General features: G+C 45.6%; 1 protein-coding gene across 2 annotated transcripts; it reads right to left on the reverse strand.

Moving 5' to 3' along the window:
• Positions 1 to 2888: 2888 nt before the first annotated feature.
• On the reverse strand, positions 2889 to 235591 carry TSEN54 (tRNA splicing endonuclease subunit 54). Of its 2 annotated transcripts, XM_086930756.1 has the most exons (11): positions 235365 to 235591; positions 189674 to 189838; positions 189526 to 189589; positions 172389 to 172472; positions 168008 to 168106; positions 159896 to 159948; positions 112999 to 113097; positions 108704 to 109326; positions 61958 to 62018; positions 61560 to 61676; positions 2889 to 6594 (listed from the first exon to the last, which is right to left on the reverse strand). In XM_086930756.1, the coding sequence occupies exons 1-11, from the start codon at positions 235448 to 235450 to the stop codon at positions 6444 to 6446; spliced, it is 1602 nt and encodes a 533-aa protein (XP_086786882.1). In that variant the 5' UTR covers positions 235451 to 235591; the 3' UTR covers positions 2889 to 6443. The 2 variants fall into 2 exon arrangements, with proteins under 2 accessions (XP_086786882.1, XP_086786883.1); XM_086930757.1 differs by lacking the exons at positions 189526 to 189589; positions 189674 to 189838; positions 235365 to 235591 and adding an exon at positions 180765 to 180874 and having other exon boundaries at positions 6302 to 6594.
• Positions 235592 to 288358: the final 52767 nt, after the last annotated feature.

Below are 288358 nucleotides of genomic sequence, written 5' to 3' on the forward strand. Positions count from 1 at the left end.
AACTCGATATTAGCTTCCTGGAAATGAGTATTAAAGTTTGATTCGTCGACTAGTCTCCATGCTCGGTTGGAAATCTGGTGAGCCACTTTGGGTTTCGATGGTTTAAAGGGTAGATTTAAAGTAAAAGTTAATAGAAAATGGTCCGACCAGAGTAATGGCAGGACCTCACAGATTTTACTGGCTTCAATGTTGGTGAAAAGTAGATCTAGTGTGTGGCCCGCTATGTGAGTAGGGCCCACTATCCACTGTTTAAGATTGAGGATCTCCATATCACCCTCCAGTTGGGAAACCACTGGAGCGTCCTTTTTCTTGTAATGGATGTTCAAGTCACCAACTACTAGATAGTTTTTATGTTTCAAGCAAAGTGGCAGAAGTTGGGTGAGCAATTTGGCACCTAGATTGTCTTGTTGTCCTGGCGGGTTATATATTACTGCTCCAGCTATGACGGTGAAACCATCGCGAAGTACTTGGAAAGGTAGGGTTTGGTGTTCCTTGTATCCGATTACCGGCTCCGGGAGGCAGGTCAGATGATCTCTGAATATGACAGCGACCCCCCCTGCCCTGCTTCCAGATCTGTCTTGGTTAATAATTTTATAGTTGTTGGGAAGCGCATTAGCTAAGTCTGGGGCATTAGTATCTGTCAGCCAGGTTTCAGTAATAAGGACCAGGTCGGGGTTCTTGGTTTTAAGTAACTCCCAGATGTCCAAGGCATGCCAAGGTAGGGATCTAGCATTTAGGTATAGACAAAGGAGTTTGGAGTGGTCATGAATGGTCTGATAGCCTAATAGTGATTGACCCATACTTGACCATCTGAATGCAAGGCAGGAAATTGGTCCATAAGATAAGCATGGGCCGTTCGAATGCATGGCCCTTCATAATAGCCCATTTTATTGGCGTAAAGTAACAGCTCATTGCGGGAGTATCGAATGGGGGTGAGTGAATTTCGGGTAACTCCGGCAGGGGTTGTGGCCCCCGGTCCCGCCGGGCGCAGGCGGGCTTACCTTAGGCGCGCCATTGTCGCGCCTGCTGCACCCGTCCGCTGCGCCTCGGCCAGCACATAGAGGTAACTAGGGAGGGGGAAGCGCGGGCTTGTGGCTCCGCCTTCTGGCTCACAGTGGATGGCCCCTGATTGGTCTGCCTACCTCCCCTTAGGCTCTCCACTCTACCGGCACTCAGCCGTGGTGGAACGGAGCCCGGGATTTGGCAGCCAAAACTACTGGGGTGAGAGGAGCAGCCTGACTCGCTGTCGTCCTCACAGTGCAAAATAGGCAATTTTAAAAATGACGAGGAGCAGCCTAACTCGCTGCCGTCCTCACAGTGCAAAATAGGCAATTTTTAAAAAATGACGAGGAGCAGCCTGACTCGCTGTTGTCCTCACAGGATCAGTGCAAATAACAAATAGCAGTTTTAAAAATGCGAGCGCTTTGTACAATTATTAAAAATCTAAACACAGCGCTAAGGCTACAGCGGCAGTTTCAACAAGGTATGCTACGCGACTGTCAAAACAATGGATTAAATAGGGGGAAGCGCGGGCTCGTGGCTCCGCCCTCTGGCTCGCAGTGGATGGCCCCTGATTGGTCTGCCTACCTCCCCTTAGGCTCTCCACGCTATCGGCACTCAGCCGTTGTGGAACAGAGCCCGGGATTTGACAGCCAAAACTACTGGGGTGAGAGGAGCAGCCTGACTCGCTGTCGTCCTCACAGTGCAAAATAGGCAATTTTAAAAATGACGAGGAGCAGCCTGACTCGCTGTTGTCCTAGGATCAGTGCAAATAACAAATAGCAGTTTTAAAAATGCGAGCGATTTGTACAATTGTTAAAAATCTAAACACAGCGCTAAGGCTACAGCGGCAGTTTCAACAAGGTATGCTCCATTTTTATTAACTCGCCTGACCTCCTCTCGTAGCTTACAGCAGTGGTTTGGATTGCTTGATCAAACCGACTAAAGAGATGCATGTATGTCCCCACGGGGGCTGGTTATTTCAAGGCTCTCACTTATCCAGCTCAAATACCTACATATGACTTATTTCACACCCGAGGTTGTGGAGGGCAAACAAGCAACTTTAACCCACATGCTTCGACTGTAGAGAGGGGAAAGGAGATTTTTTTCATATGGTGTGGGGATGTCCTGTTATTACAACATATTGGCAGAGGATCTTTGACAAGCTCTCGAGGGTTCTTGGAGGTGTGCTACAAACCTGTCCCCATATTGTATTGTTGAGTATTCTGGACGATTAGGAGGAGGCTGTGATAATTGTACTGTGGTTGGGATCAGAACCATGCTTGCTTAAAGATACATTGACAAACACTGGAACTCAACGGCCTACCCACCCCTGGCCGAATGGTTGACTGGAATGGACTGGTCAAGAAGAGCTGTTATATGTATCCAATGGTTGTCTTCAGAAACACAGAAATGTTTGGGAGAAGTAGTGGGCGCATTATGGGTTGAGAGAATGCATAACTGGACTTTCGCTATGTTTATAATATTAAAATATATAAAATATTAATCTTTGATAGAAGTGTCATTTTGAAATAAGTGTTTTGTAAAAGATCTCGCAAATTGTCGAACTTTTAATCTACCAATTTAAATAAGAATTTCATGATGGATAAATATTACTATAGGGAAGTACCCTTTCCTTTCTTTCGCACATTAACTTTCCTATAAATATTTTGTTTACTTCAAAACTGACAAACTAGATTTTCCATTTGAAATGCTAAAATAAATGCCCCTGAACAAATAGTTGAACTAAAAACGACATCCTGGTGCAAAGCACACCGAAGAGAAACTGGTCATTACATCTTCACTGGGCAATATTTGTAGGATTACTTACAACATTACATACCAACTCCTTCAAACCTTAAGAAGGAAAAAACTGTTCACAGTCCAGAGGAGATCAGGAAGGTTTTATTGCTCTGTTTTTCCAAAAAGTCTTCTAAAATGTTAGGAAAGACCGTATTAAATTTTACAAATAATTTTAAAAATATACTTCCTTTGATTACAAGTCACACCATTCACACATGCTCCCCACCACCAGACACTCAGGGGAGGTAAAGTCAGGAGCCACACATGCGCACACATTTAGTGACCCACAATACGAACCACTTCTACCAAACATGACATACTTCAGCGAGTACAAATGTTCATATCTTAGCTTTTGGCAGGCAAGCTTATATAAATACAAACTGTTATCCATATTAATTTGAGATCCTGATGGACTTCTTTTCCAAGACTGTTACTCTGGTCGAAGGTCATGAAGGTCAACAAACTTCAATAAAATCTCTCAGAAATATGTAATCATGTTCCGCTCCAAAAAAAGACCCCAAGCGATGATCTCAAAGCTGCGTCCCAGCCCTCATTTAATTTTGTAGTAAACAATAGAAATCAGACTGGAGAGAGAGGTCATTAGGCAAGGTGTGACAAAATGCTTACACACTCCAGAGGTTGGGTATTGTTCCTGGTAAACACCACCTGTCAATCTACTTGCATTTTATGATGGTCTCAACTTTAGGATATAGAACACTCCTAAAATGTTAGGCATACCAGCAGAGTCTGTTTTAGCACTCTGCAACACCTCATGCTTGGGCATAGCAATGTTTACCGCACTTTGTTCGAAGCACATCTTTGAACCTCACACACCTAATCCAACATTTTCTATATGAACCAAAATACATTCAAACCAGTAAACAACAATGGGATTAGGAATAAGCCTGTGGGGAGTAAAAAAAAACAAAAAACTCAGCCACGCTACGCGGAGCTCTGCAAGTGGCGGAGTTTCTTTAGCTAAATGCCGTTCGCAGTGATTTTCAGTGCCAGGTGCTTGTACTCACTGTGCAATCATCGCGAACTGCACCTTGCACAGCACAAGCGGGTGCTGCTTCCTTTCTGCCGCTCGAGTAGATTTTTACTCGAGCTGCAGCTTTCTCAAAGCAAACAGACGGTTTCTCAACGCGAATGGTTGCGAGCATACCCGACCACTCGCAATAGGCAAACTGACTGCCCGCTTTGAGAAATCTGGCCGGGAGGTTGATTTTCCATGCGTGTGCTCGCCAACTTGATGATGATGTTGACGATCGCGAACGAGGAAAATTCTCACCGGGAGGTGGATTTTCCTCGCTTGCCAACTTGACTGTGATAAACGCGAGCGAAAAAACTCTACTCCAGTTTTTTGGAACCCCGCAAAAGTGGAGTGCGGAAAATTCTGCAAACTCCACGAGCAGAGCAGAGTTCACCGCCCAGACTTAATTAGGAGGGGCGCTAGGAACAAAATACAAATCAGATAGCTTACTCAGTAGTATGAAATCCTACATAAATGCTAAACACAATGTATCTTAACCCCTTCCATGCTCATGACGAGCTCAGCTCGTCATGGGGCACAGTTGAGCTGTGCTGATGACGAGCTGAGCTCGTCATGACACCAGCAAAATGGCAATTTCCAGCACAGGGCAAAAATTACCACAGCAGCGATGTGGTTAAAACTCAGTAATTTTGGGGCTCCTCCTCCAGTACCAATGGAGCTGTGGTTTTAAGGGCAACTCCCAACTCTACCTTGTATTGTTGTATGTATGTGAACCTGTATAGAGTACATCTTACAACAATACAAGTTGTGCTCTACACAAATACAAAAAATGGAAACAATGCAGAAGAAATCTGTGAAATGAAGGGGAAACAGTGGGGGGGGGGGGTGGGGGGGGGGGGAAAGAAAAAAAGTAGCAAGAGGGAAATAAGATATTAGATGGCGAGTATGTCATGGGAAGTACCTACAGTAAGGGCTGCCAGGTGACACTAGACACAGGGAGCGGAGTTGGTAGCAGGAAAAGTGGCTAGCTGCCGGGGCAATTGGTAAGTAGTGGTGAGCAGAGTACATATTTTGCTCCCCTGCCAAGTAAGGAGTGAGGAGGCAGCGTAGGTTCAGAGTAAAAGTTTTAAGGTGTTCAAGGAGAAAACTCTTCAGGTAAGTTCAGTAAATTAAATGCTGCACAGCAATAATGTGCTGCTTTAAGTCTAGGATGTTGCGGTATTTTCTCAAAGAGTGAAATGATGCTGCCATATCGGTCGAGCAGAACTTCCAAGATTCAGGACTCGTTTTTGGAGGAGGTCTCCTAAAAGACTTTCTGTAGGCTTCTAACCCTCCGTACTTAATCATTTAAACTATTTCACAATGTATATATATAGTTAGACTGGTGAAGTGGGATCATTTATCCATCTTGAGAAAACCTCTTCACTGGACCTTATTTCCTGTAAGAAATACAATTAAGACGAAATATCTCTTAAGTGTATTTGGGAGATGAGGTCTTTCTCACCTACAAGCTGAAACCACGTGGTATAACTCAACCCACTGTCTGTAGATCTGCTAATAAACTATTTGAAATACCTGAATTCAGATATCTCACCATGTGATTTTAGTGAGCAGTCACACATGCAATGAAAAAAAATTGTTTATAGCAAGAATGGAAGCAGTACTTTAGAAAATTCCTGATAAACTGTTTGATAAGACCACTCTATCTTCATACTTCGTGGTTATTTTTCCTCTCACTGCTTATTTATCTGCAACTCACAACTGTGAGACACGTAATGCCGCTTTTAAAATCTACTCATCGGTTCACTCATTTGTATTTCATGAAGGTCAGGGATCCCACATCCTCCTCAGATAAGCTGGGGACAAATGGGCCACATCCAACCTCTCCAGGGACGTTAGTGGTCCCAGGCAATCCACCAAGATCAGGGTCTGGAGTCAGATGGCTGGAGACCACACCACATCTATCTTTACGAGAACTGGCCATTAGCGTCAAAGAAATGTGTACTTATTTTGTAACATCATGTTCCCTGGGATACTGTAGTATGTCACTAATTAAATCTTTGTGTGCTAGCCGTTTTTTTCTTCTCCTACGACGTGACCATAAAATACTTAGAAACACCTTGGGGATCGATCGCTATAGTGTACTGTTTTCAACACATAGTTGTGGTCTGGCATAGTTAGATGCACGCCCGCATCTATCCTGTCAAGCAGATTTACTCTCTCACCAATACAGAAAAATCTAAGGAGCTTAATATCTTGAGAAGGTTGGGGACACACTTTATGGAGGAATTAGAAGTGTGCAGGCATATCTCAAAGAGACCAAGGATCAAACAAACCCAGATCAACACATCAGCACACGTCACAGGGAAGACAAGACTCACACATGTTCTGTCTTACACACATTCGAGGGACGTTGGTGGCCTTAATCCTATATACACATACTTATGTCAGGCCTAACAGGCCTTAAAGTAGTTTAGAGGGTGCTCGCTCATTTCAAGGAGGGAAGACCGCATACAGGCCCACCTTGAATTTGTCAGTGGACAGACATGCACACACATGCGTATATAACCCATAGAAATGATATAATTAATCTCGCAGGACTTCGGTGGAACTGTGTGTGTGCAAGCACGCCCACACCACACTATAGTTAGGGGTATACATCAACTGGGAGATAAAAGTCTTTGAAGGAGTAAAAAGCAATGTCTCCACTGTCTACAAGTGCGAAGACGACAGGCACATCCCCGCTCCGCCGACTGAGCTGTTTCAGTGCCCGCAGATCTGGGACCTCTTCGTCAAACCTGCAAAGGAGAAAAGGCCATTCGTGAGGAGGAGACACAAACATCTCAGGCAAGGCACAATTAAATACAATTCAAGCACTTACACTGTGAGCACTGAGATTGCCAGAGGGGCGTGACCAATGCGAGTTAGCAGAGCTACACGTCAGTCAGGGCCCTAATACTGGATCACCAGGAGGTGCTGCAGGACGGGAATACTTCCGGTACGCAGTGTTTACTGGCAGCTAAGCCGTAGGCATACTTTTCTGAAAGTGGTGAGAAAGCAGCTTACTTGAAACATGGCTCCTGCTCCCGCCTGCATTCTTTAAGCCATTACAAGCCAGTATAAATGAAGACCAGAATATTGAAGGGAACTGGCAAACAGCCAGCAGGCAGCATGCCAACGAAGCACTCTTCGTTTTGCCTGCAACATCCGACCTAACGAACAAGTTACTTACCTTCGGTAACGATATATCTGTAAGAAACAGTAGTTAGTATTAGATCCCTTACCTTAGAATATCCCCAGGCGTCAGACTGGATCCGGAATTTTTTGCGTAGCAGTACCCTTGCGCGTCGGTAGGCGTCGTCCGAGGCTTCGCGTCCGTCGTTGGCGTCGTGGGCACCGTGATGATGTCGTCGGAGTACTTAGACACCGCCTCCGCGGGCTGACGTCAGTTCTTAGACACAGCTTTTCCGCGCCAGAAAACGCAGAGCAATGTTAAAAACCAACACAGGTGCCATTGAAACTAGGGCCCTGAAATGGGGTGACGTTAACCCTAGATATCGGTTCGCAGAACGGGGAGGATGGGTGGGGCGGTAAGGAATTTAATACTAACTACTGTTTCTTAAAGATATATCGTTACCGAAGGTAAGTAACTTGTTCATCTGAAAGAAACAGGTTAGTATTAGATTCCTTACCTTAGAATAGATACCCCAGCAATACCAACCCCGGTGGTGGGTCTGCGAACCAATAATCACAACAGAAAGTCCGGGAGGATGGAACGGCCAAAGAAGCCATCCCTCCGGACTTGGCTGTCCAGGCAGTAGTGTCTTGCAAACGTGTGCAGCGATGCCCACGTAGATGCCTGACAGATGTCCTGCAAGGGGACTCCCCGGCCCAGGGCAGTGGTAGCCGCCGTGGCCAGAGTGGAATGGGCCCTTAGCCCAACAGGAGGCTTATTCTTCGCCAAGGAGTAACATGCCTTGATACACAAGACAACCCACCGAGAGATGGTCCGCTTGTGCACCGCCCGTCCCTTCTTAGCGCCCACGTAACCAACAAAGAGTTGGTCATCCACCCGGAACTGGCGTGTGCGATCTAGATAGAACGAAAGCGCACGTTTTGGGTCCAGACGGTGGAGCCGCTCTTCCTCTTTCGAGGGGTGCGGTGGCGGAAAGAAGGTGGGCAAGGTGATAGACTGCCCGATGTGGAAGGCCGTGACAACCTTGGGCAGGAAAGAGGGTCTAGTCCGCAACACAACCTTGTCCGGATGGACAGAAACAAAAGGAGGTTTGGATGAAAGAGCCTGGAGCTAACTCACTCTCCTGGCAGAGGTGATAGCAACCAGGAAAGCAATCTTCAGAGTAAGAAGGCGGAGAGGACAGTTGTGAAGTGACTCAAAGGGAACGCACATCAGATAGATAAGAACAAGGTTCAAGTCCCACTGAGGCATCACAAACGGAACAGGGGGAAACATGTGTGATGCCTTTCAGAAAACGAGTTACAATAGGGGACTTGAACAAAGATGGTTGTTCAGGCAGCCTTAGAAAGACTGAAAGAGCAGAAAGGTAGCCCTTGATAGTGCCCAGAGCAGAGCCCTGCTGGGCAAGAGAAAGAAGGAAGAGAAAAACCTCAGAAAGAGGGGCAGAGAGAGGATCCATAGCCTTTGATGTGCACCATGCCACAAATCTGTTCCACCTGCAGGCGTATACCGAATTTGTGGAGGGACGCCTGGCAGCCAGAATAACATTACAGACTTCAGGAGGCAAGTCAAATGGCCTCAACTGTCGCCGCTCAATCTCCAAGCGTGGAGGCTGGACAGGTACAGGTGGAGGACCGTCCCCTGCTGCTGCGATAGAAGGTCCTCCAGAAGAGGCAGACGAACCGGGGGATCGACAGACATACTGAGTAGCTCGGGATACCAGTACCTTCGTGCCCTGTCCGAAACCACAAAGATGACTTGGGCCCGGTTGCATTTGATCTTGTTCAGCACTCTGGGCAGAAGTGGTGTAGGCGGAAAGGCGTACAATAGACCGCAACTCCACTTGCGACAAAAAACGTCTCAGAGCAAGTGCCGCCTTGGAAATTCCAACGCGCAAAACTGATGACATTGCTCGTTCTCTTCGGTGGCGAATAGATCTAACCAAGGCTCTCCCCACTGCAGAAAGAGACCTTGCGCCACGTCCGAGTTCAGACGCCATTCGTGATCCATCATGCACTGGCGGCTGAGTTCGTCCGCCCTGGCGTTAAGAGAACCTGCCAGGTGTTGAACCACCAAGGTCACGCACTGATGTTCCAGCCACTGCCATAGGCGCAGAGCCTCCTGGCAGAGGGTCCACAACCCCACCCTGCCCTGCTTGTTGCAGTACCACATGGCGGTGGTGTTGTCCGTGAACACCTGCACTACACTCCCCCGGACAGAGGGGAGGAATGCCTTCAGTGCTAGACGAATCGCCCGCAGCTCCAAAAGGTTGATATGGAGCCGGGACTCCGCCGGAGACCAGAGGCCTCTGATCTCCGCCTCTCCCATGTGGCCTCCCCAGCCCTGGAGGGACGCGTCCGTCACAACTACGTGCTCCGGTTGGGGAAAGGAGAGGGATCTGCCGCTGACCAAATCGCGGTCCGTGAGCCACCACTGCAGCTGTCTCTCAGTGCCCTCCGAGATCAGGACATGGTCGGACAGGTTGCCCTGATGCTGGGCCGACTGAAACTTCAGGTCCCACTGCAGAGCCCGCATCCGCCATCGGGCGTGATGCACCGGAAGGCCATCAGCCCCAGAAGCCGCAGTGTCAACCTGACCAAGACTCGGGATAAAGGCTGAAAGATCGGAATCAGAGCCTGAATATCCCGAACCCGCGGTTCGGGAGGATAAACCCGAAACTGCGCAGAGTCGAGAACCGCTCCGATGAAGAGGAGCTTCTGGGAGGGGCACAGGTGTGACTTCGGCACATTGATGGAGAACCCCAGCTGGTGCAGGAGGTCTGCCGTCGTCTGGAGGTGGCTGACGACTGTCTGGGGCGAGCCCGCCTTCAACAACCAGTCGTCGAGGTAGGGGGAAGACTGAAACCCCTAACCTGCGCAGATGAGCTGCGACCACCGCCATCACCATCGTGAACACCCGTGGGGCGCTGGTAAGGCCGAAGGGGAGCACAGTAAACTGAAAGTGCTCGTGGCCTACCGTGAACCGCAGGTAGCGCTGGTGGGCCGGCAGGACGGGAATGTGGAAATAAGCGTCCTGCAAGTCCAACGCTACCATCCAGTCTCCTGGGTCCAGGGCAGCTAAAACCTGAGCCAGGGTCAGCATTTTGAACTCCTCCTTTGGGAGAAAGCCGTTGACGTTCTGTAGGCCCCCTTTGCCCTTCTTGGGTACCAGAAAGTAGTGGGAGTAGCAACCACTCCCTACTTCTGGCCCAGGAACGCGCTCGATGGCCCCCTTGGCCTAGAGGGCCGTAACTTCCTCCTGCAGAAGGCGCAAGTGATCCCCCGACACGCAGTGGTATTGCGGTGGCATGGCTGGAGGGGTCGCCTCGAAGGGGAGGGAGTAGCCCCTTCGGACGATTTGCAGCACACACCTGTCCCATGTGACAGTGTGCCAGTGGAGGAGGTGATGGCAAACCCTGCCCCCCACTGGTGTCACATGGGCCTGAAAGCACGGACTAGGAGGGTTTTGAGGCGGATGCTGCAGGGGTAGGTGTGGACTGACCTCGCCATTGTCCCCGACCGCCGCCGCGGCGGTTTCCACGGCCGCCACCGCGTTGGAAATTAGTCTGCGGTGCGTGGCTCGCAGCACGTGTGGGGGCGACCCTTCCTTGGCCACGAAAGGAGCGAAAGGCACCTGTTTGCTGGCGCGGGGCCGAGAGGCCCAAGGACTTGGCCGTAGCCCTGGAGTCCTTAAAGCGCTCAAGCGCATGGTCTGCCTTGTCGCCAAAAAGGCGACGGCCATCAAACGGCATGTCGATAAGTGTATTCTGGACATTGGCCGAATAGTTGGCGGACCTCAACCAGGCGTGGCGACGAATCGCCACTGTCGTTGCCATCGCCCTGCCCAGTGAGTCGGTGGTATGCAGCCCACACCTGAATGAAAAACGCGCCACATCTCGACCCTCCGCAAGGGTTTGGGCGAGTTTAGCCTTGACCTTCGCTGGGCATTCTGGCACCACGTTTGTGACCGCGTCCCACAGAGAGTGGTGTTGGAAGACCGCAGTCCCAAACTCAGGGAGGAGAATACCTTTTTGCCGCATTGCTCGTACCTCTTGGATTCCCGATCGGGCGAGCCGTCGGGAATGCGGTCTGGGAGTTGGAGGCCTGGATGACCAGGCTCTCGAGGGTGGAAAGGGTGGACAGGAAACTAGGGTCGCGCGGCGCCAGGCGGTTGGCGTCTGGCCACGTTCCTATCTACAGGCAGACCTGTAGCGGGCCTGGACCAAGTGCCCAAAAGAATGTCAGTCAAGGCCTCATTAAACGGCAGCAGAGGCTCAGCCGAGCTTGACTGCGGTTTAAGGACCTCAGTGAGGAGGTTAGTCCCCACGGCCGCGACGGGGAGCTCAAGGCCCAAAGCCCTGGCCGCCCGCGTCAACACCACACTGTAGGTTGCCCCCTCCTCCACAGCCAGGTTGGGGGTGAGACAAAACCAGTGTCTGGAGAAGTGTCCAGACCACTGGCATCCCCAAATTCGCCTGTCCAGTACTGCTGGGACTGACAATCACGTGTCAGAGGGTCCTCAGACCCCTCCCAATACGCCTCATCACCCATCTCCTGATAATCAGGGTTGTCAAGGGATGGGGCCGGTTCGGTGAAGTAGAACTCTCCAAGCAGCGTCGAGAGCGGCGCCCAGCGGCGCCATTCCGATGCCGGAACCGGATAGAGGGAGGCATCGGGGACGGCGTCGCCCGTAGGCGGCAACGGAGGTGACACCCAAGGGACCGGCGCCGGTGAGGTCGTCAGGTCAACCGGCAACGACCCGGATCCGGAAGCGGATCCAGCGGGGCCCTGCGGTGCCGGGCCCGAAAAGCGTTGGCGGTGTCGGGTGGGGCCGAAGCACCCGACCCGCTGGGACCCCCATACGGGTCCGCTGGGCCCGAAGGCGCAGCGGAGCCCGTCGGAGGAGAGAGGGACCTCATGGCCATGAGGAAGCGCTCAATCTCCTCCGGCGTCGCTTGCTGCCCAGGGACCGGAGGGTATGAAGCAGGCTGCGATGCCTTCGACTCAGACGGAGCCGCGTGGGCGGTGTCACCCGAACCCCCGGCCACGTCGCACGAGCATCGGGGGGAGTCGGAAGAGCGATGAAGTCTCTTCGACTTCTTGTGCTTACCCGACGACTTCGAGCCCGAAGACGGATGGTGACTCCTGGAGCTATGATGGCTCTGACCCCGCGACCAGTCCCTCGACCTCCGTCCGGACTGGGACCTCTCGCAGTGCGGGGCCGACTGCCGGAGCTCGAGCCGCTTGCGGGACTGCTCCCGCCTAGCTTTCGACGTCAGGGCTTGGCAGTCGGGACAGGCCTTGTCGTCGATGCCGAGACAGTGAAGGCACCGGCAGTGAGGGTCTGTAACCGACATCAGTCGGTCGCAGTCCTCACAGGGTTTAAATCCAGGCATCCCTACCGGCACAGTTCGGAGTCGAAAGACTTCAAAAATGATTAAAAGGAATCGTAAAAAGTTAGTCAAAAATTTACTGAGGTACCACGTTTTCCAGATCTGCGCTGCTGGCGCGGAAAAAAGAACTGACGTCAGCGCGCGGAGGCGGTGTCTAAGTACTCCGACGAAGTCATCACGGCGCTCACAACGCCGCCGACGCGTAAGGGTACTGCTACGCAAAATTTCCAGATTCAGTCTGACGCCTGGGGAAATTCTAAGGTAAGGAATCTAATACTATCCTGTTTCTTTCAGATTTACTCGTCCCTAGATCTACTCGCCCCTATTTTACAAGTATCTCGTGCCACAGGACTCCCCAGAGGTCACAGTAAACGCATATCAGATCAACTGTGAAAAATAACGTCGCCAGCCAAAATCTTTTTATTACAGTCTACTTGGGATGTCAAAGGATGGGCAATACTTTTGTTGAGACATATTTTTTTAGCCGTGCATGCCTTCTTCACGGCCTCATATTCTTGTGTTCTACGCCCATTATCCACATGAGCATGCAGTACTTCTGATCGTATTCATTTTTCTCTATAGAAAGATCCTATTTCTGGTTACTGTAGGAGATACTGAGGTATTAAGTTCATGAGCTCCTTTTCACTTATCTCTATATCTAAGGGTTTGCCTTCGATTTAATTAATACACGTCTTGTAAATGCACTATTTTGTCTACTCAGGTTTTAGGGGTGAAGTGGAAGAAGGTGGTGGTGGTGGTGGTGGTGGTGGTGGTGGTGAGGGCTGCCTTCCAAATCGATGTTTCGAAGGGTCTACTTGTTTGATGAATCCCAGCTGTCCATAGCCCCATAATGGATGAAAGAGCATCTAACTATATTTTTAGGTTGAAGCCTACCAGACTGACAAGCGCAACTGTCTGATTTGCGAAAAACGTCTTGTGGGCATTCTGAAAGTTTCCCTGGTAATGCATTCCGCTCATTTCTTACCACTGGCTTTGTAGCGCTCAGTTTCTTGCTTTGTATCTGAATTTATTTATTTGCTTTAGGCTGTTCTTGAGTTTGTACCTCCCTAGAGCATAACCTGTTTACTGTATCCTCCAGAGTACTCGCTTTCTGTAAACAAACCTTTAAATTGTGTTCTTGAAACATTTGCTGTGCAGTGCATTAAAAGACAAAGTTCAAAAAGCAGGCTCAGTCTTCTGAGGGAGCTTGGCGTCTACTTTTCTGTTTCGGACTTCAAAGTGAGAGGATTTATGTGACAATCCTGCTGAGCAGCCATGTGAGAGGAGAGGGTGTAGGATATAATTTTATTGAGCACATAAAAAAAAACAAATGAATTGTGCTAATATTTCAGAATATATCAAAATTATAAAAGTACAAATGAAACACTTTTTTTTGTAATTCTGAAGTGTGGTGGACACAAATATTTGAATACGACCAAAACACATCAATACACTAGGTGATGACATTTCCACACATTATCATTGGTGCGCGATAAAACTGTATGTCTCTGAAATGCAATGGTCATTTCATTTGAAAATATGTTGTCTGTAATGGCAGTGCACTACCACACCATGCATCCTCAACACTACTCCACTCTACAACACTCAACTCCACTCTATCCTTCCACTCTACTCCGATACATGCCACTCCACGTGCCCCATCTAAAACACGCTACAACACACCACAACACAACATGCCACTATAGTCTCCACCACGCCAACCTACACCCCTTGACTCTACCCTACTCCACTCCAATCTACCCCACTCCAATCTACAACAATCTACCCCAATCTACTACAATGTACCCCACTCTAAACTCCAATCTACCCTACTCCATTCCAAGCTACGCCACACCACTCCAATTTACTGCACCCCACTCCACCCTAATCTACCCTACACCACCTAATCAATCCCATGCCAATCTACACCTATCCACTCTGATCTATCCAACTCCAATCTAGCGTGTTCTACCCCACTCCAGTGTACCACAATCTACCCCACTCCAATGTATCACAACCTACCCCACTCTAATGTACCACAATGTACCCCACTCTAATGTACCACAATGTACCCCACTCTTATGTACCACAATCTACCCCACTACAATGTACCACAAGCTACCCAATTCCAATGTACCACAAGCTACCCCATTCCAATGTACCACAATCTACCCCATTCCAATGTACCACAATCGACTCCACTGCAATCCATTACAGTTTATCCCACTACACTCTAAACTACTGCACTCCAATCTACCCCACTTCACTCTAATTCCAATCTAGCCCACTCCAATGTACCCCAATCCATTCCATTACAATCCAACCTACCCCACTCCATTGTAATCTACCCCAATGTATCCCACTCCGATCTACCCAACTCCATTTCAAACTACCAAACTCAACTCTACCCCACTCCACTCCACTCTATTCCTCTCCAATCTACCCCACTCTACTCACTCTAACTCAATTAATCAACCTCACCCAATCCAATCGACCCACTCTATCCCAATTTACCCGAAGCCTTCCCAATCTACACCACTCTTCTCTATCCCACTCTGATCTACACCAATCTACCCCACTCCTCTCCAATCTACCGCGATCTACCCCACTCAAAACTACCCTGCTCCAATTACCCCAATCTGCTCCACTTCAATCTACCCCACTCTACTCCACACCAATCTAACCCTCGACACTCCAATGTACCCCACACCAATCTACCATGGTCTATTCCACTCCAAACTACACCACTCCCATATACCCAATCTCAACACCACCCCAATCGAACCCCACTCCCCTCAACACAAATCTATTCCACTCCAATCTACCACAACCCACTCCACCTAATCTACCCCACTGCACTCCAGTCTACACAGAAATTTACTCCACTCCAATTTACCACAGTCAAACCTACCCCACTCCGGCGCATGGCCGGGCAAGCCGTAATGGCGGACGTGTGTTAGGCGGCTAGCTCCGTCCAGCCTAGGCTAATATCCTTTACCTATTCTGCCTCTCCGATCTGTGTCGTCTTCCTCGATTGGGTCCCGGGTGGGGCGCATGTGGGGGCTGTAACTTTTGCCCCGTTTTGGCTGTGGAGCACTGCACGACGGAACGAGGTGGCGTTAGCCCGGAGCGCAGCTTGCAGGCGCATGTGCTACGCAATACCCGGGCGGTCTGGAGTGGAGGCTGGTTGCCGGAGTGCTGTTTCTGGGGTCCTCGGCGGGGAGCGGTGATGGCATCAGTGAGCCGCTGGTGGCAGACTGTGCGGTGAAAACCTTGAGAGGCAGTTTAGCGGTTGCACTCCTCCAGCGTTTGTTCCGCCAGCCTGCGCTTCTGCAGTGTTCTGATTCACTTTTGGCGCCGGCTCAGCTCGTTGCCTAGCAGCCAAACTCTCAGAGCCTTCGCCGTCAGTTACGTCCTCGAGGACGTTTCCTGAAGCCAGAGTGACAGCGTCTGCTTCGCGGAGGGAATCCGGCATCTCTGATGTTTTGGGGAACTTTGCTGTCAGGATCTTCGTCATGGTAGGTTGCCGCATTCCCGTTTCACGAATCTTGTGTTCGTCTCCTTTCACGGGATTGCCTTTGTTCGTGCTGCGGACCTCCACTGAAATCATACTCTGTTTCCGCATGTCTCCTTTCTTTACTTTCTCCGGCAGAGGGAGGGGAAATACTTTTTTGATCGCGCCGGAATTCTTCCCTGCCGGAGTGTCTACTTTCAAACTAGCAGCTGTCCCTGTCTTCACTGCTGCTGCTGGAGGGTCAGGTTGAACAAAAACGGAGGTAAAGGGGAAAGCGGAGGGGATCTGGATACTGGTATGGGGAATATGGGAGGCTCAACTGCTGATATGCTTGGAGCCCTAATGCTCGTGGAAGAAGAGATGAATGCCTCCAAGAAAATGACTGGCTCCTGGGGCAGCAGGGATAGCTTAGTAAATCAGAATCTCTTAGGGGAACTAAACAGTGGCAAACACCCCCGGGGGGAGGAGACTGTACCTCTCTAGAAGGGGAAGGAGAATTCTACTCAGTAAATGAAGATTCGGAGTCAGCACTCTCATCAGAGTCTAACACAGAGGAGGATGATCAGGAAGGTAACTGTGTCAGGCATTAGTACATCGGGGAAAGAATCCACAATGAAGAAAAGACATGCAAAATTAGAGAAACGGCTCTTGTGGGATTATTCAGCGACCTCACAAATATACCAGGAGGAAGATAAACCTGGCAACATGGCGGAGGGAGCAACAGCTGGCTCTATCCCTCCCCAACGGGACCCCTTTCACACTCTGTTTGTTACTCTTAAGCAGATGCAAAGTGAAGCAAGGGCAGAAAGCCGCAGAGCGAGACAGGCATCAAAGAAAATCCAGAACAGCCTAAGGAAGGTCAATAAACTATATGATGAACTGGTGGATCGGGTAACAGTGGTTGAGTAGCGCACAGGCAAACTTGAAGACGATGTTGGGAGCTGCCAGTCATTTAAGACAGAGCAGGAAAAAATGGCGGAGGATATGCGCTGGAAGATGGAGGATTTTGAAAATAGACAGAGGAGGAATAACGTTCGATTGCTGGGTGTGGCGGAAGGGTCAGAAGGGCAGGACATTAGGCAATTTGTGATAAATCTTTTGAAGGGGGCCTTTCCAGAATCCCAGTGGAAGTGGGAAACAGAAATACAGAGGGCGCACAGGTTCCCATTCACAGTAAAGAAAGCTGGGGCTACAGGAGGAGCAGGGAGGGACGGCCAGAAAAACCACCCTAGGGCAATATTAGTGTACATTGGGAACTTCCTGCTCAGAGAGGAGATTTTGAGTAAAGCAAGGCCAGAGAGCAGGAGGACTTTCGAAGGCAGCACCTTTTTTGCCAGGCCTGACTTCTGTCATTTTACCGTAGAGAGGAGGTGGAAGTTAAGGCAGATGATCGCTCCCTTTCAAGCCCTTGGCGTGGAAGCATATTTACTGTACCCTGCCAGACTCAAAGTGATTGTGAGGGGGAAAACTTGGATGTTCACCTCTGAGATCAAAGCTGAGCTTTTTTTGGAAGAAATGAGGAAGCAGAAGGGGGGCTAAGAGATATGGGTACCTACATTTGAATATAGATAAGAGAGAAAGGGGTCTAAGGGGAGCACAGCAAAGTAAATGCACTTAGCGGGAGAGGGATGCGGCTTGCACAACCTAAGGCGGGCACACATAGGTCAGTTGACCTATTTGCCTGTAAAGGGGAGGGGGGGTTAGGGGGGGGCAGAGCAGGGGAGGAGAGGGAGGGGGTGGCTGCGGGGGGGGGGGTGGAACAGCAACATTTTTTTTAAGATTTGGCACATTGTTATGTACTCAGGAAACACTGGATGTATACAAACTGGTTTGATGATGGTAAATGTTCATCTTTTGTTGTATTTATCAATGTTAGTGCAATGGCGTGTAGGATAGCATCAATTAATGTATGTGGTCTAAATGAGCTGAATAAGAGGATGAGAGTTGCAGCGTACTTAAAAACTATGCGATTGGATTTGATATGCCTACAAGAGACCCATGTAGAATTAAGCAAGACATATCTTTTGGAGCAGCTAGGGTTTAAGGTGTTGGCAAGTTCTAAACAGGAGACTAGGACCAGAGGGGTAGCAGTTTTGGGTAGGCAAAGGGATGTGGTCATAGGGAAGAAGAAGGAAGATAAATGGGGTAGATGGGTTATTTTAGAAATATGTTTTAGGGGTCAAAAAACTTACAATTTATGGATCTACGGAAGATGACCCAGATGTATTTCAGTTCCTTGACACGGAGTTAGCCCAGTGGCCTGAACCCATAGTATGCTGTGGAGATTTTAATATTCATGACCTAGAGAGCTCATTTACACGATCAGATGCGACCTACCGGGGTAGGAAGAGGAAAGTATTTAGGGCATTAGCGGACATGGTCACACACAATGCCCTGGTTGATCCATGGGTAAAGTTACATCCCCATCTTGATGGAAGTACCTTCTTCTCCGCCCCACATAAAGTAATGGTCAGGCTTGATTACTTCTTGATAACTAATTGTCTACTACCTGGGTCACAAGTGGAGAAGCTACCTAGGGTGATCTCAGACCACAGTCCGGTGATTCTCACCATTAAAATTAGACAAACACCAAGAACACCCTCACAGTGGACTTTCGAGAGAGGCCTGTTAAAGGAACCTGTATATAGGGAGCATTTGACAGTCTGGATCAAATGGTTTTGGTATATCAACAGGGGGACAGCAGCTCCAGGAGTGGTCTGGGACACTTTTAAGGCGGGAATACGGGGAGAAACAATTAGCTTCGTCTTGGGAAGACAAAAGAGAGAAAGGGATAAGAGAGAGGAGGTAGGTCAGAGATTACTAAGAGAGGAAGGAAATCTAAGTAGGGCTAGAACACAAAATCTACCCTTAGAGGAATACCTGCTCAAAATCATAGCTCTAAAAGCTGAAGCGGTGGAAGGGCTCGCTAGGCAGGCTGTAGATAATTTCCTGACAAAAAAGGAAAAGACGTATGAACTCAGTGAGAAGGTGGGGCGTGTGTTGGCAATTAGAACTAGGCAGAGAGCGGCTGAAGCGGGAATAAAAGAAGTTAGGGATGCGCAGGGGAACATGGTTATGGAGCCTAATCTAATAAGGGAAGTGTTTAGAAAGTTTTATGCAGACTTATTCACCCCAGAAGACCCAGCGAACTTATTGGAGATTGATAAATATCTGAGAAATATCTCTCCACCGATAATGTCCGAAGAAGATAGGGAAATATTAGATGGACCCCTACAGTTAGAAGAACTCAAGGAAGCTCTTGGTAGTTTACCACCAGGAAAAGCGGCAGGGCCAGACCAAATTCCGCTCGAATTTTACCAAATATTTAAAAACGTGCTTTTGGCAGATATGTTCCTGATAATGCAACTAGCACAACTACGGGAATCCAGCCCGGAGTCATGGGGAGGGGCTGATATAATTGTAATTTTGAAAAAAGGGAAGCCACCAGAAACACCAGGGTCATACAGACCAATTACATTAATGAACTCTGTTATTAAAATATATTCCAAAATCTTAGCAAAAAGGCTGGCTGGGATCATCGAGCAGTTGGTAACCCCCATACAGCATGGATTTATTCCTGGAAAAGGGACAACGCAGCATGTTAGGACTGTTGTTACTATGTTTGACTCAGAAGATATCCTAGGGGACCCTGTCGAAGCACTCTTCCTAGACGCTGAGAAGGCATTCAACAGGGTCTCCTGGGACTATCTTTGGCAGGTTATGAGGTGGTGCGGGATGGGGGAACCTTTTATAAAAGCTATACGGGTACTATACAGCACCCCAACAGCAAGAATTAGAGTGAATGGAGGGTTTTCCAATACGGTAAAAATTGCTAGGGGACTAGGCAGGGATGTCCCTCCTCTCCCCTCCTTTTTGCGCTATATCTCGAACCGCTACTGCGACGGCTTGAAGCTAATCAAGAGGTACCACCAATGAGGATAAATAGTTGCACGGTGAAGACCCTAGCCTACGCAGACGATGTAGCAATTTTAACCCCTAACCCCACCTTAGCTATAAAAGAGGTGGAGACAGAGGCCCAGGTGTTTGGACAGATATCAGGGTATAGCTTAAATAGACTAAAAACGCAGATTATAAAAAATAGGTACACTATATGTAATGATGACAGGGTGGTTAATTCAGCAGTATACTTAGGGGTGTTATTAACGGCGAACCTGGATAAGGTAGTAGAGTTGAATTTGACCCCTCTGATCGACAAAGTTAAAAAAGATCTGGAGAGGATGAACAACTTACACCTTTCTCTTATGGGGTGTCCTAATGTGATTAAAATGTTAATTTTGCCCAAATTTTTATATTTTTTTTGCTCTATCCCTTTAGTTTTTGAGGCTAGGTGGTTTAATTTGTTAGAGAGAGTACTGAACAGGTTTATTTGGGCACATGGGAAAACCAGACGGGCCTACAGGTATATGACTCTCCCAAGAGAAAGAGGGGGATGGGGGGCCCCTGATTTTAGGATGTACCAAATGGCTGCAGCACTACAGTACATGCTAATTGGGGGTGGAGGACGCGACACCGGGGTTACGACCATGTCCACGGAAGTCTACTCTATAGCATTGGGGGTAGAGGCAGAAAATAACTTTTTAAACAGAGTTGAGGTTGGATACCATAAAAGGACTAGATTCAAGACTGTAGTGGCAGCATCCAGAATTTGGAATGCATTCCTAAAAAAAAATGGGATTGGGAAGATATAATAGATATGTCAGGCTTTATAAGAATAAATCCTTCCCTGCAGAAGTATTTGCTGATTCGACAATGTCGGGTTGGACTCAAAAAGGGATAGTACAGATTGGAGATCTAATGGATGAGGAGGGGATAGTCCAGTTTGTAGACCTTACCCTCAAGTATGAGATTGAGAGAAAGGACTTCTTCAAATACCTACAGGTAAGGAGCTTCCTTTGTCGTAAGCAGGGTGGCAGTGTGGGGTTAAACAGTAATGAAGTACTGGAGAAAATAAAAATAGGAGGGGACTGCACAATCAGATCCTTTTATGCATGTTTAGCAAAAGGAAAGATAGATGATTTAGAGAAAGTTAGTAACAAGTGGGTTGAAAAATTGGGTGGGGAGTCTGGAAGCTTTCAAGAATCCTTGGACATGGGATGTAATATTCTGTGTTCGGGTCCCCTGCAATCGCAGCATTATAAGACTCTATTTTCATTGTATCATACCCCCGCTAGAATAGCTAAGTGGGGAGGCTCCACTGGCACCACCTGTCCACGTTGTAACGCAGGGGACGCAGATATAATTCATATGTTTTGCTACCTGCCCACAGCTCTATACCTTGATTAAAAATGTAGAAGATTTTCTTGGTAATACACTTGGCATACTAATAAAATTGACACCTATGATGATACTGTTTGGGAGAGATAATCAGGATGGATCTGGACCATAAGGAATTTATGTTTATGGCTACCGCAGTCCTGAGACTGACAATAGCAAGAGTATGGTTAGATAAGATATCCGCTGGCCACGATTTGCTTTTGGCCATACCTGAAGGATACACCTTCCTAAGGTTAGATAGAGAACGTTGTAGAGGTGGTGGAATAGCCATTCTTTTTAAATCTACTCTTTCTTGCACCATAAAACCCTTATCGGTCTCTACGGATCCCTTTGAGGCGCTATACTTTTGTATTGTGCACACCCCGGTGAGTTCCTTTTCCGGCATTTTACTCTATAGGCCCCCTGGGTCCAGAGTCAACTTCTGCCCAGAACTCTTCAGAATTTTGGAACCTTATTTTGGTAGACCTCACTTCACCATTCTGGGCGATATTAATTTCCATTTAGAGGATTCTGCTTCGAAAGATACTTCCTCTCTGCTTAATTCCCTGGAGGCATGCGATTTTGTCCAACTAGTTCTCCACCCGACCCACAAGGCGGGGCATATCCTTGACGGGATTTTTTCTAACGATTCCAGACTAGAGGTCGGTATACCGGTACCAATTACCTGGTCTGACCATCTAGCAGTCCCGCTGTCTTTAGACATTCCCTGCCCTGATGTTACGGTGGGCACTGGCAAAAAACAATCTAAAAGGAGCTTCAAAAACTTCACTAAGGAGGCTCTTGCCCCTTTTATTCGTAACATCAGTATTTCAACTCAGCGGAAGGTGGATGAATCGGCCCAAGAACTCACTGATGCCATTACCAGAGCCGTTGACGAACTAGCCCCCCCCTCCTTGAAATCTGCAGCTAGACAGAAGCCATCTGCCCCCTGGTTTTCTGCCGATCTGAGGCTTCTCAGACAAAAATGCAGACAGAAGGAACGTGGCTGGCGTAAATCCTGGGATCACAAAGATAGAGAAGGCTATAAGAGCCTACTACGAGAGTATAAAAAGAGAGTCATCAAGGAAAAACAGGACTATTTTTCCAACCTAACCTGTTCTCTAACATCCTCCAAAGAGCTTTTCAAAATTGTAGACTCCCTTTGCTCTCTTCAGGTTCCTGACCCAGTAGTTGCTTCCCAGGAGCTATGTGATGACATATCAAACTTTTTCTACAAAAAGATAGACGATATTTACATAGCCCTAAAGTCGCAGAGGAACTTGCTTAGTTCGGAGGACTCCTCGCAAATTACACGACTGGAAGCTTGGAATAAAGACTCCCCTCAGTCCCTTGAACACTTCCCTGCTCTCTCTCTAGAAGATCTTAATAGCCTGTTGGATAAAACAAAATCTTCATCCCCACTTGATCCAGTTCCTCTGAAAGTACTTAAGAACTGCAGAGAGATCATTCTTCCCCCGATGCTGGAAGTAATGAATGGAGCCTTGGAACAGGGTATCTTTCCGTCACTCTGGAAGAGAGCCATCGTAAAGCCGCTTCTGAAAAAGACCACCTTAGACCCTGGAGTGCTGAAGAACTTTAGACCCATCTCTCTGCTGCCGGCCCCTGCTAAGATGTTGGAGACCCATTTGAATTTCCATCTTTCAAACTTCCTTGACACCTCAGGCTTCCTGGACGGGTCCCAACATGGCTTCAGAAAGCTGCATAGCACGGAGTCTGCCTTGACGAAAGTCATGGATAACATCCGCAGAAAAGTAGATTTGGGTCTCACCACCGTACTGGTGCTGCTAGATCTTTCAGCAGCATTCGACACCCTGTCTCCCCTGACTTTAACATCTAGGTTAAGGGAGGCAGGGGTAGATGGACCGGCGCTCAGCCTCCTGAGCTCCTTTTTACATCGAGAGCAGCGTGTCATGCTAGGTGAATACCTCTCCCCTGCTAAGTCTTTGCAATGTGGGGTGCCACAGGGGTCGGCATTGAGTCCGACCCTGTTCAACATCTACGTGGCCCCCCTTGCAAGACTAGTAAGATCTCAGGGGATGGAGGTAGTGTCGTATGCTGACGACACGCAGATTATGGTATCCCTGACCCACTCTGTAAGTGAAACTGCTTCTAACTTTAGGGCCTGCATGCAACTTGTTGCAGAGTGGATGGTCTCTAACTCCCTAAAGTTGAACGGGGACAAGACAGAGGTCCTGGTCTTTGGCAAGGACCAGGACATGTGGTCAGGTGATTGGTGGCCTCCTTCTTTAGGTAGCTGCCCTATACCTACACAATCTGCCAGGAACCTAGGCGTCATCTTTGACACCCAGCTCTCCATGGAGCTTCAGGTTAACAGAACGGTGGCTACCTGTTGGGGTGTCATCAAGACCCTGAAAAGGATCGTGCACTATCTGTCCCCACAGGCACGGAAACAGGTGGTGATTGCCCTTGTTGGCTCAAGGCTTGACTACTGCAACTCAGTATACGCCGGGGCCAACAAGGGCCTGCTTCAGCGTTTGCAGGTCATACAGAACGCTGCAGCGCGGTTTGCTCTCGCTTTGCCCTGGTTGGCATCTATGACCCTAGCGAGGAAGAACCTCCACTGGCTCCCCATTCCTTCAAGGATCACTTTTAAACTCCTTTGCCTTACATATAAGGCTCTAACTGCAGGCTCGGCTGATGCCCTTGGTTCATTACTCACCAGATATGTTCCGAGCAGATGTTTACGATCCAGCGAGCTTAATCAACTGGTAATTCCCAGAGCCAAGAAGGCTAGATGGGGGAGCAAAGCTTTCTCCATACTGGCACCTCTGATGTGGAATTCACTCCCCCTTGAACTCAAACTACTTCCTTCCCTCGACCTCTTTAGGAAGTCACTAAAAACTTGGCTCTTTATTAAGGCATACCAGTAGGCTCTGTTTCTGTCTGCTAACAGCTTTTTATTTGGCTTAGGCGCCTTGACGCCCATTGGGCATAGTTGCGCATTACAAATGATATTTCATTCATTCATTCATTCATTCATTCATTCATTCAGATACCTCAGGGAATGCAAATATGGCTGGCAAATCTATTAGCTAGTTACAATCTTGAGAAAGCAATATATGCACGTAAGGGGAAAAGGGGAAGAAGGCTTGGGTTGAAAATATGGGAACTAATAGCCAAATGGAAAGAGAGGATGGTACTACAAGATGATGTAACATAATAGGAAATATAGGTTCTTAAACTGTGATTTATGGTATGTTTATATTGTTTAAATTTCAAACCAGAGAAATGTAAAATTATGGATGTGAAAAAATTGGTAGGAAAAATGTTAAAATGTAAATTGTAAAATGTACAAATGTATGATGTGTAATACAATGTGTATATTAAGAAAAAGAAGGGGGAAAAAAAATAAAAAAGAGGGGCAGTTTAGCGGGCCTGAGCAGCAGATGCCCGGTGAGTGATCGTCTCCCTCCTCGCTCCCCCTCTTGGGCGGCGGTCGGCTTATTGGCCGCCAAATCGGGCCACGAGTGACGTGGGGGGAGGCGGAGTGGTGTGCTGGGGCCAGCTGCCACATCCCTGTTGCTGGGCAGATGTTTGACCCGATGTATCCTTGGCTCTCCCGCGTCTCTGTGATTGCCGACAGTTTCGCTATGTATTACGCGGAGTTGTACGCCCCTAGAGAGTGTCTCCCCGACGATATGATAGGCCGGTTTCTCGACGACCTCCCGCCTAGGGCTCTGTCAGATGAGGCGATTGGGGAATTGGACCTCCACCTTACAGGGGAAGAATTGGGTGCCACCCTAGGGGACCTTAATTCGGGGAAGGCCCCAGGGCTGAATGAATTTTCCTTTGAATTTTTAAAGAAATTATTTTTGCAGCCGGGGCCCGCTACCTCAGGGCGGTAGAAAAGTCCCGCGAGTGGGGATGCCTCCTTCGTGACTGTAGACATGCAAAGGTGGTGGGTTTTTATAAACCTGGCCGATCCCCTGATCAAATAACAACGAACTAGTAAAAGGAGGATCCCAGGGAATATTCAATGACCACGCAGCTATAACCCCTGAACAGAAGTACAGCTAAACAAAAAATAATAACTGTGGGTCAAACCAAATGTGTCTATTTATGAGGTGTGTCGAGGTGCCTAGGTGTGTGTTGAAAGATGTGTTAGAACAGCACACAACCAAGTATCGCACTCGGAGGGAAGATGTCCATCAGTTTATCGTCCTTTACCGCCCAATCATCATTTGAAAACCTTTCCCAAGGTGTGTAAACCAAGTTGTTGCCACTTCAAAGAGGAAAGGGAAGTGTGCGGTGAAGGAAGGAGTCGTTACTGGGTAACTGACGAGCAGTGCAAGGAAAAGTTGGTGGAAAACAAAAGAGAGAGAAGTGCTCTAAGTTAAAATTGGATAACGAACGCTGGTTAACTTTATTCTGGTGTCGTTCATTTCCAAGGTTAAAAGACAAAAAGGCAAGTAAGTGCAACACAACCAGTAAGTAACTTTACTAGTCACTGGTTAATCATGATGGTCAACATGTTTCTGCGGTTTATAGACCACTAGGTATCACCCGTTTCATCAGGACCTATACTGTGTGCTACTGCTCAATGTATGATAAAATAAAGTATTTGATACAGATACCGATATCACCTGATCAAAACTTGGAAGTCCTCCTAGGTATGTGGGGGAGGTCCAGATTAGGCGTCATCAAGACATAACAACACAAATAAAAAGACACATACAAAGATAAAAATGACATTAACGCAATTAATGTAAGTCATTTATCATTGTCAAATCATGATATGGCATTCTTGTTGAGTCAATTACCACACACTCTTCAACTCTAATCCTCTCGCTCACCTTTAGGGTAAGAGGAACGTGCCACTCCTCGCCTGGCTACAGCTCAGGAAGATTGTGCACCGCTCTAAAAATTTAGAGGAAAAAATGGGATGTAGAGACATAAAAACCAACTGCGAGTGCCTGACATGAAGGCGCCACCATTAGTTAAAAATAGAGATATACCAGCCAAGCTTACATTAATCTGGTTTCAAGAGCATGAGGTCTATCACCAATACTCATTGGAGTAGAGAGGTGAAAGACCACAATTTTTTTGCAGCTTATATCATTTAGCAGACTCGGTTATTTGCACTCCAATAAATGTGTGTATAGTATTGAGAATGCAAGACACCGAGAAAACTCTCTTACATTCTGACAGATTAGTATTAGAAGCTCGATCCCTCTTCGAGTCTATTTCTCTCTCCCTATCTATTGTTGTAATTTGTATAGCATGGGTAACAAGGTACCCCGCCATGCTATATGTTCCCTGACATGGACTTAGTTTCTGTCACACGATCTTGGTTATATAGAGAACCTGAAGCCAGACTCGCTATCGGTTTAGACCTGCAGGTCCCGACCCGGATGAACTAATTCTGTGTACATAAGCCGCGCTCGTGGTTAAATGAACGGGCAAGCCGCGATCGTTATTAAATGAGCGGGCAAAGCAAATCCGAAGTCATAGGCTTACCTATCCGTCGGTACACACGGCAGTCATCTGTGCTGCTCGGGGAGGTAACGGGCAGCATTGATCGCCGGTATTAGTTTGTTTGAGGAAGTCGCGATCCTGTGACGTAGGTGCCGCGTCACGTGTAGGCGACTAGATATGCCGGGAAACGTAGTTTGAAACCCCCGGTACAATGTAGAAATGTTCCTATTGCGGAAACGCTTTTAATTTAACTACGATGCACTCCAGGAAAATACAAATTCAATGTATGTATATGCAAATGTCTGGGAGAGAATACATAGTCGCTTGCTTATAAAGTATTATGGAGCAGAGGCCAGTCGATTCAGTTTTTAAAGGCTCGTGTGGGATGTAGGTTTGTAATCTATACAAGTTACTGGTCATAGTTTTAAATACATGCACTAGGACCATTGGGCATGTTATGTAGCGATGAGACAGATAACACATCATTAGGGATCAAACAGGAAGTGTATCCTGAATAACTTTGACAAAGTGATTTCACCAGAGATTGTAGGCTGTCATAGGAAGGAACGCTGTAAATTACAGGGACATCCAAGGAATGTCCTCATTAAGGCCATCCTTATCCGTATTGAGTTTATAAACCCATTTCTGTTCGATCCTGAAAAGGTATTTGGAAACATCTGTGATTTGAGTGGGAATATGAGGTTGCTCCAATACTGTCCATTGGAAATCTGTGTGTTTGTGATTGACTTCTATGAAGTGATTGGTGAGCCGAGTTGCCTGTTTTTTACAGCGGATAGTACTCTTATGCTCGGAAATCCTCGCTTTTTATTTTCCTATTTGTCATTCCCACGTACCTACGGGAACAAGGGCAGGTGATTAAGTAAATCAAGTTACTACTGTTGCAGTTCGTGAAGCGCCTTTGTTCCCATGGTCTGTTTGTACCGATATCAATACTGGTGGATTTTTGGGTTTGAGGACATGCAGCACAGTTACCACAGGGGTGGTGTCCTGTCACTGCAGGCATGTCCCAATTTGCCGGGTGTTCTCAGTCCTTGGCCGTGTATGGACTAGTTGGTCTCTAATGCTGGTGCCTCTCTTAAAGGCAAAAAGAGGTTGTTCCAACTGATCCCGGCCTGTATTTAGGATCTTCCAATGTTTGCGGATGATCTGTTGGATGGCATTAGATCTTGTGCTGAATGTGTTCACACATGTTATCCTGTCACTCTGCTCTTTGGGGAAGGCTGGTTCCAGTAGGGCTTCCCGGTTGTTGTTGGCAGCCCTCTTTCTTGAGGTACGGATCAGTTTCCACGGGTATTTCCTTTCAAGCAATTTCTCTTCAAGTTCCTTGGCATGCTTGTTGAAGGTCTCCTTGGTTGAACAGTTTCGTTGAACACGTAAAAATTGTCCAAACGGGAGATTGTCCCGGAGAGATTTGGAATGACAGCTCCCATATTCTAAGAGCGAATTGCGAGCCATTTGTTTTTTGTATAGCTCAGATCTCAGTCCTCCGGGACATCCAGTTATTAATAAGTCCAGAAAAGCCAGTGAATGGTGGTCATATTCAATGGTGAACTTAAGGAAATTATTACAGTTGTTCAACCAGCTATGGAACTCCATGAGATCATGCACATTGCCACGCCATATAACCAAGATATCATCTATATATCTTTTCCAAACCCGTACACCTAAGTCATGGGATCGCGACTTCCTGAAACAAACTAATACCGGCGATCAATGCTGCCCGTTACCTCCCCAAGCAGCACAGATGACTGCCGTGTGTACCTACGGATAGGTAAGCCTATGACTTCGGATTTGCTTTGCCCGCTCATTTAATAACGAGCGCGGCTTGCCCGTTCATTTAACCACGAGCACGGCTTATGTACACAGAATTAGTTCATCCGGGTCGGGACCTGCAGGTCTAAACCGATAGCGAGTCTGGCTCCAGGTTCTCTATATAACCGAGATCGTGTGACAGAAACTAAGTCCATGTCAGGGAACATATAGCATGGCGGGGTACCTTGTTACAGATGCTATACAAATTACAACAATAGATAGGGAGAGAGAAATAGACTCGAAGAGGGATCGAGCTTCAAATACTAATCGGTCAGAATGTAAGAGAGTTTTCTCGGTGTCTTGCATTCTCAATACTATACACGCATTTATTGGAGTGCAAATAAACGAGTCTGCTAAATGATATAAGCTGCAAAAAAATTGTGGTCTTTCACCTCTCTACTCCAATGAGTATTGGTGATAGACCTCATGCTCTTGAAACCAGATTAATGTAAGCTTGGCTGGTATATCTCTATTTTTAACTAATCGTGGCGCCTTCATGTCAGGCACTCGCAGTTGGTTTTTATGTCTCTACATCCCATTTTTTCCTCTAAATTTTTAGAGCGGTGCACAATCTTCTTGAGCTGTAGCCAGGCGAGGAGTGGCACGTTCCCCTTACCCTAAAGGTGAGCGAGAGGATTAGAGTTGAAGAGTGTGTGGTAATTGACTCAACAAGAATGCCATATCATGATTTGACAATGATAAATGGCTTACATTAATTGCGTTAATGTCATTTTTATCTTTGTATGTGTCTTTTTATTTGTGTTGTTGTGTCTTGATGACGCCTAATCTGGACCTCCCCCACATACCTAGGAGGACTTCCAAGTTTTGATCAGGTGATATCGGTATCTGTATCAAATACTTTATTTTATCATACATTGAGCAGTAGCACACAGTATCGGTCCTGATGAAGCGGGTGATACCTAGTGGTCTATAAACCGCAGAAACATGTCGACCATCATGATTAACCAGTGACTAGTAAAGTTACTCACTGGTTGTGTTGCACTTACTTCCCTTTTTGTCTTTTAACCTTGGAAATGAACGACACCAGAATAAAGTTAACCAGCGTTCGTTATCCAATTTTAACTTAGAGCACTTCTCTCTCTTTTGTTTTCCACCAACTTTTCCTTGCACTGCTCGTCAGTTACCCAGTAACGACTCCTTCCTTCACCGCACACTTCCCTTTCCTCTTTGAAGTGGCAACAACTTGGTTTACACACCTTGGGAAAGGTTTTCAAATGATGATTGGGCGGTAAAGGACGATAAACTGATGGACATCTTCCCTCCGAGTGCGATACTTGGTTGTGTGCTGTTCTAACACATCTTTCAACACACACCTAGGCACCTCGACACACCTCATAAATAGACACATTTGGTTTGACCCACAGTTATTATTTTTTGTTTAGCCGATCCCCTGATCAACACGCTTCTTACCATCCTATTTCCCTTCTGAACCGAATGGCCAAAATTATGGCCAAGGCACTTGCCAATCACCTGCGGTCCCATATTACTACTTTAGTGCACCCAGATCAGGCAGGGTTTATGCCCCAGAGGGCGACTCGACACAATATTCGACAGGCGCATATTGCGGTTGAGACTATTCGAGGATTGGGCGAATGAGCGGCACTATTATTGGCGGATATGGACGGGGGAATTTGATTCCCCTAGTTGGGTGTATTTATTTGCGTTTCTTAACCATCTGAATTTTGGCCCACGCTTCTTGTCCTACCCGACTTTGCTTTACACTGATCTCACCGCATCAGTGCGCGCTGCCGGCTCGATCTCCTTTACCTTTTCCATTGGACGGGGAACCCGGCAGGGCAGCGCTTTGTCTCCATACCTGTTCGTATTGGCCATGGAACCCCTGGCCACTTTGGTGTGTATTGATGCGCAGGTGTCTGGTTTTGAATGGGCGCACGGACTATCAGATCGTATAGCATTATATGCAGACGACAATTTGTTTTTCCTTACCGATGTTGATAAGACAGGGCCAAGATTACTCCGCATCATGCAGATTTTGGGGGAATCGTCTGGTCTCTACATGAACCCCCGCAAGTCCACTTTGTGGGTTCTAGTAGAAGCTTCGGGACTCGTCTCCTGGTCCTCGTCGGTTCGAGTGGTCACTGGGGGCATGAATTATTTGGGAGTGTTCCTGTCAGACCCGCTCATCGTGGCTTGGGAAAGGAACCTGGTCCAGTTTTGGGAACACGTGCGGATCTTAAGACCCGGTCCCATATGCCACGGTCAATTTATGGTAGATCGGCCATATTCAAGATGGTCTTGCTCCCCAGCCTATTATATCAACTGCAGAATCACCCCTATCTGATTTCCCCTAGGTGGTTTCGACAGGTTAATGCTGCTCTGGGTCAGTTTCTATGGGCAGGAGGAGCGGTGCTAGGTGCCCTATGGACGTTTCCTCTCCACGTACTGTGGGGGGCTGGCAACTTCAGATATTCTTTCCTACCAATTGGCCTTGCAACTCCTGGTCTTTAACGAGTGGTGGTATGGGGATAGGGACGACCCGGCCTATGCCGTTGAGAGGTGCATTATGGGGGATCTCTCCCTGCACACAATACTGTACTCTGCACCAATACGAAATTCGCTGCAGTCTGAGACGAAGGTCGTCTTCCACATTTGGCAGCAGGCCCTATGGAGGATGGGGTGGTGGAATAAACTAACGCGGGAGAACCCTCTGTGGAACAACAGGCGCGCCTGCCTCAATTAGCCACTTTGTCGGGGTTTCGTGGTTGGGATAGCATTGTTATCTCTACCCTGGGGCATGTGATGCGGGGCCGGTCCTAAAATCCTTTCAGGATCTACAGAAGGACTTCCACATGCCGAAAACCCAATTCTATAGATAGCTCCAGTTTCGGCATGCACTTTCCCTTAGCCTGGAGGGTCTGGAGTCCCTGGCGGAGTTTAGCTCCATAGAAGCGAATGTGTTTATGGGGGATCTTCAGGATCACAAGATCTCTAAAATGTACCAATCCCCGGTTACTCACTGCTCTCCCACACTGCAGAGGCTTAGAGGGGCCTGGGAGGGAGACGTCGGCCCTCTTGATTAGGAAGACTGTAAGGAGGCCTTAGCTGCCCCGCGGGGGCGGCTATAGCGAAACGACTGCGCCTGGTCCAGTTTAAATATCTACATCGGGTGTATTTCACAAGGTCTCGGTTGTGGGCAGCGGGACTAGTAGCTTCCCCGGTGTGTCTCAGGTGTGAACGGGAGGAGGGCACCCTGATGCATACAATTAGGGACTGTTCTTCCTTGACACGATTCTGGAGGGGAGCGATGGCCTACCTTTCTGAGGTACTGGGTTGGGACCTTCCCACTTGCCGAAGCTGGTGCTCTTACATGTTATGGATGGGATCGGGGGCAACATATACAAACGCCATCTCATGTTGCTTGGGTTTGTTCTGGCAAAGAGAGACATTGCTAGGGCCTGGAAGAGTCCTGTGGCACCCTCAGAGTCCGCATGGAAGAATGGCCTAGACTTTTGCATGGGCTTGGAGCTTCCCATTTTTATTGCAAGAGGGTTCCCGCACAAACATTTTAAAATTTGGAAGTGATAGGCGGACTATCGAGGCTTGGTGCTGGAGCCTGTGTCTGCAACGGGCCCCTCAATCCAGTTTAGATTTCACTTAGTAGGTGCAAACGGTAGCTTATTGTGTTTTTGTGTGCGGACATCACTTATTGTGAGGAATGTTTTATTGCTGTGCTGCTCTTGGGAGGTTGTTAGTGTGATTAGGGGGCTTGTTTGGAAGGGGTTTTTAATATTGTTTTTTTTCATCTGCATTGCTCTTGATTTTTCCTTGATCTTATGAAAAATGTCACCGTCAAAATGCATTACGTTTATTATACAGAAGTATCTGGGTTACAGAGCTCTGACACAAATGTGCTATTTGAGGAATAAAATCTGTTTAAAAAAAAACAAACTACCCCACTCCATTTCAATTTACCCCACTCCACGCCAATTCCTCCTCCACTTCAATCTATCCCACTCCACTCCAATCTACTCCACGCCACTCTAATCTACCTCAGTCTACCTCACTCCAATCTACCACAATCTACTCCACTCCAATCTACTTCACTCTTCTCCATTCTACCACACTCCACTCTACCTCAGTCTAATCCACTCCAATCTACCCCATTTCTCTTGTCTAAAACTCTCCACCCCACTCCAATCTACTGCAATCCACTCCACCCTAATACACCCCACTCTACTCTTCCCCCTCTACCCCACTAGACTCCAATCTAGCCAACCCTACTTCAATCTGCCCAGCTCCACCCCAATCTACCTTAATCCATTTCACTCCAATCGACCCCACTCCAATCTACCACACTCCAACCCACCCCAATCTACCCCATTCCACTCTATCCCAATCTACTTCACGCCATGCCACTAACTTTTAGCCATGCTGAACAGTGAACCACACTGGTGTACAACATGACAAACACATTGCCAAAGCCAATAGCTCTCTCATAGGCGAGACCTATTGGCTTTGCCATTGCATGTTGTAGTTTGTGACTGCTCTAGACTTCCATTCCCTACATTAATGTGCAATCTAGTCTTTGGGCCTGCTAGAGTGTCGCATTAACAGGAATTCAATGTTTTGGGTGACTACAACAGACAAGGTTACAGAGACATACCTGATAGACACATGTGTCAATAAAGACATAGAGGGTCCTCCATGTGAATACTAAACTATTTCTGGTGGCCCTTACTTCTCGTAATATGACTTTCATGCAAACTTGGATTACACTAAAAAAAATATACGGTGATCCCTCAACCCACCAGACTATTTAGCATGCTTCATCACTGGGATCCCACATACGCCTCACATACACTAAAAAAGTACTCCTTGAACCTAGGGAGCCCAGTAGTCACTGCAATAATTTCAGATGAATGAGGCAATCCAATGATGAAGCATACCACCTATGTTTGTGGGTTGTGACCTTTTTCACCAGCCGCTTGTACAAAGATGTTTGCCGGTGGTTGCATTAGATTATTTTTCCATCAGTCACAAAGTTGGAAGTCGGTGGCCTCACTTTGAACTCTGCAGCATTGTCCCCGGTGCCTCATTGGTGCTGCTTTGCTCTCCCTTGCTGACCTACGCCACCGAACAACACCAGTGTCTTGTGCATTTCCCCATCTACCCGCAGAGTCAAGCGGAAAGTGGGTGACGACTGGGACCGGGGCTAGGTGCAGGGGGAGCGTGGCGATGTTGTAGTTCAGCTGATTAGAACTGGGCGGGACAGTGTGGCTTGGTCCCGAAAGTAATTCCTCATGACGAGGTTTACACTGATGAAATATCAGGTAATAACAATTTACTGGAATGTGCCTCCGTTAGCCATGGCACCTGCGTACCTAGCTCTTTGTCACCCTCCTTTGCCAAGGATGTGGCCACGAGTAAACTAAATTTACAAGCCTTCTAACTGCCAACAGTAATCTAGTAACTGCCTAAATTCATTAGGTTCATGTGGAGGCGGCTACATTATGTAGTAAACAAAGCTCAATCGCTCACTGAATATCTTATGAGTTCTTTTAATCAGCCTGCTACGATGTGTCATCCACTATGGAATCCATGCTCTGGCTGTTTGACAGATGTATCCTGTCGTCCCATCGAGCCATTCGTTGATCCCACTTGTCCTCCAGATCCTGCTGTAAAGAACACGTCCTTAGCCTGGCGTTGGGGACGAGAAAAATGCAGGATGCCTGGTGCCGCAGAGCAGCAGCTACTACTGCCATGCATTTTGTAAACACTCGGGGAGCCGACCAACCCGAAGGCAGGACTTTGAACTGATAATGGGTCGATCCCACCAGAAAACGCAGGAACTTTCGGTGATATGGACTGACTGGGACGTGAAAGTATGCAACCTGCAGATCAAACAAACACATCCATCCCCTTGTTGGAGATGGGGATATATTTGATAGAGAGCCAACATGCGAAACCTATCCTTCGGGATGGATTTGTTGGGGGCGTGAAGATCCAGGATAGGTCTGAATTCTGATTTGCGACCTTTCTTCCTCACTAGGAAGTATCATGAGTATACCAGGGGTGTGGAATTTATTAAAATATCTACTTGTCCATGGGGCAGGTTGCTTCATAAATCTACTTGTCCTGTAACAAAATCCACTTGTACCTTTGGTGCCATGTAGTGCGGTGACAAATTATGGCAGCAATCTCATTATATAAGAGCTCTTATATAGCCTCTCTGATTATACCAGGGCTCATACCATGGTAGTGTTTGAATACTAGCAATCCCTTTATGTTGCCATGTTTCGGCAGATCTACATACTGGGACTGGAGGTAGTGGTAAGCAATAGTTTCAGGGTTGGAATGCCCTTTCGAGTCTGTGCAAACCTACTAACCTGCATGTTTGAGGGTTTTCAACAACTCTTCTCTAATCTTGTCCCATACTGAGAAATGTTGGAAATGTACTCCTGATAATGGCAGACACAAACCTTCTTCCAGAGTTAGGAAAAAAGTGGTTGGAGGGAAAATGAACTTGCAAACACTCAGGTTTTCGCATGAGCAAATCTACACATGCACATATTGCTCATGCTAAAATGCAGTTCACAAATATTTTCTAGGATTACAATTTCTTTTCCTACTTCTGTAAATTCTTGTGAATTCGCAAAAACTATGTAGATAAACTTAACGCAAGTACATATACCAAGGGTGCACTTTTGAGACTTTCTTTAATAATTGGACCCCTAATTTTGTCTGGCCTTAAGCATGACCTTTTGGGTGTATTTAATTGCTCTCTCTCTCTCTCTGTATTGGCTGGCTTTACTATGAGTGACAGCTTTCTGCTCTTTCACAAGGAGCATATCGGCACACAACATAGTTTTGTTCAGTGCCAATAACTAATTTGGCAGTGTCTGTTTTTTAAGACCAAAAACAATTTTTGCTTTTGACAATGTTTGTTGTAATGGTGAGGGCCCGGCAGCTCTCACATCAATAAGGTTTTACAAAAACAATGCCAAAACAAGTCACGTATTTCTAAAACTAAAACACTGACCAGAAATTTCAGACTCACTGGTTTTGCCAATGCTTGTTTTATTTTTTTGTTTTCCATAATCTCATTGATACTGGTTACTCTGATTTTCCAATATGAATATCTTTGGGAAATACTAGCATGCATCAACACATTTTACAAAATGATGCTGCAAAGAAATGGTACCTGAAATTTGACAGTAGTTTAGCAAAATGTTTTTTTTCTCTACTTTAATTTAGGAACATTTTATATTGAAAGCTAAGAATCATTAATCTTGCTTTCAAGCTTCTGAAAATATTTGCATCTAATCATAGAGCATTCTGGGAGCACTATGCATAGCCTCATATTGCTAAACTTTGAAACCGTGTGTATACATTTTTATACTGGAACCACTGTCAGTAGTGCAGTCAGAATTTACATTTATTTAGAGCGTTCACCCTAATAATAAAGGCTTTAAATTAATGAACTATTAATACAAATTTGAACAGCATTAACATATGCACACACATATTGACTTAACTGCAGGCAGTGCCCTTCCCTGACCTTTAATGTGGTACTGCAAACTGGCAACCAACAGGTTTGTGCTGCAGGGGGTTGGGCCTACTTGTCCCAAGGACAAAATACACATTAAAACGTGTTGCCCTTGACCCCAAACAATATGTCCTGGGCGTCGGGCTATAGGAATTCCACATCCCTGGTATACACCTCGACCTCGCTGCGATATAGGAACTTCCTCGATGGCTGATTTTTGGAGGAGGATGGATACTTCCTGCTGCAGGACCTGCAGCTGGTGGCACGCAGTTTTTACTGGAGGGATCGTAGGAGGCCGATGTCGGAAATGTAAAGAGTACCCATTCTGCAGCGTACTTAACACCCATTGGTCTTTTGTGATGCTGTGCCACTCTTCCAGGTGGTTGGCTATATGAGTGGGAAACGGCGATGGGGGAAGTGAGCATTCGATGCTTTGATGGAGTTTTTGCTGAGGCAGCAGATTGACGAGGAGCTCCTCTCCCTCTGGGAGCGCGACATCCCTGATAGTGGGATTTTGATTGGAACAGCTGGTGTTGGTGCCTCTGCCACTGACGGGCTTGAACCCTCTATTGGAAGGGCTGCAGATCGGCACGTGAACTCCTTTTTTCTGTCAAGCCCTAACTTTCGCAGCCGTACTTATCACAGAGTCAGGAGGTGGGTCAGATCTAAGAAACAATGGATTCTCTTCCAGAAGCCTGTATTTCTTCAAGATCCTCACTGGTGCGGTCTTGAGCGATGCTGGTGTAAGGAACGTTTTCATAACAGGATGTAGAAGCCCCAGTACCAAGGGTAACAACGGTCTGGCTGCTGATATGTGATGCAAGGTTTCAAAAATCCCTGAGGATGAACTTGCGGCACCCCTGGTCAGAACGTCCTGTAAAGTACTGACATCATCCACCGTAGAGACCCTCGAAGGAGGACTGTCTGTAATGGTCGGAGAATAGTCCCTCTTTGAAGATTGGGAAGAAGAGGATGAACGTGTCGGTGACCTGTGCCTTCTCGGATGCCCCCGAGACATAGATCTTCTTCTTGAGGAGGCTACCGGCGTAAGCGTTTGATCTTGGCCCCTTGAGAGAGTGGTTGGAGAGAGATCTACTGCCTGTACCAGTCGAGCCAATGGAGACCTGCGAAGAAGACTGGAGTAGTCCTGTGGACCTCTTGCCTGCGCCGTTTCAGATTTCTGCCGGTAATGCAGAGGTAACATCCATTCAAGAGAGAGGTGCACAGATGGAGATTTCTGCCTCACTTCTTGTGCAGGAGTCACAGAGCATGAAAGGGGGCATACAGGTGAAGATGCAGGTCTGCTCAACGTCGAAATAATCACTTTCGGTCACCTTGAGGTTGATGACGACGTGTCTCTTGAACTTGATCATGCGTGATGGGTCGACTTCAACTGATGCAAGTGTCTCGACTTTGAACGCGGAGTCACTGTGTCCTCCATCACCATCCCCTCGACGGGGATGGTGATGGAGGGCTGCTCACTGGACGTGAGACCGACGGAGGCTTATGTCTCGACGTCAAACGTTGTGTCAGTGACATTGACCGTCTTCTGGGTATATAAAACTTTATAAATAAATAGATCTGTGCCTCGACGTTGATCGTCGCGGGGTTGATGACGATGAAGGCGTTCGTCTCGACGTAGAATGTCCTTGACATGATGCGGACGGAATCCACTGTCTCGACGTTGAGTGCCCTTGAGATGGTGCTGGAGTCTTGTGCCTTGATGTTGAACGCCTGTGTGATGACGTTGACGGAGTCTTGTGACTCAACGTCGAACAACTGAGAAATGATGCAGACGAAGTCTCATGCCTCTACGTCGAACGCGGAGCCAACGCCGACGGAACTGCTCCTCGACGTTGAGCGTCGCCGCCAATGGAGGGTCCGTTACCTGATGACTCGACGTCGAAACTGCAGTCTTTGATCTCGGCATCGTTTGATGCACGGGCACCGTCAACTGTGGAGGTCTCGACGACTACATCCATTTTTTTTGCCGCTGGTGGTAAATTCGACCCCGTCCTCGAGGCCGATGGGGAACAGATTGGGATTTTAATTCTAGACGTTGATCGGGACCTCTTTTTCTACCGTCTCACCAGAGATCTTCCTCTGGATGTAGATTTCTTCCTCTCAGAAAGTCCACAGAGATGTATCCTTTCTCTCTCCTTGAGAGTACGCCTAGACAGCTTTTTGCAATGCTGGCAAGTCTCTGACGAATGAGAGTCAGGAAGGCAGAGAATAAACACACAATGTGTTTCAGATTTGGCCTTCTTCTTGCCACAGGAGGGGCAAGGATCAAAAAGAGATGGCATTGTGACAGAAAAATAACCAATTTCTGTAAAAAAAACTTGTAGTACTTCACTCTAAGACCTAAAGGACATCGAGTGAAAAGTAAAAAAACATAATTACATGTTAGAATATTTGACAAAAATGTCAAAAAGTTAGAGCTGTGAATTCCAGGGTCTTGACTGAAGGAGCCGGAAAGAACTGACCTAACTGTCACCCCTGAGGCATGATGGGGGTCATGGCAGCCTTAAAGACACTGTGCCAGTTTTTGTGTTTGCAATTGCTTTCATTGTGTATGCTATTGGGTTTCAATGCAGCCTATAGGCTAACAATGCTTGCTCTTTTGCAGATTGGTTTTGATTCTACACATTAAAAAGAGTTCAAGTAATGCTTGCCCTCCTGTTGTCTATTTTCTGTAGTATGTAATCGCAAAAGCAGTTGCTTATTATTACATTGATTAACCTCTTTTATAGGGGCTGCATTGATGTGTGAAAAAATTATTGTGACAGAAAAATAACCAATTTCTGTGAAAAAAATTGTAGTACTTCACTCTAAGACCTGAAAGACATCGACATGATTAACCTCTTTTAAAGGGGCTGCAGTGTGAAAAAATTATATATACATAGCTCAAATTCCTTAAGAATCCATCAGGAAAACGGTACTCGTAGACTTACTGATGCTCACACTCGTGTTTATTTTTCACAGAGTCAACAGACGCGTTTCGGCTTCAAGCCTTCGTCAGTGTCAGTTACACTGCGCCGGCCAGCCATAGATTTTAAGTGCTGTCATGTGTCAAACATCAAAAGCGGACTTACAACATTAATGCATGCAGGCACGCCATCTTTAAATGAGCAAATCTACCCAATTTAGACAGCGTAATATTATTTACACAATTCTCGCTGTGTGCGTACTTTGCAATTCTGTGGAGCTCAAGTGTATTGCCGTGTATCTGCATATCACCCCGGATAAGGGCTTACATCGGGGGTTTACAGCATTTTGAAGTCTCGCGTGTGCTTGTAGGGTTCCAAATTTAGCATGAAGCAATTTTCGCATTTAAGGTAACCAACGATGCTAATAACAGGGTGACTTTCCCATATAGTACGTGCTGTGCTATGTGTTCTGATACTTTCATCACACACAGTTCATGCTGTTTTATGGAACCCAGGTGTATTGCCGTGGATCGGCATGTGGCCCCCGCCTAGAACCTCCATCGAGGGCATATCACCGCGAGACCCCGCCCATCTCTATACATATTCCATTGTTGTAAAGCCATAAATTGGCCTCTGTCCCTTGTTTCATGTACAGACTCAAATTGACACATTGTCCTACACTCAAAAATTGCTCTGTTCTTTTAGCATAATTATGGTTTCTTTTCGTTTGAAAACAGTGCAGCACTTGTTATGCGAGTTTACACTCTATTCCATACAGTTTCACAAAGCCAGATTGTCTCCTAGAGAAGACTAGAGAGTTCACGAGCCCATAAACTCTTCAAATTCAACTAATTCAGGTATTCTCCATAAATTACGAAAATTTCAGATCTCAAATTATTCAAAATTCATCAAAACCAGCAGGTAAGCACAGTATATATAGTGATATAACAAACCACATTCGCAAATCAGTAGTTAATATTGTCATTAAGGCACACATTCCTCCAAATTGCACTGTCTCGAGCAGCAACTTCGGATATATATATATATATATATATATATATATATATATATATATATATGAGGTACGTACAGTTCCCAGTGCAACACAGCGCAGCGCAGTAAGCCACACCGTCAGTCAGGAACAGGCAAGACCGACCCAAACGTGGTGCAAATAGATTTATTTAGTTGTCAGCCCAGCACCAATCCGCCATGACGCGTTTCGGCTAGAGATAGCCTTGATCACATGACAACGTCACGGGGGATGACCACCCCTTTTAAAGTGCAATACGTGTCATCACATGTGATAGAAAGCGAAAACATACTCAACTTTCTAGTATAATACAAAAGCCACTGTGCATGCTGCTGTGAATAAAGCACTGACCTGGCAACCTCCGTGAGTGTGGTGCGTTCTTTGAACGAGGAGCCTCCATGTTTCAACGGACCCACCGCCGTTTCACCGCACCCGCCCTGAAGAGTGCAGAAGGCGCCTTGGTGGACCCTGGAGCCTAGCAGCAGAACTGCATACGCCTAGCACCGCCATTGAGACACCCTGACACGGAGCCGTGAAACGGCAGCCATCCAGGCTGTTAAGAATGCGCGAATAGTCCGCACCTTACTCCGATGAACAGGATGCCTCATGGTTGGCGAGGAGGTGCCCTGTGAGTGCCTGAAGACAGCGGCTTAGGGCATCAACGGGAGACACCACTTGCAAATTATTGTGGGACTACAACTTCCATGAGACACTGCGGCATCAGCCTAGCCTGAAAAGAGGCGTGTCATATAAAATGGACTTGTTTGCTTCACTCAAAGCACTGCTCGTCTTTTCCCTGAAGAAGAAGGCAAGACCTTCGAAACGCGTCGGACTACAAACAAGACGAACCTTGGTCGCTGAATTCATCAGAGACTCTCTCCTGTGCCTGAAGCCACTGTGCATGCTGCTGTGAATAAAGCACTGACCTGGCAACCTCCGTGAGTGTGGTGCGTTCTTTGAACGAGGAGCCTCCATGTTTCAACGGACCCACCGCCGTTTCACCGCACCCGCCCTGAAGAGTGCAGAAGGCGCCTTGGTGGACCCTGGAGCCTAGCAGCAGAACTGCATACGCCTAGCACCGCCATTGAGACACCCTGACACGGAGCCGTGAAACGGCAGCCATCCAGGCTGTTAAGAATGCGCGAATAGTCCGCACCTTACTCCGATGAACAGGATGCCTCATGGTTGGCGAGGAGGTGCCCTGTGAGTGCCTGAAGACAGCGGCTTAGGGCATCAACGGGAGACACCACTTGCAAATTATTGTGGGACTACAACTTCCATGAGACACTGCGGCATCAGCCTAGCCTGAAAAGAGGCGTGTCATATAAAATGGACTTGTTTGCTTCACTCAAAGCACTGCTCGTCTTTTCCCTGAAGAAGAAGGCAAGACCTTCGAAACGCGTCGGACTACAAACAAGACGAACCTTGGTCGCTGAATTCATCAGAGACTCTCTCCTGTGCCTGAAGCCACTGTGCATGCTGCTGTGAATAAAGCACTGACCTGGCAACCTCCGTGAGTGTGGTGCGTTCTTTGAACGAGGAGCCTCCATGTTTCAACGGACCCACCGCCGTTTCACCGCACCCGCCCTGAAGAGTGCAGAAGGCGCCTTGGTGGACCCTGGAGCCTAGCAGCAGAACTGCATACGCCTAGCACCGCCATTGAGACACCCTGACACGGAGCCGTGAAACGGCAGCCATCCAGGCTGTTAAGAATGAGCGAATAGTCCGCACCTTACTCCGATGAACAGGATGCCTCATGGTTGGCGAGGAGGTGCCCTGTGAGTGCCTGAAGACAGCGGCTTAGGGCATCAACGGGAGACACGACTTGCAAATTATTGTGGGACTACAACTTCCATGAGACACTGCGGCATCAGCCTAGCCTGAAAAGAGGCGTGTCATATAAAATGGACTTGTTTGCTTCACTCAAAGCACTGCTCGTCTTTTCCCTGAAGAAGAAGGCAAGACCTTCGAAACGCGTCGGACTACAAACAAGACGAACCTTGGTCGCTGAATTCATCAGAGACTCTCTCCTGTGCCTGAAGCCACTGTGCATGCTGCTGTGAATAAAGCACTGACCTGGCAACCTCCGTGAGTGTGGTGCGTTCTTTGAACGAGGAGCCTCTATATATATATATATATATATATATATATATATATATATATATATATATATATATATATATATATATATATATATATATATATATATATATATATATGAGGTACGTACAGTTCCCAGTGCAACACAGCGCAGCGCAGTAAGCCACACCGTCAGTCAGGAACAGGCAAGACCCAAACATGGTGCAAATAGATTTATTTAGTTGTCAGCCCAGCACCAATCCGCCATGACGCGTTTCGGCTAGAGATAGCCTTGATCACATGACAACGTCACGGGGGATGACCACCCCTTTTAAAGTGCAATACGTGTCATCACATGTGATAGAAAGCGAAAACATACTCAACTTTCTAGTATAATACAAAATAATTGTACAATAACTGCATAAATGCATACGTCGCACAAAAGGCAATATCAACATTCATTTGATTTATATTATTGGGATTCATGGCATGGCCAATACACAAATAAATAAATAAACTTATTGATAGTGCAAAAAGTTAAAAGCCTATAAATAATTTTAAATAATTATGTTGCCATTAAAACTGTCCCTCTGCAAATTATGTACTTGTCGGGAGAACTGTTTTCACCATTAATTATTAACAAGTACTACAGTATACATAGTACATGCCACAAATCGTATTGTACTAGGGTATCAAACAAACGGATAATTCAAGTAGCAATACTGCCCATGTGGGCTGCTACAAGATAAAAGTTTTTTAACCGCCTTTCAATCAATTGTGCAACATAGCTTTTTCAGAACTGTCACATGACACGATGACAAAAGTGCTACCATAAAGTGAAAATGTGCATAGAGTAATGGTAATTCATTAATTTTTCAGAAAGTTAGGTTAAAAGCATAGGTCAAACAGTGTGAGGGTCCAGGGCTCATGTTAAATAATAGCCTCAATACTTATTCCATCTTAGATTCATATTACAGGACACAAAATTGATTCAGGTTAAACTAGAAAACATTGACAGCATGGGTATAAACATGTTATAGATGTGTGTAGCAATCCTCTCCCATATTGAGACCCTGAGGTGTCTTGGTGTCGAGGGAGATAATATAGCGGGTCTCCAGCTTTCTTAATTGGGCCTCCCTATCACCACCCCTCCTTTGTGGGGGGATGCAGTCTATAACAAAATAGCGCAACATTGATGCATCTTTACCGTGCGTTAGTTCAAAATGCCTGGCTACTGGGTATGTAGGATCAGCATGTGCAATTGCACGAAGATGTTGTAATATACGCTTGTGGACCTGAGGTCGAGTGCTGCCTACATACCGAAGCCCACATGGGCATTCTAAAACATAGATGGCAAACTCTGTTTTGCAATTTAGTTTTTGTTGGATCTTAATTGGTGTGGGAGATAGAGGTGTAACTACCTCGGTTTTACTCACACCGTGCTTACATGCTTTGCAGCTAGAACATCGTAAGAACCCTTTACTGTCGTCTAACCAGGAGCCAGTTACGACTTCTGGGCTACTTGATACCAGACTATCTTTCATTGCTCTTGCTTTTCGGTATGTGATGCTAGGATATTTGGGCAATGTAGTGCCTAGTATAGGATCCGTTGAGATTAAAGACCAATTGTTTCTGATTATTTTTTCAATTGATCTGTGCTGGCTACTGTACCCAACGATAAATCTAGTTTCATTGTCACACACACTAGCAGGGACAGTTGGCTGGCTATCACCTCCTAAACCAAGGAGTTCTAACCTATTCGCCCTAGTCATGGCATCATCTAAGATAGCTGGTTTGTAGCCACGCTGCAAAAAACGCTCCCTACACTGTAATTGTGCTGCGCGGCACTGATTCTCACTGCTGCAAATTCGTCTGACACGCAGCATCTCCCCTTATGGGATGCTGCGAATTAAGTGGGCGGGATGATGGCTGTCCGCATGCAGCAGCGTGTTACCAGCCGTGGGCTTTCGGTACAACTTAGTTTGGAGGGTGCCTTCCTGAACATAGATTTCGACGTCAAGGAACACAACAGACTGGGAACTGATAGTACTGGTTAGTTGGATATTGAGATTGTTGACATTGAGTTTATCAATGAATTCTCTCACTTCTATCTCAGTCCCCTCCCAAACAAAGAACAAATCATCTATATAACGAGACCAGAGTTTCACCTTTGTATCCATAGTGACAGAATGTTCTACCATCAGGACCTGCTCCTCCCAGAACCCCATGTGCAGACATGCGTAACTCGGAGAGAAGCAGGCCCCCATAGCTACTCCTCTGGTCTGTAAGAACAGCTGTTTTGCAAACAAAAACATATTGTTATCCAAACACATCGATATCATCTCTACCACCATTTTAGAATGTTCATTAAAGCATTCATCCCTCTTCCCTAGGAAGTGTTTAGTGGCTCTTAGTCCATCTTGATGGAATATGCTGGTGTAGAGAGAGGTGACGTCCATAGACACCAGCATATAGGTGGGTTTTCATCTGAAATCGATGAGTTTTTTCAACAGGTCAGTTGTGTCCAAGACAAACGAGGGTAAGCTTCTTACATGTTCTTGGAGGAAGAAGTCGATATATTTGCTCACATTTTCTAAAAGACTGTTGCATGCGGAGATAATAGGTCTGCCCGGTGGTTGTTCTTGGTTTTTATGGACCTTGGGAATGAAGTATATTACTGGAGTTACAGGATGTTCGTTTTTTAAAAACTTGTACTCCTCCATGGTCAACAGTCCTTTACTACGCCAGGCAGACAACTTCAAGTAAATACCATTCTTTGCTGTATTTGCATCTTGCAAAGTTATCCGCTTATAACAGTCTTTATCATTCAATTGCTTGTGAGCTTCTTCTAGATACATTTTCCTTGGCCACAAGACAACATTGCCCCCCTTGTCTGATTGCCTTATGACTAGTTGTTTGTTTGCTTTTAATTTCTTTACCAGCTTGTGATATTCACCATCTCTGTAGTTGTACCGTTTGGTAGAGTGTGCGATTTTAATTTGCAGCTCCTTTAATTGGAAGTTCACTCGCTCATGGAAAATGTCAATGTTGTCCTTGATCATCAGGGGACAATACTTTGATTTGGGTCTGAAAGGGGTCTGGCAAATTTTAGGAAGAGGTTCACCACCCAATGCAGTTTGAGTCTCCGTAGGAATTGTTCTTTCCTCTTCTTGAATGGCAAATAACTCCTGTGTTAATGCTGCCCCTAGAACAACAGGATCATTGGACCCCTGATCACCTGTGAGGTCTGAAATCGACTCTTGTATGCCCACGTTATTACTAGGGGCATCCAAGGAACGTGTTGCAAAGTGTTTGCGCAACTTCAGTTTACGTGTGTATTTGAACATGTCGATTCTAGTTATGGCATAGTCAAAATTTCCTCTGGGACTGTAAGACAGACCCAAAGATAAAATTGAGGTTTCTTTAGGAGTTAACACAGTATCCGATAAATTAATTACCGATTGTGAGTTGTGCTGGGAGATATTAGTTTCAATTACTGCTGTGGTTGAGGTGCCCGATTCTTGTTCCACCTGGATCGTGGTTTCCTGGGCCTGCCTCTTATTGAAGCGGCGTTTGTGGCACTTGCGCCTTTCTGCTCGCTTCCTGTTGGCGCGCCTGCGCTGGCAGCCGCTGTCCCAGATCGCAAAGTTGACTTGCGGTCTTGTTGTACCACCTCCATTTCTTCCCCCGGGGTATATTTGCGAAACCCCGACCGTAGTTGTCTTCTTGTATCATTATCGGACTCACTCTCTGGCTGAGAGCTGTCACCCGAGACCGAGGACACTTCTACCTGTCCCGTAACAGTTGATGTGCTCTGTGTGGCGTGTGCGATATTCTCAGTGATATTACGTCGTTGCTTGATGGAGTCATACTTTTTCGCAAACGTAAATATCTGCCCATTTTCGTAGTCAAGTCTATCGCGTTGGAACTTATACGCCTTCCTTTTCTTGATGATATCCTCCTCACGTTTTAAACGTATATTCATCTCCTCTCTGTACTTGGTGATTTCCGGAGAGGGAGGAAGCTTATCAATCTCCGTATTTAGTTGTGTAATCTCATCCAACAGTTTCAGCCGGTCACTTTCAGCATATTGGATGAGTATGCTCATAAGGCGTTTAGAGTTGTCTAGGTTGCATTGCGCCCAGTCAGTCATCATTTGGGGGTCCGGTTTTTCATAGGACGGAGCGAGTAAAATGCGCAAACCACGCGGTACCCGTCCCACCTCCAGATATCCTGTTAAAGAGGTGTGCTCCCACCACTTTAACTGTTCGCTTTTACTAGCCTTTTCTAGTTTCTTAAACAACTCTCTCACACCATCAGATTTTCCTGGCACAGGGATGGAAGTAATAACTGGTGCGGACCCCCCAGCCGGGGGATCCGTGAACATTCCCCTGGACGCCTCAACACGCCCCCTCAATGTGTCCGCGGACATGGTGCGTTACAATGGGCAAAATTAGTCACAGTGCACAACAAGGCGAACTCCTACCCGGCAATGCTCCTCGGAGTCGCTCTTGTACTCTCCACACAGGGTTGCTGCAGTTAGTCTTGGCTCCGCTCGCTGGTACTTGATCGTAGACTCTCGGATCCCCGACCAGCCACCGCTGGTCCGGTATTCACGAAAATCACTTCCGGTCTTTCCGCTGCAAGCCGCCAAACAATTCCGCGTTCCCTGGGGCGTGGCGGCGTCTCCTTCCAGAGATTCGAATTTTGTTTCAACAGAAACGCTGCTCCTTGCCGCAAACTTGCCCAAACTTGTGGAGGGTCTCGCCAAATCGGGGGAAGCAATCCCGAATGTCGAAATGAGGTACGTACAGTTCCCAGTGCAACACAGCGAAGCGCAGTAAGCCACACCTCAGTCAGTCAGGAACAGGCAAGACCCAAACGTGGTGCAAATAGATTTATTTAGTTGTCAGCCCAGCACCAATCCGCCATGACGCGTTTCGGCTAGAGATAGCCTTGATCACATGACAACGTCACGGGGGATGACCACCCCTTTTAAAGTGCAATACGTGTCATCACATGTGATAGAAAGCGAAAACATACTCAACTTTCTAGTATAATACAAAATAATTGTACAATAACTGCATAAATGCATACGTCGCACAAAAGGCAATATCAACATTCATTTGATTTATATTATTGGGATTCATGGCATGACCAATACACAAATAAATAAATAAACTTATTGATAGTGCAAAAAGTTAAAAGCCTATAAATAATTTTAAATAATTATGTTGCCATTAAAACTGTCCCTCTGCAAATTATGTACTTGTCGGGAGAACTGTTTTCACCATTAATTATTAACAAGTACTACAGTATACATAGTACATGCCACAAATCGTATTGTACTAGGGTATCAAACAAACGGATAATTCAAGTAGAAAGGCCACACACGGGGTGTTAGTACCTCCATCGTGAGGACAGCAGCGGAGCCAGCCTCTACCTCCCAGCCCTCGCCAAACATGTTTCGGAATAACTTCCTTGATCACTGGCAACAGAAGGACGAACACCTGCAATGAGTAAGGAACGCCTCTTTATTCAGGTAAGTTCCGCCCCAGTGGGCGTAGAGGTCTCGCCGAGTAGGCGTGTGCACTGTTGTATCATGGTCTTTGTGGTTCCGCTCATTAAAAACCAAGTGGGTGCCGCTGGACGCCTCCCATCAAGTCAATGTTAACCCCAGTGGGTTTGTTGAGGGGTAAATTCATGGCACCCCCACCAATACAAATGTCACTCACAGTTGTGTGTCCCCCGGTCCACAAAGGTCTCAAAATAAAAGACCAAGGATCCACAAAGGTCTCAAAATAAAAGACCAAGGATCAGTTTTAAGTGAGGGCAGCTGTTGATACATCATCCCACACTACAAAGATACTTATTACTAGTCAAAAGACACAGGCCATTTCATCTATACCGTGGAGTAAAGACTGCGTACCTGATCTCACCAGTGGAAGGTCTGTCTAGTCCCATACTTGGGTCCCTTGCCTTCCTCATACATGGGACATTTGAGAAACCTGCATATGTCATGCAAGCAATGTGGGTACACTTGTTTTACTTGGCAAGTACTATTGGCAGTATCTGTTTGTAAACAACCTTCAGTTAGTGTTTATATTTGTTTTCTCCTTGCATCAGTGACACCAACCCACCCGTCCTTGTTGCTGGTGCGCACCAAGAAATATTGTGGTTTTATGAGACCCTGAATACACAATATTACCTTAAACTAGTCTGATTTGTGGCTTCTTGCACAGATACATTGAGCCGGATGGCCATCCCTACCGCTTCCGCTATTTACTTTTTTGCGTTTGCTTTATTTCTTCCATCAGTTAGGAGTCCGAGTGGGATAGTCAGATACAAACTTTAACAATTCCCCTTAGACTGCAGTAATTTTGAGACTACAGAAATCCTGGAAGTAGTTTGCAAATACTTCCACCACCTCTAGGTGCCATTTCTTTTATGTGATACAATCCCTTTTCTCCACTGCCAAGAGTTTTCCAGTTTGTTTCCTACGGCTTACAGTTTCCTTTGTTTTCCCAAGTTTTAGAGAATATGGATTTCTATTAGTCTTTCGATGCTAGTAGCTGCCTCATAAGCCTGTCCATGGACTGGAGTATGTTCTACCTCTAATTGTAGTATCTCTTGCTCCAGTGTGGTAGCCTGCATTTCCCTCTCTTTAGAGTCTGCTACCTTCTCTTTAGATCAGCCTCCCCCTCATCACAGCCATGTAGGCCTCCCTTATTGTTTTAGTGCTGATCCTTTGTATCGGAGAGATAATCTTCTGTTGCCATTATTAGTTTATCCATCACTTTCGGTTTCGTAAGGTGCCAGGACACCATTTGCTAGTGCCCAAATTTTTCTCTTTGTTAGTGTGGCGCTTGTGGCACTAGGGTAGAGTTGTCAGTTGTGCTTCTTGCCAAGTACCTCACTTTTGCGAGCCTGTTAGTTGCTCAAAACAAGGCAAATAAGTAATCGGTCCTTCAGTAGGAATTATAGGGCCTTGACCAGTCCCACCTCTTGTGGTAAACCAAAGACCAGCTTTTCACTAACAAAGTGAAGATTGGTGTTGTATACTTTTGTGGTGCTAGGACCAGAGCTAGGTTCGGAGATGACTGACCAAGAGAAGGGGATGCTGACACAGGTGTTTATACTTCAATCAATATAACAAATGTTCTGCTTCACTGTAGATCCAGATCCTGTACCCTGCCGACTTCCAGGGTGATCTGTTGCAAGATGGGGGCATAGGACCTGGAGGGATAATGTTCTCCCTTCCTCTTCAGACCCATAGCCAGCCAGGTTCACCAAGTGGGTGTCACATAGTGGGGTTGTCTATAAGGCTTCTGACAAATTAAGTAGAGAATGGAAGGTGTTCAGGTGTTAAGTTAGGTTGGGGTGGTTATCTGGGTTCAGTGGTGAATTCATTCTTTTAACTTATTTTGATGATGTACATTCTGGATGACACATCTGTGGTAGAAGTGGGGAGATGAGTTGTTTGATAGGCAGATTGTTTTTAAGTTTAAATCTCCCGATTTCCTACTAAGAACACAAACAATAGGCTGATGATAATTCTGAGACATGTCACTTCCTGGTGATGTCCTGAAAAGTTAATGGGTTGAACAACAGGATTAAAAGGAAGGTAGTTGTGTAATTTGCAGAAGAAAACTCTTGCAGTGGTGATGCTTTAGGAGGCTCACCTTTTGGGTACCAAGTGCAGTTTTCTAGAGCAATTTGGATACACAAGTGTCTAACATGCAGAGATTACTGGGGAGGATCTAGAGGAGTTGTCATTCTTGTTAAAAAAAAAAAAATCCGCTTCACTATGGTTTTGAGAGTGCTGAAGGGGGTGGGCAGCCATGAACTTTCATATGGATCTATATTCCTAACCATGGCTCACTCTCCTGTACAGACTAGTTGATCTTAATGGAGGTCCCAATGGGAGCCACAGTAATTTTAATGCAGCCATGGATCGAGATAGGACCTTTGCAGCAAAAGGTTGTCTTTTGTGCACAGAGCTTCTCCCCTTTCTGCCTGGGCAGACTCACTGGAGCAGATTTGGTACACTTTCAAAAATAACTATCTGCTGTCCGCCTCAGACAGCAATTACCCGCAGGCCCTAAAGGACATGCAACAGGCATTTCTTTACCTATCAGACTTGACGTGCCCGAATATAACAGAGTGTATGTGACGGCACTCATTTACCTTACCAGAATATGGGACACTCCATAGCCCTCCTGCGACAGAACAAATAATGATTCTTTTCTTGAATAAGTGAAGTGAGCCGTGTGTTTTCGTGCATTATTGCTTGTACCAGTGTGCGTATCGGGTGTTTACAATGAAAGCGTACAGAGTGTGCATGTAACACGGCTTGATATCACATTGTGTTGCTCAGTTTTTATAAGAGATCTATATTGAATTTTCTGTTCTTGTGTATCCGCAGTGAATCAACCAAGTTGCCCAGTTTACGCTGAGAACAGGCAGATTACTCCCGCCATTTTGCTATCATTCTGCAATCCTTTCACAGTAAGGAAAACATGAATTACGACAGGCGCATACAATGGTAGAAATCCCGATGAACGCCCCTGACGTTTTGGGCACTTAGGGGAGGGAAGAAGCATGTTGACACATAACAGAGACAACAGAGTCTGCTGTTGATTAACTTTCCTTTACTAGGGAGGCAACAAATAAAGAATTTCACAGCATACAACTACACAAATATCAACCACCTGGTGACCCCACCACCTCACAGTAAAAACCATTTACCTGGTACATAAGTAACACTGTCAATTATTCGCATTCCAACAACTAAAAACAATCTGATGATGCCAGCCAGTGGTGTTATGTAGATTATGAACAGGGTTGGGCTAAGAGACGAGCCTTGGGGTACTTTACAGATGAGATTTCTGGCTTTCGACATATAGGGTGTCATGATGACTTTGTGTGTTCTTCCCTTGAGGAAGCAGCAAATCCAGTTGAGGGAGCAGCCTTGGATGCCAGACTCAGAGTCTTTTGATCACGGTGGAGTGGGAGATCACATCGAAAGCGGCTGAAAGGTCGAGCAGGACAAGGGCGGTTGTTTCTCCTCAGTCGAGCAGCATCCTGATGTCATCTATGGCTATGGTGAGTGTGATTTCTGTGCTGTGATTTCTTCACAATCTGGATTGCAAGATGTCCAGAATTTAGGTCGTTCAAGGTGGTTGTGAGTTGTCCGTTTATGGCTTTCTCCTTGATCTTTTCTGAATACGGTAGAAGGGAAATTGGTCTTTAGTTTGATAGTTGAGTGGGGTCTGCTGAAGGTTGCTTAAGCAGAGCCTTTACTGTGGCATGTTTCCAGGCATCTGAGAAGGTGGAGATGGAGGTGTTCAGGACATGGGCGAGTGCTCTGCAGATAGTGCGGGCAACCATATTGTGGAAGTGGGGAGGGGATGAGTCCATAGGTGATCCGGAGTGGATGAGTCTTGTGATGCTGGTTGTTTCTGCCGTGGTGATGGTCTTCTAGGCGGACAGGGTGTTTCCAGTGTGATAGCTTGGTAGGCTTGTGGCGAGGATGTGAGGGTCTGGTTGAGGATCAAAGTTATTGTAAATGGTTTGTATTTTGTTGCTGATGTGGTCTGATGGTCTGTCACACAGCTCTTGCGAGGGGGTGATGTTACTTGAGGAGGCGGAGGGTGAGGTGAAGTCTTTGACGATCACGAAGATCTCATTGTTGCTGTTAGAATTGTTCTCAATGTGCTGAACTAGGACCTTTTTGCTGTCCCTGCTCTGGCGGCTGTGTTGTCCCTGGGGTGCTCTGAAGGTATGTCCAACTAGCCTCTATTTAGCATATTTCTCAATTTCCTCTCTAATTGTTTGCAGTGTTGTTTGGTTGCTCAGCCTTTATCTGAGTATCAGTTGGCCTTCTTTTTGGCTCGTTTGTGGAGGCTGTGTTTGACAGGTGCCAGGTAGCTTGTGCAGTTGGATAACCAATTGTTGAGTTGCTGTGTCCGCGTCCGGTATAGACGCGTAGTCTCCATAGGACATGGGCCCAGTCTGCTTCTGTTCTACTGTTTCAGTTGTGGCTAGGCTGGCTGATGTTGGTGTATGTGTTTAGGAGGGTTGGGGTGAGAGGGGATTTGATTATCTGGAAGTGGACGATGAAGTCGTCAGTCCAAGTGAGAGGTGTTGTGGCAGTGAACTTGGCTCTGTTAAAGGTAGCGGAGACAGGGGTTGAGGGTGTGTCTGGCGACATGGGTAGGTTCAGTGATGTGCTGGGTGAGTTTGAAGATGCTCTTGGGGATTACTGTGGAGCTGGGGTCTGTGGAAGTTGAGGTCTCCTAGGCAACAAAGGCTTTGGAGTCCAAGTCGAGGGGAGCGACGAAGTCTGTGATGTCTATAGTGAATGTCATTGTCTGGGTGAGCAGCTGACGATGGTTCCGTTCTGGGTGTAGTTGATTGTAATTTGGAGCTTGAAGTGAAGGCGCTGCATGAAGGGGATTGTGTTTCCTAAGGCAGTGATGCAGTCAAGTGAGTGTTCAAAATGCCACTTGTATGGAATAATATACTATTACGAGGGGAGGGCTATTTGGCTCTTTCATGGTGTTTTTGGGAGAGGGCACCAATAAGCTCTATATCACCTTTGGCTCACTTCTTTTGGGTTGCAATGTTCAAGCTCGGGTCTAAACCTACTTGTCAGCATCACATCATTCCATCTCTTACCTTGATTATTGTGTAATTTCCACCCAGCATGTACCTTGCATATTTGGTGCCCGTACCCTGTCTCAGGAATTATGTGACCATACCCAGACAAAATGTGGTCTGAAACACAACAGTCAGGTATTCTGTGGTTTTTAACTTCATAACTAATGGCTGGATACTTGTCTCAACATCTCATGGACGAAACAAGGGCCCTACATGAAGCAAGATGCTGATACTTCCCAATCCACTTACATGCTTTGGAAGGCCTTTACGGTCATTATTTGAGGGACAGCGATGACTAGACTTGAGGTCAAACTAGACAACTAGAAAAAGATTGTGCATCCACCCGAGAAGGCTGCTATCTTCACAAGTTGGTAATTACCTACTGGTCCTACAACAGAGTGCACCGTGAGGCTGGACTCACAAAGCAGGGTTCACAAGTTTGGAGTGAAACTGGAAAATTACTATACTAACTGGATCAAAGACAAACCCACTAGGTTGGTTCCCGAGCGGAGTACTGATTCCTGGGAGAGGGTCTCCGGCCAATGCCTAGTGTTAATGAGTCATGGAATACTATGGCCGATTATATGTTTTGGGGGCTCCAAAGGTACCTGCAGAATGCGCTGGGTTACAGTCCCACATCTGGACGAAGCAATACAAGCGTTTTTAGACCACCCTCTGACTGTAGTGGTGCCGAAAACTGGTGCAGAAATTAAGACACCCACTGGATAAGTGTGGATTTTACCATTCAATTTATCCTATTAACCTCAAAGCAAAGTCTTTTCTAAAGCCCTGGCAAACGGAATCGTGAAGACCATCCCAAAATTGATCCATCCAGACCAAAACAGTTTTATAATGCTGATGATAGCGATCACACAATGTGAGGAAGCAACATCTTGCACTGTCACAAGCAAATGACTGGACGGATCCATCCACTGTTATATACTGGTAACATTTGAGAAGGCTTTTGATTCCTTGAACTGAACGTAACTTTTTGAGGGGATGAACCTGGGACTTCGGAACATGCATATATCAAAATCCTATGTACTAACCCAATGGCATGATATATTTAAACGGACTACCATCAACCCTCTTTTACTAAATGTGGCATGCAACAAGGGTGTCCGCTTTCCATATTTCATTTGGGATTGCCACTAAAACCGTGGATCAGAAAAAACCTGGACATCGAGAGCCAAATCTAATGGCAATAACTAGAGAAAAATATAAGTACCTGGGACGGTATGCCACCTAGGAGTCGTTGTGGGCTTGGGAACTAATTTGGCACCCCTATTAGTCTCCCTACATGACAACCTCCTCCACTGCAACTAACTTGGGGGTACAATGTCCCTTTTCGAGATGGTCACTCTTCCACACCTATTATATGTTCTGCAAAATGAACCCTTTGAAATATCCCTGGTGTTATTCTAGAAACTTTACAAATATACCAGAGCCTTCCTTTTGACATCAAGCTGGCAGAGCATCTTTATGTAAATGTGTTCAATGCTGTTATAATGGAGAGCTCCCCATTGTGTATACACATCTTTATCACTATGCCACTCATGCGCCTTCTTTTGCATTATTGCGCCATACAATTACTCTGAATTTACCATTAGTTTGGATTACCTTTAAAGTGGACAACTCCAGTCATAAACTGGATGGTTAAGTTTATAAAACTATGTAACTTAACATAAAAGTATATTTTTGGGGGGGTTTAGGGGTAGATTGGTATTTTTAGGGTTTTGATATGGGTATTGCACAGGAGTAGTGTGAGGAAATCGGCTGTATTATATACTGTGGTAGTGCAACCTCACCATGTAATACACTTATCAACCCGTTTAGGACCCATGGGTTTCATCTGTCAAACCCATCGCTCAATTCTAGGTAGCAGTGACACTGAGCAGCAAGGCTTAAACAGAGGAGCAAGTGTTAAGCTTTTAAACAGCACCAGAACAATTGAAGAAATCAACATGATACTCAATTAATTAGACACCAATTTATAGAAATAGGTGGATTTTATAAGAATTTAGACAGTAGAACGAAAAAGAGCCACCAGGAGGTTCTGGAGATAAAGATTTTACAATCAATAAGAAATCAGTGCAATTTCGATCCACTTAGAACAAGCCTTGGCAAAGTCAATGAACTGGACACTTAGAAACCTTTTCAAAGAAAACGTAGGTAAGTGTCAGGGAGCTAGTCAGAGGGACCAGCAAGGTCCTCAAGAATAGTTATTTTCACAGGAGAAGCAGTCATTCAAAAGTTCCAGGGACCTTTTCCGCAGAGCAAGGTATTCCTATAGAGTGGTCCTGATGTGAGGGATGAAAGATACTCAAAGAATGCTGTGGATGGGATGCAGCGACGGGGGTTTTCCTGCAGGGATACCTTGGTCCACGAAGAAATGAGGGGGTCCTGGTTGCAGGGTTGACATACCACGAAGTCCGGTCACCACTAGATTACCACTCGCCCATTGTCGCAGTCACAAACCAATCCTTCTTAAGTCGATAACTAGACTACCACTCACCCGTTGTCGCAGTCAGACAAAAATCCTTCTTGAGTCAATAACTAGCCTTCTGAGGGTCCCAGCAACTCCCAGACAACACTCCCTGGCTCAGCTAACCTGGGTGCAACCCTGGGCATCAGGTCTTGGTCCTTTGTGCTGCACAGCGGCAGTGGTAGCGGCTTGAAGACACTGGGCTACCAACTTGCCCGAGCAAGCTTCTTCAGCTGTTGTGACCCTGTGCTGCAAACAGAAGGCCTGTCAGCTGGACATTGGAGTTCTCTTGCTTGACTGGGCTCTGGAAATAGTGTCACCTTGAGCAGGCCACAGCAGGCACAGTCTCTCGCTTTGCTAGCCACCAGGTGCAGCAAGTGCAGTCCTAGGCAGTGCAGCCTCTCCTTCTGGCCCCTCAGTGCTGCAGGGCAGCTCTTCTTCTGAGTTGGTCTTGATCGGGGGTCTGGGTGCCCTCATAATGCTCAGATGATTCAGCTGGTAGCCAATAGGCAACCAGGTTTCCTCCCACCTGATGACCACTTCCTGTGGAGTGTGGCATCTAGCTATTCTAGAATGCATCATTCTGCCCACTCCCACGATGGCAAGATCCTTCTCCGGGTGTACAGACCTTCTTAGCCCACACCTCGGATGCGGCTACCTTAGGGCTTCATGCCCCTGGGGAAACTGGTTTGGTAACCTGTTTCCCTTCACCACTTCTTGTGCCAGTCTGTCTACATCAACAATAGAGCAGTCCACCCCCTGGTGTTACACATATGCCCTTCAAAGGCAGCTTCACCTTTGAAGCCTGCTTTTTGGGGCATCCTGCTGGAGCGAGGTGACACCTCCCTAGCCTATAATCCCTCATTGTTCTCTTTCTTGGGAGTCGTTAGCACATTTCGTGGAGCAGGCTCCATGTGTCCCTGGGAAGGGACAGGAGTTTTAAAGGCACCACAGTGCCAATTTCGACTTGAGATGCAAGTTGGACTTAATGTAACAAGTTGTTTGATGCCTTGGAGTGCTCACTTTGGTTGCACTGTTCAGGAGTTAACACTGTTGAGGTGGTCAGCGTGGAACCCTGTGCTCGCCAACTGGTGACCAAGACTTTCCACAGTAAAACAGTAGTTTTGCATGTTTTACTGCCAGGACATGTAAAGCACACGTCCTTCCAGTGTCATATGTTGCACTCTGTCTTTAGGGCTCGGTAGGCCTGCCAGACAGGGTAACTTCACATGTCCTGGGGAAGTTGAGGCTTTGCCATTACTTTCAATGGCAAAGGCGTGCTAGCAGAGTATGGCTGCTCTACCAGTCTGCAGTGGTGGACTGGGTGACTTGTTTTACTTGGGGGATCTCCAGGGTGGCACAATCTGTGCTGCAAGCCTTGGGGTACCCTCTAACTTACATGCCCGGGGTGCCATATACTGGGGACTTACAGGTACGTTAGCTGTTTCTAATTGTGTACATCAAATTCGACATACACTTTAGGGTCAAGGCACTGGCACCAAGGTTTTATTAGCAGCCCTCTGTGCACTCTCAGTCAAAAGACCAGCATTATGAGTCGAAAAACTTGGGAGTGACCATACAAAAAGAGGCATTTCCTTACAATTAGTATAGGTAGTGTATAAGAGTGGGAAGGAATTTGTAGGTTTCAGGTATGGGTTGTCTATGAGGATAGTAAGTATTTTTTAGGCTTCAGAGTCTGGTAGTTTATAGGGATTGTAAGGGATTTTTAGGGTTGATTGTTGGGTATGTTGGACGTCGCCATTTCTGCAGGGTAATTTCCAAACCTTTTGCCTTCACTCTCCTGTTTTCTGAACCTGTTTTTTGGCTTTTAGGACTCTGTCCACTTTACCACTGCTAGCTAGTACTAAAGTGTTCATGCTCGGTCATTTAAAAATGGTAAAATTTGCTTACATCCAATTGGCACATTTACTTTACTTGTAAGTCCCCAGTGAAATGGTACTACATGTGCACAGGGCCTGCAAATTAAATGTTACTAGGGGGTCTGAAGCTCTTATTGTGCCACCCACTTAAGTAGCCTTTTAAATATGTCTCAAGCCTGGGGGTATGAGGCTTGATGCCCAAGGAAGATGGTGGCGTGCCAACAGTTCTCTACAGAGCAACAGGAGAACCTTTGGTTACAAAGGTGGTTTTCTCTACTGCCGCCTTGCACTTTCTACATTGCGGACGATGTGAGGAATCTGACCACCACCGGACTGAATTTAGTGGCCGTTTCAGGTCATGTTAAACTATTTTTCTTTTTTAAGTCTTGCCTCTTTCACAGCGCCCGTCATTAGCAAGAAAGGCTGCAATGGAATACTTATGAGTGAACAGTTCATGCATTCAATATGCTCACAATGGAGAATTAAAATTGTATTTTTCTGTTTTTTCAAGTTTGTTTACCTCCTCAGCACCTCCTCTCACATTGTTCCAGGATTTTCTTATCATAAACAGTATTATACCTGAAGTCCAACCTACGTGCCATTAATTTTTCAGAAGCTGTACTCTGAAGCCTTGGCGTTCTCTACAGTCGACGCTTCATTGTGCATTGCTTGTCATCTTATGACTAGATTGACAAAAACTACAATTTCACTCTAAAACACAATCTGGCTTCTCAGATTTATCCGATACTTCACTCTCCCCTCTTTTATCACAATTTGAAATGGAAAACTCCACCTCCTTGATCACTCTTGAGTTCTTCTTCAGCTGTGCCCACAGGCGACGTCATTCCTCCCCATACAGTGGGAAAAGCTTAAACTAAAAGGCTAATAACAGTCCGACCCCCCCACCCCTAAATCTACTTCTTAAGTCTTCATGGATCTTATTTTAAAAGAAAGTAGGGCATTATGCCCTTAGGTAGAAGAGGCTAATGTGGAACTTGATAAGTGGTCCATATTGGAGGAGAGGATGGTGACAGCTGAACAACGCATCTCTGATCTCACTAATGCAGTTCATACAGTCCCTCATCTTCAATGTCTGATCTCCTTGCTTCAAAAACAAGTTGAAGGTTTAGAACATTGACATTTCCAGAATAACTTGCGTATTTATGGTCTGCCGGAAGGAACGTACGGCTCGGACGCTCTCTGATTTTTTCAAATCATTTCTTCCTAATTTGCTATGTCAGAATCATATCCTTTAAACATACAATGCGCTTGAAGACTTGGCCAGTATCAACATCCAAAATACCTCGAGGTTTTATACTCTATTTTCTTGAATACACAGACCTACTTAAAGTTTAGTCAGCGGTTCATTCCAGGAAATAAATTTCATGATCTGGCAACAACATCTACTTTTTCCAGGATTACGTCAAAAATACTGCGAACAGACAAAGAATTTCTTTCTATGAGACCTGCTCTTCCATCCCTTGGAGCCCGTTTTGGTCTGTTCCATCCATGTCTGTTCAAAGTCACCACCAACAACAAAACTTTCATCTATGATGATCTAGCCCATCTGAGGACATTTCTTCATGAGTGCAACATTGAGTTTATGGACACTTCCAAATCTGCCAAGACTTAATATGTTATCGATTCCACTATTGTTGTAGTTTGTTCTCCTTTCTTGAGGCGCTTTTCATGTTCATTACACTAATGATGCTACGATAGTCTTTTCTATTTTTACTATTTCTTGTTTTACTATTATTCACTTCAAATTTGTTATTTTATACTTAACTTACATTTCTCTTTGCAGGTATCCATTTCCCAGTATTATCTTATGACTTTCCCAGTGCATCTACCTCAAGCATCAATCTTCTTCCTTCTGTAGTGTCACTGGAGCTTGGATGTATCATTCTTTTCATGTGGTCTCAACACCTCTCCCTCCCCCATCCCATCTTCTTTGAAAATATCTTTAGGTATGCTCGCTGTCACACATACCTTTTATGTCACTTTTCTATTCTTTTGCCTTTCTGAGATCCTCAGCTTATTCGTTACCCTAATTTCTCATTGCCTACTTCCTTAATAGTTTTTGAGATATTTTTTCCTATCTCATCCTCTTGTCTATCCTTTTTTGTAATTTGTGGTTTCTTACTTGGTCCAGCTTTTTATGTTCTTTCTTTATGCTAAGATTACATTTTTCAATGTTTTATTATATGTCATTAAAAATGGTATCCTGGAAGGTCAAGGGTTTTGGTTCACCAATTAAACGTCAGTGGGTTTTGACCCATTTATCACATTTTAATGCTCATATTACCCTTATCCAGGAAACGCACCTTATAGAAATCAAATCTATGGAATTGAAGAGAAGGTGGATGGGAAGTGTCTTCTTATCGCCAAGTAAAGGTAAGAAAAATGGTTTTATCACGTGTATTTAATTTCACAGGAGGCTGGTTATGAAGGGAGATGGTTACTCACTTGTGTTTTGATTAATAATGTCCCAGTCGCTATTGTTAATCTTTATGGCCCTACCAGCCCAGATAGTCAATTTTGGTACATTACTCAAACAATTTCACAATGCCCTGATGACCATTATGTTTTCGCAGGTGATTGTAATCCTATTATCAACAAATTTTCTTCTTCTACTTATGTACCTGCCAAATATCAGAAATTGGTTACTCATGCAATTTCACAATGTGCTTTAACAGACATTTGGAGTCTCTCCAATTCTAATTACTTGATTTCACTTACTATTCTCCTACACACCATACTAAATCGAGAATCGATTATAAATTTATTTCACATTCTTCAACACAAAATTTGCATTCTGCTGATATAGGCTGTATTCCACATTCTGATCATGCCCTTGTTTCTGTTTATTTGGATATCTTATTTAATAATGTTAGGTCTAATAGGTGGCGATTCAATAATGCATTACTTCTAGACATATCTGTCACTACTGCCTTTTCTTTTTTTCTCAAGAACCCTTTAAATTTAACTACACAGATGTACTTTATTTTCACTGTATTTGGGATGCCTTTAAGACCTCCGCCTGTGATTTTATCAGATGTCTCAGTAAAGAAAAAAAAAACTTTCCCTTAATAAAACTAATGAGATCCTTCATCAAATCAAACAATTAGAACACTCCTATCACACTTCTAAATCTAAAATCTGCCTACAAGAACTCATCAATGTCAAACTTCAATTAAATAAACTCTCCATTGATGTCCCATCTTCCTTTCTTTGCTAATCCAGTGCTAAGTATAATGGCGGCCAAAACAAATCTGACAAACAGTTAGCCAATTATCTTACAATTAAAAAGAATAGGAACAAAACGGATTCCACGGAAGACACCTACTCCAAGTTATTACATAAAGATATGGAAATATTTGAACAGTTTGTACAATAATATCTTGTATATATTTGATTATCATTAGCACGTAAAAGGAATCACAATACTTGCTTCTTCCATAAGGATTAAGTGGCTTCACAATCCGTTTGAACAGCCTGGATGGTATTGGCCCTTTTAGAGTTCCACATCTGATTGTGATGTAGCCAGAGGAGGTACTACCCGAGACTACGACCCCCCCTCCCCCCACCCCCACATCTTGCTCTACGGATTTTAGGGGTATGGATGAGGCCCGTGTTTGTGGATCTAAGAGTTCTGGTTGGAGAGTACCATGAAAACAGCTTCTGGAGCTCCACGACCCTCCTCCATAAAGAGCCAGGTTCACCAACTGAAAACCTAATCTTTAAAGCAGAGTCAGATTCGTAGCCTTTGGTGATCAAAAGCCACTTATAAAGCGAGAATGACAAGATGGTAAATGTCACCTCTGTCCAACATTTCATTGAAATTCAGTATTTTGTTCGTAGCAGTTTCAGTACTGCAACCTTTGTGAAAGCCTGTTTGTAAGGTGGTACTGTATTGTCATTATGAATGTATAAAGAATGTTGGTCAGCCAGAAAGTTCTAAACGACTTTACCGAGGTAAGAGAAGTTGTGCAAGGTCTGCAGATAGCACATTGCTTGAGAGCAGACTAAAGTACTATACCAATGACATCCTATGACCTGTTTATAGAGTATCAGTTAAGATGTGTTAGTTAAAATATGGGTATAACATGGAGCAGCACGTCAAGCCTGACTTGCAGTGACAGAAATGTGTTTGTGTCCCAGACCTGAAACAAGTGGAGGTGAAAGCCAGAATGGTTGTACTCGGATAGAGTCATGGGAAGGACTCAGGGAACAAATAGGGATTATGCAGGTCAAAGTTGAAACCTGTGGGCAGAAATGAGCAGAAAAATGATGTTGTTTCCTTTGCTTGATTTCTGAATGGGTGGCATCAGAAGCAGATGATGAAACTGCTGCTGCCTCTCTGCTTGAATGCTTTTTCAAACCCGCACAAAGAGAAGGTTTCGAGTGAATGAGGAATAAAGTACTCCTATTCATGCAGCAGACAGCTCAACTTAAATAGACAATATGAACAAAAAAGTAGAAATTACACTGAAGCTATTTTACCTACGAACACACATCCGGGCATAAGGTTTACCAGGACTGGATTTCTTAAAGTCTGCTACAGCATCTGCTTGGTAGACATCAAAATCAATCCGGATCTCCTCTGCTTCGTCCTGCATCCTTCAGAGCAAAGAGAAAATGAAAGTTATGCAGATAGCAGCATTGTGGATATGCCTCATGAGTGTCAGACAGCAAAACCAAGATCTGCTTCTCTAGTCCAGGATTAGAACACCAGAGGTTAGTCTAATACAGATCCTGGACTGGAGCGAGGATTGAACCCTGCTCCTACCAGTTCTGCAGCCTCCGGCAAGTCAATCCAGGTCACTTAATTTACTGTAGCAGTAAAGGCCTCAAAAAGGATAAGCAGAAGGTTTGCTTTTGACCACGACCAAAATACTCACTGTGATGTTCCGTCCAGAATCTGAGAGGTCTGCAGAATGCCAATCCGCTCCAGAAGGGAAGCTGTGAAAAATAAACACAAAGGTTTTCATAAACAATAATGTCTATTATACACTGCAAAGTGCACACAGTGGAACAGAGTGAAGTTTTAACCTCAGTTCTTCATCAAGATAAGCCCATTGATATTTTAAAAAATGTGGAATTGCTCCACATTAGGTCTGAGTTTCTGGAAGTATTTTATGCCCAAAGTTGAAACATTAAGTGTCTTCAGATCAGAATTGAGGTCGCAACTCAAGAAGATAACATTCCTTGACCATAGGGCTCCAGTTGGATTGCATTACATCCATTGATAGGACTCATTCGAGGCAGTAGGTCTTCTATCATAAGACCTTCTTGACCGAGAATATTCAATCAAACATTCAAGACAGTTGCAGGGCTCACACAAATCAACAGTCCATCAAAATCAGGACACTTAGTTAGCAAAGCTGATCTTCATTCACAGCATGCAGGCAAAACGCCCGGCTCAAACTACAGGATGTGCTCAACACACCATTGCTCCAAATATAGGACTTTCTAGAAAAAGCACGCATTTAATCACAGTGTGCATTCTGTGCTGTCTCAGTCACAGGATTTACGCAACACCCTAGTTCCCCAATTGCAAGATTAATTTAACACAGCAATAATCTAGTCAGAGTTCACTAGATGCAGTATTATTCTGATCACATGACTTGCTCAACATATCAAAAAAATAAATAGTCAAAACTTTTTTTACTGAATTTTACACATATCCTGTGATAGCAGTATATTCAAAAGTTTCTCGTTCAGTGTTAACAAAGAAGCTTATGAATTTAACAGTGTCAATCGGATGAGGGAGCAATGTCAAAATAGCCAAGAAGCTAATATAAGTTGCTATCTTGTCTAAACAGATCCTGCAAAATACTTTCCCCAGAATCTCCCATTTCCCCCTTATACCGCTGAACCCATCAAGTATCACAATGAGAAAAGAAAAAAGAAACCTAAAGAACCAAAGTGTAAATAAAAAATTAGGGTGCATGGAGGTTACATAAGTTGGCCTGTATAAGTGGTGATTATCGTTGTGGCATCGTATAAGAGATATGACTGGAGGATGCATGCGTAGCCGAGTAGGACCTTAATCCTTCCTTTCAGAATTGGAAGAGATGAAGCACCCTTACGCGGGAAGAGCAGGCGATCAACAGTAGGCCCCTGGAGAGACAGGACACCAAGGGTCCCTAAGTAAATTCGACGTTTTTAAAATCGTCCCAAAAGATGTCTGCCATTCATTCCATTGGTAGGGCCAGCCACAAACGAGCATGCCATTGCTTCAACGCTGTAGCCTCTTTCTTTTTCCAGGCTGCAGCCACTGCCAGTTTAGCTGCACCCAAAAAGGACAGTGCCACCACATGTGATGAAAGTCACACAGTAGACTGCACCCCCCTCTCCAGCATAAATCAGAAGTATCAGAGAATATTTGTTTCAACTTAGTGGAATAGTTACCAGTCATAGAGTAACTTGTAGTGTACCTCCCTCTTTCCTAAAGAGTTATTGCATTTCGGAATGTCCCTCCAGAGTTTCCTCTATCCTACTTCAGGAATGTACCCAGAGAGAGCGCTCCCAGAAAGTCATGTCGGGATTGCGGGGTGCAAAGAGTGGTTAGCAATAAAGAGAATAAAAAGGAGATTATTACCCTAGATGAAACCGCTCTTTTAACTAAGTGTTCGATATGGGTGACCTCTCTTGTGGTGGTCTGTCTAACGTCCGAGTGGAGTGATGAGTGTTTCAATTGTTTATAACGATAATGCTCTGATTCTGAAAGGATGAAGTCTCGTTGGCAGGCTCCGAAGGTTAAAATGTCCCAATTATGGAAGAGATCGGAGAGAGTAAGACAACCCCCCGCCCTCCAAGCATCGAAAGGGCCCGGTGCAATGGCGTATTATCGGGAATCAGTGTAAAAGGGGAGGGGAAGGTAGTCCACTCTGCAGTTTTATTCACCTTGTCCGAAACCCTGAGAGATGTTCTTGTGGGGGTGCTCAACTAGACATTTGGAGGGCGGTCTGCTTTCGGTTAGAATAGGATGTCCCATATGATGCTGCCCACTGTGGCTCTGCCCACGTGTGGCAACACAATAAGATGATGGACGGAGTGCTGAAACTTTTCAAACCCTCACCCCCATTCACAGATCTTGGTTTAAGCCATCTTTCTTTTGCTCACCCTACCACCCCAGTAAGGACCCAGCCACATGCAAATCCGTCCAGCCCTAACTGCTAAGCCAGCTCTTCCCTGGACCGGAAACAAGCATTGTAAGAATGGTTTCAGGGTATCACCCCTCATCGGCCAGGCTAGCTTGACTTCAGTGGCACAGTGAGCAAAGGACCCACGTGTGGGCATACCCTGGCCACTTAGGGCAAGCATAGCAACACAACAAGATGATAGACAGAGTGCTGAACTTTTCACACAATCACCCCCAGTCACAGATGTGGGTTTAAGCCATTGTTCTTTTGTTCACCACGCCAGCCAAGTTTGGACCCAGCCATATGCAAATTAGTCCAGCCCGAACTGCTAAGCCAATTCCTCCCTGGACGGTAAACAAGCATCTTGAGAAGAAGTCCTCCACAATGAGCAGCAGAATCCGGTCGAACATAGAACCCTCCCGTGCTGGACCTTGGAACGAGGGTTGTCCTGGCGTCCGACTACCTTGACCATCAGTCCTTACTAAACCAACCAAACCAAGCAGGGGCTCATTGCCACCTATATGCTGATGACACAAATATACTACAAAATCAAATCGCCCAGTGACGTCCGACACCTCAATGTCACGCTAACCAAGATCTAAACCTGGTTTAACTCAAACCACTTAAAACTGAACCCAGACAAACATAATTAATACTGTTCTCTCCGAAAAGTAACCACCAACCAATTCAAGTCTGGCTCAAGGAGCTTAATGCTCTAAACTGCTCCCTCGTCCAATCTGACTCAGTAAAGTCACTAGGCATTACCCTAGACAAGAACGTGTCAATGAAGGGCCACATCAAGAACTCTGCAAAAAGTGCGCTTTACTCTCTAAAACTCCTCAAGAAAATTAAACTTTTCTTTCCTCAAGATGATCTCAAGACAATTGTACAATCCCTAGTCCTTTCTAAACTGGACTATGGAAATGCCATCCTTACAGCATCACCAAAAACTCACCCTGCCCCACTAAGGTCAGTCCTTAACATGGCAGCCTGACTCATAAGTGGTGTAAAAATATTTGAACACATCTCACCAACCCTCAACGCACTCAACTGGCTTCCCATGGAAGGTAAATTTATTTACAACCAGGCCTGCATCCCACACAAGACCCTTCACACCCAATCCCCAAACTAACTAAACAGCAAACTAGTAAAAGCAGGACAATCCAGAACTCTGAGAAGCACCAACTCTCTTCTTCTCATCCCTCCAAAACGGAAGAAGAAAACTACCCAGTGCCGGTCCTTCTCTGGCAACCTACCCAGGATATGGAAAGCACTCTCTATTGACCTCAGATGCAACCCTTCCTTCTCTTGCTTTAAAAAGGACCTTGAACTCTTTCTCTTCAATTAATACTTTACTGACCAAGGCAACCATCCGAGGCATCAATAACCTAAGGGACTCCCCACTCACTCTGACCTTCAAGGCTGGTGGTTTTCTGACTGTGTCAGCCACCTGCGTCCTTCTTCCCTCACTGGATACATACGTATTATGTCTTTGCTTTTAATCTTTATGCATCTTCATGTCCTGTGATGTTATGCAATCTTTTCTTTTCCTTTGTGTATGTAATATGTAAAGCGCTCTGATGCCCACAGCTCTAGCTAGCACTATATAAAACTTTATAAATAAAATAAAAAAATCTTAGGACAGGTTTCAAGGTATCACCCCATATCAGCAAGGCTAGCTTGAATCCAGAGGCACAGTGATCGAGGGACCCATGTCTGGGCGTGATAGACACAACAATGGATCACACCCAGGTCTGTTATTGGAGGTGAGTGTTTGAAAAGTTTCAACACTCTGTCCATCATTTAATTTTGTGATGTTGCTATGTGTGCTCTAAGTGGGTAAGGGACGCCCAGACCTGGGTCCCTTGCTTGCTGCGCCACTGGATTTAAGCAGGCCTGGCAGATGAGGGGTGGTACCCTGAAACCAGTCCTAGGATGCTTGTTTGCTTTCCAGGAATGACCTGGCTTGGCAGTTCGGGATGGACTGTTCCCATGAGGAGCAGGGTCAAGACTGATTTGCATACGGCTGGGTCCAAACTATGGTGATGTGGAGAGCAAAATAACGATGGATTAAACCCAGATCTGTGACTGGGGTGAGTTTTTGAAAAGTTTCAACACTCCGACCATCATTTTATTTTGTGATGTTGCTCTGTAACCAGTGCTTGTCTGTCTCACTTAATGACCATTCAGAGAAAACCCGTAGCTGTACCGCTCTGTAATAAAGTTGAAAGACAGGGAGGGCTAGTCCACCAGCGTCTTTTGGGAGTCGGAGCAGTTTAAACGGCAAGTGGGCTCAACGGTTCTGCCAATTAAAGCACATGATTAGTGTACCAAGCCGGTAGGAAATCTCTGTCTAGTTCAATGGGCAGGCCTTGGAAAAGATATAATACCCAAGACACAAAAGTCAACTTAATAGCATGTATACGTCCAAGTCAAGAGATATACGTAGGTTCCCACCCTTTGATGTCCACCTTCAGCTACTGTAGAAGCAGTGGATGATTGGCATGATACAGATCTGACAGCCTGGGGGTAATTTTAATGCAGAGATAAGTGATTTATTTTTTAGCCCAATTGGAAAGGGGTGGAGGCCACCAGGGTCTCCATGGCAGGGCCAAGTAGTGTCAGGTTGAGGAGGAAGGGCTTAGTTTGATTAATACAGAAGCCCGCCACTTCTACATAGTGGCGTTAATAGCCTTGTACGGATGTTAGTGAGGACTGGGGGAAGGTGAGAGTTAAAAGCACGTTATCTGCAAATAATGACATTTTATGCTCTATGGAGCCAAAAGTGTGGGCTCTGATGGATGGTGTTGCACGTTTCATGGCTTCTAGGGGCTCGTTACAGAGAGCAAATAAAAATGGCGAGAGGTTGCAACCCTGCCTCGCCCACCTCCCCAGATGAAAGAGCTCCAAACGTACCCCATTAATCAGGACTCTAGACTGCGGAGTTGCGTAATTAGCTCGGATCGTTGCTATGAAGGAGTCCCAGAACCCAAAGCGCTTTAGTGTGTGAAATAAAAAGGACCATCCTCCTGATCAAATGCCTTCTCGGCGTCGAGACCTAACAGTACTGCAGGTAATGATTTATTGGTGGCTTGGTCGATTAGGTGAAGCACCCTCCTTACATGGTCATGCATTTGTCTACCCCTAATGAAACCAGACTGATCTGGGTGGATCAGGTCCAGCATCACATCATCCAGTCTTGAGGTCAGGATTTTAGAGTAGAGCTTGGCATCCAGAGTAAGCAGAGCAATGGGCCTGTATGAGCCACAGAAGTGCTTCGCTCATGGGGGGTGTAACTGTCCCAGCCTCAGCTATGTGTTTAAACAGAAAATTGGGCTGTAAGACCATCTGGCCCTGGTGATTTGTGAAGTTTCAGGGATGTGATCACCCTCTGGACCTCTTCTTCGTTAATGGGGTCACCTAGTATCTCATTTTGGAGGGTAGTCACCCGTGGGAGCTCTACGCCCCCTGAGGTAGTCGATTAAGGTTGCAATGCGGACAAGGCCAGCCGTGTAAAACTTTCATAAAAACTGCCGAAGGTTCAGGCCTTCCAGGCATCCGAACGCTCTAGTTTGCCCAAATCTCAAAGAATATCTCCAATGTATTCTTTTTTCTGCTTGACCCCAAGTTGCCCAGCTAAGTGCGAGCCCACCTTATTGCCCTTCTCATAGGACGTGCGCTTAAGGCATAGGAGAGTATGTTCAGCCCAATTAGTACAAATTGAGTTTAATTGTCCCCCTAGCGCAGCGACTTTCCGCTGCAGGGCAAAGGTCTGGCCGCTTTGTGGGTTTGTTCTAGCTCCAGAGCCAGGCGATCTGCAGCCCTTCATTTTAAGTGTTGAGCCTAGGGCAATGCATTGCTCTTGCAGAACCGACTTGAATGCATCCCAATTGTTAGAGGGAGTAGTGTTGTTGGGGTCATTTAGTTTTCCGCAGATTATTCCTAAAGAGGCGATTCGTTGTCAGGGAGTGAGGAAAAAACATTGGCGGTCCCCCAAGTCCAGCGTCACTGACACAGGTGCATGGTCAGATATGGAAACGGGGTGAATTGAGGCTACCTTCATCTCTTGGCTAAGGGCTTGATTATCAAACACAATCTAATCAGGAATATGTACGGTGTGTAAGAAAAAGGTATAGTCATGGGAGTTGGGGTGAAGCGACCTCCAGGCATCCTTCAGCCCAAATCTTTTAACAGCTCATTTGAGTGTTTTGGGAAAGCTTCCTGTGGGTGACCTGTGGGGGGTGTGTACTATCTATTCCATGAATTCCACACAAGGTTAAAATATCCCATCAAGAAGATCTCGCCCTCTGCGAAACCCCCTAGTAAGAATAATAGCGCTTGTACAAATGGGACTTGGTTTGAGTTTGGGGCGTAACTACAGGCAAAGGTGCACATTCTAGCTCCAAGTCGGCTCTCCACCAAAACAATTCTGCCCTCATTGTCTGTTTTGTAACCCTTTGGTTGCAATTTTAGGGAGGAATGGAATGCAAGTGCCATGCCATTATGTTTAGATGTGGGCGAGAATTTATACTTCATGGGGTAAACTTTATGCTTCAATCTGTGGTCTTCATCATGTTTGAGATGGGTCTCCTGTAGTGCCACTACATCATGATGTTTAATAAGATGCAATTTCCACAGTTTGTGGCACTTGGCTGGTGAATTTAGGCCTTTAATGTTCCATGTAGGTATAGTGATCACCATAGTGTAGATAGTTTATGGAATGTCTGCCAGTGCTTCCATAAGAAACTTCCCATCAGATCCTCCGCTCCAGCTTGTCCAGCGTGGCCAGCCCATCCACCCCTCCTGCTTTTGTGCCCCTTGTAGTCTCTACCATCTCAAGCTCCACCTCCAGTCCTCTCAAAAAACTGCCATCCATGTATCAAAAATAATAAAAAACAAAAGCAAAACAAAATCCAATAACATTAACAAGTGGGACAACAGGTCCCCAAATGCAAACATCATGTGAATAGTAATCTATTATAGCAGGCGAAATCGTCCGAAACGGTTAATGCCGCTTTAGACCCGCCTATTTAGTGAAGGCATTATGCAAACATTTGAAAAAAAAAACCTAAATAGAATAGCTCTTGCTTTGTGCAGCTCATAGGTCAATACCACTGCAGTGTCCATCACTCCACCCACGAGGGGACTATTCTAGAAAGATGTTATGCATCGCACAGGTCCCATAGAGTCAGCTACCCGCCATCTGTGGTCTTATGACGCCACTTAGAGGGAGGCAATCTCAAAATGCGGATGTTGAATAAAAGTGGCTCAAAGTTTCCTGTGCATGCAGGGTTGACGTTGGGTAAGCCAGAGGTTCATGGTTTACGAGCCAGTGGTGCTGCCTCATAGGGAACCGGGGTCATCCTCGGATGCTAGAGTCTCGGAGGTAGGAATATCCAAAAGAGTCATCACTACAGCTTGTTCTGTGAAATGGTGTGATTTGTTGAGCAAATGAAAAGCCAGTCCGAAGGTAGGTCCAACAATACTTGATGTTATCTGGTCTTGGTTTATCAGTCATGGGACAGAACTGCTAATGTTGGGCCAACGTTGACAGAGCAACATCTTGGAAGAGAGAGCAAGTGGGCCCTTGAAATGTGATTGTGCCTGTCTTCTGAGCAGCTTGTAGGATGGCCTTCTCATCTTTGAAGGAATGTAGCTTAGCCAGAACATCTCTCATGTGCCTCCTCTCGCAAGGCGGTTGTGGGCCCACATAATTGACCGTTTCCAATTTAACTTTCAGTGGTGCACGTCCAATAATGAGCCTGTTGTAAAGGCTTTCAAGTCAGGGCCCTCCACTCCCTCTTCCAGCCCCCGGATTCATATGTTCTAGCGTCGTGATCTTTTTTCACGGTCTCCACACTTTAGAAGAGACGCCTGTAGGTGGGGACATGGGGAGTGAGTGAGGCCTTCCATCTGGCCGGCGCATTCATCTAGTTCCAGCTATTTTGTGTCACGATCCACTAACTGGGTGCCCACAGAATCTACATCCTGTTGTAGAGAGGTAAGCTAACTGTTGAGATGAGATTTAAGAGTCTCCAGGGAGGAGCCCAGGTCCGCTTTAAGCTTCTCCCAGAGTTCTGTTTAAAATCTTGCGCAGAAGTGAGGTCTTCTTTAGCGAGAGACATGGTGTCACCTATGGGTGTCAAAAGCAAACAGTTTCATGTCCCTGCTGGGGTGAAAAAGCTGGAAATTCTGTTGGCCCTTGCTTCTTCAGAGGCATAATGACAGCAGGTTCATCCAGGTGATACAGCCCATATGGTATTGTAGTGAGGGTGAAAAGGAAGCATCAGCTGTATATGGTATAAAGCTTCACCACGAGCACAGGGATGGCATGAGTAAAGTGCCAACCCTAGACCCCTGCAGCAAGCCTTTTTAGGTGAAGCACAATGGCAGGATGAGGCCAAGGATACTTGTCCATGCACCAAGTAAGAGCACAGTGAACGGGGTGAGCACTCCGCACTGCTACAAGTGTGTCATTTAATGAGTGATCCGTGGGCACTGTAGGTAGATAGGCTGGGTTGCAAATGAGTGTCCCTGTGGAGCCCTAGCACTTCCATGCCTGATATGGAGTGTCTTTTGAAACTCCAGCAAGGTGATTAGAACTTCGAGGTCAGACCTCAACCCCTTATTGCAGGGTATCTTCTGGGAAAATGCCCATGGGCGAGGTACAGTTCATATTCCAGGAGATATTCCACTTCCCTCAGTCCGCCATGGTAGGGTCAGTCAAGAGGGGTAGCTTTATTGTCATATTGTCAAGTACTGGCACTCACATAGTCAAGGGTTAGCAAAATGGACCCAAAGGGCCTGCTCCGATGTGTGGGCCTGGCATAAGGGGGACTTTCAGGGCTCTGGCATGTGGGCCAGAAGTTACTCAATTGGGGCCCCTGCAGACCACCGCACCAACCTCCTCCACAGGCTGCAAAATCCATGATATTTTACAGGCGTCGGACCCTCCAGATATGTGGACCCCCGTGGAAGGGATCGCGAGGTGTCCGGGACACCGAGCCTGACTTACCAGGGTTTTCCAGGTCCCACAAATGCTCCCCTCATCAGCAGATCAATGCAGCAGGCTGTATGTATGTATGTATAGGCATTTATATAGCGCACTACTTACCCGGAGGGTCCCAAGGCGCTTCGACCGCTGCGAAACCCTTCCAAGCTTCCCTGAGAGATGGTCCCTTAATGGGTATCTCCAGGGTGAGACCAGGCATCCCCGGCGGTCTGGTGGGGCCGTTAGTGAAGATGAGGCAAGCTAATGCCCAGAGTTGCCGAGTGTGATCGCTGATCAGAGTGGGCACCGAGGCGAGAGAATTATCGAGTCCACTGACCCTGGTCCAGAAACCTGCCGCGCCGGGAATCGAACCCTGGTCCCGGGCCGTCCTCTGCTCTCGGGTCTGCCGCCTCTAACCAGTGAGCCACACTACTATTAGGTGATTTCCCCTAGCATCTATTAGGTGATTTCCCCCTCGTTGTGGCACATGGCCTCTTGTCGAACATCAAGAAAAGCTCACTAGTTGATCATTACTGCGTCATGTTGTCACAATGGGCTCGCTTAGCATCAGTTGCCATCCAGCAGCCCTGGAAATCCTCCCTGGTGTGTTACAGTCATTTCATGCAATTTTTGACTGCCTTTTGGGTACAAATGAGGCTGTTAGATAGGGTAATGCCTTAACTTCTAGTCACTGAGCATCATAGCCGTCGTGGATCATGTCCACTCTGCCATCTTAAATGAAGTGGCCCAGCCCCTAAATAGGCGGCTAGGACTCCAACATGCAACAACTCGAACAGAAATGTTTGTATGATATTTTCAAATTTAATGCAACTAGATCAATATATTTGTTACATAGTTTATACTCTGTACATAAACACAAAATCAAACAGTAATGCAAATATACAACATGTTACTAAAGCATTCTCAGGATTGGTTATAAATACATGATTAACACATTTCAAGATTCCAACCCTATGCATTTCGAGACATTGTCTTTTCTTCATGGGTCTATCTGTGGAAAACAAAAAGATCATAATGTAACCAGATCGTTTGATGCAGAAGCCATATGTTAGTATTAATAAAGCACTCTCAGCTCTTTACACTCCACTTTTGTGACCCAACAACCATCACCAAAGTGTCAAAAACCAGGATTCAAACTTACACGGAATCACTGACGACAACGGAAAAATCAACTGAAACCAAAATCCAGAAATAAATCGTAAGTCAATGTGTTCGCAAAAACGCTATGACCTACTGGAATATAAAATGATGATCCTATAGTATTCATACCTTAAAATAAGGGTCCAATATTGATTGTAAAACAAATGTAGAATGCAGCTCTGTTAGTCAATTACGTCCTTAGATCAGTACGAGCTGAAATGGAAATGATGCATTTTGTAAAATATGGTCAAATGTCACTCACAGGATGCTTAAGAATATAGCGTAATTCTCACCTTTAAAAGCGGTCTGGTAGTAGACCCAATACAAGTATCTCTGAATCTGCAAGATATCCGTTGCAGTTTAGATAATCAGTCACCTCTGAAGCGAGGAAAGGCAAATGAAGTTCGTGATCTGCAATGTCACGGAAACAAAATAGTTTGTAGCTTACTGAAAAGTTTCTCTCGTAAACAGAATCGTCGCTACACTGCAGTACTCTAAAGATATCGTGCTTCGCTTACCGCAGTCTCTTCCTTCAGTCCCAACATCTATTAGCGCCGATAGTCCATTCCCATTGCATTCCGTGCGAACATCACGGAGTTTTGAAAATAAAGTACTACTTCCGGGCGTCACGTGATCACATCACGATTAACATAAAAAACAGACTATATACGTCCCCTCCAAAATAGCGTCATCAATACTGATTAATAATATTGCACTAATAGAAAAGATCATATGAGTGCGCACTCATCAACACGATGTGTTACTTATTAAAAACGAACGAAATCGAACGCTGAATAATTACGGAAGTCGAGGCAAAATAAACATAAAAAAAGCACTTCCTAATGATTGAAAATCAACAACGTACTTCATTATAATCAATGTCCAAACTTCACCTGATCTAACAATAAACCGAGCAGCCTATCTTTTAAGACAGCAAGATCTTAACAACTGAATTCTAGCTAATAAAAACATTTTTTCACAATCAATGACCAGTGACCACAGTATTTCAAACAGAAAATTGGTGACAGTAATCTTGCATATTAAAGTTTGTATGTCATTATGCATCACAATTTTAATGATCAAAAAATACATAACAGAACAATAATTGAACCAAAGTGCATGATAAGGTATTTTATGCATATGAACCTAGTTATTGTGTATAACACGTGTATGGTGTGTATCTGTAATCAGAAGAATAAGTGGATATTTAGAGAGGCTTACTTAGAGAAAACACAACATATCCAATTTGTCATTTAATCCTGCCATTTATAGGGTTCTTAACTTTTTTATCCAGTACACCTCTCTCTGGAGAAGTTTTTTTGAGTTATTTGCCGCAGGCTGTTTAGGAACCTGTTCTATGATCTGAAATTTCAGCTGAGCAATCTTGTGCCGTTGGTCATTCCAATGAGTTGCTAATAGGGAAGTCAAATTGCCCGTTCATATCCTGCTTTTGTGTTCTGAAAGACGTGTTTTCATTTTTCTCTCCGTCTTTCCCACATATAAAAGCCCACAAGGGCATTTAATGGTGTATATTACATGCTCCGAATCACAGGTTGTGTAATTTTGTAGTGGGATTTTACTTCCTGAATGAGGATACAAAAGAGTCTCACCTAAAATAGCATTATTACAATGTACACAGTTCCAACATTTGAATGTTCCAGGTTTTTGCAATGTTTTTTCTGTTTTGGTGCTCATCTTGTTGGATAAAATTTCTTTAAGATTCTTAGCCCAGGTGTAAGCAAACAGTGGTTTGTTTTTGAATAACTGTTGGAAATCCTCTTCTGTTTCTAATAGTTCCCAGCGTTTCATAATGATTTGTTTTATGTCTCTTGATGCCGTAGAATATTTCGAAACAAACAGTTCTTTCTGTGGGTAATCTTTCAGTCTTTTTCAGTAATTTTTGTCTCGGTATCAAGCGTGCTTTTACCATTTGATTGTGTACTAAAGTCTCCGGGTATCCTCTGTCGAGATAGTTTTGCTGTAAACACGTGTCCTCACAAGATTTGGTATCTGATGAAATACGACAGATGCGTAGAAATTACAAAAATGGTAGATTGTTGACAAGCGATGGAGGATGAAAACTGCAGTATAATAAAGCATTTTTATCTGTAGCTTTTTTATACACTCGTGTGTATTGCTCCATCTTTCAACTCAATTTGAACATCTAAAAAAGACACTGTCTTCTTGTCAATCAGGTATGTAAACTGGATTCTCGGGTCAACTAGATTCAATGTGCAGATATTATTGAGTAGTGTGTCTTCTGGACCCTTCCAAATTAAGAATATGTCGTCAATACATCTTCGAAAGAAAATAAGAACTTCTTTCCATGTGACATCGGATAAAATGAAATCATTCTCAAACTTCGCCATAAAGGTATTGGCATAAGCAGGCGCTCTGGGAAAACCCATGCACGTTCCATTCAATTGAATAAAAAATGTGTCCTGCCAAGTAAAGTAACTGTTTTGTAAACAGAATTTGAGAAGTTGGAGAATAAACATTTGGGTGCATCCAGATTTTCTAGATTAAGTAGTACCCATTCTACAACTTCTATTCCACCTGCATGGGGAATCGAAGTATATAAGGCAACTACATCAATCGTACATAAAATCCACTCCTCCGTGACAGGGTCCTTAATGCTGTCTAGACATCTGAAAAAATCAGTTGTGTCCTCAATGTATGTGGTCCATTTCTGGACGAATGGCTGCAGATAATGATCTATAAATCTTCCCAGATTTTCATATATCGATTCACATCCTGCTACGATAGGTCTAAAAGGTGGATCAGTATGGCTTTTATGTATTTTAGGTAGGAAGTAAATTCTTGGTCTTTTTGGAAATGAATTTGTTAGGTACTTCTTAGTCGTTGCATTAATCCAGTGCAATTCTTCTGCTCTCTCAAGGATTTTATTGAGATTGTCAACAATTTCAATGGTGGGGGTCTGAGTTTAGATTTCCATAAGTATTTGTGTCATTCACATGTTCTATGGCTTTTCTGTTGTAATATTCTGTATCCATGATAACGAGTCCTCCTCCTTTATCCGCTTTTTGGATTGTAATCTCTGTTTTTTGCCAATTTATTCAGTGCACTGTATTCGGCCCTACTTAAGTTTCTTTGTCTTCTCTTGTAATTTATTTTCTTCAAGTCTTGTTTAATCAATAGCTCAAAGGTATCTAAAGTTTTATGAGAAACCGGTGCCATAAAAGCACTTTTAACTTTGAATGTAGAAGTTTCTTTAGTTGAATCTTGTGGACAAACATTTGTAAAGAAGTTCCTAAGTCTGAGAGTTCTCATAAACCTAAAAACCGCAATCTCTGTTTCAAGTTCTGATGTGTTGTAGGTACTCACAAATAATATTCCTTTATTAAGAACTTCGGTTTCAAATTTTGAAAGTTGTAATTGAGACATGTTCACTACCAAACTCATTTCTGTGTTTGACTCCGCAATCCTTTCTTGAGTTTTCTTTCTCTTTCTCTTTTTCCTTTTCCTCTCCTTGTTTTTTGTCTAATGGTTTGCTTGTGAGTGCTCCTGTCGATTCTTCTGGAGGTTGCACAGTATCTATAGCCCTTCCTAAAAAAAAGACACATTTGATGATGATCCTGATGTTAATTGCGATGACTCTTTGCCTTTTGAGTTTGATTTGAGTTAACCGTTATATGTTCAAAACCTAACAGACATAAATAGTCACCACCCACAACAGATATTCAACATTTTCCTATTTTTGCTCATAAATCATGTATATGAGGGGTGTCCTCTGAGAGAGACGAGGCAAGTGTAACTCCCTGCAGCCATCAGGCTGCAATTGCCGATACACGGCAAGATAATAATATGGACGATACCATTTAAGCTGACATGGTTTATAAACCATGTTTGTCATTTTTGACATGTAAACAATCAGTTTCACTGCTGACCCCAATCGAGAGAACATCCCATAACAAAGACAATATATGAGGAAATAGTGCAATGGGCGGTCTAAGCCGATACACGGCTAAAAATGTTTTATTACAATTTTTAAAGAACAAATTGTAATCGTGTCTGAATAAAGCACGTAATCATTGACTTGACACCGTTTTGGACATTCCAAGATGGCGCTACCTCATTGAAACTGTAATGAGTCAGTTTTTCATTTTTGTAACCTACTGTGGTTTTAAAAAATGGCGCGGCGTGATTTTCACTGTTGAACCACTGACGAAGGGACGCTGTCCCGAAACGCGTTTGCTTGAAAAATAAAAAATCTTTGCTGCACTATCTGAGCCCGTGAGTGCTGTTTCTTCGCTCCCAACCCAGCCGGGGATGGGTAAAGGAGATTTGAGCTGTAATTAATATATATATATATTCATTTATATGGCATAAATCTGCGTTAACAGAATAAAGAAGCACTAACTGCTGGTCCGTGCCCGAGAGATTTCTTGCAGCGGGTGGGAGCTGCTTTCCTCTGCTGAGACGCGGTGTTGGAATATAAATGTATATGTGTGTGTGTATATATATATAATTCAATTGCAGATTATATATATATATATATATACACATATATATTTATACTGAAAAAAGCAAAGGTTGCAGGGAGGTTTATAGTTAGGAAATGAAATTAAAAAACCTTAGAAATCACTGAAACCAACCCAAAGGTTTAAGAACGGTATAGTTAGGTTTATATTTGACACACATAAAACCATCGAAATTCGGCAGTTCTAGCCTGAGCCGCGATGCAAAGCCCAGGGGCTGTTTACAGCCGATTTCAGGTTGACAATTGAAACAGCATGGTCTGAGCGCCGCTGCAGAACCCACTGGGGTGTGAACTATTTAATTGGGACTAGCACGATAGCGCACTTGTGAAAAAAGACTGGCACCACAAGTACCATCGGGCCACTGGGTTGGTCACGCCCATATGGGCGGAGTTTCGTCATTGTGGAACTGCCAAATCATCGTGCATTTTCCTGTGAATGTCCGGTGCCTTTGAGGAAGTGCTTGGTGCACGAAACGCGCCAGGCAGGACTTGCACTTTGCTGTATGCTGTGTTTCTCGCATGTTTCTTCCCTCCTGAAATAAACGTGGCGGAAGTTTATCTTCGTGTGTGGCTTGCATCTGTTCAACAGGCAACTCTTGTGGAATATATATATATTCATTCATATGGCATAAATCTGCGTTAACAGAATAAAGAAGCACTAACTGTTGGTCCGTGTCCGAGAGATTTCTTGCAGCGGGTGGGAGCTGCTTTCCTCTGCTGAGACGCGGTGTTGGAATATAAATGTATATGTGTGTGTATATATATATATATATATATATATATAAAATTCAATTGCAGATTATATATAGTTTATCTTCGTGTGTGGCTTGCATCTGTTCAACAGGCAACTCTTGTGATATATATATATATATATATATATATATATCACAAGAGTTGCCTGTTGAACAGATGCAAGCCACACACGAAGATAAACTATATATAATCTGCAATTGAATTATATATATATATATATATATATATATATATATACACATACACATATACATTTATATTCCAACACCGCGTCTCATATATATATATATATACACACCACTAGAGTTGCCTGTTGAACAGATGCAAGCCACACACGAAGATAAACTATATATAATCTGCAATTGAATTATATATATATATATATATATATATATACACACACACATATACATTTATATTCCAACACCGCGTCTCAGCAGAGGAAAGCAGCTCCCACCCGCTGCAAGAAATCTCTCGGACACGGACAAACAGTTGAATATATATATATATATATATATATATATATATATATATATATATATATATATATATATATATATATAGCATAAATCTGCGTTAACAGAATAAAGAAGCACTAACTGTTGGTCCGTGTCCGAGAGATTTCTTGCAGCGGGTGGGAGCTGCTTTCCTCTGCTGAGACGCGGTGTTGGAATATAAATGTATATGTGTGTGTATATATATATAATTCAATTGCAGATTATATATATATATATATATATATATATATATATATATATATATATATATATATATATACACATATATATTTATACTGAAAAAAGCAAAGGTTGCAGGGAGGTTTATAGTTAGGAAATGGAATTAAAAAACCTTAGAAATCACTGAAACCAACCCAAAGGTTTAAGAACGGTATAGTTAGGTTTATATTTGACACACATAAAACCATCGAAATTCGGCAGTTCTAGGAATAGTCATTTCAAGAAAATATAACTTGTGCCTCAAGGTAACAATAACCTGCAGCTCCACCATGCATAGTTTTCTCATCAATAATTTTCTTACAAATGTTGAGATGATATTATTAATGATGTCATGACTGATGTAATATGTGGGGTAATTCGCAGGGCATGGAACAGATTTCTATGGTTTTATGTGTAGAAAATTTGAACCTAACTATAATGTCCCTGCAACCTTTGTTTTTTTTAGTGAACTTCACAGGTTTATATAATTCCATTACCTAACTAGAATGTCCCTGTAACCTTTGTTTTTTTCAGTAAATTTCTAGGCCTCCGTAACCTTTGTTTTTTTCCCCAAGGAATTCCTAGTTTTTTTTTTAATATAAAGTAATATTTAATTACCATATGGTAAAGCAAATGCTGCCGCACACGACCAAAGGCCACTTTGGCCCTGCGGACCCCTTCACACTTTTAGGGGGTGAGGAACACAAGAACCCCCTTCCTAAGCCACTTTGAGATCCGGGGACCACATCCCCCCGGGACCCAGCAACATAATTCAGGGGAAGGGCGATTTCGGCCCCAGGGCCAGGCACCATATAAAATGGGGCTGAGGGGAATGTGTCCCCTCTCCCCATGTGCCGATTTAGGCCCCGGGACCCCATTCCCTGTCGGCAGGCACATTTTGTTGGGGAAGGGCGCATGTGACTCCTGATTCTGAGGACCTCATCTCCTGGGATCCATTTATAGGGGAGGAGGCATGGTCACCTCCCCGGTCTGATTATGGCCCTGGGGACCCCCTCCCGCAGGGCCTGGCTCTGTTGCAAAAAAGGGGGGTGTGCGTGCCCTCCTTCACCCGGGGCCCAGCCAACAAAGATGGGTGCCCTGGTACCCACCCAGGTCATCCTCCAGACTATAGTTGGAGGCCTCAGCCAGCTCAGTGCTTCCAGCGGGAGCCGGCATTGCTCCCGTCAACATGGAGCAGCTAAATATTCTGCTCCCTGCGGGCAGGTGCAATTGTTTCATCTTTATCCCTGCCAGCTTGAGAGTGCGCAGGGAACCAGATGAAAAATCTGCGGCCAGGAACATTTCTCATGCTCGCACCCACTGAGAGCGGACTTGGTATTTACTCCCGCTTGGCGGATGTTTTGACATTTCTCCAGCCACGTGAGAGCAATACAGGTTTCCCTGCCCACACTAGTGTGCTCCCCGAAACAAAGCCTGAGCTGGCCCTAGGGGATGGGGTCCCCAGTGCCATTAATGGCTCAGGGAGGGAAGCAAAGTGGTTCCCCTCCCCTTTGTAGCTGTGGCCAGTCCCTGGGGAAGGGGCTGAGTGCCCCCCCCTCCCTTTTTTCGGAGAAACTGTTTGACAAATCACACCGAAACGTCCATACAGCAGCTGAAGTGAGAAGCAAACCAGTATTTTAAATTCTGTGAAGATTAGTAATCTGGCGCCAGATATTAGCAAAACAAAAATTGCTTTTCCCATGGAAACTAGGGTCTAACTATAACTACCTACTGATGAACTCTATATATATGACCCTCCCACCCCTCCCGAGCGTCTTTGGGCCCGAGGATCCCATCGCCAAATGCCCTTTTTCTTTCTTAATGGGGAGCTGGGGGGGCCTTCCCCAGCCATTATATGCCCCAAAGAGCCCACAACAGGAGCCAAAACCTACAAAATGGGGAGGGGCAGTTTTCTTTTTTAGGACAGGATTACCCCAAACCCCACCCCTTAATTTTTTTTACTTACTCCTAACCTGCCTTTACCACTACCCACTCCTAAATCCAAAATTTACCCTTACTTCCCTCTTCCACTACCTTCCCTAAAATGACTCTTACCACCCTTACCGTTATCGGTCTGTATATGTATATGCACTGAACTTATCAACCCTACCATGCATGGTAAAACACATATAATTACCAGTGTGGTAATGGCTATATGATAAAGATATTGCTTAGTTAAGGCATCATTGTTAAGGTGGTTTCCAGCATCAGTTGCATCTAAAGAGCACCGTATGCTGGCATCTGTTCTTGGCATGTAGAGCTGCAGATTCTTACACTGTGCATTAGATCATCACCTGGTGTTGGGCTCGAATGATTGCATGTTGTTGTCGTCTTGGAAGAAGTCTTTGTAGCCATGAGCTGGGTGACTCCTCCCTTGGACGATAGTGAGCATGGGCATCGGCTCCATCCTTAGGTTGTTTTTCGCCATGATGGGAAATGATGGAGTTTGTAGAAATAAAGAAGGGATGTCCATGCGTGAATATCTAATTAAGATAGAACTGGAACAGATACAGGCCGTGGGGAGGCAGGAGGGCGTGTAAGAATCTGCAGCTCTACATGCAGAGAACAGATGCATACTGGTAAGTAGCATTTTCCGTTCGAGGCATATGAGCTCAGATCTTACACTGTGCATTGAGATTGTACAGCAGTGTGTCCCCTAGCGGTGGTCACCTGTATCTGTTGCAGTAGTTTGAAAGAGAGTTTTGAGGACAGCTTGGCCTATTGCAGCCTGCTGCTTAGCTTGCACAATCAAAACAATAGTGTTTAGTGAATGTGCGTGTTGTAGACCATGTTGCTGCCTTGCAGATGTCTTCTAGGGGAATGTTCCCTAAGAAAGCCATGGAGGCTCCTAGTTTTCAAGTGGAGTGCACACTGGGAGGAACTGTTAATGTGCATTTTGCCTTGTGATAGCATATTTGTATACATTTTACAATCCACCTTGCAATTCCTGCTTTAGAGATGGGGTTGCCTTTATGTGGTGCAGAGAGAGCTACAAACAGTTGCTTTGTTTTACGAAAGGATTTGGTCCTATCAATGTAATAGAGAACAGCTATTTTTACATCTAGTGTATGTAGAGCTCTTTCTGCTACAGAGTCTGGGTTTTGAAAAAACACTGGTAACTCTATTGATTGATTTAGATGAAAAGGAGTAATTACTTTAGGAAGGATTTAGGATTAGTTCGTAGAACCACCTTGTTACGGCGTAATTGTAAAAATTGTTCTTGTATAGTGAAAGCTTGAATCTCACTAACTCTTCTAAGAGAGGTAATAGCAATAAGGAAAGCTGTTTTCCATGTGAGAAATTGCAGTTCACACTTATGTAAAGGTTTAAAAGGGGACCCCATGAGCCTTGTAAGCACAATGTTTAGGTTCCACACTGGAGATGGTGGTAACCTAAGAGGAATGGTTCTTTTTTTTAATGCTTCCATAAAAGCTTTGATTGCAGGTACTCTAAATAACAACATATGTTGTCTGTTTTGTAGATATGCTGCAATGGCTGCGAGATGTAAACGTATAGATGAATATGCTAGATTGCATATTTGTAAATGGATAAGGTAACAGATGATATTTTGGATGGAAGCATCCAGAGGATCAGTTTGATAGTTAGTGCAGTAAATGGCAAATCTCTTCTATTTTGCAGCATAGCAAGCTCCAGTAGTAGGTCTTCTGGCTTCTTTAATGATATTCATACAGTCTGGTGGCAGGTTAAGGTAACCAAACTCTAAGACTTCAGGAGCCAGATCGCCAGATTCAGTTGACTTGGATCTGGAAGCCTGATGTCCCCATGGTTCTGCGATAGCATTGACGGTGTCAGATACAGTCTTTGGTGTGGAACTGGAGAGAGAACCATGGTTGGCGTGCCCATGTGGGAGCTACCAGGATCAGTTTGAAAGACTGTTGTCTGAGCGTGCGTACCACTAGTGGTATTAGTTGGGTTGGCGGAAAAGCGTATACAAATCTGCCCGACCAGTTCATCCATATCGCATTGCCCTTGGACAGCAGGTGTGGAAACCTGGCGGCGAAGGTTGGGCATTTTACGTTTTTGTTTGCGACAAACACGTCTATGTCTGCAGATGTCTGAAGATGTCTGAAGATGTGCTCCCCATCCTGTCAGGGATGCGTCTGTTGTCAGTACTATTTGTGGAATAGGCTCTAGGAACGGCCGCTCTCTGGACAGGTTTTTGGCGTTCCACCACTGCGGAGAGCGATGTGTGCGGCTGTCCACCAACTCTAGGTCTGTCAGTTGTCTGTGTACCCGATTCCACTGATGTGCTAGACATTCCTGCAATGGACGCATTTGCAATCTTGCATATGGTACAATAAAAATGCAAGATGCCATCATGCCTATTAGTTGCATGAACACTCTCGCTGGGAGAGAGTGTTGGTTTTGAAACCTTGTGATTAAGGCTTGAATGCTCTGTATCCTGGCTGGACTGGGATACGCTAGAGCTGTATTGGTGTTTATGGTAGCCCCTAGGTATTGATGTACATGAGAGGGCTGTAGATGTGACTTGATGTAGTTTATTGTAAACCCCAAGTTGTGCAGTGTCTGAATTGTGTGAGATGTGGGTTAAACACACTGATTGAATTACTTGGCCTTTATGAGCCAATCGTCTAAGTATGGGACGACATGGATCGGTTATCTTCTGAGATGAGCTGCTACTACTGCTAAGCACTTTGTGAACACTCTGGGTGCTGTTGTTACTCAGAATGGAAGGACTTTGAATTGATAGTGTTGTCCTAGCACAAACCTGAGATACTTCCTGTGAGAAGGATGGCTGGGAATGGGAAAGTAGGCGTCTTTGAGGTCTAGTGTAGTGAGGAAATCGCCTTGTTGCAAAAATGGGAGCACTTGTTAAAAAGTAATCATGTGAAAATGATCTGAGTGTATATAGAGATGGAGAGGCCTCAAATCTAGAATTGGTCTTACTGTCCCATCCTTTTTGGGCATTAGGAAGCAGAGTGAATAGACCACTGTTCCTTGATGTTGCAATAGAACTAGCTCTATTGTATCTTTTTGTGGCAATGAGAGAACCTCTTGTTGGAGCAGCGTTAGATGTTCTGTGGACATTGGACGCTGTCTGGGTGGTATATTTGGAGGGGTAGCTGTAAGCTCTAGGCAGTAACCATACTGGATAATATGTCTTACCCACTTGTCTGTTGTGATGGAATTCCAGACAGGTAGGAACTGTGTTAATCTACCCCCTACAGGAGTGGTATGCTGTGGGGGAGTTGAAGGAAGTCACTGTTTAGAGGTGGAAGAGGATCGATTGTTGTTGTTACCTCGACCTCTTCCCTTATTGTTATTACCTCTGTAGCCTCCTCTAAAATATCCTTTATTAGAGGATGCTTGTGTATTAGTTTTAAAGGAAGCTGAATTGTCTGCTCCAGGTTGTTTGGAGCCTCCTCTGTAAATGAGCGACAAAAGGACCCTCTTGCTTGGGTGGACTGCAAAGCTCCCATAGGCTTGGCTGTATCAGTGTCTTTTTTCATTTTTTCCAGAGCTGTGTCTACTTCTGGACCAAACAACTGTTGTTGGTTGAATGGTTGATTTCAGATAGTAGTCTGTACCTCTTGCTTAAATCCTGAAATGCGTAGCCACGCGTGATGTCTAAGAAGGACACTGGTGTTTATTGACCTGGATGCCGTGTCTGCTACATCTAGTGCGCATTTAATGGAGGCATTAGCTATAAGCTTACCCTCTTGTATGAGGTCATCTGTTTGTGCCTTATATTGATCAGGTAGATGTTGTAAGAGCTTCTCTAGCTGATCATAGTGAGCCCTGTCATATCTTGCTAGGAGTGCTTGTGTGTTAGCAATGCGCCATGCATTACTAGCTTGGGCAGCTATTAGTTTTCCTGAAGCATCTATGATTTTGGATTCTTTAACAGGAGGTGGTGCATCTCCTGATGTTTGTGAGTTTGCTCTTTTCCTAGCGTTTGAAACTACTAGGGAGTTTAAGGGTAGCTGTCCCTTAATATAAGCAGGATCCCCAGGAGCTGGTCTGTACTTTTTTTCTATCCTTGGGGTTATGATTCTAGCCTGTACAGGATCTTTAAACACCTCTGGGGCATGTTTAATAACTCCTTTAATCTTTTACTGTGCAGTATTTGCACAGATTTTTGGGAATGTTCAAAAGTGTCTAGTAAAAAATCCTCTTCTTCCTCATCTGAATGCATGGTGACATTGTGATAGATGGCAGCCCTATTAATTAAGTGTCCAAACCCAATATTGTCTTCTGGAAGAGAAGGTTTATATAGATATATATGTGGGTCAGGAATATCTGGTATATCCTGTGGGTTTGGATACTCCCAGTCTGGTTAACCTGTTGGGTAGGGGAAAGGGTCATCTGGGTCTTTCCCTCCCCCCCATGCTATACTGATCATCATTAGCATCCTGAGGAGGTGTACTTTGTGGAGAATGAAGAGGAGAATGTTGAGGTGAAATGTTTAAAGGGAGAGCAGGAGAGGGAAATACAGTAGAAGAAGGGTGCATAGGAGATGTGGCAGAGTCCTTCTTCTTGACAGGCACTGGAGGTGTAGGTGCTGTATCTGACTTCCTCTTCCTATGTGGTGTTGTGGAAATATGGCCTGTTTCTGGGTCTATGTATATCCTCTTTTGCAGAGGATCAGGTCTAAAAAGCTCTCCTTCTTCAGAAATTGCTTTCGGTGCCAATGTTTTCAGCTCCGGGCCTGGTTTTTGTTTGTCTTTAGCCTTAGGAGTTGTTGTATAGTCCTGTGGCGTACTTTTCGGCACCGAAGGTATTGTTTTCAGGGTCGAGGCCTGGTTCGAGGGCTTGGAGGCATCGGGAACAGGCTTTGTGGATTTCGGCAACGAAGATTTCAGGGTGGAAGTAGGTTTCATTGTTTTCGGTGCCGTATTGTCTTTAGGAGTCAACGGTTTCTGGGTCTTTTTCGGAACCGGGACTTCTTTCGGTTTCGGTGCCGAGGGAGCTGATCGTATTGGCACGTGCCGTTTGCTCGGTATGGAGCTACCGGAAGGCTTTAATATCGTCTTCGGAGCCAGGCTCGATGGCGGGGCTTTTGAAGCAATATCCCGGTCTCGACTGGGCCCCAAAGGCGGAGTTTTGACCTTAGCCTTTGGTTTAGGTGGTTGGGCTGGGGTAGGGGCAGTCATACTCACGCGTTGAACTAATGGTATGGAGTCATCGGAGTCGTCTGCCTCAGATACGATCTGGAGATCATCGGAATCTTCCTCGGGGACACATGGACCTTCGTCGAAGATAGCCACCGGTTCCGGAGCTGATCTCTGCATGTCGCATCGACGGGCCCTCCGCTCTCGAATGGTATTCTTGGATCGAAAGGACGCACAAGCTGTGCAGTTCGACTTGTCGTGTTCAGGTGATAACAGGTTACACACTTTGTGATGGTCGCTATGTGGAAATTTTGCTCCACACCCGGGGCATTTTTTGAATGGTGTCCTTTCCATGAGTTGTAGGCCTCACTGAGTGGGTAGGCCCGACGGCCCGCGTCGACGACGGGAATCGAAGTAATGAGGTCGAGTCTATGTATATTGAAGTTAAAGTTTGTTTTTGAAAGTTTTGCGCGTCAAAGTCTTCGAAAAGTCGATTTTCCAACCGGAGCGGAAAAGTTGCATCCGAACCCAGTGGCGGAAAAAACACAATCTAAGGATGGAGCCAATGCCCATGCGCACTATCGTCCAAGGGAGGAGTCACCTATCTCGTGTCTACAAAGACTTCTTCCAAGACAACAACAACATTCAATCATCCGAGCCCAACACCATTTGGCGATCTAATGCACAGTGTAAGGCAGTGGTCTTCAAACATTTTGATGTCGAGACCCCCTTGTCAAACCTTTTTAGACGTAAGGACCCCCTCGGACAAAATTTTCTGAAACTGGTTCTCCTCATCATCAGCATCTATCGACAACCATAAATGCCCCTGTTAGACCTGGCATCCTTTGGCACGTTTCCCTTGTTTTTTTCCTTTCTGAACTTCTTTTGAAATACGGCGTATTCCAGTCCTTCACAAGTTGCTGCCTAGCACCAACGTAGCAGGATTATTTTTGTACGGGAAGAGGCACCTTCCTTCACCAAAACAATCCTGAGGGGCGTTTTCCTATTTCTATGTGAGTTGCTGAATGCAGCAAACATGGAAAGATGAAAAAACGAGGAGAAATTAAAACATTTCTCCTCGTTTCGCTTCTGCTAGAGAAGCATCATTTTTTGCAGCTGCCCCAGGTTTACGTGATTTCGTAAATAGGGGGTAGCATCAAAATCCATGGGCGTTGCATGAGAACCCCACGCAAAGCCCATGGAACCCCTCCTGATCAGACCCCCCAGGATATTATGGCATAGATTTGAAAATTTAGCCGCACAAAATTTTTAATTTAGCCGCACAAAAATTGAAATTTTGCGGCATTAATGCTGCACTTTATTTTACTTGTAATCATTCCTGTAATCATTCCTTTCCAGTCTTATATCATTGAAACTGTTTTAGCAGAGCATTCCAATCCGAAATAGACATATTTAAAGTGTATGAGTGTTTGTGTGCCTTATTCTCCTTTTTGGTAACATTCTGGATCATAGGTTAAGCCAAGCACAATAGCCCAGGGTTGCTAGTCCTCCTGTTTTCTGTGGCACTGTGCTGACTTGGGGCTAACGGTTCCAAGCCCCTAAGGGAAAGAGGTGGCCTGTGGTCGCTTGGTGATGTAGAGCACGTCTGCAGACTCCTCGGAGGGAAGCCTGGCTTCGGACCTGGGTGACTGAGGGTGTAAGTGGTGCAGAAGGAAGGGACCCTTGACTTGGGAAGGAATGGCTGGACTAAGAACGACTGGAACATGCAGAGCACATCTAAATGCCCCTCAGAGGGCAGTCTGGCAACGGGTGAGTGATTGAAGGCAGAAGTGGGACAGATGGAAGGGACCTTTGACTTGGGAATTAAGGGCCTATCAATGTCTGGTGCATGCAGAGCATGTCTACAGACTCCTCGGAGCATGTCTAGAGACTCCTTGGAGGCCAGCCTGGCATAGGGTATGGGCTGTTGATGGTGGCAGTAGGTGCCCTATGGTGGCAATGGTACTGTCACTGGGAGGGAAGGGCCCTTGACTTGTAATTGCGTTGATATAGTGCTTACTACCCTGACAAGGCGTCAAGGCGCTTTTCGGTGAGTACACGCTATTCCGGAACCCAAAAAGGATTAGTGGTGAATTAGTATAGGGAAATACTAAATTAATTTGAGCTGTGGACGTGTGAGTCTCAGTTGGATTGAAAAGGATAGTGGCGGAATAGAAGAGGAAAGGGTCTAAAAAGTGTGTATTTGGAGATCATAACTTTAGCAGGTTTGGGGTGAGTAAAGAAGAGATGGAGGAGCAAGAGTCTAGAAGTGGATTAGGGACAAAGATGAGGTATCGCATGAGTCTAGGAGGGATACATGAGGGAAAGGAGTAGAAAGGCTTGTATTTATGGAATTATGTGCATAGCAGAACTTAAAAATAAGCTCAGCACAACACAGTACCAGGAGAGCTTGAAATACATTAGTTTTGTTTTGGTGAAAGACACAGGCACGCTCCTAACAACTTACCCATGTAACTCATCTTGCAAATGTGCCATCCTTAACTGGTCATATTTTGCCTCTACAAACTCCTGCAACAAGTGAACATTTGCGGCAAATAAGCATCCTTCCCCTAAATATTACATGGCATCCTGTAAGGACGCGCAGGATTCACAGTTCGCATTTAAAAATGGGACGCCCAAAAACAAACATAATAGAACGTCCAAAAAAGATTGGCAGCCACCTTTGGAAAAAGTCTAATAACCTTATTGAACAGGATTAATATTGCAATTTGAGCAAATGATACCCTTCTAACAGCTACTTACAAACTGCTAATTTATCTCACACAAACCAGCTCAACAACAGAATAAATAGAACAATGGCAAGCAAAAGAATGGAACCACAGTAGTCAACCTTAAATCGTGGCAAAGTCACAATTACTGTGCTGCTCTGTACACAATTGAAGTGGCCTTGCACGTACACAAATGAGAAACACAAATACTGTGCTGGAAAAGCAAACTTTTAAAATTCCAAAATAGAAAGATGGATTTCCAACCCGATAAGTCCTACACAGGAAAGAGATAAACCACTTTCACTGGAAAAATTGTTATTTTGACTAAAGCCTTGCTTGCTCCTTACTAAAATCACGGAACACAACTCTCCCTCTTCTGCCCCAAAATCTCACACCTAAATGTGTACCCATCCATCCTTCAGTCCCACAGCTTCATCTCTAGTTGACCTACAGCTCTCAGCTAAAATGACTTGTAAAGTTACTAACGTATTTTAGTGCTAGCTTTAGGTCTGCCCATATCAACCAATTGAAATGCAGCTGTATTATCGACCTTGGAAGGATGAAAGAGTGAGTTGTAACAGCTCACAGTAGAATCTTGCCACATACAGACCTGTTTTTCCTGTACTGGCTGAACCTGTGACCTGCTCAGCCCCAATATACACATCAGATGTCAAGAGTAAGGTCAGGCTGCCTCGATCTTAGAGGACACAGTTCCAATTATACTCTGTTTTACACATTTACAGGGATGTTTGTGCCGCCTTTGAAGACATGTTTTGCGTACAGAAGAGAAGCTTTCTTGGATGCTGGGGGTTTGTATTGTTGGTGTGAAGCATTTGTTTTAGCTATGCTGGCTGTGTGGTATTTTTACCAGCTATTATGGTATGTCAGGAGAGAGATGGACGCCCCAAAGTGTAGAAAGACTGACAGATTAGTGGAGCACAAGGATCTCATTGAAACCGGAATGAGTGGAGTTAAAAGCGATTCTCGCTTTGCACAGAGGGGAGATCCGCCTGCCTTTCATTCAGGCAAGCAGCTGATAACGATCTCAATTAGTGATCCCAGCTGTCTTTTTGCAGGGACAAGTAAAGCCAGGGAATCTGCGACCCCCCTCCTAGAACTCCACGACCCCCCTGGGGGTCGCGCCCCACAGTTTGAAGACGTCTGGTGTAAGGTCTGCAGCTCATATGCCTCGAACATGTTTTCTCTCCTCTACTAATTCCCCCCTTTTCCTGTACTTGTCAGGGAGATTCTGCAGTAGGGCTTCCATCACCTCCCACTGGGCCCTATCACAGCATGACAAGAAGCCCACAGAATTGTGATGTACCAATGTGCAGTTCGACTTGTCGTGTTCAGGTGATAACAGGTTACACACTTTGTGATGGTCGCTATGTGGAAATTTTGCTCCACACCCGGGGCATTTTTTGAATGGTGTCCTTTCCATGAGTTGTAGGCCTCACTGAGTGGGTAGGCCCGACGGCCCGCGTCGACGACGGGAATCGAAGTAATGAGGTCGAGTCTATGTATATTGAAGTTAAAGTTTGTTTTTGAAAGTTTTGCGCGTCAAAGTCTTCGAAAAGTCGATTTTCCAACCGGAGCGGAAAAGTTGCATCCGAACCCAGTGGCGGAAAAAACACAATCTAAGGATGGAGCCAATGCCCATGCGCACTATCGTCCAAGGGAGGAGTCACCTATCTCGTGTCTACAAAGACTTCTTCCAAGACAACAACAACATTCAATCATCCGAGCCCAACACCATTTGGCGATCTAATGCACAGTGTAAGGTCTGCAGCTCATATGCCTCGAACATGTTTTCTCTCCTCTACTAATTCCCCCCTTTTCTTGTACTTGTCAGGGAGATTCTGCAGTAGGGCTTCCATCACCTCCCACTGGGCCCTATCACAGCATGACAAGAAGCCCACAGAATTGTGATGTACCAATATGTGGTGACACCAACTGCCACCCTTTTGCCATCTGTTTTAATGTGTTTGCTCTCCTTGTCAGGAGGGGGAGAAGAGTTGCCTTGGGCTGCAGTTCGCTTACGTGCAGTGGAGACCGCCAAGAAGTCTGATAAGCCGTGTCTACTGATGAGGAGAATGGGGAAGTAGTGCAGGTGAAGGAAGAGGCGGAGTAGATGTAGGAGGAATTGGAGAGTGGTAGCCTTATCCTTGAGCTTTTTAGTGGTCACAAGAAAGCGGAAGGGCATCCTGGTGTGGAGTGTCCTCGAAGGTGAGCCTCCTCTTCTTAGGTAAAGTCTGTATGGGGTAGCAGAGATCTTGCAGGTGTGGGGGTGATTGTGAAACTTCTCAATAGTAGGACTCTTGAAAATGTTCCTTGCTGGCCGTGTGCAGCAGTGTCAGGCCTAATGCTGGGTTTGGTGTCTGTAGTGAAAGAGGCACTCTAGTGGTTTGGCACCCTATGATGACCTTCGACTACCACAATTTCAACTGACTTTAGTGTGTTATTTTACCCTACGGTCCTGCATATGCCTGCTTCTCTTCTTTCTTGTAATCTTGTTGTCTTTCAGTGGGAGCTGTCACGGAGTAGACTAGTCTTGTCAAGAATAGAAGGTGTGGGATGTGATTTTGAAAGCGTGAGAGGGAGAGAGGTGTGGAATGTGTTTTTTGGTTTTGAAGTGCAGTGTTGTGAGCGGTGATACATACATGTGCGCGGTGTTGTACATTGAAAGATAAAGTATGTGATGCTATAAGAGGATGTGCAGAAATGTGTATTCTGTTGTACAGTTATGAGAATTATGAGTTCTTACTATTGGCTTTGACATGGCCTCATGTCATCTTGTTTTCTGACTTTGCCTTGCTTCTGCAAGCACAGCAGTTCTTGCAAGTTGTTTGGGTTATGATAATTATAAGTGCGTACTTTTGGCGTTGACATGGCCTCATGTCATCTTGTTTTCTGACTTTGCCTTGCTGCTCGCACATAGCTGCAAAGTGGGGAGGGCATGTTTCTGCTCCTCACTTGTTTTTCACTCTTCACTGACCAGAGTGAACTGGATATTATCTGTATAATGTGCAACTCCGCCTCGAAGTCAAAATAAGGGAGTTTGGCCAGCCTCCATCTTGGCCCTGAAGCAGACTGGTACAGCCAGCTCAGTTATTTCTCATGAGTAGGGGGCGAGGTTTTGTAGGAGCTTTGTCTTATGTTAAGCAATGGTATTTAAGATGGGAACCTTCGGGGGCCAGGTGGAAGTTCACCACAGGATAGACGTTTTGCTGTGGCGGTGCCGGAACTTGAGTCCTGATTGAACGCCTTCCTGGGCTGTTGACGGGCTTCCCCAGCTTGAGTTGGCAAGGATGATGCAAATTCAAATGGTTAGGTGTTTCTAACCATTTTTGTATAAATGTTCTACTTTTTGCTACTTATATATACTGCATTTTATTCTAATTGTACATTTTAGTCACTTGACATTTGGGAATCTGCATTTACTGATATATTTGGCCTACCGTTCTAAACTGTTGCATTATTAAACGTGTGTGTGTTATTTTAAATGCACCTGGATTTTGTTTTCTTACCTCGCCTTAAGAGGGGTGCTGGGTCTTTGCCTCGCCTAAAGGTAGTGCTGATCAAAGTTTTTTATTTAAAGGGGCAGTGGTATATTTGCCTCCATAGTGGGAGTGTAGTGTTTGAGCATGTCCTTTTAGAGAAAAGCACATTCATTACATCGTCAAAGGGGAGGAGGCACCAATGGTGCCTTCAGCATCGACAAGTGCATGGGCACCTCAGAGCTGGGTTGTCTCTTCAGACCGCTGAGAGTCGAGACTCTTAGCTGTATCCCACCTTGACCCAACAGAGCCAGTGTGGTGGCAGACCTGGAAGCTGTGGAAGTTTACGCATGTGGCTTGATGCCAGACCCCCTCATTACGGTGCTCAACCTCAGGATGCAGTCATTTGTGTTTCTAGTGAGCTTGGGTTTTGACTGTACTCCAGACTCTCTGTATGGTACGAGGAAAAGTGTTGAATGAGATGGAAGGAGCGCCTTTGCCCGCTTCTTTTTTTTCCTGCTCCTCCAGAATGGAAGAGCCAGAGCCGATAACCTCTGCGCCGGGCTGATGAGCTCGAATGTCTGAAGACTAGGTGTCCACTTCACCGAAGAGGTCTGATGTGTGCTTCGACAATCAGAGCATTTTGGGGCGTGCCCAATGTCTGTCTCTCTAGTGACAAAGAGTCTTCTTACACTTAATGGCTAAACAGACGGTGCTACAGGTATTGTGATTTGGTGAGAAGCAGAGATTACAGACTTCGTGGAGTATTGCACAGGGATATTTTGTAGGACACCGAGGGCATTTCCTGAAGGGTGTTGGTTCCATCATCCTCTATGTCTCTTCATACTCCTTAACTAGTGTCAAGGAGAAATGGGAGGGAGACCTGGAAACTCTGATTCCGGAGGTAGATTGGGCAAAGATTCTGGAAACAACCATGAGAGCGTCTAAAATGCCAGATTTAAATTATTCAACTCCTACTTCCTCAACAAAGTTTATCTTACACCCGGCAGGGTGAATAGATTCTATAGCACTGATGGAGCCACGCGCTCTAGGTGAAGAGAAGTGCTTGCAGTAATGTATCACATGGTTGGACATACCCTTCCCAGACAGACTATTGGAAGGAAGCACTCACTGGAGTTCATGAGATTACCATGTGGAATATTCCCTTCTCTCGTAGTCCGCTTACTGGTATCCATGCCCGACCAAACAAAGTTACCAACAGTTTCATTGATTTGACTGTAGTCCTTGCAAAGCAATAGATTATGCTCAACTGGAAGGAAGTTAGAGGGCCCAGAATAGAGAACTGGCATAGAGAGGTGGTAAAATTTGCGGGCTTTGAGAGTGATGTACTGTTTAGAGAAGCGATGAGAGGTTGTGTGCCCCTCGATGGGCCGCGAACATGATAGGCCCTGGTGTAATGGCTAAAAGAGCCAAATCAGCTATCACCAGCAAGTTCCCCAGGGAGTGCTGCCCCACAGGAGAAGGAGGGGGCAGGCACAAACTGACCGAGATGCGAATGAGCATGAACTTGTGGGGATCACATGCCCAGGGTAAGAGGGGGGACTAAGGCTAACAGCAGGTTGCTTCTGGATCCTACATGTTGGACGATACGGACTGACACTGGCGCAGCTGGGATGGGGGAGTAGGGGTAATGTTGGGGTGTTTTATGTGTTAGTTTGTTGCCACAAAAGCTAGGTGGATGTTCTTGGAGTAATCCGATGGTTTGTGTTCCCAGATTGGGAGCGGCCTTGAAATACATATTGGACATTGTTAAAAATAAATTGTTGTAAAAATAATAAAAAAGTTGTGACTACAAGCATAAAGGTTCCAGGCTCCCATGGCAGGAGATGCGGATCAAAGTATTCTTGATTTAAAGTCTTTCCTATAGGTCCACCACAATGAGACTCAGCTAAGATGAGGATGGGCCACCCTGCCTGTGTGGGGCCATTCTCAAGAACAATTCGATTTTAGCAGTAATTTAGAAATTTTCCAGTGGCAGGCTGATGAGGATTTTATACCAAACTACTTCTGTTTTATGAGAGCGGACTGAGAAAGAAAGCTGGATAGTGCACATGTTAAGAGGGCTCCTTTTAATAATCCAAGGAAAACCACACTTCCATCCACTAATCTGCTCTACATATAGATGCCACAAATATAGATGAAGTTGGGGCTATAGACAGAGTACTCTCCAGAATTTACTTTAAAGAAATGTCAAATTGATTCTGCCAGAAGCAAGTCACAGAGTAGCATATGATGATGCACATCACAGACTCACTAAAGACCCTTCTTTAGCCCCTTCGAGGCTAATGACGAGCTGGGCTTGTCATGGCGCTTACCTGTCGTGCGCGGATGACAAGGCCAGCTCGTCATCAGCCCCACCCTCGGGGGAAGCGCTGGCGCTCCCCCCGAGGGTCTGCGATCTTGGTTGTGCTGCTGGGGGCGGCAGCGGAAGAGCTTCCGCTGCCCCCCCCCCCGCCCCCCCCCTGGGAATCCCTGATGACGTCAGCGCGCACAGCGCGCGCTGACATCATCAGGGATTCCCTGCGCTCGGGAAGCCATTTGCTTCCTGAGCGCCGTGCAGCAAGGTAGGATTTTTGAACTCCGGCGGGGGTTTGGGGCAGTGAAGAGGCATCAGGGGAGAGGAAAGAGATTTTCCTTTCCCCTGATGTCTCTTTGCAGGGCATTTCTGCCTCACGATCGCGCACAGCGTCGCGATTGTGCGGCGGAAATGCCCCCACTAGCACCAGGGATTGTTTATTTAGCTTTTCGGAAGCGACCCCTTGGGCAAGGGTCGCTTCCAGGTGGGCAGCCAATTAATTTTCAATTTTCTGCCCCCCCTGGGGGCAAATCGGCCCGTTTTTTCGGCCGTTTTGCCCCCAGGGGGGGCAGAAATTTCCCACTAGCACCAGGGTTGTTTTGTTAAGCCAAGATGGTGGCGATTGTTTTTGTTTACGTTTTTCTGTCCCCCCCTGGGGGCAAATCGGCCCGTTTTTTTTGCCGTTTTGCCCCCAGGGGGGGACAGAAAATGCCCACTAGCACCAGGGATTTTGTTTTTAGCTTTTAGGAAGCGACCCCTTGGGCAAGGGTCACTTCCAGGTGGCCTCATATTTAACTTTTTGTTTTTCTGCCCCCCCCTGGGGGCAAATCGGCCTGTTTTTCGGCCGTTTTGCCCCCAGGGGGGGCAGAAATTTCCCACTAGCACCAGGGTTTTTTGTTGGGGCAATGTGTTTGTTTTGGGAAGCGACCCCTTGGGTAAGGGTCGCTTCCAGGTGGCCATGATGGTTTTTTTGTTTTTCTGTCCACCCTGGGGGCAGTTTTGCACCCAGGGGGGGGGGGGGGGGGGGGGGGCAGAAAATGCCCACTAGCACCAGGGAATTAAAATTTTGTTTTTAGGTAGCGACCCCTTGGGCAAGGAGTAGTGCTTGGCTGGCGGTGTGTGCGGAGTGGCGCTTGGCTTGCAGTGTGCGTGGAGTGGTGTTTGGCTGGCGGTGCGTGTGGAGTGGCGCTTGGCTGGATGTGCGTGCAGTGGTACTTGGCTGTCTGTGCACGGAGTGGTGTTTGGCTGGTGGTGTGTGTGGAGTGGTACTTGGCTGGATGTGTGCGTGGAGCGGTGTTTGGCTGGTGGTGAGTGGCGCTTGGCTTGCCGTGTGCGTGGAGTGGTGCTTGGCTGGCGGTGTGTGTGGAGTGGTACTTGGCTGTCGGTGTGCGCTGAGTGGTTTGTGGCTGGCGGTGTACGTGGAGGGGTACTTGGCTATCTATGCACAGAGTGGTGCTTGGCTGGCAGTGTGTGTGGAGTGGTACTTGGCTGTCTGTGCACGGAGTGGTGTTTGGCTGGTGGTGTGCACGGAGTGGTGTTTGGCTGGTGGTGTGTGGCGCTTGGCTTGCGGTGTGCGTGGAGTGGTGCTTGGCTGGCGGTGTGCGTGCAGTGGTACTTGGCTGTCTGTGCACGGAGTGGTGTTTGGCTGGTGGTGTGTGTGGAGTGGTGTTTGGCTGGCGGTGTGTGTGGAGTGGTACTTGGCTGGATGTGTGCGTGGAGCGGTGTTTGGCTGGTGGTGAGTGGCGCTTGGCTTGCCGTGTGCGTGGAGTGGTGCTTGGCTGGCGGTGTGTGTGGAGTGGTACTTGGCTGTCGGTGTGCGCTGAGTGGTGTTTGGCTGGCGGTGTGCGTGGAGTGGTACTTGGCTATCTATGCACGGAGTGGTGCTTGGCTGGCGGTGTGTGTGGAGTGGCGCTTGGCTGGTGGTGTGTGTGTCGAGTGGTCATTTGCTGTCTGTGCATGGAGTGCTGCTTGGCTGGCGGTGTGTGTGGAGTGGCGCTTGGCTGGTGGTGTGCGTGGAGTGATACTTTGCTGTCTGTGCACGGAGTGGTGCTTGGCTGACGGTGTGTGTGGAGTGGCGCAAGGCTGGTGGTGTGCGAGGAGTGCTACTTTGCTGTCTGTGCACGGAGTGCTGCTTGGCTGGCGGTGTGTGTGGAGTGGCGCTTGGCTGGTGGTGTGTGTGGAGTGGTACTTGGTTGTCTGTGCACGGAGTGGTGTTTGGCTGGTGGTGTGTGTGGAGTGGTGTTTGGCTGGCGGTGTGTGTGGAGTGGTACTTGGCTGGATGGTGTGCGTGGAGCGGTGTTTGGCTGGCGGTGAGTGGCGCTTGGCTTGCGGTGTGCGTGGAGTGGTGCTTGGCTGGCGGTGTGTGTGGAGTGGTACTTGGCTGTCGGTGTGCGCTGAGTGGTGTTTGGCTGGCAGTGTGCGTGGAGGGGTACTTGGCTATCTATACATGCAGTGGTGCTTGGCTGGCGGTGTGTGTGGAGTGGCGCTTGGCTGGTGGTGTGTGTGGAGTGGTCATTTGCTGTCTGTGCACGGAGTGCTGCTTGGCTGGCGATGTGTGTGGAGTGGCGCTTGGCTGGTGGTGTGCGTGGAGTGATACTTTGCTGTCTGTGCACTTAGTGGTGCTTGGCTGGCGGTATGCGTGGAGTGGCGCTTGGCTGGTGGTGTGTGAGTAGTTACTTTCTGTTGGTCACTACACACATTGCTAGTTGAGTGACACTCTACGCAGTCCATCTTTTTCTGTAGTTGCTGTGTCAGATATGTGGGCGTGTGAAAGTGATGGGCCCTTGAATGGCGCTGGCGGTGTAAATGTTTTGTATGTGTCAAACGTACAAAAGGTATATGAATGTCCTTACTGCCCCTGTGTGATGGGGGTACTGTTAGGAGCAAAAGACTGACTGGCACCAAAGGGGTCTGGCAGTAAAAAAAATTCAAAAAATTAACCAGTGTCTTGATGTTAAACCTCATCTAATCCCAATTGGTCTAAGCCCTATTTGGTGGCCCATCTTGCTGAATTTAAATTTGGGGGGCAAGTTTGTGTGTTGTTTTTAGAATTGTTATATTGTTTGTGAAATGTGGTAGTTATTTTTTTTTTCTTCTCTATTTTTGTCTTGTTTCAGGCTTTTGCTGTTTGGATTGTTGTAGGTTGCGTGTCTGTTTGCAGCTTGTGTAGTTGCTTGTGCTTGGTAAGTGAATGTATTTTGTACTACTTTCCCTTGATGTTTGTCTTATTGAAAAAGGTTGTACTTCTACCAGTTTGTGTGGCTCTGATTTTTTTTGTTTTCAGTATTAGTGCTTGATGTGCACTTTGTTTTCTAATCTGTCATTTCTTTTTTTCTTTCTAGTGGGATATCATTTCTTTTTGCTGTGTCTCAACAGAGTAGGTGCTGGTGAGTGTAGCTATATTTGGTTAGAGTGAAATAGTTTTGGATTGTATTTATCTGTTTGTGAAAGCCTTACCTTGTTTACTTCTTACTTTGCAAAGTGTAGGTTGTTGTTCACTTGTGTGTGCAGTCTTCTTGCTTTTGAAGGATAATGGCTAGTCGCAGGATTACTGCTCAGCAGGTTCTTGGTTTGCTTTTTGAGTCTTCCTCTGACCATGGTTCAGAGTCTGACTCCGATTTGGACTCCCAGGTGGGGGCAGAAGATTCAGGCAGTGAGTTTTCTCTTCGCATGGTATCATCATCGGAAGATGAATCTTCTTCTAGTGCTGATGAAGGGCCTATGTTAGAGGAGGACATTGTGATGCCGGTAGTGGGCCAAGAGGCATCTGTGCTGCTGCCTAGGGCCGCAAGGTTTCCTTTCTTTTTACGTCGGCAAGAGGTAAGTGGGCTGGAGCCTGCGCCCAAAAGGCTTCACATTGCTGTGGTGCGCAAAGAGGCATCTGGTGCTTTTCGTCTTCCTGCTGGTGTAGTGCAGCAAAAGGCATCTGTGACTGTTAGGCTTCCCGGTGGTGTAGTGCAGCAAGTAGCATCTCAGGCTGCTGGGCTTCCTGTTGGTGTAGTGCATGATGCGCCCTCTGGGGATGCTATGTCTTCTGTTGGTGTTGTGCAGCCTGAAGTATCTGTGGCAGTTAGGCTTCCCATTGGTGTAGAGGGGCAAGAGGCATCTGGGTCTGCTTGATTTCCCGGTGGTGTAGTGCAGCAAGAAGCATCTCAGGCTGCTGGGCTTCCCGTTGTTGTAGTGCAGGAAGAGCCCTCTGGGGATGCTATGTCTTCTGTTGATGTTGTGCAGCCAGAAGTATCTGTGGCTGTTAGGCCTCCCGTTGGTGAACAGCAGCAAGATGTTTTGGTGCTGCAGGCTGGGGCGGCTGCTCCCCCCGTTGATATGGATGGCCTCTGGGTTCCCCCTGGCATGGTGCAGCCGGCATTGCCAGAGTTCACTGGTGTTCCTTGGTGTAGAGTGAATACTGAGAATTTTCTGCCAATAAATTTTTTTGAGTTGTTTTTTGACAATGTGTTTTTGCAAGAGATTGTTGATCAAACCAATTTGTATGCCGAACAATATTTGAGGGCCAACAGTGCCAGCCTTAAGCCCCATTCTAGAGCAATCCGGTGGACTCCCACAAATGTTGAAGAGTTGAAAAAGTTTTTGGGATTAACTTTTTTGATGGGCTTGCTAAGGAAGCCATCAATTACTTCATATTGGTCCACTAGTCCCTTGATGGCAACAGCTATATTTCCAGCAATCATAAGTCGTGATCGGTATACGCTTCTTCTTCGGATGTTGCATTTTGTTGATAATAGTTTAGCGTTGTCACGCGATCACCCTGATTGTGACCGTTTGTTTAAAATTCGACCTGTCCTGGATCACTTTGTTGATCGTTTTTCTGAGATCTTTGTCCCTGGTAAAGAAATTGCAGTGGATGAGTCTTTGCTGTTGTTCAAGGGCCGCTTGGTTTTTAGGAAATACATTCCTAGTAAGAGGGCACGCTATGGAATCAAACTGTATATGCTGTGTGACAGTGAGACTGGATATGTCTACAATTTCAGGGTGTACACTGGTAAGGAGTCCAGCATTAACCCTCCTGGTTGTCCTTCTACTTTTGGAGTGACTGAGAAAATTGTGTGGGAACTAGGTAGAGGATTATTTTACAAAGGCCATCATTTATATGTAGATAACTTCTACACTGGTGTGCGGTTGTTCAAGGAGTTGGGCAAAGTGGGCACTGTTGCTTGTGGCACAATGCGCAGTAACCGGAAAGGTTTCCCAAAGGAACTTGTTTGCAAAAGGCTTGTGCGGGGACAGTCTACGGCTTTGCGATGTGGGGAGCTTCTAGCTGTGAAGTTTTCAGACAAGAGAGATGTGTACATGCTGACTACTATCCACAATGAAAGAACAGAACCTGTGCCTGTTTGGGGTCAGGGTGCTGAAGTGCGCAAACCTGTGTGCATTTTAGATTACAATAAGTTCATGGGAGGTGTTGACAGAGTAGATCAGAGGTTGGAACCTTATGCTGTTCTTCGAAAGGCTTACGTTTGGTACAAGAAGTTGGCTATCCATCTGTTCCACTTGGCAATTTTTAATGCTTTTGTTGTGTATCAGAAGTCTTGTCCTCAGAATAAGATGCCTTTTGTTAAGTTTCAGGAGTCTATAATAGGCAGGCTTGTACTTTTGGAGGAGGCAAGTGTTCCTAGATTTGGAGTGGTGGAGGAAGTGGCTAGATTGAAAGATCGCCACTTTCTTGAATCTATTCCTTCCACTCCCGCAAGAGACTTTCCGACTAGAAGATGCAGAGTCTGTTGGCGAAGAGGCGTGCGGAAGGAGTCTCGTTTATACTGTCCTGACTGTCCTAAGCCTGCATTGTGTCTGTCAGCTTGTTTTAAATTGTACCACACGCAAAAGAAGTTTTGGGAGTTTTAATGAGCTCTAAATTGAATTGCCTGGTCTGCATTCTGTAAGAAATTTTTAGTTTGTTTCAAGGATTGGCATTAGTGCAAAGTGTTTAGTTTAAGAATTTGTGTTAGCTGTTTTGTAGGTATTTCCATTTGTTTAGTGTTTTTGTCAAAAAAAGAATTCTCAATGTGTTTGTGGTGTGTGCCGGCTGGTGCTTGGCTGGCGGTGTGTGTGGAGTTGCGCTTTGCTGGTGGTGTGCATGGAGTGGTACTTGGCTGTTGGTGCACGGAGTGGTGCTTGGCTGGCGGTGTGTGTGGAGTGGCTCTTGGTTGGTGGTGTTCGTGGAGTGGTACTTGGCTGTCTGTGCATGGAGTGGTGTTTGGCTGGTGGTGTGTGTGGAGTGGTGCTTGGCTGGTGGTGTGCGTGGAGTGGTACTTGGCTATCTATGCACGGAGTGGTGCTTGGCTGGCGGTGTGTGTGGAGTGGCGCTTGGCTGGTGGTGTGTGTGTGGAGTGGTCATTTGCTGTCTGTGCATGGAGTGCTGCTTGGCTGGCGGTGTGTGTGGAGTGGCGCTTGGCTGGTGGTGTGCGTGGAGTGCTACTTTGCTGTCTGTGCACGGAGTGCTGCTTGGCTGGCGGTGTGTGTGGAGTGGCGCTTGGCTGGTGGTGTGTGTGGAGTGGTACTTGGCTGTCTGTGCATGGAGTGGTGTTTGGCTGGTGGTGTGTGTGGAGTGGTGCTTGGCTGGTGGTGTGCGTGGAGTGGTGCTTGGCTGTCTGTGCATGGAGTTGGGTTTGGCTGGTGGAGTGTGTGGTTTGGTGTATGGCTGGTGGTGTGTGTGGAGTGGTACTTGGCTGGATGGTGTGCGTGGAGTGGTGCTTAGCTGTTTGCATGGAGTGGTGCTTGGCTGGCGGTGTGTGTGGAGTGGTGCTTGGCTGGCGGTGTGTGTGGAGTGGCGCTTGGCTGGTGGTGTGTGTGGAGTGGTACTTGGCTGGTGGTGTGTGTGGAGTGGTTCTTGGCTGTCTGTGCACGGAGTTGTGCTTGGCTGTCGTTGTGTGCTGAGTGGGGTTTGGCTGGCGGTGTGCATGGTCTGGTGCTTGGATGGTGGTGTGGGTGGACTGGCGCTTGGCTGGCAGTGTGTGAGTAGTTACTTTCTGTTGGTCACTACACACACTGCTAGTTGAGTGACACTCCACGCAGTCCATCATTTTGTGTAGTTGCAGTGTCAGAAATGTGGGCGTGTGAAAGTGATGGGCCCTTGAATGGCGCTGTCTGCTGGTGTGAGTGTTGAAATGTGATGGGTCCGCGGCTGGCGGTGTGAATGTTTTGTATGTGTCACACGTACGAAAGGTGTATGAATGGCCTGTAAAGAGGTTGGTGCCTTGACGTGGCTTTACAGCTCACGAGCTGTGAGTCAGTGGTTCAGTTTATCATACTTTCAATTATACGCAGTGTATTTCATTTTTTTGAAATTACTTGCGAATACAATTGTATGTACTGAATCATCACTCACCCTCGTGCCAAATCCAACCAGAATGTGTGTGTGCTTGCGGATTAGATGGCTGTGCAGTAATGTTTGTCTTTTATCTCTTTCTGAAGTAGGGTGTACCTTGTCTCTTATTGTGATTGTTGTAGTGTGTTGCTGTTCTTTCTTGATGGTGTCAATGGTCTGGTTTGTATCAGGTATGAAAGGCGCGTGAATGGCCTGTAAAATGGTTGGTGCCTTGTCGTGGCTTTACAGCTCACGAGTTGCGAGTCACTGGTTCGGTTTTTATGCATTTTTTTATTGACAGAGCATTTCATTTTTTGAAATATCTTGTTAATAAAATTTTATGTACTGAACCATCACTCGCCCTCGTGCCAAATCCAACCTGTATGTGTGTGTCTTTCAGGAATAGTTAGCCGTGCCTTGAATGTTTGACTTTTGAGTAACTCTGTTACGGTGAACATTATAGCTATAAATATATTACTAAATTTAGTTATTATTGTTAAACCATGGAAGTATATGGTCATATCTTTCTGGTGAATTCTATTGTGGATTTTTATCCAGAATCTCCTGCAAACTTGAAATTGTCTGTCACAATTTCCTTGAATCACACGCTCTCAAATTGAAAACTTATTTTTCCACTGTACGATTTGGACCGCTTCCTGTTGCTGCCACTATGCCTACCCACGCAAGTGAGGTACCATTTTTATCGGGAGACCTGGGGGAACGCTGGGTGGGAGGAAATTTGTGTGAGCCCAGTGATGCCACGCTTTCCCATGCAAAAAAGTGTGAAAAAACCGATTTTTTTTTTAGCTAACATTGAGGTTTGCAAGGGATTCTGGGTAAAGGAACGTTGGAGGATCCACGCAAGCCATACCTCCTTGGAAGCCCCCGGGTGTCTACTTTTCAGAAATGTATGGGTTTGGTAGGTTTCCCTAGATGGCCGTCTAGCACGGGGCCAAAAACCCAGGTAACCCCTCTTGCAAAAGCTGGTTGTATTGAATGTCAATACCGCCTGCTTTTGCAAGAGGGGTTACCTGGGTTTTTGGCCCCGTGCTAGACGGCCATCTAGGGAAACCTACCAAACCCATACATTTCTGAAAAGTAGACACCCGGGGGCTTCCAAGGAGGTATGGCTTGCGTGGATCCTCCAACGTTCCTTTACCCAGAATCCCTTGCAAACCTCAATTTTTGCTGGAAAAATCAGTTTTTTCACACTTTTTATGCGTGGGAAAGCGTGGCGTCACTGGGCTCACACAAATTTCCTCCCACCCAGCGTTCCCCCAGGTCTCCCGATAAAAATGGTACCTCACTTGCGTGGGTAGGCATAGTGGCTGCAACAGGAAACGGTCCAAATCGTACGGTGGAGACATTACAATAACCAATAGCAAGATTACCTTCTTTTTTGGGGGGGGGGGGACTGAGTTTTTGGACCGGGGCTCGGCGGGCATCTTTGGAAACTACCAAACCCAAACAGTTCTGAAAACTAGACACCCGGGGGAGTCCAGGGAGGTATGGCATGCGTGGGTCCCCCAATGTTTTCCTACCCAGAAATCCCTGCAAACCACAAATTTAGGTTAAAAAAACAGTTTTCCATACATTTTTCCGTGGGATCGCCGTGTCGGCACAAATGTCCTACCACCCTGCGTTCCCCTTGTTTTTCCGAGTAAAATGATACCTCACTTGTGTGGGTGGGCCAAATGCCTGTGACTAAGGCAGGGGGGCTTAATTTGTTACACTGAAATACTACTTTTTTCAACATTCGTTTTTGGCCTGTTCTGCTTTGGGGCACCCACACAAGTGAGGTATCCTTTTACTCGGGAGAACAAGGGGAGCGCTGGGTGGTAGGACATTTTTGCCGGCACGGTGATTCCACGCAAAAAAGTTTGAAAAAGTGATTATTTTACCTAATTTTAAGGTTTGCAAGGTGTTCTGGGTAGGAAAACGTTCGGGGACCCACGCATGCCATACCTCCCTGGACTCCCCCAGGGGTCTACTTTTCAGAACTGTTTGGGTTTTGTACTTTCCAAAGAATACCACCGAGCCCCGGGCCAAAAACTCAGGTGCCCCCCCCCCCCCAAAATCAAGGTTGTTTTGCAATTTGGTATTGTAAATTCACCACCGTACAATTTGAACCATTTCCTTTCGCAGCCACTATGCCTACCCAGGCAAGTGAGGTACCATTTTTCTCGGGAGACCTGGGGGAACGCTGGGTGGGTGGAAATTTGTTGATCCACGCAGATTCCGGAACTTTCCACCACAGAAATGTGAGGAAAATGCGTTTTTTTTCCAATTTCTTAGCTTTGCAAGGGATTCTGGGTAAGAGAACCTGGGGGTAGGCAGTCGAGTGACCCCATCCTGAATTCCCCTGGGTGTCTACTTTTCAAAAATGTATAGGTTTGCTAGGTTTCCCTAGGTGCCGGCAGAGCTAGGGTTCAAAAACAAAAGGTAGTCTCTTTGCCCAAAACGTGCACAATTTCACTGAAAAATTGAGTTGTGACCACATTACGTTTTGCACTGTTTCCTGTCGCAGCCACTATGCCTACCCAGGCAAGTGAGGTACCATTTTTCTCGGGAGACCTGGGGGAACGCTGGGTGGGTGGAAATTTGTTGATCCACGCAGATTCCGGAACTTTCCACCACAGAAATGTGAGGAAAATGCGTTTTTTTTCCCAATTTCTTAGCTTTGCAAGGGATTCTGGGTAAGAGAACCTGGGGGTAGGCAGTCGAGTGACCCCATCCTGAATTCCCCTGGGTGTCTACTTTTCAAAAATGTATAGGTTTGCTAGGTTTCCCTAGGTGCCGGCAGAGCTAGGGTTCAAAAACAAAAGGTAGTCTCTTTGCCCAAAACGTGCACAATTTCACTGAAAAATCGAGTTGTGACCACGTTGCGTTTTGCACTGTTTCCTGTCGCAGCCACTATGCCTACCCAGGCAAGTGAGGTACCATTTTTCTCGGGAGACCTGGGGGAACGCTGGGTGGGTGGAAATTTGTTGATCCACGCAGATTCCGGAACTTTCCACCACAGAAATGTGAGGAAAATGCGTTTTTTTTCTCCAATTTCTTAGCTTTGCAAGGGATTCTGGGTAAGAGAACCTGGGGGTAGGCAGTCGAGTGACCCCATCCTGAATTCCCCTGGGTGTCTACTTTTCAAAAATGTATAGGTTTGCTAGGTTTCCCTAGGTGCCGGCAGAGCTAGGGTTCAAAAACAAAAGGTAGTCTCTTTGCCCAAAACGTGCACAATTTCACTGAAAAATTGAGTTGTGACCACGTTGCGTTTTGCACTGTTTCCTGTCGCAGCCACTATGCCTACCCAGGCAAGTGAGGTACCATTTTTCTTGGGAGACCTGGGGGAACGCTGGGTGGGTGGAAATTTGTTGATCCACGCAGATTCCGGAACTTTCCACCACAGAAATGTGAGGAAAATGCGTTTTTTTTTCCAATTTCTTAGCTTTGCAAGGGATTCTGGGTAAGAGAACCTGGGGGTAGGCAGTCGAGTGACCCCATCCTGAATTCCCCTGGGTGTCTACTTTTCAAAAATGTATAGGTTTGCTAGGTTTCCCTAGGTGCCGGCAGAGCTAGGGTTCAAAAACAAAAGGTAGTCTCTTTGCCCAAAACGTGCACAATTTCACTGAAAAATTGAGTTGTGACCACGTTGCGTTTTGCACTGTTTCCTGTCGCAGCCACTATGCCTACCCAGGCAAGTGAGGTACCATTTTTCTCGGGAGACCTGGGGGAACGCTGGGTGGGTGGAAATTTGTTGATCCACGCAGATTCCGGAACTTTCCACCACAGAAATGTGAGGAAAATGCGTTTTTTTTCCCAATTTCTTAGCTTTGCAAGGGATTCTGGGTAAGAGAACCTGGGGGTAGGCAGTCGAGTGACCCCATCCTGAATTCCCCTAGGTGTCTACTTTTCAAAAATGTATAGGTTTGCTAGGTTTCCCTAGGTGCCGGCAGAGCTAGGGTTCAAAAACAAAAGGTAGTCTCTTTGCCCAAAACGTGCACAATTTCACTGAAAAATTGAGTTGTGACCACGTTGCGTTTTGCACTGTTTCCTGTCGCAGCCACTATGCCTACCCAGGCAAGTGAGGTACCATTTTTCTTGGGAGACCTGGGGGAACGCTGGGTGGGTGGAAATTTGTTGATCCACGCAGATTCCGGAACTTTCCACCACAGAAATGTGAGGAAAATGCGTTTTTTTTCCCAATTTCTTAGCTTTGCAAGGGATTCTGGGTAAGAGAACCTGGGGGTAGGCAGTCGAGTGACCCCATCCTGAATTCCCCTGGGTGTCTACTTTTAAAAAATGTATAGGTTTGCTAGGTTTCCCTAGGTGCCGGCAGAGCTAGGGTTCAAAAACAAAAGGTAGTCTCTTTGCCCAAAACGTGCACAATTTCACTGAAAAATTGAGTTGTGACCACGTTGCGTTTTGCACTGTTTCCTGTCGCAGCCACTATGCCTACCCAGGCAAGTGAGGTACCATTTTTCTCGGGAGACCTGGGGGAACGCTGGGTGGGTGGAAATTTGTTGATCCACGCAGATTCCGGAACTTTCCACCACAGAAATGTGAGGAAAATGCGTTTTTTTTCTCCAATTTCTTAGCTTTGCAAGGGATTCTGGGTAAGAGAACCTGGGGGTAGGCAGTCGAGTGACCCCATCCTGAATTCCCCTGGGTGTCTACTTTTCAAAAATGTATAGGTTTGCTAGGTTTCCCTAGGTGCCGGCAGAGCTAGGGTTCAAAAACAAAAGGTAGTCTCTTTGCCCAAAACGTGCACAATTTCACTGAAAAATTGAGTTGTGACCACGTTGCGTTTTGCACTGTTTCCTGTCGCAGCCACTATGCCTACCCAGGCAAGTGAGGTACCATTTTTCTCGGGAGACCTGGGGGAACGCTGGGTGGGTGGAAATTTGTTGATCCACGCAGATTCCGGAACTTTCCACCACAGAAATGTGAGGAAAATGTGTTTTGTTTTCCAATTTCTTAGCTTTGCAAGGGATTCTGGGTAAGAGAACCTGGGGGTAGGCAGTCGAGTGACCCCATCCTGAATTCCCCTGGGTGTCTACTTTTCAAAAATGTATAGGTTTGCTAGGTTGCCCTAGGTGCCGGCAGAGCTAGGGTTCAAAAACAAAAGGTAGTCTCTTTGCCCAAAACGTGCACAATTTCACTGAAAAATTGAGTTGTGACCACGTTGCATTTTGCACTGTTTCCTGTCGCAGCCACTATGCCTACCCAGGCAAATGAGATACCATTTTTCTCGGGAGACCTGGGGGAACGCTGGGTGGGTGGAAATTTGTTAATCCACGCAGATTCCGGAACTTTCCACCACAGAAATGTGAGGAAAATGCGTTTTTTTTTTCAATTTCTTAGCTTTGCAAGGGATTCTGGGTAAGAGAACCTGGGGGTAGGTAGTCGAGTGACCCCATCCTGAATTCCCCTGGGTGTCTACTTTTCAAAAATGTATAGGTTTGCTAGGTTTCCCTAGGTGCTGGCAGAGCTAGGGCTCAAAAACAAAAGGTAGTCTCTTTGTCTAAAGAGCGCAAGATTTCACTGGGAAATTGAGGTGCGACCATGTTGCGTTTTGCGCTGTTTCGTGTCGCAGCCACTATGCCTACCCACGCAAGTGAGGTACCATTGTTTTCGGGAGACCTGGGGGAACACTGGGTGGGTGGAAATTTGTTGATCCAAGCAGATTCCAGAACTTTCCTCCACAGAAATGTGAGGAAAATGTGTTTTTTTTGTCAAATTCGTAGGTTTGCAAGGGATTCTGGGTAACAAGACCTGGTGGTAGGCAGTCAAGTCACCCCATCCTGAATTCCCCTGGGTGTCTACTTTTCAAAAATGTATAGGTTTGCTAGGTTTCCCTAGGTGCCGGCAGAGCTAGGGTGCAAAAACTACAGGTAGGCACTTTGCTAAAAAAGGGTCAATTTGTAACTGCAAAATTTAGGTGTCACCACTTTGCATTTTGCGCCGTTTCCTGTCGCAGGCACAAGGGCGACCCACACAAGTGAGGTACCGTTTTTATCGGGAGACTTGGGGTAATTCAGATTTGTAAATCAACTGTTATTACCAATTGAGCTTTTGCGCATTTCTCCCTTTCAATGAAAGACATTGTGTAAAAAAAAAAAAATTTTGAAAAATGACTAATAATTCTCATGCTAGTATGAGTATTCCCAATTTTGAAAATTAGCAATAATATACTGTTTATGAACTCTATATTTTGTACCCAATTCAGAAATACATAGGTGTCTTTCATACAGATTTTTCCATGTATACATTTTCCAAGACAAAGTGCTCTATACCCAGTAAATGAAAAAATACCATTGCAAGTTGCTGCTCAGTTTTTGGATCTGGGTTCGTCGGGTTCTTGGTGAAACTACAAGTCCTATATATCCCCACAACCAGGAAGGTCTAACGGATGTAACGGTATATTGCTTTCTAAGAGCTGTCAAAACTAGAAAAAGTTATAGGTGAAAACGTTGAGACAAAAGGCTGTTTTTTTCAACAAATTTTCAATTATTCCAATATTTAACTGTTAGTTTCTATAAAGAAACCTTCATGGATGTAGACAAATGACCCCTTTCTGAATTCAGAATTTTGTCTACTTTTTGAAAATGTACAGCTTTCTAGGATCCATTATTGCTTTCAAACTCATTTCTACCATTAACTGGAAGGAGGTGGAAAGCTCTAAAAATAGCAAAAATAGGCTATGTCCCAGAAAAATGCCAAAACTGTGTGAAAAATGTCGGTTCTCTGACAAAAGACTGTCATTTCCTAAAAGCTGAGAAAATGGAGATTTCAGCCCCACAAACCCTTTTTTGATAACATTTTCAGGGAAAATCCCAGAGGCTTTCATTTGCAGCCCATTTTTCCCATTTTTCTGAAAAAAACAAAAAAATCACTATATTTTGGTTAATTTCTGGGACCCCTCCAAGGTAATCCACAAACCCTGGGCACCTTTAGAATCCACATGATGTTGGAAGAAAAGGACGCAAATTTGGCGTGGATACCTTATGTGGTCAAAAAGTTACAAGGGCCTAAGCGCGCACTACCCCAAATCGCCAAAAAAGGGCTTAGCACAGGAGGGGAAAAGGCCTAGCAGCGAAGGGGTTAATAAAACTCGCTTAAAATGCAGCGTATGCCCAACAATAGCACAAACACAACATTCATACTAAGAGCTCACTTAAGAAGACACAAAAGCATTACAATTTGTTTAGGGACTCACTTATGATCTAATGCCCTTAAATGATAAAACACAGCCAAGTTATTATCCTCTAATCATAAGACATATGTACTTGCTTAAAAAATATAACCTTTGAAGGGTCACTGAGCAATGGGAACTGGACTAATTTAATATTCTCTCCGATGCAATTAAAGTTCTCAAATAAGGACACTTTAAAATCCTTTCAGTGTAATGGAGATCATTACCTGTTGATGGAGCCTGGTTGGGTTCTAGCAGGGGTGTGACGGCTTGATTCCAAAGGTGGGGTGGCCGCTGCCTGGCTCCCTGCTGCGCCCTCCTCTTCAGAAGATCCTTGTACTCCCTCCAGCTGCGACAATGTTTCACTTCCACGTCTGCATTGATGCTGTTCTTGTAGCGGCTCTCCCACTCCATCTGCTCCTGCTCTCTCCTGGATATTCTCTCTCTAGTTTGGTTCAGTTTACTGCGCCACTCAGACAAGTCCAATTCCCGCCCAACAATGTTCTCTGGCATGAGCACCACATCGGGCGGAGGAAGGTGGTTCTGCACGCAGTCTGATCCAAGATTGGGAAACGTGATTTCTGTAAAATCCCATTTGGGACTGCAGATGACGTTTGTACCCTGTGTGGTGGTAGGTTCAGAAATGGGGCAGGAGCCTTCATCTGAAATGCACCCATTGGCTGCACCAGTGGGATTTTGGGTTGTTGATGTACTGTCGCTAGGCCATGGCTCATTGATGCTGTTTACTGCTGGTATTCTGTGGCTGACATGTGCACTTTCAGACGTCCCCTCTTGGGTCCCCTCTCCACAAGGCACGTTTTCATCAATTTTTCCTCTTTTGTCTTGAGACCTGCAATGATACTTTTTTCACTCTCAAACAATAATGAAGCAGATAGAAATAATAGAAATGGGCAGACGTTGTCAAGGACTGTAGGAAGGTGGCTACCTGACTATGGTTACCCCAGATTTTCTGCCTTGTGTTTAGCTGGTTTTCGACTTAGTTGGCCTGGTTCCCTGCTAATCAGGGCCCCAGGCTATCTGCTCTCTCTGTAAAATGGATTCCATGTACCCTAGGTGCATAACTAGATTGGCTTGGGTCACCTTATCAGCCCCTGTACAGAGCACTATAGGTGCCAAGGGCATAGGTGCATCCAAGGCCTACCAGGGGCTGCAGCATATCTTTTGCCACCCCTGGCTGGCTATCTAAAATTGACACAACTGGCTGATCACTCAGCTGGGGCAAGGTGGTGTAATCACCCCTTGCTTAGATATAGTATGCCTATATCTAAACCTATCTGGACACATATAAACCTGTGAGCCACTCCTATGGCAGGCCTTAACAATCCTGAAGGCAGAGTGCGTGGTTTAATGTGAGATGGTGCTCTAGCATGAGCTGAGCCTGTCTGCAGCTGTCGGGACCAATTCCCTTAGCTGTTCCGGGATAATGCCAAACCATATACTATTAAGTGCATTATAATCCTCGCGGTTATATGTCAACTTTGGTTTGGCTTTATCAAAACATGTCGTGTAAGGTGTCATACAAATTGGAATACTACCCCCTCGCCAGTCCTGGCGACGGGGGTAGCATTCCACCCCTCTAGAGGGGACGACATGTTACTTTTGCTAAAACGCGGTTGATTTTTAAAAGAGCCTCAGATCCACAAAATGGATGCTTCTGCCACAGACACATGTCTGACCTCCTGCTGCTGACCGAATCTCAGCAGAGGAGGCCTGGACAAAGGCTTTCCTGTCACAGGGAGGTATCACACCACCCCAGACAGGAGATAGTGGATTGTAGCAGGGAGGTTTGAAAGAAACCAGACAGTGCCTGGGGAGCACAAGGCTTCCCCTTGCATAATCCGGTCAAACCGGTTCTGGGGCAGCCCAGCCCCAGCTCCAGTGAGACCTGGACAAAGGAAAGGGGGTGTAACCACCCCCCTTCCTGGTCCCACCCATAGGGGAGGGACCTAGCAGGAGATCCACCCCTCAGATTGGAATAAGAGGGGGAGCAGTGCCAATGCAACTCAGATCATCCTGAAGAAACATAAGAAACGAATTCTGGACCCTTCGACTTTCTACACGACGTTAGAAGACTGAAGAATCTCCCTTGTGGTCAAGGAGTGACCACCCTGTGCAAACAGGCACCATCCAGCCCTCGACCCTTGCTTTGTTGCAGTTCCCGCCGGAACTCGAGCGACAGAGATCGACGAGATCAAGCTTGCCTGCCTTCTACCTGCCCGATCCACAGTCCCTGCAGAGCTGAGACCAGTGGAGGCGACCGGAAGCGGGGGGCACGCCATCTTGAAAAGGCCACGAGACGCTGACCGTGCAGCCCACGAGTGATCCTCGAAGCTGTGCACCGGGGTTTGAGAAGCCCCAGCCCCGAGCTCCACTTGCACCAAAGCTCACCCCTCCACACTCGACGAGTGCTGCGTGGGGCCCTTCTGCTTGTGTGGGCTCGACGCGTTGGCCCGGTCACTTGCCAGCTGGCTTGTGGCCCCTGTGCCGACGAAACTTGAAATACGACTTGCTTTTCTGGTTGCTCCAGATCTGCACCAGCTCCTGTGAAAAGGAGCCCCCACTCTGACCCTCCTGGTTCGAGTGATAAGCAATCTCCCGGTTCCGCGTGGATTGCTTTTGCCAAGTGCTGTTTGCTGCAATCTTGAAGCCGACGGTGCTGACGGCGAGAGCCTACGTGGGACAGATCGTGACCCGCTCCTGGACGTCGCAGATGCCCCAGAGCCCACGTGACAGCGGAGAGAAGCCTATCGACAACCACCTGATTGCGCCCGACATTGCCTGGTTCCGTCCTGGTTCCACCCTGGTCACTGCTGAGTGACCCAGACTCTGTCCCCTCTGCTTTCAGGTACTTTTCTACTTCGATCCACCCTTGGATCGCACCGGACACTTCTGCTTCACATTGCCTGCAGCTGCAACAGCTCCAAGCACCAAGAACCTGCGTGTCAAGACCCGACGCCACTTCGACCCTGTGCACCCACGGCCTGTGGGTGAGGTAACATTGCAACGCCGGTGTACATACACTGGTACACACCTCTAGGGTCTGTGTCTAAAGTTTTGTTCATCTAGGTTCAGCGGAAGTATCTTTTAATTCACTTTATCTAACTTTTACGCACCATTGACATTACATTGGTGCGCGCCGCACTTTCCGTGCTGCACCCGTCTCCTGTGGGCTACTCCCGACTTCAGCATTGCTAGTCCTGACTGCTCCCAGCGAATCTCTAGGCCCTAGGCCTAACCACTGTTCGATAAGTGTTCCTTATACCACTTTTTTAGTATATGGTCTGAGTGGCCACCCGCCCTCATCCATAATTGTGCAACTTTATATGTTTTACTGTGCTTTTGATTTAACGCTTGTGCCCCTTTCCTCATAAAGAGTACTGGGGAGTAATTTAGAAATAAATACATATATTTTTATAATATATACTTGTGTGGTGTCCTTTCATTTGATTACAGGATTGTATGTGGTAAAACAGCTCGCTTAACACGACCTCTTAAGTTAAGCCTTTAAGGCTGCTTAGTCCATGCTACCACTAGGATAGCTTGTCTAACAAGGTTGACTTACAACCAGACATCTTTGGGGTTTGTTTGGACTGATACCCAGTGGTTCCAGAATTGGAAACACTACATATACACAACACTTCTCTTTCCCCCGCACAGAACAGGGCTGTGGTAAGGAATGTTCGAAGAGTGTCCCCTCCATAGAAGGTTGGGACTATACCCCTTTTCTGAATATTAGAGCTTGTATTCTGTTTGCTCCTCACTGTACCCAAGCCATGGGCAACAAGCAGGATGTGCATTTATGATTGTCTCTGAAGTTACAAGTGGTTAGTAGCCCTCCCTCCACCTCAAGTTCAATGAAAAGGAGCATTGTACCAGGTTTCAATATGGCAGGTCGAAAAAATTCGGCAGTGGAACGGACATGTGATCTGGACGCTTGATCGCCGACACAGGGTCTTCAGGATAGCATCTTTTCACCTTTCAATCCAATTTAAGGATTTTGGAGATGCGGCGTGTAGGATAAGTGCATCGGGAAAAAACCTTGCGTTTACTCTTAGGTGTATGTGCAGAGGGCAGGATTTGGGAAGTGTACGGCTTAGTGCACTGGGATTTGAAGAAAGAGGGGGTCTCTTTGTCTCATAAGCATTAACGAGGCAGGGACACATGTAAGATTACACATTACCTACTGGTAATCAACGACCAGCTATATGAACTTGACTGATTATAGCGATGGTGGGGGAAGGGGATCGGGGGAGGATATATCTCCCTCTCTCCATGGTGGGGAAGGAGGAAGGAGGAGAGAGGAGAGAGGAGAGTGAGAGCGAGAGGAGGGAGGGGGAGGGAGGGAGGGGGAAGGGGAGAGAGAGAGAGAGGGAGAGAGAGAGAGAGATTTTCTGTCGTTTCACCCTAGTTGTGTCGTCCTGGAGGAAGTAGTTGGCCATTTCCTTATTCTAGGAGCTGAAATGTCTCCTAAAGTGTCATTATCCACTGGAGCCAGTCTCACCTGGGGCTGGGACTGCATTTTCTTTTGCGGCGGTTTCGACTGGACTTGCGGTTGCTGCTCTCCATATTTAGTTGTCTCTCGTAGGGAGAAAGGACAGTGCTGCAGACATTGAGGCAAGGCAGCAATTACATGAATGAAAGGAGACAATCGAAAAATATGCAAAGCACAAAAATCAGGCAAAGACATGACAATATCATAAGAAAACGGGGTGAGACAATCATGGTAAGCATGCAAAGAATTAAAAGACAAATACAAGGTAACAATGTGAGGTCAAGAAAATCATGAATATACAGTCATAGCAGTCGAAAAAGACATTAGCAGAAGGTAAGGTGATAACTTAAGGTAAACTGAGTAACAAAACACAACAAAGTGAACATCAAGGGACTTTTGTTTGCACTTGAAACACGGAGGAATTTTGAGCTACTTGTGTGTTCTGAACATGAATGGAGCAGAGTCCCAACATCCAGGTTTTGCCAGACTACTGTTGATCATATTACACTTGTCTGAGCAGTGCTGTCAGTGCAGTGTTTTAGCAGGGAATCCGGAGTGGAGCAGACTCGGTGCTTGATGGTTCCCATTTCATAACTCATAGTCGGATCGGTTCTTAGCGGTCTTCTTAAGGGCTGGAGACTTGTTTCTACTCTCCAGGGTTGGGTAGGAGCATTTCCAACCCGGGCCAAGAAATCCAAAGAAGCAGCTCTAATTAACCTGTTGCTTTAACTTCAATTGACAATTTATATCTGCTGGCCAACTGGAGATTTTCAGAAAGGGCAAGCCTTTACAGAGTGTTTGGTTTGATGTACCAGAGAAGGCCTTGTGTATGGTGCTACAGACACTAGAGTGAATACCTTTACAACAGATCTCATGTATTTACACTTCATGAAAATGGCTGTTGGGCTGTTTGATAATGCACTTGTTGCACCCAGTTAATTACTTCATATGGAGGCCAATGTAATTTGGGTTATATTGGATGTCAACTGAGTGCATCAAAATGGTGGTGTTAAACATGTACTGATGCCTAAGAGTTTGATATTATCAGCACCTCTAAAAATACGCAGCAAGACAGTGTCGACCACATTAAACTCTACAACACTTTGATGGTGGTGAAAGGAAACGCAAACAGTGAAAAAGTGTGTTTCTAGCTGAAGACCTGTCACAGAAAAGTGCTGATTGTAGAATTCCCTCAGGGATAATTTTTCTAATTGAGAGCAGCACCGCCACATGTTTCTCCCATCTTTTGAGAACTGCCACTTCAACAAAAGGTTCAGTCTTTATTACTAAAGGTATTACTAGACAAGCATTTGCAATGTAATGGGTCTCTCATTTGTGAAAGTTCGAGTTTTTGGCAAAGCAAATGTTAATGTTTTTAACCTATGCTTTTTTTTGTTGCTCAAACATCTCTAGGTGCTTGTAAATTTCCAGAATACGAGCAAGGGGTAGAAACTGCTACTACCGACCTTGGATATCTGCAAGAAACTCCCTTCCATTCAGCCATTTAACAGAAAAATTCTCTACTGTGCTGAAGAACTACACAGGCTTGTACCCAGAGTCCCACGCAACGAACACATCTCTGGTCACCTCAAAGACCTCCACTGGCTACCCGTCAATAAGAGGATTACTTTCCGTCTGCTTACCCACGCACACAAATCACTCTACGACATCGGACCAGATTGCCTCAACTCTCGACTGTCCTTCTACACCCCCTCCCGCCAACTTCGCTCTTCCAGCCAAGCCCTCGCCACTGTACCTCGCATCAACAAGACCACCATGGGAGGCAGATCCTTTTCATACCTGGCTGCCAGAACATGGAACTCACTCCCCGCTTACCTTCGCCTCACCCAGAATCACCTAGCGTTCAGAAAACAGCTTAAAACGTGGATTTTTGACAAATAATCCTCCTCCCCTTCCTAAGCGCCTTGAAACCCTCTGGGTATGTAGTGCGTTATATAAATTTTATGACTTGACTTGACTTGACATATAAAGCAGATAAGTAAGTGAACTGATTACAGTGATCCATTCAGAGGTTCTCTGTGCAATGGGATTCAACACATAGCGATGCACCCTAAAGACACACAGTAATCACTTTACTATCATATTATCCGTCCTTTATTACTAGAGTCATTCACGTGTATTACGTCCCTCGGAAATACAGTCAGATATGGTTAAAATGACTCCGCAATTGCTACAGCTGTGCCATCTGTTCAGCCACTCTGGCTCCGGGCACCAGGCCCGGGCTCCTGCTGGTATTGGGGCTGTTGAGAGGAAAAAAAGTCTAATGTGGCGTGCTGTTATGTGGCTATATAATGATGGCATTTTGCAGTAAGACGGTCATTATTTTCACTTCACATAATTTACTGTCATTTTTAGTGGACTGGAGAGGCATTGAAATGCGATGATCTAAAGCAATTTACATTTAAAATAAGTTCTTGTTGGAAAAATCACTGCTATGAAAGGGAAAAGATTCAAGCAATGGAAAAGCAAATCTCTCCACTGATTCTCCAAGGTTCCAACTGGAATCCTCGCAGCTGTCCATCGCGCATACGCACTAGAGTCCGCTGCTTGAGAGCAGTGCAGAAGTATCACTCACCTTACTACAGAGTCTCGAGTTTGTCATTTTATTCTGAAATAAGCATACATTCCCTGTAAACACGCAGCTCTTGCGATTACACTGAGTGCAGAGATGTTTCTTAAATCTCAAGAATCAGCCTTGAATGTCTCACATACAACCTGGAGAATTGTCTGCGTGTGGTCAATGCACAAGAGATTCTGGAATGCGCACGCACACTTATGGTTTCTGATTTTACAATGATTAAGAACAAAGATAATTCCGGAAATACCCATTTAAAGCAAGGTAATCTAACGAAAAATATATCTGTGTATTGTGAACCATACAAAAAATAAAAAATAGATTTTTTTTATTCAGAACTTTCCATTTGCAGTCATCATTCTTTTGACTGGAGACAAGATTTTGTATGCACGCTCTCAAGTGTTGAGAATGCACTGTCACACACTCCCAAATGTGCACAATTTACATATTTCGTTGTGAAATAGAGGTCATAGGGGCAGAGGAGGTAATGTGAAAAAATTTACTTTGAGAGCACCCGAACCACCCCCATCTCAGAAATAACAAACATTTACAATGCAATAGGTCTTGCATTTGTGAAAGTACGAGCTATTGGCATTGTAAATGTTAAGACATGTCCGGGTGCTTGCAATTTGCAAGAAGGCAGTGTGTATATGGAAAAGCAATGAACACCTCATATTTATTCGGAAAGTGCAGCTCCTGGCAGATTCTATACAATAGAAAAATGGTATAAAGGAAACAATACTAAACACTTTTCGGAGTAGAGCACATTTAATTACCGTCCCAGCAATAATCATTATTCATAGCGAATATATCAAAATCAGTATATCACACACACAGGCAGTGACGCCTATTCAAGGCGAAACAATTGACGTCAATCACAATATGTTTTACATTACGATACATAACAAACATGAAACAAATACCAATAACCCTAATAAAATTATTCACAAAAGTGCCCCACTATCCTTCTAGGCGAACCACTTAGAGGTAGTCTAAAAGGTGAAACACTAAATGGCTATTACACTGGTTAGCCTAACTCTAGTGTAACACAACACAGTTCCAAGAATCACTGTTGATCTCAAGACTCCTGGCAGATTCAACAAGCAGTACCACAGACTGTCACTAGATATCCAGTGGACCTCTTTTGGCCTCATATAGTACATCACCCTGCAACATGACCAAGAAAAGGATATGGCGCAGCGGTGAGAGCGTCTCACTAGAGAGCTGGGGATCCCGGTGCGAGTCTGGTGTCAAACAATCAGGCTAACTTCCCCAAAGCACAACATAAGAATTCAATGCTCCAAGTAGGAAAGCAGTGTCATGAGCAAAACAGCAGTGGCCTTGGAGGGGTGGTGAGGGCTTGGAGCAGTGTTGTAGAAGGGATGAGGAGGAAGCACGGAGAGATTAAGGGACAAACAGCATGCAAATGATTCAACAGCGACCGACCACAAGCAAATAAAGCCACAGAAGTTTCATTGCTCAAGTAAACAGAACACCCAAAGAGCAAAGACGCAGCACAAGTAAAACAAGCATTAGAAATGCAATAGGTCTCGCAGCATTAGAGTTAGTGCTTTTAGAATTGTTTATGGGTTTTTTTGTAAATCTTTAGCATGAGGTTGAGGGTGAGTGAGGGTGAGGGGTTGAGGGTGAGTGAGGGTGAGGCTGAGGGGTTGAGGGTGAGGGTGAGTGAGGGGTTGAGGGTGAGTGAGGGTGAGGGGTTGAGGGTGAGTGAGGGTGAGGGGTTGAGGGTGAGTGAGGGTGAGTGAGGGTGAGGGGTTGAGGGTGAGTGAGGGTGAGGGGTTGAGGGTGAGTGAGGGTGAGGGTGAGTGAGGGTGAGGGGTTGAGGGTGAGTGAGGGTGAGGGGTTGAGGGTGAGTGAGGGTGAGTGAGGGTGAGGGGGTGAGTGAGGGTGAGGGGTTGAGGGTGAGGGTGGGTGAGGGTGAGTGAGGGGTTGAGGGTGAGTGAGGGTGAGTGAGGGTGAGGGGTTGAGGGTGAGGGGGTGAGGGGTTGAGGGTGAGTGAGGGTGAGGGGTTGAGGGTGAGTGAGGGTGAGGGTGAGTGAGGGTGAGTGAGGGTGAGTGAGAGTGAGGGTGAGTGAGGGTGAGTGAGGGGTTGAGGGTTAGGGGTTGAGGGTGAGTGAGGGTGAGGGGTTGAGGGTGAGGGTGGGTGAGGGTGAGTGAGGGTGAGGGGTTGAGGGTGAGTGAGGGTGAGTGAGGGTGAGGGGGTGAGGGTGAGTGAGGGTGAGGGTGAGTGAGGGTGAGTGAGGGTGAGGGGTTGAGGGTGAGGGGTTGAGGGTGAGTGAGGGTGAGTGAGGGTGAGGGGTTGAGGGTGAGTGAGGGTGAGGGGTTGAGGGTGAGTGAGGGTGAGTGAGGGTGAGGGGTTGAGGGTGAGTGAGGGTGAGGGTGAGTGAGGGTGAGGGGTTGAGGGTGAGGGGTTGAGGGTGAGTGAGGGTGAGTGAGGGTGAGGGGTTGAGGGTGAGTGAGGGTGAGGGGTTGAGGGTGAGTGAGGGTGAGGGTGAGGGTACATGCTTTTCATTTTCTTCAAAGGTTGTCCGTGCATCAAGGGTAGTTGACTGAACTTTAAGTATAATAATTGTACGTACTCTTCGGTGGCATTGAGCTCACACCCTCGAATGGTCTTCGGTAGTATTGTTTCCTGTAGAATTCTATTTCCTGCTTATAAAGCAGTGGTATGTGCATGTGAAAGTCAGGAGAGGGAGGAGGGGGAACTGCTTGCGAAATGAAATTAAAAGCGGCCGGGCGGGAAATGCTCTCGGTAGCATTTGTGTGAAGCAGGGGGCGGGAGCAGCCTTTGATGTGCGGATAATTAGGGGAGGAGTAGCCAGGAGATCCAAGCTGGGGAACAGATGGCTGGCGCGATGAGACTGACACATCCATGAAAGTAATTGTATGCGTGTCTCGCTGTAGCCCTGGAGAGGTTCCATGAGAAGGAAACACTTTGGCTTTAAGCAATTGTACAACTGGCTATAAGCAAATGTATTTTATGGAACAATAAAGAATAGTTTTTAAGTCGTTAAATGGAATTATTTGTATTTGCCTGAGGAAATTATAACTGCCATTGTTTGAACTTTAGATCAACATACCTGTGAGGCTCCTGGGTCTCTGTTATTGAACCTTGTCTAGGAAGACCCTCTCTAGGTGCCTCCAATAAGGGGGGGGGTTGGGGTGATTGATCTCTGGTTATCTACCACAGCTCGAGTCAGTCACTCGTTTGATCATGCCGTGTTAAAACAGTGATACATGCGGTATTCAGCTAATTTCCCAATCACCATTTGTAAATCATGTGTAACGAGTCAGACTGGGCTTTACTAGATGATAGTACGGAAAGAAGGGGGAGAGGAAGGGGGGAGAGTAAAGAGAGGGCAAAAGACCAAGAGTGAAAGAGGGAGGGCGGGTCAGAGAACTTGAGTTTATAATAGTGTTTCGGACTAAACTGCAGTTGTTTCTAAGCGCTATAAATATTACAATTAATAATACTCAAAACAGAGCTTCAGGAGCGGAATGCAGTGGAAGGGACAGGGCACGAGCGTAATTTATAGCAAGAGTGATGTGTCGATGTGAAACGGGCTGGGGAGAAGGAGGGAAGGGGAGAAAATTGACAAGAGCAAGACCAAAGGGAGAGTGGCAGGGCTGAGTATGCAAGCACACGGAGACTGTAGAGTGAAATGATGCGCTATGAGAAGTGAGCGTGGAGAAAACGAGACAGGTGAGAGGACACGAGCTAATGGGGGCGCGTGGATTAGATGAGTTGAACATTATGGGCGCCAACGACCTGGAGAAGCAGCTGCAACTCAGAAAGGAGGACGCGCGTCTGCATCGGTCGGTTTTTGGCACCACTGTCCTGTGCATTGTTCAAAAGCTGCAGTTTGGAGCCCCAAGTGTCCACACTAAAATTGTGCTTCCACAACCAGGAAAGCGTTAACTGGGAAAACTAATGATAAAAGGGGACAGTAATAAATCGCAGTACCTTGCAAAACTGCGTCTCGATTCCAGGAAATGTACTAAGCAGCCAAGCGCTTTAGTTAGAGTTCCGAGATAAACCAGGCGCTAGAATCTACCAGTACAAATGCACTTGCAGGGAGGGGAGGAGGCGGCAATGTGGCAGGAGACTTTAGAAACCAACTCAGCCCTGTGCTTTACCTCATAGTAAAGCAAAAAGCAAACAGCAAAAAATGCGTGAGCAAACGCAGTTCAACCTCAAATCCGAACAAGAAAGGGTGGAGGGGGCAGGGGAGGAGGGGTCCGGGGAGGAGGGAAGGGCCAGAGGGACTTGATGGGAGTGGTGGGGAGGAGGGGGAGGGTATAGAGAGAGAGAGGAGGAGAGACAGGACAGGGGGAAGCAGCAGAGACACGGCGGGTAAAATAAACAAATAACACGGCGGGCAGGGGAGGGGGCGGAGCGGGGAGGGGGCGGAGAGGGGAGAGGTGCGACACGGCGTTAGACGGAAGGAAGAGAGGGGAGGGGGAGGAGAAAGAGAAATGCGACACGGCGGGAGGGGGCGGAGCGGGGGAGAGGGTGTGTGTGTGTTGTTAGGAGACGGACGTGCACGCGCACGCGCTTTTAAGGTCAATGCGCATGCGCATAAGCTCAATGCGCATGCGCATTGACCTTAAAAGTCACGGGCACTGCAAGGAATCGCCACGATTCCTTGCAGTGTGGATAAAGAGTGGATAACTCGCAATAGTCTCGCTTGCTCGATGCGCATGCGCATCGACAGGCGAGACCTAAAAAAGAGTTCTCTGTACGTATAAATAACCTGAACAGTAAGAACACATGTAAGAGGGCCAGTACTCATGGAGGATACAAAATTCCAAATGGAGGGACTAATGAAAAAGATGGGTGTTTTTGCAAGCCCATACCTAAATACAGCATGTTTCGAAAAGCCAGCGCAAGCACTGCCTAGGCAAGACCTAAAAAGGGTCAAATCAAAGAACAATGCATACTTGCCTTAGATGTTCTTTTAGTAGAGACCAAAAAAGGTTGGATGAGGTCGGCTTAATGGAGATTTAAGGTGATGTTTCTGACACACTGAAACACCAAGATTAAAAGTGCCTTTCTAGGGAGGGAACAAAACATATTCCAGAAGAATTATCTGTAGGTGCTGACCTGATAGGTGCAGCAAACACAAAAGAGATAATCAAAGCAAGCAGCCTTGAAAAAAAGGAAATGTGTCTGAAAGTAGAGTTGCCGAGACATTCAAATAATACAGTAATCAAGAATTATTCTGCCTACTCAAGTATCTGTTTTTTAAAGCAATAACTCAAAATAAACTGAATGCTACAAATTAGTCCAGCTGGAAATGGTGCTGGTGTTATTGAAACCAGGAAAAAAAGTAAGATATAATATGTGCCTCAGTCACATTTTATTTAAAAAGGAAAAAAGGTGGGTGGGTGTGCGAGTGAATCTGTGTGCCTGCGTGCAGAACTTGGCTTGGTATGACCTTTAAGTTGCAGAGTGGTGAAACTCATGGTGCTGGGTATACCTTAGCAGGTGAGCACTCTTCCATTTCACACTCTGGAGAATAAATATACTAAACATATTGCGCAGGAGAAAAAGGACTTCTCACACACACTATGAAATGATGCACATGGACTGGTAGGTAAGCAGTGTGAGTTGGTTTGGGCAGGGAGTAGGAATGTGGGGCGTGAGAGTCAATGAAGTATCGGTAATTGGGGGAGTGTGAATAACAAGGTGAGTGACTGCTAGTAAGAGGAGAGTTAATTTGCCTGGCTTCCATCACAACCTCTTTCGGTGATTCTGTGTCATACCAACCTTACTCATTGGACATTGACTATATCATTTCTAAACCATGCCATATTCATTCCGATTGATTTCTCTCTCACAGGCAAGTAATGTTGAGTCTAAAAGTGGCCGGACTGATTGCAGTGCTTACCTTGCACCCCTCCTACAGAAAAGACTACTCATCCTTCACTACACAAAAATGACTTCAAACAGTGGCCAATTCCTCTCTATCCCACAAAACAGTAAATAACCCATCAGGCCATTAAATAGATCCCTACAGCAAACAGCAAGCATCTAAGTAAGAATCTCACTGGTAGGTCTACCAAAGAGCAAAACAGTGGGAGGATCACATGGGTCAAAAATAGCCCAATTCGGAACAACCACACTACCACAGTGATGAGAGAATGACAACCAGGACTTGGGAGACTCAGAGGAAATTTGGGCAATTGAAATTTTATTTATATAAGGCTTACAACCCCATACGAGGTGTCAAAGCGCTTTTTGGTGAGTAGCCTGCTACTCCAGAACCCAGAAGGATTAGGGGTGGATTAGTATAGGAAATATGTGTTAATTTGTGCGATGGACACAGGGGTCTGTCAGTTGGATTGAATAGGATAATAGAGGGATAGAAGAGGAAAGAGTAAAAAAAAGTGTTATTTGGGAGATCATAGTAGTAAGATGAGGTTTAGGATGAATAATGAGCGACCCTTGACCCTACTCCAGGCAGGTCGCTCCCCACGCTGCAACAGCATCACCTGTTGTGTCTGTTTCCCTGCTCGCTGCTGCTGCCACTGCTGCAAGTTTGAGACCCTCCTCCACCCGCAGGCTACCACGTGTGCCTCATCCCTGGTGGCCAGTGGCTGGCCGTAGGTCTGCTTGCACTGATTTCTTCTGTTTTATTGTTTAGTTTTTTCCTCCTTCTGTTTTTATTATTTAATTCTGTGCCCTGTGCCCTCTTTTGCCTTCTATCACCTCGCCACTCCTGCCCCTGTCTTTCACGCCGCTGCATCCCCTGTGGCCCTGCCCCCCTGCTTTGTACTGTATTGCTTCTGTTTTTTCTTGTTTAAATTGTTAGTTTTTCTTCCTTCCCCTTTGTATTATGTGCCCTGTGCCCTCTTTTGCCTTCTTTTCCCTCGCCGTTCCTGCCCAGTTTATCCCGCCGCTGCGTCCCCTGCAGCCCCGCACCCTTGCTCGCCCATTCGTCCACTCCCTCCTCCCAGCTGCTCCTCCCTCCCACCTCCCCGCAGCGGATGCGCGCCGAAGGTGCGCCTAAGGCAAGCTCGTCTGCTCCTGGACCGAGCCCAGCGCCAAAAACCCTGGCCCCCGTGAACCCCATGACGCCCGTCTCCGCTACGATGCCAGCACCTTCCATGTACTCAACACCGGACAATCACACACTTGCTTCCTGACTGCCCTGAAGCGCACCCAAGAACCCTTCTCCTGCAGGCACTGTAGCTTCACCAGCATCTGATCCGCCAAGCCACCCACCGTGAAAGAACGCAACCACCTCAGAAAAATCTCTCTCAACACCCGCAAACACGATGTTGAACTCTGGGACCTACTCGACTCAAACCTCCCCAGATGTCATCATCCTGACTGAGACCTGGATGAACCCCTCCTCGGCACCAGATATCGCCATAGCCATCCCAGACAGCTACAAGATCCCCCGAAGGGACGGCACCAACGGAACAGGAGGAGGAATCGACATCGTCCACAGGAACACTCTCAGAGTCTCGACCAACACCAACGACACCCTCAGCACCGCCAAACACCAGCACTTCCAGATCCACACCGATCCCAACACCACCCTCAAAGGAACTCATCTACAGACCCCCGGGTCCCGGCCACAGTTCAGCGACTCCATCGCGGACTTAGTCAGTACACACACCCTCGCCTCCACAGACTACATCCTCCTCGGGGACACGAACTTCCACCTCGAGAACAACAACACCAACTCCACCACCTTGATCGCCAACCTCTGATTCAGACAGATCGTCACAACACCCGCCCATTCTGCCGGCCACACGCTTGACCCCATCTTCTCTGCAAGCTCCCACGTCTCCTTCAGCCACTCAACCGAACTCCATTGGACCGACTATCGCTGCATCCACTTTACCTTCCGGAAACCCACCAAGCACCACGGCACCCAACAGATCCCTCGCCGCTGCTGGAGCAAAGTCACTGAAGACCAGCTAACAACCACCCTCGCCCAGAGCCCACCCGCCAACTCGACCGACCCCCACACCGCCGCCCGCAACCTCAGACAGTGGATCGACGACTGCGCCAACATCCTCGCCCCAATCAAGAAACCCTCCAACAGACACTCCAGCAAGAAAGCCAGCTGGTTCACCGAGGACCTCCAAGCTTCCAAGCAAACTTGCAGAAAAATAGAGAAGACTTGGCACCGTGAACAGACACCAGACAACTACGCAGCCCACAAGAACGCCATGCGCCAACACCATCACCTCATCAGATCCGCCAAAAAAGCCTCCTTCAAAGACCGCCTAGACGACAACACACACAACAGAAAAGAGCTCTTCAACATCATGAAGGAACTCTCCAACCCCAGTTCCAACACCAACAACATCCCACCTTTGCAAGACCTGCGCGACTCCATTGCCACCTTCTTCCATCGCAAGATCGCAGACATCCATGACAGCGTCAACGTCATGACCGCCCCAACAGCCACAGAGACCCCCACCCCCACGGCCACCATCCGCACCGAACCCCTGCTCTCCTGGACCAACATAAGCAACAACACCACCATCAAAATCATGAACACCATCCACTCCGGATCGCCGTCAGACCCATGCCCACACCACATCTTCAACAAAGCCAGCACCACCATCGCACCCCATCTCCGGAAAACCGTCAACATCTCATTCGAGACAGCGACCTTCCCAGAGAGCTGGAAGCACACAGACATCAACGCCCTATTCAAACAAGCATTGGAAATGCAATAGGTCTCGCATTAGAAAATTTTGAACTATTGGTCTTAGAAATGACATTTATTTATTTATGTGTTGTTTTTTAAATTAATAGCATTGTCATTTACAATGTCAATAGTTATAACTTTTGCAAATGTGACACCTATAGCATTTGTAATGCAACATGCAAGAGTGACACAAAAGGAAGAGTGACGGAGAGCGAGAGAGACGGACGATAGAAACAGAGGGGAGAAAGTGAAGGAAACGAGAGGAGAGGGAAGACGGAAGAAGGCAGACAGTGAGGGAAGCAGGGAGCGAGATACAATGAAGGGAGATTGAATGAGAATAAAATACAGACCGGCCAGGCAACATCAAGTTCCGCTTCATTAGACTCAGAGGTATTCTATTATGGCTAAAACACGAAACATATCCACCTACAACAGACTAAGGATAATGTTCACCAGCTGGGGACGCGACAATGGGACACAGACAACTCTCTATAGTATGGTTCTTTTTAGGTTCTCATTGCAGCTTGTTCATGGTTATGTTGACAACATACTATATTGTTTAATTAGGCAAAGTCTGCTTGTACCTATATACTATGGCTTATGCAGCACGATTTTGACAAAAAACAATCAAAAATGATATTTACATTTTTTTTTTTAAAGCCATACAGTGCTGTAAAACTAGGTGGAAATCCCAGCTACAGAATTAGAGCAAAATGAATTGCTACAAACTACAAGACAGGGGCCATATGCAAACACACTATCACCCCAGGTGAGAAATCTCAGAAGCAACTAACAATAAAGTGCAAGGTCAGAGTTCAGAGGAAGGCCCTGTCTGCTAACAATGTTAACTGTTTCACATAGATTGTGAGATTCATTTAAAAATACACTGCCTCCAACGAGAGTAAAGAAAAAAGTACTACTGTGTGGAACCGCCCACTGAGTCCCTGACTTCAGAAAGATTGTTTACAAACCCCAAACCAGTCTCCTGCTCGGTAATCACTCAACAGTGGTGGGAAGAGGCTAAATACCTTCCAACTTGAAGCGCCATCAAAGGAAAATCAGATGCGAAGTATGTCCTTATTTGTGATTTTGAAAAGCTCAGGCAATGTCAATATAGCATTCTCAAATTGAATTGCATGGGAGAAAAAAAATGGAAGAGAGCGGTAGTAATTATAGCAAAGAGTGTTTTCCAGAAAACTGAAGAGAGTGCATGCCTACTCTACAGTAGATGATGTGTTACCCAGGACTGCCGACTTTAAAACAGGAAAGCTAGGTTCGAATCTCGGCGTCGGATCAGCATCCTGTGATTCGGGACAAATCACGTAAGCTTCCCGTGGCTAAAAAACTAACAAAAAAAGATAAATGTGTCCTTTGGTGATGTAACTGGAGCTAATGTAAAGCGCTCTAGTGCCTTCTGGTCAAGTTCGACATAAAACTACGAAAAATAGAAAAGAGAATGTAGGATCGGACTATAGGTTTGATTAAAAAAAGCAACGCATCAGGGGTTGGAGTGCAGTGCACACCTTCATTGAACACGTGTAACTGCATTTCTGTCATTTTTGTGACTAATCATCAAATCGTACACAATATAAGCGCTTTTGCGTTGATCACAACAAAAAGCCACTGTGTAAACTGAAAGATGGTTTACAAACCCCAAACCAGTTTCCTGCTCGGTATTCACTCAACAGTAGTGGGAAGAGGCAATTTACCTTCCAACTTAAAGCGCCAAAAAGGGCTGTTACAATCAGATGAGATGTATGTCCTATGTGTGATAAAGCATTCTCAAATTGAATTGCATGAGAGAAAAAAGAGTGTTTTCAAGAAAACTGAAGAGAGTGCATGCCTACTCTACAGTAAATTATGCGCTCTTGCATAAGAGGAGGAGAAGATGTGCTACCCAGGGCTGCCGACTTTGAAACAGGAAAGCTAGGTTTGAATCTCGGCGTCGGATCAACATCCTGTGATTCGGGGCAAATCACGTAATCTTCCCGTGGCTAAAAAACGTGCAAAAAAAGATAAATGTGTCCTTTGGTGATGTAACTGGAGCTAATGTAAAGCGCTCTAGTGCCTTCTGGTCAAGTATGACATAAAACTAAGAAAAATAAAAAAGAGAATATCGGCTTGGACCATAGGTTTGAATAACAAGACGGAGGGCATTGCTGTGGGGAGAGGAGAAGAGAAATGCGACACGGCAGGCAGAGGAGGGGGCGGAGCGGCGATGAGGGTGTGAAGCAGCAGGGGCCTTTGAAGTGAAGCTAAGCTTCACTTCAAAGGTGTGGGAGGAGTGCGGCTGAGGGAACAGACGGCGATTTGATGATGTGCAAGCGCATTTTAGGTCAATGCGCTTGCGCATTGACCTAAAAGCACACGGGCACAGCACCAAATCGCCAGTTGGGTAAAGTCTGTTTAAAGCCCTATAGTCTCGCTCTGCTCAATGCGCATGCGCATTGAGAGGCGAGACCTAAAAAACCAAGGCTTACCCTAAGGATCTCAAGAACTTCCGGCCAATCTCCCTGCTCCCTTTCCCATCGAGAAGACCGGCAACAGACAACTGACACGCTATCTCGGGTAGAACAGCATCCTGGACCCGTCCCAGTCCGGGTTCCGCAGCAACCAAAGCACCGAAACTGCCCCCATCGCCGCCACCGACGACATCAGGACCCTGCTGGACAAAGGCGAAACCGCTGCCCTCATCTTCCTGGACCTGTCAGCCGCCTTCGACACTGTCTGCCACTGCACCCTACGCACACGCCTCCACGACACAGGGTTCCGAGACAAGGCTCTGTACTGGACCACATCCTTCCTCACCGGCAGAACCCAGAGCGTCTGCCTCTCCCTTTCCGCTCCGTAGCCACCGAGATCATCTGCGGAGTAGCCCACGGCTCATCCCTCAGCCCGACATTGTTTAACATCTACATGGCACCACTCGCCCACGACGCCCGACTGCATGACCACAACATCATCTCCTACGCCTTTTTTTTTGTCCTGAATGAAAAAGCACCGCTAAAAGGGTGGGTCTCCTCCGATCATAGGAGACTTTTAAATCTTTCAAATATCCTCTTATATAGACGCTGAGTCGTGATGTACAAAATTCAATGTTTTTTTAATGATCCACTTATAGACAAGACACCAGCCAACGCGTTTCGTTCTGTGACCAGAACTTCTTCAGGGCGCAATCAATATATCAAGGCGTGTTGTGTTCCAAAATGATATTTAGTATTTTCCCATATATAAATTTTCTCTGTATTCGGTTTTCCTTCTGCGGTAAGCCCAGCGATCAGGGTTCTCATTAATTCCCAGATTTAGGTCTATGTTTTTTGTAAGTATATGTTGGACAAGGCTTAACCTTGTACAATTGAAGTTCGTTCTACGCAGTCAGTATATTCCACCTCATATTTGTGGGGGAAAACCATGCATATATCTCCTTTCGGCAGTTGCCTGTGGTGTTGATCCGGATATGTCAACCTCGGAGACCTCCAATGGAGACGACAGCGCGCTAGGATACCGAGACGCCGAGGTTGACATATCCGGATCAGCTAATTTATTCTTCAGCCACCTCTCTTGGTTACCAAGTACTAGGGAGTGAATTCAACGAGTTAACATTTTTGAACTAGCAGCCTAGTCTGCAAAAAATCAAACACTTGGACGTGTTTCAATAATAATTCATCCCCAAATACGCTCGTAAAACTGACTGGTGAAGACTGAAGGGCGAACTTGGAACACACCCCAAAAAGGAAATGGAAATAAAAGCGCCCAGTTATGAGAAAGCAACTGGACTAGAAAGTACTGGCAGAGCCGAAGAAGGATTGCTTTTTACGAGACTACCAGGAGGCTAACGCTCCCGTCCCCACCCTGTAGGAGCGCTACGACTTTTATGGCAGCCGTGCTGGACATTGCCACTTTAAGGGGCTCTTTCAGAGCGTTTTACGGCCATTCGCATTTGTCATTACAAAGGGTCATCTACAGCTAGTTGGTGGAGACGGTTTACACAGACTCTCTCCAAGCTGCATTTCTAGGAGCCACAGGGTGGAGGCAGGGGAATTTTGGGCATTTTAAGACTGAATGCAGTAGCTTTAGTATGGAAGAAAGAAAACTATTTTTAGAATGTCGTCTGCTATTGGCCAGGCTGTGTTTGCTAATGTGATTAATGCAGGTGGAGGCAATGGGGGAAATACAGCATGACACTTCCCCGACTATCCCAGAGCCCACTTGCTACCTACCCTGCCCCCTAGTAGCCCACAGCCACTTAACGACGCCAGCAATTGTGCACAAACTTGCTGTATCTTCGAATCCCGGTCACCAAGAATTATAGAGAACACTAGTGAGGTGCCAGTTCTCCTCACCACTGAAATATAAATCGGTCAAAAATTCAGAAGATTTGATTATATAATAATATTTCAAGAATAATGGGACCTGGCGAAAGGGTTAAAGATCCTGGCTGAAGTGCAACGCATTGAACCTCGGAGGACTGGAAAATGTAAAGATCTACTATAGTGTGGTGGCAGAGAAAGTACAGAGAGATTGCCAAGTAGTCAAACAAGCACCAAGGCTCCTGGATACGTGTGTGATCTGCTGCAAACCTCCCATATTTACCACTTTAAGTGGGAGAGTGCCTAATTAGAGCCTGTGGTTTCCTGCCCTCGGCACAGGCACTTAATTGTCACCCGTCTTTAGTGACAGTCCACTTTTTAAGTTTAGGATGAGCACAAGTGTTTTTAATACGCCAAAATACATTAACCCTTTGGACGCTGATGACGGAACCGCTCCGTCATCAGCTGCGGGTGCGCTGTGCTGATGACGGAGCGGTTCCGTCATGGCCCGCTCGGTGCGCCTGCGCGGCGCGAATTCCGCGCCTGCGCTGAGCGTTCCATTGAGCGGGGCGGGCCATGACGGAACCACTCCGTCATAAGCACAGCGCAACCGACGCTGGTGACGGAGCGGTTCCGTCACCAGCCTGCGGCCGCCCCGCCCCCTTAGCACTGCGGCGGAATAGCCGCCGCAGTGAAGGGGTTAAAAAAGGGCTTAAAACGGGCCGGGACAGAGTACCAGCACTTTTTTATTTTGAGAGGGAGAGTACCGACACTTCTCAAGAGCAACGTAATACTTATAATTGGAGTGTACCGACATTTCTCAGAAACAAGCAGTTACTCTGCTAAAGAGTGCATGTACTTCAATTTTTCCATTTCAAGCACTGCATAAAAATTGTCTGAATTGTGTCACTTGGAGGAATGCGGTGGTGTGTTGGTTCAACACTTACATTTTTTTACAAATGAAGCACTGGGGGAGGTACAGATATGGATATTTATGTTAATATGACCTTTAAATACAGAACAATTTGTTACACATCATTTAAACTCCGGCCTCTCATTCTGGTTTGCACACTAAGTAACTAAGCACTGGTGTTCGGGAAGACGGAAGCTGTCGACGTCTACTCTAGTGTCGGCAGAGCAGGTACCCCGAGGCTGGGAACATATGAGGGTAGAGGCAGCGCCGGCAGTCGCTATACAAAGTGAAGCCCGCTGTACAACACCCCGAGGTGGGGGACACAAGGGGTGGGGGTGACAGCTGTTGCCAATGATGCCTCCTCAGGTCGGTTCACGCACAGTGGAGCCAGCAGCTACCCCTACTGACAATAGCTGTGCAGACACTCTGGTGTGGGTAGCACAGGGAGAGGGGATGATTGTGCTGCCTGCAGGTATGCTGAACTGAGTAACAAAATAACGGTGAGGTAATACCTGCAGTGGCGTAGCAAGGCTCTCACTGGCCCCAGTAAAAGCTAGTAAAGCAGGCCCCTTATTACGTCTTTAGGTTGTTAAAAAATGCAATAATTAGGGTTCAGATCCCTCCCCCCAGCACTGGGCCCGGTGCCAATGCACATGCTGCACCAAACATTGATAGTTCCGCCACTGGGTACCTGTCTACTCTCCAGTGCTGTCCGCTGCATAGGAACCAAGGAGAGGAAGAGGTGCATCCAGTCCATAGTGTTGTATGCTGTGCACCAGCTAACACGAGCAGACCTGTTCGCGCCTCAGGGGATCTCCTCACCTGTAGTCTGGGTGTCCGGTGTGTCGTTGCCTTGTGGGGGTGAGCGTTGCAGGTGACCACGAGCGAGCACAGAGGTCAGACTCCGATCGGGTCGAGAGCGGGCGCGCACGGCCCCCGCCCGTGGTGCCAAATCACGACATGTCAAATTTTAGAAGGCGCTACCCAATGCACTTTCGAGGTCGAAGGCCGTTCACTCAAGGGGCAGGGCGATTTCTACCATTAGGCAAGACTAGCCAGCCGTTCACTCAAGGGGATTCCCAAACTCATGTTTTTTGTCACCCTTCCCCTTCTGCCGCCCTAGGCAGTTGCCTAGTCTTGCCTAATGGTAACAATTCGGCACTGCGTAGAATATTATATGCACGTGTGTGTATATATTTAACCACAAGTGCTATGTAAATTATTACGCATACCTTAAGAATATACATATATTTTAAAAGCCATAGGGTTTGAGTATAGTTATCCATGGCTCCTATGTTTGGTGGTAATGAATTCCTTAGTTTGGCTGCTTGAACAGAGAAAGATGTTCCACCTATGGTCTTTTTCTTGTATGATGGAGTTTTGAGGCGAGGTACCAATCTTGAGTGGAGGTTCCTTTGTTGAATGCATTTGGTGATTTTACTCCTAATGAAAAGTGGTCCTGTTTCTATGTATTACTTTGTGGGTGATACAAAGGAGCTTGAAAGTGGGTCTTTTGGTGACTTGTAACCAATGTAGGACCCTCAAAGCAGGAGAGATGTGGGCTTGTAGCTTTAGATGTAGGAATAGTCTGGCAGCAGAGTTCTGAATCCGTTGTAGTCTTTCTGTAGTTGATAAAGATGATCCGTGGTAAAGGCCATTGCCGTAATCCAGTTTAGATAATACACAAGAGATAGTAACCTCGAGCTTGTGTGGAAATCCCAGGTAGGGGAAGATGTGCTGCAGAGATAGTAATGAAGCTTGATCTTGCTAATTTGTCCCCTTGGGCATTCATTGATAATTTGACGTCCATGGTAATTCCATGGTTTTAGTTTCCAGGGTACAGAGAAACATGGGTACCTAGAACAGTGGACTAGATGGAATACTGTTCAAAACCCAGGAATGATTACTGTATCCCAAAAGATCTAGACAGCACAGTGAATCGTGTATATAAAGAAAAGAATGGGCCACTCTCGTGATATGCCTGCTCTAGTCACACCTCAAGAACAACCCGACAACTCACATCACCATCGCTAACATCATCACCCACCAATGCATTGGAAAGGCATTAACAAGCTGGTGCAATATGGGTCCAGCAGGAAGCCAAAGCGACAGACATTAAAATGCAATACATTACAGTACAAACGATTCACTTCCATTGACTAACAATTTCCACAAAAAAGTGGCTGAGTCCCACATGGGATCAGCTGTAGAACAACCAGATAAGGGCTATCAGCACCTAACACCACCTCTCCAATTTAACACCATGACCAACCAACATACAGGAAAGCTAGTAACCAGCTAGAGAAGAATAGGTCTGGTAATATACTCACTTCCATGGAGTACCAGGACATGTACTAATCCGAATAGACCTTGTAGATTTTGATAAAAAATGAGGTATAGTGAAGCTTGACCACAAATCCTAATAAAAGTGGGCTCTAACACAGAGTAAAGATTGTTTTAGGGAGACTCTGTGCTTTGTGTGGTGCAGGACTTGATAGTGCTCAGCAAAGGCAGTAAACAAAAACATTATGGACACTGAAGCTTGTCCCAGGACCCATCACAGAGCAAGGAAAGCAACTGCAATCAGCAAGCAAGCCTGCAGCTTTGACTCTGTGTCACTTGAGCAGTCGTATACAGCCTTTCTTTACAAGGCACCAGTGAGAGACATACTGCAGCACAACTGCTGTCCAAGACGCAGCAACTGAAAATAAGGGCTTCTAATGCGTTCTCACTCACCAGTGCCCTGTAAGGAATCCAGTTACTGACGCATGGGAAATAGTAGATGTGAAGAAAAAACACAATACTACACTACATCATTGACCTTATTTCTCCAGGCCTTGCTGTTTGTAGGTTTGGGTAGGTAAAGTTGAATACCTAGAGTGAAGAGGATGCCGGGAGGGTAGAGTCGGGGAAGATGGGTGCTCTTGAAATATGAACTATAAATATTGGATTTAGGAGTCCCTGAGAATGCTGGTGCGTTATGTACCTGGGTACACTATCTCCGTTTATTCACGGGCAATGTTACATGTACTTTGCTTGTGGTTAATCAATCCTTACTAGATACCTTGTGGCATGCAGATATTATTTGTTAGTAGTCTAGTAAAACTATTACTTTGTCAAACAGAGATCTAGCTCACATGTATCAGGCAATCCAATTATATTCTTAATCTTTACCCGATTATACACATATAACAATAAAAGAAGACAAATACACATAAATAGTATCATAAAAGCATAAAATCCATGTTCCAAGTCGCATTACTTACTACTGCTTCTTGGTATGGTTCCATACCCATACTGGTTTGAATAATGACCAGATCCCTCACAGTTCCCTTGCTCAACTCTCTATTTTCTCTATTGGCAGCTGCAAACCTCATTTAGAGCTTCTAAGCTCTAGTGCCCCCTCATCTTCTAATGGACGGTGGTCAGGTAAGTAGATCTGGTCTACTCAAGGCTTCTGTGGTTTTCTTGACATAATTTAGCCATGGGATCCTAAGCCTAGAGGCGTAAGCAAGACAGTCGGCTACAACTTTACGGTTATAAGTTGCTTTCTCATTACTGCACACAGAAATCCAGAGGAGCAACAGGGCAAGAATCACCTGAACTAGAACACAGGTCAAGTCAAGCTCCTCATGAAGAAAATACTGTGAGCTCCTGGGTCCTAATCCCAGTAGGCACCTGCAAAAGCAATTTTCCTCCTGCTGCAGCTTAGTCCAATCACGAAAACACCATATTCCAGCACGGTAGGTCAAAACCGGCAACATTTCAGTTTGTAAATTTCTAAAAGGAATAGGAAAGGTTTGCCACTGACATTAAGACACAGCAAAAAAGTCCCTTACACTGATTAAAACGAAGACAGTGGCTGGCAAAACAGGGCAAAAAACTACTGCTGGAATCAAAGGTCACCCAGAGATAGAAAAATTTAGAACCCCTTGAGATGTTTTTGTCCTTTGTGGAAATGGGTCTAACTTTTGTGTTTTTACTCCCACACACCATATAGCGGGTTTAGATATATTAACATAGAGGTCAAAATTATCCATAAAAAGCACAAGAGTCACGATGAGGCCCCACAAACCAATAGGCGTGCAGGCTAACAAAACTGCATAATATGCGTGGAGCAGAGCTGGAATGCTCACTGAGTTTACCTTAGATAAATCCTACCCTGTTATTGAAAGAAATAAGTTCCGCCATTTATATATAAAATAAACAAAATTGGTGCCAGAACACACCCCTGACGTACACCTCTGTGCAACCTACAAGTCTCTGAATAACCCCCCTTCGAACCATACCGGACCATAGCTGAACCCTCACATTATAATGCACATAAAAAGTCAACCAAAGACAAAGGTAAACCGATCTCAATAAGGATGTGCCCAAGTTTAGAGCGGCTCATGCAATCAAATGAGCTACTTAGGTCCATAAATGCAAGATAGAGAGAGCTCTTCTTGGCAATTTTATATTTGCCAATCAATACGAAAAAGTTTAGACACTGTTCCTGTGTTCATAGCCCTTCTCTAAATCCATATTGGACCTTACTGATAGTCCCAGTCTGTTGTCTATTCTATTTGATATGATTCAACCCACCAATTTAATCACAGAGTCCAGCAATGATATTGGACGGTAGCAGCAAAGATCTGTTATGCTATCTTTCTTGAATATAGGAACAATAATGGCTGTCTGCCAGGAAGCAGAAATCTTAAAAATTGCCACAGCATTCACAATTTGGTGATAATCGGTGCCCATAAGGCAATATTTTCCTTGTAAAGGTCTATAGGGATCCCATTCATGCCAGATCCCTTTTTTGGATGGGTCTGATGGATATGGCTGCGATCACCTCAACAAGATCAAAACTAATATCAATAGGGAATGAGGGAGATACCTCAGCAGTGGCTTCATCTGTAATACACACAAAGGAGTATATACGTTTGAAGTTAGCGGTCCACCTTTCTGCGCTAATATTTGCAACCTGCCAATTGCTGTTAACACCAGTAAGCTGTTTTCCATTTACAATGTCCCAGAAACCCTTAGAGTCATTGTCCTTGAAGGTTCTAATTAGTTTTTCCCATGCTTCCTCTATCAGTACCTGCTTTCTTTTTTAATAGACGTTTTATAAATATGCCTTACCACGGCTATAGCGGCTTTATCTCCAGGGCTACGATGAAGAGCAAACTGCAGCAAACGACTGGCAGTTCTACAATCCGTATAGAACCAACCAGGTTGAACAAACTGTAATTTTTTGACAGGGCCAGTTAAGGGGATCTTAATAGAGGAGTTTAACATTTCAGAAGCCTTAGTCATACAGAACTAATTCATTTGGGTTATGATCACTGAAGCCGCTTTCCACCGTTCCCCATGAGTACAGATGATCAACCAAACCCCTGGAGGTAAAGATGTAATCAGTAACGTTTCCATGACCCGATCAACAAACGTTGGTACTTGTCCCTCGGAATCATCTACAATTTCAGCCAGATTGTGAAGGTTAAAGGACAATAGATTAGGTAACAATACCACAACTCTAAGGTCTGCCTTCTGCCGGATGGAGAGGATACCATTTACACGAAAATGATCACTACAAGTTGCATTGTTATCCAGCTTGCCGTTAAAGTTCATTCCAATAATCAAAATGGAACTTGTTCAAAATATGATCAGTCCTCTTTCTTAAAATGTCCATGGCATGAAACAAAATCTGAATTTGACAACCTGCCTCTGCAACAGGATAACAGAAATTGATTAAAACAAAATTAAACCTGCTAGGAAGGACTAGTCAGAACAGTTGGATGCTCAGGTGAAGACAAGAGACAAGAATATCTGTCCCATACAATATTCCTAGAGTGCCAAGTTTCCTGTAGCATCATACTACCAAAACTCGACATGTAATTAGCCCAGATTGGATCCAACCATCTTGTACTCAGGCCAGCCACATTCCAGCAAGTCAGATTAGTACATGAGTCCTTAAGTTGCGACCTACAAAGAAATTGCCTTGTGTCTATCCCCTGCCAAGTCAGTCCTATCTTCAGCGTGGCTTCAGGTTTCCATAGGCGGGCAGCGATCACTTGAAAGTCAGTCAATATCCTCAGGACCAATTAATGGAGTAAATTGATGGCATGTAGGGATAGTGGTGTAACTGAAATAGTCAGGGCAAGAAAAGGGCAAAGCCGGCTTGGCAGTCTGATCACCTGATAAATGCCAGTAAGAATAACTAAAGGAGAATGGTGATATGTTTTTTCTGAAAGTTCCTGGGGGCGTGTGGGGTATTGTGCAGGATCAGTTGACCCACTGATTTAGGATTCCTACAGCTAATTATTGCACAGTCTTCACTAGAGTGCCTGGGTAGAGGGCCAATCTACGCAATTCTCTAGACCAGCAAAGTATCTTGATACTCTGCCATGCAGAATTTAGTGTTACTAGTTAGCCAGTGACAGACCTTATTTTGTAAATTGCTCTGCGTTTCAGTCTTGTCTATAGGTAAACATGGGACATTAACTAAAACTGCCATATAAAGTCAGCAGTCAGGTGGGAGTTTAAGATGGGCATAATTAACCAATTATGCCCATCGATACCACCAGGCTCTATCCCAGTTGCCAACCTCCCAGGCTTTATACCCATTCCGTAGATTACTACTCTCAGTAGCCGGAACCCTACCAACAATGGAAATGGTAAAATAAAGTCACCAGATGGAGCAAAAATGATGTGCATACAGGCCCATGCATATCGGCTAGGACAGGTTCTACTGATTCAAGACCAGGATTATCTTCCTCCAACTCCTCCACCCTAATGGAGTTTTGAGACTGAGTGTCAAGAGTGGTTAACTTAATAATTTCACTCTCCAAGCTTAATATGTTTTTCATCAAAGGGCAACACACACCTCAATCAGTCTTAAACTTAGTAGAGGAATCCCGTTTTGATTTATTATAACCCAATTGGGTTCCATAGCTGTCTGATTCAAACTGCGAATGCCCATGATTTTTAGATGGGTTCTGAGCAATCTCTGCCTTGTTATGGAAGGGGCTATTGTTATATATTGCTTACTCTTGACAGATGGACCCTACTCCCCAGCAGGCGATGTATCCTTATTAATGCCTTCCACGACCAAGGTCACTGCTATCAAGGATCTTCAACAGTGATTTGGGCAATGTTCGCATGGCATTGGGGCATCAGCATTTAATACATCATCAACATTTGAGAGATGTATAGTAGGTGGTGGTATGATTGAAAGGTCACAGAGCTCCAAAGATAGCTGCCTTTCAGTCAAATCAATTTCTTTAGCAATAACCCCAACAGCTCTGGCCAAACAAAACAAAACAAACTAAAAAAGAGTCTAATGTAGAGCTTGTGGTAGCTACTGATGCTTTAGCTCTGTCCCACTACCTTGTAGTTACCACTTCCTCATGGGCATGATGCATACAACAGACAGCTAATGAGTACCTAATAGCAGCCACATGATTCAGCAGCACAAATGATCTTTAAGAACAGTACCAGACAGATGAGCACTGCATAGGGAAAAATAAATATTGATAAGTCAAGAATCACTAAGTAGTACCTTCTTTAATAAAAGAATCCTGGGAGCAGCTATTGCTGTCCACAAGACTTAATACAACTTAATCCTTGGTCTAAGAAGGGTGGCCCAGCCCACTCTACTCCGGGCGATGACGGGAGTAGACGGACCTAGGCTTGGCATGGGTACGTCTGACCTGCTTTGCCCTCCCAAATAATAGAAATACAGCACTCCAATCCGAAGGCACACAAATGGCAAAGCAAGAAAACCCCTTGAAAGGGGTTTCACTCTCATAAAACGAGGCACATCAAAAGACAGTTTTCATAAAGCGCAGGGTTTTATTTGTGCAACACTCTAACAGAAAGACTTTCCTCAATGTCAAATTAAAAACATTCCCCAAAAGTACAGAAAACAATCTTGAATGTGAATAACCTAAATAACGTGCGTAATCTGGGGGCCTGCTTGTGTGTGGAAAGCTCAAGCTAGACAGAGTCAGAAGTCAAGATGGCATGAGGGCATGTCAAAGGCAATAGTATAAACGTTATAACACTTCCCAATGTACAACATAATGCACTTTTGGGCACCACCGCAAATAACACTAAACTTCGAGACAGAGAAGTACATTCCACACCTTTCTCTCCCTCATGCCTTCAAATGCAGACCCCACACCTTCTGTTCCTGGCAAGGCTGTAAAAAGCAAACACTCCAACTCTGAAGCTACAAGGAGACCCGAAATGCAAGTGTAAAGTGGATTAAAACACATAAAATCAATTAAAACAAAGGTAGTCAAAGGTTATCACGTTGTCCCAATACAGAAAGTGCCTCTGGCACTATAGCGTCCTGCACCACAGGGATCAAAATTGCACTATAAAGTGCTCAAGGGCACTACTCCTTCAGCAGCGTGGCCTTATGGACTCTGCAGTTCCCCCCACACCTCTGGCCGACAGCAAAGTGTATCAAGGGTTTTAGGTAATACCCCTAGGTACATAGGCCATGGCTCTTGTAAAGTTACGATTCTTCTCGCACACCCCTTTGAGAGATCTCCTACCATCTTTTTCATTATACTTAAAGCACTGGTGTCTCATCAGTGTAAGTCTTAACCACTTGAACCTTTTCTCTGTGAAATCTGCTTGCAATCCCTTTTCATGCCAGATTTAATTCTTCATTTGAGATGTCTCCCTGGTATTAGGACAAAGTCAGCTCCCAAGGGGCTACCAGACATTTGCAGACAAAAACGGGACTCGATCTATGGGTTAACATAGGGGTTTCCCTCTCTCACCTGTGAGTGAAGTTGCCTACAATGAATGTGGAAGCCAGCCGCAATAGACAGAAAACTTCAGTAACTATTAATCCCTGTGAAGCCAGCACCAACCAAAAACATGGGTAGAGGCTGCCCCACATACTGAAACTCCCTCAAATAGCTGATAGCACTATACGGTGGTCTGGAAGTATGATCAATCTTCTGCCTTTCTTCCCAGATCTAACATCTGTACAGCTAAAATAGTCAAATAGTCTGTGGCCACCCTAGACCTACAAACGTGGATGAACGCTAGGCTTTCCTCCAGCTTGTGGATAATAGAAACCTAATGTTCACTTATCATACAGTCTGAATCATGTCCCAACCCTGACGCGTGAGTCCATGTAGAGGATCACCCTGATGCAGGAGTATCTGTCCTTTGTTACTCGTTTCCAGTTTACTTCAGAAGCCTCTGTGGGTTAAATCATCAAACTAAAATACCAATCCAAGCAGGCTTTTAACCTCTGCCTGTCACCGAAGAGACCAACAGGAAATATGCACCTAAGATGCACACAGCCTACAGAGTTAACCACAGGTTTCTTTAAGCCTATGTAGCAAAATGGGTTCTGCCCATTTACCCCCTGTATATTTTGCTTTGCTTTGGACTACCTGATTTTTCAGCTTTTACTGTGAACAAGTCTCACTCAGTAAATGGACAAAGGGCTAATGTTTGCCTTTAAGATAAGGTCAATGCGGTGCAGTTAGGCTAAGAGGCACTGGGATGTTAATACGTGAGAACATACGTATGCAAGCTGTGTGTGTGTGAGAAGAAAGTCTTGCCCACCCCGGTATTGGCGCACAGGTAGCCTGTCACAGAGGGAACCCTTAAAGGATTGGTACTGACCTGGGGTAGGCCTTATAATGTGAGTGGGGATTAATAGTGTAGGTCTGCAGTGCTTTCCGAAGATCTGTGGTGCTTCAAGTGTATTACATATTATGGGCAAAACATGCACTACAGTAAAGGTTTGAGCCACTTAGGCCTACAGGGTCTAGTGAGGTATTAATCTAGGGGTAAACATACATCCAGAGAGTACATTTAAAGTCCCTTTCGTCATATCTACACCCCTTATGGAACTTTAAGAATTGTCATATTTCTCTGGCTCAGCTAATAATCTGATTCCAGGCCTTTGTTTCCCTACTAGGCCAAGTTAATTACTCTGCTGTGAAGCAGGAGGGTCAAAGGCCTCCCCACACAATAAAGTCATTAACAGTGTGTGACCCAGTTACTTGTGGGGAGGAAATCTGCAGCTGTTAATTGTAACACTGCACATAAGCTGGGACAAACCAGGTCCTCAGAAACAAAGGAGGAGAGTCAGACCCCTTAAGCCAAACACAAGAGGGCTTACCTTTGGAAAATTGGTGGGAATGGCTCAGGCAACTGGGGCAGCTAAGGGCAGAGTTGAGGCTCTCAGGGACGCACTTTCCACAAACAACTTGACGTCACCATATTGGAATGTCCTAGAATTCGCAACAAGAGTGTTGGGACAGGGGTGGAGTGATGATGTGGTACCCCAAGATTGTTCTGAATTCTAGAACATTATAACCCAGCTTAAAACCCCCAGCACAAGAGAAAGACTGATGAGAAGACACTAACATGGAAGTGACTGCAGCGGAAAAATACCCAGCTGGGCGGAGAAGTCACCCGATGCCCCTGCAAGGATGGGCTGAAAGACTTTGCCTGTAGCTGGCTCCCAAGACTTGGATGGGTCTATACCGATTCCAGTGGCGCATGCCCTTTTTAAGCCCCCTGAAGTACATTTTGGGTAATATGCTGGTTGGGGAACCTAGCGGGTTCTCTTGGGACTTCTGTGGACCGGTACGGCAGTTGACACCCATCAAGTTACCCCGGACTCTACTAACTCTCAGGTGCCCTACAAGATGGCCAAAGTCGTGGAGCCTGGGGAGTGCGGCAGGGAGGGAATTCCGCTTGTTGGCTGTGGAGGGGCAGCACAAAATGTCCAAAAAAGTAGGAGAGAGGCTGAGGACACGTCTGGTGCAGGAAGCCATAAAAATGAGCTTGCAACAACAAGTGCCCTTCAGAAGCCAGGAGGCCTTTAGAAATGTTACTGCAGGCTAGGGCTGTCTGCAGGAAGTAAAACGAGCAAAAAAGTATCAAAATCAACCCTATGGGGCAAGATCTATTGTAATTTAAAGCTCTTGATTTACAGCTCGGTCTCGGAGGAGACTAGGCAGCGAATGAAGCGATTGCACTTCAATGATTTCCCCTAAAATTCCCCCCATGGGTTGCTGCAACTATCATTAATTTGACCAGGGGGGGGGGGGGGGGGGGGCAGGGGGGTTCTAGGGCTCCCCCTGCCCAAATTCACTCTTGGCCTTGGAGGCACCATCAACTGGGGTGCCGCACGTTTAACATTGTCCTGTGGAAGCTCACCACTCCCCTGGACTAAAGGCATGGAGGTTCCTGGGGCAGTCCTCATGTGCCGTGTCTGGGGGGAGGGGATTACACTGGTCAGCAGTTATCTCCTGCATGGAGTGTGGCCTTGAGATGAACAAAGGTCCCTTGCTGGCTTCCTGGAGGCTGCGTAATGGCGAGGGGAATGACAAGACATCCCCCTCCCAGGCCAGAACACAGTGGGCGCAGGAAATCAGTTTGGAAAAAGAAAAAGTAGCAAAACCTGCCCCCAAAAAAGGCATTTATATAAACAGTGAAGCTTCTAATCTAATGTGCATGCCACGTGGAGGACTGTTGCCCCATATGCCCCCACAAGTGCAAAACATTTGCATATTTGTCCGTAGTGGTGCTCCAGGTAAGGAAAGGATACTATCATCGTTGTTTCAAATGTGTTTGGGAGCAGGTAGAAAGGAGTACAGTAGCCCCTCAGAATATGCTTCCAGGCACCTCACCCATTATCTCCCACAGGGTTGTATTTATGCCCCGGAAGAGGCTTTGCCCTAATACAAAACGTTTGCACGTGGGCTTGGGAGAGGAAGAACTTCTACTGGTGGGTCCTGGAGCTCCAGCAGCAACTTAGTAAAAGCAATGCAAGGTTTTACAATACAATACATGCTATTGAATGTTGGTATTAGACATGCTTCTGCTTTTATTGATGTGGTGACACTCTGACAACATCAGCAGGCCTGTCTAATTGATACGGGCACCCCCTTATATTGTTATTTTGCACTTAGTAAGTCGGAAGGGGAGGGATTCAAGACCTACTGGGGTCTTACATATCATGAGGGTGTCACCAATGTTATAGCCATTTATCTACTTATGTATATTCGTAATTATGTGCACCATTTATTACTGTGTGTGTAATAGACGTACTTTTCATTTCTTTTTTGGAAAAAGCACTTACAATGATTTATGGAGTGGTGTTGTTGCGTACCACCGAGCTGGGCTTACTAATTCACACCAATTCATTCAGTAGGGCTTGGGTGCTCAGCTCCTCTACCCTGAGAAATTTAAGTGCTACAATATGGTTCTTAGTTCCCAGTAAAAAGAAACATGCAGAATTATTACTTGTGAGGACTTGTATCTCTCACAATAATCAAACTTCTGACAGCCGCCAACGTTCTGCGTAAAACGTTCTGCTTGGCAAGAGTTTCTCACAAAGATTTTAACTTGATCAACCAAATTTAAAAATCCAGCTGCAATATAAAAGGTTAGATCCCATGAAAACTGCAAACTGATGGAGCACTGGAAAATGACAACAGCAGTAGTCTCCACTTTAAAAAATTTAATTCAAGAACTAAGGTCCAGAAAAAAATACATTCTTCCCTGTACCTACAGTTCTCGAGTCTGTCATATGTGTAGAGATAGAGAGAAGGCCACCTTGGGCTGATTTAACAATAAGTATACAAAATAATTTTGAATCTAAAGACCACAATCAGGATATTCTTCATGAGGTCACACAACTCAGCATCTTCATTTTTAAGTGTCACCAGTTTATCCCTTCACTTGCCTGAGAAAAGCTCCCTGAGTAGATAGCCCCAGTATTTTTGGTTGCGCTTTCTCATTTTACAAGCCCTCTCAAAGGCTGTAAACCATTTTGTGATCTCATCACCCTCAACATATTTAGAGGCAATCCCTTTGGGGATTTTGGATCAGAACAGTTTCTTCCCTCTCTCCCTATACACCTTGCCGCTGCCACAATTTATGGGTGTTAGGACCCTCTCAACCTTTTCTCTATGGCTAGGATTTTGGCCTCAAGGGCTACTCTTCTGACTAGTCTCTTCAGCTCTTTGTCTGCACCCTCTAGTTATTCTAGGGGCTTGGCTAACTCCAGGTACACTTTTAATGAAGAGGTTCCTATTGTTTTCCTCTTCCTCTGGGGTATTTGAAGGGGCGCCACCCTGATGTGTACTTTAGTCAATCTCCCCTTCACCAACTAGGTCATCTTTAATATTGTCATGTGTTTTCTTCTCTTGCCTGGGCTCTCTTAACCTCAGCAAGCAACTCCTGGAGTTGTGCCTGGATTGGTTTAGGCCTAGCCCTAATATTCCAAGCCTTACAGAGGTTCTTTAATGACTTCAAATTAACTTGCAGGTAAGGAGTCAGGTTGAGTTCCTCAACTCTCACCTCTGAGGTGGACAGGTTTATGGTAGTTCGGACCTTTCTAGAAAAATTCGCCAAAAAACCCTAAACAGATTATTAAGCCTAACTAGTTGTATACTTTTTACATTTCTAATACAGTTTTGGACAGAGGGACTTATTACAAGGCCCTATCAGTTCAGATTAAAAATAAAACCCAAACAAAACACAATCCGCAAAAATATTTTTGACTAAAGTCAGTTGTGGATTTCTTAGTGGAATCATTTATTAAGTTTAAGTTTTATTAAAAATTAGATCTTACAATGAGATCTATACTATACAAAATTACATTCCTCAATACAAATTTAGAAGGAACTAAAAAAAAAAAAATCATTAATTGGGCAATTTATCATCTCCATTGCAGCACTTGCCAAAAAAAGTGGTTAAAAAACCTCTGTGATACATTTTTAACCCCTCCCATGCTTGTGACGGAACCGCTCCGTCACAAGCCACGGGTGAGCTGTGCTTGTGACGGAACGGTTCCGTCACGGCCCGCTCGCCGCGCCTGCGCGGCGCTGATTTCGCGCCTGCGCTGACACTTTGATGGGCGGGCGGGTTCGTGACGGAACCGTTCCGTCACAAGCACAGCTCGCCCGCGAGCCGTGACGGAGCGGTTCCGTCATTAGTATGGAGCCGCCGCGCGGGTGCCCCACCCCCTTAGCGCTGCAGCGGAATAGCCGCCGCAGCGAAGGGGTTAAAGCAGGACGGGCAAATATGACATGTTCAATAGTGTGTACATCATTATAACATAAGGTGCATATTTCTTCAAGATTACATTCTGCCATCCATCCGTCACAGTTTTTAACCGTAAACAAGTCAGTCTACATAACATTATACACCTTCTCACTTTGAATTTCAAATTCCAGGTAAGCTACATTTGAGCAACTGCTGTCCGACATGATTGAATTATGTTTTTAAGTCGACATTTTGCTTTACATAGCTCTAGATCTTTTTTCATGGAGCAATTTTTCAGACATGCTTTCACCTGCATGTGTACCCGGTCTTTTACTCCGGCATTCACCGCGTTGTACGCACCTTTCTTTTATCGAGCGCATGTTCACGAGTGGATTTTTTTTGAGCACGGATTTATTGTCTTACCTGTTTCCATATTTCTTCTTTGGGAACCTTGTTCGGTTATCTACATATTATCACGTTATTTTTTCAGTCTTCCCCACAAGGGGTCTCACCTGGTTTTCATTTCTTCTGCTCCACTTGGATGTATATTTTTCATGTAATACCATTGTTCGCTTTATTACTGCATATTCAAGCCATTACAACCTGGTCTTTTGCTTTTGTTTGTAGAGTAATCCCCTGACGATGGGCTCCGCCCGAAATGCATAGGGATGTGTGAGAATGAACATATCTTAAATTCCATGAACTTTATGTGGATTACATTCACTGTTACTTGCAAACAGAGATACTTCTTCAGCATGTTCAAATAAATACGGAAAGCTGGATATTTCCTATCTGAATACGAACTACAGACTACTTGATGTTTATTGAATCAGACCTTTTGGTCCTCTTTACGTTGTGCTCAGGGGTGTTCTCTCCCCAGGCGGGAGAGCTATCTTGTAGTTCTGGGCATAGACTCAGGGGTCCCCCAGTGTCAGGTAGGTACAGTTGGTTCACCCTCAGCGGCACAGGGGCGGCCGGGTGCAGAGGTAGTTAGGCCCAATGTTATCCAATGGGGGACAGGGGGCCTCCGGTTGGTGGCTGCTGGCTAGCAGGCCACGCGGCAGTGGGAGCTGGACTCCTGGTCACTTGCTTTGGACAAAGGGGGAAGCAGGATAGGACAAAGGTGGCACAGCCAGCGGTACTCGGGCAGCTGGGTGCAGGGTGCTTTTGAGCCGTCGGGCGCTCAATGTTATCCAATGGAAAAGGTAACAAGCATTTGAAATGCAATAGGTCTCACATTAGGAAAGTTTGAGCTATTGGTATTGTAAATGACATTTTTTATTTATGTGTTGGTTTTGAAAATAGGTAGATTAATAGTTTTGTCATTTACAATGCCAATAGTTTTAACTTTCGCAAATATGATACCTATAGCATTTGTAATGCAATGTGTTGTATTTACGTGACTTAGATGTATTGATATTACAAATAACAATGGCTTTTAATTTTTTTAATTATTAATACTTAAATAAAAGTTATTGTAATTTATAATGGCAATAGCTTAAACTTTTGTAAATACCTTTGGTGAAGATTATGTTCAGTGTATTTTATTGTGACGAAAATCCAAGAACAGAAGTGAAATATTAACATCTTTTTGTGACATTTGTAATAAAGCTTGAAACCTTGAGATAACATATTTGAACCAGTTGCTGTTGAATGGCTGCACAGATTGATGCTGTTGTGGCGCTGAATGATGTTGTGGTGGCGACGAGTGATGCTGTGGCGTTCAGTGATGCTGTGGTGGTGCTGAGTGATGCTTTGTTGATGCGATAGAGTGAGGGCGATAGATAGAAAGAGGGAGGGTGATAGAGGGAGGGCAATAGATAGAGGGAGGGTGATAGATAGAGGGAGGGCGATAGATAGAGGGAGGGTGATAGATAGAGGGAGGGCGATAGATAGAGTGAGAGAGGGCGATAGATAGAGTGAGGGAGGGCGATAGAGTGAGGGTGATAGATAGATAGATAAAGTGAAGGCGATAGATAGATAGATAGATAGATAGATAGATAGATAGATAGATAGATAGATAGATAAATAGAGAGTGAGGGCGATACGCCCGGGGCAACTGTAAAGACCAGAAAAGGCAGCCCTTTATAAATAAATTACATAGGACCCTGTCAATAGTCTATGGTTGGTGCACGTAGAACCAGGGAACCAAGTACAAGTCCACCCCAGCATCCCACCTTTAGGCTGCGCAGTTTTATGTAATTTACCAAAAACGCACTGTGGTTTTAGCACATACTTTATAAACGCTGGTTTCCCCCCCCCCCCCCCCTCATCCCCCGCTGTGCATGCCTACTCTCTTTAATGCTAAGCTTGTGTCTAACTGTAATGCAGTGCTGATTTAAAGAGCTCTCATACCTTTGGGTAAGGTTTGCCTACATAAAAGTGAAAACCAATAAATACATTTAAAATAAAGAGTCATAACGCAACCTCCTGAGTCTGCACACATGATAAGTAAATTGGGTGCCATAAAGCTATATACTACTAACATAAATTATTTACAGCACTTAGAAACTATATATAAGAACGTGTTATTTTGAGATGGAGTCACTAGGAATACAAATAAATGAAGCTAAGATATCTCTAGCCTCTGGGTAGGAAAACAAAGCAGAAGAAGAGAAAAGCACACAAGCTTCTGTTAAGCTGCTGCTCGCAGGGTGTCTCAGGTCCAGATACCAAGCACTGAGGGGGCAGGCACTGCAACAGCTGCAGCAGCTTAAGGTATGTGCTGAATGACTTGAGCAGCGAATGGACTCGCAAGAGGCTCAGGAGGTGCGGGACAGAATAACATCCCTGTGTCCTCCCTGTAACCAATCCCAGTGCAAAGTGGAAAGAAAAAATAGAGTGAAATAGCTGCTGCCTCTCTCCTCCACATAAACTTAGCGGATGCTCTAGTCCCTGGGACAAAGCATCTACCCAATGCAGGCATCAATTATGGATGTGGGTGAGCGATAGGGAGCAGGACGGGAAGGTGGAGGGGAGAGGCTGCCACACATCCAATAAATAGCTGCTAAAAAACACACATAAAAAAAAACATTATGGGCAGGGAAGTGTCAAAAGACATCCCAGAGCTGTTTGCTGGCGTTGCAGCGGCACGGACAGCACTGGAAGAGGGCGGCCAGGCTGTGGGTGGAGCACAGAACCAGGATCTTCAGGACGAGGCTGCATGTCTATGTTGCTCACAGGGCGGCCGGGCAAGGTGCGTCTGGAAGCTGTGCACAGTATTCCCCAGCCCGGTGTCGTCTGCAGCGCCCTCATGGCTTCGCATGATTGCAGCCGAACTCCAGGGAGGGGCGACCTGGGACGTAACAGTCTGTAATCCCAGGAGGGAGCCGACGTGCACACCGTTGACATGTCTGACACTAAATTCAAAGTGGCGATATTACTTAGCTCAGATGTCTTTCTCTGTATGTGCGAGGGCACAAAACAAACCATGCACAGCAAGGGGGCAAAGCAGAGGAAGCGTGGTAAGGCATCCCAAACAGGTGGAATGTCCTGCGCCTGCAACCCAGGAGATTAGTAAGAAAAACAAGAAGAGAGAAACAAAACGGAAACAAGCTCTCGGCATTGCGTGGTGGGGGCGGGGGAGCGGCATTGAGGGCGGAGGGGGGGGGAACGGTTTCCTCAAAAGTCTGATGCCGAGGCTCAGACAAATGGTGTGGGATGTGGCTGGGGATGTGCACGCGCCTGGCTCAAATGAACTGTACCTGGTCCGCAGTTTTGGGTAGACTTTTGAAAGTGTTGGTGTATTTGGTTCATTTCAGCTTGAGGCACAGGCACACTGGTCACTGAAGTCTGTTTTATTCAAAGGAAGGTAGGGCGATTGACAACACAAACACACATTGGGTTTCTGCATGATAAGAAATTTCACTTGGAACCAGTTTGATATACTGGAAGTTATAACTGTATATTTGACATACATTCTGATCCTACCATGGTCGTTGTAAAGTACTCCTACTATGTTTTATTCACAGACTAACCCCCGAAGGACCTACAGTCAGTTCCGAAATGCATTGGGCGCCATCACTGAACATACAATGAATTTTTGAAAATTATATTGATATTATTTCTGTGGAGATTATTGTGTATTAACAATGTGCATATAAGTTATTCTGTTTTGCAGTGAATGTGCAAAAACATGACCTGTATAATTGAGCAAAAGAAAATATTGTGTGAAATTACACAAATAAATATTAAGACACTGTAAAAGATTTTTTGGTTTATATATCGGTGTTAGAACACCTAGTGTAGTGTGTGCAACAAAGTCAGGCCATGCTGCTTGTAATAACCAGACTGAGTACATGGACAAGGCATCCAAGAATCTTGAGGTCAGCCAGGAGCTGCAGAAGCACTGGTGTGACCAAAAGGCTGCCATGGTTGAGCAACAGGCTGGGCAATAGGTGTGGGTTTTGGAGCCAGTGGCACCAAGGGCTCTCCAAGACAGATGGAGGGGCCCTTACCCTATCCTGGAGAAAAAGAGTGAGGTCACTTACTTAGTGGACCTAGGAACCAGCAGGACACCCAAAAGGGTTATCCATGTGAACTCTTATCCGTGTGAACCTCCTTAAACTCTACAATGACAGGGCTGACCTCGCCAGGCTGATGGTGACTGATGAGGAACAGGAACCAGAGAGTGAACCTCTCCCTGATCTCCTCTCTACAAGCCCAAAAGCTGGGTCAGTGGATGGAGTGGTCTTTTCACACCTCTCCCCAACAGCAGACTGTCTGCAAGCAAGTCCTGCAACAGTTTGCTAGCATCTTTTCCTTGACCCCTGGTCTGACGAGCTGGTGTACCCATGATATGGACACTGGTGACAGTAACCCTGTCAAAAACAAAATCTATTGACAATCAGACCAAGTCAAATGAAGCATCAAAGCTGAAGTCAGCAATATGCTGGCTCTAGGGGTGATTGAACGCTCTGAGAGCCCCTGGGCTAGCCCAGTGGTTCTGGTCCCCAAACCTTATCTACAGGGTGGAAAGAGAGAGATGAGGTTCTCTGTGGACTATAGAGGGCTCAACTCTGTCACCAAGACAGATGCTCACCCCATTCCAAGAGCAGATGAGTTGATAGACAAGCTAGGGGCAGCCAAATTCCTCAGTACTTTTGAATTGACTGCAGGGTACTGGCAGATTGGCATGGCCCCAGGAGCCAAAGAAAAGACAGCATTCTCCACCCCTGATGAGCACTATCAGTTCACTATAATGCCCTTTGGGTTAAAGAATGCCCCTGCCACCTTCCAGAGGTTGGTGAACCAAGTCCTGGCTGGATTGGAGTCCTTTGGTGCAGTTTATCTTGATGATATCGCTGTCTTTAGCTCCACCTGGCAGGATCACCTGATCCACCTTGGGAAGGTTCTACAAGCCCAGCAATCTGCAGGACTGACTATCAAGGCATCCAAATGCCAGATAGGGCAGGGCACTGTGGTGTACTTGGGCCACCTTGTTGGTGGAGGCCAGGTCCAACCCTTACAGCCCAAGATACAGAGAATCATGGACTGGGCAGCTCCAACCACCCAGACCCAAGTCAGGGCATCCCTTGGCTTGACTAGATACTACAGGAAGTTTGTGAAGGGGTATGGGTCCATTGTGGCTCCCCTCACAGACCTCAACTCCAATAAAATGCCCAAGAAAGTAAACTGGACTGTTAGCTGCCAAAATGCTTTTGACACCCTGAAAGAAGCAATGTGCTCAGCACCCATTCTAAAAGCACCAGACGACTCCAAGCAGTTCATAGTGGAGATTGATGCCTCAGAGCTGGGATAGGAGCAGTCCTGTCCCAGATAAATGAGGAAGGCCAAGACCAACCTGTTGCTTTTATAAGCAGGAGGCTACTCCCCAGAGAGTAGTGTTGGAGTGCCATTCAGAGGGAGGCCTTTGCTGTAGTTTGGTCCCTGAAGAAGCTGAGGCCCTACTTGTTTGGATCTCACTTCCTGGTTCAAACTAACCACAGGCCTCTCAAGTGGGATATGCAGATGAAAGGGGAAAATCCCAAACTATTGAGATGGTCCATCTCCCTACAGGGTATGGACTTTGAAGTGGAACACCGACCAGGGACTGCCCATGCCAATGCAGATGGACTTTCGAGGTTCTTCCACTTAGACAATGAAGACTCCCTACAGCAAGGTTAGTCTCATCACCTTTTGTATTTTTTGGGGGGGGGAGGAGGGGGGTTAGAAAGTGCCATCTTTCCTGCCTTGGTATGCCCCCACTTTTTTCTGAACTGCTGATGTGCTTTGACTGAGTGTGCCCTGGGTTCATGCCAACCCGGTACCCAGGGCCTGTGTTCCTTTCCCAAAACTGTGTTTAAACTTAAACCCAATTGGCATCTCTGGCCACCTATCAGCCCCTAGTAAATGGTACCCAGGCCATGGTGACCAGAGAAGACCCCTGAGGACTGCAACACCTATTGTGCCACCCTCAGGGGCCCTGTACCCTGACACCTACACACTGCCTTTGCAGGCTGAGTGTCTAAGTACAGAACTAAACCAAGAGTCGACTTGGCACACATCCCAGTGTGCCATGCCCACAGAACCCACTGCCCTGGCATACTTAAGTCACCCCTCTAGCTGGGTGCCCTGTGCCAGAGGTGTGGGCACAGGTGCATGAGCCCTGTGCCCCTACTGTACCCAGGCCATCCCCGGGCACTGTAAGTGCAGTGATGCCATTAACAGAATATTGTGCTGGGAGGTTGTCATTACAAACTCCACAGCACCATAATGGCTACACTGAAGACTGACCAGTTTGGTACCAAACTTCTCAGCACATTAAACCTGCACTGATGTCAGTGTGGGATTTAATGTAAAATGCACCAAAGGGCATCTTAGAGATACACCCTGAAAACCTAACCCACAATCCACGTCTGGGTTGAGTTGCTGGACCTCTGGGTGGAAAGCCCCCTGCTTTCCTTGGCCTTCAACAATGCACATCCTGGGCGAGGTGCTGGGTCTCCTCCCCCAGCTTCAAAGGCATGCCGCCTCTGTGAGCTTCTCCAGACCATTTGCTATACCCAGCAACTGGTCCACACCAGTTCTGACCCCCACTCTGGTGGGAAGACTGGCGGGAAAAACTATGTCAGGAAGGGGGGGGGTGCCAGCCTATGCCAACCCCACCCCTCAGGTGGGGGAGACTAGGTGAAGCACGACTCCGGGCTACAGCCATCTTGAAGATGGGGAGCCCTGCACAATCACAGCTAGGCTCCTGCCTCCCTCCCACAGGAGAGGAGCAGGCTAGGGTGTGTTCCCACCCCAGGACAGGGACCTATTGGTCCCTGCCCTTGTCCTACCCGTAACACCCCTAAATTCAGTAATTAGGGGCTCCCTGAACCTTCTTTCCTCAGATCCCGATACCAAAAGAAGATCAAGAAGAAGAATACATGCCGCACAGCTGCTAACTACAGGACGACAACAACTGACTTTGCCCCAGCCCTACTGGCCTGTCGATCCTGGAACATGCTCCTGCCTAAAGCCCGGCGACTCCTGGGACAGCAACATTGGGACACCCAGAGGACCTGCCTGCCTTGACCCTCTTAAAGACTGGGACTCCCATCAGCAGAGGCTCTGCTGCAACAACCCCCCTGGTGCCAGCCAGGAAGCTCCAGACCAGCCTACTCTGCACCCGCCGAGCCAGGCCCGGGCCCGCGAGATCCAAGACCATGAGGACGTCCCCCCGGCGACCGGGACCCGACGTCCAGTGCCCAAAGACCCTCCTCGACGAACCAGACGCCGCCTGCAGACTTAGAACCAGGGTCCCCCCAACCGCGACCAGCTGAGGGTAAGCTTTTCCAACACCCAAAGACACCCCTGCACTCGGCGCCCTACAGCCCCCTGTGCCTCCCTTTGGGGTACCTACCTGTGCTCCAAGATCCCAACTTACCTCTCGACATGCCGGTCGCCCCTGGAGAGTCTCCGCCCCTGGGGCCTGCAGCATTTGTTCCCTTTTTAGGCTAGGAGGCCTATAGGAATGAATGGGAAGAGATTAACTATTAGCGATTCGGTATTACCGAATCGCTAATAGCGGGAGCTATTTCAAGGGTACATGGGTGTCCAAAGGACACCCTGTTGCACCCCCTGAAATGTGCATGTGTGCACATGTGGAGCACATACATGCCCTAAGGGCATGGATGTGTGTCACATGGCACATTTAAAAAAGAAAAAAAAGTGCTTTTTTAAAGGAAAATCGCTATTTACCACCAACTTGAAGTTGGTGGTAATTAGCCATTCCTTTAGGCTGAAGTGCACTATTTTTAGTGCTATGTACATTGCATTTAAGGAATCGGTATTTCAGATTCCTTAAATGCAAGAGCAAAATAAGGAATCGCGATTCTTTATTTTGCAAGTAGGTTTTAACTCACCTACATTGCACTCAGCCAAAGTTGTATGTATCAACGTTTCAATTATTACTTCTTAATTGAAACGTTAATACATACAACGTAGATTATTTATGAAATAATCTCTATATGTGGAATAGGATTTTGTCTTGGATGTAATAGACAATAGAAGACTTCTAAGATATTAGGATGTTTTATTGAAGCTTTCTTACATCAATGATTTCTCACACCAATGTGTATTTAGATTGTGCAGACAGAACACAATTTTGTTGCTTAACCACATCCCTGCTAGAAATTTTCCCCTGCTGTGCTGGACAGCAATAAAAACGGGTGTGGTCATGACGAGCTCTGCTCATCATGAGCACAGGAGCACTGTGCTGCATGACGAGCTGAGCTCGTCATGAGCATGGAAGGGGTTAATGTTTTGTTAATCACATGCATATAAGGATTTTTTGCATATAGACTTTATTGTCTCTTTCGGTTTCAAATATGCAACAAAGATTTAAAAAGAGTTGATTAAAAATTTATAAATAAAGAACCGAATCAAATGAAAAGAAATAGTTTGGCCTAGAGTTAACTCAAAACGTCAAAACAACACAGGTCCTGGCACGCTTTCCTGTTACAGATTTATATACGCCCAGCCAGAACCTGGCCCATTGGGTCTAACTCCCCTTGTTATCCTAACATAACATGGCACCACGTTTCGGTATGAAGAGAAAAAAGGTTCAAAAGGCCCTCTGGCATTCCAATGGCACTTAACTTACTCTAGAGGGTCTGCCTGTCTACTCTTTCAAAAGCAGTTGAGTAATCAATAAACGCTGCATAGACAGACATCCCACTTTGCTTCACATATTTCTCCAAAATAACACGTACTGCAGTTATATTATCCAAAAGCGAATGGCCTAACTACACTCTGCCTACTCCACTAGTACGATGCACTTTTCCTCTGCCCATTCTAAGAAGCCAACTAATACATTTAGAGAGAATCTTTCCTGTAGTGTCCAGCAGGGTAATCTGCCTAGATGAGGTTGAAGGGCCCTTTTTATGTAGAGGCAGAATAACACTGCCCCTCCAAGAGCTCGGGACCACTCTTGTGTAATAGCAGTAGCAAAAGTGTTACACTATTAAAGAGAAGCATAGATCCAGATCCAATTTTGTAATAGTAATGGGTAACTGATCTTGGCCTCTTGCACCGGCGTTCCTAGCTGCCTTAAGATAATGTAACATCTCCTGTCTAGTCAGAGGAGAAAGGGGGGACCTTCTCCGATCCGATATCCCACCTGGGAACTCCATGTCATTCTTATAACCCCTTTGATTATTTAATGCATGCAGAGAAGTTATGTATTTTTGCCAATTCATGCTGATGATATTATTGATCTTAGGTTTAGAGAAAGAGCCACTGTCCTCCCCTATAATTTTCCAGAAGGCTTAATGATTTTTACACTTCACCGCTTCTGTGATTAATTCTCACCCTCCGGTGGATCCCCACCGAAACCAGGAAGACGGTCACCCAGGCCCTAGTCACCAGCCGACTGGACTACGGCAACTCCCTCTACGCCGGAACCATAGCCAAACTCCAGAAAAGACTCCAGCGCATTCAGAACGCCCCAGCACGCCTCATCCTGGACATTCCCCGACACAGCCACATCTCCGTACACCTGAGAAACCTGCACCGGCTCCCCGTCAGCAAGAGAATCACATTCAGACTCCTCACCCACGCACACAAAGCTCTCCACAACCAAGGCCCAACATACCTCAACGACCGTCTGACCTTCTACACTCCCACCCGCCAGCTTCGATCGACCAGCCACGCCCTTGCCGCCGTCCCCCGCATCCGAAGAGCCACAACGGGAGGAAGATCCTTCTCCTACCTGGCTGCCAAGACGTGGAACTCCCTCCCCATCCACCTCCGCCTGACCCAAGACCACCTCTCCTTCAGGAAGCAACTGAAGACCTGGCTGTTCGAGCAGTAGCGGACCCCCCTACCCCTAGCGCCTTGAGACCCTCCGGGTGAGTAGCTTGCTATACAAATGCTTTGATTGATTGATTGATAGTTCTTCCTTTCAAACAAGAAATCCACGTTTACACTCTTTGGAGTAAAGGGTGTATTGCCTTCCTTGTAGGTGATTAATACGCCTATTAAACATAAACAATCCATTAAAGTTATGAGACTGCTTTGAAGATGTTTTGAACCCTTATTAACAGAGTGGTACAGCTAATGCAAACTCATGTTTCCCACTGCTGCATCACCAATGTAGAACACTGGCTCTCTAAATAGTGTACAAAAGTGAGGTGCACTCTCCAGAGAGTCCAGGTATCCCATATTAGTGTACAGGGGCTTGCTTAACCCTTTCGATGCTGATGACGAGCTCAGCTCGTCATCACCCACGGGTGCCGTGTGCTGATGACGAGCTGAGCTCGTCATGGTGCCACTAAAATGGCATTTTCCAGCACAGGGGGGGGGGGGGGGGGGGAGGGGGGAACGCCCAGCAGCCATGTGGTTAAACAATCATAATACATTTTGTACTGGCAACAGTCCAAATTCATTACAAAATATTTGACATCAAACACTATCGGTTTCAGTAAAGCCATCATGTAGCTGGGGGAACTCGTAATGACCAGTGCCCAGTAGGTATTCTTAAGATGGCTTCCCTGTTCACTCGTACCATCTAGTTATAGGATTAAACAGTATAGGGTTAGATCTGCTCATGCAGATATGCCCTCATATGTAATACAATGCCCCCTACCTTAGGGCTATAAGGCCTGCTGTAAGGGGGACTTGCACATATTCCAAGCAGTGACTTTGCCACAGCTCACACGGATTGTGCCATGTCATGTTTTCACTCATGGTTTGCACCATGACACACAGTCTGCAATGACAGGCTGCATGCAATTTGTATGGGGGTTCCTTCTGGTGGCACAATACATGCTGCAACCCGTAGGGACCATTTTTAGTACCCATGCCCTTGGTACCAAGAGTACCACTTACTAAGGACTTATAGAGGTGCCAAAGTGTGTGCCAATTGCGTTACAATTAGACTATTTTACCTTGTTTCAGGAAAAGAGCGCTGGCACTGGGGCCTGGTTAGCAGGGACCCAGTTCACATCAGTCGAAAAACATCAGTATCTGTGGAAGTGACCATGACAAAAAGGGCACTTTCCTGCAACGAACACTATGCAGAAAGAGACTGTCAGAAGTAATGGTATATTATTTTTGAAGATCTGTTGTGTGTGTAAAAAATAACAAGTCAAAATGTTATAACCCTTGCTCTTTTATCCCCACAATTCTATACCATAGCAAGGAGCAAGATGCTTTTTTGGAATTTTCTTTGCCAAAGAAAAAAAAACACAAGCAGTGTCTGGAACCTTGCTGGGGCACAGACATATGTGTCTGTGTCTCAGTTGAATGGAGCTGTACGGTGTGTCAAGACACAAGCAAGATTTAAAGGCATCTTCATTGCTCATTCACTTTCTGAATGAACAGAACATCTGTTCCTTTCCAAATGAAGTTCACATGCCAGAAGGGACACGGAGGTGCTAAAAATAGCTTGACCTGATAAAATCCAACTCGTCAGTGCAAGTGGGCAAGTAGATTTATCGAGGTCTGGTTGCACATAGATCAATATGCCAGACATATTTATAGAGAAACATTATGAAGTTGTTGTTAGTGACATACTCTATGCTTTGACTTCAATAATGCAGAATATAATTACCCATGCGAAGTAAAAGATGAATGTTAGAGCTCTCAATCTTCAATTTAAAATGTTGTAATTAAGGCAATGAGAGTTGGAGAGATAATCAAATAGTTTTTACTTCTAAAGTATGTATATGCATTTGTTTTTCTCATTTGGGTCTGTATGTTAGAATGTGACCACACAAAAATTGTCCCGTTAGATTCATCGGGGATACTACTAGGAAAGATGCGGCTATGTTCAAATTGATTTTGACTGCCTGTTATTGAATATTATTCATCACAGGATATTTCCCCATAAGACTGAAATCCCATGCGAACTCTTTGAAACTTAAAAGAAGAGAGTATTCTTTACCTCCATAATCTCATATTGTTTTCATACTGACTCCAGAGTTTATGATTTGTCATGTATTAGTTATCCCTATGAGAGCTCTTTTCATTACTCTTCTATTGTCCATTTCTAGAAGAACTACTGTAGTGTAGTTCCTATATTCCCAATAGGGTCTGCACATTGCAATAGTATATACTATATTTTAGACGTAGGACTGAGGTCGACTAGGTATCTATCGAATATACTAAACTTAATAGTGAGTGCCAGCTAGCTCAGAGGTCACTAGAAACTTTCTCGAATACACAAGAAGGGATTAGTTTCTGACAACCGCATAAACATGACAACTTTGTTTCCCCAAGAATAAACATATCTTAAGAGTCGTGGAAACAATAGATAAATATATTACTCAGTCAATTGTGCATTCTTCGTTTCAACAGAGGTGCAGAGAAATAGACAGACAGGCGTTTTCAATAAAAGGATTTATTGAACAGTCTTCTTTCTCATGAAAGTAGAGTGAACTGCTACAATCGTAATGCAGGCTGCAAAGTATAATGAGTACAGCGAGAATAGAATTATAAAATAATACTGTAAAAGCATTGTATGGCGTCTAATCCATATAAAAGTACATACATAAATACACAGACTAAAATACTCAATTAGTGCTATCTAAAATACACCTACCCCAATGTACCTAACCTAAGTCCAGTACGCGGGAGGGAGTATTTGTGTAGCATAGGTTTGGTTTTCTTTGCTAAGAATCTATCCAAGATTTCTCTTAGGGTCTAATCAGCTCCATACCTTAGTTTAGAATGAAGGAGGTCTGGTATCTCTGTATCGGGACTCGATTTTCCAACACCCCGCGAGGGGAGCTTGGAAACACTAGAGCTGGATTCTCAGCGAGAGAAAGGACAGCTTCTTGATCACTGCGTCAGCTGGAGGGTCGGCTTCCTTCGGCACTTGCTGTAGCGAGCTTCGTTGGGCAAGTAGATAGTCGTGCTTCTCCGAACCACCGTGTCTTGCTAGAGCAAGTGAAGGCATATTTATACCTCGAAGGTGACTAGTTTGACGTGAAGTCGGGCATAATAACGTCAGTAAAGAACCCCAAGGGAATAGTAGTTCTTTGTAAAGTCCATGAGTTATTGGACAAATCAATATTCAAGCAAGGGGAGGTCCCCGATTGCTTAAGCTGATTTTCCAAGAAATTGTTGTGACGTTTTGGTAGGGTGGAAGTAGCCATGCGTGTATTTGGACTGCATGAGCTATGACTGAATATGGGTATGATTTCTATGCCTATATTAGGGCAATGTGAATTGTACCTATATAAGGGCATGAATCGGGAAATTTCGCTCCGATCATAAAACGCCATACAACACTACGAGGGTTTTTTTTCATCTTCTTGAACAAACTACAGTCCTGATGATGGTATCGCTGATTTCTTGCTACAGAGACCGAAATGTCGATGTAGTGTCATATGTCCTCTAAATCTTGTTGATATATGTGTTATTTGAATTTGAGTTCTATGTTTTGAGCCATTTTTAATTCTTATATAGAACATGGAGGTTTTAACACACTGACGTGTGGTTTTGTATAGTTAGGAAAGTGAATGTATAACCACTGTCACCGTGTGTCTTTCTTAGACTGACCCTATATCAACCCCTTTGTACCTATTTCTTATTAAAAACTGTTTTTTTAAAATATAAAATGTTTAAGTACAACACCTGCGATTGAAGTATTCTGTTTTTATTAATATTTTCCTATGAACTGTTTCTTTTAAGTAACTGTGAAGTATACTAGCATGTCATAATCTGACATAATGAATATGTATCAAAGTATGAAATATTTGTATTAATAATTCCTTTGTGGGCACTTTATATCGATTACAAAATTATTGAAGCAAACATATTGAAGACAAAAATATTGGGTATTCAAGTATGTATAAAGTGTATATATATATATATATATATATATATATATATATATATATATATATATATATATATATATATATATATATATCATCAAGGTAAATATACATGGAGTTCAAGGTAAATTAAATATATGTGGAATTAGAAACAGTAAATGCACACTAAGTGTCATAACATTTTTCTTGCTGATATTTTCGTAGCACAATATGTAGAACTCAATATGTTGGTGGTATACTCTAGGTTGAACCAGTAACCGTTGTAGGAATGTCTTAAAGGCAGGTGCCCCTAACTTCCAGGTACAAATGTGAAGACACGACCAATGAGGGTATGGTTCGTGGAACAAGGGAGAAACATCAAAGTACCAGAAATCAAGGACTTAGCAACCAAGTGTGGGGAAATATTAGGGTCTCTCTTATCTTGACTCAAATCCCCTGCCTCGTAAGATAACGTTGTACTGTGACCTGTTTCTAGATCCTTCAGTGAATATGACAACTGTGCAGGCCTACTAAGGGTGCTCGATTTGTTTTCTCCATCTGTTTTATGTGTTGTTGTTTTGCATTATCTATGGTTGTTACTGCTGCCTTAGCCCAGACGATGCAATGACTGTTGGTGGGAGGAGTGAGTTGATAGCCAAGAGAATTCTACGCTTACTGGCTCTCCCCGTTAAAGGTCTCCTAGTCTCCACAACTTGGATTGCTTGTCCAAAGCCTTCATGGGACATGAATGAAGCATCTGTGCTTGGCTAGGAGTGCATATCTATTGCAAGTGTGATTCACAGATTATTTGGGGATTATGAATTTTGAACGCTGTGTGCTTGTAGCAGAAGGGGGTGGTTTTTTTTCATTTTCGAAAGCTTGGCATGTCCATAATGGATATGCCACCCTGCACATACTACACAAAACATTTTGTACTTGAATGGTGGAGGGCGATCACTTGCCTATTCCTTTGTAAAAATCAGGTTTATCATACCCAGATGGACCCTTAAAGTCAATGTTTGGGTGTACTTGTCATCATTCATGTGTTTACAGGTTTACTACGTTTGTTTTCTCTAGGTAGTAAATGACGCTGTGGTTCCGGACAAGGATATACAAAGTATCCATGTGCAAACATTATGTCTGTCTTCTGCCCTAGTTTCTCGGTAGCTTTGGTTACGCGGGAGGACAACTCAGTAGGTTTGAACCAGAGCAGCTTTAGCACTGTAATCATAAAATTAAAGGCTGGTGCTCAGGGACCTGTGCTGACTTCAGAGCACCACTGAATGTAGTCAGAACAAGATGGTGGTGTGCAGTTGCTTGGAGCGTCTCAGAATGGGCCACTGTGGTGATGGTGTGGTGTGGTGTGGTGTGGTGGTGAACAGGAGCCTGCAGTTACTTCAGATCAGGTCATTCAACAATCAGAGAGCAAGCGATGAGCATGGCCGGATTTAATGGGGACAAAGGACTGAAGTGAACAAGAACGTGCGGTGACCTCACAGCGGGCCTATGTGTGATAATGGAATGGTAGAGTACTCTGTTGGGACAGGTAGCAATCTCAGATCAGGCCTCAATGTGTTAAGGACAAGGTTTGATGGTGTGTAGAGCCCTATGGTAATATCAGTGCAGATCGTGGACTAACGTCAACCTTAGATGGTGGTGCACAGGATCTTGTGCGAACCTCAGAGCATGCCATGGGGAAATTGCAAAATGATGCAGTAATGTCAAAAATTACAGGTGAAGCCAGTAGCAGACTAGCCTCGCAGTTCAACCGCAGACACATTAGGTCTCTTTGGTGCAGGACTGCGCTGAAAGTCATACAGGGTCATGCTTTTTGTGCTCATTATGTTTGGGGGTCAATTGAGTTCCCGTCTCAGATTAGTGACTTGTCCCTGCTGTGTAAGGATGTATGATTGCGACGGTCAGGCTCAATGGAAATAACTGGCACAAAAAACATTCATACCAGTCACAGAGCCTACAACCAGCTCCTTGAAGGGGGCAACAGTTCTTTATAGTGAGTGTCACCTTACTTATGTGCAACAGACAGACTTGACAGCAATATTAGGGTTCACAGAAAAAACAGCAGAGGAGGTAGGAAGATGAGGAGCAAAAATGATGAAGCAAATTACCTGGGATCAAATCTCATCAGGATGTAACCGAGCCTCTTCAAATGACTGAACACCTGGAATCCAAATGAACACACTTAGCAAATGCAACACACCCCAAGAGACAAACACACCAGACTAAATTGAACTCAAGAATTAAAGAATGACTTTATCACAACAAAGAGGATGATAAGGGAATGACTGGTGCTAACATTGCCAGCCCTAATGCTGCTGTGAAATGGTTGCCTTATTTTCAGATTCTCCGTTTACTTTCAACTATATTCCCCATCTATTTGTAGTGGAATATACACTCATTGATGTCTTGGCCATGATATGTCTGTATTTTCTTCCAATTTCATTGAAGAAGACTTCTTAAATCTTTGGGTCAAGAAGGACCTACAGGAGAATGACGGCATCTCATTTATTCCTAAATTGTAGAACCTACTGGTCCTGTGTCATTTGAATCCATCGGTAAGAGAACAACAGATCCTCTCACACTGGGGATGCATGCTCCAAGGAGATTAACACACTTCTTGCACTCTAATGAGAAGTCAACCTGCTTTTTTGCAAGATGCTGTGGAAGCTGCAGAAGCACCTAATTTTGACATCATTAAAATTCTCAATTTATTACAGAAGTTACTTTCCTTTTGACTACTGTTCGGTTCTGGAAACTTTACCTGTTTGGGAGGGTTGCAAATATCATTGACTTTGGGGTTAATGAATCAACGCACTCAAAGACTATGTCCTTAGCTACCGGAATTGCACTTTTTCGCACCTCATCTCCTAAAGAGTGGAAAAAAGACTTAACAAAAAGATGTGTACACCCATGCGTTTCTACGGATACTGACATATCCATTTGTGGCTTTGGGCTATGGGTAAATCAGATCTGTTTGATGTGTCCATAATAAGAAGTTATTCAAATATGCCACGTTATGCTCTGCAAGCTACAACAGAAATTCTTCTACTACTTCCTGCATAAGAAATTCTGCACATTGCTCAAAATGTTCATAGTTTTTGACTAAGCATGTCACCGTTACTGATGCTGTACTAATCTAGTGAAGAGGAATTTCGATAGGGCTGTTTACCCAGCCTTCCAATGCTCTTATTTAGAAGCAGTGCCATTGGTATCCGTATCTGAATCTATTTTGTGTTCTTACAGCAGAGCAAGTCGACAAGGTTCCTTACCACTAGCTATACTGTTATAAGGTGATGGTTGTGGTACAGGTGATTCTAGATAAAGAGGGGCCTAAACAAGCAAGTGGACTGCATTTGTGATATGGTTAGCCAAGTCAGTTAAATAATTTGGCTGTTCCACTGCCTTTTGTGGACAGGCAGACAATTAAATTACAAATGCCCTTGTAAGCCAAGGTGGAGTGACGGGCAACAAAGGAAATTGGGAGGTGGTATTAACATTGTATTGATGGACGCTAAAAGCTACAGGTATGTGCATGTTTATGTTAGTTCAAAACACAGGTGAAACCGAACCAAAAGTTACTAAAGAGAGAGATCAAGACCGGCTTCTCAGGTACAGTGAAAAATTGTGACAACCCCTCATTCAAGAGGATATTCATCGCCTCAATACTAGCAAATGTGAAAATCCCTTTAGTAAGGCTTCTAGAATAAAAATCTTCAAGAGCTGTCTGAGCAGCAATGACTTGAATCAGAATAGAGGGGGTTCACTCAGCTCCCACGTAAATACTACGAAACTCAAAAAGGAGTGAACCACCCTAATCTTGGTAACAGGTTTCGCGATGGTTGATGCGGAGATCCTTAACCACATATTACAGCCACCAGGTGTATATAATCTCTACTGGAGTGATTTGGTGGGCAGCGTCATCATCAGGTCTCCCACCTGGGTACAGGATCGCCAGGTGAGTAAAGCCTCCGCCACTTTCACTGGTATAGGAGGTAATTGTATTCCCTTTGCACAGATCCCAGCATTATCTTCACCCAGACAATTTCCCTCCTGGTGGAGGCATTCCTCGCAAGAAGAATCACTTTCACAGGTATAGGAGGGAATTTTATTCCCTTCTCACTGATCCCACCATTATCTTTACCCAGACAATCTCCCGCTGGTTGTAATAAGTGGTTCAGGTTCTCTGAGACAACCTTCCTGAGACTCTGGAACCAAGATTAGTGTGGTGCACTCCTTTTTGATCAACAATGAAACAGCCTACTGGTACTCTTCATCTTAGTCCTTGAATATGCTATATCAGAAAAATAAGAAGAATCTCTCAAACCAGGCTCTGGAGCCAAAGGTGGCGTCTGTTGTGAACTTGAAACCTCGCGCTCAATCAATTTCTTAAGGTGGAATTTCAACAACTTAAGGTTATTATGGGTGATTTCAGGATCTTCTGTATGTAATTACTGATCACAGGAAACCTCTAGGTTAAAGGCAGAAAAAACTGGAACAGATTGACACAAAATCATGCTTGGTAAATCTGGGATACAGGAGTAAATTTATGTAACAGTGTTCTTTTTAGAGAAGCATTTTTCAACCTTGCTTGTTGACACAGACAATTGAAACCAACTGTGAAGGAGGGAAAGTAGGACTATAGAATAATGGTTGAAAAGGTCTATGCATCAACATACCAAGAAAGAACAAAGGGCAGATGCAGTTCAGATTCACTAATTGTTATGCTCCTATTGGTGTCCAGAGGCTCTATAAGATCTCTTACTTCTATTAATTTGTTATCATAGGAAGGAATTTAGGAATAACTTCTGTACTCATTTTGGAAGGTGTCTTGTATAGTCTCTGCTATAATGAAAGGATCTGCAAACTTTGGGGAGAGTGCAACGTGGAGGATACACAGAATTCAATATTGGATTGTAATTCCCACTGGAGCCCGACTCATTACCTCCTCTTTCCCTCCTCCTAGAGAGCAAGAGCTGAGTACACCTGATATCCAAACTATACAAGGCCTGCTCCGCCATGATATCAACCATAGATGACAAGGTCTGTAGGGACTGGGAAACTGATCTCGGTCGTCCCATCACGGATGACAAGTGGGCAAAATACTGTAAAGTCACAAAAGACGTTTCATCGAACATTTTAAGTTTATGCAAAGAATGTACATCACCCCTACTAAAAATGCACATGCTCTATCCTAGTAGGGCGCACACTTGCGGGAAATGCTGCACCCCACATGCTGACTTTGCCCATCTCACTTGGACCTACACTATTAAAAACTCTTACTCGGAGGCAGTTCACAAAGCGCTCGGTGACCTGATTAAGCTCTCCCTCATCACCACGCCGGAAGTGGCACTCTTGGGATATACAGTAAATTTCCCCAAGACTGTCCGTAGGTTTGCATCCCTTAGTCTGCTATTGGCTAAACGAGAAATTGCACTACATTGAGTCGTAGTACTGCCCCCACTTTGCAAAGTTGGTTGAACAGTCTTGCCTATTGCAACACCAATAGTGAAGTCTACTCCAGCACTCTGCCTAGCTCCTCTCACCCCAAGGACATCTGGGGTCCTTACAAGTTATATGTGGTCTCCTTACAAGTTATATGTGGTCTCCCTTCAAAATTTCCCTGACTCCCTGATGGGCTCAGGCATAGTCCCTACATGTGTAGGGTAGATGGGCAGGGCCACACTACAACGAGGTCCTAGATACAACATGCCACCCTGAGGTGGTATGTCTCGACTCTCCTGGAAACTCCACACGCTGAGGCTGGGACGGGGTGGAATATATCACATGCTAATGGGTGGTGACTAGACAGACACTGGACATGGGAGGGTCCTTGGCAATTGTATTAATCGTCAAATTGCTATTTACTTGGCTGCTATTGCTTTTTTCCTTTAATAACAAGCTGTGAAGGATTCTTTCTGATATTTCAATGTTATGTTTCCTTTTGTGATTGCAATACTGCACAGTGAGCACATACGATTGTATTGATTTGCTTGTCTTGATAATCAATAAAAAGAGTTAAAAAATATATATATACATATTGGATTATAAAATTATGAAATTTATGTTCCTGATCAGTAGTCCTGGGCAAGGTTTTAATGGATAGAGATGCTAGGTTTTTTTTTCTACAGATCATAATAATGATATGTTTTTTTGAATGAAAAGAAAAAAAATGGTACAAGTTGTATGTAAAAAGTAATTTCGGTTTTAGGATTGGTTTGTAGACTAGCTAATTAATTGAATAGGACGTTATAGTTATGTGTTTCCCTTACAAACATTGAATTTTGTTTTTGTTTACAAAAAAATAAAATAATAATTAGTATGCCTAATGGGAAGCATTTTTTCAATAAGAAACACCAGTACGTAATTATTAACCAATGAAACAATTTTTGCTGGCCGAATCAAAAAACCATCATAATGAGCGAAAAGGTAGGTAAGGAAATTAAATGAGTATGCAAATGTGCAGCAGTTGATATCAGCAGTGGCAAAATTATAGAACTCCTAGAATAATGTTGCTCACAGTATCAGAGTAGTATAAATATTTCCAAGAAGCATGCAAGTGTCTGGGAGTGTGCATTAGGGGAACATGCTCTAGTGTGGCGCCAAATGCAACAAATGCAGAAATCGATTTCAGTTTACATCCACTACATGCTTGGGGAGGCAATGTAAATATTTCCAAGAAGCATGCAAGTGTCTGGGAGTGTGCATTAGGGGAACATGCTTTAGTGTGGCGCCAAGGGCAACAAATGCAGAAATCGATTTCAGTTTACATCCACTACATGCTTGGGGAGGCAATGATGGCATTGCCCAACATTTCTGCAATAAGGTTGATCAAATCTATTATCTATTTAACTCTTCTGTCAGTAATAATCCCATTTTGCAAGACTCTGACCACGTCTGCAACAATAATATGAGAAATTACACCATTTTGGTCTGTCTGACCAATTCTCTCCAGTTTACACTGAACAAGTGGAAGTACTTATTCACACTACGAAATCAGGGTCTCTTCATGATCCGTGGCCCTCCCCCTCCTCTGTGTTTAAACAAATCCCAGAATCTATTGCAGCTGTTCTGGTTAACATCATCAACTCCATGTTTACAACAGGCTTCTTCCCAACTACTTGGAAGAAGGCCTCCATTCTCCCTGTCCTAAAAGAACCAAACCTGGATCCAGAGGACCCAGTCATCTACCGACCAATTTCTAGATTACATTTCCCAGAGAAAATAATTTAAAAAATCATGAATACACAATTGGCTCAATTTATTCAAAATTATGACTTGTTGGACCCTACTCAGTCTGGGTTTAGAACGAAACATAGCACTGAGACTGCACTGATTAAAGCCACGGATTAACTTAAGCCTCACTATCTTAGAAGGAGGAGGTACCGCAGCTCTGGTCCTGCTCGACCTGTCGGCAGGCTTCAATATTGTGGACCATGCTATCTTGATCCAACGCTTGGAGACATTAGGCATAAAAGGTATAACCCTGGAACTTCTAAAATCCTACAGCCTACAAAGATGTACACTACTCGAGCTCTCAGCTACACAACTTTGAGAAAAAGTGGTATCGGGATCGGCAAGCACTGTCTAAAATTAAACTTGGATAAAACCAAGGTCATTCTCCTTGGAATCAACCCCCAATTTTGGACTTCGTCCAGCTGGCATTCAGAAATGGGCCATCTCCCGGTTTCAACCTCAAAAGCTTGGCATGGTACTTGACGACAAATTAAACTTCAGCAAGCAAGTTAATGCAGTCATTTACTCTTCTTTCAATGCTCTCATAATTATAAAATAAAGATCATCCAGTATCTTCCTAACAATGCCAGGAAAACAGTAATCTCATCATTAATTTGATCTAAAATGGATTACTGTAATGGACTGTCAATCAGTTTACAGGAACAATATGTAAAAAAAACAGCAGGTCTTACAAAATGCTGCTGCCTCCCCAAACATCATTCAGTTTCTCAAGCCATCAAAGACCAGCACTGGCTGACGGTCAAGAATTGTGTTAAATTTGCCTGGGGCCTAACCTTCAAGGCCTTGCATGACACAAGCACAGAATTTCTAAGACAAGCTATCTCCTGGTATGAATCCAGCAGGAACCTTCCCAACTACTTGGAAGAAGGCCTCCATTCTCCCTCTCCTAAAAGAACCAAACCTGGATCCAAAGGACCCAGTCATCTACCGACCAATTTCTAGATTACATTTCCCAGAGAAAATAATTTAAAAAATCATGAATACACAATTGGCTCAATTTATTCAAAATTATCACTTGTTGGACCCTACTCAGTTTGGGTTTAGAAAGAAACATAGCACTGAGACTGCACTGATTAAAGCCACGGATTAATTTAAGCCTGACTATCTTAGAAGGAGGAGGTACCGCAGCTCTGGTCCTGCTCGACCTGTCGGCAGGCTTCGATATTGTGGACCATGCTATTTTAATCCAACACTGGGAGACATTAGGCATTAAAGGTATGACCCTGGAACTTCTAAAATCCTTTCTAAAGTATAGGGAAAACACTGACGCTGGACAGCTTCAGCTCAAACACCTTCTCGCTTCCTTGTGGGGTCCAGCAAGGGTCCTCCCTTAGCCTAACTCTTTCTTATCTATATGTCACAGAACCCACCCCTTTGATTCGATCTTATGGCTTGTTCCTCAGTTCATACGCAGATGACAAACACGTTGTGTTATCAGCCTACTAAGATGTACACTACTCGAGCTCTCAGCTACACAACTTTATGAGAGAAATTGGTATCTGGATCGGCAAGCACTGTTTAAAATCAAGCTTGGATAAAACCAAGGTCATTCTCCTTGGAAACAACCCCCAATTTTAGATTTCATCCAGCTGGCCTTCAGAAATTAGCCATCTCCCGGTTTCAACCTCAAAAGCTTGGCATGGTACTTGACGACAAATTAAACTTCAGCAAGCAAGTTAATGCAGTCATTTCCTCTTCTTTCAATGCTCTCAGAATTATAAAATAAAGATCCTCCAGTATCTTCCTATCAATACCAGGAAAACAATAATCTCCTCATTAATTCTATCTAAGATGGATTACTGTAATGGACTGTCAATTAGTTTACAGGAACAATATGCAAAAAAGAACTGCAGGTCTTACAAAATGCTGCTGCCTCCCCAAACATCATTCAGTTTCTCAAGCCATCAAAGACCAACACTGGCTGACGGTCAAGAACTGTGTTAAATTTAAAGCCCGGGGCCTAATCTGCAAGGCCTTGCATGACACAAGCACAGAGTTTCTAAGACATGCTATCTCCTGGTATGAACCCAGCAGGAACCTTAGATCAAAGGGAACAAAACAAAAAAGTCACCATCTTCAGGTATAAGATAACTAAATGGGGAGGAAGCGGTTTAATCTCTGGAACACCTGAACTTTGGAATCTCCCATCGATGTACATCAGGTCTGTTCCATCTTTGCAGGTCTTCAGAAAACTCCTGAAAACCTGGCTTTTTTAATAACTCTCTTACGCTCTCTGCTGAGCTAGCACGAAGACACCCTGCCTAGGGTATATGTGCGCTTTACAAATTTTCTAACATAAAATGACAGAGTTTCCAGAGGCAGGATTAACAAGTCTCTTGAAATGCTATTTATACGACGTATTTATTATTGCTACTTTCAATTAGTATTTTATTTTGTGAGATACAGACAGTAATGCTGCTTTCAAAGGTCTTTTTAATAAACGGATGCAGCACTATCGTCATGATTAACTTTCACAATCTCAAACAAATTCGCTGCGAAATACCATAAAAACTGAAGTAACTTCGTCAATTTCATCCCTTGAAATTGGATCCTATGTGGTCAAGGAATTCCAGACGCATGGATTTCGGAAACAGGATTCCAGATCCCTGGGTTTGCTCAAAAGTGTAACTACACCATCAGAAGCATCTCTCACCTAATCAGACTGTACAGTTAGAGATAGCTTCCTCACCTAAACTCTGGGGCTGTAGCAATTTTTCCCTTCTGAGTTCAACTATTTGATAGTGTATTACCGGACTGTTCAGTGGCAGCACTGAGTGGGCCTTACAGGAAGATCGTTTTCTTTAGGTTTTGCAGCATCATCTAGTAAAGCTGCGTATTCTAGGAAGCTAGTCATTGTCATTCTACACAGGCTATTACCAAACTCAAATAAGGGAGCCATAGGGATTAGCTGCGGTATGAAAAATGCCCACTCAGGCAAGCAAAACATTCAGTCCAGCAGTGCCTACCTGGTACTGCAGGAGGGAGGTGGATCTGCAGGGCAGCAGTCTCTCATAAGCTTCTTGGATAGACATGGGCAGACCCTGGTAGAAGAGCTGAATTGAGCCCTAGGGAGAGAGAAGCACAGGTAGATACAATCAGCTGTAAAAAGAAAGAGAGAAGCAAACATGATACAGGTGATGGTGCTTAACTGAAGAAGGAGATTTACACTAATGTTGAGGAGAACAGCATTAATGACTATCACGTCAAACTAAGTGAACAATTTTCATAGGTGGCAGTACAATGTGTTAGCTGGATGGAGTGGTCAAATAAACAGTTCTTCCTTTTTCATTCTCTTAACACTTTTAAACATTGATAAATGTTGTGAGGGATCAGCATGAACTACTGTTTTATCAAAATGCAGCTGCATTTGGACGTTTTGGCCTGTCATTTCTTTTTAAGCTGTTTTTATACATTTTTCAAGTTTACATAAGCTATGCAGATTATTCAAATTGTTGCGTTTCGTAGTTACTTGTTATAAAGATCTTCTGGCGAGCATCTCAACATTATATATACACATTTATCAGGTTTAGCATTGGTTTGCCAATTACTTTGAAGTCCTGGTATGCATCGCGCGATATCATTTACAGTTGATAAACTATCATGCAATTTATTGATCAACACTACCCTTCTGTGGTTATTGAGGCATGTGCTCTACTTCAGTGTTTTGATTGCGTGGTGTTCAGAATAGCATGAACTGTGGAGGCGGGTTATAATGGAACAGTGACACATTAACACATAATAGGGTATAAAACTGGACTGTGAACCGGGCGTGTGGCCACCCTGGTCGCTATTTTCCTTAGATAAGTGTGAGTGACTGGCCTTTTGGCCATGATTTATGATCTACTGTGGAATGGGCATGCAAGTGCGTTTTATTCGCTTTCTCCTTAACGTGGCTTACTCAGTGTCGCTATCTATTTGTGGTGTAAGTTTCTAAGGCACAGCTGTCACTGGGGTTGGGAGCGGAGTATTGTTGTAATGGTTGAGGGTCAGTGCGGCCAAAATTGTGTCTCAATAGTTGCTATAGGGACCTTACGGATGCCTAGCGTGTCTTCTCGATGGAGTACAACGCTCTCCACTTTGGCCCAGGTGAGCATTGAGCGTCTCCACATTTTTATGCAGGGGGGTTGGGGGGTGGGTGTCAGGAGCTTTCCGCCATTTGGAAATCAGCCTTTTCGCTACCACGAACCCCAGGTCCAGGGACCTGGAAGTGAAGTTATTGTTACGGTTTCTCCGGTACAAATTCAGAATGTGGGTGTGTCATTCGGGCGAGAGGACTTGGTCCATGCATAGTGACAGAGTGTTTACTACCGCTTTCCAGTAGTCAAGTAGGGTAGGGCATCCCCAAATCATATGTAGTAGGTCCGCATCGGCGACTGAGCAACTGGGGGCATGTGGCATCCTGGCGTTTCAAGTATTGGTTAAATTTTGCGGATGTGACATATGTTCTATGGGGGATATGGAATTGAATTTGGCGAAGGCGTGCGTTCCTGGTAATTTGTATTGAGCTTGTCAGTGCCGAGGACCATTCTGAGTTTGTGAATTGACGGCCCATGTCATCTTCCCAGTGCTGTCAGAGTGGCAACAAGTCACCACTGTGTGGAGTCTCAAAGAGGCAGCAAACCATTTGGTTATGTGTCCCCCCTGTCCCATGACATGTATGTATTGTACAGTGAGGTGTGTCACTATTTCAGTGGACAAGTCGCCCCATTTAGCGGGAAGTGCTGTCAAGAGGGAGCAGTGAAGTAGAAACTGACCGGGGGGTAATTCATCTTCCTCTAACAACGTAGTGTATGGGATCAGTGCACCCTCGCAATACAGGTCTCCTATATACTGGACCCCTGCTTCTCCCCAGTGCTGCAGTTCATCAGCAGTGGTGTTTGTGGTGCCTCTGGGTATCCCCTCCAGTGGCAAGGTTGGAGTGTACGGGGTGACTGCATGGGGGATATATAGGGCTCTGTGGTAGTATCTGTGAGCTGCATTAAGCATCAACGAGTCTGTTGGCATAGTTTTTGAGCAGGGGTGGAACAGTCTTATCAGTTCTCAGAGGTGCAAGGGGGGCTGTGTGGTTGCATTGTCTCCTTTGAGGCGATCAGCTAGCCACCTGGCGACCCACTGCAGTAGCGCAGCCAGGTAGTATTGCTCTAGATTCTGGGCCACAAGACCTCCCTGATCTGTGGGCAGGTAGAGTGTTTTTATCGTCTGGAGTATCCCCATATAAAATCTTTGACCAGTTTTTCAAGTGGGCAGAGAAAAGGGGGGGGGGGGGACATATAGCAGGAGGTTTCTGAAGTAATATAGAAGTCGAGGCAGACTCATCATCTTTGTGATGGCTGCTCTTCCCGTCACTGACAGTGGGAGCGTACTCCAGAATGTCATCTGGGATCGGACCGCAGTCAGGGCTCTGCCTAGGTTGACATTAACAGATCTGCCAGGTTCCGGTATATGCGAATTCCGAGATAGTGGAAGTGTTCATGCACCATTGGTCCTACTCCCTATTGAGTGCATAGCCGGGGTCTTCGTAGTGTTCGCTGAAGGAGTATAAGCAGGACTTGGAGATGTTCACCCTCTGCCCTGAGGTAGTGGCGACTCTTTATAACATGAGTGCTAGTTGTTGGGGAATTTGATGAATGTGTTTTATATACAGCCGGAGATTGTCTGCATATAGAGATATTGTGTGCATGCCATCACCTGGTGCAACACCCTCCCCTATCTCCGATGTAAGCGCCTCGGCCAGTGGCTCAATGGCTAGTGAGAATAGCAGTGGGGAGAGGGGACTTCACTGTCTGGTCCCCCACTGCACGCTCACCGGATCATATATGTAAGGGCCTATTTTTACTTGTACTGTTGGAGCATCATATAAAAATCTTACAATGCTTAGTAAGGAATTACCCAGTTTGTATTTCTCCAGCACCACGAACAGGAACCCCCATTCCAAGGAGTCAAAAGCTTTCTCAAGATCTAGTATCAGGCATCCTGCATGCGGCCAGCAGGCTTTTGAGTAAGTGGCAATTCCAAAGAATCGGCGCATGTTTAATGAGGTGCTCCTGGAAGGCACAAACCCATTCTGGTCTGTATGCACAGGAGTGGGGACCACCTGTGTGAGTCCATCAGCTGGTAGCTTCGCTAGTATTTTATAATCAACATTGAAAGGCGCTAGTGGCCTGTATGATCCCAGTTCAATGGGGTCTTTGTCAGGCTTGGGCAGGGACACCAGATTTGCTTCTCTCATGGATGGGGACAGGAGTCGCTGCTCACTCAGTGCTGCTGTATACAGCACATGTAAGTGGGGAGTGAGTGTTGTGACGTAGGCCTTATAGAATTCCGCTGGGAATCGGTCTGGGCAAGGGGTTTTCCTATTCGCTTGCGCCATTATTGTGCTTCAGATTAACTCAGGTGTAATGTGCTCATTTACTAGTTGATATCAAGGAGGTGTGGGGGATTCCCACACTGAATCCTGTAGGTGCTCCTATAGAGGTACAACAAACCTCTAGCTTCTCCAAAAAAAGTCGGTGTTTCACTTGGGATTTTCATTCGCATTTAAAACGTTTCTTCACCTAAATATGCTTGCAGGCACAATCTCCACATAGATTCTAATTACTTGCAGTTTGGACTTTCGTTTTGACTTAACCATTTCTTTTAGTATCTTCGACTGATTTATTTATTTATTTTTTCAGGTGTTCACGATTTCATAGCAACCGCCCTTACTTTAGTTTGCTTCGGTGTCACCCACCACACTTGGATTCTATCTTTCAGCTATATTACATTTACTTTGAGGGTCCAGTCCCCTTCCTGAAACAGTGTTTGTTTCCTTTACAGATAAAGTTGAGTCCCCTGATGAAGGGACTTTCGTCCCGAAATGCATAGGGATTTTTTGCATTTTGAAAACGTTTGTGATGGATAAAATGTTAACAACTTTATTTGAGTCTATATGATCGCAATATATGACTTTTGGAATAAAATCCTGATGAAGTACATGGATCTTTGAACCAGAATATTTTTGGAGAACCTAGAGGTTTGTTGTACCTCTATAGGAGCACCTACAGGATTCAATGTGGGAATCCCCCACACCTCCTTGCTATCAGTTTTCAATTAAGAGTCCCCCACCAGCCAGAAGGGACCATTCCTGAGGCGCCCAGAAATGTATTAAACTTTCTATTGAGGATTACCTATTTGAAGCAACATTACAATTTAAGGTGTGCCACACCATACTTCATATTCTCATTTACTAGTTCCCTGTGCTCCATCATTGCTCAGGCAAACGACGTTTTGGCCTGCCAGGACAGTTTGCCTCGTCTTGCTCTCACTGCAACTCTGATCAGTCAGTCACACCTTTCTGTCCATACTCACACACTCCAGCAGGTAGATGGCCTCTTCGGTCTGCAGACATTGCTTCCCTCGCCTGGTGAATCCCATGGTGTGCCAAAATTTCCCCTGCATGCAAAGGGCAGTGTCAAAGTCAGGCAGAGCCAAACAGTCATCAACCCACAGTGGTCCTCCTCGGACAAAATATTTGGACCTCAGTGCATCCACGGTTACCTGCTTTCAATTACTGGTAGTGAACATATCTAATGAAATGGTTACTTACCTGAAAAACTGTTTCTTCTGCATAAGAATAATTGCTTTTCATTCTATACTTATGTTCAACTTCTTATCAAAGTCTTCAGAAATCATTATGGTTTTGTCTGCAATAATTTATAGCTCTGCTTAAAGAAAAGACTCAAGTATTCTGCTCCACTTTAGGTATAACCATCAAGCACTAAAAAAACGAGAAAGCTAAGCAGTGAATTTGAGGAGGCTACTGGAAGACCGACTGTTACAGGTAAGTAGCTTTCCGTTCTTGAGTACTGGATTGTTTTTGCATTCAGAAACGTAACGAGATATCAAGCAGCCTACATGTAGGGAAAGGTAACTCTGAAGAGACACTTGAAATTCAAATAATTGTTTAGGTGTGATATTTTCAAATCATATAGCTAAATGTATATGTGACATATCTCAAGAGTGTCATCAGATGGAGTATCTTAAGAGAGCTGCTACTGCAGCCATAGTCTTATGGAATAAACTCTGGTTTGACTTGGTAAACAACATTATATCTTCCATTAATTAATAGTGACAATATCCTCAAAACTGCAAATACGAAAGAAATTACTTAACAGTGCACTGCAAAATCAAAAAGGCTTTGAAGACGCAATGGTCTTTTTCAAACCCAGTACCCTTGTCAGCAAGGAATATATGCATTCTCAGCTTGAATTTTACTAGGTTGTACATACAATTTCAGGATCTGGGAAAGGCTTGAAACTTCCACACATCAGGACAGAAAGGCTAGGCAGGTCCCAACTCAGTGCCCTGTCATGAATTCCTGTTCCCTAAATGAGAGCTCTGTCTGGATTAGGATGGGCTAAGTACAGGATGGGTTACTAGATCCTGGTCCTGTTGGATGATTCAGCGTCCTCCTCTCAGCCTACATTGCGGCTTAGGGTTTCAGATGGATTCTTATAACTTCTAACTGCTGATTCCTCACCTTTGAATATCCCCTGGGCACCAGACTGTATCTTGAGAATTTTGTAGCAGTGTTCCCACGTGCTAATAGGTGACGTTGTGCGGCTATGCCTAGAGTCCAAATCGGACTACTCCTGCCACACTATACTGATGATGTTGTATACTTTTATTTACAAAACGCCAGTGTGCATGTTACCTCCCTAGAGAGAGAGCTTGATTCACCACATGGGCCACTGATGGAAGAAAGTCCCTCATTCGCAGTGGTGATTGGGAGGGCAGCCGCAGGACTAGAATTGCAGCTTCTCTCTATTGAGACAAATGTGTTGACAGATATTTTGCAGCCGGGCTGGAAATATCTGAGCCCTTGCTTCCATTTAATAATAGCCTCAAAGATTCTTTGATGTCTCCCTGCTATAAACAATAGTCATGTCTACCAGCTAACAGGCAGGGGGACTGACGTAATCAGCCGATGACTGGTTATCTGGATTTTCTAATCAGACGCCCCATTCCATAGAATCTTATTGCACAATCCTGGACCGGTAAAATGCAGGCAGATAATACACATGCCAGTAGAGGTACAATTCTTCCAACTCCTCTTCCCCTGCTACAACGGGGAAGAAACCACTTTAGTTTGCCCTCACAAGCACACGCCCACTCAGTGGGGGCAAAGATCCAGGAGTACCCCGGGTTGGAGATTCTTCGCATCGACAGGTGGGTCCTCCAAATTGTTTAAACAGGCTACAAACTACCTTTTCTCTCCGCCACATCTGCATTCACACCAGAATGAAATTCAAAAGAGAATTCTACCACAGGGGCTATGCGTCTTGCTCTCCAAGGGTGCCATAGAGAAAGTGCAGGACTCTGATAAAGGCATTTGTTGCTATTCCTAATAGTTCCTTGTCCAGAAAGGTTTGTTGGTGTCAAGGATATGACAATTTCTGGTCACTAATGCCCAGTTGCGGGGCACAGTCAGTGCACTGGAATTCCGAGTACACTGCACTGCACAAATACCACCACCTGTTGATGCCTGACTTTAAGATGGCGGCGCACCAACCCCAGCCTGTGGCACCATAGAGATCCACGGGGGCTGTCTTGAAGCACCCTAACAGCAACATGGGAGCCTTGGGGGGGGGGGGGCGGGCGCGGACAGCAGGACCTGTCTACGGGGAGTGGAGACCGCCAGCACCTAAGTGGCGACCCCTCAGGCTTGAACGCGACCAGGAGAGTGATTCAGCCCTCACCCGACCTCCTCACCCTCCAAGACACTTGACACGGAGATCTTTTCCATCGGCAGCTGAGACCTAGACATTTTGACTGACGCCCGGTGGAGCTACTTCGCGAACTAAAGGGGAAATGGGCTATGGATTTTCCTCCTTGACCCTCACCTACCCAGCCAGTCTTTGGGCAAACTCTACTGTGTCTCTCTTCTGGACCTTTCTCTCTTCTCCTCTTCACCATACCTTCTACCCCCCTCCTCTCTACTCTTCTCCTCTTTACTGTTATTGACTTTTGCCCTCACCCGACCTTGCTCATAGTTCCCACCCTGTCTATCCACTGGACTTTTTTCTGTGAATTTTCCCCATCAGTTGAGACCTAGCTATCTGATTGATGCCCAATGGCGCTACCTGTTTAGCTATTGGGGTGATGGGCTGTGGATTCCCTCCTTGGATGTCACCTACCCAGTCGGTCTTTAGGCAGACTTCCTTTTGTCTCCACTGTCGTCTTTTCGTCTCTCCTGCCGTCTTTTCCCTCATCCTCCCCATCACACTTCCCCCTCCTATTTGTCTCACCTTTCTTTCTTTCCCTCTTTGTTGCATAATTTTTGATGTAATGTATATTTGTTTTCATTCTCTAACATTGTGTATGTAGCCTAATGTAAAGTGCTCTGATACCTACGGGTCCAGCCAGCACTATATATAACTCATAAATAACGTTCCTCTGAACTTATGTTGGACCTTTGACGACGCCCCATGGGCATCAAAACGGTTTGTACTCACCTCGATGCATGAGCAACCTTTGTCGATGCCCGGTGGAGCTGTCACATGCGTCTAAAGAGGAGTCTGGCCCTGGTTTCACCCCTTCCGCCTTCACCTACCCAGTCGGACATCTGACATTGTTTTCCTCGTTTCTCCCATTGTGTATTCCCTCCCTCCCTCTCCTCCTCCTCCTCCTCCTCCGTGACTCTGATTTAAGTGATGTAACTATGTAACCTGTAACTCATGTAAAGCACTCTGATACCTGCGGGTCTAGCCAGTGCTATATAAAACTTTTCAAATTAAAAACAAATTTAAAAAATAGCCCCCATCTTACATTTTGATCGTGAGAAGACTGTTCCTTGTAGACTTAGAGCAAACTTTGCAGAACAGCATAGATTTACCTATCAATTGAGAGCGCATATGGAAATGAGAACAAGGCAAGAATTCACCTCACCTTGTCCCCTCTACTCCTCATCCTGTACGGGGGAACTGCTAATGCAGAGCATCAGAACAAAAAAACACTTAAAATGGATCGGGCTTGGAGAGATAAGTTTAAGCTAGCCATGTATGCATAAAACACACAACTATAGAGTTATAGCCCGTGGCCCAAGGTTATACCATTGTTTAAGACCCTGAACCAGAATTATAGGCCTGAGACGAAGGCTAACACCGGTATAGCCGAGGCAGATGGGCAATAAGTCTATTAGAACATTCCACCAACAGTAGAATGCTCTAAACTAAAAAGGAAGAAACAAAGACAAACATTGGAATGTTGGAGCAGAAGGCTCATACATGCCACTAAAAGCCTAGAGCTACTCTACTGTGTACAATGGAGCTCTCAACACTCCAATGTTCTAATATCCATTATAGCCCCGATGGCCTCCCTACTGTCAATTGTTCGTGAATTCAGAACATATCAGCAGGTTTCAGGGTTTAAAATAAACCTCAACAAATAGAGGGGATTCAACCTCTCACTCAATGGAATAAAGTACCTAGAGCCCTCAGCCTCTTTAAAACCAAAAAAATCCACTTCTGGCCCTCCATAGAGCAGAGTGATCGGAACTACAGAGGTGCAAAAATAGGTCACTCTCTTAAATAGGATGGATTGCCGCGCTCAAAATGTCCATACTATTCAAAATATACTTCACTTCCCAAGCCCTATCCAAATACATGCAGAGGTAATACTCAAATACAATAGTTATGGTCTGTGAGGAAATGGGGTGTATTACATGGTGTGGTTATGCAACCTTACTGTGTAATACACTCACCAACCGCTTTACGACCATTGGGTTTTGTCTGGCAAACCCTCAGCTCAATCCTGGGTAGCTGTGGCACTGAGTGCCAAGGAGAAACAAGTGTTAAGCATTTAAACCGTACTAAAACAAATGAAGAAGAAATCAACACGACACTCAAGAAACCCAACACCAATTTATAAAAATAGACAGTTTTTTAAAAAGAATTTGGACACTGGAATGAAAGAGATCCACCAAAGCATTTCGGAGATATCGATTATACAAGCAACACTAAATTATAGCAATTTCACTCAACTGCGAACAAGCCTTGGAAAAGCCAACAAACTGGACACTTGAAAACATTTTCAAGGAAAACTTAGGTAAGTGTCAATGCTGTTGCTTTCAAGTACTTCGGGCGACCAACTCCGGCAGGAATTTAGTCAGGGGCACCAGCAAGGTCACCAAGAGCAGATAATTTCACAGGAAAAGCAGTCCTTCAGCAGTTCTAGGTGCTTTATCCGTGTTGCAATGGATTCCTATGAACTCGTCCTGTTGCACAGGATGAAGGACGCTGAAGATGCTGTGAATGTGAAGCGGTCAATGGGAACTTCCTGCAGGGATTCAATGGCCCACGAAGATGGTGAGGTTGGGGGGGTCCCGATTGAACGGTGAAGTCCCAAGAAGTCCCCTATAGTCTGCCTGAAGTTCAGACGCCACTGGACTAGCAGTCACCCCTTGTCGTGGTCACAGAACAAACCTTCTTGGGTCAATAACGATCCATCTGAGGTTCCCCGCAACACTACGGCAGCACTCCCGCGCTCAGCGAACTAGGGGGTAACTCTGTGCATTGAGTCTTGCTCCTCAGTGCTGCACAGCAGTGATAGCGGCTTGAAGACTTTTATCTACCTATGTGCCCCAACAGTCTTCTTCAGCTGTTGTTTTCATGTGCTGCAAACACAAAGCTAGTCGACTGGCCCTTGGAGGTCTTTTGCTTTGACTGGGCTCTGAGGACAGCAGATTCTGCCTACCTGTGTAGGACACAACAGACACAGACCCTCAGCCACCAGGTGCAGCAGGTGCAGTCCTGGTCAGTGCCACCTTTGTTTGCTGGTCCCTCTGTGCACCAGGGCAGCCTTTCTTCGTCCTTCTTCAAAGGCATGCGAGATCTGTGGTCTGGGTGCCAGGGGTAACTACTTTATGCTCAGGAAGGGCCCTCAGGGTAGGATGCGGTTGGTAGCCAATGGGCTACCAGGTTCCCTTCTTCCTACCCTTTGAACATTTGCTGTGGAGTGTGACATCAGGCTAAACCCAGGATGCACCATTCTGCCCACTCCCAAGATGGCAAGACCCCTCTCCTGTTTTACAGACCTCCCTAGCTCACTCTGGGGTGTGGCTACCTTAGGGGAAAAACATTTTGGCAACTGGTTTCCCCTCTATGCTTCTCGAGCAGGCCTGTCTGCCTCAACAATGGGGCAGCTCTCCCCCCTAGTGTTACACGCCTGCCTTTTAATGGGGACTTCACCTTTGAAGAGTACCTTTGGGGTCAACACACATGTGGCCTCTTTTAGGGCTTCCTGCTGGAAGGAGGTGACACATCCCTGGCCTAAATCCCTCATTGTTCTCCTTCTTAGGAGTCATAAGCATGTCTCTCCAGGAGGGCAGAAAGCTGCCTTGTGGAGCAGGCTCTATGTATGCCCAGGAAGGCACGATTTGTAAAGGTAACAAAGAGGCAGCTTTGCTAAAGCAGCTCACTGAAACAAGTTACAGTCATTTTGACTTGAAATACAAGTTGTTTGATGCCTTGAAGTGCCCACTTTGGTCGCACTGTTCAAAAGTTAGCACAGCTGAGGGGTCAGCGTGTAACCCTGCACTCCCCAATTGAGCGACCAAGTCTTTCCACAGTAAAATTGTAGTTTTGTGTGTTTACTGCCAGGGCACGTGAAGCACATGTCCTGCCAGTCTCATATGCTGCACCCCGCCTTAAGGGCTTGGTATGCCTGCCAGAGGATTGACTTACACATGTGTCCAGGGGAAGAGGTGGCGTTGCCATTGCTTTCAATGGCAAAGTCGGGATAGCAGTGTACGACTGTTCTACCAGTCTGCAGTGGCCGAGTGGGGGACTTGTTTTACTTGGGGGACCTCCGGGGTGGCAGAATCAGTGCTGCAAGCCCTGGTGTACTCCTCTAACTTACATGCCCTGAGTACAAGGGTTCTATTTACTAGGGACTTTCAGGTAAGTAAACCATTTTAAATTGTGTACAGCCAAGTCAACATACACTTAAGGGTCAGGGGACTGGCACTCAGTGCACTCTCAGAGTTGAAAAACCAACATTTCCTTACAGGTACCACAACCCCTATATCGGCTCAATAACAACAGTAATGCTGATGGTCTGGGATACTGAAGGCACAGAGCAGGGTTAGAGAATGAGATGCAAGCTCACAAGGAATTGGAAAATGTGGACAGCGTCACATTATGAAACATGAAAATGGCTTCTTATTTTTGTGACATAGCACTGATTTGCCAAATAAAGTTCTACTTTTTGTCACTGAAATCATTAATGAGCCATTCATGAGGATTTCCTCCTTTCCTAAAATTTTCTTGGAAATCTTACTTAGGACAAATCCAATATTTGTAAACATTTGGAACGAGACCTCTCCAATTTCATAGCAGCTTTGTAAACCATGAAATCTTGGATGAGCGAAAGCCATTTTAAGCTCAGCATGTATAAACAGAAATCCTCCTAAGACTATAACTCTCTCCTTCTGAAGTATAGGTCCTAAGCCAGTCCAAGTAGTCGAATCTGGAGGAACATTTCTCAAGTTTAAACATCAAAATTCAACTATGACCACTTCATGCCGTCACCAACAAGTGATGTGTTGCATCTTTCGTTTTCTATCTTTTTCTATGAAGTTATGTTCTAAAATGCACTGACTCAATCTTGTCTCGATTTTAGTAATGCAGCATATCTGGGTTGGGCTAAGACTAACAGAATCTGGTTGCAGTGGATTCAGAATTTTGATGCAAGACCATATTACGTCGAAAGAAATATGTTAAAGTAGCTAAACATTTGCATCAAAAGAGCATTCTTTTCGAGGTCCTCTAGGTTATGCACAAAACAAGTTATTTAGGCTTATAGTCCAAAACTGTTGCTGAGAAATGTTTTAAATATGTACTGCTGCAGCATTTAAAACCTAAATTCCCACTGTTGTTCCAAACCCATAGGACTAAACACTGGAGATGGAAACAGATCATTCAGAGTTCCGGGTGCGATTACCTGGAACAGCTTCTTTTTGGAACTTCGATCTGAAATAGCTCTTTTAAGTATAAGGAAATGGCGTGGTTTGGACGGCAAAGCTAATGGCTGCCTGATCCTGCAGCTGCGCCGTAACGGAGATAACAAAGCCAAATACTCCGCTAAAACCCGAAGACTCAAACCGACGGAAGGCTGATCTGAGCATTGGAATCCCAGAGCCTTGCAATGAGGCCAGCCACAAGGAGCAAACACGAACAGAATAGGAGATAAAGGTGACTTATAGAGCGAGACAGTCCGTCATGAGTGGAAGCATGATGGCGGCTATGAAAACGAAACTGGGCACAGATACAGTAAAATCGCGCTGAGACGGACAAACAACAACAAAGCACACGAACAACAAAGCCAATCGAGACACCGCTACCCGACACCGTTGCGGTGAGTGCGAGGCAGAGAGCTGCAGCACTGAGCGCCACCAGCACCGCAAAGCAGGCGAAGGGGAACGAGACAGCCCGTGGCGGCTATGAAAGCAAAACTGGGCAGTGGGGGATGCAGGGAGGGCACCACAGGTGAATCACGCAAGGACAGCAAAAGCCAACCGAGCCCGCATTACCAGACACCCGATCAGGGGTAAGGTATTCGAGTGCGAGGTGGCGAGCTGCAACAGAGGACGGGCACAGCGCCTTAAGGCTGACGAAGGGGAGCAGGGGATAGAGCGCGCGGCCAGATCAAACCCCTAGACCGAATCTGAAATCGACAGGCACATACCTCTAAACTAACGTCCAGAAAGCACAACCAAAATGGCGCGTCGCTAACGGGACAATGACCCCTCTGCATATAACAGTGGAACTCTAGCCATCGGGAGCACAACACCCCGGTTCAGAACACGCCACCAGGCAGCTAGGCTCTGGAAAGGGGCAGAGGCATCCCTGGGGAGTGAAGCGGAGTGAGGAGGGGTGGGGGGGGGGGGGGGTGGGGGGGGGGGGGGGGGGGGGGAGGGGGAGTGCAAGCAAGATGGTGACTACAAAAAGAGCCCCAAGCCGGGACAGATAGTTGCACTGTAGAGGAGCTGAAGGCACAGGCTCACAGACGCGCAGTATTCCTAACGCCACAGCACAGAGGGCGGAAGAGCGGTCAGAAAGGACACTGGCTGCCTCACCAGGAAGGAAGAAGACCAAATAAGACAGAGGTGGGAACAAGACGCAAAATAAGAGAGGCCTAGCGAACAACAGGACCCCCCCCCCCTTCCCCCCTCCCCCCCTCCCCAGAGTCCAGAAATGTGGGGAAACCAACAAAAGCCCTCCAGGAGGTACTCAGAACCAAGAACAAGGGACCGCACTCACCAGACACAGACGCCCACACGCCGGCCGGGTTCAGACAGTACTAAGACGGCACACCACAAACACAGCAGTGGACTCAAGCGAAAGAGCTACCCAAGCACCGCCAACAGGGAGAAAGAGGCCCACAACACACTGTGTGTCACCAAGCACTATCAAGGAAACAAAGATCGCAAGGAAAAGTGAGACACCCTATCAGAGCATAGCGTCCAGAAAATTCCCCCGAGAGAGAGGCGACACAGGCAAAAACAGAGGAAAATAAACAAACTGTCAACAAATAAGAGTGAAGAAACTCGAAGAAAGAGCGGGGGAAATACAAAGAGGTCCTAGGACAGAAGAATCCCATACAAAAGAGACCCAGTGAGTGACACCAAGGGAACAGGGAGGATAAAGCAGACAAGCTCAGCAGGTCAAGCAGCATGGCAGACAGAGAAATGAGACTACAGGAGCAACAAATGAAGAAGAGCAAAGGCGAACCAGCGACATCAGACTCGCCGATCAAACAAAAGCCAGACATAAACAGCACACTAGAAATGATTCTAAAGAAATTAGCGGAAGTGCACGATCTGGCAAAAACCACGAAGCCCACCACAGACACAATCCAACTAGAGAATGCGGCAGTCGGAGCAGATATAAACTCCGTGAACATTAGGCTGACAGCAGCGGAGCAAAGGATCAGCGACGTGGAAGACTCTACCCACAACGCTAGCCGAGATAACAAGGGCTCTCCAAAAACAGGCAGCGGAGATGGAAGACAGGAGCCGAAGAGGGAACATCTGCATACTAGGGATCCAAGAAGGGGCGGAGGACGAGGCAGGGGCCTGCTAAACATTCCTCAAAGACCTGATCCCCAAGCTCACCAACCTAAAGTTCACCTGCCAATTCGAGATAGAGAAAGCCTACAGAATCCCAGCTTTCAAATCCTCAACATCCCCAATCCTTCGGCCTATCATATGCAAACCCTTAAGATCACAACACACGGAGGACATTTTTAACTTTGCACTCAAAAACCACCAGATCAACTGGAAGGGCCACAAGATCATCCTCACACAGGATTACTCTAAACCCAAGGTAGACACCAGGAAAGGCTTCCTATCCTTTCGGCAAAGACTGAAGAGTAAAAACATTTAATTCTCGTTTGTAGCTCCCGCAAAATTCAAGATAATAGACAAAGGGAAAAACATTTCTTCACTGACCCAAAAGACCTGATCTGCTACCTGGACGGCCCAGCAACCCAATCCATGGATACCTCACAGCACAGATCTGCAAAGAGAGGACCCTCGTCGGATCTGAACACCGGGGCCAGGGGGGGAGGGGAGCGGGTGCCCCCTGAAAGGTATGGCCTCAAAAAAGACACAACAGAACCTCAGCAATGTATCTACCTCATGAATGCCAGAAACTACCTCAAAACAAGAACTAGCTCGTAAAGACAGTACAAACTCCTAATGAAAGACAAAGTTTCCTCTTGCTTTGGATCCCTTGATCACAACACCAAGTATACACTTGTCAGGCCTTCCATACAAGGCTGACAATAGAGTATGCAAGTTGACTTATCCGACAACATGTCTCTGGGAGGCGGAATAGCGAGCCTGCCATCGCACCTCCGACAATCAGGTGAATTGGGAGGGGTGGAAGGGGGGTGGGGCTACACTAGCTCTAATTCTACATTATTTTCCAATCTTTTCTTTTTTCCACACCTTATACATCACGGCACACGACATGGGACAAATCCTGCAATTCAATACGTAGTGCTAAGGGTCAACACAGGGTCACCAGAAGACAGACGAAACCACAGATCCTCGAGTGTTGGGCTCACGGAACCACCGCAACACACTACACCAGATGGCTGTTAACAAAACACTCACCTTGTCCACAGACCTCAATATAATATCCCTCAATGTCAAGTGCCCAAACAACCCTATTAAACGCAGGAAGATAGTGGACTACCTAGCAAAGTCCAAGGGAGATATAATCAGACTACAAGAAACAAAATTAGCTGAGGAAGACGCCAAACTAGTCAGAGCCAACTGGATAGCGCAAACTGCCTGTTCACCGCCAGACAAGAAGAGATGTGGAGTCCTGACCCTAGTATCCAAGAGATCAAAGATCTCAATAGACTCCCACTCCCATGAGAAAGAAGGCAGCTCCTAATAACAAACCTGTCAAGAGGTGAAGGGCGGTTCCACGCTCCCAACATATATGGCCCTAATACAGACAACCCTACATTCTGGGCAGAAGTGTCAGACACACTAGATAAACTCCCTCAAGACGAACTCCCGATCATAGCAGGAGATTTCAACATTCTGCTTGACCAAATAATTGACAGGCCAACCCACCAACTCTCGTACCGCACCGCACTACAAAACATCTGCACCAAATTCAACCTCAAAGATGCATGGAGACTACTACATCCTGACACTACAGACTACACCTTCTATTCCAACCCACATAACTCCAACACCAGGATAGACTACATTTTAGTTTCAGGGATACACACGCACTTGATATAACAGACAGATATAGCACCAAGACTGGTCTCAGACCACTCAGCCATTAGCCTAAAACTAAGCTGCTGTTACAACCAAGCGGCCCGCAGAAGATGGCGCTTTAGCAGCGAAATTAGCTCAGATCCAGAAAACAAAAAAGAGATAGAGGAAGCCATAACTGACTACCTAAGCTACAAGGACTCCCCAGAGACTAGCGTGCACACACTGTGGGAGGCCCTAAAGGCAACGATTAGGGGTAAAGTAATCGGAATTAAGGCAAGAATAAACAAAAAGTCGAACCTGAGAATAAACCAACTCGAGGAAGAGATAAAAAGCTAGAACTAGACCATGTAAAATACGCAAATGACAAAGTACTACTTTCCACACTAACACTGCACACATATGAATACAACAACATTTTGAGCAAAAGGGCAGGGCTGTGGGTCAACAAGTGCAAAGCACTTAACCTTTGTGAAACCAACAGAGGGGGGAAACTATTGGCATCATACTTGAAACACAAACACAACCAAGTGGCGATCTCGTCAATTACAGATTCAAACAACAAAACACACACAAGACATAAGGAGATTCTAAATACATTCCAGGAATTCTACTCAGAGCTATACAAGTCAGAGCAAACACTTAGGCAAGAAGAATGCGCAAGATACCGAGACAGATTAAGGCTCCCAAAGCTAGACCCCGCAGACGCTGCAAGGCTAGGCAGGAAATCAACGACACGGAAATCGAAATGGCAATCAAGTCACTTAAAAAAACATAAGGCCCCCGGGCCGGACGGATACACGGCTGACTTCTATAAGACATTTTAACCCAATTAGTCCCAACCATGAAAAGGGGCTTCAACCACGCTGCAAACACAGGGGGTGTACCCCAGTCCATGACAGAGGCCAATATAATAGTCATCCCTAAGGAAGGCAAAAACCACCAACTACCAAAAAACTACAGACCCATATCCCTCATCAATGGGGCCTGTAAAATCTACGCCAAAATCCTGGCGGTCAGATTAAACACGGTCCTACCCAAATTAATTAGTAACGCCCAAGTCGGGTTCATGCGTAATCGTATGTCTAACAACAATACACAGCTTTTCTGTCATATTCTAGAGCAGATCTCCAACAAACCACTAGATAGCAATAGCACTAGACGCAGAGAAGGCCTGTGATAAGCTCTCCTGGCCCTTCCTAGAGCAATGCATGCAGACCTTCAACGTGGAGAGACATATATTAGGATGACCATGGCCCTCTACCAGACCCCTCAGCACGTATTGCGGTTAACGGCTCACTCTCGGACCCCTTTAAACTGCAGCAAGGAAGCAGACAAGGCTGCCCACTCTCGCCGGCACTCTTTCTCCTGGCCCTAGAACACCTTTATCCAGGACATAAAACTAAATGACAGCATTAAAGGGGTTGACATCAAAGTTACAGTAGTTAAACTAGCCGCTTACGCGGATGATATTCTAATCATGACAGAACCACCCAAGCCCTCGATTAAGGCTCTGATGACTACAATAGCAGAATACTATCAGAGTAGAATATCGAAATCTCTGAATGCAAGCTGTTAAACATCCACTGCACGAGAGACGCGCTAGGGGACTCGGGACTGACTTTGCAGACTGGGTGCATCAAATACTTAGGAATACACTTTGGCACTGACCTGATCAACACTACGGCAAAACGAAAAAACCCTACTAGAAAAAGTTAAGAACCTTCTAGAGACCTGGTCCCCAAAATTCATAATATGGTGGGGGCACACTGAAACGATAAAAATGATGATCATGCTGATGATCAATTATCTAATAAGCATGCTTCCACTCTGCTCACAAAAGATTTCTACCGGAAAATCGACAACATGCTCACCAAATTCCTCTGGCGCGGCAAGAAGGCAATGGGTAAGTATTAAGAAACTGAGACTAGCGAAATCCCAGGGTGGGGTGAATCTAGCATACTTCAAAGTTTTCCAACTAGCCTTCCTAGCAAAACAGGGCAAACAATGGGTGACCACGACGCCAGACTACACACCAGTATGGTTACAGGTGGAGAAGGCCATTCTGAACAAACTGAGGCCTCTAGCCCAGCTAACAGCAAACACATATCCCCACACATCTAAAACGATCTTTAAGAACACTAAAATAGTTCTCCTAAAACTCGACAGGAAAATAGAGATTAGCATCAAAGGGTCCTAGTCAGAATCATTGTGGGCAAACCCAAAGATAAAATATAAAGGGAAAAGACTTATCTACGAGACATGGATAGAAACCAGTATATGCTACCCACACCAACTCGAGAGGGGGGAATCCCCCATCACATTATCTCACCTGAAAGCAGCCCACCAACTAGAAGACATAGACATATACAGATTCCTAAAGGTTAAAGCAGCCCTGTCAAGGACAAACCTAGCCAGCAACCAACCCTCAATCTTCAGATACGTAGCAAACATCAAGAAACTAGGGCATCAAGTCCTGCAAATATCCAGGCTTCTACGCCCGAAAAGCACCAAACTGAATGCCAAAACAATTGAATACTCGGACAAACAGATCCACCCCCGCTAAATGACCAAGAATGGAGAACTCAGCGGGTCTCAGTCACAAGAAATAAGATCTCTCCAGTGTTAGCACAAATAAAATTCTGGCTACTCCACAAAACCTTCTGGACCCCAGACCGCCTACACACTAGGCCTTAGGGAGGACCCCCTCTGCTGGAACTGCAACACAGAGAAGGGGGACCTAGCACACCTTATCTTCCATTGCCCAACACTCAAGGTATTCTGGGGAAGAATATTTGATTTTATAGACAATGTGTTTAAATCCAAGCTACCGAGGGATTTCGCCTCCCTCGCGACGGCGTTTATGCGAACTGACCTCGCCTCTGGGAGAGAGAAGGAACTAACGGACCTGCTACTGACAGCAGCTGCGGTCAAACTTGTGCTGAACAACTGGAAAGACACTAGCAAAACTATCTACCAAGGGTGGATAAACTGGGTCACTCACCTCAGAGGAGCGGAATAGGATGGCGCTGCAATACTCCCCCTGGAAAGCGTCATCTAGGGGGCTGTTGGAAGCGCTGGAAAGGTCCCTAGACCCCTACAAGCCTCCTTAGACGACTGAACCTAAGTTTGCTCTTGGGGAGACTCGTAAACAAACTCACTAACCCCGATGGCGCTGCAATACTCCCCCTGGAAAGAGTCACCTAGGGGGCTGTTGGAAGCGCTGAAAAGGTCCCTAGAACCCTACAAGCCTCCTTAGACGACTGAACCTAAGTTTGCTCCTGGGGAGACTCGTAAACAAACACACTAACCCCGAGTGTGATAATACGTAAGGCAGTCGATGTAACGGACGCTAATGTTTAAGCCCTGTATGTATATATGTATACCTCTCTAAGCGTCTAGCCTACCCCCTTCTTTCTTCTTTTCCTAACTTTCTGTACTGCCCTCCTTACATTTCCTTCTCTATTAAAATCGAACCAGCAAGAGGGCAATCACATTTATAGCAATGTACTAACGACATATGCCAATTGTGGTCTACCCCACAACAGTATTAATGATTGTATACAGTATATAAAAAAAATATATATTTTTTTTTTTTAAATAAGTACAGGGAAATTTTAAAACATAGTTATTTTCCATTAGGTATGTCGACAGGCTAATTTTAGTTTCATTCATGTTGCCAAGATACGCCTTAAATGTGAACACTGGGCTTTATAAATGTTCCTTAAATCAATCAAATAAATAATACGTCATCTGCATACATTAGAGAGACACTTTTCTAAAACAGGGAAAGGAACGAGACCATGATAGATTATCAGGAAGGTCGGATAGACCCAATGAGAACACTAATGGCACCAATAAACCGTCTGTTTTAGGCCGTTGAACACCATTACTCATGCAGCGTAGCAGTTATGATTAGTAAGCAGCACACACACCCAACAGTCGTTATGTAATACATCCAAAGATATAGCAGTCAACATCAATGATCAGGTATTCGATAAAAGAGCTAAAGAACATGTAAACTACATCTACATGTAATATAGAACACTGATCTATGTGCATTAAGACAGAGTCAGTATGAACATTTATAGTAATAGGAGAATTAAAATCACCAAGTATAATAAACATTCAATTGGTAGGTTCTCAAACAATCAATTCCATCTGACGCAAAACCGAATTTAAAGTTTTAACAATCAAGTATCCTGGAGGGATCTAAACATTAACTGCCAACTGTCACTACCTGGCTTAGGAAGAAATGTCATATTTTACCACGGGAGGCGTACATTTTATCCCATGCACATACATAGGAAGTGACAAGAAAAGGTACAACATCTCCATTATTCTGATGGAAGAAATGCCCTTGGCAGGTTACATTACAGTCTTATTGCTATGCAACAGCACTGGTGTTAGCTAATTAGTCACTAATATCTCTCCCACATGCAATGTTTTTAATTGAAAAATAACTACCATATTGTGCAATCCATTCTAAGTCACCGAGTCACTGCCAAGCATCACCTTTGAATTACAACACACCAATGTGAATGGTTCACTAGGTACGGTGCATATTCGGCGACTGCGAGAACAACTCAAAGTATAACAATTCCCTAGTTAATGTTCTATCAAGAGTGAGGCACTGTAACGCCTTTGCTGTTGCACCGTGACAGACTGACCATGCTCAGATATGAGTGGATATGAAATATTAGAGCCCATTACTACACTCTTCATTAAATCATGTTTGAATGGTGGACACATATGAACTGGTCACTGTTATGGCCCTGCTCCTGCAATGATTATTATTCACAAAAAACTTATGAGTAGTACTTCGATTAACTCTCAGGCAAAATGACATCAAAGGCTATGGAAAATAAGTAATCAGCACTACTGCGAAAAAGATAACAGTAGTCAATTATCTTAAAGATCATCAACGACCTGGCTCTGGTAAAGCATCCTGTTTCCATATGGCAGAGGTTTAGCAGGGAGATATCAAAGAAATCTAAAAATCTCAGAGCTGGAATTTTGGCAGATAATTCTAAAACCGAACTATGATTTTAAAAATCTTGACTATTTTGAGAAAGTTAGCACTTTCTAACGTAGAAGGGTCCTTTGTGGGCATTAGCATAGTGATGCTCTGTGTAAGTACCAAAGAAATAATTGTGTTTCCTGCCATACTGAAGGTCACAGAGGACACGCATTAAGGGACCAAATCATTTTATGCTCTGAGGGTGAACTGGGTCAGGCATTGGCAGAGCTCAGGTCTGAGGGTTGCACAGTATATGTAAGGGTTTATATGACCGTTGGTTTATATTTTATGGTGTCAATAGGTTACCCAGTTTAGTGCCAGCATATGGGGCATGACCGGATATAGACTATGGATACTTTGTCACCAGTAAATTTGTATTATGTCCAATTTGCCCACATCACTGGATATGCAAGCACCACAGAAGATTCTCTAACTACTAAGGTTCACCATACTCACATGTACAGTGGACTCTAAGGCAGGAATTCTTACAGGATTGTAGTCCTTTAAAAAGGACAGAAATTACAATTCTAGCCAACATGTCATCTATAATAGAGCAGGACTGACATTTTGCAGCATGGATGCCATTTTTATTCAATCTAACAGTGCAGGCACTTCTCACTAGGCACCATTACAGCTGGGTGGGCACTACCCGCACTATACTCAAGCCAAGCCTTCGCCAGACGTACTGCAGGGGACTTCAGCTCCACAATTCCTCTGCGTGGCCTCCACTCAGCTTTCACCAAACTTCCACTGCAAACAGGAAAGAAAGTTTCTGAATGAGATCAAGTTTAATGGAACAGGTCCCCCAATGCAGATAAGGGAGAATGAGCTTACAGACGTTCCACTCGCTCTTCTGACAGAAGCTGCCACTGCTCCTCGCGGCACTGGCGCAATTTTTCAGTCTGTGCTTCGGAGTGATCAGGGATGAAGTCCTTCTGCCCATGTGAGCGCTGGGGCAGGCTGTGCTCCCGCGACCGCGCTGCAAAGAGCTCTGCTGCCCTGGGGAGGGGACAAAGATTAGATGAAGAATAGTGGCTAACAGTCCAAGTGCACACACTCAAAACATGATGTCTCATTGTGGCTGATAACAATAAACACCGGTTATTCAGAGCAAGATACCCTTCGCAAAGGGGGGTTGAAGCCCTTTGAGCCCAATGGGTGTTGCACGTCTGATCATGGGCCAAACACGTTAGCCAGAGAATGTACATAAAGCTGCAAAAAAGCTAATTTTACCCATGGATGCAAACACAAATTCTGCATCAACTTTCCCAAGGACAAGCGCTCCTAAGGCAAATGTTACTTGATGTATAAGCATCGGTTCGTAGCGCAAACTGCTGCAGATTCACATGCAATGCATACTCCTGCCATCTAGTGTTGAACCCTTTGTTGGCAAGATGTTTTCCTTCGAAGGAGGGCTTTGGAGTTACAGGATATACTGTGACTCCACCCTTAGTAGGCAGTGTGCATTGGCACAGATTCCATGTTAGATTGTTTTCCACCCAGTGGATGAGAGTAAGTATCAAGTGGCGAGTGAACGAAGTATGGTACACATGCGTATTTATGAAAGTACGTTAATTATGAAGCAATATATCTGTAATTATAGACATGCTTGCAGGGAAGAGGATGGGTGTATGTCATTCTACAATACAACACGCTATGAACACACGCTCACAAGGTAACATTTTTCATTTGTAGCATGCGTTGCTGTAGATACACATACTCTGCATCAACTGTATAGTAGTACATCCCTGTAAGAGGTGGCTACTGTGGGGATGATGCAGATGCCCGACACAAATAATTTTGGACGGTTGGTCAATGATCGCCTAATGGAGGGCTACGATAACAACATCTTGGTGCTTGGTCAAAGTGTTTAGGGTTGCTCATCTGGCTGATTTATTCATGTATCAGCTAACTGGATATTGCCAAGGAAGGCTATGGTTGTTGCATTATTGTATTTAGAGTGCACCCAAGGGTAACAGGAGGGCTTTTTGGTTTTATGACAGCATTTTTGGATGCCCTTGACTAGGGTTCTCCAAAGTCGCTCCTGGAAGGCGGGATCCATGCTAGATTTTTAGCATATCCCCATTTAGATAAATGCAGTTATCTTAAACATCTGGCAGGGATCCCGACTTCCAGGACCGACTTTGGAGAACTCTGCGCCTTGACTATCCAAATGGAAATACTAGACTTGGAACTAGGCTGGCCTTTGTGGGGTTTGGCAAAGACCACTAACAACGGTCAGCTTTGCATACAGGCTTGGTCAAACTGATGTGATAAATGACAGCATTTTTTTTTTTACATCTAGGGTGTGCAGGGCTCTCATTGCTACAGAGTTTAGTTAAGGAAAGAAGACTGGGAGCTCTATAGTTTGGTTGCGGTGGAGAGGTGAAACCATTTTGGTGAGGAACGTTGGGGTAGTTCTGAGAAAAACCCTGTCCTTGTGGATCTGAATGAAAGGTTCTCAAAGCACGAGGGCCTCCAACTAACTGATGTGTCTAAAAAATGTTAAGGCTTCGAGGAAAGCTACGTTCCAGGAGAAGAACTAGAGAGAGTGCAGATGCTAAAATGAGAATCCCATTAGTCCAGTAAGGTCCACGTTAACATTCTACACAGCAGTAAGGGGGTCTGTGGGAGGGATGATCCCTTTGAGGCCTTTTACGAAGACCTATAGCAATAAGAAAGCGATAGGAGTGTTTCCTGTTTTGCATGAATGCAGCTTAGGCTGCTAAATCGAGACAGAGAAACGTATGCAAGCCTGATTTCTGAAGATGGTGAAGAAGGTAACAGATAATGTCCTGAACAGTAGGTTTAAAGGGTCAGGGTGTTAGGAGATGAAATAGTGAACAAATATCTTCCATTTTGCTACGTAGCATGCGCGTGTGCTGGGTTTGCGGAACTCATGTAAGATGTCCATGCACTCTTGCGTAGGGTGTAGGTAGCTAAATTCTAGGACCTCAGGTGCCAGATTACTACATTGAGCTGTCTGGGTTTCTGATTTTTTTAATAATTCTTTTTATTAAAACAGTTATTTGAAAACAACAGGTTGTATGAGCATAGCACAGGCGGAAGCATAGTAGGCTGAACACAGGGGGCCTTTGTATCACTGGGTAGCAATGAGTTGAATGAGCCCCAGTCCCCAAGCCTAACTTACTTGATAGCGAAGAAACTTATTGTTAGTTTCATTCCGTGCCCTAGGATCCCGTTCCCTTATCCCGCACCCCTCTCAAGCCTCTACGTTAACTCCCCTGTATTGCATCCATGGTCCCCAAACCTTTTGGAATTTGCGGGGGCAAACTCGGGCCTGATATGTTTCCCGTTCTGCTAGTCGACACCAATCTAGGTCTTCTTCCCAGTTCCTAACCGTAGGTGGTCTGGTCACCCCCCAGAGCCTAGACAGATTGCGATTTGCCACCCCTGCCGCTGTGGTAGCCAGATATTTACATGTTTGTGCCGTTTCTCTTTCCCTGTTATGCCCAATAACAGCCATTTAGCCTCTAGCAGGATCAGCAGATTGCGATTTGCCACCCCTGCCGCCTTAGTTTAGTCAGATATTTGCATGTTCGGCCTAAACATGCATGTTTATTCCGTTTCTCCTCCCCTGTTATGCCCAATAACAGCCATTTAGCCTCTAGCAGGATCAGCAGTCCTGTGACCTGCTTCATCACCTCTATCACCTCAATCCAGAAACCCTGGATCACCGAACAGGCCCAGAGAGGGTGATAGAAAGTGTCTGTGCTGCCACATCCACTAGTGCATGCAACCGACTCGCTACGTCCCATTTTATGAATCCTTGACCTAGAGAGGTACGACCTGTGCAGCACACAAAATTGTATCATACAAAATCGTGCACATATGGCGATCTCTCTAGGACTTTGCAACGCCTTGGTCCATTCATCATCTTTTAAGGGGCCCTGATCTGGTGTCCAGGTCTCTGTCAGCTAGGCAAGCATGTCTGGGGAATTGTTCATTATCTTTTTGTACATTAGCAAGACTGCCTTTATGGGCATAGGATTTAAAAGCAGTCGACCCTCCATACGGGAGTGTTCGGAATTTGTTCCCTCTCAGGCATGTGGCATTTTAGTGCGTGTCTCAATTGGACGTATCAGAATATCTCCCCCTGTCCTAGTCGTACTCAGACTGCAACTCCTGTAATGACAGCAGTGTGCTTCCTCTCCAAACAGCTCCCATTCTATCTATTCCTATTGTGTGCCATAGTGTGTGGTGCCATTGTGTGTAGTTGCGCAATCTCTTCACCTCTCCCAAGCTGTCGCTATCTCACAGTGGGATTTCCGCCATTAGTTTGTCTTTCCAACCCAAATGTCGGTTAGTTGCCTCCCAAGCTTACAACACCGTCTGGGTATGGAACGGGAGCGATCCTTTCTTTGCTCCCCCATAGAGAAGTGCCGAGTAGCCCCCTCTGCGCATGGCCTGGTGGTCAATTCTATATGCTGGGTCAGTTCTCCCTCCAAATACCCAGTCATTCACCACCACCAATTGGGGCGCTCAGTAGCAAACTCTTAGGTCCGGGACCACTATACCTCCATCGAAAAGTCCATGATGCAGGTACACTAAGGAGATTCGGACCGCGTATCCGTCCCATAAAAGTGACCTCAGTATATTGTTGATTTTTCTAAAGTACATGTCGGGAACCTTGTATGGAGTGTTTTGAAGTATGTAGAGCATGCGCAGGAGGGTCATCATTTTGAAGAGAGCAGCTCTTCCCATTAGCGATAGAGGTAGTGAATGCCAATGGGCCGCATCTGGCTGGAAGCGATCTAGTTGGGGGGAGTAGATTGTGGTCTAAGATGTCTTTCTCACTTCTAGTTACATAGACCCCTAGGTATTTTAATCCCTCCCTTTTAAAAATTGGATTTTTGGTCGGCTAGGGCATGTGCCAAAGTCGGGCAGAAACCACCACTCTAGTCAGGATAAGAGAGTTACACTCCTAAAATAACCCCTGCTCACCCCCTTGGTAGCTTGGCATGAGCAGTCAGACTTATCTTAGAGGCAGTGTGTAAAGCATTTGCACATAACCAACAGGAATACATTGTAAGTACTACAGAAGGACACCACACCTGTTTAGAAAAATATCCAATATTTTTATATACTTAAGACAGGATCAAAAACAATAAAAATCCACAATACAGTACTTAAAAATCTTCGGTTATCAAAATATGATTTAAAAATAGTTCCTTGATGTCGATAGCTCTGTCTGGGGCTATCACGGCGTCGTGAGCAAACAAATCCAAACAGTTCTGGCTGACCGCAGCATCGCGGGCCAGCTACGGTGTTGGGAAGATCCGCAAATAGTACCTTTTAGAAATGCAGGGCATCTGCGACCTCTCGTTGAGCTTCCGAATGCACGGTGTCCGCAGGCGTCGGTTCCGGAGGTCGGTGCAAGAGTCATAGGGGCCCTCGAAGTCACACGCGTTGCAACCCGATCTCCTCTCTGTTGAAGTCAGGAGCACGGGCTTCGGGTGCTGCGGTTCGAAGTGCAGCGGTGTGGTACCCTCTGGTCGCGGTGGGGGCAGCGGCTCGGTGGAGGTGGCAGATGGCATCGTCGGTGAGACCAAGGTCGCGGTGCGAAGTGAATGCTGTGCTCGTCGCGGAGCTGGCAGGTCACGGTGCAAGCAGCAACGTTGTTGTGGCTGAAGCGCTGTTGTTGGCTGACGAACTGGAGTCAATGGTGCAGGCGTCGGTAGGCCAAGGCTGTGGAGCGGAATGAGGGCGGTTGTTTGTGTAACTTTATGAGCGGTGCCCTCGAACCACGGTGCAAGCAGCGGCGCAGATTTCAGCGTGGATAGTCGTCGTCAGGGATACCAAGGCGTTGTCGTGTAGCGAGGCGCTGCGGAGTGCGGTGCCACAAGTAGCGGTGCGAGCAGAGGCTCGGTGGTGGTGTCGGCTGGCATCGTCGGGGAGACCAGGGTCGCGGTGTGGAGTTGTCCTCTGCTGTGCCTTCAGGGCACGGAGTCAGAGACGTCGTCCGGTTGCTGCTTCTTTTGTTGCAGCACAAAACACACAGTCCCCAGTGCTGGGGGCAGCAGAGCCTGAAGTCTTTGCTGTTCCTGAGACTTCTTTAACAGGGGGAAAGCTCTACCTCAAGCCCTTGCAGAAACTCACAAAAGTAGATAGCAGAAAGTTTAGTCCAGTCCTTTCACTGCCCAAGACAGAAGCAGCCACTGCAGTCCAACACAGCAAAGTGGTAGATCCTCTTCACAGCTTTACCAGCTCTTCTTCTTCGCCCAAAACAGTTTTAAGTGGGGTGTGGGGTGTGGTGTGGGTTTGTATGTATGTATGTGTCCCCCAAAATTCTTTGATCTCCTAGACAGAGAGTGTCTGTGCCCAACCAAAACCAGTTCTGCCTACTCTGGTGTGACTTCCTGGCAGGAGGTGGAGGCGGCATGGTCAGAGGCAGACCAGGTCTATTTAGACCTTTCCTGACCCACCTACTGGAGCCACTCCTGCTCCCCAGCCTTCTGTCATCCAATACCCAGACAGGCAATCCACATTCCAGCAGAGGCACACGGGATGACTGAGCAAGAAAATACCAGAATGTAAAAATCATCTTCACAAAAAGATGCATCTTTAGATTCGGAGTTCAGGCATACTAAAATTTATTTTCCTACCTAATTCCCTGGGACAGTTATGTTTATAAAATGTTATAAACAAACTACCCATTCTGTCCTATGGGGAACAGGCAACCTTACAATGGAGAAAACCGAAACTGGCCGTAATTCGCTATCAGGACATGCCACACACACACCAGAGCATGTCCTACCTTTCACATACACTACACCCGGCCCAGAGGGGTACCTTCGGCCTACCTTAGGAGTGGCTGACATGTAAGAATAGTGAAGCTGAGGGACTGGCAAGTGGGTGCATTGGCCAAGTCTTCATGGCAGTTACAAACTGCGCGCCGACTCCGCAATGGCGGGTCTGAGTTACCATTTCAGGGCTACTCCCATGGGTGGCAAAATCAGTCCTGCAGGCCCACTAGTAGCATTTGATTCACAGGCCCTGGCACACTCAGTGCACCTTAATAGGGACTAACAAGTAAATCAAATATCCAATCATGGAAACACCAATCCATAACACAATTTACCACAGGAGCACTTGCACTCTACCACTGATCAGCAGTGAGAAAAGTGCGTAGACACACTACGCCAGCAAAAACAGAGTCAAAACCGGGAGGTCAGAAAGCAGAAACTCAGGGGAAACACGCCAAAAGATGGCAAGTCTAACACTCCCTCTCCACCGGGGTTGAGCATCTATGAGGCAGGGACAGCTCCCCTGTCGATAGTGAAGATTAGGGGCTTATCCCAGTTGATTTGGTAACCAGCATAGCCCCTAAAAAGGTCAAAGACATGAAGGATTCTCGGTACCAAGAAGTGGGGGCTTGTCATGTAAAGCAGAATGTCGTCAGTGTATAGTGATGTGTTATCCTCCCAGTCCTCCCCCGCCGTAATTCCACGGACCAGGGGGGATCTCCACGAACCCAGGCCGCCAAGGGCTCGAAAGCTAAAGCGCAGATCATTGGCGACAGAGGGCCTCCCTGTCGTGTGCCCTTTTGCCCAACTTAAATGCTCGGGAAGTGGAGCCGTTCACCAGAACTCTGGTTAGTGGTTTGTTGTATAGCAGACAGACCCAGGAGCTGAAATTAGGACGAAAACCCAATTGGGGAAAGACTACGAATATATAGTTCCATTCGACGCTGTTGAATACCATTCTTGCAGCCAAAGAGAAGATAGCTGCGTTCTCCTTGCCCTGTTTTGCTGGTAGAAAGCCGGATTGGTCGGGGTGGATCACTGACAATATGACTCCCAACAGTCTGTTTGCCAGAACCATACCCAGTGCTTTAGGTTCCATATTGAGAAGAGAGATGGGATGGTATGAGCTGCAGTCAGTCACTATTGCGGCGGTCCTCTGATCTTTGCTAGGGACCCCTACGTCTCTAGCTGCTAGGTACATATCAAGAAGGTGGGGGGCTATCTTTTGGGCTACATTTTTTATTAGCTTGAGTAGTAGGCCATTTGGCCCCGGGGCTTTCCCCAACTGCAAATCTCGGAGTGCCCCCTTTATTTCCGCCACATCAAGTCGCCGTCTAGGGTCACCCTGTCCTCTCTCGACAGGGCGCTTAGTGTCAGTGTTTTCAGGAGTTCTGCACAATCTGTGCCGGATCTGTTGGATTTAGATGCATATGTGTTTTCGTAGTGCGGTGCGAATGCCTCTGCTATAGCCCCATTTCCTGTATGCATTCCCCCTTCCGAGTTGTGAAGCTACGACACCCAGCTTCTACCCCTATCCCATTTGTCTAGCCAGGAAATTAGTTTAGTGGCCTGGCCTCCCACCTCGTACAGTCTTCTTCGGAAAGCCAGAGCGTGGGCTCTAGCTGACATTTCTGCTATGTCACTCAGCTCTTGTCGGAGGCGTATTTGATGCATCAGATCCCTCACCTAGTCTCCGCACTTTAGTATCTGTCTCTACATCTCTTATTTTCCCCTCTAAAGTCTGGTATCACAGCCTGTCTCCCTTCATCTTCCCCCCAATTAGAGCCTGGAACTCACCCCATATCACCGCTTTGCATGCGTCCTAGAGGGGGCAACATGAGGTCTTCGACCCCTCATTATGTTGAAAGTAGCGTATCGTGCCTTCAAATAATTGATCTTTCAGTGTCCTGTTTCTCAGGTGCCAAGCTGCTAGCTGAGGAGGTTCACGCCTGACCCAGGAACCGTACGATTACTGGAGAATGGTCAGATATGCCTGTGCTATTTGCTGAGTATCACGGAAGTGACCTACTCCTTCCCAGAGGCTGAATATCTCATCTCGCCTCGTCTCGTTTTGTCCTGTTGGGGGATGGGGGGGAGGTTTCTTTTCTAGTCTCTCTTCTTTCCGGCCATCTGTCCATCTCTGTGGACATGACATTGCTCATGTCCCCACCCAGTATCAAGACGCCCACGGTCAGCTCGAGGAGCGCCGCACCAAAGGAGGAGAGGCATCTCCCTGAAGCTCAGGTGGGGCGTATATCAGCCCCAGGTTGAAAGTTTGACCCTCCCAATTGCCCTTCTGGAGCAGAAATCTCCCCAAAGGATCTCTTCATGTCTTGCCCGGGGTGTATGCTGTTGTGGACTTGAGAAGGATTCCTGTGCCTTGTGAACCTGAGGTGTAGCCCGCGTAGGCCACCAGAGTGTATCTCCATCTATCCAGGGCCTTGCAGGATTGTCCCTTCAAGTGGGTTTCCTGGAGGAGGACCAGGTAGGGCTTGTGTCGCTTTATGTATTGCAGCACTAGTGTGCACTTGATTCTGGACCCCAGCACATTGACATTCCAAGTCATAATCTTAAGTGTAGTCTGGTTGTGTCCCCATTGTAGGTTGGCTTAGGTTCCGCTTAATGGATAGTCCTGGGTTTATGATTTGACCATGGTTCTGTGTGGAAAGGAAAGGCTTGGTGGTAAGCTTCCCATGGGGGATGAGTTTACATCGCAAGGAGTCTGCCTGGTGTGGGGGCTACCAGGATCAGGGTTTGAGGCTTCTGCTGTATCATTTGCACCACTTATATAGGGCACAGGAGAGGTAGAAATGCGTAGGCATGGATCCCTGACCAGTTGATTCATAGTGCTTTGCTCAATTACTGTGGGTGTAGGTACCTGGTTGCAAAGCTTAGGAAGTTTGCATTTCTTCAAGGGGTTGGGGTTGTGGAGTGACCCAGCGCTAGAAGTACTGGAGTAGGACATGCAGGGGGAGTTCCCACTCGTGGACTTGTTGATACATCCTGCTGAGTAGGTCTGCCAAGTCACTCTCCTCCTCGAAGGTACTCTGCCAGTAGACATATTTAGTGCTAATTGCCAGGTGTGCTGCGTTAGTGATGACAGCGAGAGAGAGAGAGAGAGAGTGAGCGCTGCCTTGTTTTTAGAGAGAATGAATGGTGGTTCTGTTGTCAGTTTTGATGAGGATTATTTTGCCTCAAATGATTGGGAGGAAAGAACAAAGATTGAGGAGTACAAAAAGGGGTTTGAGTTAGTTGATGTGCCACCCGATTATAAAGGGCCCAGAGGCCATATGTACAAAAAAGTAGGAATTGCTTTTTCCTAATTGCAATCTTTTGTATGCAAAGCTAGGTAACATAGACTAATGGGTTAACTTTAGCATAGAGGGTGGGTAACAGAATAATTATCATTTCTTGAATTAATTATTGTCTTGTGTTTCCTTGCATACTAGAGTCATGCTAAAAGAGGCCTGTGGCCTATTTCTAAAATGAAAGTCTGAAGTCCTGTCAAAGTTGGGCCTTGCACAGCAGAGTATGAAAAGAAAAATATATTTTCTACAATAATTCTTTGAAAGTCGCTCGTAAAAGCAAAGCTGTGTGGAAGTAAAATGTTCCTTTGACAAAGCTTTCATGGTCAAGGACAGGATGAGCAGCGGCGAAAAGGCTTTGGCGCAGGAAGCAAATGGATAATTTTACCTAATGTTGCCAGTCACGGAAGAGCCTGTGACACTCTCAGTCTATGAACAATGCCGCTCTTGAGGAAGCGTGATTTTCACTAAGCGAAAGGCAAATGACTTCATCGGATGACATTTCTTGACCAATCACGTTTCGTGTCGCTCGGATATTTGTATTCTTTTAGTTCGTTTTAGATAGGAAAAGCTATAAGAATGGCCCCTTGGAAAGAGCACTGTTGGTTCGTTCCTGTGCTCTAGAGACGCTGTTGGACTTTCGTTTCACGTAAGATTCATTTGGAACTTTACTTTTTCCCTTTAGGTTTTCTTAGTTAAAGTTTAGGGAATAGGGTCTAGGGAAACTACTTAATGTTTGAGCACTTCTCATCCTGTTGTTGATTTGAGCGGACAGTCAAATGTGCCTTCCAAATAAATAATTTGCTTAATTAAAAATTGCTAATAAAAGAGATTTAAGCCTTTAAATGCATTTTGTCCGTAAATAAAGTTAATAAAATTGACTTTGAAATGACAAGCTGGTCTTGTATGTTTCTTGAGTTACCAATAGTTAATCCATTACCTATGATTTTGACTTAATAATATGCAAATAAAGTGTTTTAGATTAATTAAGTCATAAGATTCGGTCGGTCAATTCATGTCTCAGTCATTTATGGTCCTAGTGTGTGATATATGAATTATGGTGAGTATCATGGTGTAGAGTTGTTCATGTGAGACTGAATTTCCTTTGACCCGCTGGATCAAATCTTTGGTAGCAGAGTTCGGTTACTGTGGTAACTGACATGTTACATGGTAATTACATAGGATACATGTTTAACACATGTTAAGTTTTGTCTAGTTGTTATTGATGGGTTTTTCCAGCAGTGAGAAAAATCCTATGTGCCGGCAGAGTAGTGTGACAGGTGAAGTTACACAGTTCATTTGTTCTGTTTCAAATTAGTGGTACTGAAATATCACTAAGTGTTGTGGACGTACAACACAAGTTTAGGGATTTTTAGGTATGATAGGTTGTATGAATAGTGAGGTTTGCCTATGAAGTCGTAGCTCTGAGTATAGGGACAAAGGGCCCGTTTTAAAACTCGTTGCGAAAATAGTTATAGGATTTTTCCGAGCTTGCGTGAAGGGAGAGGTAGCGTTGTCTATTTTTACTGGCGTACCTGGATTTCTATTGGTTGGTTAGAGTCCTGCCGAAGATTTCATGTATGCATGAGTAGGGTTTTCCGTTTAAAAGTTGTAAAACTGTTTTGTGAAAATAGCGTCGTCTATTTCACGAGAGTGAATTTCTGAATGTCTGGTAAAACTATCACTTTGTTTAGCGAAACGGACAAATGGTTTGTTTTTCTGTAGTTATTAATTGAAATCCATTGAAAAGGATTGTTTTAAAATGGCGCTGTGAAAATATTTTGTAAAGGAGGGGTGAGTTTACGGAGTGACACCGATACGCGCAGCTTCGCTGCAGCGGCAGTATATGTCACAGGGTTCGCGCTGCGATTGGTCGACATACGTCACAGCGAGCGCACTGATTGGTTCACGTGATCGTGACGAGCTGTTAGCTGATTGTTCCTTTCTGAAAACAGGATTTTCATTGGTTGAGCAAGGTAGTGACGTGGCTTAACCTGATTGGCTTGATGGTGAGTTTTGCGCACGGATTGGTCAGAGTAGCGGAACAACAGGAAATATTTACGATCTTTTCTAAATTGTACGGAATCGATTAAAAACATGAGTTATTGGTATAAAGAAGAGAAAAAGCCTTCATGGTTTCAGAAAATGAAAAATGTATTCAATCCTGACAAGAAAATTGAAGCTCGCGGTGGAAAATTACTTCATAAGTACAAGACACCCGCAGCATATATGGAAGGAGAATATGGTTATCATACTGTTCTCTGGTTTGAAAATTTTATGCTTTATACTAAAGATGATGGTGTTTTAGCCTGGCCAGAAGATGGATCATTTAATGTTAAAGTTTTAAGAAACTTGAGAGATAAAATGATGGCTCTTTCACCAATGCCCAGACCCACTCAATTTGAAGCTTTAGTTGAATGGGAAGTTGAAATGATGGAACTGGAGCGAGAAAATTGGGGAAAACCAAGAGGCATAGATAGGGAAACCCACCAAGATAAAGTGCATCGTTGGAGAAAAGGAGACATGTATGAAGGATTGTATCCGGTTTTAGAAATGGTTGTAGGACAATCAGGTCAAAAGAATTCTGAGAAAAAAGGGACATCTTGATCAAGAATTAGATGATGCAGTTTTAGAGGATATGTTAAATAGTCCTCCACCTTATCAGCCAGGTTGTTCACATTCTACCCCAAGGAGTCTTCCAGATATTTCTCCTAGTGCACCTAGAGAGATTGAAGATTCACCCAGATTTATGAGATTACCGGAAAGAGCGAGATCAGGTAGCAAAACAACTACCCCAAGAGAAAGTTCGAATTCGAGAAATAATTTCCCGAAAAATGATAAAAAGACAGAGTTGCCTGGTAATATACCAAATATTTCAGTATATTTAAAAGCAAAGGGAGAATTAATTCAACAGTTAACAAAAGGCATGGAAGCAGTGACAGTTCCAGTTACAATTGGTCCTGTTGTACCAGTTTTTGACCAGAGTGGAAATAAACATTCTGTTGTAGCAAATCCTTTAAATGCAGAAGTCCAAAAGGTGGCTGAAAATTTTTATTCTGAGTTATTAGAAATTCACAAAGATAAAACAATGCCAAATTTAACTTTAAATCAAAGTTTGTCAAATGTCACACCATCAGCTGCAGATTCAGATTCTGGTTCCATGAATAAAACAGATTTAACACAAATTCCTCAACAAGTTCCTGAGTCTAAACAACTTGATGTTGCAAGATTAAAAGTAGATCTAAAAGAATTAATTATTGGCACAATTGGTACTGACTGTTTGAAGCAATATCAGGATGATGAATTGCTGTTCATTTGCAAGAGCATTCTGTGGAAAACTAAGAATAAATATGAACAGTTTGAAGAAGTGGCTGCTGAATTAGAAATAGATTTGAGTCGTCAAAAACAATTGCAAAAACATTACAGAGTGGATTTTACAGAGAAAGATATTGAAAACCTAAATACCACAGGCAGAATAACCCATGTAAAATAATTAATTGTGTATCTAAAAAGATTATGTGATTTAAGTAAATGGAGAGTTAAATGGACAAAGAAAAGAGAAGAAGAAAGGAGAGAAAGAGGAGAAGTTTTTGGTGAATTTCCTATGAGGGAAATAGCTGGTGGGGTTTATGTTCATGTCCCATGGACAAGACAGGATATTCTTCTCTTTAATAACGATTTTCCTCGGCTGAGAGAAAAGCCGGTGGAATGGTACCGTCAGGTTGACAGGTTCATTAAAGTCTCAAAAGTTCTGTGGATTGATCTTGATGGTTTCTTTGATTTGTTGTCCCGTCAGATCTTTGGACAGAATGTAAAATTTCTGTCAGTTGGCCCAAAGAAGAACCAGCTCGACATAAAATAACAGGTGCTCCTTCAGACATTATCATGGATTTCTTTGACAAAGTAATTGTCTGGCTCAAAAACAAGATTCCTCCAAAAGAAGTAGATTGGGTTAAAATAGACAGGACAAACCAAGAACCAAAAGAATCAGTTCATTCCTTTTATGAAAGATTACTCCTGGTATTTAAACAATACAGTGGCTATGAAAAATTAAGTGAAAGTGACATGAGCCACTTTATTTACAGGTTTGTTTATGGCCTAAGACCTGAGATTGGGGATATGATTAAAACGGAATTGTTGGTTGGCAAGCACTCTCAGTTGATGACATCCTGAGAAAGGCAAAATACTGCAGTGATGAGTTAGATGCAAAACAAAAGAAACTCAAGGAAAAGGCAATGTGGGCACAAGTGAAGGTAGCTGAACAGCAGATAGCAAGCTTAGAAAATAAAGATTTTCAGCAGAATCCAGGAAGGTTCAAAGGAGGGAACTTTACAAATAAGCCTAAATTTAACAAATGTTGAAGAGCTAAAACAAAAGCTACCTTGTTTTAATTGCGGCGAAATTGGACACTGGAAGCGGGAGTGTAAAAATCTGCCCAGAAATTTTAAAAATTCATCGTTAAATCTACAGATGCAGAGTGAGGTAAATCAGCAGCAACAGCTACAGCGACAGTTAAATGAAATAAGTCAGCAGCAGCAACTACAGCGACAGTTAGCGAATCAGCAGAACCAATTGACTCAGCAGAACCAAATTCCACAGCCACCCTTGCCAAATTGCATGAATACACAGAGATACAGTCCAGAGACGGGTTTCTGCGGAGCTGAACAGGTAAAAAGATCCCAAAAAGTAAATGTGTCAAATGTCTCTCAGCAATTTTGGCTAAAAGAAAATGAAACCAGTGATTCAGAGGATTACTCATGACGGTGCATGAGAGAGGAGGAAGAGTGTATGCTTGGAGCCACTCTTGAGGTAGATCAGTCAGGTCCATTTGTAAATGGTAAAGTGAATGACAAAGATATCACTTTTCTAGTGGACACTGGTGCTACCCGTTCTCCTGTTAGATCAGTGGAAATTGAAAATCTTCCTCTCTCGGGTGAAATCATCCAGGTAGTTGGTGTAGCTAATCAGCAGATTAAAACAAACCTGACAAAGCCAGTTGATGTAGAAATTGGAAATTACAAATAGAAGCACAGATTTATTGTCTGTAACAGCAGTCCTGTTAATCTTTTAGGACGTGATTTGTTATGCAAGATGAATTGCAAAATGTATTGCTCACCGGAAGGTATTGAGCTTCAGACTTTAGAAGAAGATGGTCTGTATAAATTGACACTGCTAATGGTTGATGAAGAAAATAAAATGTTCCCTGCTTTTGATAAAAATAACTTACCTGAAGAATTGAAAGAGACAGTGAATCCGAAAATTTGGGATCTAACTGGTGATGAAATGGGTTTAATGAAACATGTGGACCCAGTAAAAGTTACTGTGAGACAGGGAACTGATTTTCCAAACATTCCCCAGTACAAAATGAAACCTGAAACTATTGAGGGTGTCATTCCTGTAATTGAAAAATTCATTAAGCAAGGTGTTTTGAGAGAAATTGAAAGCAGCCCATGTAATTTACCGATTATGGGAATTAAAAAGCCAAATGGAGCGTACAGATTAGTTCAGGACTTGAGAAAGATTAACAGGATAGTTGTTCCTTGCTGTCCAGTTGTACCAAATCCAGCAGTAATCCTATATCAGATTCCACATGATGCAGAATGGTACACGGTCATTGACCTGTGTAATGCCTTCTTTACGGTTCCACTGCATCCAGATAGCCAGCAAATTTTTGCATTCCGGTTCCAGGATCGTATATTAGCATGGTGTCGTATCCCTCAAGGGTATACTGAGAGTCCATCTATCTTTAATCAGTTTTTAAAGAAATCCCTGGAAGATTTAAAATTACCTGGAGAATCAAGATTGGTCCAGTATATAGATGACCTCCTTATTGCAGCAAAAACAAGAGAAAATTGTGTAACTGAAACCATTACACTTTTGAATCGATTGGCAGATGAAGGACATAAAGTGTCACCTGCAAAGCTACAGTTTTGCAAACAAGAGGTTAAATACCTTGGTCACAGAATTGCAAAGGGAATCAGACAAGTGACAATTGAGAGAATAAAAATGATTCGAGCAACACAACCACCGACAACACAAAGACAGATCAGGATGTTTCTAGGAATGGTTGGTTATTGTCGGCAATGGATTTGTGGGTTTTCAGTAATTGCAAAACCTTTGCAAAGATTAACAAAAGCAGACATAAAAGACCTGTTTGTTTTGACAAAAACAGAAATGGAGGCTTTTGAGATGCTAAAGAAAAGTCTCTGTGAAGCACCAGCTTTGGGTATGCCTGATTACGACAAAGAATTTGAGCTGTACTGTAGTGAAAGGGAAGGTTGTGCATTATCAGTTCTCATTCAGAAACATGGAAAATTGAGAAAACCTATAGCTTACTTTTCAGCTGTTCTTGATCCTGTTGCAAAAGCATTGCCAGGTTGCTTAAAAGCAGTGGCTGCAACAAGTGTAAGCCTTGAGCAAAGTGAGGGGATAATAATGGGATTTCCTGTAAAAGTGTATGTACCTCATTCAGTTGAGACACTTCTTACTAGAAGTAAGACACAGCACCTGTCAATTAACAGGTTGACCAAATATGAAAAAGTTATTCTGGGATCAGATAATGTATCCATTGCAAGATGTGTTAATCTCAATCCAGCTACACTTTTACCAGATACTGTGGTTTCTGAAATTGATAATGAAGCTGATGATGTTGATCATGAGTGTTTGGATGTTTTAGAATACTGTACTAAACCCAGAAAATACATTAAAGATGTGCCTTTACCAGAGTCAGACATAGTTTACTTTGTTGATGGCTCCTGTTTAAGAATAGATGAAGGCATTTTGAGAGCAGCATATTCAGTCTGCACAGTTTCTGAAATAGTTGAGGGTTCAACTCTTGAAGGAATTCGTTCAGCACAAGTGGCAGAATTAGTTGCTTTAATTCGTGCCTGTGAAAAAGCAGCAGGGAAGAAAGTTACCATAGTGACTGATAGTCAGTATGGATATGGCGTAGTCCATGACTATGGTCAGCTTTGGTCTTAAAGAGGTTATTTGACCTCTGCGGGAACTCCAATCAGGAATGCAAAGTTGATCAAAAGATTGATTGATGGCATTCAGTTACCAGAGAAAATAGCTGTTGTCAAATGTGGAGCGCACAAAAAAGGACAAGATTACATAACTAAAGGAAATGCCTTTGCAGATGAAACTGCACGTTACTAATCTCTCACTTAAATCGGGAAAAGAATAATAACCATATAATGAACTCTCTCATGCTAATATCTGTGGTAGAAACATGGCAGGGAGTGAAAGACTTACAAGATGAGGCAGACGATGAGGAGAAAAACACATGGCTCAAAGAAGGTTGCAGACAGCAAGAGGAAGGTGGAGTTTGGGTTTACAAAGATGGCAGGCCTGTTATGCCTAGTTGCATGATTGCTGACATGGCACGGATGTACCATGGTCCAGGTCATTTAGGAAGAGACACAATGATCAGACAGTTCAGGGAGACTTGGTATAAACCAAAATTTAGGGTTATTGCAGAGTCACTTTGCCAGCGTTGTTTGATCTGCCAGCAAATCAATCGAAACAGAAAAACAGTTGTAAGCATGGGAACCATAGGACGAGAGGGTGGTCCTTTTACCAGATTGCAAATGGATTTCATTGACATGCCACCACATAACAAGTTAAGATACATCCTTGTAATTATCTGTCTGTTTTCAGGATGGGTGGAAGCGTTCCCAACACGTCACAATGATTCAATTACTGTGGCAAAATTGCTTTTAAGGGAGATCATACCTAGATATGGATTTCCAGTAACTGTTGAAAGTGACCGTGGCACACATTTTGAAAACAGACTGACTGAATTAATTTGTGAAGCCTTTGGCATTAAACAGAAACAGCACTGTGCTTACAGACCAGAAGCATCAGGTGTTGTTGAACAAATCAATGGCACAACTAAAAACAGAATTTCAAAAATGTGTCTAGCTACAGGAATAAAGTGGACTGATGCACTTCCACTTGTTTTGATGTCTTTGAGAAGCACTCCAGATAAAAGAACAGGTCTTAGCCCTCATGACATACCCATGGGAAGGGTAATGAGATAGTCTTTTGTTCCAGTTGGAAAACTGTTAGCAATAAATGATAGTGCAATTTTAGACTAATGTAAGCAGCTATCTGATGTCGTAACTTCTGTATTCCATCAGGTGGGAACAGATGTGATTTCAAAAGAAAAGGAGCAGGCTCATGATCTATTGCCAGGAGATTGGGTCAGGACAAAGGTTCATCGGAGGAGGAACTGTTTGGTACCCAGGTGGCAGAAGGCAAGGCAGGTGATATTAGTGACAACAAATGCTATCAAGTGTAAGGGTCTAAAAAGGTGGGTGCATCCAAGTCACACCATTCGTGTAGCAGCACCTGATAACCCTGATGAAGATAGTGATGACACTGCAGCTGATTCAGATTCAGAAGGTGAACCTGCAAATCCAGATTCTGAAGATCGACAGGGAAGTTGACATCTGGAAAATTCAGAAGTTGATCAAGCATCAAATGAGAAAGATCTAGACGTTGTTGTTGATGCAGGAAATGATGAAGATGTTCTGAGAAAAAGAACTGAAAAAGAAACAGAGTCGGAAGAGATTCAAGATCAGGAGAGTATTGAAAAGCAGATTGGAAGCTCTGAAAGCAGGAACGGGAAATCTGAAACTGGGTAGTTAAAAGCAATACCGGCAGAAGAGGACGAATTGCCAAGTAACAATGACAAGCTGGTCTTGTATGTTTCTTGAGTTACCAATAGTTAGTCCATTACCTATGATTTTGACTTAATAATATGCAAATAAAGTGTTATACATTAATTAAGTCATGATTCGGTCGGTCAATTCATGTCTCAGTCATTTATGGGCCTAGTGTTGGATATATGAATTATGGTGAGTATCATGGTGTAGAGTTGTTCATGTGAGACTGAATTTCCTTTGACCCGATGATCAACGGCAAGACAAGCTCTGCATGCAGGGATGTTGGGGAGGCAGAACGGGAGGAGAGACAGCGCCAGGAGACTCCGGTAGGTGTGGCAGTTCCGCTATAGAAGATTCACTTTTCATTTCATTTAATGAGGAGGCTACAGACACTGTGGACAATAATGGAAGGGCGTCCATTCCAACATCCTGTGTGCATGCTTATCTGAGAAGTTGAACAGGATGGGGCACACAGCCCTGAAGAGGACCCGAGGCCCTTGCAGTCGGAAGTCAATCTTCAAACTGTGTTGTGGAGACGACAGCACGAACAACAAAGGTTTTCCCTGGTTATGGGTGTTGAACTGATCCACACGGGTAAGGAAAAAAACAGTGGAACACGTCCAGTCTCAAAGCCCCATCATTACACGTCTGTACCCAATGGTATTAAAGAAAAATCGAACTAGCGAGTCATTGCCTACTTAGGGATGAGTCAGAGCATGCTTCGACTCTAAAGTCTCTCTTTGAAGAAAAAAACACAACTTACAAATGCCCGAACCCTACACTAGACGTCAGGAGTATGCAGAAAAGGTGAATCAACAGAAACACATACTACAAACAAAAAGTAATAGGAGTTTTATCCAATGGACCTGCACAGTTAACAAGGCTTTCATAATAATGAATTTTTCAAAAATGTGAGTGCTGTTAATTTGACAATTTTAGGCAATCATTTTACAAGTTCATAGGTTATTTTGTTACCATTATGTTTGACTGTTACTTTGACAATTTCTGACAATCACTTTACACCTTCACAGGTCCTTTAATCAACATTATATTCCACTGCTGTATCGTAGAGGCTATGTAAAGGTCACTTGATCTATTTCAATTAGATCATATCCGTGCAGCAGGTTTCCCCTAAGTTGGGCTCTCTTACACCAGCTCACAGACCCAGATGCTTCAAATCGTGATAAACTAGTCCTGAGAATCTGATCAAGTACTAGAGTCAACTATTATGTAATATAATCAATAAAGCAAATCCAGCTGAAACTCTAAAAGAGGTATATAATGGTAAAACAAATCTTTCCAAGCAGCAATCATCCCAGGGCCCGATCTGCACTATTTTTCTTGCCCTACAGGCCCGGCTGGGTGCCCCATGAGTAGTGGGCGCGATCAGCACTCTTTTTTTAAGCCCCCACAGGGCCCGCTGCTTGCTCCATGCGCAACGGGCCAGATGAAAAAAAATTGCCATGCCCCCATCTTCCTTCTGTGTGCCCCATGAGCTGAGGGGAACCCCCTTGTTTAGGTCCATGCCCTTCTATTTCCTCAACCTGGGCATCAAAGATTTCTTTTAACCTAAGGTGCCCAGGGTGAGGAAATGGAAGGGGCAGGGACAGGCTGGAGGAGACAGACTTATACTGAAGGAGGCCAGGGAATAACGTATTTGATGTTCTGTTCGGTGCCCTGGTCGCCGAGTATTCTTCTCTATCTCTTTCGGTCTGGGCAGAAGTGTTAGGAAGGTAAATCCAACAGCAGATACGCGACCCTCTAGGAGTGCTGCTTAAGAAGTTTAAATGGCAGGCAGGCAGATGAGGAGTAAATAAACCAATGTCTCTTTTTAGGCCTAGCGCTGGACCAATACAAGGAGGAGGTTGCATACTTCCAATTTTGCGGCACTTTTGTAACAAGTTTGTTTTTTTTTCTTCTTTTTTTAACAAAACTGCAAATTTAGCTATTTTGTTGCAAACAGATAAATCCTGAAGTGTCTTATTAGAAGGAAAGAGCTATGCAGTGCTAAGAGATGCTTGGCACACCAGTGCAGTAATGCTCGGTTTCTCTTTTGCCTTTAAAACAGTTGACAACAACAGCCTCCTGCACCAACTTGAATCATACTGTCATCTATTACTCAGATCTTTACTATCAACCCATTCTCACTAAACAAAACTTTGTTCTTTCCTCCCACTAAGGTTTTGGTGGCATAACACCGGAGTCTACTATTTTCTTTGTACTATTTAAAGCGTACCTAATATTCCATACGACAATCTTAAGAATCCCCAACTTGTGGGCTGACAGTATACTGATGCACATGAGAATAGTAGATGAAAAGGATAGGGCATGGGCATTAAAAGGATACCTCCCTCATATATAATAACGGATGGGTGTCCACCACCTACAGTTTTATGGCAAAAGCCAGCTGCTTGCATTGGCACACAAACGCATAAAAGTTTATCATCCTACCTACGTAGGCCCCTTTACACCACCAAGTTGCATAGAATCGATATCTTTTCACCCAAGTTGTCTTTTATCCCACATGTTAAAAATCGAATATAGGATATGTCGCCTTTAAGGGATCCTTCCCCTACTCATCCCATACCATCGCATTGCTTGAGTCATTGCATTATTCTGCATTCTCTAAGGCAACACTATTCGTCTTTCCACCAAAGCTGTGGAAAGACTACAAGGGGTGGAGATCTACAAAGCACACCTCACTCTCAGTCTAAAAGGAGCAGGCGACTTCTTGACATTTCTCAACTGACTGCCAAATGAACAGCGGGTTGGCTTCAAAACCCCGTGCACTAAACACAAAGCACTGCATGACTGTGACCCAGGCTACACAAGACGCCCACATCAGCCTCCTAAAACGGTTCCCTCAGTCTCCAAACAAGACATAAATGGCTTTGTCTGAGATACCTGCAACCCATAAGCACCACCGCAAAAGACTACCTCTCAGTCTCTGCATTCAAGTCTGATTTCAGGAAAATACCTCAGAGGACAGCACACCGCCCTCAAGTAGCAAGCTTATTGTCCAGAAACGACTATTTGTCTCACCAACATTGCTGTTGGCGAGTCCTTCCACAAAACCTCTCTAACCACCAAACCATCAAAGTAACCTGATGAATACTTTGCTGATGCAGCCATCATTTTAGTTCAAGCTCTCCTTTGACTTTTACTAGAACCCAAATCAAATCAAGGGCCAATCCACATAATGTGCCCTGCAGGAGCACAGATCTCACGTACTATTGAAAGCATCCTATAAACAGATAGCTTGCCCTCAGGATGTCCCCTCTATCTCTGCCAACAATTTTGCAAACTATCCTTTATAGAGCACGGTCTCCTGGCAGGCTGTCCCAGGATCATAAAACCCCATTCAGGTCTCAACAGTAGATTCAGAGTTAGTTACAGTTTTATACCGGAAATGTATTGGAGTGTTCATTCGTGCCAGCATGGCTGTATTGTAAGTGCAGTAACCATTTGCTTTAATAAAAAAGAATGTAATCCTAAAAATAAAACTCACATGCAATGATGCATGAAATAGAGTCCTGTGAATTGGTATGAACCACTAATTCATCTGTGTCCCATGAGTGCACACCAAGCTATGGGGATGGTGAATACACTGGCAGAAAGAATATAAAAATCACTCAACTGAAGTAGACCACCCTCTTGACATGGAGGAGGTTCCCACCCTTACCCTTCTGATTTTTTGTTTTTTATTCAAGACTTTTTTTTAGCGTTGGTAAGACCTTAGGGGATCATAGCGTTTTACAACAGTACATGTTCAACAAATAACGTGTAGACCAAACAGTTGAATCAAACCAGGACAAAGCAGGGTTGAGGACGATGGAGGAAAAGTAGCAGGGGAGGGGTAAAGGAGATCTAAAAGTTTAGGTCAGGTCTTTGTGGGTAATTGATGTACCGCTAGTTGAAATGTTGGAATTGGAGGAGATCCTTTAGCTTTTGAAGCTCAAGTAGAAAGGGTTTGTCCTGATATGTGTTGGGATGGGGTTCCAGATTTTTGGGGCAATGCTCGAGAAGGAGCGTGCCTGCATTTTTTGTTTGTGAGATTTCGGAGGAATGGGGAGAAGGGCGATTAAGCTCCGGGAAGCAAAGAGAGGACTAAAACACATCGACTTAGCCAAATCTTGGGAGACCCTTATACACAACCTAGTACACATGGACCGGGAGAATAAGGAGACGGAGGAAGAAGACGATTTGAACATGGTGTCATTCACTGGTCACGCTGGTAGAGCGGAAATTAGCCCTAGCGGTACTACTAGAGTTAACTCCTATAAACATAGGCACCGACCCAATATTCTATAAACCTTGCCATAACCTGCTAGGTGGGAGATATGTATAGACCCATAAGTTCTATATCCACTCATCATTGTTGCTGTGAAGACCCCGTGGGGGAGAGGGGAAGGATAGTGGGATAGGGGACGGATAGTGGGATAGGGGGAGTTATACTATTACTGTTTGTAGTTTAATTGAACAGCATGGGCGATATTTAAAGTATATAATCCTATAGAGCTTATGTTAACGGATCAACCTACAGCTGCCAAATGTACTGATATCATAAATGCTCAATAAAATTTGTTTTGACGAAATGTGATTAAGCTCCTCGGTTTTGTTTGACCTGTCTTTTTGAGTTTAGAGGCGAGGTAAGCTGGTTTTCTCATGTAAAGGGCTGTGTGAGTTAGGCAATCCTTTCTAAAAAACTGCAGCGAGCGTCAATTGGGAGCCAGTTCAGTTCTTTCAGGGCAGGGGAGATGTGGTCTTATTTTATGATTCCTGTGACCATTCTGGCTGCTGTATTCAGGGTGGTTCGAAAAGGGTTGAGGTGGGATTTCGCAGTTCTTGCGAGGGTGACAATTCCGTAGTCTAATCTAGACAACACCACTGCTTGCATGGCAGATTTGAGATAATTTGGTGGTAGGTAGGGTTTGAGTTTGTTCAGAAGTTTCAGGTTGTAAAATGCACACTTCGCACTATTCTTTATATAATCTTTCATAGTCAGTTTTTGTCTGGTAAGAGCCTGTAATGCATGTATGTACCTTTTCCCTGCAATGACTAATCTCATGCTAGGGTCACTGCAAAATCATTTCTCTTCAAATCTCCCTCCCTCATGCCCCTGGGAAATGCAGGGTCAAAGCCCAGACCCTCAGATCCACTCTTTGGCAATACTCTGTACAGGTAACAATGGCTCTGTCGGATTTGCTTTCACAAAATAATATTTTTAACAATAGTCTAGAAGGTTAACAAGAATCCTCACAAATGTTATTAATCAGTTTAATAGGACTGCTCCAACCGTAGTAAATTAAATCAATGAATGCATTCATAATAGTGACTTGTCCTCCTGAGTGACTCGTTTGTTGTTTAAGATAGTTAACATCACTATATAATCCAATGTCATCCAAGAAATAGAAGGTACTCTGTCTAGTACATACAATTATATACATGGCGTCTGTGGGCACGAAAAATTGCAAACAAGGGTACAGGAAACTTCCCCTGTAGTACTTTGTCAAGTAAGACAGTGGGCTGATCACTGTGATGCTCCTGTGCTCAAGCTTCAGCTCGTTACTGCTAAAGTCTGTTCTTATGCCCGAGTGCAGGCGCATCATCGTGCCCACAGAACGCTGTTGTAACTTCTACACCACAACCATGTCACACGTAATATGAATTTTTGGGTTCCCCTTCTGCTTCACATGAGGCAGTTCAATTTCTTTTTCTACAAAGTATGAGCATTCCTTGAGCCACCATAATTTAGGATGTCTCCATGCCTCGCCCTGATGAAGACCAGAATAAATGAATATAATTAACACAATTGTGGGTCGACATGCCGTAATACTTTTTATATGCCTCAACATTTATTCATATTGCACTGATCTAGCTTCGTGAAGCCAGGCTTTGTCACTTCTTTTCACATATGTAGTTGTACATACTACCGAAATTACACTTCGCACAAGCACTGCTTATGGAGCGCCTTGTATTTCTTGATTTATGTTGGTTTGTATAGTGATAGTAACGGTTATAAACAACAAACGATTAAATGATTCATCCAGGGAGAGAATCACTACTATGAGTGTTTGTGGGTTAATTTCATGTATTTCAGTGGAAGCAATCGAGTTGAAGTGATTTATCACATTTGTGAGGATTCTTGGTAACCTCCCCAGAGTATTGCTGAAATTAGATTTTGGGTAACCAAAGTGGATTAGCCCGAGGCATACACATCCTTCCTGCTGTTGTTTTCAGTTTATATTCAAAATTGGTTCAATTGGCCTACACCCCCCCCCCCTCCTTCCCCCCCCCCCCCCCCCACCCCCACACACACACACACACGCAATACTTTTGTGAACCAGACTCCTAGTGGGCACATTTTGTTGAGGCTTCTTTATGCTCCTGGGCAGTCTGCGAGGAGGTGGTGTCATATAGAGCACAATCTGCAAAGTGGACGGTGCAGTTTCTGGGAGTGGTCTCAAGGCAGGGTGCCTGTAAATTGGTAGGATCCAGTGGAACAGTATGTGAGGTCTGTGCTCCTGCAGAGCAGTGTGTGGAATGTCATCTAAAGGGCATATAATGCATGAGGATGTCCCACTTATTGTTATAGTTTGAGGGGGGTAAGGCATCTAAAGGTCACAGCTCTCAAGGGTGAAAGGCACAGCCTGCAAGTAAATGGGTTCCTGGAGGACACGTCTGTATAAGACTACTGCTTAGAGAGCAGACTATGTGTGAGAGCATGGTATCACGATAGGTGCAGTCTTTAAGGGAGTGAACTTGAAGCAGGCACGGTCTTTTAGGAAAGATATTTGACGATCTGCCTGTTAATCCGTTTTATTTTTCGGAAGAATAATGTTTATTTACACCATTCCAAAAGCAGGTGTCTAGAAACAGAAAACTACCAGCAGTAATTGTCGGAACCTCTTGCCTACTGTCATGAACGTAGGTGTGACGGGAATAGGCCTCATGTTTACATGACTGCTAGCCTTTGGGTCAGACACGGAATGCTGCTAACAGCCTGCATGACTGGAGACTGATGTGACTGACAGCAACTGCACGCTTCGGTTTGGGAGTAACCGCAGACCTGTGGCTGTGTTTGAATCCATCAGTCTGAGGAGTACTGCCAAATAATAATCTACGGCAGAGGTCTTCAAACTTTTGTAGGTTGATTATGGGCCCCCACCACCCGACAGAAATTTCTCGAATCTGGTACACTACATAATCGACCGCCGCACGCATATCCCGGGCCATATCGAGCAAATAATGTTCAACACAATAAGAGTGTTTAGTAAAGTACAGGATTTTGAGTGGGTATGCTGAAATGACAAAGACTTATTACACAGCTCAAACCACAATTTTCCTAGACAAAATGTGCGCATATCGTTTTTACTAGGATGTTTTATTTACACGATATTGATTGATAACACCACCAACATAAATGTGACGGGTGTCCTGTTTTTCGCCACAGATGGTCAATCTGTGGATGGATTTTGCTACTGCCATCCTTAGATTGTGCTCCACATCCAAGGGCAGATCTACAAGGAAGTGTCGCAGCGTGGTACCACAAGCCCTTTGATAGCGCCACGCTGCGGAACTTCTGAATCACAGGGATGCAACATATTTACAAGAATATGACGAATCTCTGTGCTCTTCCCTGTGCTGGCGCACAAACTGCAGCCATGCGCTGGCATAGGCATCCTTGCACCATGGTGCAAGGATGCCTGCGTCATGGGGAGATTGGTTTTGTGCAGGAAGGGGCACCTTCCTGCACATAAACAATCACTACAGGCATTTCCCTCTTTCAATGCATGCTGTAGAATGCAGCACGCATTGAAAGAGCGAAAAACGAGGAGAAATGAAAAATGTTGTTGAATGTAAATGTGCCCTTTTGTAATTTAGGACGACATGCCCATACCTGTGTACAGAAGCACAACTAGACCCGAACTTCGGGAGGGGGCTAACACTCCCAGCCAGGGCGGGCCCTAGCACTTGTTGCACACAGTGCAACAGTCTTTTTTGGCGCCCCCTCCCACATTTCCTCCTTCTCCATGAATTCCCTCACTATCACTCACCAACAATGCACCTCATCTCTCTTCATTTTTTTTGTAGCGCTACTCATTGTTTACTCACACTCAGTTCTGTACCTTGAATTTGAGGTGTAGGCAAGGGTGAAACTACGTCCATAAGCAAACAGTGAAAGGCACGTTTTGCGGATTACACGAGTGCTAGTACTGCGCTATAAATATCAGTTGAAGTGGCTCATAAGGTGTAGTGTGCGCGCTGGGGGGCTTACAGTCACCGCAACGCATCAGCTAGTTGTGTGGCCCAGTACTGGTCATGTGTGTCCTTTATTCAGCGGTGAGGGCAGGTTACTTCCTGCATCAGTGCGTCGACTACCTACGTGCACGTACCGAGGCATTCAGGGGCGATGTCGGATTACATCCTGCAGCAGTGCAATCTTGGTACATGTGTCCCATCAGCTACCACCTGCATGCATGTTCACAGGTCTATGCGGGGTTCTGGGCATAATGTTGTGGGACAAGCGTGCCCCTTGTAGGAATACATGTTTATACCAGACAAACAGTAGTAGCAGCAGCACAATGAGGATTGGGAACTTTCTCTGTGGGGAGAGTGAACTCCAGATTTGAACCTGGAGTTCCATATTATAAAAACATTAAATTAAGCACTTGCACGTCTACGAATGACAAAGAAATGCACCCTTTACCATCCAGGGCAAAAAACAAACAAAATAAAAAACGAATGAAATTGCATAGGCCTGTTAACGTTGTTTGCTGTTATGACTAGGATCCCTTAATGAGGCAACAGTGGTACAGAAACGCATGCAGGGATGCGCTCTAGACGTGCTTCGAGGCGCCGTGCAATGTGTTCAGCTATCATCTAGGTCAGTGGTTTTAGCCGTTCTACTTTGAGCAGCGCACTTGTGAGCGGGGACTTTGTAAATACTCTGTGTTTGCGTTCTCTCCCATTTACAGGAAACTGCAATGGAGTTTTAAGCGTTTGAATGCAATCTGTTTCCGATAAAACACAGATGTGTTAGCAGTCTAAACTTCTTTGGCAAAACACGTCAAGTCCTTGTTATACGATTGCTGTCAGTTGTTTTTATTTTATTTATAAAGTTTTATATAGCGCGAACATGACCCAAGAGGGTATCAGAGCGCTTTACACGGATGTTGTGCAAATGAGGAGAGCTAGGGTGTTATACAAAATTGGAGTAAAAAGCGATGTGCGGTTCCAGGGCACACAGTGATGTACAGTTGGGGCATACCAATATGTGAAGAGGGGATGTATATTCTATGCAAAATATCATAAAGGAAATCTGTATTCTAGACTAAGCATTCATCCAGAAGACTGTGCTTCTAGTTTAATAAAAATTCGTCCTTTACTATCTTTCATTTTCTGAAGAAAACATACAGCTGGTGTTTATGAGGTTAACAGCTTCACTCATCTTAATTATTTTAAGTTATTCTGTTAAGCTCGGATTTTTTTCTGTTTTATATCCAGCGCCATTGAAATTATGCAATATTACAGCTGCAGCATTTTCTGCATAATAATGTTTTTACCCCGTTTGCCACATAATCCATCATCGGCTGCTTACGCTGCAGACTTCAACAAAAAAATGTTGTTTCCATCTCAAATGGATCAAAAGATACTTTTAAACACAGCAATTTGTTTCCACACAGTGGAAGGCCCTTCACAAAGGTTGACTCGTCACCTTTGTGTTGCTTAGTTCTTCATTTGGATACTACAAAGTGGTACTAACGTAGAGAAGCCTCTGCCTACTTGTGCAAGTGCAAGTTAAGGGAGTCAGCTGTGATTGCACACTGGTTAGTTGTATTTTAACACTTCCCCTTTGAAGCACGGGCTTACGCATCCACCCAGCAAAATGTTGACTGTAAAGAAGGAAGGACTGACTCGGTGTCTCTTGTGACATTGCTCCGTTGTTTAGCTATGTCCATGCATGTTTTGCTTTCACCTCCTCTGCAGCTGAAACATTTCAGCTCTCTAAATTAACCCCCTCCTGGGACAGTTAACATATCAAAAGCCTGGGCAGTTTGTGCCCCATTGATTTCCCCTCCCTCCTCACTCCAACCATACTGGAGTTCTGCAAGACTTTTGACACAGGGAACAAAGGTTAAATTAGAGTGGAGTGCGCCCCCCCCCCCCCCCCCCGGATGGTGTTGTGCCCTCCCAAGGGGGCGCGCCCCACAGATTGAATAACTCTGATCTACGGGGGGACCAACTAGCCCTGAGTACCTGGATAGTGAACAGTACAAGTAGCAACGGTTCTGTCGGGTTTGGTTACCCAAAATGTAATTTCAACAATACTAGGGGATTACCAAGAATCCTCACAAAAATGATAAATCACTTCAACTCGATTGCTCCAAATGAAATACATTAAATTAACACACACTTTATAGTAGTCATTCTCTCCCTAGATGAATCGTTTGTTGTATTGTTAGTACACTATACAAACCATTTTTGCTTTTTTGGCCTCTATTTTTGACCTTGTTTTTGTGGATTGTAGGACTCCTGGCACTTTACCACTGCTAATCGGTGCTAAAGTGCATATGCTCTCCATGTAAATTGTGATATCATTGGATATCCCTGATTGGCATATTTGATTACTGGTATGTCCCTAGTAAAGTGTACATTGTGTTCCAGAGCATGTAAATCAAATGGTACTAGTGGGCTTGCAGCACTGGTTGTGCCACCTACCAAAATATCCCTGTAAATGTGTCTCAGACCTACCACTGTGGTATCTGCACGCAGTTGTTAACTGCAATGTTAACTTGGTAGGTGCACCCACTTGCCAGGCCCCAACCTTCCTTTTTCTTACATGTAAGGCACTCCAATGGTAGGTCCAAGGTACCCCCATGGGCAGGGTGCAGTGTATGTGAAAGGTAGGACATGTACTGGTGTGTGTGACATGTCCTGATAGCGAAATACTGTGTATTTCATTTTCCCTGTTGAAAGGCTATCTCTCCCATAGGTTAACATGGAGGCTTCTTTGTTTACAAATGTAGCTGGCCAAGGGGAGATGATAGAAAAGTAGAGTTTAGTATGCCTGAATCCAGGACTTAAAAACTCATCTTTTAGTAAGTATGATTTTTATATTGTATATTTGGAAATACCACTTTTTAGAAAGTGGGTATTTCCTTCCCTAACATCCATGTGCCTTTGCCTGTTTTGTGTATTAGCTGTCTGGGCTTTATATTGACAGGGGTTGGGTTGAGCATTCACAATAGACAGACAGCAGGGGGGTTGAGGTGTGTCCTGCCTTTCCTGGGTGACTCATACCCAGGCTGAATAGACCTGGTCCCATTTAGAATAGTGGGAGGAGTTGTTGCTTGCACCTTAATGGACTGTGTCTGTTGTCCACAATGCTGTCTCCATCCCCTGGAGTGAGCCTGGCTTGAGCCAGGCAGAACTGCATTATGTATGCCAGTGGAACTTTGTTTGTGCCAACTTCGAAGGGAAATGTGGAATAAATATTGGGACCCTGACCCCAGAACTTTAGATTACTGCTGGACTAAGGAACCTGCCAGAAACTACTGTTTTGCTGGGTTGGCCTGCAGTTGTGCTTCTGTCTTGGGCAGGGAAAGGACTGGAGTTTCTGCATTCTAAGTATGTCCAAGGGCTTGATGTAGAGCTTGCCTCTTGTTGGAAGTCTCAGGGAAATCAAAGACTTAAGCATCTTCTAGGTACCGGCTTCTGGAACTGGATGATGCAGCTGCCACAAAGGAAAAAAGTACCCGACGTCGTCAACGACACCGCTGCCGGCTCAGTGACCTGAATGCACCACAGAGGGCACGGTCTAATTCACACTGCAACCTTGGTCTCACCGACAACGACGCCACGAAGCCGCTGCTTGCACTGGGACATGTATAAAATCTATTATTGCTTTATTGGTACTGTGGATGACTGTATGGTGGATTTTTATCATTTTGGTCTTGTTTTACATAGATAAATATTTGATATTTTTTTTAAACTGGTGTGGTGTCCTTTTGTAGTGTTTTCACTGTAGTACTGTTTGTTATATGCAAATGCTTAACACACTGCCTCTGGGATAAGCCTGACTGCTCGTGCTAAGCTACCAAGGAGGAGGGGTTATTTTAGAAGTGTAATCCCCTTATCCTGACTAAAGTGGTGGATTCTGCTGGGCATATGTGCATACCCTAGCCAGCCAGAAAACCCATTTCTAACAGTGAATTTCTGTGATTGAATCCAAAGGCATCACACAAAAACAAATGCATACATTTAAAAAGAGGCCCAACCTACTGGCTTTGTCAATTTGTGTTACCATTATTAGATAAATGAGTAACAACAATGATATTGTGAATAATTCAAATTGAAAATGTTTCAATTCTGAACATACGGGACTATGAATTAAACATTGCTAATATCTGTGGAATGGGTAGTGGTCCTGAGTATCTCATTTACTCCTATTATTCCCTTCATACTATATTTTTCTGCAATCACTCAGTCTGTTACACACCAACGTACTCTTTCTCCTCATATCTTTTGTGAATACACCATCTGCACATCTCACATGTCAACTTTTTCCTCTTCACTAATACACTTTTACTCTGTCCTTCTCTTCCTCACAACCTTTTGCTTTCCGGCTCCTTTATCTTCTCCCTGCTTTTTTTTGCCGCTGTAAATATTTCAGCAGTTGGTATCCCCTATCACTTGCACATGCAAAATTGTATGTGCAATTTGCACGAAGGTGATCAGTGGTCAGCAGAGAAGCCAAGGGATGCTTTGATTCCTTACCGTTATTGCATTCGTCTGAGTCCTTCTCCCGCCATGATGAATTACAAACATGAGGACCATGTGCCTCCCTTCACAACCTCCCAAGCTATAAAAGGCCCTGCTCCCTTCTTACTTCTTGTTCCTTGCCCAGCCCATTCTATCTCAGTTGGACTGGTAGACAGGGTGGGAGGAATGGGATAATTCATCACTGCGAGAGAAGGACTCAGAGTAGTGCAATTACCGGTAAGTAATCAAAGGATTACCTCCTTGTCACGCTCGCCATGATGAATTACAATCATGAGATGTACCCAAGCCACAAAGCCACAAACTGGAGAAGGACACTGTAACCATAATCCAGAAAAAAACTTTAATCGGAAAGAAAGGCAAACCAACTGTTACATCACACACGGTCAACACATATTGCTCCGAAGGTGCCTCTAAACGATCTAAGAGGGGGGCACACGCAGGAGTATGCTACCCAGCCAGGACCCCCCCTTATGCTCAAAGCGCGATACCCAACCAGGGCCGCCTCCGCTTGGGAGCTCAACAAGCGATGCCACAACAATTGTCAGTCATGCAGCAACAGCCTGGAGACTATGTGGTGGCAGGTCATCTGGACCCAGGCGACTCCCTAGGCACTAAACTTTACACTTTGCTATAATTTGTAGAAAATATAGGAACCACCCTTGGGCAGATGTGCACATCACTTGAAGGATGAATTGATAAAAGTGACGATGGTCTTTACTCTATTATATGCTGATCATTGCAAGTTAGCCTACAAAGTGTTAAGCACACGCAGCCTAAACTCCAAACAACCACGTACGAATCAGCAGCACTAATGAAGGCTCTGGATGTTTGAGTGCACACACTGGAATGCAGGGCGAAAGATGCGGAGTACTGTTCAGAAGAAACAATATACATGTTGTGGGTCTTCCGTAAGGTGTGGAGGGCTTGAACTCAGTGACCTACGCCAAGACAAGGATCTGCACTCTGCTCTCCTCATTCTTTACTATCTAAAGAGCCAACCGTGTGCCGGCCCGCTATCCACCACATGGCGTCAACCCCTGGCCTTTCTTATTTCGCCTGCCCAACTATAGGGATCGCGACTCCATTCTGTGTGAGGTGCGAAAACTGCAACAGATAAAAGTGGGCAGCACCTCTGTCATGCTCTTTCCCGACTGTGCCATGGTGATACAGTGACAGAGAAGTTCTTTCCTTGCGGTCAAGCAGAGTCTCTATTTTCTTTTGTTTCCTGTCCGGAACCGAGTGGTGGCAGATGGGGCCACGCATTTTTTCAACTCTGCACAAGACACCTGGGATTGAATGGAATCCAATGTTCTAGCGGCATCGCGCCCATCTGAACCAGTGCAAGCCTGGGTGTGGCTTGGAGCTGCCGCAGGGGGCTCCAAAAATGGGACTGCCATCTCTCACAGCCAGGTCCCACCCCAAAGCTCTAAAAAGTAATACTGGAGCAACGTCAGGCCACAATTTGAAAACATATTCAGAGTCCGGATTCTGACAAGACCTCTGTGAAATCCTTCAGTGATGATGGCTCCTCCCCCCATGGCCCTCTAGAGCGGACTTGGTGGTGCAGACAGAAGTGACTACCGAAAGCGCTGACAATCTATTATGAATATAAGCAGACTGTTGTCTGTATACCGTAAATTATTCTCCTTTACTTATCACCGCCATGTATGGTTCCTGCAAGCACTAACCACTCTTATTTTGCAGCGGATTTTGGCCTGGCTTACATGGACATACCAGCCATTCCAGTGCACAGGTGGACACAATATCGCTCTGCATCATTGATTAACATGCACTCATTACTGCAGTTGGCATCCCTCTACCCTGTCACGTGGGGTACTGAAACCCTGGCTTTCACAATCTACCCCCAGCGCTTTCTTCAACCGACCCCTGCGGCCGGTACTTGCCACATATAGTTTGGCAGTTTGGGATGAGACCTGTTTTTCCTCCACTCTCATAATGTTACTTGTTCAGACATACCCTTTCCCCACAGTTACAACAATCTGCCCGCCCCCCCCCCCCCCCCCCCTTGCTTGACACTATTTTTGGGTACCACACATGCCCCTGGCCCACGCTGTATAGCCACAGGCGCAGCCTTGACCCAGTTTTTACATGTCACAAAATAACATCATCTGGAATGTAAGGTGTATGCACACAAACTCGCGCCACTATGCCCTATACTCCTACCTTAAACACAGGTTATCACACAGTGCGCTTTACAGAAAACATACCAGACACAGGCTGAAGCCAGCAAACTCCAACGGTGGTGGCACGGACAAGTATTCATCACTGGCTACTACTCTTACGCCAGCGGTGTACTGATCTGGGTGAGTCCAGGGGTCCCATTCATGATGCAAATGGTCAGTATGTGTTAAATCACGGCCGACTTGAAGACTGTTGCTTGCTGCTGGGAGCAATATATGCCTATTAACACAGACCAAACATCGTCCTTCGCACATTATCGGGCAAGCTGACCCGTTGGAGTGTGGTCCTGTAGGGGGAAGGGACTTCAACTCTGCACTGGACACAGCCCTAGATCGTTCCTTCCCTCCCCTACCTCACCCGTTAGCCGCATCCAATGCCTAGACACTAAGAGACTGGCTCCAATACTGGCAGCTCATAGATATGTGGCACGCCCATAATCCTACCACGCAAACATACCCCTACTAATCACTGCACACCGTGCATGATCAAATGGAGCAAATTGTGAGGTTAGCCTGCCTGCCAGCTCCCTACAGTCCAGCAAACTGACTATTTGGGGCGTACATATTGTGACCATAACACTCAATTCTTGCAACTAACATGCGACAATAACACACCTGCAATAGCAACATGGCGCCTACAACCCACAGCAGTAGAGGACCTGACTTTTTGTGCATTCTTGGGTGCCGCTACGGCGGACAGTTCCGAGATTAATATTAACACTGCCACTGATAAACTGATTGAATGGGACACCTTTAATGTGACCATCATGGGCATTGTTTGGGACTAAATTGGAACATTCTCAAACAACACGATGGGGACAGCAAGACCATTGAGTGCACACTCCTGACACTTGAGACATGTTCAGTGACCGATTCAGTGTACTCCTGCCGGCTGCCAGAGGTGCGCCGCAAACACACCTCAAAGCCTGAACTACACCACACACTCGCACAACGGCAAACCTGGCCAGTCGCCTTCTGGTGTGGCTGATACGCCAGGATCAGCCTTGGCACACTATTTTTACTCTACATTCCTTAGCAGGTCACCTTCTGCACACTCAACATGGAATACATGAGGAACCGACAAAACATTACACCATGCTCTACAGATCGGTCACTAGTACTGGCCCGGATCCTCTTGAAGCCTTTTTCTCCACGATCCGTCTGCTCACCATCACACCCGAGCAGCGCATGGAACTAGATAAGCCCATCACCCCCTTCAAAATTCGGGAGGCTATAAGAGTCCTACCCACGTGCAAGTCCCCGGGGTCAGATGGTTAACCGGATGAATAGTACAAAGCCTCCGGCCATGTATTGACCCCCAACTACTGGCCCTCTATGATGCATCCCTATCGGCTTCCTCCCTTCCAGGGTCCGGGAGCGAGGTCCTGCTCATTTCCCTACCCAAACAGACAGAGATCCCACTGCCCTGGGTTCCTATCGACCACAGGCACTGCTTAATACTGATTATAAGATCTTGGCTAGAGGTCTAGCAGACCGACTTCCGCTCTTAATTCCATCCCTGGTCCACACCGATCAGAACTAGTCTGTGCCATTGTTTAATCTACGGCGTTTCTTCTGGGTGTTTAAATATTCCACACAACAATGGCTTCACTCGGAGTGCCTGGTACTTAACCTTGAGAAGGCCTTTTATACACTTGAATGGGGGTTCCTGTTTGATACTCTGACACAATATGGTATTGGGTCACGCTTCCTTCGTCTGGTCAAGTTGCTCGACACCACGTCATCGGCCAGAGTTAAGGCAGGCTCTTATATTTTGGACCCTATCCTCATAAGCAGGAGCACCCATCAGTGCTGCCTGTTGTCCCCCTTACTATTTACCTTAGCAATTTAGCCGCTTGCAAAGGTCATCCAAATGCAGGGTGCAGTGTGAAGTGTCCCGCTGGGAGACGAAATTGACACAATCTCACTATATGCCAAAGACCTGCTCCAGTACATTCGAGATATACGGGTGGCACAGGACACACTGGCCCAGACTCTCAATGACTTTGCTGCCTTTTCCGGCTTGATCAATCAATCAAGACACTTATAAAGCGCACTACATACCCGTTAGGGTCTCAAGACGCTAGGGGGGGCGGCAGGGGTGCTGCTACAGATCGAAGAGCCAGGTCTTGAGGAGTCTTCTAAAGGCTAGTAGGTCTTGGGTCTGCTGTAGGTTGGTGGGGAGGATAGTCCAGGTCTTGGTGGCGAGGTGGGAGAAGGATCTGCCTTCTCCCACCTCGCGGTCATTCTTCGGATGCCAGGGACTGTGGTGAGGGTGTGGCTGGCGGGTGGGGGTGTAGAAGCTGATTCGTTTGTTGAAGTAAGCTGGGACAGTGTTGTGGAGAGCTTTGTGTGCGTGGAGGAGGAGCTTGAAGGTTACCCTCTTGTCAGTGGCGTAACAAAACTTCAGGGGGCCCCCATGCAAAGCACAAAGAGGGGGCCCCCCAGCGGCCTGGCCCACCACCTACCAGTACCACCGTCCATCAATTAGTAATCACTAATCTGCATCTCACATGGGAGTCACGGAGGGCCATGAGAATGGTCTGTGGGGCTTTTTTATGGAGTCTTTATGGCCGTACAAATGGGCTATGCCCCCCACCCGACAGAATGTGCATGGCATGTAAAATGTCACCCTCTTACAAACAGATGTTAAAAAAATTAAAATAAATCTTGCTCCTTAAACACAGGGAGTGGCTTGTGTGTGAGTGCACGTCAAAATAAGTGCACAGAGGTTTGTTTACACAATCCTCTCGGCAGACGTGATCATAATGAGTGATTATGGGTGTCTGGGCGTGCAGGTTATATGGCGAACATACAGGATCAAAAGAACAAAATGGAGGAGTACTACCCGATGAGGGTAACTGAAGGCTTTTGTCTAAACTCAGGAAACATTGTTCCTTTGTTAGGAAACCCCTCACTCACCACCTAGTGGTGACTTGCTTCATCATCGGGGCCCACCCAAGTGGCCTAGCGTCACTTGGGTGTGCTTCAACACCTGCAATTGCAGTGGAGCAGGTAGTGAAGTGTGGGGTGCAAACAAAAAAGAGTGTAAGTGTTAAAATTGTCCTGGTATGCTTTTATATAAAGTTTAATAAAAAAGTAACTGGACAAGATTAAAAATATAGGTGAGATAGTAGTAGGGAAGTTACGACCTACTTATCTCTGTTTTATGTGTTGGTCGACATGTTTCTACCATTAGGGGAAAATCCCCGGTATTCCTCAGGACCAAAACAAGGAAGTGGGTGGTATGTGCCCCCTAAAAGACACACCCAGCCCTAATTCCTTGGACGACCAGAAGAAAAATAGACTTCTGGGTACGCACACCTAAAATTAAGGGTGCTGAAAAACAATGCTGGGGCTCAGGTCGAGCTGCATCAAGCAGGAGTAGGGCGCTATGCCGGTAACAACATAATAGTTGTGTTGGCGGAATCAGGCGGATCACCTACTTCTCCGTGCTCGCACCCCACACTTCACTACCAGCTCCACTGCAATTGCAGGTGTTGAAGCACACCCAAGTGACGCTAGGCCACTTGGGTGGGCCCCGATGATGAAGCAAGTCACCACTAGGTGGTGAGTGAGGGGTTTCCTAACAAAGGAACAATGTTTCCTGAGTTTAGACAAAAGCCTTCAGTTACCCTCATCGGGTAGTACTCCTCCATTTTGTTCTTTTGAACCTTGACCAGGGAATCAGGAGTATTCCCCGTCCGACGACTACGGACGCAACTCCTTACTCTCCTCCTTGTTTTCCAAGAACATACAGGATCCTCATCAGCTAATTCGGACGTAATCATCGCTTCTCATGTTTAAATCGCTCTATCTGCGCTCTTAATCCTAGCGCGAACTTTACAGAGTAACTGTGTTATCTTGGGATTGTTTCACTTAGCGTGCCCCACACGTGTTGTTTTACAAGGTTATCCCGCTCGCACGCTCCCATAGTGCATCTGTAGGACCGCTGAAGGGTTATGTTTTGTGGGGGGGGGGGGGGGGGGGGGGAGAAACTCTACACAGTGTAGGTGCTGGTGCCCAAGCGCCATATGAGGCACCTGATGCAACAGGTGCCAGCCCTCTTTCTCTAATGGTCTGTTCAACCACCATTCACATTTTGTTTCCACCCACCAGCATGAGTGCCCACATCAATCTATCAATCATTTGTAGAGCGCACTACTCACCCATGAGGGTCTCAAGACGGTGAGGGGGGTGGGCGGAGCTGCTACTGTTTGAACAACCAGGTCTTGAGAAGTCTCCTGAAGGTCAGCAGGTCCTTGGTCTGTCGCAGGTGGATGGGGAGGGTGTTCCATGTCTTACCGGCGAGGTGGGAGAAGGATCGGCCACTGGTGGTTGTTCGGTGGATGCGAGGAACGGGGGCGAGGGCGAGGTCAGAGGAGCGAAGCTGGTGGTTCGGGGTGTAGACTGAGTAGTTTGTTGAGGTATGCTAGTACGGCGTCATAGAGTGCTTTGTGAGCGTGGGTGAGGAGCTTTAAGGTGATTCTCTTGTTGATGGGGAGCCAGTGCAGGTCCATCAGGTGAGCAGTGATTTGACTGTGGATGTCGATGATGAGGCATGCGGAGGCGTTCTGTATGCATTGAAATCTCTTCTGGAGTTTGGCCATGGTTCCCACTTAGAGGGCGTTGCCGTAGTCCAGCCTGCTGGTGACGAGGGCCTGGGTGACCGTCCTTCTGGTTCCAATGGCGATCCATCTGTAGATCTTGCAAAAGCATTCGGAGGGTGTTGGAAGAAGAAGGAGGAGAGGCACAGGTTCTCTTGTATTGTGAGTGTTTCTTTTTCCTGATCAGGTGCACATGGACTTAAAACATGCACCCAGAGTCAGGGCAGATGGGCCAATATGTTACTTTGCAAATGCATTTTGTTTCTATTCTTTGTCTTTTAAAATTTTTAGCCACCATTATGTGCTTCCATGTTGCAGTAATTTAAAGTCAATAGTACATTTCTCTTTGTGCCAACAAAAAATCATATTTTCCTGTGATAGGTATTAAAATTAGGAGGGTTTCTATACCTGTTTAATTCCACCTGCCTGCTATGAAGCAGCAAGAATGTTCTATTAAAAATATACATCATATTTAGGCAGCATGTCTCTTTATATTTCTGGCATAGAATTCTGATAAAACTAGCTATGATATCAGCTTGACATGCCAGGGCTATTATCTTTGCCAATGCATGTTTCAGCATAGCTATGAATGAACTACTGCCACCAATCTTCAACATGCTGTGGCACATGTCACACTTTAAAATGAGCTCCTACCCCGTCTCTACTATATAAATGCCAATGCATGCATAAAAATGTTCATAAATGGACCACAACTGAATGAATACAAAATTATAGGTGAGTAACACATTCAGTCCAGATTTTTGTTTTGCATTCTGTGATTTGCAGTCTTGTTATGAAGCAGCATTTTAACGTTTGGATATTTCAGTTCCAGTAGGAGACAAAAAGTATATACTAAAAACTAGGCTACATTTTTTCTCATATAGCATAATATTGAGTGAACAAAATTGTTTAACAAATTCTGAAATGGTACCCACCACGCATTAAAAAAATGTGTAGCACACAAATCCGTTTTAAAATGGTACCAACCTGGAATTTAATGACAGCGCTGGTAAATGATTTTAACATATGTCATGCCGTGATTTACGCCCAGGTTATCTTCAATAGCTCGCAGCTAAGTCTAATTGGACAAAATTTACTTCAGAGGTGCTCTTGCACAAAGGCCTAAAAGGGGGAGGTGCGAGGTTTACACACCTCTGTGCAAAGAGCCTTGGGCAGCTCCACACATATAGGAGTCATGGACTTGGGACTAGATGTGCGCTGAGAGCGAGCAAGTGTTGAATAGAGAGTGAGGTGCACCTCGGGTACTATCAGCTAAGAGGTGAAGAAGGCAGGGCGAAAGGAAGGGGCTGGACATACTGGGGAAACAGGAGCATAGCTGTAAGTACTGCAGCAGTCAACTACTAACCATCACACTCCTACACTCGTGGTGCAATTCAACTACTAAGGCCCTTGTGCATAGATGAAATTTGCACTAACTGATCACAGAAATAACACTTTTCCACTCCTCTCTCTCAGTGTTAACTCAAGGGCCAGTACTACGTTGCATCACCAGTACTTGTCCTAACTTGCAACAGTGCATCTGTTTGATCCGATTCCGTACATATTGACGCACAGGTTCAGAGGGTTCTTTGAAAACGTCAAATGCAACTGTGGGTGTCGCACAGAGAGAGCGCCACGACTCCCCTCACTACTCTGGGTCACAGCATCCCATGTGCACCTGTTCTCCTCCTTTCACCCTCTCCCGCTCCTAGAATAAAAGACATCAAGGGAAGGTCAGAGGTCAGGGGCCCTTCTGTACAAGAAATCACTTTCGAAGCTTAGCTGGCCGCCCGCCGCCCCTTCAAGGTCCACCCACCTACTCCACTGAGGCTCAGCACTACTACCGGACAAGTACTCGTTCGCCCCCCCCCCCCCATCCCCCTCCCCCCCTCCCCCCCCTCCCCTCCATCTCTGCCCGACAGTGCTGCTATGATATTTCTTTAACGGTTCCACTGTACCATGACCATCCATCTCCATTCTGCAATCTGCGCCGCCCTCGGCCCGCTCTATACCACCAATACGCCCCTAATACTTATAATTGGTTAAATAGAGGCAGGCCGGCACCGTCCGTGTTGTGCTGGCTGGCGGCCTGTTTGCAGTCGTCTTCTGCCGAGAGAGAGAGACGTGAGGGGGCCCTTATAGGGGGGGGGGGGGGGGGGGGGGGGTGCTGTGTTAATACGCTCCCCGTAATTTAATGTTTATAGAGGCTGTGCGTGGCGTGTGTGCAGTGCCACTGTTTAATTTAAGCTTGCAGCCGCCTGCTTCTGCTGAGTCGGGTGAGGCCAGGGGGGCCCTGGTCCCTGGAACGTGGGGCCGGGGCCCCCCCGCACTGCAGGGGCTGCGGGCGCCTGTGTTACGCCCCTGCCTCTTGTTGACGGGGAGCCAGTGCAGGTCCCTCAGGTGGGGGGGGTGATGTGGCTGTGGCAGGGGATGTTGAGGATCAGGCGTGCCGAGGCGTTCTGGATGCGTTGCAGCCGTCTCAGGAGCTTGGCCGACCTTCCTGCGTAGAGGACGTTTCCATAGTCCAGCCTGCTGGTGACAAGGGCCTGGGTGACTGTTTTTCTCGTTTTGGTGGGGATCCACTTTAGATCCTGCAGAGCATTCGAAGTGTGTTGAAGCAGGATGAGGAGACAGCGTTGACCTGCTTAGTCATGGAGAGGGTGGTGTCGAGGATGACCCCTAGGTTGCGTGCGTGGTCGGTGGGTGTCGGTGCTGCTCCCAGTGTTGTCTGCCACCAGGAGTCTTCCCAGGCTGAGGGGGTGGGGCAGAGATGAGGACCTCCGTCTTGTCAGAGTTCAGCTTCAGTCGGCTGTTCTTCATCCATTCAGCGACGTCCTTCATTCCTTCGTGGAGGTTGGTTTTGGCAGTGTGAGGGTCTTTAGTGAGGGAGATGATCAGCTGGGTGTTGTCGGCGTAGGAGATGATGTTGAGGTCGTGCTGTCGGGCTACTTGGGTGAGGGGAGCCATATGGATGTTGAACAGCGTCGGGCTGAGGGAGGAGTACTTGGGTACGCCGCAGATGATCTCAGTGGTCTTTGAGCGGATGATGGGGGGGGGGGGGGGTGAGGGGGGGTGGGCGAAGGCGGACGCTCTGAGTTCTGCCAGAGAAAAACGATGTGGTCCAGTCCAGGGCCTTCTCTTGGATTCCGGCGTCGTGTAAGCGTGCTTGTAGTGTGTTGTGGCAGACTTTGTCGAAGACGGCTGACAGGTCCAGGAGGATGAGGCCGCTGTTTCTCCGTTGTCAAGCAGGGTCCTGATGTCATCGGTGGCTGGGATGAGGGCGGTTTTAGTGCTCTGGTTGCTGCGGAAACTGGACTGGGATGGGTCCAGGATGTTGTTCTCCTCGAGGTAGCGGGTCAGTTGTTTGTTGACGATTTTCTCGGTGACCTTCGCCTGGAATGGAAGCAGGGAGATGGGTCGAAAATTCTTGAGGTCCGCCTTGGGTTTCTTGAGTAAGGCGTTGATCTCAGCGTGCTTCCAGCTCTCCGGGAAGGTTGCGGTCTCGAAGGAGATGTTGATTACTCTCCGGAGATGGGGTGCGATGGCTGTGCTGGCTTTGTTGAAGATGTTGTGAGGGCATGGGTCTAATAGATATCCGGAGTGGATGGTGTTCATGATCTTGCTGGTGTCTTGGTCGTTGACGCTGGTCCAGGATAGCAGGCGGGTGTCGTGCAGGTGGTGATTGTCGGGGTGGTCGTGGCGCTGAGGCTGCCGTAGATGTTGGCGATCTTGCGGTGGAAGAAGGTGGCCAGTGATTTGCACAGGTCTTGCGAAGTTTAGTTTTAGTTTTTAGTTTAAAATTACTTGTAGAGCGCACGTATACCAGCGGTTTCTTGGCGCTACAGCTAACAGGATCCGGGGCTAAAAGGCTGGGAGAGCTAAAGGAGTGTTATTCAAAAGACTTCGTGAACAAGTAGGTCTTGAGGTGTTTACGGAATTGTGGGTAGAGAGCGATGGTACGAAGTTCAAGGGGAAGGGAGTTCCAGAGGGTCGGGGCAAGGGTGGCAAATTTAGAGCCTCCCCACTTCTTTCTCCGGTAGCGTGGGATGGGATGTCGTTGGTGTTGGAGAGTTCCTTCACGATGTTAAAGAGCTCTTTGCTGTTGTGTGCGTTGTTATCTAGGCGGTCTTTAAAGGAGGCGCTCTTGGCGGCTCTGATGAGTTGATGGTGTCTGCGGGTGGCGTTCTGTGGGCTGTGCAGAAGTCCAGTGATTGTTCGCGGAGCCAATTCTTCTCCTATTTTCGGCATGCTCGTTTGGAGGCCTGGAGGTCTTCGGTGAACCAGGTGGCTTTCTTGTTGTTGTGGCTGTTGGAGGGTGACTTGAGCGAGGCGAGGGTGTTGGCGCAGTCTTCGATCCATTGTCTGAGGTTGCGGGCGGCAGGATTGGTGGAGTCGGCGGGCGGGTTTTGGGTGAGTGTGGCGGTAAGCTGGTCTTCGGTGATTTAACTCCAGCAGCGTTGAGACCTCTGTTAAGTGCGGTGGTGCTTGGTGGGCTTCCTGAAGGTGAAGTGGATGCAGTGGTGGTCTGTCCAGTAGGGTTCGGTGGTGTGGTTGAAGGAGACGTGGGGGCTTGCGGTGAAGATGGGGTCGAGCGTGTGGCCGGCACGTGGGTGGGTGTTGTCACAAGCTGTCTGAGTCCCAGGTTCGCGAGGTTGTCGATCAGGGTGGTGGAGTTGGTGTTGTTGTTGTTGTTGTTCTCGAGGTGGAAGTTCAGGTATCCTAGAAGGATGTAGTCTGTGGAGGCGAGGTTGTGCGTGCTGATGAAGTAGGCGATAGAGTTGCTGAACTGCGGGCAGGGTAGGGGGTCGGTAGACGAGGGTTTCTCCGAGGGTGGTGTTGGGGTTGGTGTGGATATGGAAGTGCATGTGTTTGGAGGTGCTGAGGGTGTCGTCAGTGTTGGTCAAGACTCTGAGAGTGTTCCTGTGGACGATGGCGATTCCTCCTCCTACTCCGTTGGTACGGTCTCTGCGGGTGATCTTGTAGCCTTCCGGGATGGCTATGAGGATGTCGGGTGCTGAGGCGAGGTTCAGCCAGGTCTCTGTCAGGAAGGTGACATCCTGGGTGGTGGAGTCGAGAAGGTCCCAGAGTTTGATGGCGTGTTTGCTGGCGGAGCGGGTGTTGAGGAGGATGCAGTTGAGGTAGTTGGGTATCTTGGTTGGCGGGTTTGACTGGCCGGATGCTGGTGAAGCTGCAGCTCCGTGAAGGGTGCTTGGGTGTGCTTTGGGGCGGCCCGGTAGCAGGTGTGTTCTCGGCCGGTGTTGAGTGAGTGGAGGGTGCTGGCATCGTAGCTCAGTCGGGTGTCATTGCGACTGCGGGGACCAGGGGTTATGTCACTGGGCGCGGTCCAGGAACGTACGGGCTTGCCTTAGGCGTGACTTCGGACAACAGGCACTGAGACAAAATAGCAGTCACAAAACAAGAAGTAAAATGCTGATATAGAGCACAATTGAAGCGGGCAACTGGAAACAGGACCAAGGGTCGCTCTCACTGCCGCACAACGGCCGTCAAAAAAATGGGAGGGGGGAGGGAGGAGCAGCTGGGGGGGGGGGGAGGACGAATGGGAGCAGGGGGCAGGCCGCAGGGGCGAACGGGCACTGGAGAAAGACAAAACAAGCATAAGCGCAGGCAAAGGCAGGAGACAAGCACTGACAAAAACAAAATGACGGTCACAAGCAGGGTACAAGAAACAGTCACAGAGTACAATTAAATGCGGGAAGAGCAAACCTAAGTGGGGGGGGCGGGGCCACAGGGGACGCAGCGGCGAGGGGACAGGAGGCGGACGGGCACAGGGAGATGGCAAAACAATCACTGGCAAAGGCAGGAAAACAGGCACTGAGACAAAATAGCGGTCGCAAAACAAGAAGTAAAATGCAGATACAGAGCACAATTGAAGTGGACAAAAGCAAACCTAAGGCCTACCACTGGCCACCAGGGATGAGGCGCAGGTGGTAGCCTGCGGGTGGTGGCGGGCCTCAAACTCCCTCAGCAGAAGAAGCTGGGCCGAGACACAGGCGTAGTTAGGTGGAGCTGCGCGGCGTGGGGAGCGAACTGCCTGAAAACAGGGTCAATGCTTGATGGTTAACTGGGCCAAGTCCTGCTTGTTCCAGTTTACCTCTTCATACCCCGATCCTACCTTTGTCCCCAATAGTGTTCCAATGATATGACAGCCCGCTGTTTTTCGGTACTTGGGGGATCAAGGTGCACCATCAACCAACAGACCGGGCGGAGGACAATCTAGTGAGGGCAATCTTCTTCACATGCCATGTGCCTGCCCATCCATCACCACCTATTGCCAACATGTAACAACCCAATTATCTGCAAGTACTGGACGAACGGCAACACACACAGGACATGCATCCTAGGTCTATTTCATAGGAATAAGGGGCAGAGGGTCACTTCTCGCTTCATTGATTTAGGGCTGCTGACGGACAAGCATTTAATTACCAGGCACTGGAGATTGCCTGAGCCTCCCCCTATGTTAGCCTGGAAATAATGGCTGCTGGTATGGGACCAAGCTGAAAGCAATGTGCTGCATTAGGAAGACACCCTGGGAATACATAAGATCGCAATTGCAGGCAACTAGGATTCTATACTACATGATTTCCACAATAAACCGCATCAAGGCACGGACCACTCACCCCCACAGATGGGGGTAGGAGAGCCTTAACTTAACGCATAGCAAACATGTGCAAGGGACGGCAGCGTCATGCTGGCCCCTCACACAGTCCAGGTCCTATTGGGTTAATCGAAGAGTAATATGCATGCAGTTGCATCCTTTTTAAGAGCTGGTAGGGGCAGGGTGGGAATGGAAGACACGAAGTGTGCAGCGTTATTCCCCCAGTTTTTGTCCTCACCCTTCTCCCTTTCTGATGACTAATATAGCCTTAAAGACTGATGTATCAGGCTCTACCGGCCATTAAGAGCCTGCTCTAGCGTTGAGGGCATTTAACAAAGGAGCGGGTCTTTAATGGCCGGTAGAGCCTGCTACGGAGGGCTCTAAGGCTATTTGAACGTTCTACCGAGGGCAGAATGTTCTAATTTGTACAAACAAAGGTCTCTCGGATCCCGGGGGTCACGCGGCGGCGCCATGCTTGTGTCGAAACCACACCGCCGGGGGTCGCGCAGCGGCACCGCCATGCTTGTGTCGAAACCATTCCCCCACGGGCACGCTGTGCTTATGACAGAGTGGTTCCGTCACTGCTCCGCCCCCTACTAATTCGGGGAATCAGTGCCGCGTGGGCAGAGCGGCTGAGGCGTGACAGAACCACTCCGTCATGAGCACACCCCACCCGTGGCTCGTGATGGAGTGGTTCTGTCACTATCATGGAAGGAGTAAAAAAAACATTGGAATGTTACTATACCAGCCATTAGAAGCCGGAGCACTGCATTATCTTTAATGGAGCGCTCAACATTCCAATATTGTAATATTGCTGATAATCTCACTGCAAAACTCGCCCACATCAACCACATAAGCTTTACGCCCCACATCAGGAACCATATGAGCATCAAATAATGGCTCCTGCACCTTGTGAATCTCATACTTATGGGCTTCAAACGTGCTCCCACTCGTTCATTGGGGCATTTGTCACTTACAGACCAGATGTACTTTGCTAACTAACATTCATTCTTTTTCATGCAATACTGATATTTTTGGGGGGCTAATATTTATATTGAAATGTCAACTCTGTACCATATTTATGTACTTTTTTGAAAAACAGATTCAAACAAAAATAATTAGGTGAAACACGCTAAAAGTTTTTAACCAACAGAGACTGCGTCGCTGACATAGATTCAACAATGCCGATTTTACACTTTAAAAAAAAATCTATCATGTTAAGGACATAAATGTAGCGCCCTATAGTGATATGTTTCAAAGTTAGTTTTAGTACAACTGGGTCTGACATCGGAGGACCCGCCCCACATAATGCCCTGATTTTACTTTCCTGACAGCCTGGACTTGAAAAGGTTTGCCGACTCATACTGTGCTCCAGTATTCAAAAAGACATACCCCACCACAGATTGCACCCTTGGGATCCACGTCATCACATCTCACTTTACCCGAGTGCATTTTGAATGTGCTACGGTTACCGGTTTTAGAATCATCCCGTAACAGTGCCATTCTCAGTTATAAGTACTTCGTATCAATCACCACTTAAGAGTGCTGCTTGGAGCTCACCACAGAAGACCCACCTCATCCTTGCTTTCGCACTACCCCGCTCCATGTCGTCGGGAGCGTTACCCCGCTCCATGTCGTCAGGGGCGTGGGGCGACCCCATGTCCACCTTTACCGAGAAGGACGAATGAAACAAAGCACACGGTGTGTTTCCGCAGTTTAATTCTGTGTTGAAAATGAAACGAGTAGGAGAAAAAGCATGGGCACTGAAAAGCACTTGCAGCCAATCGAGAAGAAGGAAATATATTCTAGGCGATGTGAAAAACCGTAACAATCTAGGATTGGTTTTTAGGATTCTCGTTTTGGGATTGGTTAATAGAGCTCTGGGTGTTCATTGACTCCCTCGTCAAAGAGACTGTTTCGTAGCTTAGGATTGGCTGGAAACGCATGCAAATTTTTGTGTCTATTGTGGGCTCGTCACAGAACTTTTCTCCTGTACGTTCCCCTTTCCGCCACCTTCGTAGTATTCCGTAACTGTGGGTTTAGTGTGTTTGTTTCCGGTTAGTTGGTCATTTCCGAGCTATGACTATCACCGTCTCCAAAGCATCTGAGGAATAACAGCAACCGAAGGGATGGGTTGAATAGCAACTGATTCAGGAACGTGTAATATCGCCTTGAGTACCACTGGTCTGTCGGTGAAATCGTGTGAGCTGCAGACAGTACAGGTCTGTGTTGTAAATAAGTAAAGAACTCCAATGTGGTAACTGAAGTTTAATGGAGCACAAACAGCAGTCTCGCTAACGCTTGCTGGCCAGGCACAGAACTCACTCTCACAGAGTTCTACATGAGTCAGAGCCGTCTAGAATACAAGGTAGGAACATATAGAGCAAGAACCACAGAGTTATACAAAGTAAATAATATACAACACATCTTCCCCTCTTAATACAGAAACCTAAACATAAAAAAATAACAGTTTTAAATAGAGAAAAGAATAAAGAAATTAATCACACCCAAAGTCGTTCAAGTACAAAGGTGGTCTACGGTACCTTGAACTTGTGACATCTCCAGGATTGGACACAGTACTAGAAGCAGAAAGATTTGAAGTAATATTAGAGCCACTTCTACAAGGTAGGGAATCAGTAGCATCACCACCTCCATCACTCTGCCTGGGCAAAGGAGATGAATGAGCACAAGTGGAATCTTCCATTGAAGTAAACATGTAACCACTATTCCTCCCATTAATAGCATTTTTTACACAAGATGAATTAGAAGAAATAATTTTATTATTATTGTTATTTGGGTTTTGTAAAGCGCGTAGTAACCCGTGAGCATCCCAGCGCTAAGATCAGGGCAGTCGAGGGGGTGACATAGGGAGGAAATCAGGGGAACAAGTGGGTTTTCAGAAGTTTTCTGAATCGAAGGTAGTCTGGTTCCATCCTTAGAGTGCGGGGGAGAGTATTCCACAGGCGGGCTGCGTTCACAGAAAAACGCCGTCTGCCAGTGTGTGCCCTCTTCACTCTGACAATGGTGATAAGGTGTTTGTGGTCAGAATGAAGGGATCTTGTGGCTTTGTAGGGCCTGATGAATTTTTTAAGGATGGGGGGGCCTTTGTCCTGCAGGAGTTTGTGGGACAGGCAGAGGGCCTTAAATTTGACTCGCTCTCTTACTGGGAGCCAGTGAAGATGTGTCAACGCTGGTTTGGCCGAGGATCTCGCCGGAGTATTGGTAAGAATCCGAGCTGCGGCATTCTGGATCCTTTGCAGTTTGTTAAGGGTTGCTTCGGGGGCACCCAGATAGATGGCATTGCTAAAGTCCAGCCTTGATAGGATGAGGCCTTGGATGAGGAGTTTCTGGGAGACAGGGGGGAGTAGGGGCAGAATCTTCCTGATAGATTTAAGGAGCCCGAAGCAGATACCAGCAATTTTTTTGGCTTGGGTCTTGAAGGACAGATCTTTTTCTAGCCAGATACCTAGACTCTTTATCTCGGTTTTGGGGACTGGAGGTTCACCCAAACAGATGGGCCAGATGTTAGGGGGAAGGGAAAGCCCCTTTTGACCAAGGAGTAGTATGTCTGTCTTAGATCCGTTGAGTTTCAACGACGAGCTATTCATCCATCCCTGAATTTCTGAGAGGCAGCTATGGAGGTTAGAAGGTTCCTGGTTGGGATGAGATAGAGACACCACTAATTGAGTGTCATCCGCGTATAAAGCCACCCTCCTCAAATTCCATCTTTCACCATTAGTCAAAGTAACATATTGTGGAAAAACATTCTTTACGCTAAAAGGTCCCCTAAACTTGGATAACCCACTGTTGACTCTCCCTGGCTTCACCTTAACAAGATCACCTTTTTCAATGTTTGAAAAACAAATCTGTGAACCGGTAACATCATTATGATGATCTTCATTAGATAATAATTTTTTCAGCCATTTACTAAATAAATCAATTGAAACTATGGCAAACCGCTGCGACAATGGCAACTCCCCCATTGGGCCAATAAAATCAATGCATTAATTGTGCCAAGGTAAATCTGGATTGGATAATTTCCCCATGTTTGAGCCCACAGCAACCTTCAACCTTCTTTCGCTTTCTTTGCAAAAAGAACAAGACTCAATCCAAGAGGAAACCTGAGAATCCAACCCAGGCCACCAAAAGTTGACCTTTAACCGCTGTTGAGTTAAAGTATGACCAAGATGGCCTTCATGTGCTAGAGCTATCAGCTTTGGTCTTAGAATAGAGGGTGGAACACATTTTTTCCACGCATTAAGACATGTTCATTACACAATGAAAATTCATCAATCACTTTTAAAAATGGTCTGACATTAATACTGACGCAGCTCTCTCTCCTGGACCCAACTCTCATTAGTTGAATGACTTCTTTTAATATGATATCATTTGTCATGGCATCAACCCACTCTTCTTTTGAAAATGAACCTTCACATAAATGAAGAACATCATCAATCCAAGCAATGTTACCATCAACATTTTCAAGAGTGAAATCTGTGTTATTAGTTACTTCAGTAGAGACAGAAAGTCTGGACAGACAGTCTGCCTGAAAATTCCTCCACCCCTGTAAATGAAAAATTTCAAAATGATACTCCTGTAATTTAGCAGCTAGTCTAGCAAGTCTAGGAGAACCAGAAGTAGGACCTCCAGGCGAAAAAATGCGAACAAGTGGCTTGTGATCGGTTTTTAAGTTAAATTTTGTACCCCACAAATAGGTTCGGAAGTAATGTGTACCCCATGCTGCCGCCAAAGCCTCCTTCTCAATGACAGAATAGTTTCTCTCAGATGAAGAGAGAGTGCGTGAAGCAAAAGCAATGGGGCGAACACCATCTTTGTGCTTCTGTAACAGAACAGCCCCAATACCAGAGGCACTAACATCTACCATTAGTGTTGAGGTTTTACTAGCATCAAAAGGTGCAAGGATATTAGCATTACAGATGTCTTGCTTTATGTTTTTGAAACAATTTTCGTGTTCACTACACCGCACAAATTTACAACCTTCCTTAAGTAACTCTCTCAAAGGTATGGTTTTCTCTGAAACCTTTTCAACACATTTTGAATAATATTCAATCAACCCCATAAAGGAGCGCAACTGATCTTGTCCACAGGACTGGGGGCAAGACGTATTGCTTCCAAAAGATCTTTCTTTGGTTTTACTCCGTCAGCTGAGATCTCATGCCCTAAATACTCAATATTCTGCACAAGAAAAGAACACTTTTCCCTTCTTAAGGTAAGTCCAGTGTCCCAGATCCTGCGCAAAACATCTTTGAGTACCCCGTTGTGACTAGCTTCCGTGTCTCCAAAGAGTAAGATGTCATCTTGGAAGAAAACCACGTTGCGTATGCCTTTAAAGATTTCACTTACCATCCTTTGACACACACTGGCTGCCAAAATCAATCCGAACGGAAGCCGTGTGAATTGGAATATTCCCTCAGATGTCACAAATGCATTGAGTTGTTTAGAAGTTTCATGCAGTCTAACCTGATGGTATGCACTCTTCAGGTCAAGCTTAGAAAAAAACGTAGCCCCCTGAAGAATAGATACCATTTCGTCTATATTATGCAAAGGAAAAGTGTCTGCAACTACACATTTATTTAAAGATCTGAGGTCTACACCAAACCTCAGTTTGCCATCAAATTTTCTCAAAATCACAACTGGGGAAACCCAAGCAGAGGCTTCTACCGGCTCGATCACACCGCTTTGTAGCATGTCATCTATCAGAGATTTTACTTCATCCCTAATGGACAGAGGGATTTTCCTTAATTTATGTTGAACCGGAACACTATACTTCTTTAGTTTAATGAAATGAGAATACCCTTTCAGTTCTCCTAATTCATCATTAAACACAGATTTGAACTCTTGGAGGATACTGTCAACACTTTTATCCTCAATAACCATGACTTAGTTCCTTGCCCTAGGATTTATAATAATATAAAGGTCATACTGATGTACCCAATCCAAAATGGGTGGGCCATCCACTGAGACATATACTCTTCCAAAGGTTGACCTATTTTTAAACACAATATCAGAGTCAAAATAGCAATGATGTCACTTTTTTCTCCTTGGAAGCCAGTAGGAGAGATGTCACCAGGCGCAAGTTCCTTTTCCTTCCATATGCTTCTGAACATATCTTGTGGTATAATTGTACATCGAGAACCGGCGTCTACCATCAAGAACACTTCATGACCATCAATGTGGAAGAGAGCTTTAGGTCTGTTTAGACGCCACTCCTCTCCTACAATATCCACATCATTGACAACCAAGAGTTTATCTCTTTCTCTAATGTCTTCACATATGTAGTCCTCAACGACTGCCACTCTCTGCTTGTTTTTTGGACTTACACATTTTTGAAAAGTGGCATTCTTGCGGCAAAGCAAAACCTGGCTTCAGAAGAATGACTGAAACTCCCACACCTTGAGCATTGTTTGTTATTTGAAACACTCTTTCTAAAGAAGGTCTTGTTCTTATTTTTAACAACTGCAATTGATTCTTCCTCACAGTGTTCACAAACTGGATTTATTCTTTTCTCAGAAACCTCAGAGATATCTTGTTGTGTGATGCTCTTCTTTTGAGAGTCGATAACTTTCATTCAGATTGCTCGATTACTTTTGCAAGATCAATAGCTGCTTTTAATGTAGGATTCTTTGCCGCCCACAGTCTTTCCTGTATTTTTTTGTTGTTGCACTGCACTATTAGCTGATCCCTTATAAGCTCATCATTCATGGCCCCAAATTTACATTTAATGGATAATTCCCTCAGACGTGCCACAAATTCATCTATGGATTCAGGTTCCCTTTGGTGTTGTGTGTAGAAGATTCTCCTCTTTTGAGAATCTGACTTCCAGTCTAGCAATGGCTTCCTTATATTCATCAGGCATGGTTTGCCCATTGGCTTTTAAAGCTATAGGTAGGAATCTAAATACTCTCCGTCCTTCCTTCCCAAGAGTGCTAAGAAGAATCTCTTTTTTGCGCTTTGCAGAGAATTCCTGCCATCTAAAGCTTCCAGATAGTTGTCAAAAATCAAGAACCAATCCTCCCATGGAATTTGTGGATTGCCAACTTCACTCAGAAACGGAGGAGGTAAAGTTACATTCACAGGTACATTTACTTGTTGAGCCATGACAAGATAAAGTTCCACACCTCTCACCGAAAAATATTTAATGAATGAATGAATGAATGAATGAATGAATGAATGTTGGATTTATAGAGCGCATGGTTACCCTGGAGCGTCCCAGCACTGTACCACTGGGGAACCCGTCCTGGCTTTCCCTGTGAGATGGTCCCTTTACTGGGCATCCCCAAGGTGCAGCCAGGCATCCCCGGCGGTGATGGGGCCGGAGTGGAGACTAAGCAACCTATTGCCCAGAGTTGCAGCGTGGGACCCCATGGTTAGAGTGGCACAGAGGCGAGATTTATCGGGCCCGATGACATTGGTGCTGCACCCGGCCGCGTCGGGAATTGAACCCTGGTCCCTGGCCGACCACAGCCTCTGGGTCTGCCGCCTCTAACCGTTGAGCCACACTTCTCCATAGTGTGGCTCCATTTAATGTGATGATGATGAAACACGACTGACAGCATAACTGACAATACTCTTCTGATATTGAAAATAAAAAGGAAATCCTTATAACCAAATAATTCTTTCACAGTAATTCCCCACTTCTTTATAATGTCACATGCCTCTTAGCGATATGTTTCATCGGAGTCTCAGGAGCCAAATGCAGAGCTTTGAGAAGCTGTGAGTAAATACGGGTGAAAAACGGACTTCAAACCTAGTTTAAAATGGCCGCGATTGAGAACGAAGCTTGTATTGTTTGAAAACGAGGTTTGACTCTCACCGCGTTGCGTATCTATGACGCGTAACCTCAGTGCGTGGGGATTCTTGTTCTCTCGCTCTCGCTCTCAAACGCGTTGCTAGGCTGCAGTGTGACGCACCATTGCGTGCTTAGCGCGGAGAGAATGCGAGGCCAAATTCAAACATCGCAGGCTACTCACTGTCCGTTGTACATAACTTGGGCCGATTTCGACAAACATTAACTCCTTTGAAATGAAGAAAAGTATCTTCTTCACCTTCGCAGACACCGATGATTACTTTCACGTCGTGGGTCTCTAGCGATGAGGAACTGCTGCTCATGACGACAGGATATCTTCCTTTGAAGATTCGACTCCGCTCCTGGACACCATACACCTTCTATGAGCCTCTGGCCAACAGGTATCGTCGCCAATAATTGTAAATAAGTAAAGAACTCCAGTGTGGTAAGCAACTGAAGTTTAATGGAGCACAAACAGCAGTCTCCCTAACGCTTGCTGGCCAGGCACAGAACTCACTCTCACAGAGTTCTACATGAGTCAGAGCCATCTAGAATCTAGAATACAAGGTAGGAACATAGAGAGCAAGAACCATAGAGTTATACAAAGTAAACAATATACAACAGTCTGCCACGCCAGGCCGTCATCTGATCGCTGGTGCAGATACTACGATATGTTGCTTGTGTCTTGCACAGCTCTGTATAACCTTCCAATTTGTCTAATGAAGCACGGACACGTTGACTGTGTTTAAACTTTTAATATATTCCCGAGCGCCGGGAAAAGTGCTCTTCGCCCTTGCTATCGGGCGGCATACAAAAACCGCGCCTTGCGCTCCAGGCGTGCCTCGGGCGCACGCACAACTAGAGCGCATCACCACATAACTCCCCCTCTTAGACATTATACAAAACATATGTGGGAACAACAAAAGTCTGCAAGGGTGGACCGTATGTCTCCACTAATAGTCATAGAATATAAATGTTAAACACTCTTACTTGACCTCCATGTCATAGTCCTTTAATTTCTTTGGTACCCTGATCAGCCTGCCCAACCTGGTACGTGCTTGCCTCGGGCTGTCTTTTGCTCGTGGCTCGTCGACAGGTGGGCCTGTTCCTACTTTCACCTTTATTCGCTGTCCTCTCTCCATTCCTTCGGTGCCCGGGCTGCTTTGCAAGTGTTGGGTGGTCGCTTCCACTCCCTCACAGCCCTCCGGAGTGTATAGTTCTTCGTTGTTCCATTCGGGACTGGTGGTTTCTGGCCAGGTTCTCTCCAACTCTTGCGCCGTTTCCAGTTCCATGCTTCCTTCAGGGGTTAGTGAACTCCCCTCCTCTGGGTCTTCCCATTTCATGACTGTTGCATCTTGCCATCCTATCTTGCGACCATACCTTTCCGTCGCTGAGTAAGGCCGACCTAGTGTAAGGCTCCACTACTTGCAGAGGAGGGCTAAATTTGCTGTCTCCCTTCTTCTTCAGCACGGCCTGTTTCACTCTCACCCACTCGCCCTTCTCTAAGGTCTCTTACTTGACATTACGACGTTTGTTGTAGTATTCCGTGTACAGGGCTTGCGCCTTGTCCATATTGCGACGTACGACTGCCGGAGACCATTTGCTTTGCACTATCAGTTGTTTCCATGCTAGATTGTCCTTCGTGAAGGGGTCTCGCCCTCTCTGTATTTTGAATGGGCTATATCCAGTGTTGGCTGGGGTGATGCGGTATGCCCATAGCATCCTTTATAGTTCCTTCTCCCAGTCTTGTCCCGCACTTATTGCCGCTTGCACCGAGCCATAATTACTCTGTTGAATCTCTCCGCTAGTCCGTTTCCTGCCGGATGGTACACAGGAGTGTGTTTGACCTCTATTCCATTGCGCTCCATAAATGCATTAAATTTTGCTGATACGAACTGCGGCCCATTGTCACAGGTAATTACTTTTGGGATCCCTTCCCTCAGGAATGTGGAGGTGAGGAAGGAAAGTACTGCTTCTGTGTCAGCCACCTCACGTATGTCCACTTCCGGCCACTTGGTGTACCTGTCAACCAAGACAATCGCGTATTTGGGAACACTATTAGTGTCCAGTATGGGGCCCAAAATGTATACCGAAAGCATTTCCCACGGACTGGTCGGGCAGGTGAACCTTCCTAGTGGCGGGGGTAGTAGGACTTGTGCTTTGTCTGCCCGGCTGCAACTCTCGCACATCCTGACATGTCTTTCTACTTGATTGTCCATTGCTGGCCACCAGTATGCGTGCTTCGCCCTAGCCTTTGTCTTCATTATTCCGAGATGCCCTTCATGTAGGACGGCCAAGAGATGATCCACCAAGGGTTGTGGAGGTACTACCTTGTCCCCTCTGAGTAGAAATACCGGATTGTCCCCGATGGATAATTCTTCCCTGACTTCTCAGAACTTCCTCAACTGGCTGTCTAGGTGCTTCTTATCTGGCCATCCTTGCGTCACGTAGGTCTTCACTGTCTTTAGAGATTCATCTTTGGTGTATGCTTCTTCCCACTCATGAATACTGATCACCCCTTCATCGTGTTGCGTGAGTGCCACCATGTAGTCCTTCCACTCTGAGGTTTCCTGATCTGCCGCAGGCTCCATTGCGCCGCCCTGCTCAAGAAATCAGCCATTTTGTTTTTTGTTCCGGGTATATACTCCACTTCGTAGACATAATCGAGTAGTCTCAGTGTCAACTTGGCTATGCGAGGGGTCACGTGTGCATGTCCCCTAGAGGTCAGGACTCTCACGAGAGGTTTGTGGTCTGTGCGGAGTAGGAAACTCGAACCCCACAAGAACTGCCTGAATCGCTCCATGGCCCAGACTGCAGCCAACATCTCTTTTTCTATCATGCTAAATTTCTCCTCGTTGGGTGCTAAGGACCTTGAGACGAAGCTGACCGTGGTGACTGCTCCTTCCTGAGATCTCTGCTTTAACACCGCTCCCAGTCCCTTGTCACTTGCATCAGTGGTCAGTATGGATTGGGCAGCCTGGTCAAATCCTTTAAGAGGGATGGCAGTACAGATGTCCTGTTTTAGAAGATCGAATTCCGTTTGCTCCTCCATTTCCCATTTGAAGGTGTTCTTTTCTTTCAGGAGTTGTCTCAAATGATGTGTTTTGCACTCAAAGTGAGGGACGAATTTGCTGTAAAACTCTGCGATGCCTAAGAATAAGCGGACATCCTCCTTCTTCGGTGTAGGCGCTTCCTCGATGGCTGCTACGTTGGCTCGTTTCGGTTCTATCCCCCTTTCACTGACCTCGGATCTGTTCCTGAGGCTCAGCCGGGAACACGTGCGCATACTTGATTTAAAAACGCTTGTGTCTGGATACATTTCTAATGTTCTATTCAACAGTGTGACTTACTACTGTTTAGAATTTTTATTTTTTGGGGGACAGTGTGTTTATATGCTACTGCCTCAATTTACTTTGGGCGTTGATGCTACAGCGAGTGTTTCTGCTGCCCTACCTGACTCTACGCTGTAGTTTGCACGCTGCTTGCAGCGCAGCCGCCATCTTGGGGGGTAATTAGGTTAGCACGCAAGTGTTTAGCGTCCTGTGACCTTAAAAGGTCAGACTTTCCTCGCCGCGTTGGATCTGTTCCTGAGGCTCAGCCGGGAACACGCGCGCATATTTGATTTAAAAACGCTTGTGTCTGGATACATTTTAATGTTCTATTCAACAGTGTGACTTACAACTACTGTTTAGAATTTTAATTTTTTTGGGGACAGTGTGTTTATATGCTACTGCCTCAATTTACTTTGGGCGTTGATGATACAGCAAGTGTTTCTGCTGCCCTACCTGACTCTACGCTGTAGTTTGCACGCTGCTTGCAGCGCGACTGCCATCTTGGGGGGGAATTAGGGTAGAACGCTAGTGTTTAGCGTCCTGTGACCTACTTCCTCTTCCTTATTTAATTAGAATGCCCCCGAGGACGTGCAGCGGACGAGTGCAGCGGGCGCGCCTTGCGTGCGCCGAAGGAGCGCCAAAGGTAAGCCCGTCTGCGCCCGTCCGCGTCCCGGAGGCGCCCGAGCCAGGCCTCATAAATGGATCTCAAACTAGATCGCTAGACATCTCGCATAAATATGACTTCAATTTTCTAAATAGCTTAAGGGGAAATATTGGTTGCGACTGCCCGGCGCTCCCTTTTGGCCCCTCGGATGTCTTAAGCTGTGCATGCTGCGGATGGAGGACTCAGACCACATCCGTCAGTAAGGACACTGCATGTCCGCGCAGCGTGCGGGCGCGCCAAAGGCAAGCCCGTCTGCGCCCGTCCGCGACCGGACGGGACCAGGGGCCACCCCCCCTGCTCAAGGTGGAACAGAAGGCAGCACTCCGATGCGGTACGACTCCATTACACTAAAAAACCTAATGCCGCCAATCAACGACTCCTGCCGGCACTCTATTCATCCTAATACTACCACTGGAATCTGCTCTCACTGCAAATTCCTACTTTCCAGCCATGAAGGTAATTTGCACCCTGCCAAAATTTACAAAATGTTTCTTTTAAATTGCCGATCATTAACCAAACACGCTCTGCAAATGTCCCTCCTGCTAGAGGAGAATAATCCCGACGTAATATTTCTGACAGAGACGTGGTTAAAAGATGCGTCTGACTCTGATATTACTTCCATTATGCAAATGGGATATATCTTGCAGAGGGTAGACAGACCGGAAGGCAGAGGAGGAGGCCTAGGCATTCTCTTTAAAAATCACTACCTTTGTAGGATCTCCCCGGTTGCAATCTCCAACTGTGAGAGTATGCTCTTCACACTGGATTTCTCACCTACAATCTCATTTTCTGGGGTTCTTATCTACCGTCCCCCTAACCAATTGGGTGAATTTATGGACTCACTTCAATCTAAGATAGCTGACTTAGCCGTTAGCAGACCCTACCTTTCGCTATTAGGAGACATAAATATTCATTTAGATGATCCCAACAACTCAACGGCCAGGGCATTTCTGGACAGACTGGCGGCTCTCCAGATTACACAGAAGGGCTTTGAACCCACACATGAAAAGGGCCATATCCTTGATGGGGTATTTAGTAACGATCATAGACTGGAAGTAGGGAACCCTTTGCCCCTTACATGGACAGACCACTATCTAATACCTATACAGTGGACACCAGCTATGCCACGACAGACCCCCCTCGCACTATCCTACAAGGGAGAGATTGGTCTAAAATTTCCCCAGACTGCTGGGCCAATTCTCTCTCCTTGGCTCCCCCCTAAATGAGATAGACCCAGCATTGCAGTATGAGAATTATATCAACTGGTTGTGCACAGCCCTGGACTCCATTGCACCTATTAAAGCCCTCAAAGAAAAGACTAAATCTAAGGACTCGCCCTGGTATACTCCCCAACTCAAAGAACTCAAAAGGGTGTGTAGGAAACTTGAAAGGAATTGGAGGATTTCCCGTAGTAACATAGACAAAACCATTCATCTTGAAGCCATCAAAAGATACAAAACAGAAATTAGACGTACTAAAACCTCATATTTCGAGGAAAAAATTACTACCGCCTCCAACTCATCCAGAGAAATCTTTCGGATAGCCAAATTCCTGATTGATACCCCTCCGACTCCCATTGACCCTAGCAAAGCCCAGGCCCGCTGTGACAGTCAAGCTGAATATTTTCACAGTAAAATACAGAATATTGCTTCTGCTTTTAACCCACCCAATTTGTCCCAGGATACAGGAACCACTTTACTAAACACCATGACTCCAAAATTAGATGAATTTCCACTGCTGGATGAGAACGCACTAGGGGCCCTCATGCTGAAAATTAAATCTGGATCTCCTACGGACCCTGCCCCCCCTGCCAGCTAGTAAAAATCAAGGATACCATCAAACCTGTTATCCTTAATATTTTAAACGCCTCTATTACCACAGGCTCAGTGCCCAATGCCTGGAAACGTGCCCAAGTTAAGGCGCTACTGAAAAAGCCTACCTTGGACCCGGAGAACATGGCCAACTACCGACCTATTTCTCTCCTTCCGTGGGTTAGCAAACTGTTAGAAAAACACATTAATATGTGCATCACCCAATTCTTAGAGAATCATCATTTACTTCATGATTCCCAAGCTGGTTTCCGTCCCAAATTGGGAACTGAGGCGGCTCTTTTGGCAGTAACTGAGCTGGGCAGGAAACAAATGGATCAAGGCGGCACTACAGCTATTATGCTGCTCGACCTTAGTGCCGCCTTCGACACCGTCAACACCAGCATTCTCCTTCACCGCCTCTATCAAATGGGAATTTCGGGGAAGGCCATGCACTGGCTCCAGTCTTTTTTGGAGAACCGCTCCTTTGAGGTTGTTGAGGGCACCACCCATTCAAAAATTTGGCCCCTGGACCAAGGTGTGCCCCAGGGCTCTGCTTTAAGCCCTACCCTTTTTAATATTTACATGCAGCCTCTTGCTGATATAGTGCACTCGTTCGGCCTTGACATAGTGACTTACGCCGATGATACACAATTAGTTGTATCTATGAACCAGTCTGACTCTTCCTCTTCGAATTCAAACAATTGTTTGGTAGCGGTCGCTCAGTGGATGGCTACCTCGCATTTAAAATTAAACGGCGAGAAAACGGAGCTTATGATTCTGGGTAACTCAACCATCCCCAGCCCTATGTCGGACTGGCCCCCGTGTATGGGCCCTCCGCCCCAACCTAATCCCCACATAAAAAGTCTCGGCATCTGGCTGGACACTAACCTCAGCTTCTTGCAACAAGCTACTACTCTGTCCGCCACATGTTTTGGGCTCATGCGTATGCTGAGAAAGGTGCTACCACTTCTCCCCTTTGAAGCCCGTAGAATAATGGTGCAAGCCATTATTTTATCCCGTTTGGATTATGGGAACTCCCTATATTTAGGCGCTCCCACCTCCACAATAAGGAAGTTGCAGGTGACACAAAACGCTGCAGCCCGCCTTTTACTAGGCCTTAACAAACGGGAATCAGGCACAATGGCCTTGAGGAAACTGCACTGGCTTCCCATTAGGGCCAGAGTGTTGTTCAAATCCCTGTGCATTATGCACAAAGCCATGTGGAAGACGGCCCCCACCATGATTTGCTCTCTAGCAAACCCCTACCTTCCCCCCAGATCGCTGCGATCTAGTACTGCTTTCCTAGCCACGGTCAACAAGATCAGACGCACCAGATGGGGTGGGCGTTCCTTTTCTTGGAATGCCGCAAAGGCATGGAACTCCTTGCCCACTCTCCTTCGTAGTGAACCCAGCCTTCTAAAATTCCGGAAGGATCTGAAAACTTATCTGTTCATCTAACTTTCTTCCCTTACACTAGTCTGACTATACACAGCGCTACGAGGCCTCCGGGTTGTTTGCGCTTTACAAAACCCGATTAATAATAATAATAATAATGTGCGGTAGATTCCTCTGATCTGGCGTCGATCAGGGGAAACTCTCATAACTTCTACTCCTGCATGCTACTTAATACTCGGTCCCTGGGCAAACATGCTCTTGATCTTTTTAATCTACTAACAGAGTGTAAGCCGGCGTGCCTTTTTCTGACAGAGACCTGGCTTGGTGACTCTTCCCGCCCAGATATTTCTACTGCTCTCCCCCTAAACTATTACATGGTGAGGAAAGATCGAGCTGTAGGTAGGGAAGGTGGAGTCGCTATCGTGGTGGATAGGCGCTATTCTTGCTCAGTGGTTTTGACCGAGGATATCTCGGGGGTGGAGTCACTTGGTTTCTGTTTGTCTTTTTCCCCCCCGTCACTCGTGTGCTGGTCTGTTGCTTTACAGACCACCCGGCCATTCTGGCTCTTTTTATGATGAACTGCATATGGCCATTTACCCATTGATCAAGAAATTTAAGCATTGCTTACTCCTAGGGGATTTTAACATCCATATGGATGCTGCCGAGGCAGCGGATACCTTGAAACTTCAGGATGTAACTAGTACATTTGGCTTGTCTCCCTATATTTCGTCTGCGACGCACAATAAAGGTCACATTCTGGACAAAATTTTTTCTTAGATTCCCTCCGCTACCCCTGATCTGGTCTGATCACTATTTACTGAACATTGACATATTGGGCATTTCTAAAGCAGCCAGTGTTGGTGTAGGCTCACAGTCTACGGCCTCTCGCCCTTATCATCATGTCACGGCTGACATGTTGGAGCAATCTCTTGCTACGCAACCCTGCCAGCTCACGGGTGAGTTGGCGAATGACCTAGCTCTTTTCCAGTCCTGGCTTACGCAGCGTCTTGACGAGATAGCGCCCCTTTCTATTCAGTCTAAAACAGTCCTGCGTGCGTTGGCCCCCTGGTTCACTCCAGCGCTTCACGAGACCAGAAGGCGCTGTAAGAAAGCCGAAAGAGTGTGGCGCAAAAGCTACGATGCCCCATCAAAAGTGACATATAAGGATCCCATTAAAGGTTATCATAGGGCTATTGTTGTGGAGAAGAAATTGCACTTCTCTAAAAGAATTGATTTGGCGGCTAATATTAGCAAAGAAATTTTTTAAATAGTCAAGGAATTTACCTCCCCTTCTTCCTTAATGTCAAAATTTTCTCCTACAGAATCATGGGTCAAACAATTGGCTAGTTTCTTTACAAACAAGATCATAAGCATCCAGGCCTCTTTTGTGCCTGTTGTTTCCACAAGAGATTCTGGTCTAAATCTCTCTGTAATCTGTTCCCTCCCTGAGAGTCATACGCTCTCACTTTTTCCCCCACTATCTCCACAAACGTCACTGGATCTTTTATCGAAATTAAAGTCCGCCTCTCCGTCTGATCCCTGCCCCGCTAAAATCCTGGCCAAAATGGCATATGTTATCAATCCTATTATTAATCCGCTCCTCAATGCCTCTCTTGAAACCGGCACCGTCCCTAGGGCATGGAAAATGGCGTACATTGTGCCGCTATTAAAAAAACCTAATTTGGACCCCCTAGACCACTCTAACTACAGACCGATCTCGCTGCTCCCTGCTTTGGCTAAAATGTGGAAAAGCACGTTCACTCCACTCTTTCAAACTTCCTTGAAACCCGAGATATTCTTCATCATACTCAGTCCGGTTTCCGCTCAAACTTGAGCACAGAAACTGCGTTATTGGAAGTCACTGAGTCAATTAAGGAGGTCTTGGACAGTGGAGGGAAGGCGATGTTGGTTCTACTGGATTTGTCGGCGGCCTTTGATACCGTCCCTCACGGACGTCTTCTCTCAAGACTCCAGGAGATTGGACTGAGAGGGACGGTATTCAATTGGTTCGAGTCTTTTCTGTCTGGGCGCCAACAATCGATCTGGGCCCCCCCCTTTTCAGCTATTGTTCCCCCGTTGGATGTGGGAGTTCCATAGGGTTCAGTATTGAGCCCCACTCTCTTTAATATTTATCTGTCTCCCCTGGCTGGCTTGGTGGAATCTCATGGAGCCCGGATTGTGTCCTACGCCGACGATACGCAGCTTCTCTTCACCTGCGACAAGAACACATATTTCGTCAGCGTTAACATCAGGAGCTGCCTTGAGGCCGTTTTTTCCTGGTTTCAACAGAACCAACTAAGATGCAATTCGGATAAGTCTGAGATTCTTTTCTTTGGCTGCCCCCCTGACGCCCACTGGAAATCTTGGTGGCCTACGGATATGTACCCTTCATCATCGGCCACCTCTCTGGCAAAGAATCTGGGTGTAAAAATCGGTAATGGTTTAACCCTCAAACCCCAGATTCTAAATGTAGTCGGCCAGTGCTTTGGCCTGTTACGAACCCTTAGGAAATGTCTTCCCTTTCTTTCCCATGGCCATAGGAGAATTACGGTTCAGGTGTTGATCGGCTCTAGGCTGGATTATGCCAATTAACTTTATCTGGGCCTTCCGAAATATCTTCTTACACGCCTCCAATCGGTACAGAATTCGGCGGCAAGGGCCATTTTTGGCCTTAGCAAGGGCTCATACTTCGGCTCTTCTGAATTCGCTGCATTGGCTGCCGGTGCGCAAACGTATTAATTTCAAGACTCTTACCATGGCTTTTAAATCCTTGCATGGCATCGGTGCTGTTTATCCAAGGAACAGAGTGCGGTTCTATTTTCCATCTAGATCTCTTTGTTCCGCCTCACAAGCACTGGCCATTGTCCTAGCAACTAAACGAGCGCGCATTGGTGGTCGCTCATACAGACTGCTGGCCCCTCAACTCTGGAACAAACTTCCCCTTTCCCTCAGGAAATTAGATAATCTGTTGTCCTTTAGGAAAGGGCTTAAGACCTGGCTGTTCGGACAATAGTCTGTGTTTTTCTGGCCATTCCTCTACAGATCTGTATAGCGCCGGGACACTCTGCCCAAGTAGCCGAGCTCTCTATAAGACCCCCAATAACATATCATAACATAACATAACATAACTCGTGTCCTAAGTATGTCACGGATCCGACTCCAAATTTGCATTTCTCCCATCCCGCAGTAAGTCCGTTTTGTGCGAGTATGGTCAAAACGGTATGTAGTTTGGCATCATGGTCCTTTTTTGACTTGCCCATGACTAGAATGTCGTCCTGGAAGTATTGCACACCCTCCACTTTTTGGAACAGCTTGTGCATGAGTTTTTGGAATACCGCTGCGGCGGATGCCAACCCGAACGGCATCCTAAGGAATTTGTAACAGCCTAAAGGTGCGATGAATGACTTTAGGTGATTGCATGAGGGCTGCAGGGCGATTTTCGTGGTACGCTGATGTAAGGTCCACCGTGGAGAACCACTTTACTCCCTTAGTTTTGGCTAGCATTTCGTTTATCCGGGGAAGGGGGAACTTGTCTACCAGGATGTTCTTGTTGAGTTCCCTCAAATCCACACACAAACGTACTTTCCCGTTGGGTTTCTGTGCGACCACTAACGGTGCGAGCCATTCGGCACTTTCAATGGCTTCTATGACTCCATTTCTTTCCAGGCGTTGGAGTTCTTCCTGTACGGCTTCCATGCTCTTGAAGGGAATGATGCGAACCTTGTGGCTCACTGGTTGCGCTCCCCCCTTAAGACATATTTTGTGTGTGAATTTTGTCATCCGCCCGATCGTCCCCTTGAAAACCTCAGGGTATTCTTTCTTCCATGTGTCCTCTTCATACGCCTGTACCGTGTCTGTCATCAACACTTGGTTGAGTCCTCCTAGGTTGAGCTGGATTCCTAGGGCTCCTTGATCCATCCATCCTAAGACCGAGGGTCCTTTCTCCACGATGTACAGTTTTCCTTCTGCTGTTCTTCCTTTGAACTCGAACTTGAGGGGACGGTAACCCACCATGGGTATGGGTTCACCAGTGCTCGTGACTGGGTGTATGTCGGTTGGGAGTAATTCCGTGCCTACTCTGGGTTCAAAGTCTCTCTCCCATACGGTTCGCTGGATTATGGTATACGGGGAGCCTGAATCCGCTACTATGTTGATCTGCACTCCTCCTATTTCCATTTGTAACACACCTTTCCTGGATCTCGTGCAGTTTATTCTGAGGACTTGGTCGTCTATGCACAAGACTCCGTCCTCTTCATCTTCTCCTTCTGGTGTTTCTTTGTCTACGTCCAACTCCTGGGTGACGTATTTTACTTCCGTCCTCCTGAGCTTGCGCTGACACACCTTTTCGTAGTGCCCCATTATTCCGCAGAAGGAGCATTTTGTCCTGAACGCCAGGCATCCTTTGTCGTTGCCTGCGTGTGCTTGGCTGCCGCACCTGCAGCAGTTGTTCCTGCTTTCCCCCTTTGGTCTTTGGGTTCTTGTGGGTCTCTGGGGTATTTCTTCTGATATCTTGTGTTCGGAGGTGTTGGCTGCTGGGTTACTTCGTGTTTGATCTTGTCTGTTACTTTGCACACTGGGATTTTGTTGACGCTCTCTCTTTTGGTGGCTTCGGCACACCTTTTCGACAGTTCCGCCTTCTTCACGAGTGCCACGACTTCCTTGAGGGGGATGTCTCAGTTTACCCACAGCTTCTCTTGGATTGCGGTATTGGCGGTATGCATTATGATCTGATCTCTGATGAGTTCATTGTGCAGTGTGCCGAACTTGCATGTCACTGCTAACTTCTGCAGCGCCGCTATATATACATCTATTGATTCTCCGCTGCCTTGTTTCCTTTGGAAGAAATTGCACCTGTCTATTGCTATGCACATCACAGGGCGGTAGTGGGAGTCCAAGTCCTCCAGTGCGTGTTGGAACTCGTCTATGTCATTCGGGGGCCTGGTCTTCTTTACTAAGTTGTCGTACATTCTGATGCCTTCAGGACCTAGGTTGTGCAGCAGTATTTTCTTCCGCCTCGAACTGGAGAATTCCCCATTTCCCTCTTCCTCTAGGGCAGACAAGTAGTTAAGGAAGTACCGCTTCCAGTCTTCCCACGGCATTACCGGCTCTCCTCGTTTGGGTAAGAACGGGACTAGGCTGGTGAGGGACGACGATTGCGCACACATTTTCCCTCCTTCGCGCTGGACTGGGGCTTGCTATGTGTCGACTCTGGTGGACTCCCTGGGGCCTGCCTCTCTTCCGACTCGCTCGCCAGGGTATGTGCAGGGCTCCCTTCCCTTTCGTGGAAGGCGCCTTGGATCTCCAGCGCTGGGGTCTGTGCTGGGTATGGGTTGCCCACTAAGGTCCTCCCCGGTGAGCCCAAAGGTCTTCGGGTGCCCGGCAGCAATCTACGTACTCACTGAGTGGGGGGCTTCTGCACCGTCTGTACGCTGGCACCGTGTGGATCTCTTGGGGCGTGACGCTACTTGCTGACTTGTGCCCGGGTCGTGGCTGGTCACTAAGCCTCTATCCTTTGTCTGCTTGCCTCAGGATCCCTTCCGTGGCGTCTCTGGTGTCCTCTATTAGTGGGCAATGCCCTTCTTCTCTTTTAGTAGCTGGCTCTCCCTTCTAGGAAAGCCACTTCCGCCGTGATGCTTTTGGGGCCATTGGGAAATGCCCCTATGCCTCGTGGTGCCTTTATTTCCTCTGCGGCGCTCGGGTCTTTTTCGAGTCTTTTTTTTGCGCCGCGGTAGATTATGGGCACGTCGCTCTGAGGGCGATCGTGGCGTCCCGCAGCCCCGTCGCCATTTTATAACGGTCCAATTTGTGTAATAAAGCACAGACACCTTGACTGTGTTTAAACTTTTAATGTTTCCGAGCACCAAGAAAAGTGCTCTTCGCCCTCGGGCGGCATACAAAAACCGCGCCTCGCTCTCCCGGCGTGCCTTGGGCTCACGCACAACAACTAGAGCGCATCACCACACTCTGCATACCTGGGCTCCCACTCACAGTTTGAACAGATTATTTAGCCAGGAAGGGGCTGGACTGCCGCTCAGCGATCACCTGAACTTGGCTTGCGTAATCGTGAGTTTAGACGAACGCCTCAAAGAAGAGGACTTAGGAGCTAATTTTGGGATTGCTAAATTTTCGACTGGTCTTCGTCTGAGTTTTTCCATGTTTGCAGTGGTCATTCTAAACTGAAAAAAAGTTTGGCGTGTTTCAGAGTTACTAAATTAGTATATTGATCCAATTATCCGAAAAGTCGTACCTGTCTTCAGGGCACAAGTCTGAGGGAGGAGGTCTAATCAAGTTAATCAGTATGTAAGTGACATCATGGTGTGACAATGACATCACAGCGCATGGCATCCTAGGAAGTGACATCATTATAAGTGACATAAGGTATTAAAACCTCACACACATGTTTAGTGGGGCTAGTATGAGTATATTTAAGTGCGCTATGCGATTTAACAAATGAGATTTCAGGGTTTCTTACATGCCAGCATTTTAGAGCAGGCGAGTGGGAGATTATGCTTCACTTTCTTTGCTGGAATAATAACAGCAGCCAATAAACTTTAATTTGCATAATCCGGAAGGACTACCCTTCCATGGTATGCACCAAACACATAACACTCACAGGTATAAATGTCTCTAACACACTACTGCTTCCTCTTTCTTTGTGAAAACCTTCAAACACAGTCTTTAAACTTGACAGTTGAACCTTGAACCTCACCAATTCCTTCATCGACCTGAACCAGAACATTAACCACCGGAACATCTTCTCTTGGTCCAATAAGGGTTCCATCCTGACTCTTCAAGTCGGTTAACTCTGATCTCTTGAAAAGAGAATATAAGCCGTAACATACCACTCACTGAAAGTATTTCTAACATGATTACGGACGGGAAGAAACCCAATATCACTATACATAACTTTGCATGAAATCACAGTTGTCAATATGAACAATTCAAACCTCATATTTTTATAATAGCGTTTCTAGGGTGGGATAATCTTTCCCTCTGTGTTCTTAATAGATTTGAAAATTCTTGACGCGTCAGCTAGAATTTTTTTTATTCTGTGGCAGTCCACGGAGCCTTTGGATTATGCTAGTTTAAAGTTAATCCACCACCGTAGATGCAACATCAACAATTGGCTTATGAAAAATTGACTTAAAAGTTGAATCAGAAGACCAATGAGCAGCAGTCATAATGTACTCTAATCGAGAACCTGTAGGAAAAGCTTTAGAAGCCATAGCTCCCCTCACAGAATGGGTTCCAAATGCCTAAGTATCAATACCTGCTAGACTTAACAACCAAGTGACTCACCTGACCAAAGTAGCTGCAGTGACTGGGCGAAAAGGCCTCTAAGGAAATCAATAACTGTCCTGCAACCTCATTTCTAAATTCTCTAGTACAATCGTCATAACATTTTAAACATTGTACAACACACAGTTTAGTATGATATGGAAACGCCGGATAAGAAACACATTTAGAATTTGTTTACGTTTTTTTTTAGCCCTTAAAAGATATCCCCGAAGGGGTGAAAACCCTACCTGCTAAATCCAGTTCTCGAACATCAGACACTCGTCTACATGAAATCAAACGTAACAAAAATGTCAGTTTTGCCCATTACTGTTTACGCGACGAGCCGTGATTTGCAGGCCAATTCCTGAGAAAACGCAGAAGTACATCTACATCTCACAGTTGTGAATATCGCGGTTTAGGCGTATTCATCAATCTGATGCCTGTCACTACCTTACATACCAACGGATGTTCCCCTACCAGTTTCCTATCCACATGAGGATGACCTGCAGAGATTGCAGACTGGAAATTGATGACTGTCTGATAGGCCAAACCTTTACTCGCCTTCTCCGACAGGAAATTAACTATCATATGAATTCCGGATCCTAAGGGAACCCCCTGTAGTTCAGAACACCAACCAACCCACTTACGCCAAGCTAACTCGTATCGCTTATGCGTAGCGGGAGCCCAAGATTGGGACAGGAAAACATTGCTTCCTTTGAAACTCCTGGCATTTGCCAACGTCCCCTGAAAGTTTCCATGCCATGAGGGACAACTGTTCCTGAACCACTAATGGATGAGGTTGACCCAGAGGGTCCGTCAAAATCTCTGGTAATGATAGCAGACATATTGGAGGAGCACACAACAAGGCCAGCGCTGCTGGGAGCCATGCTTGTGCTCTCCAAAATGGGGATATCAACATCACCTCTGCCTGCGGATCTGTGCCAATACTCTGGATCATGACGAATGGCGGAAATGCATACAGCATACCCTTCATCGAAGATTGAAGATATGCGTCCGAGTTGATCGCCAGCCGAGCCGGTCGATATTTGTAAAACCGAGGCAGTTGCGTATTCTTTATTTATTTTTATTTTTTTATTTTATTAAACATCTCAAATTAATACATGTTAGAAAAATAGAGATATACATAATTAACAAATATATAATATATAAATATCATCATAATTATTAAGGCTAGCAAAAATACACAGTTCATTGCATTAAATTCATTACATTCTGAGGGATCAATAATGTGTATATTATAGCGGGAATGATTTATCTTACACCTCTACTCCAGGCCGCAATTGGAGACCAAATCTTACTGCCTCGAATTCTAGAGCGTTTCCCTCTAGTAGCATAAATGGCTTTTTACTGATTATACACCCCCAAAAGTCGTGTTAGCCACATTTGAAAGCTTGGGGGATCTACATCCTTCCAGGGAGCTGCAAGTATTAGTCTATAAACTGCTGTCCCCACAAACAAACAGGTTTCCTCCTCCGTACTTATCCCCAGAGTGTTATCGTAGCCAAGAATTAAGAGAGTAGGCGATTTCGCCACCTTATGTCTGAACACCTCATCCCAGAATTCTAACAGCATCTTTTTAAGTGGAGCTAATTTAGCGCATTCATAGAACGTATGTAAGAGGGTGGCTGGGCCCACTCCACACCTTGGGCACTCATCATTTATTCTCTTACCCCATGCATACAGCTTAGCAAGGTTATAGTATAAATTGAATATGGTTTTATAAAGTTGAGCTTTTAGGTTAGAAGATAAAAGTAACTATGTATTAAAAGTAAGCTCATATCAATATCAAGTTTCAATACTTTATTCGACAGCATTGTCATAAAAGCATTTTATCCCTATTCTAAACATAAATAAATACTATACTAAGTTAAGATCGATTTAAGATACACATTAAATACAGAATGCTGGCGAATTCTTTCCTCTAAAAAGAATTTATACAGTTTAAAAATACAGGGTCACTATGCCTAATACATAAAAAATAAGTCTAGCTTAAAACGAAATACTTTTCATCATTCATAATTAATCGCAGTTAACGTGCGGGTGCGGATAATCCAGGCCCAACCCAAATATTTGGCTAGGGCAATTGCAAGATTGGGGGCACAATTTGATCTTAATATTCTTAGTGCTTCTAGGTATTTTCTTATCCCCAAGTTCTTGCACACTGGTTTTAGCCATCTACTTCTTGGAGCAGCATACAAGGGGCATACAAACAAAAAGTGTGGAATATCCTCAACGTGGGCCTTGCAGTAGCAACATATCAATATCAACATTGGGGTTTGCGAGCTTACCAGCCCATGATGACTCTATATGTTCAAGATCATCTTGGAGTTTTTCGAGAAGCAAGCCATATATTGTTCCAATCGTAGTTGAATTTTTTCCAATAATGTCAAAAAACTGTATTTTAGTTTCCATTGTAATACCTGAAATTTTTAGATTAAGAATGATATTAACTTGAATACATTTAAAATAATCATTATTAGAACATTGGAATGTTGGTAGCTACATTGAAAACAATGGAGTGCTCCGGGCTTATAATGGCAGGTATAAGCCTGGAGATCCAACATTCTAATGTTTCTTTGTTCACAGCTCTGCTGTGAACAAAGGGTTCAGGGAGCCTGAGGGGATTCCAATCCCCTCACGCTCCAAAAAGGCTTTGTTTTTTTGTTAGAACATTCTGTCCTCTAGTGACAGAATGTTCTAATAGCCTTATAGCCCTTCGTAGATGGGCTATACCGCTATTAAAGTCCCTCTCCCTTGTTGAAGGCCCTCGCTGGAGAGGACCTTTAATAGCTGGTATAGCCCTCTACGGCGGGCTATAAGGCTATATTAGAATATTTAAAGTTGCTCTGTAAGCTCAGAAATCTCTTGTTTGGATCACTTCCCCAAAAGTCTGATACTGTTGTAATCCCCAGACTTTCCCATTTTTAGCAATGTCATCATTAACCTGTATAGGCAATACAGAAGAGTGCCACAAAGGGGTATATCGATTACATTTTGGAATTTCCATATATCTAGAAACTTTCCTCCATATTTTCCTTGCACCACTGATGACTTTGAATTTCACATTTTTATAGTAGCTTGGATCTAGTTGTCTTAGCAAGAGCCGTCAAGCTTTTTTACCAATAGAAAGTTCATAGATAGATGGTATTTTGATGACCTCTGCATTTTCATTTGCAACCAAAGTATTAAAATGTGGTGCCATTTGATGGAGAAGAGCAGCCCAATAGTATAACATCATATTTGGAATTGTTAAGCCACCCCTATTTTGTGGTAGAGATAGATATTTTAAGGACCTCCTGATTTTTCCATATTGCCAGACAAAATTAGACATTTGCCTCTCAAGTGATTTAATATTATTGTCTTCTATCATTAAGGGAATAGCTTGAAACAAATAAAGTACCCTGGGGAGCACATTCATTTAAAAAAAATTCCCTCTGCCTATAATTGATAAGTGCAAACTGCTAACTCTAGTAAGATCTTTTCTTATGACCTTTATAAGGGGTTCAAAATTAAGTTTGTTTATATCTTCCACTTTTGAACATAGGCATACACCAAGATATGTACCTTTTTCTGCTTTTCTAGGATCATCGTAGTCAATATTATTGGTGCATAAAACAATCGTTTTGTTTCCGTTAAGAGAGTATCCTGAACACCTAGGTAATAGTCTCAATTTCTACAATTGCCTCAGCGGAGTTTGCTGTTAAGACTGCCACATCATCGGCGTAAGCGAGAATTTTGGTTTCATAGGCACCGACAGTAATTGGTTTAATTTCCTGAATCTGTAATAGTTTTATAATCAGTGGGCTAATGTACATAGCAAATAGTGTCGGGGAGCAGGGACATCCCTAACTTTAAGCCGAGCAGGGTTGAGCTTTTTTATCCTGAAAAGGTTTAATTAATTGGCGCAGTCTCCACCGCCTTTCGACGGTAGAGTGGCAAAAATATGGGCGCACAAAATAGGAAACCCCATTTCTAGTGCGTTTAGACTCAGGCCTAGCTTTTTCAAAAATCGCCTGGCGAAGCAAAAAATTGCCAAAAAATACAAGAATGGCCCGGGGATATGCCCCGGGTTTAGTTGGTTGCTTCAAAGTGAAGGGCACGAGGTGGGCACATTGAACTTCTGCAGCCCAGTTCCAAACAGAGAGTTCAGGCAGAGAGTCACGAAGAAGGTTCACAACAAATGAACGAATATCTTCACCCTCCACTGCTCCGGGAACCCCTAAAATGCATAAGTTATTTATACTCTGGCGATTTTCTAATTCCTCCTGCTTCCATCTCACATCCGCCAGCTCAGCTTCATGTGATTCAACCCGTTCTTGGTTCGTAGTAATCTCAGATTCATTAGAAACAATTCTAGATTCCAATTCAGTCAGTCGATCCCCGAATGTACAACAGGTCCTGGTCAGTTTGCATACCACCCCTTGCACCTTGCGTAGGGCCGCTTGAGCTTTACGCCCATCCTGAGATGTTTCCTCGCGATGCGACGTGATAGCTTGGAAAATAGTGTCCAGGGTTGGAGCGGTTGTGTCTAGCTGTGCTGAACAATCAAATGGTTGTACTGAGTTTACTAAACATTGAGATTTAGTAAGCTGATTAGTCTGGGTATAATCCCAGGCCAAATCAGTTGCCCTGTGACGGCTTTTCTTCCATTTCAAGACAGTTTTTGGTTTAGACTTGGGCTCTTCTGTATTTTCGCCACTTCCCCTTCCACTCTCATCCGTTAAGCAAGACGCAGTATCATCAGACCACTCGGATTCATCAGAAAAGGAGAAAAAGTCACTGGGATCCTTCTCAATTTCAGTGTCAATGTTATCTGTGTTAATCAAATTAGTCACATTAACCTGGCCGGTATTGATTGCTACACTGGGGTCGCTCATCGTTACCTGAGGTGCTTGAGATGTTTGAGGTGTATGGGGTGATCTGCATATGACATGTAACTGAGCACCCCCCACAGATTTAATCCCAATATCCATGCTTGCCCCCCCCACCTGCGCCTCTCTTGCCGGCAACATTGTCAGTCTCCAAGAGGGATAATAGTGGAGTCGTACCTTCATTTCTCTTGGTACCAATCTCAGGCCTTCCCCTCACGCTCAGATAAGGTCCTGACAATGCACCACTGCCCTCTCCGACCTCCGTCGGGGTCCGAGCCTCATGAACCTCTGTCCCGAAGAGTATATAATCCACGGCACTGGAGCACTCATCCTCCGCCAACGTCACCACGACTGCAGCAGTAATAGTTTCAGCGGGGTCTCCAGGCTTACGCTTCCCTTCCTGACCCGGAAGCGCTCCAGGGGCCCTTCTCAGCAGCTCCCCCACTGACGGGCCGGTCATGCTCCCCTTACGGGAGGCAGTGTTTCCTTGCTTCGGCGTCTTGGAGACCAACACGCCCCCTCCGCAACTACTCCGCCTGATTTGTTTCCTTGATCAACGATCTCTCGCTGTGCCAGCCTTGCTGCCCTTGCCTTGGCGGCCGCGGATACAGCAACGATTTTGGGAGCCATGGCTGCGTCGGCGACTACAGAAATTTGAGTATCAGCCCCTTCTTCACTCTTGGGATATTCCTCCCACAGATAGCGAAGAATGGCAAGGTCAATTAGAGTGCCTAGTTTTAATAATTGGTTTTTAGCCGATCCTATATCTTCTGGGCAGTGTTCTGTTGTCATTCTCCTCCGTAGCTCAACTCGGCACCATCAGCATTATCGGCATGTTCTGCATTTTTCCCCGAGACCCTTGGTCAGTGTGTGCACTGCAGTTTCACACAACCACCATCTTGCCTCCCCGATGCAGTTGCGTATTCAGCCTGGACGCCAACAGATCTATCGCACACGGGCCCCATTTGTTGTTCAGTTGCTGGAAAATTCTGGGGTGTAGTTTCCAATTGCTGAAATCTTGAAGGAAACGTGAGTTCCAATCCGCCACCACATTGGAACTGCCCGGGATGTACTCCGCCATCACCGAGATGTGGTGTAGGAGGCAGTAGTACCAGAAATCCTTGGCTGTTTCCACTAAAAGACGGGATCTCGTGACACCCAGACGATTGATTTATCTCACTGCCGAGACATTGTCCATCCACAGTAAAATACAACTCGCCTTCTGTAGAGAAAGCGTCCTGATTGCAAATGAGCCCACCAACAGTTTCAGACAATTTATATGGAGTTTCAATTTCTCTGCGGACCATCTGCCCTCTGACTCCATGGAGCCGTAAGGGGCTCCCCAGCCCCATCTGCGGGCATCCGATTCCATCCAGGACTGACGCAGATGTGGCCTTGCCATTCCATGCGTCCATGTGTTCCAACCACCAGGAAATTTCTGTCCTGGCTTCCGGGTTTAATAGAATCTGTTCTGTGTAGCTCAGGCCCTTGCGTAAATGCATAATTTTCTACCTCTGGAGTGCCCTGTAATGAAGGGGACCTGGAAAGATAGCCTGAATCGATGAAGCTAAAATGCCTATTAACCTGGCTAACGTCCTCAAGGATATAGTCTGGGAGGCAAGTGCTCTCCTCAATTCATTCTTGATCGCAATTCTTTTCTTCAATGGAAGTAGTAACTGTGCCACTATAGAGTTCACCTGGAATCCCAAAAACTCCATCGATTGCGCCGGAGTTAGTATAGATTTGTCTGAGTTGATGACGAACCCCAAATCCTGTAGGAGTTGAGTCGTCTACACTAGATGCCGAAGAACTGTACTCACTCTTTGTGCCACAATAAGGATGTTGTCCAATTAAATGATGAGTCTTACCCTTCTCTCCCTCAAGAATTGCACCACTGGTTTGAGGAGCTTGGTGAAATACTAAGGGGCGGACGAAAGTCCGAACGGCATGGCATAGAATTCGTACCATTTGGCTCTCCATTGGAACTGTAAAAACCTCTGGTGTGGAGGGAAAATAGGTACCGCAAGATACGCGTCTTTTAAATCGAGATGCACCATCCAATCTCTCTCTAAAAGCAGATCTCAAAGTAAATGTATGCCCTCCATCTTGAAATGGCAATACACCACCCAAGAATTGAACTCCCTGAGATTTAACACTAACCTGAAGCCCTGATCCTTCTTTGAAACTAGGAACACCGTGCTGATAAAAAGGTGACAGTGAGGCTCTGTCTTTACAACTGCCCCTTTCTGCACCAGAGATTCCACTTCGTTGTCTATGAAAGACCTCTCTACATGGGAAAAATGTAGCGGGTGAGGTCTGTGTGGAGTTGCATAAAAATCTATCTGAAAACCTCGTACTGTCTGAAGTACCCAAGTATCGCACGTCAGGCTCTCCCAATTGTGTTTAAACCAGGCAATTGGACCTTCCACCTTGACATCCCCACACTGAATCAAGTTAACCTGAATAAGAGGCGTCCCTGTCATTACTGACTCGATATCTTCCCTTCTGATGTCTGCCTCTAACACTGCGGTTTCTGGTGGGGTAGAAATTGGACCGTTAGGCTCCCCCACGTCCTCTCTGGTCAAAGCCTCTGGAGGTCTGATTGAATCCACGGCCAGTCGCTCGACCCCTAATGCGTCCGGCCCTGGTAAAAAGGCCAGTGTGGAAAACCTTCTTGATATTACTTTGGGCCTTGTCGAGTGCCGAGAATGTCACCACATATTTCTCCAACTCTTCTACAAATTTGTCACCGAATAATAACCCGTTCGCCAGGGTTTCAGCTTCGGTCTTGGCCATGTCCGCAAGTTGCCGGACAATCCTCATTAGGAATGATAGTCTCCTCTCAGTTGCATTGCCTAGAAAACAGAGTTCCCTCTGTGCCCATTCCAATATCTTTTGCATCAAATGGGGTGTTGGGAGCCTTTAGCTTGCATGGCCGAATAGAGGATTTTCATGATAGGGCCAGAGACATCTAGTAGTTTATCCTGGCACCCTTTCCATGCCTGTCTAACCCCTTTTTTTATTTCTTATGAAAACTTTTTCATAAATGTGGCCATATTGGGGTCCAACTCTAGCTTGTCTGCCACTTTGCCCAGTAAGGATGGCCTAGGGCATTCCGAGCTCAACGTAGCGCGCACCTCGCGCTCAAATCCCCATCGGAGATTCTCCTGTACATAGTGTGCTACTTCAACACCCAGCACCCATTTAGTAGACCTCTAGTGTACGATATTTCTGGGGTCAAAGAGCAGGTTTTTATTAGTTGAGACACTGCTCACATTATGCGTTTTGTGCGTCCTTTTAGTCTCCTTTTTAGGCTCTTCTGTGTCCTGTTCAGAATCAGAGGTGTCCGGAACCGCTAGAGAAGACTCCTGCGCCTCCCCTGGAATCAAAAGGGATGCGTTTCCAAAAGGGAGGGAACCGCCATAACCATGGTCCCGAATGACACTGGACGCCACCTGTGAAAGGACCTCCGCTGAGGAGTGTAATGATGACTCACTCAGTGATGCCTTAAATTTGCGCTTTCAATAATTTTTCGGGGGGCTTAGTAAATGGCTGTAAGGCCTTGATCAGCGCCCTGTTCACAGATCCCTGGACGTTGGTATCCAGGGCTTCCACCAATTGCCCCTCCATCTGGTGCTCATAGGGCGCTTCTTCAAATTCTGCATAAACATCATAATTAGCCCACTGATCAATCTCTGCGGCGTAATACGCCAATGTGCTAATGGAGGTGTGGAGGAGATTCAGGGGGGGAGAAACCCAGGGGAGTCACTGAGTCCAAAAAAGATCAATAAGGATTATTAGTATTAATGTGTGATAATGATAATGCCCTGACTAATCTGTCCCTAACTTTAGAAAACTGGACACTCGCCCTGCCCCTTACTTGGAAGTTGCCAAAATCCACCACACTTTCCAAATTCATTTTACTTCCAGTAGAGGGAGCCACCCCTCAATCTCCCCTAAGGCAGTGCCCTAGAACGTTTATTTGCCCCATCCGGCGTTCAGTAGGGACGGAGGATTTGTGCAGGGAGGCTTGCGTATGCCCGTGGAACTGATCGGTAATGAAAATCCGATTCGGCTGCTAGCACATGCGCGAAACACGTGGCAATCAAAATAGGACTGTTCCTCGAGCACGCAATGCGTGTCTGACCTACGCCACACAAAGACAATGATGCCACAACAAGCACCGGATCGCTAGTCAATCAATCCATATACTTGTACACTTACATCAATACAGCTTAGAATAACACCAATTAACACAGTACGTAATCCAAAAGATAATGAAATGGAAAAGCACTTAACTTCCTGCTGCAGCAAAGAAAGAGGAGCAGTATTGTGTTAGAGACATTTATACCTGTGGGTGCTATGCGATTGGTGCATACTATGGAGGGGCAGTCCTTCCGGGTTATGCTAGTTAAAGTTTATTGGATACTGTTATTATTCCAGTAAAGAAAGAGAAGCATAACACCAAGCCTCCATGGACTGCCATAGAATGTATTTTCCCCATTGCCTTATTTTGAAGCTAAATCTGGTCTATTGATATGTATTGGTGACAATCAACATTTCATTTTTGGCAGTTTAATAAGAGATCTAAAGATTATTTTTGTTTGCACTATGTAAAACGCCAAAAAATAAAATGTTGAGGCTTGTCACATGGTCTAATTCCCCCTCCAAGTATTAAGAACAAAGCGTTAACCTTTGATATTCAAGATAATGCTTGGAGGGGGATATTGGAGCTTGCGTGACAGGCATCAGCTTGTTATTTTTTGGCAGTTTTACAAAATGCCGAATCGGATATCTGCATGTAGGAGGTGGGCGACTTGCCTTGAAATCAGTAGTCTCATCTGAATCAGGAGGGTTGGCATGTATGGGGTGGTGTCAAAAAAGTTGCACAACCTGATGCAAAATCTGGACTTCACCTACTAATTTTTTTGTTTAACTCTGCGACAAAGAAATTGGCAACAAGGAGAAACATGGCAGTAGATCTGTTCTGTTTAATTGGTTACAAAGTCTGCATTTTAAAATATCTTATGGGATGCAGAGATCTTTGTGTGCACAGTGTCAGGGAGTAATAATAAGGGTGAGAAAACTCTGAAGGTGAGCTATGAGGGGCAGGATTCCTGTACCTTGTAACCCTCATTGTTTTGCACATCTTGCACATTGATTTACACACTTGCATGATTTATTGCCAATTTATATTGTGTATTTTACATAAATCGATATTCAGCATTGGGTTGAATAGCGCTATAAAAGCAATAAAATTGTGGTATTTAAATTATTTGTGTAAATACTGGGGCAGACCACTACATCAGACATTCTTACAGTGCATGTATATCTCTTGTATACAGGGAAACATGTCTCTCTTACCTGTGGAGCGATAACAAACTGTGTGCCTTTGTTTCCCCTCCACTGCATTTGCATCTAGGTGTGCTGCTCTAGATAGCTCACAGCCAGGTTACTCAAACAAAAGGGGGGCTGATGGGGCCCTTAAATACAGCCTTGATATGGGCCCAGTTTGAGTCTGAAATAGGAAATCCCCCTTGCTGCCTGCACATTGTTGCTTGGATCGGAAGCAGACAACCTGCAGGCACTCCTGAAGATATCCTGGTGTCTGAAAATTACACAGGGATAAGTTTAGCATATTTCAGTGGGGCCCAACTTCTTGGCAGTGTGAGATGGATGGCGTGTACCCTGTGAAAATAGTGGGTGGACGCCATCTACCAGTGTATACCTCCGACTTGTGCCCTGCTTGTTTTATTGGATGTGTGCAGGAAGGTACTGCTGTATAATGAATAATTGAGCCAATTCAGTATGAGCGATAAACACATTGTGTATATGACAAGTAGAAAGGTAAATGTATACATTTTTCAATTCATTACAAATAAAGCGAATAAAAGTATAATCAATTGTGGAATGAAGTTGTGATCTGTCTGGTGCAGTCTGAACAACCTTCGATAGATATGATTTAATAGTAAGCAAGCATCAGATAAAAATATACTTAAGGAGCATCATTTTTTTATGTAGATGACTTCATTGTAAGTACAATAAGAAACATTAATCCATCGTATTCAATTCTATTCATCAAGGAGTCTTGTTCATCTGTATTCAAATCCACTTTATTTAAGTCATTTTATAAACGTACATCAGTCCAGCCAACGCGTTTCGTCCAACAGTACTTCATCAGGGCTGTAAAATTAAAAAAATATACAAATAAGCCTCTACATCTCATATGTATAAAACTATTTACAAAAATTTTAAAAATCACCATACAGTCACAATATTTATAAACCCAAAACTCAGGACTCCCTGCCTATGCATTCTAGAAAAAAAACAAGAAAAGAGAAAACTTGTTTGTCTTCTTATTAACCATAATCCCTTATCAACAATATATTCACATATAGCAATCAAATTGTGACAGGTTTCTCAATGATAGCCACAAATTATAACCCTCAAAAATCCGATATTCACACAGATCGAATTATGCTCCAGTCCTATAAATAGATGGCCTCTCACTTGGGTATGATCTTCCAATAACCAATATATTTTCAAACATTAGAAACATATGTGGATGAAATAAGATCTCAAATACATTAAGTTCCAATGTGTTTGTAAGGTGTAGTACCCTCTGTAATGATCGGAAATGCAGATAGAGTATAAAAATCACTAATAAGTAGATACAGTGTCATATAACCTGATGACATATGGAATTTGTATATACACACTAGTGGTGTAAGGAGATGTTTTGCAACAGTCACTAAACACCTAACTAATTATAAATAAAGGAATTCATCTAAGAACCCCAGCATATAAACTAATCTCCAACTGTCAAATCTATCCCCAGAAGGTATTGTCTAAAAGTATCTAAATCTCCTATTTTTTATTCAGGATTAGACATCCACATCATAATATTAGGCACCAAAGTCCACAACGGACTAGCGAAAATTCATTTTATATGAACTTCCCTAGTTGCCGCTTCTCGCATTTCAACCCCCAGCACCCAATGTCGAAGTTGTGTATAATGGTAGTGTTCCGATGAAGGAAGCAGAAAATGTCTCAACAGTGCTCAAATTTCAAAATGTCCAAGTTGTGGTAGAGGTCGGTAACAGTTAGGAAGCCCCTCTCCTTCCACGCATCGAATGCCCCTGTGTGTAGGGCTGAGGGAAAGGCTGGATTGCTGTGTATCGGGGTGTATGAGAAGGGGAAGGTGGTCCAAGTCTCTAAGTGGTTGACCTCGCCCTAACCTTAAAGGTGGTTCTCTAGGAGTGCTCAAATATGTATTGATTGAGTTTCCATTGGAGGTCCCATATACATCTCCCTGCCACTGCCCGGACCATGTGGAGCCAGTCCTTATCGGAGACTCTGGCGGACTACTCCTGGATCACCCTAAGTTGTGACGTTCTATAATAGAGGTGTAGGTCTGGCAGTGCAAGTCCCCCCAGGGTTTTTGCTAGGCGGAGTTGTATGGGAGACAAGCTCTTTTACCTTGCCAGGTAAATCTGATAAACAAGGAGCTTAAGGTGGTGAGGAATCTGTGGTCTAATTCAACTGGTAGTCCCATAAAGAGGTATAGTAGTCAGGGCAGTACATTTATTTTTATGTCATGCATGGGACCCCGCCAGGAGAGATAAAGGAGCCCATCGCCGAAGGTTTTTTTTCAGCTGTTGAAGAAGTGGGGGATAGTTGGCCTTAAAAAGATCGGAGAGCTTAAGTATAATTTAATTCCTAAATAGGTAATCCCTCTCGCTTCGCCCACTGGAAGGGGGTGCCTTCCACAATCGGCCCCTCTTCATGGTGCGGTAAATTCAGATTAAGGAGAAATGATTTAGTCTCATTAATGCGAAAGCCGGGTGCAGATTCAAAGTTTTGGAGCTCTATCCGCAAGGCTCTCAGTGTATTCTTGGGGTCTGTAATAGTCATCAATACATTGTTGGCAAATTTCTTCCACTGAGCTGGAGCTCAGTTCCTTCATACATAGCACTGTGACCCGGGGCAAACAGAGCTGAGCTCTTCCAAGTATGCATCTGAGCTCCATTGCAGACAGTGGGGAACGCCTGCACAGACATAGATCTAGGTGAGCCAGTTCACAGGCAGAGCTGAGCCTTTTCAGGATTCATTCCTATAATGTAAAACCTGAGGTTCTGTGGGAACCGAGAAACCAGGACTAGCTCATATTCTGTGGGATTATCACACATCTCTCACCCAGGTTAATCTTCCTAATAGGGAGTGAGGAGAAGGATGACAATGAGACAGAAGGGATTGAGAGAAGCGATTGAAGAGCGAGAGACAAGCGAGATAGTAGTGAAAGAGAATTAAGCATGTGTGTGAGTATGGACAGAAAGGTGAGAAAGAAATGAGGAAAGTGTGATTTAGATGGAAAACAATAGAGACGGAGTGTGACACAGGAGCCACCAGAATAAGAGATGTATGAACAACACCACAGCAACAATTCTAAGAAAAACGTTATAATATGTTATGTTGTGTTATGTTAAGGGTATTTGTGAAGTGCACAGCTCACCTTGGAGGGTATCCTGGTGCTGAGAAAGCAGGGGTTATGTCAGCTGAGACTGGACCTTGTCCAGGCGAAGAGCCGTGTTTTCAGTTTCTTGAGGAGCACAAGTACTGGGGAGGCAGCTCAAATGTGTAGGGGCAGGTCGTTCCAGTCTTTGGGCACGAGGCAGGGGAAAACACGACAGAAGATTCTGGTGCTTTGTATGTGGAGACGTGTTTGAGCAGGATTAGTGTCTGGTGGGTGTGTTGCGTGTGTATTAGTGAATGGGGCGGCAGAGGAGGTCTTTGTCTGGCAGGGTGATGTGAACACAAGGGAAAGCCTAGGTATGAGTCTTGCCGCTGGATTTTCTATGGTCTGAATTCTTCTAGCAGTTAGACTGTAATTCCGAATGAGTGCTTTGCCGTAAGGTCTAGCGGACCATTCTGCATGTGCTGACTAGGAGCCATTTGAAGAATATATTAAGCATTTTGAGGGTGTGGAAGCAGGAGGCGGTGACTACGTTGACCAGAGCAAACATTACAACCGATTTCACCCATTCCTTTTGCTCCCTTCATAAGAGGTCTGCCGTTCATTGTGTTACCGAGCAGTGCTGTTTGTGGATGGTGCTGAATTCAATCTCCATAGAAACATTTTGGTCACCTGCACACAATATTTTTAGGCCATTAATCACTGATTTGGAGTGAAAGCATTGCACATGTGAAAGATGTACTTTGCAGCTATGTATTAGAATTATAAAATAATAATAACCCACATTTGTAAAGCACAAACAATCACCTGTAAGGGTCTCTAGGCGCTGGGGGTCGCCGGGAAGATTAAGCAAGCTATTGCCCAGAGTCACATGGTGCTGGGCTAGCCGGCACCGGGGAACGAACCGTGATCCCCAGATTCTGGAGTCAGTCGCCCTGGCCACGGCGCCACACCTCCACCTTAAAGGAGTTTTGGTCAATTTTAAAATTGTGTTTCACATGGAACATCAAACATAAACCCTTCACATACTGAAAGAGTTTGGTGTTTTATATATTCTCACTTCCCTGGTGTGGTTGAAGCAGCAAACCCCAAAGTGAGTGGATGGAGGAGTAAAGCATAAAGCTTGTGAGGGCAGGCCAACTTCAAGTGTGCAATAGGAGAGGTTAAGTGCAGGAGTCTCTGTTAGTGCATGGGCGCTAATCATTAATGTATGGCTTGGTGTCACCACAAACAAAGGGAAGGACTCCAATCATGGTGCCCTTAGTGGACGAAAGCCTTTCGTACTCCCCTATACTGCTAGTTGTCCTTCCATCTTTCTGTGAGAAAGCACCTGGCATGTGTTCAACATTAACTCTGCACTGGCTGAGGATGCAGGTGTTGTACACTTTCCGAAGCTACAGGAGCCCTTTGAGAGCTGTGCAGCAGGGTTATGGGCATGCACACACTTTCTCACACGCATGGGTCTACTCACAGGTCTCCTTCTGGCTATAACAGTCAAATCCTGCAGAAGTGTCTTATGCTGTTGATGCTTACTATTAGGCCTGGGCGTGAAATTCCGCACTCCTCACGGAGATTGCAGAGTTTTTCCCACTCCACGCAGTGCGTGGAATTCCATAAAACTTCATCTAGTGGAGTTTTTTACTAGTTCACATTCGCCAGAGCTAAGTTGGCAAGCGCGAGTGAGGAAAATCTTACTCCAGACCACTTCCGGGCGATATTTCTCAACGCAGGCGGACATGGATGGCCGCTACTACTTGACTTGACAAACCTGTTCGTGTTGAGGAAGCTGCCGCTCGAAGAGAACACCTACTCAAGCAGCACCTTCTTACGCTGTGCATGGTGCCGCTCATACTGATTTTCCAGTGCAGGACAAACACCCGGCGCTAAAAATCAGCACGAACGATGCGACCTAACACACTCTGCCACTTGCAGAACTCCGCATAGCTTGGTGGAGATTTTTGGTCACTTCGCAAAGTTCTGCATGGCCCAGGCCTACTCATTGTAACAAGAATAAATGTACTTTTTAACATGGCTTCAGCACCTTCAGTAATATGGCTGCCAACTTTGTTTAACCTTCATTCATTTGGAGGGAAAGAAACAGTGACTGAGTGCAAGTTTGGCTTAGTTGTGTGTGTTTTTATAAGAACATGTATTTACAACTAACAAAATGGGAACTGGCTGTATACTTGTAATGTAAACCTAATTTCTCTCACAGCAGTGTTTAGCCATGTTAAAGATGTATTGCAGGGCCAAAAACTGGAAAAAAAAATCCTTAACCTTCTGAACACTACCTTAGATGACAGAAAATATCACATAAAAAAAGATACTCATCCCCACCATGATTTCTGCTCCGCAGTGGAGATTACTGAGACGGCATTACATCTTTAAGTAAAAATGCATGTGTTACATGGTTCGGTGCTTACCAAGGTAATCAAAAATGTGGGACATAAAATGCTAATTATGAGGCACTTTGTCGGGCGATATTATTTGCATCCGCTGGAAACAACTATTTTGGTGAAAACTGCATATTTTGGAAATTATTATTATTTTTTTTTTTAAATATATTTTTATTGCAGGAATTAGCCAAAGTTACATGCCAGATCAGCAACATATCTGCGGGGAGAGAAAGGTAGAAACATCCGATCCCCCATGATAAAACATCGTGAATACACAGCCATTCAGCCCACAACCCGAGGGTCGGGCGGCGTCTTCTTACAAAGAACACAGGTGGGGATCCGGTAGAACGTCGAAGCTGATCCGGATAATCCAACGGTCTTCATCTGCTTTTCTAGATCAACCTAACAGAAAAAACTCCCCGCCCACAGTCTCTTGGTTCCACTCCCTCCCCCCACCCAACCCCGCCATCAGTGTGTAGTGGTACGTGTAGGAAGAGCTTGTGGGAAGAGACCCCAGATGACTGCATATAGATCAGTGTCGTGGACGTCTAACGGGACTCCAGTTGTGCTGCATCATCACCCTCGGAATCACTGGAAGCGCAGTAATCTCTAAGTGCCTGCACTACTGTCTCCCATTCCAATGCTGTTTCTAGCGCCCTCTCGTTGTGCTGCCGCCTCGCCAGTTGGTATCGCAGAGTGCTCTCCCCTGTGGCCCACTTCAAAAGTTCGTTGTGCCATTTAGCTCCCGTTGGACCAACTCTTGCCTTCCAATTCCTGGTTATCTCCCGTTTAGCGAGAACGAGCCCTAAATCAATAGATTTGCTCGAAATTTTATTTTTAGGGGTATGCGGGAACCAGTGTAAAAGCCCCACCGCCGCGTCGACCGTCAAGGTTCTCCCAGTAATCCTATTAAGAGTGTCCTCGATCAAAAGCCAGTATGAGGACAGCGCCGGGCAGGACCACAGCATGTGGATGAGGTCTGCCTCAGGCGCTCGGCATCTGGGGCAATCCACTGTGTCCGTGGCGAAGTATTGCTGAATTTTCGCCGGGGTCAAGTAGGCCCTGTGGAGTACATAAAAATGGACCAGTTGAAATCGGGCATGGCGTGCTCCCTTCCAGGCTCGGCGCATGAGTTGTGACCATGTCGTCTCCGGTATCTCTTTCCCTATGTCAGCCTCCCAATGATTCCGCAGTGTGGTGAGCGGGGGCAAACCCTCGTTAATCAGTCTATTATATAAGCACGTGACTGCCTTGACCGTCCCCGCGGACATCATAACGTACTGGCATACCGGAGACGTAGGCGGTTCCTCTAGACCACTTTTCCAGTGCGTCTGAATCGCTCTAACCAGAGCCGTGTGCAGGAGGAAGTCGCCTCGGGGAACGTCGAAACGGTCTAGATATTTTGGAAATGATGTGGCAACTTCCGATGATCGGAGGGCTGGTGGACACCCTCTGAACTCCAGCAGGGCTCAGTAGCTCAGGGGAATGCATTGGCAAAGACAAAAGTTCTGGCTTTAATGTGCCACTGCAGGAAAGTACAGGCACAGACATATACCTTTTCCATGCATTAATGCATTGTCTCTGCCCCCAGTGTGCGAAATGGTAGCCCACCAACACTGGTTAATGCTAGTCCCACCCCCGAAGTTCAGGTCTAGTAGCCCCTCTGATGCAAGGTGTTGTGCAATACATGTCCACAATGGAGGGGACACTGGATTCCATTGTGGGTTGTATTGCCAAGACTGAACAAGAGATGGGAAGCTTGGATGGAGATTTAGAACAATGGAGTTTAAGCTGCAGGTAGGTGTGGAGCGATCCCTGTAGAGTCAATATTTTGAAAACTGTGCAGTGAAAATGATCTCTCTTGTATGGCCAAGAGGTAGAAGACTAGTAAATGAGCCACTTGTGGCAAAGGTTTAGTTCCTACTGGGGGTCTGAAAGGAGCAAAGGAAGACCCAGTGAAAGTGATCAGAGCAGCTCGTCTACTACCAGTGATCCCCTTAGAAGAGAAGCAGGGAAAGGCATGCTTCTGGTGGCCCTAGATGACACACACCAATAAGAGACTGTGACTAAAGTGGCAGCAAAGAAAAAGAAATATGATGTTTGAGAGGTCACAGATTCTTATTTTTCCAGACTTGAGCCACTCAGCCTTAGTGAAAAAAGGCAGTATTTGAAGCTTTTGTGGGTGCCTTTGTGGCAGCAGGGATGGAAGCACCTTTATGGATCCAGCGATACAGCGGGAGGTAGCAGAGATTAATACCCATGTGTTCACCAGTCGCAGGGCTGCTGGGAATACTTACATTCTGTGGAGCAGTCGCTGGGAAAAGCACCAAGAGGACTACAATGGTGAACACTGATCCTGGGCCAGCAGTGGAGCAACACCTGGAATAGAGAAATCCTCCCATAATCGGTCGGTAGATCTCAGCTAGCTTGTTGATTCTCTTTTTCTTATATTACATGTCTGAGTTAAATCTGGTGTGCCTACCTGGAAATGCATATTCATTGATTCTTCCTCTGATCCCTATTTGTGCGGAGCGTTGAGGTTTATTTTCTTTCCTTGAGACTTGAATGCTTAAGAGATGTTAAAGAACAGTGAATACAAAATGGTCAACTCTGATATAATATACAGATTGTTTTGTAATATTGTATCAGCACTGGATACTAGTGGTAGAACCTGTTATGGATGCCTTTGAAATTCTCATAATGATCAGATTTGAAGGAGGTTTAGATGGTACACAGATGGCCTGTGGGTTTGTGTGTGGGTGTGTGCGCATGTGCTCCACCGTGAGGGTACATCCAAGGTACAGCACAGGTGACTGCACCTCCAGAAGTTCTGAGGTCTTGCAATGTGCAGGCAAGGAGAGCGCAAGATGGCGAGTGCCAAGCGTTTCTCTCTGTATCATATCGTGAGCAGATTAAACACGTCCCTGATGCCCATATTGGAGCTATATATTTTTTTTAACTTGAAAAAGGTGCGCAAAAGCGCATTTTCAGAAAGAACTGGCTTGATAGTAAACTGTAGATGCCCGGTCCACATAAAAATTCAAAATTAACAATTGAAACATAAAATCTTTGGTATGGGGAGGGATATCAACTGAGGCCTGGTGTTGTGAGGGATCAAGTAAGGAGCAGTGGGCAGGGAGGACCAGGGATTATTTAAAAAAAGCTGAGCAGGACAGGTAGGGGTGGAGGAAGATGATCTGTGGGGTGGGAGTCAGCACGGAGAATGGAGGGGTTGGGGGTGTGAAGGGCAAAGAAGCATTATTAATCTCAACAATGTTATTTAAATATAATCAGTGATGTCATCAATGATGGCATTTAGCATGTCTTGAGTGATGTTGTGCAGTCACAGTGCATGATAGGCACACCATTAAACTTTAAATATAATATACAAACAAAATATCTTAGAATGGACAACTGAACAACCCAATGAAATGTCAGCTGGGAAGACTATGATAATCAGAAATACTATAAGGGACCTATAGAGCTGCTCAAACTGCCCGATTACTGAAACCATAAACTGCGCACCTCTCTCATACTCTTCAGCCATCACAAAGAATAGGTTTCTGTCACATAACAAGACAACTGCACCACAGGGGTCAACATGCAAGTTGTGGAAACGCTTCTCATGCAGGATTCTCACAAAAACACACTTAAAGGCACACTGTCTACACAGTGTAGAGTGTTACCCATGTAGGTAAGCATTGCAGCACCCTATGTAGAGTTAGTAAGTGCTATATAAATGTTGCAATACAATGTACTCACTATCATTCCTATGTGATTCTTAGAGTTTATCCATTTGTATCTCTTCCTTGAGTGACTTTACAACTTGCACATTTGCAATTTTTCTATTTGTATCTCTTCCCTGTGTGACTTTACAACTTGAACCTTTGCAATTTTTTTTCCTGTTTGTATCTTTTATGTAACTCATGTAATCCTAAATCCTTATGTATTGCAACTGATTCTTTTGTAATGCGCTCTGACACCTTCGGGTAATGTTTGTGCTATAGAAAATCGCATTAAATAAATAAATAAATGCAATTCATGGCTGAGAGGGGCTGAGAGCAAGAAAACTCCTGCATTCTCTTCGAGTTCCAAAGTCAAACGAAAAAAGTTGTTCCCTAAATTTAACAGTGAACGGATAGAAAACTTCCAATCAAAAAAATAAAGTATAGCCAGGATAGGCACAAACAAAAGAAGGGAAGAAAAGACACGAATAACAAGCAAGCAAGTTAAATTGACAAGGAAGCCAACCAATGATATTCAACGGGCCTCTGAAAATATTGATACCGTCCACAATAGGTAATACGACAACAGACAGTTGTTTGTAGGCCACGCCGAAATATTACTTTCGAAAAGATACTGATTTTAAACATGAAGTAGAAGTTTAGTAACCACAGATGAAATTGATCACCTGTAGTAATACAACCCAATGGCCCATTTCCATTTCAGAAGTTGCTTCTTGTCTTTGACCACTAGGTGGGGCCAGAGGGCAACATGAAATCGTGGAGACAGGTGACTGTCAGTATTTCATTCAATGTTATCTTTTGATATAGCGCAGTGTGCAGAATGACGTGTTAAAGTCCTTACCATTCCACGCACGACTCACTGTACATAAATCAATGTCCATAAGGAGTGTTTGAATACAGCAGCCGTCTGAGAGAAGCTTTCTGTTTCTCTCACCCGATAGAAGGACCAGGCTCACTGCACAGCGGCTGGCTTCAGTGTAAACTCTGCCTTCGTTCCTCATGGTAAACTTTGATCATCTTACGAGTTAGAAAGATTCCACGGGCTCAATTACAAATATTTAATTTGAAGCCATTAGCAGAAGCTCAAAACATCTGATTCTAGCCCGTGTTTCTATATGGCACCCTTGACCCCTCCCATGTGTGATGCACGCGGTGTCTGATCCTGACCTGTATCCTAGACAGGAGCAAGCTGGTATTTCCAGAGCCCAACCTGTCTGGCGTCTGCCTGGGAGTGCACAATGTGAGGGGGTGACCGCAGGGCCGGTCCTAGAACTTCTGGGACTCCTGGCGAAAGGGAAGATGTGAGGCCCCTCTAATTTGCATGTAACATCCAGTCGTGGCTGGCATGACTGGTGGGTGAGGGGTCTCGCAGGGGGGGGGGGTAATTTAAAAATAAAATTAACTTACCTTCCCAGGTCTCGCCTCGTCTCTGCTCCTGACCTGCTCTCCTGCTTTCCGGAACAGGAAGTCGGCAGCCTCCCTCCCCTAAGCCAATCACAATGCTTCAATGGCAGCATTGTGATTGGTCGGGACGCTGACCAGCCAGGCACCTATGGGGAGGCCATTTTCTCCATGTAGGGTGTATTACAGCCGCTATGGAGAAAGGCCAGAGTGTGCATGACTGTTTGGTCGGCCCCAGTCAGCGCCCCCAACCAAACACTTCTGCTTTCTCGCAGTGCGAGAAGCAGAAACATAAGATGGTAGTTTTAGCATTTTGTGTTTTTGCTTCTCGCACTGTGAGAAAGCAGAGGGGCGACGCTCCTCCGCCCTAGTGGAGAGGCCGCCCTTGGTAACATCACAAGAAGTGACATCACAGAAAGTGACATCGCAGGACTATAGATCTTATTTGACATCCCTGAAGAGACATAACGTGGATATCAGTAACATGGACAAAAAGATAAATATACAAATTAAATAGGTCCATATATTTTAAACCTGTATTAAATGGATTACATTTGTCACATTGGATGGATGTAGTTCTCACAAAGATGTATATTATTTACTCCTCGTTAACTGATTGTTTCCAGATGAGTGTATGATACAATTTTCAGTTCTGCCTCATAAAGGGGGGAGATCCTATTGAGGTAACGAGCGGCGAGATCATTCAAAATATAAAATTGACACAGGAGAAAACCTCTCACACCATGGATATCATTGCGCATTTCAAAAGGCTCCCTTATCTTTCTGTGCCATTATTGTGCTACCTTAGGATGACATTAATACTTCGTAATTTGTTTTAACGTAAATCCTCTCACCAGTATCCCACACGCACTTGCTTAGAGACGTAGGACAATTTTTTTTGTGTGCGGGCTCTTTACCCACCAGAATTATGTTAAGTGCAAAAACACAACACCTATAGTACAAAATTACAAGACACCATTGCAAAGAAATAAAGATTGTACATCAATAAAAAAAGACTTAGAAAAACTGAGACCACTGTTAAATCATACATTGACTTGAAGGAATGCTGCAGATTCAAGGGGTTTTCAAATTAACGTTTTTGATTTGGTGTTAGAACTGTAGGAAGTAGAAGTGGCCACCTTTAGCGCTGGTGGAGCCCTGAGCAACAATGTTCGTGCCACCTAAGGACTTCCTCTGCCACAGATTCACTCACTACCACCCTTTAACAGGGCCCCTCAAGTCTACATAACCACATTCTCGCTCAGACGCATTTAATTTGATTTACAGCACCACTGATACCACTGTAGGGTGTCAGAGAACTTTATATCACACACTAGCAGCCCGCCCCGGCATTGCCCGGGGGCAGAAGGGGGCTGGGGGCTGCATTTTGAGCATTTGTTTAGTCCCGGCCAGGCCTAACGCCTGCCCGCCCACCTGCCCGCCCCGACATTGCCTATACCGCTGCCCGCCCGCCTGCCTCCCGCCCGCCTCCCGCCTCTGCCTTACCTCAGCCGCGCTCCGGACTTAGCCCCCACTCCCGGGCTCCCGCCCGCCCCGACATTGCCCGGACCGCCTCCCGCCTCTCCTTACCTGAGCCGCCGCGCCACTCCTCACCACACGTCACTCCTCGCCGCACGTCGCTGCTCGTCACCGCTCCTCCCCGCCTGTCGTCATCACGCAGGTGTAGGTCCCGGTCAGCGCTACGTCGCGGCCGGTGTTTGTTTTAGGGGACTACTTTGTTTTTAAACTTTAATTTTTTAATTTACGTTTATTTTTTATTTTATGCAGCCTATGTCCATCTACACACCCTGAGGATTACAACAATGTATTGGGTGTGTGGATTGGCGCTGTGGTTCCCGAGTTTACCTTGCCTAAAGGTTTCTGTTCTCTCTTTATAATAGTAGTATAGATTAGACAGAAACAATAAATTATACGTGTGTAAATCACAATAGGTAATGTTACATAAGACAAAGGACTAGGAGTCACATGGCAATCATTCTAGAAGGCAGTAATGTTTAATAGTGATTGATCTGGAGGAACACACACTCTGAATTTAGAACATAATACCATGGTTGGGGGTTCTCCTAATAACCAGAATTTATTTCAGTCTAAATGAACCCTTTTTGCAACATAAGAATAATCAAAGACTGGACAAAAAACCATAACGCTGTAATTTATACCTTGCAGTTTGCATGCAGCTCTTAGATGACAGTTAATAGCTCATTGTTCTGTGTTAGGATTTTGACTTATACACTGCAAGTAACAATAGGTTCTCTTTGACAAAAGCAGTAATCCACTGGCCTACTTACATTATGTGGACTTAGTGATCTGCATGGTACATGTTCTTTGCACAAAGCACATTAACCCTCTGCGCTACCATTCCACAAGTCAAAACTTCCACTTGAGAAAACTCCATCTCCCTTTAAGAAGAACATTAATCACCGGAGTCATCATGACATTTTTATTGTTGCAGAAAATTGCTGGAGGCCAGGAAAGAGGCAGCAAGTGCTTTTAGAAACATAATATACTCACAAACATGACGCCCCCACCCGAAGTCAGCACTCAGTGCGATCTCATCGGTCGCACCACCCTAGAGCCTTCCTGCTCAAGGGTCCTGTGACCTCAATGAAAGTCACTGTTGCTCTAGGGTGTGCTGCTTCGTAGGCCTACCCAAAAGACTCGAGGTGAGCGTCAATTGCGGTTGCAGTGGACAGGCCCTTAAGGTTAAACCACACTTGCCACCATTATGGTCCACCTCCTGGTGCTCAGACACCATTCTTCTATGGTCTTTTGGGGCCTTTTAAGGTCTAGCATGGAAATGTGCTCTCTCATGAGAGTGGTCTGGTGGACTGGTAATGAAGGCTGAAACTGAAACTGGTTCCCCAGTTCCAAATTCGGCAGCTCTGACCATAGTGCCACATCCTCCCCCCCACTGAACACCATACTGCCCCACTGAGAGAAACTCACACTGCCTTCAACTACAACCCACTTGTGCCCCGCTATAAACACCTGGATGCGACTCAATTCAAACTAGGCACTGGACAAGAGCAATTTGCTGCCTAAAAAAAAAGTGACAACATCCTGGAAAAAGCAAGCACTCATAAGTAATTTAAGATTAAGTAAAAAGCATGTGAAATGTAAGCTGGAACAACATGGTTACCTTAACTCTTTTGCACTTATTATTCAGAAATCAATGAGTGCTTTTGCATGAAAAGATAGGCCATGACTACAGGGTCGGAAGGGACCAGTTTGAATGTCCGCTGCTTATATCCTTATAGAACGTAAGCAATATGGTTTAAAAAGAACACATTTGTGAACACCCAGCACCGGTATGCATTTTGTTTTCCACTCCACGCATCAACCAGGTATTGCAGTACATCCAGGAATGGTGCACTTCCCCACCCGGGAAAAACAATACTGTTCAGAGAAAGACAAGAAAATAAAAGTAGCGCTTCACTGGCAAACTCTGTAAAGTGGCACTTATGTGTTTTGGGTGTGAATAAAATCAATCTGGCCCCTTTTTGACCCACTCTGTCTTGCTTTAGTTATTTTTTTCATGTCGAACCTTTTATTTCTCTCCATCCCAAGGCTGCACTTTGGAAGTGAAAAATGTCAGCAAAAAGAAGACCTTTCCAGCAAAAGTGTTTTTAGTTTTGGATTCATTTCACAGGGAAACAAATAAAGGAAAGGAAAGAGGGAGTACTGGCTACAAGGCCGAGGGAAGGGGGTCCCCACACCTGGACCTTGCAGCTCACTACTTAGAGGCCCAGGGAAAGTGGGCAGTGATGAGGCATTTCATAAAACACTGACCTAGCACCCGCAGTTCTACATACAATTTAATTACTCATTCCCATTAAAAAAAATGGGTGATGCAAAAGTTAACAAAAGCCAGTTGATCTGACTACTCCCACCTCCCCTCACCCGCCTTACCTGTGTCCAGCTGGTCCTGGAAACAAAGGGGCCTTCTGTCACCTAGAAACAAAATGCAGAAAGGGAAAGGCCGGTACTTAACAGAGGTGCTGCCCCACCCAACACAGTGAGCCATAATTGCTGGCCTACCTGCTGTGCCTTCCCCACTCTGTTTGTCAATCCCCCCCACCCCTGCACCCCCAGGAATGCCAACAGACGTCTTGCATGTGTATTGTGATTGTGTGGGGAGAGGGCCCTGGAGGAGCAGGTGGGCAAGCTTTGAAAGTGTGGCATTTCACAGGGAAGCAGGGCCCCCTGTTTTTCAGCTGAGCGCGAGGCCCTGGGCAGCTGCCCACATTGCCCATGCCTAGTGCCGGTCCGGGGTGACCGGGTTACACCTGCGGCCTATTTCGCACCACAATCGTGCACTGACACCAATGACAGTGCAGGCGAAGACCCTGAGCGGTCAAACACTCTTTTATTTTATAGCCTCTGGCCAGATGTATAACCTGTACATCCGGGGACAGTGAGCTACCACGGAAGAGTCCGGATGCCTCACTACATCCCTACCCAGATTAGCATAGAAACTTCATTCTTGGACCCGGCTCACAAAGACCTTGAACCTTTGGTTCTGCCGGGGTCTGGCCTGAGGTTATGCCGCTGATGACGTGAGACGTCTGACCACTCTTCTGTGTTCTGATCACTGTGAGTGTACATACCATTTCTCTCTCCAGTTCTAGTCCTTCCTGGGGTTGCTTCACCCAAGGGTTGGTCGCGAGGTCTCTCGTTCATGGGCGGGGCATCAGCCTCAATGGTCTCTTCTTCTTCCGGCTCGAGCTGATCCAGCCTCTTTACTTTCCGGAAACACAAAAATGTTCCTACTCTCCATCCTTTTGGGCTGTTATCAGGATGAAATCCACACTGAGCCCGGTCCGCACTCTGGGTTCAAAAGGAGTTCTGAACTTCCATTCTGGTCTTTGCTCCCTGATGAGTACACTGTCACCCTGCGTTACTTGTCATAAGGTTGCATGCCTCTTAAGGCTTGCTCGTTCATTAGTCTGAGTGTGTCGTGCCTGGGTACTTGCCGGGTCATACGCTGATAGAGTCCACTCTGGGTGAACTGAGATCGCATGTCTTATCATGGGCCCATTTAGCATTAGAGACCAGGGGGCAGATATGCAAGCCCCTTGCGCCAACTTTACGCTGCCGTTGCTTCACTTAAGTGACACAGCGGCATCGTAAACAATGCGCCACGATGCGACATATTTACAACGTGATGCATCTAGGGCAGTGGTTCCCAAACCTTTTCGACCTGAAGCTCCCTTGACCTATTGGGCATTGGCCGCGGTTCCCCATTCCCTTACAATTTTTAGGTCGGTTGGGGGATGTAAGCCCAGCCTCAGGAGTATTTCAATTTTTCTCCCTGAAAATAACTGGGATGAAGCCGATGAAGGTATTGGTATCATAGATGCAATCCTATTCACTCCACTACTGAGCCCCATGCAGTATCAACAACTGATTGGAGGGACACTGGGTTGTTGGAGAAGTGAACTGTTACTGCATTGTTATGTAGTGTTCTTTGAAGAGGTGTGTCTTTAGGACAGATCATTCCTGAGCAGGGTTTGTGAGGCCCTGATAGGTGCAGGAATGCTATTTCAGACCCTTGGTGCATCTGCTGTCTAGTTTTTTTTGTTTTTGCACATTATTACCTCCAGTCTGATGACCCCAGGTAAACCCTTGTCTGGCTTGCTCCCTTTTCACTCTGTCCTCCTTAGGAGAGTGTTTTGTGGACATCACCTGTCTGCTCCTTCCTAACTCCAGACTTTATGTTCTCATTCATGCTGTCTGTCTCATGTCTTCTGTCTGCGTGTTCCTGCATCTTGTCTCTGTCCTCATGCCCTCAGTCTGTTTTTGCCTACTGCCTGTGTGTCCTTGCCTCCTGACTATGTGTTCTGGCCTCCTGTGTGTGTCATCATTCCTTCTGTCTGTGTGTGCATGCCCCCTTGAGAGGGCCTGGTACCAGCCAGGAGAGCTGAGGGCTCCCATTGATGCACCACAGGATGCTCCTAGTTCCCAGTAATGCACTCTCAGCATCTTTCTGGGCTCTGAGATGAGGGGAGCATGCTGCTTGACCCTCTCTCTGAGCTCCAAGATGACATGACATCAGTGCAGTGCCAGCTCCTCCCTGGGCTCCCAGATGTGTCCCTCCCAGTTCTCTCCCACCACACACTGTCTTTGCCAATGTTTTTCCTGTCACATTGGTTCGGCCGCCTTTTTGGAATTTGATTCTTTCAGTTTAGGACTCCATGTTCTGTTTCATCAGTGACATTAGTTTATTTATGGGCATTTGTTCTGACCTTTGGCCTATGGTTTTTGCACTTTAGTTTCTGACCTGTGAGTTTGAACTTTTGCTTCTAACCAATTCCGTTTGCTTTCACTCTTCTACTTCTTATCTGTGACAGTCGCTTATGGAAATGTTAATTTATTTTTAGAGAAATAAGCATCAAAATATTCACTTCTTTTTCTGCAATCTCAATGAACTTGAACATCAACTTTCATTGATTACTGCAGATGTCATGCCTCCGTTTTATGAATTTTGAACACTTCAGATAGCCTGTGTATGTTTTTATAACTTAGCATGAAACTTGTATTTGTGAATTCTTATTTTCAGGGATAACAATTAAGCCCTGAGCACCGTAAATAACTTGGCTTTGACATTTTAACTGCAAACTATGTATTGAAATGTTTTTCAGCTGCAGAGTGAAACTAGAGCTCTGTGCTTCAGAAAGACAAGATTAACAGACACATTTATGTACTTTCCCAAACTGTGTGCGGCGCCCCAGACTAGCTTTGACGGCGCACTGGGGTGCCGTGGCGCACAGACTGGGAACCCCGGATCTAGGGAGATGCGTCACTTTGTAAAGCCCCGCGCAACATTATACCTGCCTCAGGTATAATGATTGCAGGGTGGGCGTTCCGGCAAGGAAGCCTCGTAAAAGTGACTTTTACGATGCCACTACGTCAAAACATTGCGCCTGCTTGAAACAGGCCTAAGGAGTGACGCAGCATGATGGGAATAGGTATTTCTGACCATTGCTGGAGTTGCGTCGTGGTTACGACACAACTCCAGCAATGCATTGCCTTTCCGACAAGAGATGCGTCACGCATCCATCTATTCTTGCGCCACGGTGCGCCGCATTGTAAATGTGGCGCATCCATGGTGGCGGAAGGCTATTTTTCCGTCACGCAAATTAACTGCTGCATCTCTTCTAATGTGCAGAGATTCACCAGTTCTAGTAAATTTGCCCCCAAGAGGGGCACTGTATAGTGCAATGTGACATTCCTCAATATTCACATAGGAACCTTTGAAGGCTGAGTTCCGGGTTGACCCCTTCAACTGTGGCAATACTGAGAGATTTGTTCACGGTCTGCATAAAGCGTTTAACCTCCCCGTTTGCTTGCGGCCCTTGGGGTGTGTAATACGATGATGTCTGATTCCCAGGCACTCAAGTACATCTTTAAAATCTGATCCTTGAAACAGTGGCCCATTGTCCGTTTTCATTTCTTCTGGCAGGCTGAACAAAGAGAAAACATTCTCCAGTCTTGGCACTACATTAGCAGATGCCGTGGATTCAATCACTTTGAGTACAGGGTATTTGGAATAGCTGTCCATGAGGACTAAGGTTAATCTACCGTCCGGGAAGCTTCAGGGCAGCTAGTGAGTTGACATGCAGGACATTCTCACACTAACTCATCTATAACAGCCTGAAGGTTTGGAAACCACACTTTCTTGTGCATGCACTTCATATTTCCTGTTCCCTGATGCCTCCATGGGTTAAATTTGCTACTTGCTACTTTAGATTCTCAGGGATCACCAGTTTGCAACCTTGCAAAATGAGGCTCTCTTGGGTGGCACTGAGCTCATCCCAAACCCTCCTCATTTGGGTGAGTCTCTCTTTATCTGAACCATGCCGTCTATTGGCGTCTCGTAGGAAGTTATGCCTCGAGCCTCACTGTAGGGCTTCCATTACCTTTGTTAGCTCCGTATCACAAGCAGTGTCTTCCTCGATCTCACCTAAGGCTCTCAGGCAAGCCCCCTGGGATTCCCTGAGGATGTACTCATCTGTCTGCCCTGCCTCTCCTTCTGCCTTTCCTGCAGCTTGGGGCAGGTGACATGAGAGGGAGGGAGGCTGCTGGGTTTTTGGACCCTTGCCAGTAAACCACTTTGAAACAGTAATGCTGTAACTGGATGGCCCAGCATTGGATGCGAGGCGGTGGATTGGGTACTGTGCTAGGAACAGTGGGACAAGTGGCTGGTGATCTGTGACTCTCCTGAAGGGTCTTCCAAAGAAGTATAGGTGAAAATGTCTGCATGTTCATTTGATAGATTTGACTTCTCTTTCAATTTGGAAATGCTTTGCTTCAGTTGGTGTGAGTACTTTTCTGGCACATGCTAGCGGCACCCATCTCCCCAGTTTTAAGTCGTGGGTAAGCACTGCTTCCAGGCTTACTGGGCTAGCCTTGACGAGCAGTTCAGTTCTCTTCTTTGGATCAAAGTACACCATTGTTGTTTTGCTCAGGAGGGCTGTCTTTACCTCTGGAAGGCTTCTTCCTCATTCGGTTCCACACCGACAGTCGTCCACTTTTGTTAGGGCCCTCAAGGTTTTAGCGATTGTTGCTAAGTTGAGAATTAGTCAGCCACAGTACGTGGCCATGCCTAGGAAGCTATGCACCTTTGAAGCATTAGTCGACGCTGGTGTCTGTTTGATGTCTTACGATTTTCTAGGCTCGACCTGCACTCCTTCTTGAGTGAAGATATATCCATACAACTCTATTAAAGTTTGGAAGAAGGAGCATTTTTCTTTGTGAAGGGTGACACTGTGTTCCCACAGGCATTTCAGAGTGGCTCACAGGCATTCTGTGGTTGCTGAATAGATTAGAATATCATCACTCTTATTCTTGACACCTTGCAACCCTGGTAGTAGTGTCTCTTATGGCGTCCTGCTGCTGAGGAAATGGAGAAATGCAATCGTTTATATCTTGGTTATCAAAGGTGAGTGGAAAATGTTATGTACCGCCTTTCCTCAGATAGATGCAGCTGGGGGTAACCTACAATAAGATCTAATTTTAAGAATTACCTGGCTCCATTTAGCTCGGCGATGATATTGTCCATTTTAGGCATGATTCTGTTTTAGGGCCTTATTCAGGAGGCCCACATCAATGCAATAAAACCACTTTGCCAGGCTGTTTTGGCTTTTCAGTTAAAACCATAGGAGAAACCTAGGGCGCTGGTCTGGATACTTTCTTGATTACTTTCAAGCTTGTCCTGTACTTGCTCAACCAGTGGCCTCAGGTGGAATGGCACACGTTGGTGGCGGAGGGCTACAGGCTTGACTAACTCATTGATGTGTTGTTTGACTGGCAGACTTGCAGGTATCCCAGACCATCTAACTGTTCAGAGAATTGGCTTAACATGTCGTCAACTTGGTAGGCTTTGAAATTACAGGTGAATGACACTAGTCCTATACCTCTGCGATGTGACTTCCTAGTAAGGTGTCAGCTTCTCTGTCAACCACATGGTACATTGTCAGGATCTCTTGATTGTGGAATCATACACATACTATAATGCATCCTTTGAGGAGCAGCGGGGACTGACCTCCATATGTGAATATTTTAGTGTGAGACTGGGATAATCTGGGCTTTGGTCAGATGCATTGATATTGCTGTATGCCCATCACATTTACTGGCACCACTGGGTTGATGAGGACCTTGACAACCAATCCAGCAATCTCTACTACACATGTGAGCTGCGTCCTCCTATGTCTTTTCAGATCACCTGTAAAGGAGATGAGGAAGACAGTGCGTCTTCTAGCTGGTGCCTGCTCTGCTGCGGATGCCTGGTGGATCCTTAAGGCGCTGGTTCAGTTGCCGCAGAATGAACAGATGCATCCTTGGACTGCAAAGGTCTGTAGGGGGTGTTAATCAAAGCAACAGTTTTCGCAGTGGATTCCTGTTGGCAACGAGCTGGCAGTCTCTGCCTGTTTGTATTCCCCTCTCATGTACACGGCATCAGCACATTCTAGTTTTACGTTAGGGGGCTTTTCTGGTGTCTGAGTTATTGCAATATTAATTTTGGTGGCCCTGGCTGTGGACAGGTCATGAGATCTGGCCATTTTGAGGATATCATCTAGGCTAGTGTTCGGTTTTTTCAGGATTAGGCCTCAAAGTGTCGTGTTCAGGCACCCTTGGATGATCTGCACCCTTATCTCTTTCGGCTGGTCATCCAGCATGCACGTACTAGCTAATTCACAGCCATGTCCATAAAAAGTGTCAATGGGCTCTCTGATGAACTTGAAGGAATCTGGGTTGAGTTGCCGGTCAAAATGAGCATTGAGGGCCCTCACCGTTGTAACGTAATTGTTCGCCTTGCCAGTGTTGAGTAGGTGTTCAAATAGCTTATAGATTTCTTCCTCTTACTAGTGCGACAGGGAGAGTTTGACTGCTCCATCAGTTTCTCGGGTGGCAATGAAATAATTGTCCAACCTCCACATCCAGGTTTTCTATCGGGATGCAGCTGTAGCAGGATCAACTACTTGACTGAAGGGTTGCAACACACCTACCAGAGAGTGCTTTTGGGGGATTTGACCCTGCCGTGGCCCTTTCAGGAACGCTGCATTTGCATCATCTGCCATTGCTTTGTCAGCAAACTGCGTGGTCGAACAGCCGTGTCTTGAGGCGTCTCCTGAAGGTCAGAAGGTCCTGGGTCTTGTATAGGTAGGCATGGAAGGGTATTCCATGTCTTTGCGGCGAGGTAGGAGATAGATCTGGTGGTCGTTCGACGGATGCGTGGGACAGCGGCCAGGGCGACGTTGGCGAAGCGCAGTTGGCGGTTCGGAGTGTAGAAGGACAGTCGTTTGTTGAGGTATGCTAGTCCAGCGTTGTGGAGAGCTTTGTGCCCATGGGTCAGGAGCCTGAAGGGGATCCTGTTGTTGACCGGGAGCCAATGCAGGTCTCGTAAGTGGGTGGTGATTTGGCTGTGGCGGGGGAGTCCGAGGACGAGGCGTGCCGCGGCATTCTGTATGCGCTGTAGTCTCTGCTGAAGTGTAGCTGTGGTTCCTGAGTAGAGTGCGTTGCCGTAGTGTAGCCTGATGCTGATGAGCGCCTGGGTGACCGTTCTCCTGGTTTTAGTGGTGATCCATCTGTAGATTTTTCTGGAGCATTCGGAGGGTCTTGAAGCAGGATGAGGAGATGGCTTTGACTTGCTGGGTCATGGCGAGCATTGAGTACAGGATGAACCCCATATTACGTTCATGGTTTGTGGGTGTTGTGGGAGCTCCCAGCACGGTAGGCCACCAAGAGTTGTCCCATGCGGAGGGGGTGGATCCGAGAATGAGGACCTCCGTCTTGTCCGAGTTTAGTTTCAGGCGGCTGGACTTCACCCATTCTGCAACGGCCTTCATTCCC

The sequence above is a fragment of the Lissotriton vulgaris genome, chromosome 7 (genome assembly GCF_964263255.1).
Source record: "Lissotriton vulgaris chromosome 7, aLisVul1.2, whole genome shotgun sequence".
In the NCBI taxonomy this organism is placed as follows: Eukaryota; Metazoa; Chordata; class Amphibia; order Caudata; family Salamandridae; genus Lissotriton; species Lissotriton vulgaris.

Coding starts and splice junctions, on each gene's coding strand:
- TSEN54 (XM_086930756.1), bottom strand. CDS start 235,450: ATGGGGTCGCCCCACGCCCCTGACGACATGGAGCGGGGTAACGCTCCC. Junction 62,019..108,703: donor CAACCAGGCTCCATCAACAG/GTAATGATCTCC, acceptor TATTTTTCACAG/CTTCCCTTCTGGAGCGGATT. Junction 61,677..61,957: donor ATTCTGGACGGAACATCACA/GTGAGTATTTTG, acceptor TTTGCTCTGAAG/GATGCAGGACGAAGCAGAGG.